The 288,358-nt window shown below is 39.5% G+C and overlaps 1 protein-coding gene, 1 long non-coding RNA gene, 1 other non-coding gene and 1 pseudogene across 3 annotated transcripts; 3 read left to right on the forward strand and 1 right to left on the reverse strand.

Moving 5' to 3' along the window:
- Nucleotides 1-14,592: 14,592 nt before the first annotated feature.
- On the reverse strand, nucleotides 14,593-29,645 carry LOC110193037 (uncharacterized). Its single transcript, XR_002320354.2, has 3 exons — nucleotides 29,363-29,645; nucleotides 28,987-29,037; nucleotides 14,593-16,072 (listed from the first exon to the last, which is right to left on the reverse strand). It is a non-coding gene; the product is annotated as an uncharacterized LOC110193037 (long non-coding RNA).
- CHM (CHM Rab escort protein) lies at nucleotides 29,606-209,228 on the forward strand. Its single transcript, XM_020964591.2, is given in 15 exon segments — nucleotides 29,606-29,685; nucleotides 56,156-56,222; nucleotides 73,669-73,741; nucleotides 75,594-75,715; nucleotides 91,259-91,619; nucleotides 103,715-103,820; nucleotides 104,428-104,559; nucleotides 107,348-107,573; nucleotides 151,039-151,116; nucleotides 162,609-162,713; nucleotides 163,095-163,158; nucleotides 166,065-166,161; nucleotides 187,171-187,272; nucleotides 194,061-194,221; nucleotides 208,718-209,228. Coding segments are annotated over 15 exon segments (1,980 nt in total). The 5' UTR covers nucleotides 29,606-29,636; the 3' UTR covers nucleotides 208,955-209,228.
- On the forward strand, nucleotides 50,549-50,657 carry LOC144455085 (U6 spliceosomal RNA). Its single transcript, XR_013483748.1, has one exon. It is a non-coding gene; the product is annotated as a U6 spliceosomal RNA (small nuclear RNA).
- Nucleotides 209,229-287,861: 78,633 nt separating the features above from the next.
- LOC110193039 (progestin and adipoQ receptor family member 4 pseudogene) overlaps nucleotides 287,862-288,358 on the forward strand; it is a 942-nt pseudogene continuing 445 nt past the window's right edge.

The following is a 288,358-nucleotide window of genomic DNA, read 5'->3' on the forward strand; positions in this document are numbered from 1 at the left end:
GAGGAAACACTAACCAAAGAAATAATAAGCACACAGGCAGTTTCCATATTAGAACACACATATGGTATTGTAGAGATTCAGACAGTGTGTCCGGAAAAATAAAAATGATAATATATGAAGTAAACAATTCAATAGTCCAGTTCTTGGCTATTTAGCAACCCCCCCCTAAAGTGAGCTCCCCCTTCCCTAGGGGAAGTACATACAGTGTTCCAGACTTGGGTATATCCCTAAGGGTGAGGCCTTCCTCCCTTCCCTGCTCTCCCTCCCTCATCCGGGCCCCACACGTAGAGAGGAAGCAAACTGGAGTTCATGAGAGAGTCGACTCCCTTCCCTGAACCTGTGAAGGCCAGATGATTCATATTGCCATGGAAGGACAAAGTTTGATCTTCCACAGTCATGGCTCTGTCCCTTGTTCTTTACCTTCAACTCTTGCTTTACAATGCAGAAACTTCTCTGCTTGGTCCAAGGGTTTATCATTGTCCAAGAGCTCCTTTTGTGTCCTGGAGGCTTGGTCCAGAAATGCCTTTACTCATTCAGTAACTCCCTTGTATCTCCCCTATTGCCATTCTACAGTGGCTATAGAATGTGCTCCCATAATGCTCAGTAATCTGTCCCTTCTATCCACACCATCCTCCACCCAGTGGCCATTCCACCACTGCCTCTGCCATGGCCACCTCTGGAGCCAGATGATTCACTGAAGGAGTTGGGGATCCATGCAAGACTCCTTTTAGGGAACCAGAGTCTGGGTATACAACACGCTTTTCTCTGGCCATCCCAGTTCTGGTTTTCTTCATGTCTTCCTCTCCAAATCTCTAGCTCTCTTTTTAAAAGACCAAGTCTAATTCTCATATCAAAAGATATGAATAGTTTTCACAATAAGAAATTCAAGCTATCAATAACCATCTGAACAAATACTGCAAATCACTAATAATTAAAGAAAGAGAAAATAATTTCGAGGTTTTCCTTCACATTTCCCAAATTCTCACTTCCATGTACTCTATGATCTGGCAACATCGGCCTTCTTGCTGTTCTTCACATATGACACTCCATTTCCCAAAACTGTGCTTTTCATGCCTAAACTGTTCTCCCTCCTCACCTCGACCTCTTGGCTTTTGGGCTTCCTTCAAGACTCAGCTCTAACATCTCTTTCTGCAGTAGGTCTTCCCTGGTCCTCCCTACCGTTAGCGCCTTCTCTCTGAGATTGCTTCCCATTCACTGTCTATATTTTGTATGTATGTTGTTGTTTGCCTGTTGTCTCCCCTATTAGAATGGGACCTCCTTGAGATCAAGAACCGTGTTTTTGCCTTTTTTTCGTAACCTCCCCACTTAGTGCAGTGCCTGGCACATAGTAACTGTCTAATAAATGTTTGTGGATTGGTTGATTTGAAAGATCATCATAGTCAATATTGTGAGAGCTATAGAAAATCAAGTATGCTAATACACTCTTGGTGGAACTACAGCTTACCTGACCATTTCTGAAATCAATTTGAAATTAAACAAGAAATTTTATTTAACTATTCATATCCTCTGGCCCAAAGATCCCATTACTGGGCACATAGTCCAAGAAGGATAATGATAGAAAGGTCCCCAATATCGCAAAATATTCAGTACAACACTTTGTATAGTAGCAAAAATTGTAAACAAAGTCAATGCCCACCAATTGGAGAATGGCCAAATCAACCGTGGCATTGATATTTAAAGGACTACTATTGGATTAAAAAAATGAAAACTATGAGGAATTCCAAGGATCATAGGAATATGCAGACAAGCTGATATCAAATGAAGTAAAAAGAGTCAAGAAAATAGTATACACAATGACTACAATAGTGTAAATAAAAACAACACTAGAAGGAAATGAAAATTTCAGTGACCAGTCTAGGTCCCAGAGAAGAGATGATGAAACACATTTGCTTCTGCTTGAGAGGTTGGGGGTGGGTGGGAAGGAGAAGGCTACAGAGTGGAATATTGCATACACTGGCAGACATGGACAATTTGTAGATCCATTTTGCTAAATCATTTTTCTTTGTTACAAAGCAGAGTTCCTTATACTTGGAGAATGAATGAGAAAGTGCCCATGGAATAAAAATCAAAAGGCATCAATGAACCTTTTTTTTTAAAGCAGAGTATATTTTGAACATTAAAATACTCTCAAAATGTGAGTTATTGTTATTTTTGTTATTACCATCAGCCAGTTGTCTTGTGGTACTTTATGTAAAACTTACTAGCAATCTTTGTGAAATTACTTGGTAGGAAACATAAAATCCCTTTCACAGTTGGCAGGGACTTCAGATTTGAATTTCAGCATTTCAGCCCTGAATGGGGGAGCAGCATTGGGTTTAGAGCCGGAATCAAGTCCCTCACAATCAATCAATATGCCAGGCATTCTAAGAGATACTGAAGTTACAAATATAAAAGCAAAAAGGTCCCTGTCCTCAGGTTTACATTGTAATAGGGGCATACAACACATATAGAGGAGGTACGCGAGGAAGGGAGTTTTGGTCTATGGTTATAGATAGGGATGATGAGTGGAACCACTGGGTGACCATTGGGCAGTAGACAGTTACAAACTACTTAGGAACAAAGGTAGTGTTGATGCCAGAGCAGAACAAGAAGTGGAAGAGGTAGTGCGAGAAGGAAGGAGTATACTCCTACCAAACGGTAAGATACCTATTCTGGGCAGGCCATGGGTTTTTGGTGGATGGCTAGATGAAATAAGAACCAGGGTCTGGAACCAGCTAGATATAGCGGCTTGAAATACTTTTTGACCTACCAGTCAGGAAAGCTCATTCCTAGGGTGGAGTACCAAAGTTGAGTGTCTTCATTTTCACAGAGTTGGGGTTCTGGAGCATCTCTGTTCCTGGTGGGGAGAAAAGGGTAAGCAGCAATTTCAAATAGCAAGATGCTCACACTGAGCATAGACTCTACCTACCCAGAAGACCCAGCTTCAAATTCCAACTATGCTACATAGTACCTTTGTGATCTTGAACACTTAAGTAGCTTAACCATTTTAGGCTTCAGTGGCCTCATCTGTAAAATAAGGCGGTTGGAAGAGATGACCTCTAAGGTCCCTCTAATTCTAAGCCTTATTACTGGATAATCCATTGTCTTTTCCTATCACTTTATGCAGCTAGGAGGAAGCTCAAATCAAAATGCTGTTTCTGTTGTTTGTCTTGCATTTGGAAGAGGACCAATGACATCACTGGGTGATTCTTGATGTGCTCATGAATTGGATTTAAGTGAGGCAGAATTGGGTGAAGTCATCCGCCTCACTCTCTCTTCTACAGTCATCAAAGTCCAGTGGCAAGACAAGAGTCAGGACAATGGGCAATGACCAGGGATGCAGTAGATGACCTTGGTGTCTTAGATGTCTGACCAAGCTCCAAGCGCTCCATAATGCCTGCTTTAGCCTTCTTTGTGGCCCTTGGAATAAATTCTTCTCATCCGCCCATTCCATAGGGGGAAGTCTTCATATGCTTGGGGTAGACAGCACCTTAACTCACCAACAGGTTTGAGGCCTGTTGGTTACCCTCAACCTGGTTTAGCCCGTCTGCCAAGACAGTTTTACTGGTGTGTGGCCCTCGCACACGCTACAGTTTCTTGAGCCACAGATGAGAGTTGGTGAAGGTGAACATCAAAGGTGGATGAGCAGCCCTGAGAAAGACTCAGCAAGCCCTCCCACCAGAGGTGCTTGTCTTCCCTAAACACTCCATATACACCCATGTTGTTTCTACTGATAAATTAAAGAATACCCATGTCATTAATCTGGCATTGCCCTTAACAATTACATTAATGTGTTCCATGATGTTCATTCATATATACATATATATGTATATAAGTATATGCATATGTACATGTAGGTATACACATATACGTCTATATGTAGATATAATATTTCAAACATATATACACATGCATGTTTCTATAATTCTTCCTCTTACCTATCTTCCTTATAAATAAACATACGAATAACCATAGACTGAAACTTCTAACACAATTTAGAAATGGCTACATGTGCTCGTGGTGGTTTCTACTTCATGCCTATATTTTTCCTTGCACCTCATCACCTGACAGAAAAGAGAAGGCCCCAAAGTGTTGTCAGCTCCTCAGACATCAAGCAACTTCAGGCACAGTCCCATGCACAAGACTTTCCTCCTAAAGATATACGCAACACAGGGAAACACAAACACGTAGAGAAAGCAACCCAGGTAGCCAGATTCCCCGGAGCTACGTTGTTAATGTCAAAAGATATCTTTGCTGGATTTCTTGCTTTCCTGCCTTCAGATACCAGCAGCATTATAATCATAGTATAAGAACCAGGAGATCTGGGTTTCCCTGCCTATACTGAGCTACTATAAAACAGTCCTGGAGGAAGAGTCACCTAAATATTTCTTGCTTCTTACTTTCATTTCCAGATTCTACTTTTACCTCTCTCACTCAGCAAACTTTCCTCTTTTGAAATCTATTTGATAAAAATTTTCCACCCAATCCAAATTACTGGAGCTGTAGTATGCTGACCCAGTGCCCAGACCCTGTCCGCCCCTGGGCCGTTCTCCTTCTTTTCTCCAGGAATTCAGCACCCAACCCCTGCCTTCATGCTATGGGACTTTAATGTCCACTTTGAAGCTCCCTCTTTCTCCTTAACCTAATCCCTCAGGCTACTTCAATCCCACAACCTCCTCCTTTACTCCATTTCAGCCATACATAGGGATGGTTACACATAGGGTCTCACTATTATCCATCCACAAGTGCTCCACTTCTCTAAAGAAAAACCTTAACAATTTCCTATCTGAACATGGCCTCATCATTCCATCTCTCCTATGACTCATGCTCCGAAACCTACTCTTTGTCTTCATCAAGCCCCCCACTCTTTCTGAGACCTTCACCCTTGCTCCAACTTGGCTTTCCTCCCTCTCAGCCCTACAGTTGGCCATTTCAACTTTACACTTTCCTCGGCTCTCAAATCTCTTGCCCCCCTTGTCCTATCACCAATCATCTCTTGCCAAATAGCCCCAAATTGCTCCCAACGTTGGCCTCCTCCACCTAAATGCAGTCAAATTTGCCATTTACTTTACTGAGAAAATTGAGACCATTAATATACTTCCCTTTTCTCTCATTCTCTTTATTTCAGAAGCCCCTGACATCATCTCCCGCTCTGTCCTACTTTCTCCCAGTCTCTGTCTGACAAAGAGGCGATCCTTCTCTTTGCTGAAGCCAACCCCTCTACGTGGAGACTTGATTCTATCCCTGGCAGTCCCCTCCTCAGATTGCAAGCTCCGTCATCCCTTCTCTTGAATCCTTAACTTCTCTGTTCTTTCTTTTTACTGCTTTCAAATGTATCTAAATCTCCCCCATGCTTAAAGAACAAACAAAATCCCCCTCTTTAAAAAATACTTTCTAATCTCACTGTCTCCACCCCTTCTGCTGTCACTCAGGTCTCAGCCGTTTGCAGTCTGGCTTCTCACCTCATCATTCCATCAAAACCACTCTCTGCAAAGTTACCAATAATCTCTTGCCTGCCAAATCTGATGGTGTTTTCTCAGTCCTAGTCCTGCTGCAGTTAACCCTGCTGGACGCTCTCTCCTCCTAGACATTCTCTCCTCTCTGAGTTTTTGTGACACTACTTTCTCCTGGCTCTTCCCTGTCCGGCTGCACCTCAGTCTCCTGGCTCATCATCCATATAGAATGTTGTTCAATCATTTCAGTTGTGTCTGACACTTAATGACCCGATTTGGGTTTGGTTTTTTTTTGGCAAAGATACTGGAGCAGTTTGCCATTTCCTTCTCTAGCTCATTTTACAGATGAGGAAACTGAGGCAGACAGGGTTAAGTGACTTGATCAGGGTCACACAGCTAGTAAGTGTCTGAGGCCAGATTTAAACTCATCAAAATGAGTCTTCCTGACTCCAAGCCCAGTACTCTATCCACGGTACCACCTAGGGCCCAACTATGGCAATATGTCTTTGCAAGTGACTCACATCCAGCCCATTCCCTCCCCTGTGCTTCAGTCCTGCAGCGCCAATTGCTTATTGGACATTTCAAACCAGATGTCTTGGAGACATTTCAAACTCAACATGTCCAAAAGAGAGCTCATTATTCCCCGCCCCGCCCCGCCCCAACTCCCCCTGCCCCCCCCATCCTTCTGTCAAACTTCCTACTTCTGTTAAAAGTATCCTTCCAGTCTCCTAGGTGTGTGACTTTGGCATTATTCTCTCCTCATCACTCTCCCTATTTAATCTGCTGCCTCATGGTGCCATCTTTGTTGACTCCAAACTCCTTCTCTTCACTCCTACAGTTACCACCTCAGTTCAGGCCATTATCACCTCTCATCTAGATGATCACAACAGCCTCCTAATTGGTCTCCCAGTGTCCTGTCTCTCCCCACTCCACAAATAGCTGCAAAAGTAATTTTCCTCACAAAGATGCGACCAGGTGACCCCCCTACTCAATCGACCCCGATGGCTTCCTATTGCCTCTAATAACATAGAAGGCCTCACTGAACGTCGTTTTCTTGCTTGCAGTCTGCAATACAACCAAACTGACCCTCTCTCTGCTCCTCACTGATGACATGGCACCTCCAACAGCTGCATCACATGCCTGAAATCCTCTCCATGAGCCCCAACTGTTAGTGTCCCTCCTCCCAAATGGCCTTGTACTAACTACTTTGCATATATTTCTATTTATTCAGTTCTTATTTGTGTTGTATACATTTACATATGTACATGTTGTCTCCTCCATTAGAATGTAAATTCTTTTTGAGTAACAATTGTTTCAGCCCTCTTACTTGGATCCCCAACTTAGCACATAGTAGGTGTTTAATAAATACATAGGAGGGGGATAGAGGGGGGAAGGGCAGGAGAGAGGTGAAGAAAGGGGAGTGGGAGTGACACAGAGAGAGACACAGACACACACACACACACACACACACACACACACACACAGAGAGAGAGAGAGAGAGAGAGAGAGAGAGAGAGAATGAGAATCTTTGGGGCTACTTACTCCCATAGCTCAACTTTCCTGCTTCTCTGATCCCAGTAACACTAACTTTTTTGCCTTCCCCAATAACATGTTAACATCCTCTCATGTTACTATAAAATGTAAGATCTGAAACAATTGTGCCATTTCAAATCTCCATTTTTTTTAACCCACCCGGAAATCAGTGTCACTATGTGGCATAGTGTAACATCAACAATAGGCTAAACAATTACATTTTAATCTACATTTGTAGATGTCTTATCAACATGCACCCAGGAATAGATTTAATTCTTGCGTAACAATTATTAAAAAGGGCCAGAAAAGACCTTTTTCTTGTTTCAGATCTGGAGGTAAGGGGGAAATCTACATTTAGCCTTCCTCACTTTTTCAGTTGCCAAGAAAAATGCTCCATTACTTTCTCGTTTACATAATATTCAAGGAAAGGGTGGAGATGTAGCTTCTTGAATGAACTACAATCTCCAGATGTCTTTTAAAAAGCCTCTGCTTTTTCCTCAACCCTGAGGACATTAGTCTGAAAGCCTGCAATTACCCAATAACAGCTGCTTCTAGTAGTAATGCAAATGAAATAAGGTAGTAAACTAATACTTAAATACCCTTTAAACGCACACATCCCATTCACTAATCCGGATTTATTGCTCAACTTTACTTGTCCTTCCTTGAGTTGTAGTCTCTTGCAATTTCTTGCCTATATATGGTTCTTGCCATCTCAGAAATAAATGTCATTAAAATTCTACTTTGTTGGAGATAGGAAAATGGCAGAGAATAGTAATAGATGCATACTTTCTAAGTGTTGGTGGGAAATAGAAGAAGAGCCATCAAATTCAACAAATATTTATTAAGCATCTACTATGTGCACGGTACTATGCCTAGAAGCTAATGACACAGAGATAAAAACAAAACCATCTCTCTTCAAGGAGCTCATACTGTATTTCACTGGGGAAGAGCCAAGTAAATATAATAAAAGGTAGGAATGAAGGGAGCAAAGGACAGCTCAGGCAAAGGATTCTGGGAGCATTCTAGGAGGGCCAGAACACTATAGCTGGAAGGATCAATGAAGGCTGAAGGAAACGGCTTTGGGGAAAGAGAAGGAATCTGAAAGGTAGAGATAAAGGGGGAAGGCATTTCTGGCACTGAGAACAGCTTGGATAAGTTCAAGGAATCAGAAAATGGTGTGTTCAATCTGTGCAACGAGGCTGGAATGGAAAGTGCACATAGGGAAGTAATGTGAAAGAATGCCCAAAGGTTGTGGAGGGCCCTAAATGTCAGGATAGGGAGTTGATTTTTTTTTCTAGAGGAAATTAGGGAGGCATGGAAAGCTTCTGAAAAGGAGATGGGCATGGTTAGACTTGGACCTTGGGAAATCTAGGGGTCAGTTGTATGGAGGATGGAGTAGAGAAGGAAGAGACTTAAGGAGGGAAAACCAACTAGGAGGCTAATGAGGAATTGTCAGCTGATTGGATGTGAGGGGGAGTAGAAAGAAAGGTCAAAGAACCTGGGTAAGTGGGAGAAAAAACAGGGAAGTGTAGAGCTGGGCTGGTTTTCATGGGGGAAGAAAATAAGTTCAATTTGGGACATGTTGAGAATGGGATGACTGGGTGGAGATATCCAGAAAGCAGTGGAAGACCTAAGACTGGAGCTCAGGTGTGAAGTTAATGATGGATATATAGCAATTTAGAGAAATTGGAGCCATCTGCAGATATGATCGTTGAATCCATGGGAACTGATGAGATCACCAAGAAAAAGTTTTCCAGGACAGAGCCTAGTGCTTAAATCCATCTTTAGGGGGTCAAAAAAGGATGATGGTTTAGCAAAAGAGACTGAGAAAAAAGAGGTGGATAGAAAGTCAGGAAAAGAAACAGGAGTGGGTAGCGTGACAGGAGCCAAGGGAAGAGATACTGTCCAGAAGATGAGGGATTTGACAGCACCAAACTGGATTAAGCCATTATGAGATCATTGGTAACTTTTTAGAGGACAGTTGCAATAGAAAGGGAGGTATGGAGAAGAAAGCCAGACTGCAGAAGGATGAGGTGGTGAGAAACTGGGGCAGGGGTAGCCTTAATGAGAAGAGGAGGAGGCCACCTTATCCTCCAATACAGAGGCAAAGTTGGAAAGGACAAATGAAGATGGAGTGAGGTGTTGAGGCATGGAGGGGGGCTCACAATGGATGGCCTTAATTTTTTCAGTAAAAAAAGAAGTGAGATCATTTTCCGGGAGTGAAGGATGTAGGGTGTCAGGAACCTGAGAACAGAAGAGAGGGTTTGGAACAGCTACTGTTGAGACCATAATAATCGAGACAAGTAAAATTCAATTAAACCAGCATTAATCAAACCCCTGCTATGTTCAAGCCATAGTCCCCGCCCTCAAAAAGTTGACCTTCCACTAGTAGGACACAACATGTGACTAGATAAGTAAATACAAGATTATTTGAGGTAAGACAGAGCACTAGCCGTGGGAGGTTGGGGGAATAGAGAAGGGGGAGTAGGAGACGACAGCTAAGCTAAACCTTGAAGGAAGCTAGGGGTTCTACCATGTAGAGGTGGAGGAGATCCACCCCAGGTATGAGGACCAGGCCGTGCCAAGCACAGAGGGGACAGAATGCTGAGATAGGGAAACAAGGAGGTCAATTTGGCTGGAAAATAGGGTGCACAAAGTGGTGCAGGGTGAAATAAATCTGAACATATCTTATTGATAATGCAAACAGACCCACAAGAATTGTTGGATTGAAATCTGAGATAAGGTCACGCACAAGCAGGACAGCTAGCTTTCTCCTCCTCCCACCACACACTACTCTCCAGGCCAGTTTTCTGGTAAATAATTGCATTTGGGCCTAGGTTCAGATCTACCACTGTTTCCTACAGATGGGATAGAATAATCTCATTTTACAAGCTGTGGCTGTCTGAGCTGACTATTAAGAAAGGTGTCACAAATCTAGGCTCCGAGCACATATTCATTCCCAAATCACAGGACAGCAGAATAACAGATTCAGAGCAGGAAAAAATCTTTTTAAAATCCTCATTTTATACATGAGGCCATAGGGCTAGTATGGGTAAGTGACTTGCCCAAGGTCACACAGGTAGTAGTTGGTCCAGCTGGAATTTGAACCCAGACCCTCTTCCTCTAAATCCAGGCCTCTTTCCACCATGCCATAGCAACTACGATTCATTTTCTACTGAAAATTGCAGGTTCTTCCCTTCCCCTCCTTTGCAGGAAGCTTGCAAATACTTTTGCTTACTATGGTACTGAAGAGGTTCCAAAAGGGACAAGTGTGGGCAGATGGTAACCGAGGATCCTTCTCTCCTCAGAAGATTACTTGAGAGTAGCAAGAGCCCCATCAAGGCTCAGTAGTGTAAATCTGTAGTGGCCCCACCCAGGATAGTTTCTTCATTTCCTCCAGCAGCACAGGAGTAGGAACAAAAGAAGGCCAGAGGTTGGGGTGAGCCAGGGCAAGAACCACAGAAAAACCAATCCAAGGAGAGAGGTATATTGCTGTATGGGCTAAGGAAAGCTGAATGAGAGACAGAAGAAAGAACTCAACACTATAATGAGCTCACAAAATGAAAAGATACTGAAGATAAAAGCTGCTAAGAACTACAGATTGGCCCATTGAAATAAGAGCCCAGAAAAAGCTTAATGTTTGTAACTTGGACAGTACATACCAGATTGATGGCTAAATCTTGAAGAGAAAATCATTAAGGTGGAGACTATTTGATGATTTCTTAAATTAGGAAGATGTCTCAAAATAGAAATTAAATGATGGTATCAGTACAGGAGTGGTACAGAAGGGGAGAAAGAGAGAGGAAATAGAAATTTTGACAATATCCCTGAACTGAAGTTATTGGTTTTGTTTTGCTTTGTCTTTTAAATTATGGGAAAGCAGCGACTTGGATCATTATATATCTGTTCCATCTCTCATCTTCCCACAATTTTAATTTATCTGATTGTGATGACACAATTTCCCCACATTACTCATGGTTCAGTGGCCATGAAGCTATTCCTTTATTCATAAGTCTAATGTAGCCAGACAGCCCGGGAGGAGAGCACACAAGTGATTATCTGTATGCAAAGAACAACGTCTCAAGTATTGGTAGGTTCTATTTTGTTATCTTCTACTAATACCTGTTAACATCTTGTTCTGGCATTCCCCATAGTTCAAAATTTTCATTCAATGCTGTTCAATCAGAAGGGTTTCTGTCTCTCACTCCTGTGTGTAGCCTAAACATTTCCGGCCTCTAGGACCAGCCATGTTAGTCCTACTTTACACAGATCATCTTCCTCAAGCCATCTCAACTTGTCATTTATGGCAAAGGTCCAACCAGGTTGTTAGCATGATTAATATCAGAGAAACAGATGGACATAAATATAGAGAGTCCAGCATCCATGTACGTGTACCAAATGTGCTGTGGAGGGCATGATTTCCAGCAGAGAACAACTAAGACGCTGCCTTCCCTAAGATCACATCACCCAAGGATAACCACATCTGCTTCTGATCCAGCCAGGCCTGGGTAGAACTTATTCTGGGTCAACTTGGAGCATATAAACATCCCAAAATGGAATTAATGCAAGGGTTGCCCTCTCCCTCTACCATGTCTTTATGCCACAGAGCAGCCTCTGCTTAGGAGCACTTTATAGATTATACATTTGCTTACATGTACACCAGCAATATGCTGGAACCAGCTCACACTGACTAGCCAGAGCTGATTATGAAATGTTTGGTGTGAGCATTTACACCTCAGAAATTGGCAAATGGGATTAATTTATTACTTTGTTGATTTTCTAGGCTTAAGGAAGCCAGGGGGAAAATGTTGATAACACAAATTCAACTTAAAAGTATGTCATGTGTATTTACCAGCATGTCACTGACATGCCCTATCTCAGAGAATGCTTATTAGAACCCTTTGAGGGAGGTAGCATAACAATCATTATTCCCACTTTACAGATGAGAAAACCAAGGCCCGCGAAGATGAAGTGACTTGCCCACTAGTAAATGGTAGAGACTTTTGATTCTGATTCCAGTCCTCTTTCCACTACAGTAGGATGCATTTCACAAAAAAGGATGTGAAATTTCCATCATCTGGACATGCTTTCTTAGTGTTCATTCTCATTCATTTTGTCAGGTGACATTTTACAATCTAGCAACGGAATCAATGAGTGATTCAATTATACAAAACAAAAGATGAAACGGGAGAACTTTCTGACAGTGAAGGAATGGGCAGCAAAGGGTACAGGGGTGGAGGGGATAGTAATAGCTGGATGAACAACTATGCTTTGAAACCTGAACATACACTTCTCCTTCTCACATTCTCATATATACATATGCGTGTGTTTATATTTTAAATACAGACTTGTAGTTTTATCAGTGGAGGGACCTCCCTCCACCTAATTGCTAATTTATACTTGTAAACAGTTGCCTAGGGCTCTGAGAGGTTACTTGACTTGCCCAAGGTCACAAAGCCAAGACAGGTCATAGGGGAGGACTTGAACCCAGGGCTTCCTGACTCAAAGGCTAACCCTCTATCCACTACAGCATGTTGTCTCCCATGAGTGTGCTTGCGTACACATGATCTGTAGATGATAGATAGATGGATAAATAAATAGGTAGATAGGTACATAAACAGATAGATTGAAAGATAGGTACATAGATGGATAGATGATGTGTGGATAGGTAGACAGACAGATGATAGGTAGATGGACAGATAGAGATGTTAGAGATGATCTGGATAGATAGATGATAGATAGGTGGATGGATAGGTAGATAGATGGTAGATGGATAGGTAGACAGATAATTAGAGACAGAGAGCTTTCCAGCCTCTTAGAGCCTGACTGTCCCCATCTACGAAATATGAAGATCACAGCTTTGAAGCTGGAAGGATCTCCAGAAGTCTCCTACTCTACCCCTTTCATTTTATAGACAAGGAAACAAGGCCCAGCTTGGTTAAATGACTTGCCCAAGGTCACAGAGGCCAAGCGCTTGAGGCTCTAACTCCTGCAGTGGGGCTATCTGCCCTAACCTAGCATTCCCAACAAATACTTGAATACACTTCCCTTCCCCTCCCCACCCCAACTTCTTCCTCTAGGAACAATAATCAAATCAGCACTGCTATTCAACTGCCTGATGACCACACTCACCATCTCTATGACTTCCCCTAGCCAATACACACTCCCCTGGCCACTACTTTTATATAGGGAAAGCCAGGTTTTGGGGAGCATGCCTTAACATAGAGGTGCCTTTGGGACCTTTGGAGTACATCTGTATTGCCTAACATAGAGGCACATGGATGAATGTAGCCTCCTTTGACTGGCCGTGTAACAGAACAGGCTAACGCTTTAAAGCTCACCCGACTGAGCCTGTCACTCAGTTCCACACTTGCTGTCTCCCAATCTTTCTTCACCTCATCCAGAGGGTTCAGATCCCTGTTCACTCACGGCACAGATTCCATAAACTGAACTCATGAGAGAGGAAGGACTTGTTTCCTCTTTTAGTCCAGCTCAGAGAAATGGGCCTGCAGGCACATGTTTCTGTTCTGTGTTGTTTGTCTTCCTCAACTTCAGGCAATGGCAGCACTCGCCATTGGACTGGCAAGTTCCAGCCATGATGACCTTGGAGCCAGGACTGCAGCCAGACCACCTGGCATGGAGGCCCTGAGAAACCAGGGCACCTGGGCCTCAAACCCAGGCCAAGGTTTGGACTTGGAACCAGGACTGTTCTCTAGCTAAGCCGTGAATCTATCCCTATCCAAAGATTAAGGTGGTGCAAAGGGAGGGGTGGGGAAAGGAATTATGCCTCCTATGTGTTGGGAGAGTATTTTTATATTTGTGATTATACCTTTTGAAGGAAATATTTCCGTGTAAAAGCTAATCTAACCGTTAGTAGCTAAATGGAACAGAGGTGCAAGAAGCCACTCCCTACAAATGAAGGAACAATACTAATGAAGGCTGGAGTCATTTGCAAAGAGTCTGGATACCCTTCAATTCCCTTAAAGGTACCAGATAATCCTGGGGGGTGGGATACAATCTAATATACCTGGCCACAAGCAATAGGTTTCAGGGTGGCTAATGATACATATGTATTGTATTCTCTTATTAGAATGTAAGTCCCTTAATGGAGGGGATGCCCATCAATTGGGGAATGATTGAACAAATTTCGGTATATGATTGTGATGGAATATTATTGTGCTATAAGAAATGATGAGCAGGATGCTTTCAGAAAAACCTGGAAAGACTTATATGAACTGAGGCAAAGTGAAGTAAGCAGAACCAGAAGAACACTGTACATAGCAACATCAATATTATAACAATGATCATCTATGAAAGACTCAGACCCTCCGATCAAGACGGTGATCCAAGACAATTACAAAGGATTCATTATAAAAAATGCTATCCACCTCCAGAGAGAAAAGAGATGATCTCTGACTGCAGATTGAAACACACTTTTCTTACTTCATTTTTCTTGGGTTTTTTTTTTGGGGGGGGGAGTGAATGTTTCATTTTTAAAATTAGTTTATTTATTTGTTTTTAGTTTTCAACATTCATTTCCATAAGATTTTGAGTTCTAAATTTTCTCTTCCTCCCTCTCCTTCCCCCTCCCCAAGATAGCATGCAATCTGATATAGGCTCTACATATATATTCATATTAAACATATTTGCACATTAGTCATGTTGTAAAGAAGGATTAGAACCAATGAGAAGAACCACGAGAAAGAAGAAATATAACAAAAAAAGAGCAAATAGTATGCTTTGGTCTGCATTCAGAGTCAATAGTTCTTTTTCTGGATGTGGATAGCGTTTTCCATCATGAGTCTTTTGGAGTTGTCTTAGATCCTTGCATTGCTGAGAAGAGTTAAGTCTATCATAGTTGATCATCATCGCACAATGTTGCTGTTACTGTGTACAATGTTCTCCTGGTTCTGCTCACTTCACTCAGCATCAGTCCATACAAGTCTTTCCAGGTTTTTCTGAAGTCTGCCTGCTCATCATTTCTTATGGAACAATAGTATTCCATTACATTCATTTACCACAACTTGTTCAGCCATTCCCCAATTGATGGGCCTCCCTTCAATTTCCAATTTTTGGCCACCACACAAAGAGCTGCTATAAATATTTTTGTACATGTGGGTCCTTTTCCCATTTTTTATGATCTGTTTGGGATACAGACCTAGGAGTGGTATTACTGGATCAAAGGGCATGCAGAGTTTTATAGCCCTTTGGGCATAGTTCCAAATTGCTCTCCAGAATGGTTGGATCAGTTCACGTTGTTGAATGTTCTCTTTTGAAATACAGCTAATATGGGGTTGGGGTGGGGGGGAGGAAGAATGTAAGTTCCTTGAGGACAGGCACTGTCTTGTTTTTTATTTTTATATCTCTCCAGTGTTTAATAAATGCTGTTTTATTCATTTATTTCATTTTATCCATTCATTCATATAAGAAGTAGTAGAGTTGGAAGTCAAGCCCAGATTCTCTGAATCCAAATCCAGTGCTCTTTCCATTTTATCATGAGAATGAATTTTATATCCTTTTTTTTTTGTATTTAGTATTTTATTTTTCACAATTATGTGTAAAAACAATTTTTAACATTCATTTAAAGTTTTTGAATTCCAAATTCTCTCCCTCCCTCTCTCCCCATCCCCCCCCCAATTGAGAAGGCAAGCAATTTGATATAGGTTATACATGTGTAGTCATGTAAAACATACTTCCATATTAGTCATATTATAAAAGAAAACAGATTTAAAAAAAAACAAAGAAAAATAAAGGAAGTTAAAAAAAAGGTATGCTTCGATTTGTACTCAGACACCATGAGTTCTTTCTCTGGGGATGGATAACATTTTTCTTCATAGGTCCTTCAGAGTTGTCTTGGATCATTGTATTGCTGAGAATAGCTAAGTCATTCACAGTTGATCATCTTACAATATTGCTGTTACTGTGTACAATGTTCTCCTGGTTCTACTAATTTCATTTTGCATAAAACTTTGTAATCCTCAAAGCATTATACAAATGTGAGTTATTATTATGACTTCTTAAAAACCAAAGGAACCAACCATGAGCAAGTTTCTCCTTTTGATGCCAAAAGGCCCTGAAGCAGAGATCTGAAACAGAAATAACACCATACTTATTCACCAGAAGACATAATAAAAAGAAAGATGTTTAGTAGCACTGACACACTGTGTAAGTAGCAAAGAAAGCTAAAATTCTGGTTTTGTGTCTGGTTTATTACGGCACTGACAATTTCACCCACAAAAGCATCCATCAGAGACATTTGTGCCACGTGGCAATGCATGGCTGCACAAGTCTGGGAGATGCACATATATTAGGAGGCCAAAGGCACCACCACCACCACCACCAAGACTGGCCAGCTGAAGAACATGTACCACTGAACAAAGTGAAACCAAGGAGACTTAAGTTGTTTCAATCATGTTTGATTCTTTGTGACCCCATTGGGCATTGTCTTGGCAAAGAGACTGGAGTGGTTTGCCATTTCCTTCTCCAGCTCATTTTACAGAGAGGAAACTGAGGCAGACAGGGTGAAGTGACTTGCCCAGGGTCACACAGTTAGTAAGTGTCTGAGGCTGGATCTGAACTCATGAAAATGAGTCTTCCTGGTGCCAAGCCCACTGCACAACCTAGTTGCCCTAAGGGCACTGAGGAGAGTGCTTGTTATTTTGTGTGCTGAGAGGAGTACAGTATTTCACTTCTGAGTAGACCTTGAAGGTAGGAAGGATCACCCTACTCACCTGGACTGCGCTTGTCCTAGTACTAGTCCATTGCTCAACCACTGTCAATTAGACTCTCACCAACTTAATATGTTCATCTTCAACAACATTATAATTATCCGGAATGATTTGAATGTGATATCACCTAAATGAGTGGAACTGACTGGGTAATTTGGAAGTAGAGAGATGAGAGGAACCTCAGTGAAGTCTCACAACCCCCTCATTTTATAGATGAGGAAAGGGAGGCCCCAAGAAGTGAAATGATACTCCCAAGGTTAGAAAACAAGTTAATGGCAGAGCTAGTATTCCAACCCATTTCTCTTAATATCCAGACCATTGCTTTGGCCATTATACCACTCATCTCTCTTCTTAAGGGCTATTTTAAGCCTATGATTTCCTGATTGATTTTTTTTTCCATCCAAATTATTTAATTTCTAGCATTTGAAGTAGATTTCTCCTGCTATGCACATTGGAATTCCTATAGATCATTCCCCAATCTCTCTTCTTTCTGGTTATATCTCTGAAGAAAGGGGCTCTTCCTGCCAAAGCCAATTCCTCTGCTTGTGCCTTTGACCCCATCTCTTCCTGTCTCCTCCAGAATTTTGCCCTATCCAGCAAATCTCTCCCTGTCTCTGTCTCTCTCTCTCATTTTGTTTGTCTCCATCTGTCTGTCTCTCTCAATTTACAATTACTGACTCCTCCTCCACAGCCTATAAACAGAATCTCAAAGTTGTAAGAGACCCTAGAAGCCTCCAATTCTAACCCACACCTGAATATGAACTCAACAAGTAATCATCCAACCTTTGCTTGAAAAAAAAATCTGATCAGTTACCAAGCCATGTTGACTCTACCACTACAACTTCTCTCACACTGTCACCATTCTAGTTTTCATCATTTCTCACTTGGGACTATAATCATTTAATTGTTCCCTCTTCCTCTCTCACTTCTCCAATTCATCTTCCACGTAGCTGCCAAAATCATCTTCCTTAGGCACAGATCCGACCATGTCATTCTTTTGCCCCAAAATATTAGTAGCTCCCTATTGTCCCTATGATGAAATATAAAATCTTCAGCTTGGCATTTATGGCACCCCCATTTGGCTCTCCAATAGTTTTCTGAAGTTACTTCACATTAGTCCCCTTCACACACAATATTTCGAGTCCTGGATTTGGAATCAGAGGCCCTAAGTTTAAATCCCCATTCTTGCACTTCTTACTTGTATTATCTGAGCAGGTGTCTGGGCCTCACTCTCTTTCTGTGGAAAATGGTGGAGTTGGACTGGAATGAGCTCTAAGGTCCATTCCAGCTCGAAATTGATGATCCTATGTTTCTACCCCAGGAAAATGTAAGCTCCTTCAGGGAAGGAGCTGGGTTATTTTTATCTTTGCATTCCCAGCAGTGTGCACTGCACCTTGCATACAGTAGGTGCTTAATAAATGTTTGTTGAATGAAATTGCATAGGTATATTATGCCCAAGGATTAGATAAAATCCCACAAAAATCCGAAGTTGCTCTATCTTTCCACTCTTATCAAAAGCGTAAGAAATTCTTCTACATAAAAGGTCTGAGAAGCAAAATATTGAGTTTGCTGATGGAATTAATTATTGTAGGACACAAACATCAAAACAACAAGTAACAGGAAGGATGAATTTTACAACTTTCTAACACTGTTCCTGGGTAGCAGCAGGCTCCTTTCCAATGAGGGCACGAAGATTTCTAAAAACTAACTAATCCTTTGTGATTTTTCAGTAATGCTAACTAGAGTCATTGTTACTTAAAACTTATTAAAGACCTACTTTGTTTTTCTAAGGAAGAGGAATATCATTAGATATGAATTCTTTTTCCTTTTTGTTGCAGAGTGTAAACTGTGGCGATAATAAAAGAGAAGAAAACAAATGTATTTATTGAATGATGGAATGCAAATAAGTATTTTACACTTAATCTTTTTCTATGTCGTTCTTGAATTTGGTTAGGTAATTCTAATTGACTGGATGTTAGTTCAATAAAATGTAGGGAAAGTTTGCAATCAGGCCACACTGAATGTACAGTTTAATTATGTTGGTATGTGCTTCTATTTGTTTCTAATGCAGAAGATCCATTGGTAAAATGAATGCCCATTTTGTGGTCTGTTATGCAGAAAATGTTTAATCCAGTGTTTGATTTGCTCTGTTAAATCTTCTTTATTGAATGTGTTTATTCATCCGTGCAGAATTAGGTATGCTGCTTTCTGTTTCTATGACATTACAATTAAATAGCTAAAGAGAGAGACAGAGAAAAAAAAACACATAGCAGGACATTCTGCAAAGGTTTGTGACATTCTCACAAAAATCATTTATGTTGTCTTTTCTATTTTTACTTTTTGAAAGTCTATGGAAAGGTGCTTAGAAATATTTCTGCCTTGAAGACATTGACATATACAATAGAAAGTATGAATAATCATTTTTTTACTTAAGACACATTTCTGGTCTAGTGGCTAAATGATGGCTGCCAAGAAATTGAGCATTTTAGAATTGAAAGTAACAGGATCTCAGAGAATCAGAATTTTACACAACAAAATGTGTTAGAGCTGGAACAATATTTATGCCCTTTTGCAAAGGGAAAACTCTATCTCAGCTTTAAGGCTGTCTGAGAAGTATGTCTGCATTCAAGATTACTTGCTTTATTTGATTCCTCTAAAAAAAAATCTAATTTCTTCCATTGTGGGTTGTGTTCTTTTCACAAGAATTCTTGTGCCATTGAATTTTACCTCTACTAAGAGTATAAGGTTTGAGACGGAATCTGGTTCAAATTAGGCTTTTATCTACCAGTTGTAGTTTTATATTTAAAATGTTATTTTCTTGGTGAATCTGGAATTTGCAATAAGGTATTAACGAGATGTTTTCTGAATTGCTCTTCCTTATACTTTATGGTACTGAATTAACTACCATGTTGCTTTCTCCGTTGTCCTGTCCATTTGGAGGGCATGCTACAGTTTCCAAAATACTTTTTCCCACATTATCTCATTTGAGCCCTACAGCAACCCTGTGAGGGTAGGGCAGGACCAGTGTTATCATCATTTAACAGATGAGGAAACAGAGGCTCGGAGAGAATGAGTGACTTGGCCAGGGTCATACAACTAATGAGTGGGTGCCCGAGCCAAATGTTCTGATTGTGGCCCTTGCTCTTTCCACTACAGCATGTGACCTTTTTTCAGATCATAGGAGCAAAGAAATTCAACAGGCAAAATGGCACTACTCTTCGGTTTCTATGCCACTAGAGAGAGGTGAAATTGCTTGCTGAATAGAGATGATAGTCTTGGGTTCAGGAAGACCTGGATTCAAGTCCCATCTCTGATACGTCTTGGTAAGTCACTTTAGTTCTCAGATTTACCCTATAACACTGTAAGTCACAGATGAATTACTGATCTGTATCACTGGAGGAAGATTCCACACTGGGAGTTCCCCCCACACCAATGAAATTATAAGTATAGACCAAAGTACTAGAATATCTACAACTTATGGGTTGGTGGGTTGAACATAGTACTAAATTGGCACCATGGTAACGAATTCAGTCCGTGTATTGGCCAAGTTAGCTCTGTGACTATGGGTTTGTGGACTGCACCACTACCCTTAGCCAGTAATCTCACAAATGTGAGCTCCTGGTCATAGAAGAGAGTGGGCAGGAGAGAGGAAGGGAAACATCAGAGCAAATCCATGATGATTACCACAGGAAAAACCCAGCATCTATGGTCCACTGGTGGTAGGTCAATAATGATATAAGAATTCTCTCTCTGACACTGCTGAAAATAAACATTCTTAAGAATGTGGATGGTTCTCCTCTATGAGATTAAAGATGCACCAGGAACCTCAAAGGCTAGAAATGCACTTCTGACCTCTTCAGTAATTCATTACAGATCATCCATGAGCTTATCTAAACTCTCGATCTTTGTTGGAATTGTTGTGGGAGGAAGTTGTACTACTTCCTCTTACTCCACTATCTTTGCTGATGTCTCATCAAATTGTATTTCGAAATGACTACAACGCTACCTATCACTTTTAGAACCACTGAAAGGAAAATCTGAGTAAAGATGCTTCTGACATACTATAATGTATTCTTACAAATTAGAACGAGCTGTTTACCAATTCAGTTCACTCCATCTATAAAATGGGCACATTCCCATGTGTCCTGTGGAGTGGTTGTGTATCCGAAAAATAAGAGTAGTGATGATTAGAGCCAGGAGGGGCAAGAATGGCTTCCTTCTGGAAAGAGGTAGTATCTGAGCCAGGTCTTGAAAAAAGAGGAGGAGATGCTCATAGGAAGGGGGAGAGGGCAGGCAGGATGAGACTGGGAAACAGTCAGGAAGAGTCCAATCAGGCCGGAACAGAGAGGTTGTGAAAATGTCCAGCATGTAATAAGGTCATAAAAGTAGGTTGGAGGCACATTGTAGAGGGCTTGAAATGGCCAGCCAATGAGTTAGAATGTGGTTTGATAAGCAAGAGGAGGTCAAAGAAGACTTTTGAGCAGGGGAGTGATACGATCAGACCTGCGAATTTAGAGTACTCTGGTAACCATGTGAAAGATGCATTGGAGCCAGGAGACACTGGAGGCAGGGAGCCTAGCTACAAGGTAGTTTAAAGATAGTTGAAGAACAGTTAAACTAGAAGAAAGATGATGATGATGACAACATGGACGGTGGTAGTGGCAGTAGAAAGGAGGGGGCATATTTGAAAGAGATTGCAGAGGTAGAAATCAGGTGAATTCAGGACTGGTTGAATGGTTGAACACGGAGTAGCCATTAATGATTCAATATCTGTTTGGAAGGAAGTCTTTAGTGGAGTGTCCCCAGGTATTGCTGCCTGGTCCTATGATGTTTTAACAAATAGTTTTATAAGTGGCTTGGATAAAGGTATAGATGGTGTGCTTATCAAATTGCAAATGTTACAAAGCTGGATGGAATAGCTAACACACTGGATGACAGAAACATAATCTCAAGTGATCTTGACAGGCTAGAACAGGGGTGGGGAACCTGTGGCCTCGAGACCCCACATGGCCCCCTAGGTCCTCAAGTGCAGCCCTTTGACTGAATCTAAACTTTATGGAACAAATCCCCTTAAAAAAAGTATTTGTTGTGTGAAGTTTGGATTCAGTCAAAGGGCCGCTCTTGAGGACCTAGAGGGCCACATGGGGCCTCGAGGCCACAGACTAGAATAAGATGAAATCCAATAAGGATAAATGGCAGCTAGGTGGCACAGTGGATAGAGCAACTAGGCTTGGCATCCTCTTTTTGAGTTCAAATCTGGCCTCAGACACTTCCTAGCTGTGTGACCCCTGGGCAAATAACTTAACCCCTGTTTGCCTCAGTTTCCTCATCTGTAAAATGAGCCAGAGAAGGAAATGCCAAACCACTCCAGGATCTTTGCCAAGAAAATCTCAAATGGCATCACGAAGAGTCAGATGTGACTGAAAATGGCCAAGCTGAACAAAAATATTCCACTTGGGTTCAAAAAATCAAGTGCACAAGTACAAGCAGTTTACCTGAAGAAATTTTAGGAGCTTCAATGGGAGTACAAGCTCAGTCTGAGCCAATGCTGTGATATGGTGACCCCAAAAGCAAATGAAATCTTGGGCTGCATTAAGATAGATAATAGCGTCTACGATTTGGGAGATTACAGTCTTACTGTGCAGAGTACATCATGCAAAATGCCAGGCTGGATGAATCAAAAGCCAGAATTAAGGTTACCAGGAGAAATATCAACGATCTCAGATGTGCAGATGAGACTATTCTGATGGCAGAAAGTGAAGAGGAATTAAGAAGCCTTTTGATGAGGGTGAAAGAGGAAAGTGTACAAGCTGGCTTGAAGCTTCACATCAAAAAACACTAGGATCTTAGCAACTAGTTCCATCACTTCCTGGCAAAAAGAGGGAGAAGAAATGGAGGCAGTGTCAGATTTTATATTCTTGGGCTCAAAGATCATTGCAGATGGAGACTACAGCCATGAAATTAAAAGATGCTTGCTCCTTGGAAGGAAAGCTATGGCAAATCTGGACAGCAGGCAGACTAAATAGCAGAGATATCACCTTGTCAACAAAAGTCTGTGTGGTCAAAGGTATGGTTTTTCCAGCAGCAATGTATGGCTGTGAGAGTTGGACTATAAGGAAAGCTGAGTGCTGCAGAACTGACACTTTTGAACTGTGGTTCTGGAGAAGACTTTTGGATTCAGGCTATTCACTGGAAGATCAAATACTGAAGCTGAAGCTTAAATATTTTGGCCACATTATAAGAAGGTGGGACTCATTGGAAAAGTCTCTGATGTCGGAAAAGATTGAAGGCAAAAGGAAAAAGGGATGGCAGAGGATGAGATGGATAGATGGTGTCATGGAAACAATGAACATGAGCTTGGACAGATTTCAAGAGATAGTGGAGGATAGAAGGGCCTAGTGTGCTGTGGTCCGTGGGGTCATGAAGAGTTAGACGTGACTGAACAACAACAAAAACAATCTTACTGTATTCTTCCATGGTCAGACTACATCTAGAGCATTGTGTTCCATTCTGGAACCATGTTTTAGGAAGAAAGAAGATATCCAGAGGAGCACAAACAGGATGTTGGAGACTGTTGAGATAACTGCATCATAAGGCTCAGTTGAAGGAACTGAAGATGTTCAGGCTGGAGAAGGGAAGACTTGGGGGAGACATGATGAATAAATAAATGAATCAAAAAGCATTTATTAATCACCTAGTCTGTGCCAAGCACTAAGTTAAGTGCTGAGGACACAAATAGAAAAAACAAGGCCATCTTTCCTCTCTAGGAGCTCATACTCTATTTAGGGGACTCAATACACAAAAAGAAGTTAAGTTACAAGGAAGATGGAAAGGCCTGCTCCCAAGGGTGCAGTGGTGGTGGGAAGGAGGGAGGAGGAAGCAGATGTCAAAGCCCATGAGTTCTCAGGTTAGTTAAGTCAGTAGATTAGATGACAGTGCCAGGCATGGACTGATCAATGAGGTGGGACAGATGGTAAGTCCAGGAGGCAGTAGATAGGGAGGCAGTGGCCAGGTATATGATAAGGCCTGGTAGTCCTCCATCTCTCTAGGAGGAAAAGAGTTGGTGACCCCTATATCATCCAATCCTTGTGAGCAACAAAGCAATCTAGATGAGTTTGGGGTATGCATAAGACAGGAAGGCAAGAAGCAAGGTAGCCCACCTTTAAGCAAAGATCAGATGACTTCTTATCGGGTATCTTTTATATTGAGGGGAAACTTATTCATCTACAGGTTGAATGAAATGACTCCAATGTCCTTACCAACTGCTAGTTGTCTATACCTGCCATATCTTGTGCTTGTAAAGCAGGTTTTTAGAACCCAAATTTAAGACTTTACATTTATCCTGATCAATTTTATCTTATTAGAGTCAACCCAATATTTCTGCTTATTAAGCTCTTTTTGCATCCTGATTCTGTCATCCAGTACGTTAGCTAGGCTTCCTGGTTTCATGTCATCTGCTGATCTGACAAACTCGCCATCTTTCCCTTTATGCAAGTCATTGAAAAAAAATGTTAAACATCACAAGGCCAAGCACTGACCTCTGGGACACTCTGCTATAGACCCCACAAGGAGTTGGGAGTGAGTAGTTCATGAGGAAGTAGAGGCAGCAAGCATAAACCACCTTTTATAAAAATTTGGCAGTGCAAGTAAAGAGACAGATGGAAGGATAGCTCAAGGGGTTAATAGGGAAGATTTATTTAGGAAAGGGGACATGTGAACATGTTTATAGGCAGAGGGGAAGCAGCCAATTTCCTCCCGTTCATAATTGTAGGAAATGTTATAACAGTTGTTTTCTGCAGGCTTCATATGCTTTCTTACTACATGTGAGACCTCTTCTTGGTGGGTTTTTTTTTTTTTTGGTTTAGGCCTGTGATTTCATCCACACTGGGAACTCCCAGTGTAGGAACTTCCTCCACTTGATGAAAGTCAGCTAATGGTCTGTAACTCATGGCACTGGAGAATTCCTTAAGGCATTAGAGGTGAAGAGATTTGCCCATGGCTTCATAGCTAGTATATAACAGAGGTAGGATCTGAACTCTGACCTCTTGACTTCAAGGCTGACTTTGTAGCCACTGTCCCCATATTGCTTTTTTGGGCCTAAATCTACAACCTACACAAAAGACCTTGAAGGTGAATGAACTTCCTGAGTTCAACTTAGACATTTGAAAAAGCGTGTTATTTTTGCATCTGTAGGAAATTATTTTGTATATAGCTAGTGACCCCATGATTTAACAATACTGGCAACTCACATTCAAAATCCCACAGTTTTGTGGCTGATCCAAAGCAAATATTTTAGTTCTTGAAAAATAGGTTGTTAGAATAGGAAAAGGGGCAGTCAAGAGCTCTGCTTTGCCTTATGTTCTCTTGACATCATTCTCCACCTTGTGTACTTTTATTCACTGTGAATCTGAGGAACACAAGCTTGGAAGGTGGCTTGAGGTTCTGCCCAGTATGTGGGCTTTGTTTTAACAATCAGAACAATGTTATCCCCAGAGACAGTGTGAATCATACAAATATCAAGTTTAGAGATAGGACAGCTAAGCTCTGTATCAATTTGAGAAGTCATGCTGTCCAGTCCCTCAATTCTGAATTGAGGCCAAAGGCATGCTGGGAAATTAGACAACATTCCAGGTCTTCCAGGTCTTTACAGCACAGCTTCATTTGTTGGAAGTGTTCTGAACTCTCAGAACATCAGATTACAGCTATATCCCAAAGTACAAAAATGCATTACAAAGCCAAGGAGAAATTATGTTGGATGATCTTTGTCACTGCGCCCTTCTAGCAGAACAGGTCATTATTTGCTTAAATTCAACAATCAACAAGTATTTATTATGCACCCATTACGTGCCAGGCACTGGGCTAGGCATAAGTACCAAGACTGAAACAATCTCTTCTCTCCAAAAGGGAGACAATAAGTACGTGTAGAAATATATATAGCACACACAAAAATGAACAAATAGAAATACATACAAAGGAGCTGAATACATGGTAGTTAGACCTTCCTAACTGATTCACTATCTTAGTCACCACAGAGGCATTTCCAATCCTTTTCTTCCCTCCTCAAGCTTCCCATAGCTCCCTTTCCCAAACTGTCTCAGCTGAGAACCTTGGTTCATTTTTCCCAGAAAATTTTTTTAAGAATTTATTTTTAGTTTTCAACATTCACTTCCATAAGATTTTGAGTTTTATATTTTCTCCCCCTTCCTCTCCTCTCCCTCTCTAAGATGGCATGCAATCTGATATAGGCTCTACATACATTCATATTAAACATGTTTTCACATTAGTCATGATGTAAAGAAGAATTTGAACTAATAGGAGGAACCACGAGAAAGAAGAAACAAAATACAACAACAACAAAAAAATTAGAGATATCAAATAATGTGCTTCGATCTACATTCAGACTCCATAGCTCCTTTTCTGGATGTGGACAGCATTTTCCATCATAAGACCAGTGGAGGTGTCTTAGATTCTTGTATTGCTGAGAAGGGCTAAGTCTATCAAAGTTAGTCATCGCACAACGTGGTTATTACTATGTACGATGTTCTCCTGGTTCTGCTCACTTCACTCAGCATCAGACCATACAAGTCCTTCCAGGTTTTTCTGAAGTCAGCCTGTTCATCATTTCTTATACCACAATATTCCATTACATTCATTTACCACAGCTTGTTCAGCCATTCTCCAATTGATGGGCATCCCCACAATTTCTAATTCTTTGCCACCACAAGAAGAGCTGCTATAAATATTTTTGTATATGTGGGTCCTTTCCTCAAAAAAAAAAAATTGAATCCATTTGTCAAGAGCTCCCTCTTCTCCCATCTTTTTTATCTCGTGTCACTCAGATCTCTTGTCCCATTTTCTTCCTTCACCCATCTCTAGAAGTGGCTTTTCATGCTAAGCAAAACCCCACTGCCTGCATCCTTGATCCCATTCCATCCAGTCTTCTTCAGGAAATTGCATCCTTTATCATCTTCATTCTCTCCTTATCTACTGGCTCATTCCGTGCTCCCTACAAAACATGACAATCTCTCTCCCATGCTTAAAAACAAAAACAAAACCCAACAATAACAACAACAACCACCTCACTATTATCCTACCATCCCTGCTAGCTATCTTCCTCTATCTCTTTTTTCCTTTCTCAGGTTAATTTCTTGACAATGCCATCTACAATGGGTACCTCCACCTCCTCTCTTCTCACTTGATACTAAACTCTGTGCAACCTAGTTTCTGATGTCATCATTCAATTCAAACTGCTCTCTCCAAAGTCACCAAAAGTTTCTTAATTTGCCAAGTCTAATGTTTTTTTCTTGATCTTCATTCTCCTTGACCTTTCTTTGGCCTTTGACACTATTGATCACCCTTTCCTTTTGGATATCTCTTCCTCTCTAGGTTTTTGAGACAGCAAGATGGCATAGTAATTAAAGTGTTGGACTTGGAGTCGGGAAGACCCCAGTCCACATCTGAGCTCAGACACGTACAAGATGTGTGACTCTGGGCAAAATCACTTAACCTTCCTCTGCCTCAGTGTCCTCAAATATAAAATGGGGATAGTAAAAGTATCTAACCCCTAGGGTTGTTGTGAGGATCAGAAGACATATTTGTAATGTGTTTAATCACTGTGAATAGCACGTAGTAGGCACTTAATAAATTCTTGTTCCCTTCCTTCCTTTTGAGATACTGCTCTCTTCTGGTTCTCCTGCTATCTGTATGATCACTGTTTCTCAGTCTCTTTTGCTGGATCTTTGTCTAGGTCATGTCCTTTCTAAGTATCTATCCTGGGACCTCTTCTCCTTCCATTTGAGGAGTTTTTAACTGTGTGTGTGTGTGTGTGTGTGTGTGTGTGTGTGTGTGTGTGTGTGTGATGGACTCCTTTGGCTGTCTGTGAGAACCTTTTCAGAATGATTTTTAAAAAAATCATAATTGAAGGAAATGCTGAGTTGCAGACAGAGTTAAGTGAAAATAAAGACATATAGTTATCACTTCCACATTGTGGGGGTTAGGGATGTGGTGCCCCCATGATCTGGAAAATTTGTGTAAAAATTTTTGGCCCTCTCTTCATACCAAAGAAGAAGTCTGAGTTTTTTTTTGTTTAGGTTGCACAAATAATTTCAAGGACTGGCAAAAAAAAGTGTCGTGGTTTTTTTTTCCATGTTCACTTTCGCTGGTTTTTCATGTCACTGAGCTATAGGATAAATGTTAAGTAACTTAGAGGCAGCCCTTGCAATGCCTCTGAATGCTCTATTAGCTGGCTAGCAGTATGGCTCTTCATCAGAGACAGTAGCTTTAGTAAGGCCATCTGACCTCAATCAAAGCAATCACCCAGTGGTACTTTGGCTCAGTGGTGCAGCTAGTGCTATTCATGGAGGCAAATCTCTGCTTCTCATTCATTTTGTAGCAATTCACAGAGCCTTTCTTTTTTTCCGCAAACAAGATGACTGTTACCAACCTATCTTACCAGATTGTTTTCTGGGACTGCCAGTACAAATGAAGGCATGCCAAATAATACATTCATGGGAAACTGGCTTGATTGATGGAGCAGGAGGAGGAAGCACACTTTGTTCTGGATTCAAGTAGAATGGGGAATAGGGTGTAGGAATGTTCATGTGGGAACTGGAGGGTTAAGGCCAAGATGAATGTACAGGAGTTCTGGGGAAGTGGAGAAGTTGTTCTCCAGTAATGTGACAGACTCCTTGTTATCGCCTCTGGGATTCTCTATTTTAGGGGTAATGTAGCATGAGCAGACAGAGGTCTAGACTCAGAAGTCAGGCAGACTTGGGATTTAATTCCTCTCCTAGTTCAGTGACTGTGGCAAATCTCTTAACCTTCCTTAGTCCATTTCCTCACTTTAGATTCATTTCTGCTTCAGACACTTAGCAGCTGTATACTTTCTGGGAAGTCACTTAACCTAACTGAGCTTCAGTTTCCCCATCTGCTGAATCTGGAGTCAGGAAGACTTGTTCGAAATCCACTTTAGATATTCATTAGCTGTGTAACCATGAGTAAATCACTTAATCTCTCAAATCCAGTTTCCTCATCTATAAAATGGATTTATAATGCTTCAGGGCTTGGCACACCCAATCATTTGCAAAGATCACATCAATTTACAATCCATTTTCTCCACTATGGATTCTGTACACCAGGGATGGCACCAACTCACCATATGTTTGTCAAACCCATATTTTTTGATTTTCAGATTCTTCTGCATCACAATACCAACCAGACCTAAGTCTGGAGAATTAAAATCTGAGGTACTTGGTAGTGGAAAAAGACATTACCCAGGGGCTGGCCTAGATTCTAGTCTCTGCTCTGTTACTCAGTTTCCTCATCTGTAAGAAAAAAAAAGGAGAGGTGTATGATCAAGGAGGTTGCTTGCAGGCTACCCTCTAACACTCTCTTATTACCTGCTAAATATATTGTAATCACTATTGGACCTTGCCTTTGCTCAGTATTCCTTCCAGGCATAGTGCAGAGCTACTATACAAATACAATCTTTTCCCACTACATCATATTATGATTTTGGTATATTTAAGCAACAGTCCTACATTAATATTATCTCCTGCGGTTTTCACAGCCACCCTGGGAGACAGGTGCTGTTATTATTACCATTTTACAGTTGGAGAAAGTAAAGCAAACAGAGGTTAAGTGATTTACCCAGGGTCACACGGCTAGCCAGAGTCTGAGGCTGAATCTGAACTTCGTTCTTCCTGTTTCGAGGTCCACCGCGCTCTCCAATGCACCACCTAGCTCCATGGCTTGCAGCGACGAAGAGCTGGGTTCAAATATTGTCTCCCCACACACCAGCTCGTCTTCGTTCCAACCAGGAACTACAGCCCCCAGAATGCATTGCGCTCCCGGCTCCGGCTGCGGACGAAGACTCGAGAGCCATTTCCGGCAGGTCCCGTCACGTGACTCTTCCCCTCTCAAGATGGCAGACAAAGTCCCTTCGGAGTTCGATGTGGTGGTGATAGGGACCGGTACGTAAGGCTTCAGGACTTGACCTCGGGCGGGCCGTGACTTCTGGACGGGCGGCGGGCCTTGGTGCCCGGGCAGGGTGTTCGGGGCTCCTCCGGGGCTGCCCGTGTCGGCGCCAGTCCTTGGCGCTCCGAGGCAGGGCTGGGTTAACTGCACTGTGAGCCCAGCTCGAGTCGGAAGTCCGAACCCGGGATGGTGTCATTCCGGACTCCGGTGGGGGGTGCTGGGGCGTCGGGGCTGGCCTGGGCTAGAGGGCTCTTTTGAGAGGATCTTCTAGGGCTCCTCTCGTAGGCTGCCTTCCAAATGACCTTGCCCACTGTTTCTGGCTCTCTCGCCACTCCTGAAATTCTCAGGTACTCGATTCCTCTAAGCAGGAGCTCAAGAGCTGCTTTGTGCTGCCGCAAATTGCCAACTGCGGGGGCTAGGGAGCCGTTCGGGCTTCGGTGCCTGTTGGAGGCGAAATGCCGGGGTCCGGAGTGAGGAGTAAACGGGGTGGTTGTAGACAATCCCGGCCTTTTTACTTGAGGGTCACTTTTCCTTCTGTCCCAGAATAGTAACTACAAGAAAACATTTTACTTTCCCGCCGGCCTGCCCACTGCCAAATTTTCTGAGAAGAAGTTTGAGTGATGGGCAGTCCTGAACTCTGATTTGTCTGCCTTAACTTGGTGTTATATTATTTCACGCATCACGTGGGATGCTCGTTGAGGAAGAGAATGCAGAACTTTTGTTGTGGCAGGGGACAACTGATGCTTTCTTTCCTTTAAAAATACAAGTGTGTTAATTTTGTCATAGGACCTATGAATGGTCTGCTGGATGGGACTACCCCATGCCCAAGATGCCTAGAAACTCCTGGGACGCTTCATTTTCCTTGATTCTGGCCATTTTGCAAATCTTTCACAGGTTAGTGGCCAACAACCAGCAGTAGTCACGATATTTTAAGAGTTGGAGTGAATGAAGGTTTCAAATCCCGCATTTCTTTAAGAAGAAAACTTTGTTACTGCAGTTATACATAACTGGAAAGGCATATCTCGCCAGTGAATAGATGTTAGATGCAAGCAAAGTATAATTGCTTTTCATTTTGGAGAGGATGAAGAAAAGGGATAAAAAAAAAAAAAAAGGAAACTCTTCTAAAATTCCCCTTTCATTCTGGCTAGTCCAGGGGTGGGGAACCTGTGGCCTCTGGGCCATCAGGTGCTGTCCTTTGACTGAATCCAAACTTCACAGCACAAATCCCCTTAATAAAAGGATTTGTTCTGTAAAACTGGGACTCAGTCAAAAGGTGGTACCCAAGGACTAGACTAGGCCTTAGTCTGTCCTGAAAAATGAAAACAAATCCAATTTAGTGCGCGGTATTATTTCTTTTTAAAATCTCAATACTCAAGATTTTAGTGGATTTTTTTTTAAGTTACTGAAATCATTATGAGATTTTTGTTCACTTGTTTCAGGTTAACACCTTCGACTCACTAATTCTTGTAATTAGCTAATGCTAATTCTTGGAATAAACATTTTGTGTAATGATGTAATTGAAAGTGTGGAACTTATCCTGTGTTGAATCTGTGGTAATTGAACTCTGGTGGTGAGAAAGTGCCATAATTGATATGAAACACTACTGCCAGAAGAGTCTGGTGTAATGAGAAAATGCTATTCCTGCATGTATGAGAAGAACTTATTTGACATACTTTTAAATTCCACATACAGCCATGCATTTTAAGGTTTCTCTTAATAATACAGATTTAGATTCTATTAGGGACACTGATTTCTTTTAGGCTGTAGGAATTTGCTATTTATTAGATGCTACAGAAGTAGCATTGGTCAAAAAGAGCTCAAATGAGCACTAGTAAAGTGGGGCTTACATGTTAATATTTAAAAGTAAAGTTAGGTTTGTAATTTAATTGGAATGATTTGACTTTATTTTGAATATAACACTTATGAAAGAACTTTCTGGAATTAATTTTCCATTACTGAGTGCATTAGTTGAGTGAATCATAGAAAAAGCAGCATTTTTATTTAACACATTAATCATGAACATAGCAGAAGCTTAGCAAAATGTACTGAGATGCAATATTTCTTTTAGGAAATTTAGTTTGTTAAAATGTCATCAAGAAACCATTTACCATTATCAAATAAAGTCATCTGTGAGTCTTCTTTTAAACCCTGTTGACCTTGGTTAATTTTTGTTGGGCCGTGTTAGAGGGAGAGAGTTTTCTTTGGAAATTATGTTTTTAAAACTGAAACAGTTCTGTGTGTATCCTTTTAAATTAAATCCATTCCCCTTTCTTCACAAAAATGTAGCTAGTGCATTGAGCCTTCAAGTGGAAGCTAATGAAATAATATTTAAGTAGAGATAAAATAGAGGGGACAGTGAGAACATAAAAGGAAGCAGCCACTTTGCTCATTAAGAAGAAAAGGGTTTTCCGACTTCAAGGTACTCATGGAGAGAAGAGGGCCTTGGAAATCTCTTCTGTGGTTTTTTTACCAATAATGGAGCTTCTGTTCCTAAGTGGCCACCTTTTTCTTTTACTTCCCCTTCATGTTAATGCACATTTTGTTTGGTGGGGTATTGGAAGGAATCCTGGGTTAGAGGTCAGACATACAGGTACCGTTTTGGCTGATCTAGCATTCTCAGCTATGTAGAACACAGTTCCGAACTCAAAAGATAAATAAGAAGGGCCTTGGAGCAGCCTGAAGAGATTCATTTACTCAATAAATAAGTGTCTCACTTTCCCTGAAACTCTACCTTAATGCTTCTTTATGGCATGGAAAGTCTCAAAGACGATGACAGTTCAACTCCAGGCTTTGACAGGGATCTACCAAGGTGGAAAGGCTTGGAGTACAAGACAGATGACAGACCATATATCTGTTATCCAAAGACCAGTTTAACTAATTTCTGAGAGGCTGCACATCATGTTGATAAAATTTTCAGTCATTTTGAAGGGCGATACAAAGACCATCTCCTAAGTCACAGAGGGACTGTGATCTTCGTTGTTCCAGGGATTACACGTAGCAACAAAACCGCTGGTATGGAGATCCAGAGAGATGGCAGAGGCTTTGCTGGCGAGCAGCTTCAAACGAATGCTGAAAATGACAGGTAGAAGTGCGATGCAAAGGTGAGAGAAGTGTAGAGATAGATAGGAGGAGAGCACATTCTGCTCCTCATGAGTTCAAGTTACACATTCTACACAAACTACTTCCCTGGATACTAGACAAAACAAAACTTTTGGATGTGATTGTTAAATCAGTCTGTGATCTTTGATAAATGATGGTAAATGAAGAGATACAAATGCTGTCCAAGTTTTTAAAAAAGAAGAGAAAAAAGAGGAGTCTGCAGCTGTGGACCTGTTGGCTTGACTTAGGTTTCTGACGAAATCCTAGAACACATTAAAGGAATTGTTAGTGAACATCTTAGGGAGTCAGAGTGGCTTCCTCAAGAACAGGGTATTCCCAATTAACCTCAAGGTAATTAGATCAGTAGATGAAGGGAAATACTGTAGATATTTTTCCAGATTTTAGCCACATCTTTCATGCTGTTTTGGACAGAATGGAATGATATGGGCTGGATGTTAATATAGCAAAGTGTACTGAGAACTGATTCAGTGGCCATGCGCAAGGTTTGCTAGTCAGTTACAAGGTGGTTTCCAGTAGAGTGCCCCAGGGGTTTGTCTTTGGCCCTCTGCTTTTCTGACAATCCCAAAGCCTCTGAGATCCACAAGATTCACTGGTGGCAGGCTGCCTCTGTTCTTGACATATTCTCTCCTTTTGCCTTTTCTAGAAAGCTTTCTAGGTTTGCTATGTTAATCACAAGTGTCTCTGAGCCTATGATATCCGAGCTGGGGAGTCCATCAGATTTGTAGTTAGAGGGCTTGAGTTTGAATCCTAGTTCTACCGCTCTTACTTTGGGCAATAATAAAACTCACATTTATATTTCTCTTTAAGTACTTGATATTCATTATCTCGTCACTTAACCTTTCCAGAACTCATTTTCATCATCTATGACATGGGGAGGTTGGACTATGTGACCTTTAAGGTCCCTTCACTTTCCCATTCTATAATTCTAAGATCCTGTGACCCCTCCTTGTAAAATCCAGAATTGCTTTGGTATGTGGAAGAGAGGAAGAACTCAGCCATCCCACACATCGACTAGGAAGAGAAGAAGAAAGCTTGGTGGCAACTTCACGAAAACATCATCAGTGACTGCATCCCTTTCACTCCCCACACACTTAATTCTTCCTGCTGTGGCCCCTGAAGACCATCACATTAGGTTCTGGCCACTGAGATCTAGATATATCCTTTGCCCTGGAGCCCCTACCACCCTACCCCACCCCCTTGCCCAGTGTTTCTCCAAGCCTCTGACCCAGGGTGTTTGGCTTAAGGCCTTGGGCCTTCATTTGTGTGTTAAAAAATGTGCCATAATAAAGGCCTGTTGCTTTACTGGCCTGTCTGACTCTTTTGTGAAAAACTGCAAGTCCTAAAACTTTTGGAAGGGATGGGGACTACTGTTTATAAGGGTTATCAATGATTTGAATAAAGGGATAGGTGGCATGCTTATCAGATAGGTAATGACAAAGCCAGAGAGGACTAGTTAACACGTTAGTTGGCAATTAGGATATGAAAATATCCTGACAGGCTCTTAGAACATTGGAATGAATCTAATGAGGTGAATCTGAAGAGGGTTAAATGTCTTCTATTTGGCTTTAAACATTTACCATCACAAGTTCAAGATGGAGGAGGTTCATCTGGTCATGCAGTTGATCTGAAAGACATTAGTGGTTTTTACTGGACTGAAAGCTCAATATAAGATGAAAGCTAATATGAGTCAGTGATACCCTGAAAGATACATTGTTCAAGAATAAGTTGGTGATAGCCCTACTGTATTCCTTTCTGGTCACATCATTTCTAGAGTATTGTTTTCAGGTCTGACTGCCTTTATTAGGAAGGAAATTGATCAATTTGAGCATTCTGGGGAGGGCAACCAGGGTGTTGAAGGACCTCGATATCATGCCATCTGAGGCTCAGCTGAATGAAGTGGGGATATTTAGCTTGGGGGAGAAGGGTTGCCACGTAGAAGGGGCATTTGATTTGGGCCTCTGGGCCACAGAGGGCAGAAGTAGAAGCACTAGAGGTATCCAAAAGTGAATTGGGTCGCCTCAGGAGGCAATGGATTCACTCTTGCTGGAGGACCTCAAACAAAAAACTGGAGGCCCATTTGGTGAATATGTTGTAAAGGACACAGGTTGAGAAAGATGGTCTCTGTTCCTTTCTACTTCTCTAATTGTATGAATTTCTCATAAAAGGCTTTGAAAGATTTGAGAGGGGAAAAATGACCTGGAGGGGTGAAAGGATGGGGAAAATAGGTGACAGGATGTCTGTCTGCTAAAGCTTCCTTCGCTTCATTGATTGAGGAATCTACCCAAGCTCATTCCTGTCTTAGTAACTTGCTGTTCTAATAGGCAGGATGATCTGATCTCCTAGTTTAGCACATGCTAAAAATAGCAAAATAGAAAGTATCTCATGGATTGACATAAACCAGGCTGACAGTATGGGAGAAGAGAAAAAGTCAAAGAAAAAAAGGCCCAACTCAACACCCAGAGGTTTCCAACCATTTTGTATGGGGACAAATAGCCTCCCTTCTCTCTCTTCTCTGGCACCCCCCTGCCTCACCCCCGCCCTACCGTCATTCCCTAGGCCACCACTGAAAGACAGCCTAGCCAAACAGTTGAGGTATGCAGACCAGGACCCAGGAGACCCAAGTTCTAGTCCTCTGCCTCTAACGAGCTGGATGCCTTGGACCAAATAATTGAGGGTTTCTGGAATACCTCATCTGGAAAATGGGGTATTTGCTCTTAGTGCCTTTAGCTCTCAGACTCTGTGCCTTGACTTCTGTAATCATGATCCTGAATCATCTTGGGAACGTCAAGAATTTTCCCCTCAATGAAAGCAAAGTGTGAAATACTTTTTTAGAAAAATTTTCTTGAAAAAGATGAAGTGAAATTAATAGTATTTACCTAGCACTTTAAGGTTTGCAAGCAAAGATATATTATCTACTTTAAACAATCCTTGGGGGGGAGGTAGATGCTCTTATCCCCATTTTACTGTTGAGAAAACCAAGGCAGACAGGTTAAGTGGCTTGCCCAGAGTCACACAGTTAGTCAGTGTATAAGGCTGGATTTGGACTGAGGTCTTCCTGACTCCAGGCCCATTCCTCTCTCCATTGTACCACCTCCACTGGAAATAAAGTGCCTGAGCTGCACCTAGAAGGCCAGTACTTTGGCTCTCAATCCATCCCTTTCATTGGAAAGGACTGCGTCATTGTGCTTAGATCATTAAGATTCTAAGAGTAATGGGTTTGGAATCAGGGGACTAATGTTTAAAAACATCAAGGTAACACAGTGTTACCTTAAGCAAGTCTTTTTACTTCCTGGGGCCCCAGTGTCCTCACATGTAAAAAATGAAGGAGTTGGAATAGATGAGGGCTCCTCCAAGCGTGAGATCCTATGTCTGACCATGTTTCCCTCTGCCTTAATGTCCAGACCTCCATCCCCCTGTTTTGTGGTCGAGGGACTATTGACCAAATGAGCATCTTTTTGGTTGGCTCACTTAATGTGTCTTTCCATTTTTTCTACACAGATGTCATGAGAATACTCTATTGAGCTGGTTTTATGTACCATGACCTCCCTACCCCGCTGCCCCCTTGCTCCCTTTTCCACCACTGCAGTGTGTTGAATAAAGCTATGTTTGAATCCTTTATCTGCTTCTTACTATCTATATGATCTTGGGAAAATCATGTCACTTTGCTGAGACCTCAGTTTCCTCCCCTGCAAAACGAGGGGATTGCATTAGATGACCCCTGAGGTTCCATTCTGTGGCCCTGCCCAATTGCCTGTTGTCAAGGGGTCACTGACCTGTTTGTAAATTGGTGGAGTTGCTCAAGTGACTGATTCATCTTCCTTTGGCCAAGAGGGAGAAGTGATCTTGCTTCCTTTCCTACCACACTGCCCTCCTATGATATTATTTGGGGGCTTATACATTTCCTTTGGAAGTCTTCCATTGTGTCATGTTGACCAGCTAGGGTTATTTATCGTTTGTTTTGCCTACAGGTTTGGAACATATTTACCATTTGTCTTATTTGGGACTTCATGTGAAACTTTCCCTTGTCAGTGTAAGGGATGGTGAAGGAGCTAAAGAAAGTCTTGAAATTTGCTGCTTCTGTGAAAAATGCTTTGCAATTCTTCAGCCATATATTGATGGGGATGTATGGCTTGAGCTTTCAGTACCTAGAAAGGCAAAGAGAGTTATCTAACTCTGGAGCAGACTCTCGGGGAGAAACTGACTCCATCCTGTAAATCATAAGTTTAAGCCAATCCCTGAGAGAGGGCTGCATCTGTTACTAGAGTTCCCTCTGTATCAGGCGTCTCAGCTCCCTAGCCTCATGTCATTTTCTCATTTTCTCCAGTGTTCTCATGATGTTTTGGATAACCCAGGCTTTAGCAATTAAAATCAAATACTGCTGCTCACTCTCACATTCTCATGTTTAACATAAACTCCCAATACACAGAAATAATTATAATTCCATATAATTGACCTGTTACTCATGCCAAATCATCTGTTTTCCAATTTCCATGCAAGGTTTTTTAAACTGAAACTCTGAAATGTTCCTGATGTGTTTATAAATGATTTGGAAAATGATATCAGTCTTTTAAAATGTTGCTGGTGCCTGTTCACATTTTACAGATCACAGAGCGGTTTGAGACATATAAGATTATATAATTGTCTGACAGAAAAGGTATGATGTTTAAATTTTGAAGGTGTTTTCAGTGTGTCCCAGAAAGGACAGTGTATGTCTAATGTTTTGATTTTCATTCTATCAAAATATACTTGCACCAGTGTCATCATATTGGAACTTTTTTCTTAATTAATTTATTTTGATTTATCAACAATCATTTCCATAAGCTTTTGAGTTTTAAATTTTTTTCCCCCTCCCTCCTCACCTCCCTCCCCAGGATGGCGTGCAATTTGATATAGGCTATACATATACATTCTATTAAACATATTTTCACATTAGTCGTGTTGTAAGGAAGATTTCGAACCAATAGAAGGAACCACAAGAAAGAGGAAACAAAAAACAGAAGAAAAAAAAATAACAAATAGTATGCTTCAATCTGCATTCAAACTCCATAGTTCTTTCTTTGGATGTGGATACCATTTTCCATCGTGAGGCCTTTGGAGATGTCTTAGATTCTTGTCTTGTTGAGAAGGGTTAAGTCTATCAATATTAGTCATTGCACAATGTGACTGTTACAGTGTACAATGTTCTCCTGGTTCTGTTCACTTCACTCAGCATCAGACCATACTAGTCTTTCCAGGTTTTTCTGAATATAGCACAGTAGTATTCCATTACATTCATATACCACAATTTGTTCAGCCATTCCCCAATTGATGGGCATCCCCTCAATTTCCAATTCTTTGCCACCACAGAAAGAGCTGCTAGAAATATTTTTGTACACGCGGGTCCTTTGGAACTTATTATTTTTTTTTAATCTGATCACAAGGATAGCATACAGAAGACTAGCCGACAATTTGGCCAGTAAAGTTGTTGTAGTTGGTTTTTTAAAAAGTGTTTTTTCCAATTACATGTAAAAACAATTTTTAACATTTACTTTTTAAAATGTTGAGTTCCAAATTCTCTCCCTCCTTCCTTCGCCTCCCCGCTCATTGAGAAGGCAAGCAATTTGACGCAGGTTTTATACACACACACACACACACACACACACACACACACATATACACATACATACATATATATGTATATACTGTCATGCAAAACATTTCCATATTGGTCATGTTGTGAAAGAAAACAGACAAAAGATCCAAAAAAAAAAAAAAGAAAGTAAAGAATAGTATGCTTTATTCTGCATTCAGACTCCCCCAGTTCTTTCTCTGGAGCTAGGTAGCATTTTTCATCATAAGTCCTATGGGATTGTCTTGGATCTTTGTCCTGTTGATAATAGCTAAGTCATTCACAGTTGATCATCACACAGTATTGCTGTTACTGTGTACAATGTTCTCCTGGTTCTGCTCGCTTGACTTTGCATCAGTTCATTCAGGTTTTTCTGAAAGCATGCTGCTTGTCATTTCTTGTACCACAATAATACTCCATCACAATCATGTACCACAAGTTGTTCAACCATTCCCCAATTGATGAGCATCCCCTCAATTTACAATTCTTTACCACCACAAAAAGAGCTGCTGGAAATGTTTTTATACATATAGGTCCTTTTCCTTTCCTTTCCTTTTTTTCTAATCTTTTCTAATCTTCTAATCTTCTAGTAGTGGTATTGCTGGGTCAAAAAATATGCACAGTTTGATAGCCCTTTGGGCATGGTTCCACATTGTTCTCCAGAATGGTTGGATCAGTTCACAACTCTACCAACAATGCATTAATGTTCCAATTTTCCCACATCCCCTCCAACATTTGTCATTTGCCTTTTCTGTCTTATTGCATATTAACCAATCTGATAGATGTGAGGTGGTACCTCAGAGTTGGTTTTTTTTTTTGCATTTCTCTAATAAAAAGTGATTTAGAACATTTTTCCATATGACTATAGATAGTTTTGATTTCTTCATCTGAAAATGGCCTGTTCATATCTTTTGACCATTTATCAATTGGAGAATGACTTATTCTTATAAATTTGACTCAGTTCTCTATATATTTGAGAAATGAGGCCTTTATGTGAGAAACTCGCTGTAAAACTTTTCCCTCAATTTTCTGTTTTTCTTTTAATCTTGATGTGTTGGTTTTGTTTGTACAAAACATTTTTAATTTAATGTAATCAAAATTATCCATTTTATATCCTGTAATGTTCTCCATCTCTTGTTTGGTCACGAGTTCTTCCCATATGCACAGATCTAACAGGTAAACTATTCCATGCTCCCCTAATTTGTTTATGGTATCACCCTCTATGTCTAAATTGCGTACCTATTTTTACCTTATATTGGTATATGGTGTGAGCTGTTGGTCTGTACCTAGTTTCTGCTAAACTGCTCTCCAGTTTACCCATGGTTTTTGTCAAATAGTGAGTTCTTGTCCAAAAATCTGGGATATTTGTGTTTATTAAACATTAGATTACTGTGACCATTGTGTACCCGATCTATTCTACTAATCTACCACTCTATTTCTTAGCTAGTACCAGATTGTTCTGATGATTACTGCTTTGTAATTGTTTGAGATCTGGTCAGGCTAGGTGACCTTCCTTCACATTTTTTTTTTCATGAATTCCCTTGATATACTTGACCTTTTGTTCTTCCAGATAAATTTTATTATTATATTTTCTAGCTCTATGAATATTTTTGAGCAGTTTGATTGGTATGGTACTGAATCAGTAAGTTAATTTAGGTAAAATCGTCATTTTTATCATACTGGCTTGGTTTACTCATGAGCAATTAATATTTTTCCAGTTGTTCAGTTCTGACTTTATTTTTGTGAAAAGTGTTTTGTAATTGTGTTCATATAATTCCTGAGTTTGTTTTGGCAGATAGACTCCTAAGTATTTTATATTGTCTACAGTTATTTTAAATGGAATTTCTCCTTCTATCTCTTACTGTTGGACTTTGTTGGTAATTTATAGAAATGCTGATGATTTATGCGGGTTTATTTCATATCCTGCAACTTTGCTAAAGTTGTTAATTATTTCAACTAGTTTTTTAGTTGATTCTCTAAGTATACCATTCTATTATCTGCAATGAGTGATAGTTTTGTTTCCCCATTGCCCGTTCTAACTCCTTCAATTTATTTTTCTTCTCTTATTGCTATAGCTAGTATTTCTGCTGCAATATTGAATAATAGTGGTGATAATGGGCATCCTTGCTTCATCCCTGATCTTATTGGGAAGGCATCTAGCTCATCATCATTGCTTGCTGATGGTTTTATATAAATACTACTTATCATTTTACACAAAGCTCCATTTATTCCTATGCTTTCTAGTGTTTTCAATAGGAATGAGTGTTGTATTTTGTCAAAAGCTATTTCTGCATCTATCGAGATAATCATCTGATTTTTGTTGTTTTTGTTATCGATATGGTCAATTAGGCTGATAGTTTTCCTGATATTGAACCAGCCCTGCATTCCTGGTATAAATCCCACCTGGTTATAGTGTATGATCTTTGTCATATATTGCTGTAGTCTCCTTGCCAGTATTTTTAAAAAATCTTTGCATCGATATTCATCAAGGAAATTAGTCTATAGTTTTCTTCTCTGTTTTTTTGCTTGTATCAACACTATCTGCGTTGTAAAAGGAATTTGGTAGGACTCCTTCTTTGCCTGTTTTTCTGGATGGTTTAAATAGTATTGGAATTAATTGTTTTTTAAATGTTTGGTAGAATTCAGTTGTGAATCCATCTGGTCCTGTGGATTTTTTCTTAGGGAGCTCATTGATGGCTTGTTCAATTTCTTTTTCTAACGATTATTTATTCTATTTTCTTTTCTGTTAATCTGGGAAGTTTATATTTTTATAAATATTCATTCATTTCACTTAGATTTTCAGATTGGCATATAGTTGAGCAAAATAGCTCCTAATAATTGCTTTAATTTCCTCTTCATTGGCGATGCTTTCACCTTTTTCATTTTTGATACTGGTAATTTGGTTTTCTTCTTTCTTTTTTAAAATCAAATTAAACAATGGTCTATCTATTTTACTGCTTTTTTTTTAATAAAACAAAGCTCCTAATTTTATTTGTTTAATGGTTTTCTTACTTTCAATTTTATTAAGCTCTCCTTTGATTTTCAGGATTTCCCATTTGGTGTTTAGTTGGAAATTTATAATTTGTTCTTTTTCTAGGTTTTTGTTTTTTTTAGTTGCATGCCCAATTAATTGATCTGCTCTTTCTCTATTTTATTGATGTAAGCATTTAAAGATAATAAATTTTCCCCAGGTATTGCTTTGACTGCATCCCATAAATTTTGATATGTTGTCTCATCATTGTCGTTGTCTTTCATGAGATTATTGATTGTTGCAATGATTTTTTTCTTTGACCTACTCATTCTTTAGGATTAGATTGTTTAGTTTTCAGTTAATTTTTAATGTATGGGCCTTTATTTGTAATTTTTATTGCATTGTGATCTGAAAAGGATGTATTTAATATTTCTGCCTTTCTGCATTTGAATGTGAGGTTTTTATGCCCCAATACATGGTCAGTTTTTGTGTAGGTGCCATGTACTGCTGAGAAAAAGGTGCATTCTTTTCTATTTCCATTTTATTTTCTTCAGAGGTCTATCATATCTAACTTTTCTAAAATTCCATTCATCTCTCTAACTTCTTTCTTGCGTTTTTTTTTTCACATTCATCTAGTTCTGAGAAGGGAAAATCGAGGTCTCCCACTGATGTAGTTTTACTGTCTATTTCCTCCTTTAACTCATTTAACTTTTCCTTTAAAAATTTGGATGCTATACCATTTGGTGAATATATTTTCAGTATTGATATTACTTCATTGTTTATGGTACCTTTTAGCAAGATGTAGTTTCCTTCCTTATCTCTTTTAATTAGGTCTATTTTTGTTTTTGCTTTGTGTGTTATGGTTGCTACTCCTGCTTTTTTTTTTTTAACTTCAGCAGAAGCATAATAGGTTCTGCTTCAGCCCCTTACCTTTGTGTTTGTGTCTATCTTCTTCAAGTGTTTTTTGTAAACAACGTATTGTTGGATTTTGGTTTTTAATCCACTGTGCTATCCACTTCCATTTCTTCATCTTATTCACATTCACAGTTATGATTACTGCGTATTTTCTGCCATCCTACTTTTTCTCCTGTTTATCCTTCTCTCTCTCCTTTCACCCTGTCCTTCCTCAAAAATATTTTACTTCTGACCAGTACCTCTACCAATCAGCACTCCCTTCTAGCATTCCCCTGCCTTCCCTTATCCCCCTCCCCTCCACTTACCTGTAGAATGAGCTAGATTTCCATACCCAGCTGAGTGTGTATGTTATTCCCTCTTTGAGCAAATTCCAATAAGAGTAAGGTTCCAGCCCTGCCCGCCCACCCCCGCTCCATCCCTGCTCCATCCCCATCTTCCTCTCTACTGTAGTAAAAGCTGTTTTGTGCCTCTTTTATGTGAGATAATTTCCCCTGGTCTTCCTCTCCCCTCCCCCTTCTCCCAATGTATCCCTCTTTCTCTCTCCTTAATTTTTTAAAAAAATATTATCCCATCATTAGTCTGCTCACACCTGTGCCCTCTGGTGGCCTCCTTAAAGGTGCAGGAGGCCCCACAGTTAGAGGAGTTGAGAGATAGTATGATGTCCTGGAGCCCTATGCTTGGAGACTTGGGTTTGAGGGGGGAATGATCTCTGTGTGACCATGGGCAAGAGACTTAATTTCCTTATCTGTTCAATGAGTATAATAATACTTGGCTTGTCTACTTAACAGCGTGGTTGTGAGGAAAATGCTTGGGAAACCTTAAAGTATTACACATGTGTGGGTGGTAGTGATTATTGGACAGAGAAATTAGGAGTGGAAAGGAAACTTTTCAAACGAAATTTTGTTTGGTGTGTCCTCATTCTTTGACTGCAAGATTAATAACTGTCCATTCAGGTATAGTGTATAGAAAGTACATTGTTGGAAAGATAAATAGACTGTTTGGTTGTGGCCCTGTGGTAGAAATACTTATAATAGGCCCTTTACCAGAAGGTAAGTTGTGACAAAATAACAGAGACCTCCCCTGAGCCTTGGTGTACTTTTTTTTTACTGATTTGTCCATTTGTGGCTAATGACAATTTTCTAGGGCAGTGGTTCTCCAAGTCCAGTCTGGGGACCTTTGAGACTCTTTCAAGTAATCAGTGAAACCATAATAACCATAAGATGTTGATTTTTCATATGGTAAATATCAAGAGATGTAACCCACATGCATAAAAACCCTTTGGGAGGGTTCTCGGTAATTTAAAAAGTGTAAAGGGGTTCTGAAACCAAAGAAGTTTAGAGAACTGCTGGTCAAGGGCGGGGGTGGGGCACCTGCGGCCTCAAGGCCACATGTGGCCCTCTAGGTCCTGAAGTACAGCCCTTTGACTGAATCCAAACTTCATGGAATTTGTTCTGTGAAACTTGGACTCAGTCAAGAGGCCACACCCAAGGATCTAGGAGGCCACAGGTTCCCCATGCCTGAGCTGAGTCCTATCCTGCATCAGTTTCTTCATCTGTAGAATGAGGATAGTAGTAGCACCTGCCTCACGAAGTGTTTTGCAAACCTTAAAGCACTATATAAATATTGTCTGTTTTGATTATTCCCTTACCTGATTGCTAACCCGGTACATAGGAAGTGCTTGTTGACTTGACTTGAGTGGTCTTATTTCTCCTTGGTATTTCCCTTCTGCCTAGCATAGTGTTCTGCATTCAGTAGGCTCTTAATAAATGATAGTGGTGGTGGTTCAAGATCAGAAGTGAATTTTAAACTCAGTGTCATGATCCCATTATATGCCTTGCTTTCCTTTCTTTTTTGATTTGGAATCCCAGAATTTCAGAGGTGGAAAGGCTCTCAGTGGCCCTCTAGTTTAAGTCATACCGTGAAAAGAATCTTGAGTGCCGCATGGCCTACAAGTGGTCATCTAGCTTTTCCTTAAGGACTTCCAAGGGGGAACTCAGCCACCCTCCCAACCCCCAGCCCATTTCTTCTTTGAGTAGCCCTTATTGTTAGGAAGTTTTTCCTGGTGTCAAGCCCAGTGGAGCTTTTTTCCCCACTGCTGGACTGAGTCACGGTATGTGGGTTCATTTCTTGAGTCTCACTGATTATCCTTGCAAACTTGAGCAAGCAACCACCTCCTCAAACCTCAGTGTCCTCATCTCTCAAATGTCGGTGTTACCAGTCAGGTCTCTCTCCCTGCTTTGGCCGATCCACCCACAGCTCCTAGCTTTGCCTTCTGAGGCCAAATGGCATGAGTCTCCACTGTCTACATGAGAGTGTGAGTACTTGAAAGCCAGTACTTCCATATCTTCTTCAGGCTAAACCTCCGCAGCTCCTTCAGTCAGTATTCATATGGAATGAACTTGAGGTCCCTTCCATCCTGTTTGTCCTCCTCTGGATGGGGTCCAGTTTGTCCATGCCTTCCCTTACCTGGAATTGAATGCTCTACTGTAGCTGGGGTGTCAACCATGGCCAAGGATACAGAAAGACTGCTTTCTCCGTGTTCCAGGAAGCTCTGCCTCTCAATGTGGCCCTGGGTTGAGTAAGCTTAAGAGACTTAACTGTTGTCATAAGGTAATAGGGAACGTGGCTTACCCGAGTAAGCTGCATTCAATTCTGACTAGTCTCAACAGATAGGCTGATAGGCTGATTTCAAAGACTATAATAATATATAGATTTTTCTTTTAAAAGGAATTGGGAAATAAGAGCAATGATGCTGTGCTTTTGTTTAATTATTTCTAGTGTGATTTATTCTTTTTAAAAATTAAAAAGCACACTCGAAATAATTAAAGGCACGGCATTGTTGCTTAAAAAAAAATTAAAGAACGAATAAATGGCTCTCTTGAGCCCTTTGTCTTGATTTCTTGGGACAAGGCTCATCCTTCTGGAAATTCTGCTCCAGCAGTCATTTATTAGGAATCCCATTATATGTGCCCGCAGTGTTAATTTTATCCATAAAGTTGTCTCTGAGGTACTTGAAGGTAATATCTAACTTTTTAATATGCGAAGTGCAAAATCTTGTTAGCCTGGGCAGGTTTTTGCCCAAATAGGAGATTATAATTTTCCACTGGCCTTTCATGTTACCTTATTGTTTACTTTGCTTTGTTTTAAAATCACACACAGAGGCACTGGAGGAACAGTTTGGACCAGACTGAAATTTGGATTTTCTTTATTTGGCTTAGCCAAAAAGGGAAAGAGGCTCATAGGGGGCTTTCTCCTTTAAGCTTGGAATGAGACTAAATTTGGATTACTTAGTTTGAAATATTGATTTATGCATAACGTATACTCATAAATTTCAGTAGAATGTATTTGAAACTCAATTTGTATGTTCTTAATGTATGATTTCCATATCAGCTAGAGTTTTACTGATATTAGTTTAGTTCCTGTGGTGCATTTTGTATCTTTGAGAATCACTTAGTTCTTTATTTTGTGTGGTTTTATTACATTTTGGAGATCGGTGCTCCATCTCATTCAGGAACTTTTTTTTTTAACTTCATGACTTCCCGGGTAATACAGCAAGGGTGGTGTTTCTTGTGTGGCTCATAAGTAAGGCAGAGCCTTACCACAGAAACTGGCTTTCCCAATCACAGGTTAAATATTGTTAGTGTTTTAGGTGGGAGGAGGCCTGAGCTGGGATACCATTTGCTGTGAAAAGATCATTTCAGTCATTCATACTGATAGAACATAAACGTTATTTTTAAGAAAATTAAGCAGAATTAACTGTAGCCTGACTGCCAGTTTCATTTCCTGGAATGGTAAAGGTCTTTAGCAAATATTGGCATTACTGAATTAAACTTTCATTAGAAGAGTTTGAGTTAGTGTAGTTTTTTATAACCTAGAGGTCAGATATAGATTACTAAAAATGTATTTTCCAAGGAATTATTTTATTTGATAGCTTCTCTTTCCCTTTAGCCCTGTGAAATTCAGTACTGTATTTGACTTTTGGTTTTTTAAGTTTGTTAAATCACTTGTCCAAGAAGAAGGTTCACGTTAGTAGCCTGGGATTCACTCCCCTAGTTTTAAGACCCGATTTCTAATTTTATAGTCTTTGAGGTCTGCATTGTACCTCATATGTGTATATATATATGTGTGTGTGTGTGTGGGTGTATATATGTGTTGTGTGTGTGTGTGTGTGTGTGTGTATATATATATATATATATATATAGTATATCTATATAATATATAGTAATTCTCTTCTAACCTTACATTTTAATAATTTTGGGACAACAACTGTAGAGTAAGGTGTGAGCCTACTTAAATTTGGCTGAACATTTTACTTTATGTAATTATGGATTATTCATTCATTCATTCTTTTTTTATTTTAGTACAAATTTCTATATGAATGAGACCTAGAGGAAGTAGGTGACTTGCCCAGGGTCATGTAGCTAGTTAATGGCAGAGCTGAGAGTGGAACCAAATCTCTTGACTTGATCTAGTACTCTTTCTACTTGAAGTTTTTTTTTTTAATTAGGACATTAAACATCAACAAACATGAACATTTCTATATACAAAGAACAGAAAGAGGATTGTATATGAAGCCATGAATTTATCTTCTAAATACCTTGTTTTTTTTAGAGTATAGATTGAATTTAACATGATAGCACCAACACTGCCCGTCTTGTCTTTGTTTCTTGAACTTCTTTCTACTGTCAGTTCTGTGTAGTTTTTAACATTCTATTGATGTGCTTTTTTTCCCCTCTTTTTTGTGTCAGCTTCACTCTCCAATGGTCTTTCCACTATTCCATGAAACCCTTTAAAATAATAATAATAATAACTTGCTCTTATATAGTGCTTTACAAATATCTCATTTGATCCCCACAACAACCTTGGGAGGTGGGTGTTATTATTATCCCCAAATTACAGTTGAAGAAATTGAGGCATTCAGAGGTTAGTGACTTGCCAGGAGTCCCACAGTAGGTAAATATCTGAGGCTGAATTTGAACTCAGGTCTTCTGATTCCAAGCCCGGTGCTATATCTATTGCGCCACCTACTTGCCTTAAATCATTAAACTGTGGGCTTCAATATCATACTCATAAGGTACTAGACTCTATTTCCCAAACCAGCCATTGAAACATAGGATCAGAAAAAAGGATTTTTTTCTAAATTTACACAATTGTTTGACTTTTATTAGCATGTACAACAGGCAGTTTTGAGACTTTTCTGACAGAAACGTGGATGCCAGTTATTTCTACAACTTTGCCCACCTGTCTGACAAATACCCCTCCCACTCCCATATTCCCTGCCTAGCTAGAGGGGCACATATCAGAAGTAAGCCTGTGTACTTTTTAATGTGTAATTGCCGTGCTTCTTCAGTCAGTGGTTCTCATAGTGTATGGCTGTAAATCTTTTGTGACGTCTATTTTTCTTATAATGTTTACTGGTTTGGTTCATTCAGTTACTAGTTCTTGGAATCTTGGATTTCTGGGACATTTTACTGGTTGTTGAGGGTAACAGGAGAGGATATTTGAAGTCCCAAGACAAGGTTGCTGGAATCATTGGACAGGAAAGCCCGGAGGGATCACACATGTGAGCTGAACAGCCTTGGAGAGCTACAGGGCACTTGGGAGATGATGCAGTCTGACTCCCTCATTTTTACCCGTGAGCACGCCAAGGCCCAGAATGGGGCAAGTGACTTATTATAGGGTCCCTAATCTAGGCCCCCCGACTTGTGGTCCAGCACTGGAAATGTCATCAGATAGAATTCTTCATGTCTATAGAACTGGTATTAGAAAAGCTCCGGGAGTGTTTTTTAAAAATGAAAGTTTAGTGAGTCACTAAGTGAATGGAACATGTTTTTAATGTACCAGGAATCAGAGAGGACCCTAAAGTGCTTCCAAATAGTATAATGGCCCTTAAAAAAGTAAGCCACGATATTGAAATGGTTACACCCTCCAAAATCGACCGCATTCGGGATCAGAGTGATTGAAACTGTAGATTCATATGTTTAAACCATATTTACGCATAAGATTTAGTAGTTTCCTGAACCACTATTGTTCCGTGTCCTATTTTTTCACTTTTAAAATATTGCCAAGCAGCAAATCCAGGCAACAGAATGTTAATATGTAATTGATGATAGGAAGCAATGAAAAAACAGGCATTTGGGCTGCAATCCAGCATTTGAAATGATGGGGGTCATTCATTCCAGGGCTTGCAATAGGAGGAGTTCACTCGGCAGCTCTCTTTTGGCATCTCCTCCACTCAGCGGGCAGTCTCGTATCTCGTAGCCTTAATGCTGTTTGCAGTTGTTTATGATAGTGCACAAGGTCTGTATTTGAGACTAAGCTAGAAAAGAAAAGATGTGGCTCTCTAAAAGCTTGTTGTATTTGCGAGTTTTTTCCTTGTCAGTAATTTTAATTTTTTTTCCTAAAAAGAAGTTATCCTTTATAAAAGCAGTCACAGTAAATTTTCTAGTTCTATGCAATTTTCTTTCCATTCTGGTCTTCACTGGTTATAAATAACACATGAAATGACTTTCAAGGTAGAAAGCAGGAATCCATTTTGAAATGTTCTATAAAATAAAGAGTGATTTATGGTTTCATATGATTTTGGCTGAAAGCACTCGGGCTTTGCCAGGTCATCAAAGTCCTGTCAGGGGAATCTATTATTTATTGTTCGATATGCTGGGAGTGGTGTAAGTACTTTATTTTATGTTTATCTTATGTAAGTATAGTGTTAGGAAAAATCAATTTCAAATACTAATACAGTTTTAAAAAATATATCATGGAAAACTAACCCAAATATTATAGATGTGAGTTTTGAAGTTGAACATTAAGGATTTAGATTGAAAGGGCATCTTGAAAAATGAATAAACTAATAGTTTTATTCCTATAGAATATTTGAAAGATGCCTAAAACTGTTAAATTCATAAATTTTCTGTCTTTTTTTTTTTGCCTGTTAACCTTAATTTCCCACTAAAGCGTCTCCATTTTGCATACACAGATATGTATTTAGAACATTGGTGGGGAAACCTAGCCTGGGCAAGTTGGCTATATGATCATATAACATCCCATGAGCTTCTGAAATATTTTTCTAGGTTTTCTCGTGCCAAGTTTGTAACAAAACGTCAACTGAAAAGGGTGCAGTGTTGCTACAGCCTCATTTACCCTCATCACAAGCTATCATTGAGAACTAATATTTACTTATGGTTAAAGAAGTGATCCATCCACAGCGAGTTTTTTTCCCCCAAAGCCATAGGTAAAGAACAAGTAAGCTCTGCAATTTGCATCTTCAGTCGTCCTGTGATTGCCTTTAATAGCGTCACTTGTTTGAACTTTGGTAGCATACGTATAGAAAAAGATTTCCGGGTGATTTTTGATAGAAAATTCTTGAGATTTGAGAGGTAACAGTTGAAGCAAAACCAAGACAAGTGAGCTTTGGTTTTTTCTGGTTCAGGTGATTGTCTCTTTCCGCCTATTTTGTAGATTCTTTAAGAAGGTGCATTTTTGAGAAAGTTTCCACTTAGTGTCTGTAATTTTATTTGGATGAATCTCTGTGCCAGAAATTACATTCTTTGAGGCAGAGGATCTTCTTGAATTATTTAAAAATAAACCAGTTTCTTTATTTGTAAGCTGGAGATGAGATTTGTAGATTGTCTTAAGGGGGAGCGCCTGTAGATTTAAGTCATTCTCAATGAGGCCCATACAAAAGCATGTATATCTTAGTCGTAGGCAGCCCTTGATGCCAGACTACCAAGTATTTAACTAGATGAGATGAACCTTTAAGAAATACAATTTCTAAGTAGTAAATAGCTTTTTAGATGTAAAACCGGTCCTGCTGTGTCAGCAGGAAAGTTGGAGTATTTTTTTTTTTTGGTAAATGTGCCAGGTGTTACAAAAACATTCTTACTTCAAAATGAATCGAGTATTGTTTCGATGGTGTTTAAAATGGATCTTTGAAATGTCTGATTTCAAATGAGATGTCCAAATTTATTCCTTGGGCTATATGATACTAACTTGGAAGTTGAAGGATCATGTTTTTTCTGCAGCCAATTTTATAATATGACTAAAGCCTGAAACTGCGGGCCAAAAATATGATTTTCCGAAAGAAAACAAAAGGATTGTTGATCATGTGACTTGACTAGGTGTATTATTAATCTTTTAAAAAAATTTGACTACCACTTAACATGAGGATAATAGATACCTGCTATCTTAACCCTGGAGTAGTGTATCAGTTTTACAAACTGGTATCTAGATGAAAATGTCAAGGGAAAATACAAATGAAGGTGATTTATGGTTTATTGGAATGCTACATAGAAGACTTGCATGGCCCCCTGAGCAAGAAGGATGACAAGCAAATTAGTGAAGGTGTCTATATTTTTCAAGCTCAACATGTCCAAAATGGCTCCCTTACCCTGCCGCCTCGCCCATCCTTTCTTCCAAGCTTGCCTGTTTTTGTTGTGACCACCAACATCCTCCTAGTTACTCAGCTTTGCCACGTGTTGTCTTGTAGATTCTACTTCCTCAGGGTCCCTGTCTCTCCCCTGGGTCACCATGCTAGTTCCCACCTTCATCACCTTTTGCCTGGACTGTTGATGTCCCTGCCTCTAGTCTGTCCCCTCTTCAGTCCCTCTGCCATGCAACTGCCAGTGTGGTATTCCTCAAGCACAGATTGTCATTCCCTTGCTTAAAATCACTTCACTGGCTTTCCAGTCAAATGCTCTTTGCTAGTTCCTGAACTAGGCCTTTTCTCTCCCACCTTGTTGCCTTTACCTGGGCTGTTCCCTATGCCTGGAATGTGTTTCTTTTACACTTCTCCGCCTCTTGCAATGCTTTGTTTCCTTGAAGCTTCAGGTGCCACCTTCTCAGTAATACCTTTCCTGGTCCTGTTCTCAGTTAGTACTCTATTAAACTACTTGAATTATTTCATATTTACTTACCTTTTAAATGTTTGTATCTTCTAGTAGGAAGAAGGGTAAAGGGAACAAACGTTTATTAATTGCCTATTCTGTGCCAGGCATGGTGCTAAGTATTATCTCTTTTGATCCTTACAGCACCCTGTAAGGAAGGTGATACGATGATCTTCATTTTACAGTTGAAGAAACTGAGGCAGGCAGGGTCTTCTGGCTAGTAAAGTGTTCAAGGCTGGATTTGAACTCTGGTCTTGGTAACTCCAGGCCCAGCCTATTAGCCACTGCACCACTGGCTGCCTCTAGTGGAATGTAAACTCCTAAAGGGCCAGCTTACGTAGTACCTAGCACAGAAGTGCTTAATAAATGGCGAATTTTATATAAATTTCATTGAAAGCCGATATATTCAGTATGATAACAAGCATTTATTAATCAAAATGTTGCAATACTTTTCTCACTGCTTTACTTAGTCTACAAAGACTTGGCTTCAGGAAGGGCCAGAGAAAGAAGCAGGCCTAGAAATAACAGTTTGCTTGCTTCTCTACCAAAAGTGACACTTCTTTGTGCCAAGTAGAAAAGAATGCCACTGTATTGGTTAGAATGTGGGCTGTGCTTTTTTTCTTGAATCTGGTTTCTTTCAAATTTGAGTGGTGCCTATAATTTTATTTTTTGCTATATACTTCTGTACTTTAAAAAAAATTTCAGAGACTATTAAAAATAATTTGGTTTGATAGAACAAGACACCACTTTAAAGGCTCTCCAACAACATGTAACCTTGCATACGTCAAAATTATACAAGAGGCTTTGTAGATACAACAGTAGAGAGAACCTTGTTTGGCAACCCTTTGTAATGAATCTAACAAGGCATAAAATTGGGGCATGACGGCTTGACGAAGGTGTTGGCTGTTGGTACACAGGAAATTGGTGCAAGTCAGTGAGAGATTTCCTATAGATGGCTGGTCCTCCACATTCTCTCATTTGGGAATGACATTCTGTAGCATGTACCAGGCCTCAGAATGTGCAGAGCCTCCGAAATTAGATCCATTATCACTCTCAGGAGATAAGTATAACTGTTAACACTGGCCTAACCAAGTGGATGAAGAAGGCTTCTTATTCAGACTATGATGTGCTGTTAGATGGACATTCTATAGAGCTCATCCATCGTTATTTCTATCTTGAACAGATATCAATCAGCAAATATTTATTAAGCACCTGGGGATACAAGTACAGAGAATGAAACAAGTCTCATAAGGAGCTGAGGACCTCATGGAGACAAGTACATAAAAAAGAAACAGCATAAAGTTAATGAATACAAATATATGCAAAGCAATTAACTACAGTGTAGTTTGGGAAGTTAGGCACTGGAGGGTAGTGGCATCAGGAAAGACTTCTTGCAGAAGATGGTGCTTGAGCTGCGTCTTAAGGGAAGAGAGAGCCTGTGAGGCAGAGGAAAGGAGGGAGTCATTCCAGTCAAGGGAGTCAGCTAGTTGCAAAGGTGTAGAGATAGTAGATGGAGGGTCATGTGTGAGGAACAGAGAGAAGAGCAGTTAGGCTGGATTGCAGAGCGTGGGGAAGGGACGTGATGAGCACTGAGGCTGGAAAATTAGGTTGGGGCCAGGCTGTGAATGAGAGGCACCATGGCATAGGCAATCTGGCCACAGAGTCTGGAAGACCCAGCCCTGTCCCAGACTGGGCTCTAACTTTGTATGTTTGACACCAAGTTCCTACCTAGTGCTCTGGGCACTCTTGAAGACTCTGAGTTGCTCAGCAGTTGCTGATCTGCATTTGTTAGTAGAACAAATGTCCTCATGGGGAGTTCTCTCCACCAATGTCCACTTAGCCTCCCTGAGACCTGCTTTCCTTAACTCCATAGTGGGGATTGTGGTAGCTTTAGAAACTGCCTTAAAGGGTTGTTTTGAAGCTCAAGTGAGATAATCTCTGCAAAGCTCTTTGAAAAATTTAAATCTCAATTTAAATGTTAGTTACAAGGGATGGGAAAAATAGGTGTATCTAGGTATATGTGTACATGCCTGCACACGTGTGTGTCTAGGCAGCATGGAGGTCCCTATGGTTTCCCCCAGGCTAGACCAGGAGAGCACAAGCTCTGGCAGGTCCTGCCACCCTGGAAAAGCTTTGAGTATGGGCTCAGTGAGATGGAGTGGGCTTTGAGTATAGGCCCCAATTATAGTTTTCTGATTATTGCCATATTACTGCTTGTGTTTGCATTCACAACTTAATGACAGGCTATAGCTGTCATTTGTCAGAGGGCCAACCTGGCTCAATTTAGACAGGCTCATCGTCAGGTTGACCACGTTTTTTCAGCTGCAGCAAGTCTGGAAAATTATCTACAAAGTTGTAGAGAGAGGGTGCTCTGTATTGGCAGAAGGGGTCCCACACTGATGAAAGCACAGGTCCTTGAAGTATTGAAGAAGGTCTGATAAGTTCTCTTAATATGCAAAGCTGTCTTATGATACTTTTTTTTTTTTGGTGAGGCAATTGGGGTTAAGTGACTTGTCCAGGGTCACATAGCTAGTTAAGTATCAAATGTCTGAGGCCAGATTTGAACTCAGGTCCTCCTGACTCCAAGGTTGGAGCTCTATCCTCTGAGCCACCTAGCTGCCCCCTTATGATACTTTCTAATGTGGCCTTTCTGAAGAGCATCTAGTTCCTCATACCCATGACTGGAGATACTACACAGGTAATGTCCTGAATAACTTTGCCCAGTTGTTTGAGATACAAAACAGATCATTGACTGTCTTCTGAACTGTTTCCTGCTTGACCCTGGGAAGTGGTAGCTCCCCCAAGTTCCCTTTGCTGATCTTTGCCATATTGTGTTTGCATTCACAACTTCCCTGTGGTGCTAACTGCCCCTGGTAATGTTGGTCAGCTGGCCACTGACAGTGTTGGGTGGTTAAGTAGAGGTTGGAAAGCCAGTACACACTTGAATAATTGTGCATTCTCCTTGAATTTTCTTGGCTTTTTTTCCTCAATTCCTAACTTTAGCTACATTAAGTTATCACAGTGGTTGAATTCAATAATATAAAGTTATTCTTGTAGGTGTAACATAGTTGCAGATATTCTGGAATTCGGGGTGCTGTAACTTAAATTTAACAGATTGAGCTGAATGTTTATAATATCTTAAATCTTTCCTTCTGTTTTCCCTTACTGCCCTCTCCTTCCAAGTTTTGGCTTAGTTTTTCCTGAATTATATCCAAAATTAAGGTTGACTTACATTTAGAATTTTATGATGGCTTATTTCCAAGTGCTGCTTTTTAATGGTTTATATTCTGTGTATTTAAGGCCCTTGGTATACCCCCAAAGAATTTACCAAAACTATACTTCCTCAGTGAGGGAAGCTGGAGCTGATGGCTAATGTGGTTTTTCAATGGAATGCCAATATGTCAATTACCTCAGTGTGCATATAAAAAGAATTAGTTACTTAGTATATAGTATGATATGTGATGCTCCGTTAAATGGCTCCTATGGAGCACAGTCCTGTGCCAAAAAGATGAGCCTGTATTATTTTCTTGAGATAAAGAGCTGAGCATCCTGGCATTGGATTACACTAAAATAAAGCCGGTAGCATGAGCAAGTGGTCCTGTGCTTTCAACCTGTTGGTTGGAATGAAAAGATTAGCTGTCTCCAGCCAAGTGGCAGATGCCGTGACAATAGTGGACCTTTAGATAGCATTTTAGATTTTCAAAATGCTTTGTATATGTTATCTCACTTAATGGAGAAGTTCCACAGAAACCCTGAGACCCTTCTGCATAGTTCCGAGATAGGTGACCTACTGGAATCTTCAGGTGGTAAGATTGCAGACTCTAGGGCCATGATAGGTTTTTGTTAGTCCAACTGTCCCACAAAGTGCACCGATGACACTTCACACATTACAGCCTAAACCCATCAAGCTCCTGGCCCCAAGGTGACCTCAGACGTTCTTCTCCTTAAATCACCCCTTCCCTTTATAACGTTGTCCCTTTGATACTAATTGCCTCCTGGAATATTGCTTCACCTAATGTGGGAATCAGTACTGCTAGGTGAGGTACACCAGTAGTGTGATGTTTTCTTTAGACAACAATCTCTTTTTCTAATATCACTTCAATGAGGATCGAATTGATTTCTCAATTAATCCCATCAGGAGCACCATCTTTTCCCTACTTCCAGGCTTCATATCTCTTTGATAGCATTTTCTGTTCTCTCTCTTTGTTTCAGTCTTGGAAGAAGAGGTGGTCATTGTTCTTACCACGGCCATCGCCCTCTTTCTGTGCCCTCATTCCATCCTCTATTGTCTCCTCTGGTAGTTTGCCCCTATTTCCTTTTAGTTATCATTCTATATCCCCTGGATTCTTTCCAGCTTGCCTCCTTTCTGGTCTATGTCTATACCTCTCTAGCTCTCCCCTCCACACCTTTGCACAGGCTCTGTCCCTGTGTCTAGAATACTTTTCCTCCTGAATTCTACCTCCTGATGGCCTTAGTTCCTTTCAAGGCTTAGCTCAGGTACTGCCCTACCTGTGTATCTCATATTTATTTCGCACATAATCCTGGTTTTGCTTCTCTGTGACCATGTGTGCTCCTATTTGAATGCAAGTTCCCTGAGAGCAGACTCTTGTCACTGTTGAATTTATATTCCTCCAGTGCCTGACGCATAGACTCTTAGTAAATGTTTGCAACAGTTGGGCTTTGGACCAAGCCATTGATAAAGAAGAGGTGAATTGATGGCATTTGTTAAGTTGAGTTGACTCACAGCTAAAAGTGAATCAATGGTCATTCATTTTTTTTCCTTAATACTTGACCCACATAATGAACTTTTTTCAAGATCATAAGTTACTCCTAAAGTCTAATAATATAATACTATATTGTGATAAAAAGGTAAAACTTTTTTTTTTGTTAAACTGGCTGCTGTACACAGTGCTGATATAAACATTCTGTGGCCTTTACCTTCTGAATGATATTGGTGTGTATTTTTGTAGGTTTGCCGGAGTCCATTGTTGCAGCTGCTTGCTCAAGGAGTGGCCAGAGCGTTCTCCATGTTGATTCGTAAGTCTATCAGCTGCTGCAGCCCTTTATACTTGTCAAGTGCTTATGTGCCTGAAAAATAAGAATTGATACTTCTTCAGTTTTATAGTGGAAGGATTGTAATGGATGGTGTCCATTAAAACTGTGATATATTTACATACACACACACATATGTATAAGGCCATCTACGTATATAAGATATATATATATATATATATATATGTATATGTATATGTCAACATCTGTGTATAGATGTTGCTATAGATATATACATCTATATCTCAAAATATTGCAACTTTCTGTCAAATAATAACTAGCATTTATGCAGCATTTTGAAGCTTACTAAGCACTTTACATAATGTTTTCTCATTTGAGGCTCAGTCTCGTGAAATAGATAATACTGTTCCCATCTTATAGATGAGGACATTAAGGCTTAGTGAGATTCTGACTTGTCTTTGGTCACATGGTTAATAAGTGATAGAAACAGGATTTGAACCTAAGTCTTTGCTGACTTTCAGATCCCCAAATCCAGATATTTCGTTTGATGATCTCATCAGCTCCCATGGATTTAATTACCATCTCTATCCTGATGATTCGAAAATCTGCCTTTCCTTCCCCAACCTCTCTGTTGACCTGTAATCCCAAATCTCCAACTGCCTATTAGAGATCTCAAATTGGATATCCAGTAGACATCTTAAACTAAGCATGTCCAAAACAGAACTCCTTATCTTTTGCCCTAAACTCTGCCCCCCCTCCCCCCACCTTCCCTATTACTATAGAGGGCAGCACCATCCTCCTGGATTCCTCACTGTTTCTCACTCCCCCCCCCCAATATCCAAGCTGTTGCCAAGGCCTCCTCGATTTCACTTTTGCAGTATCTCTCCATAGTCCCTTTCTCTCCTCTATTACTAGCGCTACTCTGGTACAGGCCTTCAGCACCTCACACCTGGATTATTGCAATAGGCTGCTGATGGGTTGGCCTGCCTCAAGTTTCTCTCTGCTCCAATTCATCCTCCATTCAGCTGCTAAAGTGGTTTTCCTTAAGCACAGGTACAGTCATGTCACCACCTCACTCAGTAAACTCCACTGGCTCCCAACTGCCTCTAGGATCCAATACCAGATACTCTTTTTGGCATTCAAAGCCCTTTATGACCTAGGCGCCTACTACACTTCCAGTCTCCTTATACCTTACTCCCCAACATGTACTCTTCTACCCACAGTGACACCAGCCTCTTGCCTGTTCCACAAATAAGACACTCCATCTCTTGGCTCTGGGTATTTTCTCTAGCTGCTCCTGCTACCTGGAACATTCTCTCTCCTCAATTCTGCCTGCTGACTTCCCTGGCTTCCTTTATATTCCAACTAAAATCTCATCTTCTACAGGAACCCCTCTTAATTCTAATGCCTTCCCTCTGTTAATTATTTCCTATTTATGCTGTATATAGCTTGCATTGGTTATAATTGTTTGCATGTTTTCTGCCCCATTAGATTGTAAACTTCTTGAGGTCAGGGACTGTCTTTTGCTTCTTTTTGTATCCTTAGTGCTTAGCACGGTGCCTGGTACGTAGTAGATGCTTGATACATGTTTATTGATCGATTAATACTTAACAATTTTATTTATGCACAGGAATTGATTTTTTTAGCAAGTAAATTATTCCTCAAGGGAATTGATTCCCCCACCCCCCACCCCCAGCCAAACTGTGTATATCTCCTATATATGTATGCCCTTAGTGCTTTCTTGTGGACATCTCTGTGGGATTGGTACTACAGATATTATTATTATCCCCATTTTACAGATGAGGAAACTGAGGCTCATGGTTTAAGAGTTTCACCTCTGGTCACATGCGCTTCTGAGAGGTTTCCTGATGCTAAATCTAGCATTCTTTCCACTCAGTTTCCCAAGATAGCTGATTTCCGCCAATTGCTGCTCTCTAGGCATTCACATATTGGACTTCATGCACTGTGGCTTCACAGTTCATCCTTGGTGCTTAGTGTTCTGAGGATGTACCTTTCTAACATGCTAGACGGTCCTCCGAAGGCAGTTTCTGGCCTGGCCCAGGCTCAAAGTCTTTCCGCCTTGGTGGAATATCTGTCTGTCCTTGTTCTCCTACGTTAGAGCATTTGAAGAGTACAGGCTCACCCTTTCCTTCTCCTATTAGGGTAGGGCTCCCATGGGGAAAGGGAGAACAAAAAGAAACAGGCTGGGTACAGCCAGGCCACCCCTTGTACTTTTTGCAATGTACAGAAGCAAGTGATCTATTGTGTTTTGTCATTTTTTCAGTCATATCCAACTCTTCGTGACCCCATTTGGGGTTTTCTTGGCAGAGATCCTGGAGTGGTTTGCCATTTCCTTCTCCAGCTCATTTTACAGATGAGGAAACTGAGGCAAACAGGGTGAATGAGTTGCCCAGGGTCCCACAGCTAGTAAATGTCTGAGGCTGGATTTGAACTCAGGAAGATGAGTCTGCTTGACTCTAAGTCCAGTTCGCTATCCACTGCATCACCTTGCTGATCTATTACTGGCTTACGTTTTACCTTTTCCAAATTTATTTTTAACATATTTAACATGTATTAACCCTTTAAATTAATAATTGGGATTTTCTGGTTAACTGAAAGCCAAGAAATACTTGAGGTGAGGAAGCTTCTGTGTTGGACTAGAGGACTTATGTCAGGAACAGTTGTATATGTAATTGATTAGGTTGACCCCATAATTAATTATTTTTAGAATTCTAGCCCTTTATCAGCCAACAATAGCCTCCATTGGTCAGGGTCCGCATGCTTTTGCAAGAAGCCTCATAAAAATACAAAGTGAAAGTTGTTCTCATCACTTGAGTTCAACAGACTAAACTTGGAGGAGGAAAAACCTTTCTCCAAAGTGCATACAAAACCCAGAAACCTTTAGAAGTCTAGGAGAAATATGGCAGGTCTTTGAAACTAAACTGAAGCATCCTTTTTCTTTTTGTGTGAAGACTTCAGATCTGCTGCCCTCTCTGGGGGCATGGGTCTTTAGAGCATAGACCTTCCCAGATATCTCGCCAGGATTTCTGGGTTCACTTGGGTTATTGCTGTAGTATACGATGCAGCTATTTTAATTGTTAGGCTTTCCCCAGTCCTCAAATGTCTCCTTTCTGAACAGAGCTCCAAGCAGTAGGGTATATCTTTAGGTTATTTTTTGGTTAGTCCAGTATATATGTTTATGGATCGTCCCCCCCCTTCATCTCTAATTGGTGGCCAAATATTAATTCTGTCTCTACAGCATTTCTTGTGTCTTTTGTCTGTTGTCTTCTTTCTGCTCAAAGGACCACCACCATAGTTCAGGAATTCTCTTTCACCTGTTGTAATAGTCTCCCAATTGGTTTCCATAGGTTATTTTTCTCCTGTCCAGTCCATCCTCTGCCATGCCTACCAAAATCTACTTCCTCCTATGCAGGGGCCTGACTTGATTCAAGGATCTTCAGTGATTTTCCATTGTCTGCTGGTTAAATCATGCACTCCTTAGCCTGATGTTTAAGGTGCTCTCTAATGTTTCTCTAGCAATCTTTCCAGTCTTATTTCTTACAATTTATGGACCTGCCAAATTAGGATTTTCCTGAACTGAAATCTCCATATGCCCCTGGCCCCTATGCCTTCACGTGGGGTATTGTCTCTTCTGCTTGTGATGCGCTCCTTGTACATCTCTGCCTCTCAGAATCTTTGTCTTCCTTCAAGTTTTCTTTCCAGTGCCACGACCCTTATGATTCCTTTTGATTCTTCCTCCCTGATGTCCCTTGTAACATACTGCTTTGCATACAGTTAGGAGTCCCCAGTAGAATATCAGTTCCTTTTGTCTTTTAGTCTTAGTATCCTCAGTGGCTCGCACGTTGCCTTGCATTTAGTAGGCACAGTAAATGTTGCTTGAATTGAATTGCTCCTAGGTTCTGCCTTCTGGGATCAAGCAGAAGAAATCTAATTCCTCTTTTCTCCAGTAGACCTTCTAATAAGACTGCTGTCAGCCACTACCCATGCTCTCTCCAACCCCAGATATTCTCTTCAGCTTATAAACAGCCCTAGTTTCTTCAGTTTATCTTCATATGACACAATCTCAAGGGTCTTTACCATCTTGTTTGCCCTCCTCTGTACCTTCTTTGATCGATTTATGTCATTCCTAAAATGTGGCATTTAGAACCGAATGAAATATTTCAGATTTGGTCTGACCAGAATGTAGTATACGAGGACCGTTATCTCTGAATTTTTGGACTCTTCCCGTCTTGGGGCAGCTTAAGATTCTGTAGACTTTTTTGGGCTATCATCACACTGTTGATAGCATCCCAGAATCTGGGATGGTTGGAAGGGACTTAAGTGGTCATCTACTTGGATTTCTACAATGTGGACACTGAGCCTTAGCTTGAAGACATCTAGCGAGAGGGAATGCGCTACATCTCAAGGCAGCGCATTCCACTTTTGTGTAGCTCTCATTGGTTGGAAGTTGGTCCACACATCAAGTCTAAAGTGGTCTCTTTGGAGTTAGGCAGAGGAGTCTAACTCTTAGGAGTTAGACTTGTTAGTCCATTGTTCCAAGTAAAAGCCTGTCAGTTACTTGACCAAAGCTGTCATATCCTAAGTCTTCTTTCTGTTCTGCAGTATAAACATTCCTTATTCAGTCCTCACAGGGCATGATCTGAAGATTTTTCACCATCCTGATTACCCCCTCCCTCGATCAGTTGCATCCTACTGGAACCCGGGGCTCCAAGATGAACGAGCCGGACAATGGCTGACTCAGAACGAAACCACATTCCCCCACTTCTAGAAGGGAGAGGCAGGGGCTTTCCTATTGGCCACAGAATGTGGGATGTCCCGACTGCCTGGATGTGGAGAGCGATCATTTGCCTCTGTCTCCCCAGAGAGACTTTGGACCAAGGTGGAAGTCTGTCTTAACTCCATCTGGTTGACATTTCTGCTTAATTGGAAACAGGGATCACTCCTAGCTCAGAAGTGTCAGTGGTAAGTTTATCCCCATGGAAAGAGAGGAGGAGTGGAAGGGCCTTAGCTATTGCTCCTGCAGGGTTCATTCTTAAAGCTGAATCTGATCACATTTGCAGGAAGCTGGAAAAAAGGGCATATACATATAGAACTGGGAGGATGTTAGTTGTCCCGCTTCTTAACTGCTCTTTTTCTGTCAGGGTCACCACCATTGTTTCAGTCACCTGGGTTCTCAACCTTGGAATCAACATCTGCTCCTCACTCTTTCTCACCTCACTTTTCCAATCAGGTACTTGCCAAGTATTGTTGATTCTACATCCATAAATCTTCTTGTATCCCTCCTCTTTTCTCCCTTCACATAGCCATTGCCCTGGCTCAGGCCTTCATCACGTCTTTCCTGGACCTTTTATTCGCCTCATGGTTAGTTTTCTTGTCTCACCTAGCCTTTCCTAATCCATCTTCTACACTACTTCCCAAGAGATTTTCCTAAAGAACAGATCTGATCATGTCACTCTTCTGCTCAGTAAATTGCAGTGGCTCCCTATTGCCTTTCTGATCAGATACAAACTCCTTTGTCATTTAAAGGCCTTCACAACCTGAAACCAGCTTATCTTTCAGACCTTATTCTATATTATTTTCCTTGCATATACCCTATGGTCTAGCAGCCAAACTGGCCTAATTGCTCTTCCTAAAATTTAACACTCCATCTTCGGTCTCTGAGCCTTTGTCTAAGCTGTTCCCTGTGCCTGGAATTCACTTTTTCTTTGCTTTTGCTTCTTCAGATCTCTAGTTTCTGTCAAATTATGTTTTAAGTGCCTTCTCCTACCCAAGGCCTTTTCAGATCCCCAGATACTTGTCTTCCCTCCCCCATCATCTTATATTTATAATGTTTATTTTTACTGTTTACTTTTCTCTGTACATATTGTCTCCCCATATAAAATGTAATCTTCTTCAGGATGCGGCCTGTATTTCCTCTTTTTGCCTTGGTAGCCCTAATGCTTAGCATAGAGCAGGCCTTTAATGATGGCTTGCTCATTGAGTGGTTCTGTAGCAGGAGAGGGAAGCCTCCTCATGTTTCTCAGGATTCCTTAGATTCCTTTTTTCATTGTTTCTTATGGCTTGTTAATATTTTATTGCATTTATATAACCCAGCTACTGTTGTTCGTTAGGGGAGCCTTCTCTAGTTGGTGCTTTGTTGAATACTGGTTACTCTGCTTGCTTGCTTGTCTGGCTCTTCCACAGATAGCCTTTTGAACCATTGCCATAGATTTAGGATTTCTTGTAATATAGCATTACACATGGCAAGTTCCCTGTTATCTTTTAGATGAACTATCATCTAGCCTTTTTTTCCCCAGCTTGCATATATGAATTTTTAAAATTTTTGATCTTAAGTGTAAGACTTAACCATTAGCCCCATTCGATTTCATTTCCCTGACATTGGCCTAGCACTCTAGCTTTTCCAGATCTTTTTGGGTCATGACTGTCAGCTTTTGTTACCTGCAGATTTATTAAAAATTATTTTTATTCTGAGCTTGAACAGCATCCAAGAGAATGAACATTTGCATACACATAGTAAAACAGAAAAAGAGGATTGTTGTGGGGCTCTTTTATGTACAACTCACTTTTCTTTTTCCATATATAATATTATCAGCCTGAACTTTCAAAGCTGTTAACTTTGTGCTTCTCCGGCTTTCCTTATGTTCTTTTTTCTCTCCATTTTTCTTTCTTTCTTTTTTTTTTGGAGGGGGGGAGCTAGGCAGTGGGGTTAAGTGACTTGCCCAGGATCACACAGTTAGTAATGTTATGTGTCGAGGCCACATTTGAACTCAAGTCCTCCTGCATCGAGAGCTGGTGCTCTATCCACTGCGCCACCTAGCTGCCCCTTTTCTCTCCATTTTTTAAAGATGCTTCAGTGAACCCCTTTTTGGGGGAGAAGGACTACTCTGTCTCCTCTTGTCCTCTACTACCACCATCACCCCCACTGGGAAAGAAAATAACACCCCAAAACTCTTGCATCCCAAAAATTTGATAAGTCTGCATCTCTTCTTTATTTAAGTCATTGGTAAAGATTTAAGTTAAATAGTAGAGAGCTAAGACAGATCCCTGGGGCATACCACTGGAGACCTTTCAAGGCAATATTGAGCGATAAATGAGTATTCTTTGTGTCCAGTCATTTACCCACTTCCAAATGCACATACATAATTTATCATTTGGTCAACACCTTCCATTTTAACATAGCCTGCCTACTACTCTGGTAACCTTGCAAAACAATAACAACAACCAGCCCTAACTCTGGCTTGGCCATTCATACAGTCTGATCAAAAGAAAGACTGGCTCATCACATGGCCACTGCCATTGCTAAAACAACAGCTCCTGGCTTGGTGCTTATTAATGGCCTAGGGCCATATTGATGTGGGAAGATAGACATATTTACCTGTGGGAGTACACTGTGTACAAGTAGCTGCTTAGTAGATGTTCAGTGTTGCAGAAGGTCTGGAGAAGGATGTGAAGGTTGTACTTCCAAATGCTACATTGGATTTTGTTTTAGGTTACCTAAATGGATTTACTTTTAAATTTTCGGATGCATTTAGATTTTGCGAATCTTGGATCATGAAAGCTGCTTCCATGGAACTCCTTTTTGATTACGAAATAGCCCGTTCATGCATTATCACATAACCAGCAGCAGGGTGGAAAAGATACCTAACCTTGGAAATTGTGTACTCATACTTGTTTTGTGCGATTATCTAAGAGTTTCCAGCATTTGTAATGGAAGCAATGAAATAAAGGACTAGTAAGGGATTAAACAGTTTTCAGATTTGGGAAAAAATAGGTTTGTAAATAGTTTTTGTATTTTGTTATAAAAACACTCAGTGGGACAAAAATAAAGGAGGACCTGAATAACTGGAGGAATACTAAGTGTTAGTGGATGGGTCAGATTAATATAGGAAAAAATGACTCTCCAAAAGTTCTCCCCAAATAATTTATGTATTTAGTTCAATCCAGTTGAAACATCAAAGGGCTTCTTATATATTGTTATTATTATAACATTATAATATTATGTATTATATATTATTGTTATTATAACAAAATTTATATGAAAAAATAAGTGGGCAAGAATATTAATGATCACATTCAGCAGAGTTTATGAAAGGAGTCTTGTTTTCATAGACTTTAAAACATTATAAATTGGTTATCAAAATTATCTGGTACTAGATGTATCCAAAAGCACAGTATATCAGTGAAATGAAATGGGTACACAAGACATCCACCATACAATAGATTAGTTGTATGACAAATCTTTATCCAATAAAAACTGAGGAAAGGATTCATTATTTAACAAATGTGTTTGGGGAGATTGATGGTCACTTTTCTTGGAAGGGGATTTAGATCTGTGACTTACAGTCTATGCCCTAATGAATTCCAACCAGATGAGAAACTTAGACTTTTAGAAACAAACTCTGGGAAAAATAGAACAAAATAGAGTGAAGCATTTCTCAGTTGTGGAGGGGAAATTAATTTTTTTCTGTTCAACAAATGGAAGGAATTATTGAGGATGAGATAGACATGCCCGACTACATTTTTAAAAATTCATGTACAACGACAACAACAATAACAACAACAACAAAAAACAGTATAAAAGGAAAAAAAAAAACAAATTGGGAAAATATGGGAATCTGACAGGTGAAAGACCTGAAGTCTAAAATATATAAGGCACTTTAAAAAAATAGTGATAACTTTCAGTGCACAATGGATAATTAGTAAAAGGATAAGACCTGAACATTTTCAAATGAGGAAACAAATGATGTATAATTGCTTGAAAAAAATACTCAACTTTGTTAATAATCAGCGATGCCAATTAAATCAACTTTGAGGTATCATCTCTTGTTCATCAAATTGCCTTAAATTATTAACAGCAGTAAAACAAAAGCAAAATAAAATAAAAAATAATGCTAGTAGAGTTGGGAAAGAACAAGTATACTTACTCATTTCTGGTAGAATTGCAAACCTATAATTTTGAAGAATAATCTGGTAACATGCAGTGAAAGTTACCAAAACAGTCATACCATTGACCTAGTAATTCTGTTGTTGGTAATATGCCCTGAATGTGTTGCCCAAAACAACAATAAAAAGTGTTTTTAAGGTATTCTTGTAGTAGCATTATATGTAATTGTCAAAATATCTTCCAAAAAACTGGAAGCTAGCTAACCATTTAACAACAGGGGAATGGTTAGATAAATTGTGGTACCCTCATTTAATGGAATGGAATACTATTGAAATTATGAACAGCAAGCATACGAAATTGGGAAAGACCTTAATGAAATAATGGCAGTGAAATGCCAAGTGAAAAAAATAAAACATAAGAATGAAACGTACGGTAACTCTATGACCACATCAGAGGAAAAATGCATGAGACTAAATAGAAAAGAATTCTGATGAGAGCATATTTGGTATACTTGATACATGGAGACAAATTAATTCGAATATAATAGCTTCTAAGCAAATACAGATTGCTTTTTATTGATGTTTAGTGTTAAATTTCTTAGGAAAATGAAAACAAAATCCTCTGTGGAGGATTGTTCTTGTGGAAGAGTTACCTCTATCACTGAGTTGGCTGCACCATTGATGGGCCAAGTTGTCACTAGATTAATAATGTAATACTCCTTTAAGGTAAGCTTGTAATGTTGCTTAGTTATTTAGTTTATATGGAATATATTTTATGGAATTATTCCATTATGTGGAATAGTTTACTTATTCTAACACCATGATTTTTTTTTCTAGTCAGCTTGACTTGGTGAGCTTGCAAAATTCTAGAATCACAGTAAGGTGAATGTTAACATTAAGAATTAATAAATTTAAAATCACTTTTGTCATATTTATTTAGCTATTCCGTTGGAAAATGGCATTGGTTACCTTTATTCTAGAACTTATATGATTTCATAAGTCATACAATTTATCTAATTTGTCCTAAAAAGGGATGATATAATTTAACTTATTTAGATTAACCTGTCTTTCATTAAAACTTTGAAGCTTAAAAATTATTAGAAATTATTGTAGGCACCCATTAACTGAAAGCTTTTTACATGTACATATATATATATATATATATATATATATATATATATATATGTATATATTTACATACATACACACATATATATATAGCATTCATTACCTTAAAAAGATCAACTTATTACTTTTAATTTTCATCTGTTGTTTGCATCTATCATAATATACCACATAAGTAATGGTGGCTGATGGTTCTGAAGTGGCCCATTAGAAAATACTAAGTGAAAGCCCTGTTGATTTATAAACACTGTCCAAGCGTTACCATCAACAGCAGCTAATCTTATTCAAAATAGTCACTTCCTTGCTGGGTTGCCATAAATTCCTGTAGACAGATCTTAAACTAAAGTTAGCTTCTGCCAAATTATAATTGAAGGAGCTCTATTTCTGTGTGCCAGCTATCTGTCTCAATAACTGTAAAATCTGTGGTTCTTTTCAAAGAGCTACATTTACTGTAGATATTAATGAGCTGTTGACATGTGAAATTTCAAGGATAGATGCTAAATGATTTAGAAAAGTAATTTGCAATTCAAAATGGAGAGATTGGCATGAAGTTTCAACTTGAAGTTACTAAAAAGAAGATACAGGAAGACCAAAAGTTTATATTCTTGTGAACTTAGTGTTATTATTCTTACAGTAATTGTTCATGCTATCAATCTTTATGTTTTTTCCTCACAATTTTGTTACAGGGTTGTTGGTTTTTTTTTGTTTCCCGTTAATTTTCAAATTGTGCAACTTTGAGCCCAAGAAGAAATTAACTAGTTTTTAGTATGAGTCAGACTATTGCATTGGTTTTAAGAGGAGTCACTTAAATTCATTTTTCTTTGTCTCCTGAATAAAAAGGATACTCAATATTTGGCTCTTTAAAGTTCATTATATTACATATATTGAATATATGTACAATTTGTGCACAAATGAATCTTTGATTGCAGTAGCAGTGAAGTGGGGTGAGTCAGCTGCCTGGGCCTTCTTTGTAAATTGCATCACCAAATGCTTATTTTGCAAAATTTTTCTGGAAGATCCTGTATCCTTTACACAGAGTAGAACAATTTGAACATGGTATTAAAAGAGATTTTAATTTTTTTCCCTAAAATTTCCCAGCCAGGACCAGCACCCAAATGCTTGTAATTTCTTTCTATTCTAGCTTTAGATTAAGTAAAGATATGAGGGGAAAAAAAAGAAGGGAATGAATTGCTTGACTAGATATGAGCTCTTGTTTTGCCATCCCATCATCATCAGGTGCTTGAGTTTGTGATAGAATATTTGGTCCTTGGAGTGCAGGGGTGTTTTTTTTGTTTGTTTGTTTGTTTTTGTTTTTTTTGGTGGAGGCCTACAAAGCTGGTAAAGAAAAAAGGCTAGCTATATGAAAGGAGAATGCAGGGAAATATTTGAGAATTCAATTGAGCAGACCTTTTTCTGTGCTGCTTTGTTCAATGTAGCCATGCTAGGCTCTGGGGACAATCTGGTACCTGCCCTGAAGGAGCTGACAGACCAGTCCATCAACAAGTGCTTACTCAGGCCTACTGTGTGCCAGGCACAGGGAATACAACAGTCCCTTTACACAAGAAAGGAGGCTATCTCATGTGGCAGAAAGAGAACAGGTTCTATGGCTTGGCCTTAGGACAAATAGGAGATGAAAATCCAACTGAGAATCTGCTGCTGCTTGAGTAATATCCATTTGTCTACTTGGTTTGGCTGCCTAAAAATAGTGTCAGATTCAATGGGTGAAGAACAAGTTAGTCTCATGGAATGGTTCCTGAAAGTCAGGAAGCCTTTGTGCAGCCTGGGCAGCTGGTATCCCAGGCTGCTGCCATGTCTTTCTCAGAAGCTGCTGTCTCCCAGGGAGCCTTGGGGAAAGCTGGCCACTGGGTGAGGAGGGAGTCCTTCCGAACTTTAGAGGCCTTATGTTTTCCACTTTAGTTTGCATTGAGGAGTGGTGGTGGAAGAAAATTCCCTTTCCTAACCTCTCCCTGACCCATTTCCCCTTGGGTCAGATAAAGTAGGTTATTAGTAAGTGAGAATTGGAGGAGAAAGCCTGAGGCCAAGCTGGTTTGTTAACAAGGAACATCCTGAGCCATGAGTGACTGTGCACACTTCACACCAGCTCTGGGCGGAATTGGGACTCTTGTTAATGTGCAGAGTACGTTGGGCTCACTGCTAACTGATAAATGGATACTAGGAGTAATGCCAAACAATTATTGTCCTATTGCTCCAATATACCAGAAGATAATTGCATATTCACTTTAAAACACAAGACAGGCAATAAAACCTGTGTTATGTCAGGTTCTAGAAATGAAGAGTCACTCCAACATTAGAAGTTATAAAGTTATTACTCCCATGGCCATTATTTACATGAATTAGGGTAGAAAAGAGAGTCTAGACTTCATGTTATCTAAGGTTTGTAAATTGTCTCACCAGGTCCTCAAACAGAGTACGTGAGGAGTTAGGATTTGTGTTCACTGAGAATGTCAGTCCCCAAACTTTTCTGATAATGCACCCCATTAGTAAAAATATTTTGAGCAGGCACCCCTAATGTGCATGTTTACTTGGTTTTAAATTATCCATGTGTTCTACTGCACTAATAGTTATGTATATTAAATACATAATTAAAAGTATATATAAAAAGGCAATAATATTTGATCTTAGAGTCAATAGGATGCCACTGGAGTTTATTGAGAAGGAGAGTGAATTAGTTAGATCTCTTCTTTAGGAAAAGATGGGTTGGAGATGGAGAGATTGGAGGCTGGAAGGCCAATTAGGAGGCTACTCTAATAGTCCAGGCTAGAGGCAATAAAGGCTTGAATGAGGGAGCTGTGAGCTGAGAGAAGGGGATAGGCACAAGAGACGTCAGATGCAAACAATAAGGTTTTATCAACGATTGGTTGTTTGAGGTGAGGAAGAGTGAGGAGTTGAAGATTACACAAGCTTTAGTTCACTGGCCACTGCCCAAAGCACAGAGCCTGCCTTCCAAGGGGCATCTGCTCCCCTGAAGGTGATCTGTGGGGCAGAGGGCTTATATCTGGAAGGGAGGGAGAAGAGGAGGAAAGAGGCAGAGAATTTGCCCAATGGCACCTGTTGCTAAGGGTGTCTGAGTAGTCGTTAAGTTATAATTGCCCTGAGGGGCCAATAGCTGGCTCAGAAGGGAGAAGTTAGGAGTCTGCATGGTGGAGGGCAGTAGCTGAGTTGATTTTTGGGGGGGGACATGGGGTAAGTATGGTTGAGTTGGAGACAAGTCCCTCGACTGGCCGTTGCAGGAAGGGTGAGATGCATCCCATCTTCCTACCCTGTGCCTGGTCTATCACATGCCCCTTGGGGTCAGGCCAGGGCCTCCACTTTGAAGACCACTGGGCCAGAACTCAACATTTCTAGTGTCTGAGTTGTTGCTAGGGTATGAATTAGTTCGTGAAGGCCATAAGTGTCACCATATTAATCATAAGTCTAGCTAGGGGCCTGTTTCCCAGTGAAGTCAGCTCTCTCTCTCAAGAGCTGGAGGAAGACAGAATCCTGTAGCACAGGCACAATGTAAAATTGGAAAAAGCTGTTTCTGCCCATTACTTTTGGAAGCCATTTCATCTGGAAGGGCCTCAATTTGATCTTAGTAAAGTGGGATAATCCTTGTCTACTGCCTACTTCCCAGGATCCCTGTGAGAATCAAATCAAATGGAAGTGCTTAATTATCATATATTTACATTTCAGATACTTTGTTTACTTATCTGTATATTTGCTATTCCCCCCCATCATAATGTAAGCTCCTTGGGCATGTTTGCTTTTTGTCTTTATGTCTTCCAGGCCTTGAGCTGTGGCATCGCACACAGTAGGCACAAGTAAATGTTTGTCCATTGAGGAACTGCTTAAAATGTATAAGGTGGTATTAATAGTAACGTTTCTGTGGGGAAGGCTCTGGGGGTGGATAATGGCCACTTTTTACTCAGCAAGCTGAGCTTGACTCCCTGCCGTACTCTGCCTGAAAACACTTTTAACCCCTAGTCGGAGTCAGTAAAGCATTTCTCATGTGAATACCTTCAGGAATGCCAGTAGTTTTCTTTCATTAGGATTCTTGTACTTATGAACAGGAATGACTTCCTTTTGCACTAGGTAATTTATTTTGGGAGTATGCTAGAAATCTATAAGGATAAGACTTTCACAGAAGGTTCGGTATCAGATTGTAATTATGGGACACAGTGAAAAAGAAGACAGTTAGGAGTTAATGAATGTAGATCTCATTTAATAGAAATGGTACCCAGACAATTTCTTTCCCTCTGTTTACCTGTCTGTAATTTATTTTCCTGTTCCTAGACATTATCATTTGGGCTACTATTTTTATTTTTTTAATTAATTTTTTTATGGGCTACTATTTTTAAATGGGAAAAATATGTAAAGGTTAAGGAAGAGTTTGAAAGTTTACCTTGATATTGATTTCATTTTTCTGTGGCTTTACTGGGGTTAATGGAATCAGCTTTGTAATTCATATCCTTACTGTCTTAGGAAAAAAAATGGGTGGTACCCTGATGGTACCATTGTGAGATGAGAAAAATGAAATCCTTTTTTCTTCAGTTATAAAGTGTAGATTCTACTCAAGAGGGAAGCCAGAGACTTATTTCAATCGCATGAGTGCAAAATTTTTTCTGCTGTAGAAAATGAAAGTGCCCTATGGTGTGTTGTTGATAATTTCAGGGGGAGATAACTTTGACCAGCCCTGAATATTTCGTGGCCTGACTGCGAGGGGTGGGTAGATTCTGTCCTTTGTGCTGCAGAGAGCCACAACACTGGAAATGGAGTGTCTCTCCAGCTATTTCCTGGTAATGATAACAAGCTCCATCCCTCATCGTGAGCAGCTCCTTTCTTGAGTTGAAGTGAGGAGGCAGTTGTGACACAAAATTGGCAGAAGTTTCCCATACCCTTTTTCCTTTTTTCATGAAGTCAGGAAATTCTCACTTTGTCCTTAAAATAAATTGCGTGTGTACGTTTAAAATCAGTAACCTAACCTTTTTTGCAAAGTTTTGCCGTAGTCCTAAAGCCAGAGGAAATCACATTTTAGAAACAGAATTCGAATATCTAATTTGCAAGCTACTCCCATCAAGTTAGGCCAAATTTAAAAGCATTTTGGTTTTTTCTTTTTACATGTGATCTAGGCTGGCTTTAATGTTAAATATCCCATTGGCAGCTTTGGTATTAGCAGATATTGAAACGTCCTGAAAAATGTCTTAAATCTCATTTCTAATCATGGAAACACTGCAGCTCATTTTGTTGCAATCTTTTTGGTCTTCCATAGCTAGTTTACTGGTATTATGTTGCCCTCTTTTGTCAGAGAGATTAGACTAATGAAAGCCCCGATTCACCTTTTCCATACATAATTGAATGAGATCACCAGATGGTGATGTTAAGAGCACATCAACAGGAAAAGTTGAAAATGAGACATGGATGGAAAAATATTAGAACCAATTAGCTCTGTCAAAAGCCCTATGACTGAATCTAGAGGGTGGGCAGGAGAATAGATTTTGACCAAATACTGATTTGGTCATTTCTTTCAGAGAGAGTGATATCTGGCTTGGTCTTACACGGAGAGCTGGCCTTCAAGCCAGAAAGACCTAGGTTCAAGCCTGCCTTTGACCATACTCCGGATGTGTGACCCTGAGCAAGTCACTTAACTTCAGAGTGGTCCCCGGGGCCAGTAGCATCAAACTCAAATAGAAACAGATCCCCAGGGCTTGCAGATTGATTTAGAAAATCACACATTAACGTTATCTGTGTTTTATTATATTTTTATTTATCTTGCTCAACATTTCCCAATTACATTTTAATCTGGTTCTTGCAGCACCTTGCGCCACATTGGTCTTGGGGTTGACACCTCTGCACCCTGAATTGTAGAGAAAGTGTTGATCTGCCTCAGTAGAGGGCTTGGCCTCACCTGGGAGTTCCCTATCCCAGTGAAATTAGAGATTCAGTCCCTGTTCTTATCCATTTCTTTCTTCTTTTGAAGGGGTAGAGTTGCAACTGGAATCATCTAGTGATTCCCATTGTCTTTTCAAACTGCTGTGAATTGAAGACGGTTTATCTTGGACATTTCACATGCGAGTCAAGATTTTAGAATCTTTGCTAGGTATGCTGGGGCCACTTCCACTTGTATGTTGTCCCAGCAAAAAGGTCTTTCACTTTAATCATGAATCTTTGCAATGTTAGCCAAAAGTATTTGCTTATGCCCTGATGTGGAGGCTTGAAAAAGAAAGCGAAAGACTTTAGTTTGGTGGCTTTGTTTTATGCTAAAGCTTTTAAAATTGAAATCATCAGCCTGTTTGCCAAGCTTGCCTTGGTGGTCCGTGTTCCTTAGAGGAGGGAGGGGAGCCCCAGCATCCCTCTTCTCTCGCCCTCCACCCTTTCCCTGAGCTGATCTCTAACCTAAGGGATCAAAGATTCCAAGTTCCTCAAATTCCAGCCTTTTAGTTGAGGCTGTGGATGTGAGCAATTGCTGTGATAGCTGGAATTCTCAAGAAAAATGCCAGGAAGTGCGCTTGTGGGTTCTGGGCAACGTGTTGTACATTAAGCAGAAGGAACCTTAGGGCGAAACTCAAAGAACTGAGAGATTTTAATGAATTGTCCACAAGCCCACCAAAGGATGCTTTGGGAGAGTGGGAAAAAGAATAATAGATGAAGTCAAGCCGTGCTGGGGGTCAGGGCAAACCAGGGCTTTTCCATCCACTTTCTCCTGACCCTGTGCTCTGGCCCAATCATAGCATCAGCTTGGCTCTGTAGAGTCCAGCATACTGGAAGGGGGTGTCATGTAGAGATAGGCCTGACAAGAGACTGTGTGGGGGTGGGAGATGGCAGGGAGAGGAGGGGGAGGGAAGGGGAAGGTGCGGTGCTGGGAGTAAGAGCTGAAAAATTGAAAAATTATTTCTTTGGATCTGTGGCTGTTCACTTTATGACATGGATGGTACCAGGGCCCTGGCCTCCAACTTAGAGAGGCTCACCGGTGGAAGAAATTGGGGCTGTAGTGCAAAGAGAATTTTAGTTAGAAGACCTAGGTTTGAATGTTCCCTCTGTTACTTAAAGGCTGTGTGACCTTAGGCAAGTCCCTTGGCGTCTCTGGTCCTCAGTTTCCTCATCTGTAAAAAAGAAGGGGGTGCACTAGATCCTCTTTAACATCTCCTCCAGCCTTAATCCTGTGATTCATTATGCACATGCTGTCTGACCCCATTTGTATTTTGGGTCTGTCCTACACAACCCATGTAACCTTGAGTTTCACAGGTTTGCCAGTTTTTTTAACAAGCCATTAAATGGGGCTCTCAGGAAGTGAAAGGCTTCAAAAGGAGTTTCCAAAGCCTAGTGGACTTGGTGGCGCCTCCTGCACTCACAGCTGTTTTATTTATTGAGATGAGTAAATTGCTTTGAGCATTTCCTGATGTTTTCTTCCTTTTCATTCTTGTCCATCTTATTTCTGCTGCAGAAGAAGCTATTATGGAGGAAACTGGGCCAGTTTCAGCTTTTCAGGATTATTGTCCTGGATAAAGGAGTATCAGGTAAAGTTCTGCTGTGATTTTTGTTTTGTTTTGGCCATTTTAACATGGGATGCATGCCAGATCATGAATCGTACCTGTTACCGTGGGGTTTGTCTTGTTTTTCATTGTACCAAACATGATGTATATTCAGTTTACTTCTATTCCAGAATTACTCTAGTTGTTTTGAATTTCCAGCTCTCACCTTCTTTACAAAATTGATATGCCTGCTGTAAAGTGAATTCTTATAAAAACAAGACCCTTCTTCCCACTTGCTTCCAGTGTCAAGTTGAAATGACTTGAGGAAAAGAATCCCCCCAGCCCCCCCTAGTATGAATTGAAAGCTTTGCTGAGGAAGGAAGAGAATGTGATAAGCAGATTCCTGACATCTTGAGTTCCCATTGTAGGAAGGCTTTTGTAGCACTTTTAGAACTTGGAAGTTCTGGTTTGCTTCTGGAATTGGGGCTTTGTTGACATAGGTGCCCTCCTTCCCCAGACCATCAGTATTTTTCTTGTGTCTGAGGAATCCATGACTCCACACTCAGAGTTCTTCTAATGTAGCCTGTGACCTTTTGTGTGAGAGTTTATAGTATCTAATAGGTGGCATACTTCGTTCTCTAAGAGTGGCTGCCATCCAACATAGGATTGACTCTAGTCCAGGAAGTTCTGAAGTTCAAGGCTACACATTCTATAATATGAATTTATCAATTCTCTAAGTTAGCATTTTGCAAAAGAAATTTGTTTGAGGCAGCAAGGTGGTGAAGTGAATAGAGCATCGACCCTGGAGTCAGGAGGACTTGAGTTCAAATCCAGCCGCAGACACATAACAGTCACTGCTGTGTGACTCTGGGCAAGTCACTTAACCCCCGTTGCCTCTCCCCCCCCCCAAAAAAGAAAAAAATAAATCTGTTTGCATCAGAAACTATTGATTTATAGGTTTCAGTTTTTTAGTTGTGTTTTAATTTAGAGAATCTTATCCATTATTCCAAAATGCTAATTCTCACAGATTCAGCAGTGTTGAACCATTCAGTCAGTGCTTTTGCATGTCTCAGTTGTTCATGAAGTGTTATATTTAAACACTAAATCCTTAAGAATATATGATGCTTTTTGAGCTTTTGCTGGGAAAAGTCATGTAAATCAAGTATATTACTTGTTTCTGTATTGCTTAACCTTTAGATTATAAAACAATCTGAAATTAGATATTACAGTACTTGATATACTCAGATACTGTCTCTTGTATTTGTGCTTTTCAAAGTAATTTCTTTTGTTGTGGCGTTTAATCTGTGACATGACCAGTATTCAGAAGTCCAAATAGAGAAATAACTTCTAGTTTCTTAAACTGTATTAAAATTTAGTACTGTTGTGTTCATTTTCTCTTCTATTTTTCGTCCTAGACTATTTTTATACACACACACAGTGTGTGTTTATATATACATACGTACATACACTATATATCTCCTCCAATTAAATTGGCTACCCCTGTCCCACATAAACATTTCCAAGCCAATGTTTGTTGAATTTGAATGTATTATTTGTTTACCTATTCACTATAATTAAGAGCAGCTGTATACTGATAGTTGTCAGTGATGGCCCTATGTCAGTCAAGATAAGTTGGATCGCTTCTCTCAGCAGATTATGACTTTAATAATGTCTTTGCTTTGAATATGTCAGAACTGAATTCTGTCTGAGTTCAACTTTAGTGAATGTGTTTGTGTGTGTATGTGTATATGTGTGTGTCTTGTGATAAACTTCTGAGAAATGATGGGACTGGGTGCTTACTTCCAGAAATCGAGAAACGTTGATTCTGTGGGTACAGGTTTGGTTTGTTCCATTTGAATGAAAATGAAGCAGAGTCCTTCATCTGTATGTTGTTTAGGAAGAGAGTGATGGGGACGAATGGGCAGCGTGGCAAGAGCTGCTACTGGAAGCAGAAGAAGGCGTTGCTCTTCGTAAGAAAGACCAGACCATCCAACATGTGGAAGTCATTCGTTATGCCAGGTATGAACAGTAACTGAAAGCCAAGCATTTCTTAATCTTTTATTATAAAAGCAAGGCCTCAATTGTTATTATTTGAGCTATAATCATTTTCTCCCTATTTCTGTTGTATAAAAGAACCAAGAATTATACATTTCTCTGCAAAGGTATATTTTAACGTTATAGAATGATGGAATCTCCGAGTTGGAAGGGTCCTCAGAGGTCATCTTCTCCAACCTGCCTTGACCCAAGCCCGAATGCCTTCCACTACATCCCCAGAAAATGTTCACTCAGTTGTCCCCTGAGGACCGCCAGTGATAGGTGGCCTTTTCCACTTTGGGAGATTTTCCTTTCTTGGCCATTCTTAGTCCTTGCTACCTCCTGCTCTCACTGAACCACTCTTCAATTCCTAGACAATTATCACCCCTCTCTTCTTTGTGCCCTTGCCAGGCAGGTGGGAAGAGCTTCAGGTGTAGGCCTAGCAATGGACTGAATGTCAGCCCTGTGAGGACCAGCCAGTTTTCAAGTGAGCTGACTGGTTTTTGGCCCTAACAATTGGAGGAGCTCTTAGAGAGAGTCAGCAGGGTAGAGTAGGTAGAGGCGGGTGGGACTCGGGAGGCTTTGGCTTCAGGTCTTTCCTCAGTGACTTGTCAGCTGTGTGAGCCTGGACAAGTCACTTAGTCCCTTTGAGCCTCAGTTTTCTCATCTGTAAAATGGGGCCAAGGAAGGCAGCCCTCCCATAGAGTGGATAATGTAAAGTGTTTTTAGAGCATTTGAAGTGCTATATAAATGTAAGCTGCTCATAGTGTTCTGACTCCTCTTCTTCCTCCTCTTCCTCTTCTTCTTTCTCTTTCTTCTCTCACCTTCCCTCCTCCATTTTAAGGTGCACATCCAGGTAGACTGCTAACTGCAAATCCTTAAGGTAGTGATGCAAACTGCTTTAATATTTAATTGCTCACAAACAACTGTTTGAATGAGTAACTAAGTTTTTCACATGACATGTAGCTGATGATTTAAGAATGTACGTATGCATCATATACTTTAAATGTATCCATTCACATTATCAGAGTCCTCCAGTGCCCACGTCATCCAACTGCCAAGTGTTTTTGTGGGGGCTTAAAAAACAGCTCATCACACTAGGGATGTGTTAGGCTATTAATAGTGGTAGTTCTGAGAACAGCTGCTTACATTTTTGTGTACCTGTGAAAAATCTGTGGGGACCAGGAATTCCTTCACTCATTAGTGTTGTGTAACTGAAAAGTTATTTTCAGCATTTTCTGTCTTAAGGACATGTATTTTCTCGTGTATTTTCTCCCAAAGCATATCCTTCTAAGTGTCTAATATAGGTTTGAATTTAGAGTGAACTTACATACCTTTCAGCACAAGAAGGTACAAACAGCCTAAGAGCATTGAAGGCCTGTGTTTCTGCCTCTGAAGCATTATGGTTTAGTAACTAAGAAGTAATATCCAATCACACCATGTGTGGGGAGAGGAGAAAGCGTGGCAGGGAGAAAGAGAGAGAGGGGAAAGTAGAGGGAATGTGTTAGAATGAATGTGTTAGACAGCTTTTCTGTGTAATGCTGTTAAAGGGTGGTTGTTGCTATGTGATGATTTTAGCCTAGTGGATGCTGAAAGACTGCTTAGCTGGCATGTGGAAGAACGATTGGCCTTATTCTGCTCAGCCCCCAGTGGTATGTCTAGGAGCAATGGGTATTATTGGAAGGAAGGCAGAAAAATGATTGTTTTTTAAAAAAATATGTCAATTACTGTCTTTTATTTTTTTTAAAGTCATTTCCTGCCTTCTGTTCCGTTCTGTCCAGATTCAGGTTTTCAGTAAGGACAAACTTGGTATAAATGAGAGCTACCCCAAAGTGGCCTGGGCAGCCTTAGGAGATAGGGAGTTCTCCCTCACCAGGGATCTTCAAGCTTAGGTCAGGTTACCCTTTGTTGGATATGTATTCTCATTGACTTCTCATCTACCTCTGAAATATCCTGATTGCAAATGTGGCTTTGGAGTCACATACCACAGTTGTGAAGAGCTGAACTAACCCATCCAGACTGTGGCATAACAAAATAACATAAAGCCTAGAAAATCATCTTATTTTTAACCCCCTGGCTTCTTGATATTTCTTTTGGAACTTCCTAAAGTGGACAAGTAATTGTAGCAGAGACAGAAGAGGACTCTGGAGAATTGTGTCTATCTCAGTACTAAATGATGTCAATTAAAAAAACTCTATGAAGGCAGTATAAGAACTACGGAAGCTCAGCAACTGAGGATCATGACAAACCTCTGGAGCATAAAAACCAGTGTGATTTTAAGTGATTTTCAGGGTAGTCTGTCTGAGCAGGCAGGGAAGGTGGTGTGTAGTATTTTAAGAGAGATATTTATAAAAGGTGAAGAAAGTCATTTTTAGCCTTTTGAAGTTCACATAATTAATGCATGGAGTCAGGAAGACCTGAGTTCAAATTCAACCTCAGATACTTGCTAGCTGTGTGAGCCTGGCAAGTCAGGTCAGCTGTAAAAGAAGGTAATAATAGCCCAGGGTTGTTCTGAGGATCAGATGAGATTAATATTTGTAAAGTGCTTAGCACAGTGCCTGGCACATAGTAGGTGCTATATAAATGCTGCTATTGTTATTATTATAGCATCATAGGATCAGTAAGCATTTATTAAATGCCTACTACATACCAGGCACTACGGATGCAAAGAAAAGAGATGAGATAGTCCCTGCTTGTATTGTTTCCATTTGAACAAGACAGACAATAAAGACATTAAAGGTATCCTCTAAGCCTCAGTTATTTGGAAGTCTCATTCATGTGGAACAATACGTCTACTTCCCCCAGTATCAATCAATCAGTAATTAAATGTACATTATATGCTAGGCTCTGGAGATATGGAAACCAAACAGTTGCTGTCCTTAAGTATACATTCTGTATGAAGAGATGCATACGTACAAGAAAAGAACATTGTATTTGGTGATTAAGAGGTCACTGGCAACTTTGCAGAGAACAGTTTCAGTTGAGTGGTGAAACTGGAAGTCAGATTACAAAGGATAAGTGAAAGGATAAATCAAAGTTTACCTTTGGTTGCATAAAAACTGGCTCTCTGACCCTGGGCAAATCACTTAACCTCTGCCTCAGTTTCTTCAACTGTAAAACGGGTATAATAATAGCACTTGCCCTCACTGGGGGGTTGTGAGGATCAAATGAGATAATATTTGTAAATCCCTTAGCACGATGCCTGGAACATAGTAGGAGCTTAATTAATGCTTGCTCTCTTCTCCTTACCCTCCTTCTTAAAAGCATTGGTAGAAATAAAATGAATATATTTGCTGTGTGAATCCTTCATAGGAACAAACCTACCTAGTGACTACAAGGTTGCCTGGGTGATGGTGGGTGCTTGAAGAAGCATTTTGGGTCTTTCAAGCCAATAGAATTTGGTTTTGAGGAGGGGAGGAGAGTGCCTGTGGGGTGCACATGGTTAGCTCTGCATTTGCTGCCATTCAGTCCACTGTTCTTTATTTTTCCTGCGGTTGATTGTAAGCCCTACACCCCTTCCTGTATGAAATCGCCGTGGAGCCACAGGATTGTCTCCTGTCTCCTCATCTCTGCCTCCTGGCTTCCCTGATTTCCTTCAAGGCTCTGCTAAAATCATACGTCCTGTGACAAGCTTTTCCCAGGCCTCCTTAGTCTTAATGCCTTCCCTCAACTGCATTGATGTCCCATCTATTCTGGAACATGGCTCGTTCGTGCACAGTTGTTGGCTTGTTGTCTCTTCTGTTAGACTGTGAGCTCCTTGAGGGCAGGGACTGGTTTTCCCTTTCTTTGTATCTTCCGGGGCTTAGCCTACCTAGTGCCTGGCACATAGTAGGCACTTAAGAAATTCTTGTTAACTTGACTTGTTAATGATATGACATCAGTTAGAGGCAGCACTTCACACTTTTGCTTCAGTTTTCTAATCTGTAAAACAGGGATAATAATAGCAGCTACCTCCCAGGATTGCCATGAGGATCAAATGAAATAATATTTGTGAAGCACTTAGCACAGCGCCTGGCACATAGTAGGTGCTTAAGAAATGCTTGTTAATTTGACCTGTTAATGACACAACATCAGTTAGAGGCTTTTAGATATTGAAGTGCATAGAGTGCTGGGCCTGGAGTCAGGAAGCCCTGAGTTCAAATCCAACCTCAGATACTTGCTAGCTGTGTGAGCCTGGCAAGTCATGTCACCTGTAAAAGGAGGTAATAATAGCCCCTACCCCCCAGGGTTGATGTGAGGATCAGATGAGATTAATATTTTCAAATCTAAGGTAGTAACATCTGCCTCCCATTTGTCTTATTTCTTGTATAGAGCATTAGACATATTCTTTCACATAGGATTCTACGATCATAGATTTAGAAATGGAAGGCACTTAAGAGGTCACATGGTCCAGCCCCCTCATTTTACAGATGAGGAAACTGAGGCCCAAAGAAGAAGTAATTTGCCCTAAGTCACTCAGGCAGGATTTGAATGCAGGTCTTTGGACACCCAAGTTTATCACATTTCCCCCTGTATCACATTGTACCCATATGAGGTTCAAGTGGGATGGAAAAGTGGCTCTTGTATCTACAAATGAATTTACTTTCTAGAGTGTAGAAACCAAAAGCAATGGCTATTCTGTGAGGTGCTGCCTCTAATTGATGTCATATCATTAACAGTTTTGGAGGAATAGAGCTGCATTTCACAGCTAACCTTTCCTGTTATTGCTTAGTACCAAGTGGTGGAGGGGAAACTTTATCACAAAGAATAAACGTTTCAGTGATACAAAATTGATGACAGCATTATTCATATTGATATTTTCTGGACCAACCAAGTTTTGGAAGTCTTTTAAAATAACCATTCTACATTTATTTGCAAGGATAAACAGCTGGGAAGCAGTATAACATATACTGTGCAAATCTGAAATGAATGGCCTTAGAACAAAGTGCATCCATCAAAGGACAAGAATACAATTTCTGCAACAAGCTGTATTGGGGGAAAAGGCAAATGGCTGAAAAAGAAATAGTGAACACCTGTGCTGAATAAATTAACCAGCTGGTTGGCAGTTTTTCATTTGACCTATCTAAAGGGGTGATGGTTCCAAGGCATCAATAAGACACATTCACTTTGAGATATTCCTCTGTTACTGCCATTAATTGATGAATAGTGCTAGACAATATGCAGAATTTATATAAAAATTTACTCACAGATGTATACTTTTTGTGAATTAGTGGAAAAACTCATTTGCACAAAGGTTTAATTGGAAATTTTTCTTTAGGCAGCATTATTGCATTATTCAGGACCAGTGCTTATGTAAAATAATGTCAAAGATACTGTTACGCCGTATTTTAAAGTGATGACCCTTGGAATTCAATTGTCTACTCAGATAAGCCTCGTTATTAGCTTCCAGTTTTGAAATAAATATACTTTGACGGTGAAGATTTGCATGAAAATAATACATGTATTGATTTTTCTCAATTACTGTTTAGAGTAGTTCATAGACTTTACAGCAATAAGGGGGCCTTTAGAAATCATCTATGCTAACCATCTTCTATTTTACTGATGAGAAATTTCATTTAAGTAGTATATCTTTCTTTGACTCAAATAAATTACAGCTATTAATCTTATTTTGAAGGGTGCTTTTTAAATAAAAATGGATATAACCATAGTTGAGCCACTTTTAAAACTTTAGAGAAGTCAGAGCAAATCTTTATCAATCGAGTTTCTTTGAAGAATCAAAATAACATTTCATTTTGAGGGTTTGGTGGTTTTGTTTTTGGTTTTTGGTTTTTTTTAGTCTTCATAGTCTGTTTTTAGGGCTTAACCTTTTGGAGTAATAGTGGGTAATGAAAAGTTGGAGAAGGTTTAATATTCTGGTAGTTATGCATATAACAATTTTAAAGAAAACCCCAGATGATGATATTCATAATGGTCCAAGTGAAGTGTGATTATGCAGGCCTGTTCCCAGGGAATTATTGCCTTCCCCTTGCTTATCTGTCTGTACTTATTTGGACCTTGCATGTATTTTGACTTGCATTTTCCTCTCTGTCCAGAGCTAGTTAATGTATTTCCTTGAATTATAGCATCATATACTTACCGTTGGAAGGACACGGAGACATCTTTTAGTCCAATTCTCTACCTGATACATTAATCTTCTCTATAGCATCCCCCAAAATATTCAGCCCCTTTTCAAACACCTCCAGTCATTACTAACTCACTAGTTCATGGGGCTACTCATGCTGTTTTCTGACACCTCTAAATTTTAAGAAAGATCTTCTTTTATATCAAAGATTCTTAGCCTTTTTTATTTCTTTTTAAATGGGCCCCTAGAAGTCTGATGAAATCCTACGGACCCCTTTCTCAGAATTACATTTTTAAATTATTAAAGGAAATGCTAATTTTCAATTGGAGGTTAGTGACAATAAGGATTATCTTTTTCTCCTGCAGTTCACAGACTCCCTGAGATCTGTTCCCATGTTTGCTTTGCATTGAGTTCACTGCCCACATAAGTATACGATGATTAAATTTGAAGGATGTTGTTCTTCACGCAGTTTCCCTTTTGCCTCATCCTCTTTTTGCAAATGCTTAGGATTATGGCAGTATGCTGTGACCACCAAGTGTCCCCTGAAATGATGTTTCTTACTCCATGATAGAAGCAGCTCTTGCAGTGTTCTTGAATGGAGCCTATCAGTCTGCTCCCCTATGGCGCCACTCCCCATCCATGTAATTTTCAGGACCTCCCTAGCCTCCACTTCTCTGTGTTGTCTCCATATTAAAATAGCTTTTCTGTTAGAATGTCAGCTCCTTGAGGGCAGAGACTGTCTTTGGTTTTGTATTTTGTCTCTAGCACTTAGCACAATGCTTGCCACAGAGTAAGTGCTTAATAAATGCTTTTTCATTCATTTGTTCTTGTTGCCTTGGACCCAGGACAGAGCCAGAAGACTCAACTCCTTTATTTGCCTTTTGAAAGAAAGAGCTCATTGAGCCTGCCTGCTTTTTACTGCAATTTCCTTTTGTTTTCTGGTTTCATTTATAACAGCAAAATAAATATTGATGTGATTCAGTTCTTCCAGTAGTCTGTTTACTTTTTTTGTTACTTGATAAAATTCATACTTTTAATGTACTGTTAAGTAAATATTTATAAAATAAATTTATATAATGTTGAATGTAAGTATTATATATTATGTAAGAGTATAATTATAGAAAATAAATGTATAAAATGTTGAAAAAATGCGTGATTCTCTGTATCCCCTGACTCTGCTTCCCCACCCCCAATTCTCCCACTCTGCCATCATCATTGTAAGAGCAGAATTGCTGAGAGGCCCTATAATTAATCACTAAGTGGCCACTCTATTGATGATGGATCTCTCTGTGCTTTGACTGGTCCTCAGAAAGCAGGAATATAGATTGGAAAATTTTCAAGTGTAGAAAGGTTGTCCTTTGTTGGTATAGCCTTCAAGAATCCAATGTCACTGTTGCAACATAATGAAACATTATAAAAGACTTCGATGGGTTGGAGGAGAGGGGTGTTTTGGGGTACAAAATGTAGTACTTATTTTTTCATATGAACAGAAACTGAGGCCAGGAAGGGTTCTCAGTCACTAAAAAAGCATTTATTAAGCACATATAATGGGCCGGGCATTATGTGATTCTGTCAAGTCAGCAAGCCTGCTTCAGCTGCCTTCATGGCCATTGGAAAAATGCAAATCAAAACAACCCTTAAGTTTTACTTCACACCCTGAAAGTTGGCAAAGATGATGAAAGATGGAAATGGTCAGTGTTGGAGGGGGTGTAGAAAGATAGGCACACTAATGCTTTGTTGGTGGAGCTATGAGCCAATGCAGCCATTTTGGAAAATGGTGTGGAATTATGCAAATGAAGTGGCTAAAACTTCCATGCCCTTGGACTCAAAGATTCCATTGGTAGGCATATACTCCAGTGCAGTCAATCAAAAATGAATACTTCAAATGACAAAGAAAAATCATAGTCTCCAAGAAGAGATATCCTTTTCAGAGATAGAGGGGTGGGGTCCAGGGATGTAGAACATTGCATTTAATGTAAGATTTGTTTTTATCTTTATATTGATCTGTTTTGCTTGGGTGGGATAGAATTGGTTTTCTCTTAATCTTTTTTTTTTATTTATTATAACAAATTCTTCATTATAGGGAATGGCTTTCAGAGGTGTGGAGACAGAGGGATAGAGGGGAAATTTTAAGCAATATAAAGACAAAAGGTATCACTAAAAAGTTTTTTGAAAGAGGTAGTTGGTAACTTTAGGGAGCAGTTTCAGCTGAATGAGATTTTCAAAATAAGGGTCTGAGAGGTGGGTGTAGGAGAGGAAGTAAAGGCAGCAAGTGCACAGGGCTTTGTCTGGGAGTTTGAAAGGAGAGAGAGAGAGATGTAGGATGGTAGAGTGAGGGTGACTTTGGTTCAAGAGAGGGTTTTTAAAAGTATAACGGAGCCCTGCATATGTTTAGTGCAGCAGAGAATGAGCCTATTAGGGATAGAGACTGTGTTTGGAGATTAGAGAGAGAGAGAATCATAATGTGATCATGAGATGGAAAAAGCACTTATATGTGCAAAGTGCTGTGCTGAGCCCAGGTACATACATAGAAAAGCTAGACAGCCCTAGCCAATGAAGAGTGCACGCTCTCATAGTGGGAGACAACATAGGAGATTGCAGCTATAAGTCAGATGGAAAAACCTCCCATTCCTCAGGGTGCAGCAGCGGAGCAGACGGTAATGCATCTTTTTTAATGTTTCCTCTATTGAGAAAATCATGTTTCTGCTGCTGAGCCATTTTATAGTGCCAAGGACTTGGTTGGGGTGAACTGTCTTTTCTGACTTCTGTCTTCACTAGCTGTGACTGCTTGGGACAACGCAGGGCGAGGGCCATGCTCCAGAACCTGCAGAGGCAAATGACAGATCAGATGTCCACAAGAGGTGCTCCCTTGGATGATACCTGTGGGGGCCATGCTTGTGGTCTTGGGTGGCAGGAGCAGTGTTCCTATTCCCTTGACTCTTGGGTTTACCTCTCCAGTGGTGTCAGCTGGTCAGTGGTTGGTATTGGTGGTGGCTGGTAGGGCAGGCCTCTTCTCCACAAAAATTGCTTCCCTAGTTGATGGTTAGGGAGCCAGGCCAGAAATAAGATCAGTGGTCTGGAAGACTTGGAAAGCCTGAGGTTTTAGGCTGCTGGATTCTGGGCTGTCAGCACTGGGTTACCAGGAGAGGCAGAGTTCAAGATGGTTGCTGTGATTTTAGCTGCTTGGCCTGTTCCATTTCCTGAATCTCCCTCGGGACCCCCTGTCTTCAGGGATAGTAGGCCCTTTCTTAACAGGGTTTGTTCCCCTGGATGATGGCCACCGTTATGCTAGAGAACATGAGAAAAGATCAATAAGGGTGTGAGGGCACAAGTTTGTAAGAGGGTAATTTTGCTTTTAAGAAATATCATTATTTCATCACACTGGAGTTAGGGAAAAAAAGAACAAGAGATCCAAAGCCTTTGTGAGATATAGGTAAGGAGAGAAGAGGGAGCTTACAGCAAATGGCCTTGATTTTCTTGGAAACAAAGTCTTCTGCTGAGAAGTTTCAGGAGAGATTTGGGAATATCTCCTGTAGGAAATTTGATAGAGAATTAAGGAGGAATAAAATGAATGACTTACTGACCTGAGAGCCCAGCTGAGATTAGATAATATAATTTTATAGTGGGCCCGGTCAACATGATTGTGACTTCTCTTAGCACTGTAGCAGAGGAGGCAAATAGTAGAATAGATAGCCTTCTTGTGGATTGAATTTGGGTTAGTGTGATTAAGGAAAGGACAAGGAAGTAAGGGATTTGAGAGTAGAGTGCAATGTTGAACTGGTTAAGTTTATTGGATCAAGATTGGAAAGGGAAGAAAAGAAAGTTAGAGCAGGGGTGATGGCCAGGGGGAGGGACTGAGGCTGGAGGGGCAGAGATGATGATGAGAATGAAGAACAAGTTTATGAGGAATGAGGCTTAGGGAGAGTTGGAATAATAGATCATGGTTGGATGAAGGGATTTCAGAATTCTTGATCATGGAGTAGAACACTTGTGGATGATGGTGACCAAGGGGTCACTCAGGTGACTTGTCCAAGGTAACACAGTAACCATCAGAATCAAGATTTCAACCCAATCCCTCTGAGTTCACATACAGCTCTTTTTACACATGACCACATTGTTTACATAAGTTTGTCGACTCTTCCAGGGACAGTCCTTTCAGTAGTGGAAGACGGCTATCCCCTCCCCTTCTCCCTAGTCTTTAGGTAAAACAATCTTGGTTCTCTCACTCATTCCTCATCTTGTTATGGTAAATGAGAAGCAGACAGTAGCACCTACTCTATAGCTGCTTAAGCAGAAGCAGGTATAAGCTATAGAGGAGGTGCTACTGCCTTTCTCACCCTGCTCAGGGTGAAAAGTCCAGTTCTTTAGGACTAAGGAATGATAATGGTCCAAATTCCTCAGACTCAGCTGCTTCTTGATCCTAAGGGAGTTCTCTTCAAGAATTCTTAAAGGTGGGAATAAAAAACTGTGAACACTCCAACTCAAAAAGACAGATTTTATGTTAGGGTATCCTGGACTTTTTTTTTTTTAAGTCTAGACTTTCTTTTAAAAGAAAGTCTAGACTTTAGTTTCATTGGTGTAGGTACTCCTGGTGTGAAAATTCTCTCCAGGGAGGCAGAATAGCGATTCCTTTGTAACTTATAGCCTTAGGGTGTTGCTTGGGTCTTTTAGAGGTAAAATGACTTCCCCTGGGTCACCTCTAGTGAGTATCAGAAACAGGCCTTGAATCCGGGTTTTTCTTAATCCAAAAGCAACCCCCTCTCCATTATGCTATTCTGCCTTTCTGTTTATGGGGAAGAATTAACTCTTGACACCTGGGCTGTAGTGGAAGCATTATCCTAACCCCATAAAAAAAGTTAGGCTAATTTTTCCTTAGAAGTTGTTAAAATTTTCCTAGAGATTTCAGAGGACTAATGGCTCAGGTTGTTGATTGACATCACTTCTGGTCACCTGAGTACAAAGCAACCAGGAGTAGCTGTAGTCTTTCTCTGAGACTTGTCTGGCAGGTGGTGATATGTAACACAGAGGCAAGGAGGTTTCATGTAGCTGAGTCAAAGTTGTATTCTCCTTGTATATCCTTGCCTTGCTATTTATTGCTAAGTAAATCTCCTTTCATTAATCATTTAATGATCTATAAGTATATCATTTCATTCCAGTATTCACCCTAAACTATCAGTGGGACTGGCCAGAGTCAGGCGCAGCCCAAATGAAAGAAACATTTTCGTCAACGAAAAAGAGAAAGCAAAGATTAATTGAGCATACAGCAACAACAGAAATTTAGAAAAGCAACATATTAAAATAATGCCAACTAGTATATAAAGAAAGATAAAATTGGAAAGAAAAAAACTCAATTGATAAATTTGGGAGCTTTTTAAAGAAAACTAAAATACAGACAAATGGTTAGCTAATTTGATAAAAAGAACAAAACTATTTTACTACAATCAAAAATGAAAAGGGAGAACCGATATTTAGAAAATATACAAATACCCAGATCAACAGAATAAGATAGTTTTAACTTATCTAATCTCAGAAAAAGAAATTAAGCAAGTCATAAGAGAACTCCCAAATTTAAAAAACAAAACTCTAGGACCAGATGGATTTAAAAGTGAATCCTATCAAACATTTAAATAACAATTCCAATATTACATAAATTATTTTCAAAAACAGACAAAGAAGGGATCCTACCAAACTCCTTTTATGAGACAAATAAAAGGCTTCATACCTTAAGCAGGGAGAGATAAAACAGAGAAAGAAAACTAGAGTCCTATCTAATGAATATTGATGCAAAAATATTAAATAAACTATTTAGCAAAGAGGCTGTAGCAACATATTGAAACAATTATGTGTTATCAGGTTGGATTTATACCAAGAATGTAAGCTCGGTTCAGTCATTGTAAACACTTATAATAAAACAATAAAAATCTCATTCAATCAACAGATAGTGGAACACTCAGGCTCTAAGGGACTGAAGTGTTTTGTTTAGGCAACTATGTATTTAATGGTATTTAGTACTTTGCTGGAGGAGTACCAGTCTGTATATTTGCTTTAGGTGCAGAAAGGGCCAGTTGAGAATTTCTTACGTTTTTCCCCTGCCTTCACTTGCCTGCTAAGCCCAAATCCTGAAAATTCAGTACTTCCGTAGGATCATAGATTTGATCTGGAAAGGAGCAGAAAGGCCTATAGATGAGACCGCCTGTTGTCTCCAGGAGGAGATAGGGAAGTACTTAGATTAGTTTTGATGTCCTATTTTCATATTATCATCGTCATTATCTCATAAAAACAGTGTAAATACTTTACTGAAAGCAATTGATTATCTTCCTTTTGCTGTGCTTGATCTTTAGGCAGAGAACTTGCCTGAAAATTCCAAATTCACATTATTCATTGAATGCATTTTGGTTATTCCTGTTTTTATAGTAGAGAACTGAGTAAAGAACTTGGACATTTTTGCTAGAAAAGAAACATATAATGAGCTATGTCATTGTTCTTTATTTTTGTGGCAGCCTCACTGCTGCCATGCTGCCTTTTTGGAGTTGCAAAGACTCAGAACTTGTTTGAGATTTCTGGCTGCTCATCATCATGAAATCATTTAGTTCTTGAACTAATGGTCTACATCGGATCACTAGCTACAGACGAACAGTGTCAGTGGCACATTTTGTTACCAGAATGTTGCTTATTGTCTGTTTATAATAAACTCTTAGTTGTTCTAAAAATGCTGTGTTATCATTTGTTCATTTTCCAAAGTACCACACCCTAACATTTTATTCCTCGTGGTAAGCCCTGTCAAGTAGATGAGACAGGTGATGTTCGCCTCATTTTATGAATGAGGAAATTGGGGCTGATGAGGTCTCTGTGGCTTATCTAGGACTTTGGCTTAGTACCTTAGTGCTTTTTTCTCTAAAGCTTGTTGGGGGTAGCATTGCATGTATTGGGTATTCTTTGTTGTGACATTTCATTAAAATTACCAGATAATTCTAGCAAAGACTTGGATATTTTGTTTCTTGGTATTTGTGTGAGTTCTTTTCTTCTTTAATTACTCCCTTTCTTTGCTGCAGCACTGAGTAAATTTTAGTATGGCACTTTATCTTCATTGCTACTATAATTTTTAAGAACCTGAATGCCTAATTGGAATTAGTTGAATTTTTTCTGTGATCTAATTTTTCTTGCTTTCTCTAAAGTAATGAGTTTTTTATTGTAATTTGCATACAAAAGTATTCCAAATGTGTTTAATTGCCATCTGTCTACATACCCCTACAGTTGGTCCCTTGGGGGATATAAAACATGAAAATAGTCCCTGCCCTAGAGATTAATGGTTTAGTTGAAGAGATCAATTCAGTGCATATTTATTAAATTGGTACTATGTGTATGCTAGAAAGATGTGATTCTTTCCCTCATGGTACTTACATTCCAGTTTGGGGGATTCCTCACATAATGAGGAGTGAGTATGTGTGGCCTAAGGATTTCTGACTAGGAGGGTTATACTGAAAATATTCACAGAGGAAGTGGAGCCAAGTTGGGCAAGTATCTGATATTAGCTGTATCCTGCAACTCTTCCAAACAGTTCTAGAAAATGCAGCAGACTGAGTTCTGATCAGAAATCCAAGAAAGACAAAATTACAGTGAGTAATGTTTTGAGCCCAGATCGGCATAGGCAGAAGACATAGAGGTCTGAGGACACTAGGGATGAGGTCTATCCAGGAAACTCCATATGGAACATTCTCGCTCAAGGCAAGAAAAGATTCCAGATCCACCCTTGGACTTGTGCCAGTTGACTACCCAGTTGTGGGTCATACATCTAGGGCTGATTAAGGAGGGAACTTGTACCTAGAGGTGACATTCCAGGGGAAAGGGTGGTCATGGGCCTTAAACATTGTATCAAGTAAGGGGCAAGTTCAGAGATAAGCAATAGCTGTGTGACTCTGACCGTAGGAGCGGAATGGGGTCTCAGTTCTAGCTTGAAGTCTACTCTGAAGCCTGCAGAAGATTACTGTTCTGTTATTCTGTACTAGCATAGACTGGAAGAAGGAGATATAGGCTCAAACTGCAGTAGTTCCCTGAGGACACATATTTTACTCATCTTTATCTCTCTCTTTTATCATCATTTTCACTGGCTGTCCCCCATTCCTGGAGCTCCCTTCTTCATCTCTGGCTCCCAGCTTCCCTGGCTTCCTTCAGATCGCAGCTAGAACCCCACCTTCTGCAAGAAGCCTTGCCCAGACGTCCTTCCCTCTGAGACTGTCCCCAGTTTATCCTGAATGTAATTTGTTTGTATATAGTTATACATAGTTGTTTGCTTGTCTTCCCCCGTTAGACTGGGAGCTCCTTGAGAGCAGGGACTGTTTTTTTCCTTTTCTGTGTAGCACTTAGCACGGTGCCTGGTACATAGTAGGAACTTAATAAATGTTGGTTGACTGACTGACTACTAGCACCTAACACAGTAGGTGTTTCATAGGTATTGCTTGACCTCTTTATTGGGGTATTGCAGCAAAATTATGCTGGATGCTGAGCAATTGGATGATTTGATAAACCAGTGTTTTCCTGCCAGTTTTATGTAGGATTAGGTGTAGCTGGAAAATAGCTGCCCATCGTCTACTGTATTGGGGTCTTGGTTCAGTAGGCCAGCCAGATTTGATGAAGGATGGAAGTAAGGATGATCATTGCAGAAATGGGCTTAACGGTATAGAACAATATGCCAGGAATAGAATGGCGAAATAAGATAGGAGAGAAATCCCTTTGACCATCCATTGTGGTAAAGAAATTCAAAAGGATTGATATTTTTGGCCTTCCTCAGAAAAGACAGGGAATTAGATGAAAAGACAGTCCTGGTCCTTACCTCTTAGAAGTGCTTGTGGGTGTGTATGTATGTATACACATACACACATATATGAGTTTATAAAATATATATTATATATATCCATATATCTATACATATGGATGTAGTCATATATGTGAGTATATATATATATGTACAGATATGTATATGCATATAGATATATTTGTATATACATATAGATTATGTATATATACATGTATTGTGTGTATTTGTGTGTGTATGGCAGTGGCCCCCAATTAGAAGTCTAGTGTTTTACAGATAGCAACTTATTTGATTTTCCACTAAAAAATTGTTATAATGCAGTGGGAAAAACATTGGGTTTGGAGTCAGAAGAGCTAAGTTCAAGTCCCACCTGTGCTACTCCCTTGTTTTGTGACCTTAAGTGAGTTATTTCCTCTCGCTGGACCTCATTTTCCTCTTCTATAAAATGAGGAGTTTGGGTTAGAAGGCTTTGTGTTCTCTTGCAATATGATCCCATGATCCTATGGGATGTGTTTAGTACCCTTTAGTGCCATATAAGGCAAAGGAAGTTGCTCCTGATGAAATGATAATAGATAAAGCATGTTTGTAAAAGTTTCCAGATTAAAGTTTATTCTGACCTTAGGCTCATTGCTGAATATTGCTATTTCTCATTTAGTCAGGATTCAGATGAACATGTTGAAGAAGTCGGTGCTGTGCAGAAAAATCCTGCCCCTGTGACGTCTGCTAGCTCAAATGACCCTCCGGACTCGACGGGCACAGCTTGCTCTGATACATCTGAATTAACAGCGCCACTCAATGAGCCAGAGACTTCACAGGAAGTACCTGATGTAGATGTGACACTGGGGAACGAAAGCCATGGTGGTGATACGGATTGTACCGAGTCACCTTTGGAACAGGAAAAAGCTGAAAATGTCCCTGTAGGAGAAGCTGTTGTTGATGTGCCCAAGAAGAATAGGATTACTTACTCCCAAATTGTTAAAGAAGGCAGGAGATTTAATATTGATTTGACCTCAAAGGTAGGCACCAATTTTACCCATCTTATCATAGGCTAGTACTTACTTACTTTTAATTGATTAAATATAATTTGAGGGCCCGTAAGTCTAATTTGCATTGGACAAGGGAGGTAAAATATTTCTTTTGTAAAGAGATGATAGCATTGCAAACTAGTAAATATCAGAGCCAGGAGTCAGTCAATCAATCAACAAATATTTATTATTCACCATTGTGTGCTAGGCACCATGCCAGGCATTCAGGGTATATGTTCTGCTTGCAAGGAGCTTATATTCTAATAAGGGAGACAAGGATATATGAAAATATATACAACACAAATATAAGGTGAATACATGCAAATATAGAGAGAGCCATGAAATACAGAATAGTTTAGGAGGGAGGCCACTGACAGTTGGAGGGACTGGGAAAAGCTTCATGTGGAATATGATGTTTGAACCGCATCTTAAAGAAGAGGGGGGCTGTCCGAGGGAGGGCATTCCAGCTATGGGAGATAACCAGTGTAAGGGGATATGGGGTTTTGCGTGTGAGGATCAGAGAAGGCCAGTTAGACTGGACACAGAGTGTGGGAGGGAGAGTAATGTGCTGTTAGGCTGCAAAGATAGATTAGGGCCAGGCTGTTTAAGGTTTTAAAAGTTAAGCAGAGAAGTTTTGATTTGATCCTAGCATCAAGAGGAAGCCACTTGAGTTGGTGTAGAATGGATTGGAGTTGTGAAGCACTTAAGGCAGGGAGACCAATTAGGAGGCTGTTTTAATAATCTAGGTGAGAAGTGACAAGGCCTGAACTAAAATGATAACTTTGTGACTGAAGTGAAGGGGTTGGGTGAACAAGGTGTTGTGGAAGTAGAAACATCAAGACGTGGCAACTAGAGAGTGGAATAAGGATGGCAGAGTGAGAGGAAGCTTTAGAGTCCAGCTTTTCTCCCCCATCTCCTTGACAAAGATGTAGAGAATGCACCAGATTGAATTCTGATTGGGAAATCCCAGAAGTCATGGTGAGTCATTCTTTTAGGCCAGGTCAGCTTTAGAGATGTCTGTGGACTCTGGAGAAGGGGTTTGGCCAGGCATGCATGGCTGCAGTGGCAGCAGCAGGGAGCATTCTAGTACCCAGGGACTCAAAGAAGGGTGAGACATGGCAGCAGAAAGAGATCTCAAGGAGTCCCTGAGCAAGTACTCAGTACAGGAACATGTGCCATCCAGCAGCTCTGTCACATACCATCCAGTGTGAAGAATGGTCATGAGCATTGGCCCTACCTGTGACTGAGAATGAAACAAAATCCAGAAAGTACATGGTAGCTGTATGGGTGGCTCTGATCCAAAAGCAGAGAGCAGTGTCCCAGACTAAAGGGGAATCAGCAGTTCAGTCTCTCTGAACCTGCAGAGCCCCTCTGCAGGCCAGTAATGACTGAGTCTAGCAGCAGGCTGCTAAAAATCCCAAACAGAGATAAGCTGATAGACCCAAAGCTGGGTCAGGAAGTTGCGGAACTGAGACTAGGAGAGCAGTAAACAGACTTCCCCCCTGGATCACATCACTTTGAAAACACTGTAAACTTGTAGGCCCCCAGAAGGTCATAAGGGGACAGAAGCTCAGGCCAGACACTCTTCTCATAAGTGTGCAGAGCCCAGCACTAACATAAAGTCCAAAAACAAAAAGTAGGCTAGAAGAATTAGCCAACAAAAACCAAACTTGATCATAAAGAGCTAATATGGTGACAGGGATGCTCAAGACACAAGCACAGAAGAAGAGAATGACTTGAAAAAAATCTATAAACAAAGCCACAGAAACAAAAGCAGCTTGGACACAAGTCCAACAAGAACTCCTGGAAGAGTTAAAGAAGGAGCTAAAAATGATTTAAAAAACCAAGTGAAACTGGGGAAAAACAAAATATTAAATAAATGAAATTTTAAAAAATGAATGTTAAAACCAAATGAGAGCAGTAGAGGAGGGAATGGGAAGAGGCAAAAGATAAAATGGAAGGATATAAAAAGAGAATTAAAAGTTTGGGAAAAGAGGTACAAAGCTTTATTGAAGATAATAACTTCTTGAAAATTAGAATTGGTCAAATGGAAGCTAATGACACCACGAGACATCAAGAAATAATAAAAACAAAGTCAAAAGACTGAAAAAATAGAAGACAGTATGAAATATCTCATAGTAAGGCCAATTGAACTGGACAGTAGATCAAGGATTAGGAATCAATGGACTACCTGAAATCCATGAATAAAAAAAGATCCTATATATCATCTTTTAAGAAATTACAAAAGAAAACTGTCTGTCAAGATATCTTAAAACCAGAGGAGAAGGTAGAAATTGAAAGAGTCCATGGGTCACTTCCCAAAGCAAATTGAAAATGAAAATTCTCAGGAATATTTTAACCAAAATTGAGAGCTCCCAGGTCAAGGAAAAGGTACTGCAGGCAGCCAGAAAGAAAGCATTTAAGTGTGGAGGAGCCACAGAATCACTCAAGATGTAGCAGCCATAAGTGCAAAGGCATGGAGAGCTTGCAATATAATATTCAGAAGGCGAAGGATCTAGGATCACAACCAAGAATAACCTACCCCACAAAATTGAGTATAAATCTCCAGGAGAAAAAATGGACCTTTAATGAAATAGAAGATTATTTTTAAGCATTCCTGATGAAAAGACCAGAGCTGAGTAGAAAATTTGACATTCAAACATAGGAGTCAAGCGAAGCATAAAAAAGTAAATGTGAGTGAAAAATCATAGGGGACTAAGCAGGGTTAAACTGTTTACATTTTTATATGGGGAGATAATAACACATAGTTAGATCTTTATCATCACCAGGCTCTTAGAGGAAGTGTAATTAGAAAAAGACCTGGATGTGATTCTGTTATATTTGGATGATCTCAAAAGAAGAATGGATGAGTGGGGAAGAGGGAGGAAGGGAGAGGAAAAATGGGGAATTGTGTCACATAAATAGGACATGCAAGGAAGAGTTTATACAGCAAGGTGGGACTACTGGCAAGTGAGAAGCATGTGATATTTGAACCTCAGCCTAATCTGAACTAGTTAAAGGAGGGACAAATACACATACATGTAGTTGGGTACAGAAATACATCTTACCCAGCAGGCAAATTGGAAGAAAAGAGGTAAAGGGAAAAAAGGGTAAAGGTGGGAAGGGTAGATTAAGGGAGACGTTATTCAGAAGTAAAATAGACTCTTAAAGAGAAGGTGGGGGGAAAAGAAGGAAAAGTATAGAAGAATAAGATGGTGGGAAATATCAGATTTCAAACTATATTATAAAACTAATCATTGAAACAATCTGGTACTGGGTGAAAAATAGAGAGGTTGATCAGTGGAACAAATTAGGTACTCAATATACCAAAACTAACACAGTAGCCTAGTATTTGATAAACTCAAAGATCCTGGTTATTGGGCCAAGAATTCACTAGTTGACAAACACTGCTGGGAAAATTAGAAAGTAGTCTTGCAGAAACTACAACATCTTACACTGTATACCAAGATAAGCTCTAAATCAATGCATCATTTAGACATAAAGGGTGATATGTTAAGCAAATTAGTAGAGCAGAGAAGAAATTACCTGTCAGATCTCTGGATAGCAGAAAAGTTCATGACCAAACAAGAGACAGAGAAATTTAAGGAGGTAAAATGGATAATTTTGATTGCATGAAATTAAACAGGTGTTGCACAAACACAATCAAGTACACCTAAAATTATCAGAAAAAGCAGGAAACTGAGGACAAAACCTTTGCAGCAAGTGTCTCTGATAAAAGGTCTCATTTCTCAAATACCTAATAAGGAACTGAGTCAAATTTACAAGAATAAGAGACATTCTCCAACTGATAAATTATCAAAGGATATGACTAGACAGTTTTTAGAGGAAGAAATCCAAGCTATCAATAGCCATATAAAAAAAATACTTTAAAATCACTAATGATTAGAGAAATGCAAATTAAAACAATGTGAGGTACCATACCCATCAATCAGATTGGCTAAGATAATAAAAAAGGATTATGGGAGAACAGGCAGACTGATGTTGGTAGAACTATGAACTGGTCCTACTATTCTGGAGAACAATTTGTAACTATACAAAAAGAGGTATAAAACTGTGCATGTCCTTTGACTCAGCAATACTGCTACTAGGTCTGCACTCCAGACAGATCAAGGAAAGAGGAAAAGGGTTCATATGTACAAAAAACATTTATAGCAGCTCTTTTTGTGGTAGCAAAGAATTAGAAACTGAGGGGATACCCATCAAATGGGGAATGGCTGCACAAATTATGGTATACGAATGTGATGGAATACTATTGTGCTATAAGAAATGATAAAGAGGGTGGTTTCAGAGAAGTGTGAGAAGATGTATATGAATTGATGCCAAGTGAAATGAGCAGAACCAGGAGTACAATTTATACAGTAACAGCAATATTGTAAAGATAATCAGCTGTGAAATACTTAACAACTCTGATCAACAAAATGACCATCTACAATTCGAAAAGACTTGTGATGAAACATACTGTCCACCTCCAGATGGAGAGCTGATGGACTCAGAGTAGATTGAAGCATATTTTATTTTCTTTCTCTCTTCCTCCCTCCCTCCCTCCCTTCCTTCCTTCCTCCTTCACTCCTTTCCTTCCTTCCTTCCTTTCTTCTCTCTCTCTCTGTCCTCCCTTCCCGGTGTAGCTAATGTGGGAATTTGTTGTTTTGCATGATTGTGCATATTTGTAATGAGTTTTGTTTTTCTTGCCTTCTCAGTGAGTGAGTACAGGAAGCAGAGGAGGAAGAAAGAATTCAGAGCCAAAAAAAAAGTGAATTAAAAAAAATTACAAAATACAGATTTGGCAACTAATTATATACGTGGGGTGAGGAAGATTGAGGAGTTGAGACTAATGCTAAGATTCTGAATTGGAATACTGGAAAGATAATAGCATGTATATAGTGCTTTCAGTTTTATAGAGCTCTTAACATATGTTATTCCATTTGATCCTCACAAAAATCATGTGAGGTGGGTAAAAGAAGGATAATAACATCTACTTCCTAAGGTTATTGTGAGAATCAAATGAAATAATATGTGTAAAGCACTTGGGACGGTGTCTGGCACACAGGTGCTTTACAATGTTAGCTATTAGCTGTTATTGTTAGGTGCTATTGTTTCCTTAATTTAAAGATTGGGAAACTAAGGCAGGGGTTAAGTGACTTATCTAGGGTCACACAGCTAGTAAATGTCTGCTGCAGACTTCAGACTCATGTCTTCCTGACTCCACATCCAGCGTTCTGTATATTATGCCACCTAGCTGTCCACAGGATGGCGATACCTTTGACACAAAAAAGTTTGGAAGAGGTGAAGATATGGGAGAAAGAAGATTAATTCAGTTTCTTTTTTTACACATTTTATTCACGTTCAATTTTAAAATGTCTCTGGGAAATCTAGTTTGAAATGTCTAATAGACAGGATTAAATGTCTAATAATACAGGATTAAATCTCATGGGAACTAATGAGATTACAAAAAGAAGGAAAGAATATATAGGGAGAAGAGAACAGGGCCCAGTAGAGAACCTTCAAGAGTACCCACAGTTAATAATATGGATGATGAGCTAGCAAAAAAGACTGAGAAGGAGCGTTCATACATGTAGTAGGTGAACTAGGAGACAGTAATGTCCTTAAAACCTAGAATTTCCAGGAAGAAATGGTCAGCAGTGTCATATATAACACATAGGCTAAGGATTATTCAATCCAGGTCTTCTGTGAAATCCAGAGATCTTTCTCCCTCTACAAGCTCTCACTTAGAGTTAATCTATTAATGAGGTCTTTTTGGTAAAGTATTTGTATGTGTTATCTATTCGTATATTTGTTTTTGGTAGAGTATTTACATATAGTATCTGTTTGTATATTTGTAAAACAAATAGTCTGAGTAAACTCAGACATATTTTTCAGTCTTATATTGGTATTTTGGGCAAGATGATTAATTCTGAGGAATGTGGTGGGACAAGGAAAATGTCTAGTATTAGGACAGGAGAGTTGTTGATTTTCTTGTTGGTGGTTGTGATGTGGTTTTCATCCTTGGACCTAATTATAAGGCACTGTATGCTGGGATCTCTAAGGGTTGCAATGCTCGAGTAGGTGGGTTGTGGGCAAGGCAATTAGTGGAAAGGTCTAGAGAGCTATTTGCTTCAATGGTGAGGTCCTTTGAGGTTTCAGGCCAAGTAAAGATAGAGTTCAGGGCCCAAGGGAGAATGGTAAAAGGTAGGTGGGGGAATGGAGCCTACACAGAGGAGAAAACATTTGAGGGAAGGGTTTTGTGTTTTCTTTTTTTGCTCTCTCCCTCTCTTCCCTCCCTCCTTCCTTTCCCTATTCATTTATTTCTCTATTCGTTTATTTTTAACATTCATTTAAAAATTTTTGAGTTCCAAATTCTTTTCCTCCCTCCCTCCCCTCCCTTACCCATTGAGAAGGTAAGCAATGTGATATCAACTATACATGTGAAGTCATGCAAAGCATATTTCTATATTATCCATGTTGCAAAAAAAAAAACACACACATACACACACACACACAATAAAAAACAAGAAATATAAAGAAAGTGAAAAAGTATGCTTCAGTCAGTTCTCTCTCTGGAGGTGGAGAACGTTTTTCTTCATGGGTTCTTTGGAATTGTCTTGGATCATTGTATTAACCAGAGTTGCTAAGGATTTCATGTTTGAGCATTGTTTCAATATTGCTGTTACTCTGTACACTGTTCTTTTGGTTTGCTCACTTCATTCTGCATCTGTTCTTATTAGTCTTTGCAGGTTTTTCTGAAACCATCTTGCTCGTGATTTCTTATAGCACAGTAGTATTTCATCACAATCATATACCACAACTTGTTCAGCCTCTCCTTAATTGATGAGCATTCTTTCAATTTTCAGTTCTTTACCACCATGAAAAGAGCTGCTATAAATATTTTTGTACATATTGGTCTTTTTCCCTTTTCTTTGATCTCTTTAGAATATGGACCTCAGAGTGCCAAAGGGTATGCTGAGTTTTATAGCCCTTTGGGCATAGTTCCAAATTGTTCTTCAAAATGGTTGGATCTGTTCACAACTCCACCAATAGTGCATTTGTGTCCTAATTTTTCCACATCCCCTCCACCATGTCATTTTCCTCTTCTGTCATGTTAGCCAGTCTAATAGGTAGTGAGGTGGTACCTCAGAATTATTAGAGCATTTTTAAATGTGACTATTGATAGCTTTGATTTCTTCTTCTGAAAACTTCCCGTTCATATCCTTTGACCATATGTCAGTTGGGGAATGGCTCTTATTTTTATAGATTTGGCTCAGTTCCCTTTATATTTGAGAAATGAGGTTTTTATCAGAGAAACTTGCTTTATTTTTCCCCTAGTTTCCTGCTTTCCTTCTAATTTTGGCTACATTGTTTTTGTTTGTGCAAACCCTTTTTATTTTCATAATATCAAAATTATTCATTTTACTTCCCATGATCTTCTCTATGTCTTGTTTGGTCATAAAGTCTTCCCTTATCCATAAATTTGACAGGTAAAATTTTCCATGCTCTCTAATTTGCCTATGATAGCACCCTTCATGTCTAAATCATGTACCTATTTTGACCTTATCTTGGTATATGGTGTGAGAAATTGGTCTATGTCTATTTTCTGCCAAACTGCTCTCTAGTTTTCTCAGCTATTTTTGTCAGATGGTGACAAATTTTTTCAAATTCTTGCACCAGAAGCTCGAATCTTTAAGGGTTTATTATGTACCTAATTTATTCCACTGATCCACCCCTCTATTTCTTAGCCAGTACCAGATTATTTTCATGTTCATTGCTTTGTAGTATAGCTTGAAATCTGATACTGCTAAGCTATCTTCCTTCATATTGATTTTATTGATTCCCTTGATATTCTTGACCTTTTGATCTTCCAGGGTGAATTTTGTTATTATTTTTCTATCTATGTTATCTGTAAAATTATCTATATTATCTATAAAATTTTTTCTATCTATACTATCTATAAAATAATTACATTTCCTGTCTCTCTGCCTTTGTATTTGATTTCCTTCTTGCCTGAGGTACTTTCCTTCCTCACTTCTACCTCTTGAAATCTCTGGTTTCCTTCAAGACTCGGATCAGGCACCACCTTATGCTGGAGGCCTTTGCTCCATTGTTAATGCCTGCCCACTCTCTACAGTTACTTTGTATCAACTTTTTAATGTATTTAATGGTTTTATACACACACATACATGTTTTCTTCTCCATTAGAATGTAAGCCCTTAGAAGGCAAGGAGAGTTTCACTTTTGTCTTTGTATGTCCTGCACTTAGCACAGTTCTTGACACATAGTAAGCTCTTAATATATGGATGTTAATTTATATCATGAATACATTTGAAAAAGATGCCAAATTTTATTAATAGATGATTGCATTCAAATAGCAGAATGTGTAAATATGGGCATAATAATATGTGACTTTCTAAGTACTATGGCTTTAAAATTCTCAAAAAATTCCCTTTTATACATCCCTAGTTGTTGGCAAATACAGTGTGTACTATCTATTTGGCTTTATGTAAACAAAGTGTAATTCTCTATCGCTTCTGTAAATTGTAGCAATATTTGGATTTATTTTATAATTTTTATGTCTCATCAAAATGATAAATTAATAGTAGTCTAATGAGAAGGGTTAGAAGCAAGATTAAATATGAAACTGCTCCTGGGTTCTGGTCCATGCTTTTCTACTGAACTAGTTAGAGATTTCATTTCTTTGGACCTCTTTAGCTCCCTTCCAGATCTTAACAGTCTGTCATTCTAGCTGTACTTTTCAGCATATCACATTCTGGAAAGAAAATTGAAAATTGTTTATGGGGCAGATTTTTAGCCTTATTTTCTTGTGGATTTTTTTTTCAAGGAGAAAGAAAAATATTTGGAAATATCTTTTAGGTATCATTGAATTTTGAGTATTCAGTAGAAGAATGTTATAATAGAAAACTATAAATGGTCAGATAAGGGACCTGGATTTTAAAAAATTGAATTGCACATTAAATAAAATATTATTGCCAAAATGCTTACCTTGGATATTGTGCTAAAAAATAAGATGAGGAGGGGGGCATGACTATGTTAATATTTTAGAAGAATTTATACTTTAAATTCTGGAACCAGCTTTATCAAGTCAAGGAATTTTTCAGGTTCTAAAGTCAATTTTTTATTATTTTAATAAAAAGATTCCTGTTATTAAGTTGTCATATGTTGTGAACATGTTACTGTAACGCTTGCAAGGACAATAAAAATGAGAGGTAGGTTTAAGTTGAATATGTCAGAACTGGGTTTTTTTTGTGCATGTGTAGTAAATTTATCTTTTCTATAGTTTTTTTTTTATTTTAAGAAATGCATGGGTTTGCAGTTAAAATCTGTTAAATTTTATTAGCGTATATAGTAAATGTAGCTACATCTTGCCACAAGATGCCTAGTCAGTGAAATTGTGTGGTATGGAATAATACCTCAAAAGACTCAAGTCTTTTGTTTTTATAGGCAAGTGAGATAATAGAAGTAGTAAGAGAGGTTTTTTTCTTAATAATTTTGTCATTTAGTATCTTGGTGATATATTGTATTATTGTTAGAAACATATTTCTTCTTTATAAAAGAACAAATCTAAAGGCATATTATCTCTTTTCGGAAGGACATAATGAGACAACATGCCCTGTTTAGTCTGTGTAATCAGTTTAGTTGTTTCCAGAAAAGCTATGTCGATTGTGTTTGTTCTCTGCAATGCCGAATTGATATAATAGTTTATAAAAATTCACTTAACTGATATTGATTTACAGAAAGTCCTAAGTGACCTTTCTGATGCTCAGTATAATGGTCAGGATTGATTTTTGAGCTTCCTTTTTTTTTTCTTACTAGTAAAGCTAATCTTATTTCTGTCTTTGTTTTTCTGTTCCTATAACGTTTATCTTAACCTTTATGGAATTATAGGCATTTAGAGGTATCCCAGTGTACTGAACACACAGATCCTATTGTACTTTTTAAAATTTTATCAAAAATAGAATACTTGTTTCTCTGGTATTCTTTATGAAAGATATTCTTGAGAGACTAAGTTAGATCTCTACATGTATGTCAGCAATGACCGTCATCAATTCTTGAGCTATATTTGCCTTCTATAAGTAACTTTACCATTGCTGCTCAGCTGTGATTACAAAGGGATGTTATATTTGAATGGCTTAATATTTAAATTAAAGTCTTACTGATATATCTCATTTTTCCATCATCATAATTTATGAATATAAATGCCTCTCCCTCCCATTTCTCCCAATCTCTGTTTCTTACAACAAAGAAAACTAGGTAAGCTGACACAGCAGTTATATCTGTGAACATATGCAACAGTGTCTCACCATAGCTCTCCCAACTCTCCAACACAAATGTAAGGGCATGCTTTCTCATCTTCACATCTTCATCTTCACTTCCTTGTATTTTCTCCTAGGTCCTTGACATTCAGCTTCCTTTTATTGTTCTTTTTGTTTACATTATTGTAATCATGGTGTATATTGTTTTCCTGATTCTCCTTTCTTTTCTCTGTGTCAGTTCACATAAGTCTTCCTATATTTCTCTAAATTCCTCATGTATGTCCTTTCTTAATATTATGATTCTGTTAAATTTACGTGCCAAAATTTATTTAGCCATTGTCTAGGTGATGGGCATATACTTTGTTCCAAGATCTTTGCTACTATAAAAAAATGCCACCATGAATATTTTGGTGTATATTTGACCTTTCTTTTTGTCTTTTACCTCATTGTTGTATCTGTCTAGCAGTGGGATCATTTGAGCAAAGAGTGTGAAAAATTGAGTGGCTTTATTTAGATGATTCCCCATGTTTTCCCCAGAATGGTTGTATTGATTCATTGCTTCATCAGTAGTATATTAGTGTACTGTCTTTCCAAAGCCCCTCTGATATTGACTATTTACATCTTTTGCCATCTTTGCCAATTGGCTGAGTGTGCAGTGGAACCTCAGGGTTGTTTTGATTGGCATTTATCTCATTAGTGATTTGGAGCAATCTTTCATATGGTTGTAGATAGTTTTTAAAAGAAGAGTGAACACCTTTTCATGCCCTTACACTGCTTATGTCTCTTGGTCTTATATATTTTTGTTGATTAACTATTTAACTTGGATAGTAGATTTTTATCAGAGATGTAGAATGCAAGGATTTTTTCCCAATTGGAATTTTAAAAATCCTGGCTTAATTGAGTATATTTTATAAAATTTTTAAAAAGTGATTAATTTTTACATCACATTCTTTTTTGAATTCATTTTAAATAATGGAATATTACATATGTAATATTTTTCATTTTGTGTTTCGCTTATTTTGATGGCAGTCTTTTGCTTATGTATTTTCTCTTTTTTCCTAGTCCTCTAGGCCTCATAATTTAGTTTTTAATATCACTCTGACCATTTGGCTATTGTAGAACTTAATGTAGTGAGACAGCTGGCATAGTAAATATAAAGTGCTGGATATGGAGTCAGGAAGATGTGTATTCAAATCCTCAAGTAGCCATGTTTCACTGGACACATCTCTTAAGCTCTCTGAGTCTCTGTCTCCTCCTTGTAAAATGAGAATAGTAGTAATAACCTGTGATACCAAACACAGGATTGTTGATGTGATCAAATGAGCTAATGTGTGTAAAGTGCCTTGCAAACCTTAATTGGCAATATAAATGTAACCTATTGTTATTACTTATGTCTATTATAATGGCAGCAGGGTGGCACTGTGGAGAGAGCGCCAGGCCCGGAGTCAGGAGTACCTGAGTTCAAATCCGGCCTCAGACACTTACTAGCTGTGTGACGCTGGGCAACTCACTTCATCCTGTTTGCCTCAGTTCCTCATCTGTAAAATGGACTGGAGAAGGAAATGGCAAACTGCTCCAGTATCTTTGCCAGGAAAACTCCAAATGGGCTCACAGTCCAACACGACTACAACAGTTCTACAACAACAACAACAAATGTCTGTTATTACGGCTTCATTCTGTGAAGAGCCTAAAATGCATATTTGATCATTTTCAAAACCAGATGTCCATTTCATCATTCCAAATACATTTAATCATTTTGACTTTTTCAACTCTTAAGTTTTTTTTTTTCCTCTGTTTGTACAGCTGCTTTATTCTCGAGGATTGCTAATTGACCTTCTAATCAAATCAAGCGTTAGTCGATATGCAGAGTTCAAAAATGTTACCAGGATTCTTGGATATCGAGAAGGAATGTATTACAGGTACTGTACTGATGGCAGGCGATGACTGTGAACAAATCCAAATTGCTCTTTATGGAGTATGTTTGAGGTGAAAGCAAGCCACACTCTGTCTTACAGACCTCCTAATTCCCGTTCATGGTGGTGAATTTTCAGTCTTACATTTCATGGCCTAGGAAATGCCCAGGAGATGATAAAAGTCTAAGAACTTGTTCTGCATCTGTTACTCATTTTTGATGAGTTGTTTAGCAGCTTCACATAGGAGTTGGGAAAGTGTTAAGTTTCTCAGGCAGCATTAGATGACATAAGCTGCCATTCCCCTCCTGTTTAGGAGGGGAATGCCTTGTCCTTTTAATGGCACAGAGAGCAACCTGGCAGAATTAAGCAAGGGAGCTCACATTTAATTAGCTCTGTAGTCAACAGAAACGCCATTAGAATTGATGGGTAGAAACAAAAAACAACCTGACCAGAATAGAAATTATTTACCCAGTTGTTTCAAGGAAAAAAAAAACCATTAGTTTGAACACTTTGACCACTGGGAAGGTAATTTTGATATTAAAATAATTAACAGCCAATCAATGTAACAGGGTAACAGAGCTATTTCTCCACTGACGGATCATCCTGTTTTGCAGGTTCCTTGCTCTAGAGCAGATGTTTTTAATAGCAAGCAACTCACTATGGTTGAAAAGAGGATGCTGATGAAATTTCTGACATTTTGTTTGGACTACGAACAGCAGCCTGAGGACTACAAAGGTAGTGTTATTTCATCAAACAGCATATACTATTTATATGGAGAGAATGGGGGTTTGTCTTTTCCTAATTCCTGTGATTCATTCTATTGAAGACTCTCATCTTTCAGTGTTTTTAATGCACTCAGTTTTAATTTTACCCCTACCAGTTAAGTACCTCTCAGGTAAAGTCCCTTGCCCTATGATTTTTCCCTTTCTGTGCGTTTGTAAATGATGGCTTTATTCTGTTCTGTTATTACCATTGGAATAGGGAAATATCATGGCCTTACATAGTCAGGAAGACCTACATCCAAGTCCTTTTTTTGTCATGTATTAGCTTTGTAACCCTAGGCAAGTCACTTCAGGGCTAGAACTCTAAGTTACAAAGGAATGACTTATCTGGATTAGTAGAGACAGTCTTCATGCAAGATATTCCTCCCACTGATTTAATCACAAAGTCTCTACCCCAAAATTAAAAATATATTCATACGCATATAGGGCGTCCCAACAGTCTTAGTGCCATTTAAAGCTTCAATAGCTGAAAGATTTTTTGGATCACAGAGTACGTGGAAGGGACAGCTATGTGACTTAGTGGAAAGAACTCGAACTGGAGTCGGGATTCACATATGGCTCAGAGACTTACTGGCCTTGTGACCCTGGGCAAGTCACTTAACTTTGTATTCGCCTCAGTGTCTTCATTTAGAATAAAGGAGGTAATAGCACCTACCTCCCATGGTCATTGAGATGAAATGAGATATTTGCAAAGCACCTTGTGAACTTTAAAGTGCTACAGAAAAGCTAGCTATCATTATTATTATCCTAAAAAGAATGGAAAGACAGGAAGGAGACAGGTAATGACAGGCTTTAAAAGCTAGAGGATTTTATGTTTGATCTCGGAGTAATGAGGAGCCACTGGAGTTTATTGAATAGTGGGGAAAGAGAACACAATCATTCCTGTGCTAACGTGATCATGTTGGTGGCTGAGTAGAGGATAGACTGGAGTGAAGAGAGACTTGAGGCAGGCAGATTCACCAGCAGACTGTTGCAGTAGGCCCAGGGTGAGGTTATGAGGGCCTGCCCCAGGGTGGTGGCCGTATCGTAGGAGGGAAGAAAAAGGATAAATGACTTGTCTGGGTTCATGACCTGCCAAGGGACCAAGTTGGCAGTCACATCCTGGGCCTTCTGATTCTGTCTTGTTTCCTTATCTGGTGATCTGTCAAATGAGGGTTGCACTATCTACTTCATTGTTGTTATAAGGATCAAATGAGGTAATATATCAAATGCTTTGTAATCATGAAGTGCTCTATAAATGTTAGCCATTATTATCAATAAAATATTGGTTTCCAAACAATAGCCTTGGCAAGTTCTTCCCATCGTAGAATAAATAAACTTGAAACTTATAAATCTGTAATGAAAACTGGCAGAACATTCATTTAGGCTGGACTTTTTGAATAGACTATTTTGTGTAAGCACTCCAGGGCTTTTCCTATAGCATAATGTTTGAAATCATTCTGTGGTACAAGATAATCGAACGTGGAGATGAGCCTTTATGACCATCGAGTTTAAAACCTTCATCTGCGAGAAGGGAGAAGGGAGGGACTGAGATGACAATTCACTGTCAGACATGGGGCAGGATCCAGGAGTATGATTTTGCCTTTCTGCTCAGGGGACCATCAGATTGCTAGCTCTATCTTTGTCGGTAAAGTTAGCGTTCTGACCGCTTCTCAAAATTGGAAGAATCACCCCCGTTCCATTACCCTTCTGTTGCCTGAACAACTTCACTCATCCCCTTATGCATTTTCTTAATCTCTCCTTTTCCAATGAGAAAGCCTTCCATTAGATCTGGGAGTTCTTTAACTATATTTTCAATAAACATTGCAATCAATACAATGTTTATATTTTGTTAAGGGATGGGATTTCCTGCCTTGAAAAATCTATTTACTGTGTACCATATGTTCTTGGTTTAAAGATGAAAAGTTCTTTAGGAAGTTACTAATGTTTGTGTGACTATCAAACAACAAGATTCATTCCACATACTTTATTAGCTTTACCACAAAATAGGGTTTTCCTTTTTTTTTAAAGTCTCGGTGACTGTTGACTCATTTTCACTCAGATTTTTTTTTTCCTATGAAAGTTTTATATTTTTAAATGTAACTATTGGTGACACTTCACAGTTTTCATGAAAATGAGACAGACTTTTTAAGAAGGAAGAAAGGATTTGTGGAAAGATGTTAAATTCGATTTGCTTTGCCAATCATAGAAACTTAGTGCCAGTCATATTCAGACCAATCTTTGCTATTTACCTGGACTCAAAACAACAAGACAACTAATTACTTAGGCCATGAAAAAGGCTATTTTTAAAAGACAATGACAGCTGATTTCCCAGACTCTCTTAATTAGTAAGAGGTGTTTTAGGTTTACTTTTTTCACGTGTGCATTGCTGATTCACCAGAAGAATAGGAAGGTCTACATACCTTTTGCCCGTGGTGACTAAAGGAGCCTTGACCATGGACTTGAGTTTTTGGGTAGCTTCCTTCTCAAGGACAAGGAATTAGGAACTTAACTGTGCATATACAGCCAGGGTCTGGTTAGTATGAGTAATGAATCTTTTGAAGTGATTGCATTATTGGAATTTGTATTGTGTATTTCCTCTAAGCTGGAGCCAATGACCATATTTTACAGAATTATGACTTCAAATAGTACGAATTTAAACACATGTGCCTTCTTCACAGGGTTCGTTGTTTGCACTAAACAAGGCATAGCTGACAAACTGTTTTCTTGACCCTTATTTAATCGTATTTTTATTTGAACAGCTTATGAGGAATGTCCCTTTTCCGAATACTTGAAAACTCAAAAACTGACGCCCAGCCTGCAGCACTTTGTCCTTCATTCCATTGCAATGACATCAGAGGGATGCACTGGCACATTGGACGGCCTCAGAGAAACGCAGAACTTTCTTCGGTGTCTCGGGCGGTACGGCAACACTCCCTTCTTGTTTCCCTTGTATGGCCAAGGAGAACTGCCCCAGTGTTTCTGCAGGTAAGTCTGACTTGGTGCGTTTTGTTTATGCCAAAGGGAGGACTTGTGAGGTGGGATTGCTGTCAGATTTGGATGTGGGACGTGGAAGGAGCCACTCACAATGTGCCTTTTTGGCTTCCACTGAAAGAAAAATGGTAGCCTAAGAACTTGGAATTCTTAAAATGATGCTAGGAAAGAATTGTATTATTTTCACCTAGGATAGACTGAAGCCCGTGCAAAATTCTTACCTCATATTTGACCTAAAGGTGAGCAGAGGATTTTGTTGTTAAATAAGTCGATTTCTGCATATGACAGAATGACTTGTTTACCCACAAGGCTCTCAGTTCACATAGCATTTATTAAGCACTCATCATGGGCGAGTCGCTGTGCTAATTGTGAACACATAAAGATCAAATGGAAAGTAGGCTCTGTGCTCATGGCACCTATAGTCTATTACGTGAAGATTTGCTCTCATGCTGTTGCTTTTGGAGGAAATCATACCTCTACGTTTTCTGATAGGAAACCAGGGATCCAATGGAGGCCTGCAGTGATGTTAGGGTGATCTACTCCCCAGCCACCACTTTTATGCCCTCTACATGGAATTAAGTCACACTAGAGGTAGTTAGGTAATGCAGTGGATTTAAAAAAAAAAATTTCTGCTAGACCTGGATTCAGGAAGACCTGAGTTCAAATTTGTCCTCAAAAACTTAACAACTGTGTGACCTTAGGCAAGTCACTTTTAGCCTCAATTTCCTCATCTGAAAAATGGGGATAATAATCACACCTACCTCACAGGGTTGTTGTGAGGACCAAAGAGGTAATATTTGTAAAAATCACTTAGTACTGTTCCTGGCATACAGTAGATGCTAAATAAGTGCTTATTCTCTTCCCTTCCCTTTCCTTCCTAGTGTGGTACTTGGTTTTGTTCCTAGTGCTGACCATTTTCCTTTGGCTACTGTTCAGTTTGTATCTTGGCATAGTAACTCTATCACGACCTGTTCTGTGATTTCTAACCACCATTCTACGTTCTGTTTTAATGTAAGCCTCTTTAAGCGTTACTCATAAGCAGTTACACTGTGTGTTCTCATCGAGGCTACTGTTATAAATGGCACGCCTGCAAAGACATTTGTAAGTCACATCCTTCTATTCTAAATGACGTCTGCGTAAGTAGAATGGCATTTTAGAACTACTTAAGATGCAGCAGTGAATGAAAGCACTTGGGGGTTTTTATTAGTTTAAGTCAGTAGATTTTTAATAAAGAAAATTAAACTGCCTTCTGTCTCTAAGTTCATAGGTGTGAATGGCAGATTCTGTTTTCAGAAATGGGAACATTGTAAGAGATATTGCTGACCCCTAAACAGTCTTCCAGTTGTCCCAGTTACTGAGTTTTCCCTAGTTTACTTTAGGAATTCATTTTTTGATGGTCTATTTCTTTGAAATCTATATGTGTTTAACTTGCAAGGTGAGCAGAATTTCACATTGGGTTGTACCTAGAAATCCGATTTAAATCCCTTTTAACTTATTGATCTCTGTCATCTCACCCTCTGGAGCTACTTTACATCTAGAAAAGTTAGAACTATGTTTTTGTGTGTTGTGATATGAGGGATGTTTGCGGGATCACATAGACTCTTAACTTTTTCTCTCCGTAAGTCAAAGTGCCCAGTGATCATCACTCCCTTTTTGTGATACAGGAATAATTGACTGCCTTGACTTCGGAGAAGAAGGCAGTGCTTCGGAGACGTCAGGTATAAGATCTAGTTTTGGTGTCTGCTCTAATCCCGCAAAGTTGTGAACAGATGCTTGGATGAGTGTTTATTTGTGCCATGTCAGAATAGTGGATGCAAAGCATTGTTAGAAAATATTTACTAGGTGTACACATATAAATGGCGTTCTGCTGGGTGTTATACAAGGAAACAGGCACAGATGTAGCCTGCCTGTCAGGAGTTGAAACATCAGCACAATGGATATATGTAAATACGTTACCACACATTTATAGTACCTAAAGAAACTACTTAACAAGAACTTAAGTCAAAACACATAAAGTTGTTCATTCATTCATTCATGTCTAAACTCTTCATGACTCTGTAGATCATACTGTCCATAGGGTTTTCTTTTCTTGTCAAGGGTACTGGAATGGCTTGCCATTTCCTTCTGTAGTGCATCAAGGCAAAAGGAGGTTCAGTGATTTGCCCAGGGTCACACAGCTAGTAAGTATCTAAGGTTGGATTTGAATTCAGGTCTTCTTGATTCCAAGCCCAGCACTCTATTCGCTGAGCCATCTAGTTGCTTCAAGAAAACCAAAACCAACTCCCCCCCGCCACATACACACAAAGGGTGGATGGGTGGGTGTCATAAAGATCAGAGTTTGCAGGAGCAGCATTATTAGAATCTAAAAGGCAAGCTATACATTCCTTTAATAATGATAGTAAGAATGTGGACCAACCTGAGCCATATCTAGAAAGGCTGAAGGATTTTGTGGCAGTCATAAGTTTTGAATTAGGATCTGGACCACATTAGGAAGTGGAAAGCTAAAGAAAGTCCATAGTAAACATTGTTAAGCATCTGCTGTGTGCCAAGCATTGTGCTAAGTGCTAAGGATACAGAGAAAGGCAAAAGACAGCCTTACCCTCCAGGAGCTCACAATCTAATGGGGAAGGCAATAAGCAACTATGTATACAAATAGATTATAAGATATATATACAGATATAGATATATATATATATAGATATAGATATAGATAGATAGATATATACACATATACATATATATAATATAAAATAAATATATATATATACAATATATATAAATATAAATGTGTTTATACATACACACACATACACACACACACACAAAATAATCAGCAAAGAGAAGGCACTAGAATTAACAGAGATTGGAAAGGCTTCCTGTGGTGGGATTTTAGTTGGGACTTGAAAGAGGCAGGGAAGCCAAAAGGTAGAGTTGAGGAGGGAGGGCATTCCAGCCATGGCAGATGCCAGTGAAAGTGGATTCTTAACCTAACCTGCTTGGATAAGTATGAAGAAATTGAAAAATTATTATGTATGTCATGAACTGTTATTTATAAAATACTTAAAATAATTTCTGCTATATCAAGACTATATTTTCCATGTACAAAGAAAACTATTTAAGAGATTTAGCAGAAATTAAGTTGAATGTTATTTAAATCTGTCTTGAAAAATAGTAACAGAAGACAGCCCCACATAGCACTAAAACAGTCCTATAATCTTGATAAGTAATGACCATTCTTACGCAAAAGGGATTTTCAGATTTCAAGAAATCACTTTTGGTATTCTCGCATTCACCGTGTCCCAAACAGAATTCATTATCTTTCCCACCCACCTCCATACCCAACTCTGCCCAGTCCTCTGTATTCCTGATGAGATCACCACCATCCTCCCATCACCCAGGTTCCTGACTTTGGAGTTCCCTTTGACTTTTCCCGCACTACCCTATCTCCAGTCAGTTGCCAGATCTTGATGATTATTCCTCCTCAGTGTGTTTCACATCTATTTCCCCTCTCCTCATCACCCTCTTTTAGGCTGTCATCACATTTTGCCTCAGCTGTTGCAGTGACCTCTTGGTCTCCCTCTTCCAGCCTCTCTCCTTTCTAATTCATTTTTCACACAGCTGCCAAAGTAGAGATGCCTAAGCCACATGGATGATTATGTCACAGTCATTCCCTTAGCCTCTAGGCTAAGATACAAACACCATAACTTGACTTTGAAAGCCTGTCGTTTTCTTGTTCCCTGCTACTTTTCCAAACTTATTTTACGTTAGTTTCATATACTGCCTTTTGGCCAAACTGGCCTATTGCCTGTTTCTGTAATTCAGCAGGCCTTTGAGCAGATCAGTGGTCCCGCATGCGGGCAGTGGGCTTCTTCCTCACCTCCGCCTCCTCTGATTTCTGCAGTCTTGTAGGGCTCAACTCAGGTTTCACCCTATCTTCTCCTTATTCATGCTCAGAGCACAGAGCCTTGAGGGATACCCACTGTTACTGGGCATGACATGGATGAAGATGCAGCAGAGGAGATGGAGAAGGATCAGTCAGATAGGTAGAAAGAGCCAAGAGGAAACAGTCATGTAAACCACAAGAAGAGACAGTGGTCACAAATGTCATATACTGCAGAGAGGTCAAGAAGGATGAAACTGAGAAAAGTATTGGACATGTTATACCCATGACCTATGAGTATTTCCCCAAGGCTTTGTCCTGGATCTTCTTTTCTTTTTCTTTCTGTTCTTTCACTTGAATCTCATTACCTCTCATGGATTCAGTTATCATCTCTATATAGATTCCTCTTAGATATATGTATCTCTCCCAACTTTTAGTTCCTTCTGTTAGATTTTGTACCTCCCTTTCCATTTGGCCCATTTTATTTTTTAAGGAATTCTTCTCTTCAGTGAGTTTTTGTGTCTCCTTTTCTGTTTGGCCAATTCTGCTTTTTAAGGAGTTGTTTTCTTCAGTTAATTTTTGTCCTTCCTTTTCCAAGCTATTGACTTTCTCTTTCATATCTCTCTTTTCTTTTCCCAATTTTTCTTCTGCCTCTCTTATTTGACTTACAAAGTTCTTCTTGAACTCTTCTAAGAAGGCTTTTTGGGCTTCAGACCAGTTCATGTTCCCTTTTGAGGTTCCAGATGTGGGTTTGTTGACAATGTTGTCCTCTTCAGAATTTCTGCCTTGATCTTCCTTGTTCCCATAATAAGAATCTGTAGTACGTTTATTTTTGCTCATGGTGTTTGCTTATTTCCTGGCCTTTAAAAAGATTGAGCTCTCCTGCTGGGGGCAGGGGGCAGCCACCCAAGCTTCTTGTGTTGGAAGCCTGGGGCCTAGTCACCGACTTTGTGTGCTGGGGCCTCAACTGCTGGCAGTTGGAGGCTGTAGCGTGCTGGCAGCCTACCTGGTATTGGGCTAGAATCAGCCACAGTGGAGCTCTAGGGGTAGGAGTGGGTAGTCTGGCCCCTGGAGGTTGCCTGCTCATCTGGGCCTCTCCTTCCTTTCACATTCTTCACTTCCTTTCACATGGATGTTTCTCTGCCTGGGGCTTTCCCTCTTGGAGCACTTCCCAGAGGTTTGCTGAGGCACTGGGAGACTTGGCTGCCGTGGAACGCCAAGGCTTGTGGTGGTTTTCCAAGCTGGTTTCCGCTGGTTCCCCCGCCTGTACTGATGCACTCGGGGGTCCTGGTGTTGATGTTTGCCTGTTCCAACACCTGAGGTTCAGGATCTCCCCCTGGTATGCTGAGGTGGGGCTTTCTGCTAGCTTGCTGGGATGTCTCCCATTCTGTACTGCTCCCTTTCCCCTGGGGCAAGAGGGGCCTTTCCCATTAATCCCTCAAGCTACCTGGGCTACCGGACTGCTGCACTCCTTTCTTCTGGTTCACCTGTTCCAGAGTTTTTCCTGGGGTGATATTTTGTGGGCTTTCAGAGGTTAATAAGGGACAGTAAGAGCCACTTACTTCTTACCCCACCATCTTGGCTCCCAGAAGCAGAAGTGCTGACTTTTAGTTTCTATTGGATATTTTGAACTGGGTGTCCTATAGGCTTCTCAGACTTAGTATGTGGGAAACTGAATTCATTTATTCCCTGCCCCCCCCACCACTCCAAGCCCTCCTTTTCCAAACTTCACCATCATTGTCAAGGGCACTAGCATCTTTTAAAAGATAGAACTTTTTCACTATTTTACTTTTTTCAGCTAGTAACCATTTATTTTTTTGTTCCTCCCAGTTGAAAAACAAAAAGATATAAAACCAAAAACAAAAGCCTTTTAACCAATATTCAGTCAAGTAAAATAAATTCCCACATTGGACACGTCCAAAAATGTATGTCTCATTCTGCACTTTGAGGCCATCATTTCTCTGGTAGGAGATGGGTAGCATGCTTTATCATCTATCTGCTAGAATTGTGATTGGCCACTGCACCAATTAGAATTTTTGAGTCTTTCAAAGTTGTTTGTCTTTACAGTGTTATTATTATTGTATAAATGGTTCTCACGTCATTCTTCATCATTTCATACATGTCTTCCCAGGCTTCTCTGAAACCATCCCTTTTGTCATTTCTTATGGCACAGAATATTTCTTCGCATTCATATACATTGGAATATATGCTCCTTGATTTTGTTCAACTACTCATCTACCCAGTAGATGTAAACTCCTTTAACTTACAGTTCTTTGCCACTACAAAAAAGGTTGCTGTACATATTTTTATGCATGTCCTTTTCCTCTTTTTTTGATCTTTTGGGAGTTGTGGGCCTAGTAGTAGTGCCATTGGGTCAAAAGGTATGCACAGTTTAGTGACTTAGGGCATAGTTCCAAATAGTTTTCTAGAATGGCCATATAGATTTGTAGCTCCATTACCTGCATTAATGGGCACACACATCCTTCCAACCTCCAGGTTCGTGAACTCTGTGTCTTTTTTTTTTTTTTCTGTGTCTTCTTTGACTATTTCTCTGATTTACCCCACATATTGAGTCAGTTGTCATATCTTGTCTTTTTTATGTACACAACATTTCTTGCCAGTGTCTGCTTTCTGCTCTTACATCTGCCACTCTCATATAGGGCTTCATCACCTTTCAGTCTGGACTATTGCAGTAGCCTCAGATTTGATCTCCATATCTAAAGCTTCTCCTTAGTTTACTACATATATGTGTATGTATGCATATGTGTTTGTATGCTGGTGTTTACTAGCCTTCTACCTGTGTGCTGTAGTGTGGGCAATAGATATTTTTCGTCAATTTAATTTTCCTTGGATTCATTGCTGGAACTATATTTTAAATAATCACAGGTGTTATTGAGAAGGACCTTTGATGTTCTGGGGCTTGTTTTTTAATCAGCATAATATCATCCCCAAACAGGAACATCTCATCATCTGTAGGAAATCCCTCTTCTTTTTGGATATCCTCCACGATGATGGTAAGCAACTTTGGTGAGCCTCTGTCCCTCCAGTTTATGTAATGTTATGAAATGGGGTCACATTTATTAAGGAAAATTGAATGATTGTAACATATACAAGAGAGTCTTTTCTGCAGGAGAACCTTTCTTGCTACATTTTGCTCTGCTGAAATAAATGCTTTTATAATTATCAGTAGTAAAGAAATTGAGCAGTATTTGTATTCTCTGTACCTTTCACTGTTGTAACAGTAAAGATGTGGCATGCTATAGAAAATCTTTTGTGAAAGCCTCCCTGTTTACTTCTCATGTTTTTTTTTTTCTGCCAATATATAGATATATATGTGGATTCTTCTCAAAGATTTTATAAAGATGAGAAAATAAGCATATGGGTCACTAGTTACCAATGTCTTTGGCTACTTGACAGAGACTTGGTGTAGAGTACTGCAGTAGAAATACTAACAAAAAAATCTGAGAGTCCTGGCCATTGAGCATATTTTCAGAAAGCTAATTTCTGTTAGTGTTTGGGGGGGGGGTGTTGCTTTAGGTAATATTTTCTTTTCTTTTTGCATCTTCCCCTCCCTAATATATCACATAAAAATATTTTTCTTAATTCTTTCAAAATTGTCACCCCCAGCATGGATGTCCTCCCAGCTCGTGTGTCGTTTGTGCTTAGTTATATAGCACTCTGAGGACCGAGGCGCTTGTCTATAAATGTGATGGTTCCTCTGTCACTGACAATAAAAGTAGATCATTATATTATAGCAAGGTTGACAGATCTGTTCCATTTTCTGTCTATTTCTTGCCTTACTGGCTTTATCTATACATGTTCTTGGAGTGATCCGTGTGTTAATTGGGTCTCACGCAGAGCTTATGATAGAATCGTTTTTGCCTTTACTGCTTTTTGCTATCTTATGAAATAACATTGTTTGGAATCTTCTGCCTTCCTATTCTCTAGTGCTTTTTAAAAGTAGCATAAAACGCACTATTATGTGTAGAATTGGCTATAGTGGAACAACTTGGTTAGACATAGCTTAGGTGATTCCAGTATCATAGACGTTATCTAGAGCATCTCAGATTGGGGCAAGTTAAACATAGGCCACCTTCTCTCCATTGGGCCAGATCTTTGTGTTGATCTTGGTCACATTGAGGTCATATAGTTTCTTTACGGTCTGCTTGATCTAATGTTTTTGGGCCTTGTTTCAATGCCATCTTGGGAAAAAGGCTGCCATGTTGTTGTACATGTTAATTTGTAAATGATTTCTCATTGTATCAGCCTACTTTTCTTTAAGGTTTGACTTAATTATCTTCAGATTTTTGGCCAGTTTGTATGGCTGATGTAGAGACTGAGATGGATAAAACACCTGGGTAAGTATTAGAAAAGAACCTCAGAAATCCTGGACTTTGAGCCATTTTTTCAGAGAATAAATTTCAATTGATATTTGCTTTGGGGCAGGGAGGGGAGATAGTTTTGATTGATTCAGCTTTAAAGAAAGTAGCAAGGGAAGAAATATATTTTGGAGGTTTTTAAATTCAAAGTGAGATGGAAAAAGATAATTTGCTCAGCTTAGTGGATTTACAATAATCTCAAAGGAAGAGAATCTGGAGATACTTGATGGGACATTTTAGGAAGGGACACTAATCAGCTGTTAGATATGCTACTCTAAGTCATTTATATGATTTGGAGTTAAGGAAGGGACTGGTCAATAGTTCAGGCAGAACATATTTAAATAAAGAATATTTGAAATATGAACAAAATGCAAAGACAGCAGTAGAAAGGAAGTAACGTAAATTCATTTGATTGCCTTGGCTTTTTTTTTTTTTAAGGGAGAGCTAGAGCAAACAAGATAGCATGTTGATTAAAACTACTACTAAGCTGAGGCATGGGATTTAAATTGAATTCTTGGGTTTAAAAAAACTTTAAAATCTATTTGATACCTACGTAATATTTAGTAATATAGATGTATGAGTATATATCTGTGTGTATATAATTTTTTTTTCACAGAGAGAGTTGTGTTGAACCAGTCTTAGAAGTTGACATTTATCTATTAGATACCTTCAGTAGGACAGTTTTTACCCCCCAGTGAACTACTGATGAGCTATGCTGCCCTGGCAGCATTAGTTGGAAATGCTTGCTTCTTCTTCTTTTTTTTTTTAAGTAGCAATAAGTTTATTTTTTTCCTAATAATCCAACTTTATTTTATTTTTTTTAATCTCTCTCTCTCTCTCTCTCTCTCTCTCTCTCTCTCTCTCTCTCTCTCTCTCTCTCTCTCTCTCTCTCTTTTTTGGTGGGGGAACAAGGCAATCAGGGTTAAGTGACTTGCCCAGGGTCACACAGCTAGTAAGTGCCAAGTATCTGAGGCCAGATTTGAACCCAGAACCTCCTGACTCCAGAGCTGGTGCTCTATCCACTGTACCACCTAACTGCCCCATCCAATTTTATTTTCAGTTCTGAATTCTTTCCCTCCCCGCTCTGCCTCCCTCATCCATTGAGAAGAGAAGAAAAACAAAAACCCTTATAAATATGTATTGTCATGCAAAAAAATTCCTGTATTAGCTATGTCCAGAAATAGAAAAAGAAAGGGAAGAATATATACACCTGGTCTGAGTTCCCTTCTCATGATCTCCTTGTTCCTGATACGTTCCATGGGGCACTTTGTTAGCCCCAGAACCGGGCCTCAGGCCTCTGGCTTTTTTACTTTACCACAGGACTTCCTCTTGTGCTTTGGAGTCTGTTCCTAGACCAGACCTACCTTGAATTGCCAGGCCCTACCTCATGACTGTCTCCTCTATTCTGTACCTTCATCTGCTCCTGTATGCTGAGGAGAAACTCCTGAACCTCTCTTCCTCAATAGAATTCTCTCCAGGCCACCAATATTCATTCTTCAGTGGTTAGCATATTTGTACCCTTATTCTCCCCATCCCAGTGGTTCTGAACTCCTGGTTGTCATTGTACCAACCCCTTTCCCTGTCCTGTACTGCCCACTCCCTTATTGTAATCTCTGTCAATCCTTCTTTTCCCCCAATTGCTCACTCCATATCTCTCTGTCCCCTCCACTGTGCTCCCTAGTTAACAAACTTGTTTTCATCTTTGACGTTTTCCTTTCTTATTTTTTCCATCTTTTAACACTGACTGAGACCTGGCTCCCTCCTGATGACACAGCATCCCTGGCCACCCTTTCCAGTACCGGTTCTACTTCCCACTGCTATTTCTAGCCTCTCCCACTACCACTGTCACTCAACAAGCTCTCTTCCTTTTCAGTTCATGGTATTCAAATTTATCATTCAATCAAGATTTTGATAGCCATTATCTGCTGACCCCTAGGGCAATCTCCTTCCTTCCTCAATGATTTAACATTTGGCTCACAGTTTCTCATCTCTCAGACTGCTACCCTCATTCTCAGTGACTTAAAAATAAATATTGATGGTCCCTAAAATACCCTAATCTCATAATTCCTCAACGTGATCATTTCCTGTGACTTATTCCTCCACCCCACCTCAACTATGTGCAGAAATTATCGTACTCAGATGTTCTATTTCTGTGTTCACGAACTCAGAAATTCCTTTAGCTCATTCCAGTTTTGTTTGTTAGTTTGTTTGTTTGCTTTTTATAATTACTAGCCCTGTGCTTTGTCCTCCACACCTCACTTCTTTTCCTGGCTATTACCCCTGTACTGACTGCACTCTTCTTCCTTTCTATCTTGAACCTTTGGTAAACTAGTTCCACTTTATACTCCTCTCTACAGGTAAGTTCCTTGCCCCTTTAGCCTATTACCAGTCATGTGTTGCCAAACCCGAATCATGGATAATTCTCACCATTCACAGTCTTCACTTTTATTCACATGCTACTCAGTGAACTGGAGAAAAATCATGAAACCATGCTCACCAGGGCTATTATAAATCTATGTTCCTTAGTATCAATGGACCCTCATTGTAGCAAGAAATTCTTTTTATACTTCCCTGATCAATTTACTATCTCACTTACCACAACTGCTTTTCTAAACCATTTCTTGTCTCCTCGGACCACCTCTAGCACCACCTCCTTTCATTCTCTCAGCTGAGAATTTTACCTCATATATCTCTAAAAAAAAAAGAGAGACTTCATCAAAAGAGCCATGTTTTTCTCTTCTTCCTCACCTCACATCACTCAGTTGCTTTCCCCTAGTATCTCCTTCATTCCTGTCTCATATGACCCTTCTCCTTACTAAGACAAACTGCTCTGTATGTGCCCTTGATTCTATTACATCAGGTTTTTTCTAGCAGATTGCTCCTTCTGTCATCTCCACTATGTCACTATTCTTAAATTTCTTTCTGTTTATTGACTACATACTCATTGCTGGGTAGAATCTTGGGTGTAGAATCAGTAAGACCTGAGTCAAAATATCTTTTCCTGCTGGCTTCCCTCAAGTTTCTGTTCACATTTCACTTTCTGCAAGAGGCCTTGCCCTGTCTGTCCTACCTCCCCGTCCTACCTCCCCACATAAGCACCTTTCTTCTGAGATTACTTTTACATTACCATTGACATTGTTTATCTTATTTATAAATTGTTGTTTACGTGTTGTCTTCCCCATTTGGAGTCTGAGCCCCTTGAGGGCAGGGACTGTCTCTGCCTTTTTTTGTATCCCCTGGGCTTAGCACAGGGCGTAACTCTTAGTGAGCATTTCGTTAATGTTTATTTACTTGCTGACTTTACTTGCATCTTTTAGTAATATCTGAGGTTGAGCACTTCAAGTGATTAACACAAAATTGTGTTTCCTCTTTTGTAAAGTGCCTGTTAATATCCTTTGATTATTTAGCCATTGTAGCCTTATCTTCCCTACATCTTCCCTTCCAACCATGCCCAGTGTATTTCCATTCCTGTGTGTTTGCTTTTTCTGTTCCTTTTTCTTGAAATGTTCATCCTCTTTGCTTATCAAAATATTGCCCATCCTCGTGACCTAACTCATGCCATCTCCTTCGTGGAGCTTTCACTCATCCCCCATTAGATATTATCTGTCTATCATATGAGCTTTCACAGAACTTTATACCACTTTCATGATGCTGATCATATTCTGCCTTATGTTATTGGTATTTTATTGTATGTACTCACTTCTCTCCTGGCTTTGCTCCTGACTTTCTGGACTTTTCCACCTCCTCACCAGCAGACTTCTCCCCCTGTGGCCCCCTCCTCTGATTGGTGAGTTCCTGTCCGGGACCACCGTTCTAGGAAGTGCCTAGGCCATCCATGCTCACTCTCTCTCGCCTCCTCTCCTGACTTGCTGGACTTCTCACTCTGGAGATGCCTCTGCCCCTGTGGCTCCCTCTTCTGATTGGTGAGTTCCTGTCCGGGACCACCGTTCTAGGAAGTGCCTGCACAGTTCATGTTTCTTTGTCTCCTGGCTCCACTTCTGACTCAGGACTTTTCTACTTTCCCTGTCTCCTCCTTCCCCCTCAGCAGTTCAGCCTCTTTTCGTGTACTGTCTTCTCCTGTTAGAATGTAAGCCCTTTGAACACAGGGGCTGGGGTTTTTGCCTGTATTGGTATTTGCAATGCATAGCTCAGTGCATGGCACTTCATAGGCACTTAAATACTTTATCTGTCATGATGCCCTTGGAGGCAACATTGTGTCTTAATTTCTTTATATCACTAGTGATGCCTGGTATACTTTGGGTCTGTGATCTTTCTGGTGTGTCTACTTCTTCCTCCAATGTATATTGCAGCCCTTTTATGCCTTCTTTTCCTATGCAGTTCTTGTCTTTGTCTTTCTGCAAATCCTCAAGAACTTATTTAACATACTGGAGTCCTTCCTTTGGTTCTTTTAATATTTCATGGTTGCCGATGTTGCATTTAAGCTCCCTCTTCATTATCCCTCATTATGATCATCCCATCACCTTTAGAGTCACACATATTTATGTGATGGTGAGCTTTAGTTTCCCTATATTGGCAATGAGGGCATTGGCGTGGATGATTAAGGCCACATTCATCTCTGCATTGTATAATCCTCTGTCTTTTATTCCGCTTCTTATGCAAGTCATCATTGATAATATAGTATCTAACATGCCTTGCCCTTTGAGTCATGTACAGTTTTGATTTTTCAGAGATCATGGGGTTTGATTCTCAACTATATAGTGTCACTGGGAGAATATTGGTGCTAAAAACATGATTTGTTTTTTTGCAATAGAGAAGCATTATTCATGCTGTGCAATTTCCCAAATGTAGTCCAGCTAGATTTTATCTGTTTGAGTTTTTGGCCCATTGTGTCCATCTTGGAGTACCTGGCCAAGATAGCTATAAAACTCAGATTAACATATTATGACATGTATTGCCACCAGGGAGTTCATTACATATCATCTCTTTTATTTGGTGGAACAAATCAATGGACTTTCTGTCCAGCTTCATGTCATAATATGTGCAATCTGATTGCTGTATCCCCTTAATTTTTCCTATCTGGCTTACTGGACAGATGTCTTTTGAATGAGCATGGAGCTTTTTGAGGAGGCCATTTGCCAGGGACAGAGATCTGTTTTATGCCTCACTGGATGTCAGTGTTCAGTAGATTATTGAGCAAAATAACTTGTGTTTGTCGTGGCTCTCATATAGTTTCAAAATACACAATGGAGACATCTTGTTGGAGGAGAAACTTCAAGCTCCAGTTGGCTCTCTTGGATTCTGTGGTAATCAGTAATAGACACAACAGGATTTTCTGTTCCTTTCCACTGTCAGTTGTGCAGCTGTGAAGATGTGATTGCCTGTAGAATGGGATCATAGGATTTTGAGTCGTCAGGCAGGAACTTGGAGATTATCAAGTCCAATCATCTCCTTTTACAAATGAAAAAGCTGAAACGAGAGATTAAGTGACTTGGCTGAGATCAGTCATACAGGTAACAAGTAGCAGAACTGAGAATCAAATTCATGTCTTCTAGCTTCCAATCTGGTAGTCTTTCCATTATGCTATACTACCTCTATTACAGTGGTTAACAAGAGACTACTTATTTCCCTTTTCATCAGTGAATGGGAGGACCATTTTGTTTTCTAGAGATGAGATAGTAGACACATAGACGGGTAGTTGCTGATATCCTCTTGGTAGCCTTTGGGGCAGGGGGAATAGTACAATGGTATTGTGTGAGATCTTATTTTTAAATCATTCTTTTGATATCTTCCCTTCTTGGAGAGATCTTGGAAATCAACCCCTAAATGCTTTTAATTCATTCACCTCCAGTGTGTTTGTGTACACATACACACACACACACACACACACACACATATACTTATATATATACATGTACTTATACACACACACACACACACACACACACACACACACACACACACACACTGATGAGAATAAATCTTCATAGGAGGCCGATCAATTTCATGTCTGTTTGATTTATCACCTGTGAATGCTCTTTGTAGCATAGATGTCTCATACTAAGTTCTCTATCCCCTTTAACTTTAACGGCTTTTTGCCATTTTGTGAGTGATAACTCTGTAATCATCTGACATCCTCCTCTGTAATGAGTTTGTGCTCTAAACTTATGTTACCTTTGGCTGCTCTGCATCTCAGAGTCCCTTGCCTACAGAAAACTTGTAACAAATCTTTTAAAGAATGACTCAAAATATGGCTGTTGATTGAGCATCTGAAACAACAAAATATAAAAGCAGATGTTTCCTCATTGGAGAGTTGGACATGTTACTGAATCATTACAACTGGACTAGCACACCTTTCCCCAAGGAGCACAAATTTTATTTAATTTGTATCTTTGGAGTTTAGGAAGAATATTTATTTGGCAAGTGCAAAAATCATTGAGGTTGCAAAAGGTGTTGTTCAGAATCAGTATTGGACAAAGAAAATCACTCACGTATTTGAGTTCAGCACTGGATCAAGGGTCCAGCCATATGCTTGATTCCATTTTCCTTTCCTAGACACTGTAACTGTCCTTGGCAAAACAACTACTTAGGAAATGGAAAAGGCAGCATAGAGCAGATTAGCCTAAAGTTGGAAGCTTCCACGCCAGGAACAGTGTTAAAGAATTTCTCCATGTTTGAAGGAGACCACTTGAAACTAAGTTAGGACTAAAATGTAGAGTTCTGAAAAGACAGAGATGGTCCTTATTTTCTGACCTTTCTGTTCCTGTTTCTAAAGGATGCTGCCCCTCTAGTTAATAGGTTATATTGGCATCAGGACAATCCATAAAGTATAGAAGGTAAGAATGGTTGTTATGTTTGTATGATCATTTGTTTGTTTTTCCCTTGAGGAGAAAGTCTTACTTGGGATAAACAGCAGAATGGTGAGATAATCCATCATCTTGAAACCTGTTCTCTAGTGATGGATGGATAGATTGGTAAAGTAACTCAATAATCTTCATTTTTTTTCAGGTTATTCACAGATCAGTGAGCATTGTCGTTAATAAAGCTATGGAATACTTTGTGTCCTAGCCTGCATTATTCCTCAGGTTTTGACAGGAAAAGACTTTTAATTTGAAAATAACCTTTTATTGAAACCTACATCATATATAAATTCAAGACGGGTGTGTGTGTGTGTGTGTGATATATAGTGTTCTCAAATTTTGCAAACATTTATTAAGCCTTACTCTGTACTAGGTCCTAAGGGTACCAAGACAGAAAAAGACACAATCCCCTCACACAAGGTGCTTATCTTTTGTTCCAGGGGATAGGTACATTGGTAGGAAAGTTACAAGATAGGATATGGTGAGGGAAAGGAGAGATTCAGACAAAGTGTTCTCAGGGGAGGGATTACCCAGGTAGCACATGAGCGGAGGAGAATTCTGAAAGGCAGAGAAGAGAGGGGAGTGTGTTCCAGGCATGGGGAACTGGTTGTACAAATATGTGGAGGCAGGAGATGCCACGGCCAGTTTGGCTGCAATAGACAGTGCATGACTATAATAGCTGACGTTTATAAGGCACTTTAAAATTTGCAAAACATTTTGCATAATTATCATTTGATGCTTCCGACCACTGTCCCTGTGCAATTGATGTTATTGTTATTCCCATTTGATAGAAGAGGAAATTGACATTCATGAGCATAATAAGATCTTTGACTCATGGATTTATTTTTTCTTTTTTTCCACACCTTTTTTCTTTTGTTAATTAATTAATTTTTAGTTTTCAACATTCACTTCCACAAGATTTTGAGTTCCAAGTTTTCTCCCCATCTGTACTCTTCCCCACCCCAAGAAGGCGTGCATTCTGAATATCCCTTTCCCCAATCTGCCCTCTGTTCTGTCACCCCCTGCCCCTGCCTTCTCTTATTCCCTTCCCCTTCTATTTTCCTGTAGGGCGGGATAGATTTCTATACACTTTTGCCTATATATGTTATTTCCCAGTTGCATGTAAAAACAATTTTTAACACTCATTTTTAAAACTTTGAGTTCCAAATTCTCTCCCTTCCTTCCTCCCTCTCTACTCACCCTCATTGAGAAGGCAAGCGATTTGATATAGGTTATACATGTGTAGTCATGCAAAACACTTCCATAATAGTCATGTTGTGAAAGACTAACTATATTTCCCTGCATCCTATCCCTCCTCCTGTTTATTCTGTTTTCTCTCTTTTGACCTGGTTCATCCTTGAAAGTGTTGCTTCTGATTACCCCCTCCCCCAATCTGCCCTCCTTTCTATCATCCCCCTCTCTTATCTCCTTTCCCCCTTATCGTTTTTTTCATATTGTTCCCCTTTATAGTCAGAGAGCTAAGAGAACCAGCAGTGTTATAGAAACTTAGGCAGGCCAGTGTCCGGCAGGAAGTTATGAGGACTGGGAAGAAGCCAATACTTGGCCTTTGTTAGAACAATTTCAGTAGAACAGTAGGATATGAAGCCAGATTACAAAGGGAAGTAGAGACTGCTCTTTGTGGGAGTTGAGCAATAAAAGGGAGGAGAGATGTAAGAGAGAACAAAGCTTGAGGCATTTGGTAGGCTCTGGGGAAAGTGTTTGGTTTTGTTTTTTAGAGTAGAAGAGCTCAGGTTAGGGAGAGAGAAGGAGCAGCATTGGAGAGCATGGAAATGGGTGTGTAATGGCTCTGGGAGAAAGACAGGTTTCAGTTATTGTCAAAAGCAAGGCCTGTAAGGGGAGGGGATTGAGGGAGCATAAAGGAAAACGTGCTGTGTGACCAAGGGAAAGTCACTTAACCTTCATTTGCAACATGTATAAAATGAGCAGGTTGGATTTGATGATTGCTTAAAGCCCATTTAAGCTCTAAATCTGTGCTCTTATTCTATGGAATGGAAAAGCAATCTTTAAGCTCTTATTATAGGCCATTGTGCCAAGTGCTGGAATTACAAATAGAAAAACAAAAGTCCCTGCTGTCCAAGCTCTCTCATAATAATTGAGGGGAACAACACATACAACTGTTCAGTCACAATGTAGCTAAGAAAACTTTAGAGCATGACATCCAACCAGATGATATTGCCAGGTGTTCTGGAAGATATGGCGGTAGGGCTTGATCTTACCTGCCATCTGTCACTCCCTGCTCATTGAAAAGGATGTGAGCTGTCATATCACCCTAGGGACCTAGAAGGCCCCAGGCCCAGGACTGTTGGGAAGATGGGAGATCTGATAGGCTTTGTTCGATAGGGGTTGGGCTGGAGTTCTTGGAAGAAGGGAGCTGCTCCACCTTCATTGTCTTATGATGGGCCCTTTGGGAGTTTGTTAATGGTAGAGCATAGATTCTAAAAGGAGGAGTGCAAGGAGGTCAGCAGAGCAAGATAAGGACTAAGCAATGGGTAGGGTTGAAGTGGGAGGGAATGAGGTGACACAGTCACTTCATTTAAGTCACAAGGATTAGGGGAATAGGAGGTAGATAGTTTGCTAGCCAAAGGGCATTGGAGAGGCAGCTAGGTGGTGCAGTGGATAGAGCACCGGCCCTGGAGTCAGGAGGACCTGAGTTCAAATCTGGCCTCAGACACATAACACTTACTAGCTGTGTGACCCTGGGCAAGTCACTTAACCCCATTGCCTAGCCCTCTCCCCCAAAATAAATGAAAGAAAAATGAACAAAAGGCATTGGATGTAATAGGGAAAAATTTCTAGAATAAATTGCACCCAGTGTTGTAATTAGAATCTAACACTTAAAAATGCACAGAAGAAAACAAAAGGGAAGTTCAAAAGGAAGCACAGACAAGCAGGACAGTGTTGAAAGTACTGTGTAGAATTTATTATATACTTAAAAAAACCAGATGGTATGAAATGAAGATTCATAGTTTCGTATAGGATCCTCCTTTTGTGTTCTGTGTGTGGACATGCTCCTTTTTTAGGAGAATGTTTAAGTTCAGAATTTAAAAGGGAAAAAATATTATTTTAGTTTTGATTTGATTCAGCTGCAGAATTGTATATCTGAACTTGACTAACTGCCCCTGGGTCCAGAGAGTCTGGGGTATTAGTTCTACCCCCAGTTCAGATTCTAGCCATGGAGTTCACCTCTGAAGAGCCTGGCCTCTAATGAGAAGGGTACTAGATTCCTTCTCCCACTCTTTTTTTTCTTTCATATTTATTTATTTATTTTTAGCTTTCAACATTCATTTTTTTATGATTTTGAGTTCCAAATTTTTTCCCCTCCCTCCCTTCCTCCTCCCCAAGATGACAAGCAATGTGATATAGGCTATACGTGTACAATCACATTAAACATATTTCCACATTAGTCGTGTTGTGAAAGAATCAGAACAAAAGGAAAAACCATGGAAAAAAAAAAAGAGAAAATAGTGTGCTTTGATCTACGTTCAGACTCCATAGTTCTTTCTCTGGATGTGGATAGTATTTTCTATAAGGAGTCTTTTGGAATTGTCTTAGATCATTATATTGCTGAGAAGAGGTAAGTCTATCAAAGCTGCTCGTTGCACAGTGTTGCTGTTACTGTGTACAATGTTCTCCTGGTCCTGCTCACTTTGCTCTGCATCAGTTCATGTAAGTCTTCCCAGGTTTTTCTGAATTCATCCTGCTCGTCATTTCTTATAGCACAGTGATATTCCATCAGAATAATGTACCACAGCTTGCTCAGCCATTACCCGATAGCTAGACATCCTCTCAATTTCCATTTCTTTGCTACCACAAAAAGAGCTGCTAGAAATATTTTTGTACATGTCCTCCCACTCTTAATTTCATTAACTTTTCCCTTCCCATGTCCCTCAGGTTTATGTACCTGGGAATAAATTTACTTGTAGCTTGGGTTATAGCTTGTGTCTAGGGTTCTCCCAAAAAAGAGAGAGTAAATATGCTGTGATTGGCTCAGGACAGGGAATTTATTTGTACACACAAAGAGAATGTTAAACACTGGATACTAACAAGTATGCATTTGACAACAACAACTACTACCCAAAACCCCTCAGAACAGCATTTGATAACTTAAAACTTCTGTTAAAATCACTTGTGAGGCTAATACTTAAACTTTAACAGAACATAAAGCAGTTTGTAGGACTGCTCATAAGGCATTTTGCATTACATGTCAGCTCTGCACTTTCTGAACCACTCTTATTACATGTCTGCTGGTAAATGAGCAGGCCAGGGCAAACCTTCATATTGGTTGCCCACCTCTCTCCAAGAGGTCTGGAGTAGTGGCTGAGGACTCCTCCCTTGCCACCTTTCAGCTTCAGCCACTGAGACTCCAGACCTGCAGACGTCTCAAACTCACACGGTTGCCTCTATGTTTGGATGCTTCCACCTCTGGTTTGATGCTCACTCTGCTCAGATCAGGGAAGAACAAAAGCAGAAGTGGAAAATCCAGCCACATGCATACGTGCCAGCTTGTCTGTTTGAGTCCTCCTGTACCAGCTGTGGGCACAGTTGTCATAATATTGAGGTAGAGCAAAGTCAGTCCCTCTGTACCCCTTGCTGAAAGTCTCAGAGTTACATGATACTTCCTTGAGTGTCAACTGAACTGGAAGCTTTCTTCTTTTTTTTTTTTTCTCTTTTTTTGCTAGGCAGTGGAGTTAAGTGACTTGCCCAGGGTCACACAGCTAGTGAGTGTTATGTGTCTGAGGCTGGATTTGAACTCAGGTCCTCCTGAATCCAGGGCCAGTGCTCTATCCACTGTGCCATCTGGCTGCCCCCTACTGGAAGCTTTCTTTACTTCGAACTCTGATGCTGTCACGAGAGGGAGGAAGAACCAGTTATGCCATTAGGCCAAAGTTCTTTCTGCCCTGGGTCATCACACTGCCAGGAACAGACCCCCTAACTCTCACATGGTCAAGCTGAACTAGCAAGAACATCTCTGAACACGTTCCATAGTATAGCCTTAGTCTCATAGAGATAGTGATAGTGATACTTCGAAAGTGATTTTGAATATTTAAGGAGAACAGCAGCTTATGCCCTTCCTCTCAATGTTCTTGGAGCTTGTGGATGCCTTAAGAAAATCTGCATGGCTGTCAACAAGTTAGCTAGGGGCACAATAAGAATTTAAGGGACAAATGGAAACAGGTATGGCTTTGTCCTCTGCCTCAGTGAGAGTCAGCAGGAGGTGCTGACTGTGCACCTTGCCTGCACCTTGAGGAATTCTTGCTGGCTCACCCTAACTCAGCTATGACTAATGGCTGGGGACTTCCCCTTGAGAGGGATGAGGAAAATAAAAGTCTCATATCTTACAGCCACCTGAGCAGCCCAGGTGGAGTTGTGAGGATGACTGACAGAGCTTGTTGAGTGGTGGCACTTCGAGGAAGCAGTAGTGGCATCCACAATCAAGCTTCAGTGAATAACAGCAATTATGACAAATCTGTGACCCTGATTAGCTATCATCCCTTTCCCCTTCATATAGTAATGCTGATGCATTTTAACTTCAGTTTGGAATTCATGATGATTTCAAATAAAGTTTACTTTATACTTTTGTAGAATAAATAAGATTTTATGGGGCCTATCAGACCAACTTCTGAAGCCGTTCATTTGCATGCCAAAGAATTCTTACTTGGCAATTAACCCTTTTAGCCGTTTATTAGTGATCATAAGATTCTATGATTTAGAGCTGGAAGGATCTTTAAAGATCTCCTGTTCTGACTCCCTCATGTTAAAGGTGAAGACACCAAGACACAGACAAGTTCAGCCATATAAAGGTAATAACTTACAGCTCCCAAATTCAAATTGCTTCCACCCAATTTGTGAACAGTAAATGAGATTTTACTGTATCTATCATGTGCTCTTTACAGTCTGTCACATTCACACTCCTCTTTCTTATACATGGTTCCAAAATTTTTATTTGCTGTGAGCTCTATTATATCTCCTGTTAATTGTAGTAGAATCAGAAAATCATTTCTTTAAGAAGCCAAACTATTTCTTCTGGAAGTCTGATCTTCAACCTATAATCCTTGGGCATTTTTCTGGCGAGAGGAATTGGGATACTTGATTGTGATTTCTTTGATTAGCATTGAAATAATGCTTTCTTTTCAAGAATATTTTTCTCATGCTGGTGTGGGTAGGAAGATAAGATAGGTTTCCTACATGCTAGTACTGGGTTGTGCAGTTTTTGGTAGTTGGTGTGATGAGCTTCTAGTAGTTACCATCACTGTCCCCTGGCAGCAGTTCTCAGCTTCTTGGTTTTATTTAAGGACCAGTTGTTCAGTGCTCGTGGCCAAATGGACTGTGGGTAGGGTGCAAGAACACGCAAAACACCGGGCCTGCTGCTGCCATTCCAGGCTTAGAATATATCACTCACTGAGCTCCCGACAAAAAGCACAATAATTTGTTTTCTTTGGTGAGCTCCTGTTTCATGGTGGTGTTTTGGATAATTATTTCATAGCTAAATCAGAAGAAAATCTGAATAGCTTGGACTAGATGACCTCTGAGACCTCTTTCCAGTGCAGAGATTCTAAGGTCTCTGAACTTCTAAAGGAGGAAATGTGGCATCTTTCAGCTGATTGATGCTCCAGTGTTCCGAATGGTCTCACAGTAGCCTAAAAGTAACTAAGGCCTCCGACTCCTGTAGCTCCAGTACAGGTCTGAAGCCCGTGGGCCATCTAATTTGCCTCGTCCCATGTTAATGACATGCAAGCACAAGGAGGGAGGGGTATTTTTAGGCATCTACAGAATGATATGATCATATCATTGGTCATAGTAAATTAGATAGTAATTGTGTGGTCTTGTCAAACTTAGCCACAGTCATGGTCTTACCCACAGTAGCAAGTAGAATTTGCCCGACCATGTTAGAAAGCATTCAAATAAACTATTCCTACTTAGAGAATGTCTAGTTTAGGGAATAAATACCCAATATCACCTTATTTCCCAACCTGACCTAAATTTGCACACACTCGCCTTGCTCTTCCATGAACAACATCCTGAATAAATTAACGACTCTGAGTTTTAGTTTTGCCGTGTCACTTTATTGGCCTTTGCTCTGTGGCTGTGCACTAGTCAAGGCATGTAACTTCTCAGCTTCTGTCACTCCACTCCACTGGTTAAGTGGGAGTAATGCTATCCTTGCAACTTGTTGTAAGGATTGAATGACATCATATATGTGACAATATTGTATAAATTGTAAAGAGCAATATAAATGTGAACCTGACATTAGTTCAGTCAACTAGTATTTAATTTAATAGATTTTGTTATTTATTAATTTTGTTTATTTATATATTATACATTACAATTATATAAAAATATATTTGTATATTATTATACATATTAAATACATGAATAAATATATAATTACATATCAGTTATTTAATAGATGTATAATTAATTAATACAACTAATTGACTTAATAAATTAAGCATTTGGTATGCATAAGGCAGTGGGCTAGGTTTGGGAGATAGAAAGGCAAAAACCAAAACAGTTCCTGTCTTTCAAGCAGCTTACCTTCTACTGGAGGAAAGGAGATAAGTAAGTAAATCAGAAGTAATATGAAGAGGGAGAGAACATGATAAACCATGGAGTATCAGGGAAGCCTTCCTCCCTAGAGGAGGTTGTACTTGAGCTAGAAAAGATGAGGATTCTGGGAGATAAGTTATGTGAACACACAGAGGTAGAGGATGGAATATTTAGTTCAGAAAACAGCTAGTCCAATTTATCTAGAATAGAGAGTGCATAAGAGCGAGTGATGTGAAATAAGTATGGGGACGTAAGTTAGGGTGACTGTGCAGGCCTTAAATGGCAGGCTGAGGAGTTTGTATGTTATCTTAAAGGCAGTAGGGAGCCAGTGAAGGCTTCTGAGCAAGAGAGTGACATGGTTATGGCTGCCTTTTGAAAGATTATGTTGGAAGCTATGATTACTCTACAAATGTAACTTGGCATTATCAATTAACCCATCACAAAGTATTGAGTGCCTGCTATGTGCCAAGATAACAAATACACATGTAAATACAAAATACATTAATAAATACATATATATCAGATGGTTTAAACAAGGTTGTTTAGGAGAAAGGACACTAACAGTTGGGGATCAGGAAAGGTTTCATTTATCTTGAGCTACACCTTAAAGGAAGAGAGAGACTCTGTGGAGTGGAGATAAGGAAGAAGTATAATGTAGGCACTGGGGATGAATGGGCAGGTAAAGACCCAGAGACAGGAATGGAAGATTTGGAAAAAGTGAATGAAATAGTAGGTAAAGTCTGTCTTTGAGTTGGGATCCTTAATTTATCTTGTTAAACTAAGCTTAAAAGCCACACGATTTTAATTATTTTAATCTGTTGTGGTTTGGAAGCATATGGTTCATACAAGTGAGAATGGCACAAAAGTTCATTCTCTCAGATCTCAGATCAAGCCAAGCCAACAAAAAAGAAAATATTTGAGGCTACAGATCAATCTATTTATAAGTAGCAAATATAAGACAGTTTTCTTAAATGAGCGATGCAAAGAAATAGAAGAAAATAATAGAGTGGGAAAGATAAGATCTCTTCAAGAAAAGTAGAGATATCAAGGGAAAGTTTCATGCAAAAATGGGCTTGATGAAAGACAAAAATGGTAGGGATTTAACAGAAGCAGATGAGATTAAGAAGAGGTGGCAAGAATACGAAAGAACTATACAAAAAAGATCTTAACATCATTGATAATCAGGATGGTGTGATTACTAATCTAGAGCCAGACATCCTGGAGAATAAAGTCAAGTGGACCTTAGGAAGCATCGCTAACAATACGCTGGGGTGGTGATGGACAGACATTTTTATGAAAAATAACTATGTTCCAGAACAAAATTTAGAGAGGAGTGGCATTGTTTTTACATTTTTACAAATCTCTTTAATACCTGGGATAATAGAAAACAGCTGGATTCTCATATTTATTTATGTATTCATTCTATTATAATGTTATTTTGGTTAAAGTATATGAAGAAAATCCCACCTCAGGTAATTGGAAAAGGGAGGAGCATTTTAATTGCCTTTTCAGATAATAGTGGATATTTCTCTTTGAATTCTTTGGTTCTACAACCAGAATTCATCAAGTGACAGTTTCTTAAAGGTTAGTTGCAATGTGGAATCTCAACCTATGTGAATTATCTTTTTGTACTCTGTTACATTTAAATCCATTGGTCTATCTTGTACTAGGAATGGGTCTTTTTATTCATGCATGAAATCCATTGGTCTGTTTTGTACTTTGAATGGATCTTTTACCCATGCATAATTTTGTAACTTCGTGCATTGATCATTTGGAAAATAGAAGTTCACTGAGTTATATAAATCTTCAAAATGTTGACACTTTCATTATACAGCATCAAAAATCACATTCGTTAATATCACCACTGATCTCATCAGAAAAGTCTTCAAGTATTGAGAGATTGTCAAGCTCATGGTGGCGGTTACATGTTTTCCAAAATTTGAATTTTCTCTCAAACGCTTGAATTTTCTTATCGGCAACAAATAGTTTCAGTTGTTTTCCTTGAACTGACAGGCGTACTTTGTTCGTTTTTGAGAAAATGCCTGCCAGATGCCCACGTCTAAAGAAGCATAGTTTATTTGTTAGTCATTTTTTCAAGTAAAAATTGTGTTCCATGCAAAAACCTGCTAGTTCATCTCGCAAGTCAATTGTACGAGCGCTTTTCCTCACGACAACCACCACACTTTCATATGCAGAAGTGTTTTGTGGGTACCTCTCATTTTGTTACACAGAATATTAAAAAGATATATACTCATGTACCAAAATGGAATTAAACTAATAATTTTTATTGTTTCAAGGACATTCTTAAGTGAAAATGGATTATTTTTTTAAACTGTGTACGTGGCAGTGAAGAATGCAGTGATTCCTAACACGTTTTGGTGCCGCTGCCTTGATTTGTGCTAAGGTGTCAGCAGTTGTACTCACCATTTCTTTTCTGTCATGCAAATATCAGCAAAGTTATTTCAAGATAAACCATGAAGTTCACAAAAGTTCTACACTTTGAATATTTCAATACCACCTGTTTTTGTTGCCAAGCATTTACGTCAGAGATCATCTGCGATGTTTAGTTGATGCTGGTACCAAGTGAATACAAGTAAAACAACAAGTCTAACCACATCTGGAGATCTTTCTGTTTGTAAGGCAAAAGTATAAGTTTGCAGATGAGATATTAATTCAGTCTTATTGTTTGCAGCGAAATTTTAAATTCAGAGGTCATGTAGCGTCTGGAAAAACCCCACCGTATACTCGTGAGACAATGACAGTGACAACGGCAAGTAACGTCTTAGTATTCTTATGAAAAGAGTTTTGACCCCATAGACCACCAAGACCAAAGGGTCTTGGGGACCCAAAGGGCTCTGTAAACCTCACTTTGTGAACCACTGCTCTTGGCATCTCTCTAAGACTTTTAGTTATAGAGTATGCACAAATGTATATATTAAAAAAAAGGTAATCCGGAAGACGGAGGAATTAGCAGCACAGTGTGATGGGAAAAGCCTTATGTAAGTGGTGGCTTTTGAACTGAGGTTTGAAGGGAACTAGAGCTTCTCAAAGGCAGAGGAAGGAGTGGTGCCTTCCAGGAATGGGGGAGAGTAAGATGGGAGATGGAATTTCGTGTTGAGGGACAGCAGAAACATGAGTTTGCTTAAATAGAAGCCTACATGGAAAGGGCATATAAGAGTGTATAAGAAATATGGAAAAGCAGGTTGGAGCCAGGTTGTGAAGGGCTTTCAGTGCCAGAGAGAAGAATTTGTATTTGATCTTCCTGACAGGGAACACTGGAGTTTGGGTTGGGGTGTAGCCTGGTTAGATCTAAACTTTGGCAGCTCTGTAGTGGAGAGGTTGGAAAGGGGAGAAATGTGAAGCAACAAGCTCAGTAAGGAAGCTATTGCAGCAGTCCAGGTGAGAAGTAATCCAAACCAGATTCTAAGTCATGGCTATGTGATGGATGTGGGGGATGTTATGAGGGGAGAATCAGTAAGATTTAATAGCTAACGGCTGGCATTTATGTAGCACTTTAAGGTTTGCAAAGTAACTTACAAATGTTATCTAATTTGATCCTCCCAACAACCTTGGGAGGCGGGTGCAGCTATGATTTCCATTTAACATCTCAGGAAACTGAGGCTGAGAGGTTAAGTGACTTGCCCAGGGTCACTCAGGTAGGAATGCCCGAGGCTGGATTTGAGCTCAGGTCTTCTTGACTCCAGACCTGGTACTCTATCCACTGCACCAACTAGCTGCCCCAGACTTGGCAAGTGGTAGAATATTGGAGATGAGAGAGAGAGGAGTTGGGATTGACTTTGAAGTTGTAAACCTGGGTGACTGGCTGAATGGTGATAACTTCCAACAGAAGTAAGGAATGGCAAGCTGTGGCAACTGATTGGGTTTGTGGAGTGAGGGAAAGTGAGGAGTCCAGGATAATGTTGACGTTAGTTACGGCCCAGGAGACTAGGAAGGTGGTGGCACCTTCCTCAGAAAGAGGAAAGTTTGGAAAAGGGGAGAGTTTTTTGGTGGAAAGAAAATAATACTGTTCTTGGATGTGTTGCATTTAAGATGTCTCCAGGATGTCCAGTTTGAAATAGCTGGTAGATAATTGGTGATCCAGGACTGAAGCTCAGGGGAGACATTACAACACGAAGACATCGGCATTGAGGTGCTGGTTAAACCCATGGGAGCTGAAGAGGTTATGGGGAAGAGTGAAAGGGGGAAAGGGCGGAACCTGCAGGAGCATCCGCAGTTAGGGGCCATGATGTGGATGATGAGCAGTCAGACAGGTGGAAGGGGAACCAGAAAAGAGTAGGGTCCTGAAAACCTGGAGAGGAGAGAGTATAAAGGCAAAGAGAGTGATTAACAGTGTCAAATGCAGCAGACAGGTAACGAAGGATTAGGACTAAGAAGAGACCATCAGATCTGGCAGTTGGGATCATTGGTAATGTTAGAGTGAGGAGCTAAAAAGATCTTGAAAGACTAGAGCAGGGACAGGCAAGTAAGGCTGCTGGGCCAACTCCACAGCCTGTTTTTGTAAAGCATATGAGCTAAGAATGGTTTTTACGTTTTAAAATACAATAAAATATTTTAAAATGTAAAAATGATACTTAGCTCTGAAACCATTCAAAAACAGACAGCACCTGGCCCTGGACCATAGTTTGCTGACCCCTGGACTAGAGCATTGGGCTGAATGTAATAAATTGAAATTCGGTAAGGATAAATATAAAAGCTTACACTTCAATCCAAGAGAAATCAACTTCATAAGTAGATGATGGGGAGATATGATTAGACAGACATTTGTCTGGGAAAAGATCTGTAGATTTTGGTGGACTGCAGGCTCAGTAGGAGTTAGCAGTGTGATGTGGCAGACATTGAGATCCCTTCCACTTTTCACATTCTGTAATTCCGTAAACTGTATTTTTAAAGACGTAATGTTCCATTTCTGTCTGCTTGGCACGAAATAACGAAACGATTTCACAAGTGTGTTTTGTGGAAGTTGGCCTACTCACACTACTTCACTTGTACCCAGTGAATATTGCTGCTCACCATTTGGAAACACACTGTATTGCTTGTGGTATCACTGAGATCTCAATGAAATTCTTCAGGAGCCATTTGTGCATGTGTCCAAGATAGTTCAAAGCAGAATATTTAGATATGGCTGACACTTAATGGATTCTCTGACAGAGGTTGGAAACTCAAGCAGTTCTAAAACCATGAACAGTTAGAAAAATGCCAGTGATAAACAGTATTGATTGCTGGTTTTAAAATAAGTTTGTATTGATGTCTCCTCTTTCTTATATCATCAGTTATCCTCAGTCTCTCTCTCCCCATCATATAACAAATTGTAATTTTTAAAATGGGAAAAAAAGTCAACATAACCAATCAGTACATTGAACAAGTCCAAAAACACGTACAATGTGTTATATCTGTGGTTCTCCCACCTTCATGAAGGGGTGGGGTGTCCTCTCATACCTCATTTGAGTTCTGCTTGATCTTTATAGTTCTATTACATTCACTTTTGACTTTTTGGCATGTGATTGTTCTTCCCATTTACATTGTTGTAGTCATAATGTATATTGTTTTCTTGGCTCTGTTTACTTCACTCTGCATCAGTTCACGTAGATTTTTCCATGCTTCTCTGTAGTCACCACACCCATTATTCTTATAGGCAGTAATGTTTCATTGCATTCATGTACTAGTCCGTTTAGCCATTCCCCACTGACTATTCCTCCCACTATTTAAGTGGTTCTTTATTTCTAACCCTAATCCCAAGCACTTGGTAATTGAATCTAACAAGTCTTGTGTGCTTTGGTAAATTGATCCCCAGATATTTTATAGTTATCTGGAATGAGGTTTCTCTTTCTATTTTTGCTTCTTGGGTTTTGGTATTATTATTATATAGAAATGCTTTTAATTTTTGAGGGATTTTAATGTAGCCTGAAACTGTGATGAAGCTGTTATCCCAATGCGTACATTTGCTGATTCCTTAGGATTTTCCAGATGTACCATCATACCATCAGCAGATGGGGATAGTTTTATTTCCTCTTTACCAATCTTTATGCCTTTTATTTTTTTTTCTTATTTTGCTGCTACTAGTATTTCAAGAAAAGTGAACATCCTTGCTTCACTCCTGTATTTATTGGAAAAGGTTCTAGTGTATCTGGTTTTAGATAGATACCTTTTATGATATTAAAAAAGAAGATTCCTCTATGGCTATAGTTTGAAAGATTTTTAGCATAAGACTGCTGTACTTTGTCAAGGGTTTTTTCTGCATCTATTGAGATAATCTCATATAGTTTTCGATGTTTTGGCTTTTAACATGATTAATTATGTTGATTATTTTCCTAATATTGAACCATCCTTGCATACCTGGTATAAATCGCACTTGGTTGTAATGAATGATTTCTTGGATAAAATGCCGTAGTCTGTTTAACAAGATTTTGTTGAAAATTTTTGAGTCAATGTTCATTAATGATATTGACCCATAATTTTCCTTCTGTTCTTTTTCTTTTCTTGTTTTAGGTATTAAAACTATATTTATCTTATACAGGGATTCTGGTAGGGTACTTTCTCAATTTTTGAAAATAATTTGTGAAGTATAGGTACTAATTATTCTTTAAAAGTTTAATAAGAATTTTACTATGAATCCATTAGGACCAGGAATTTTTTTCTTTAGTGGTTCTTTATAGCCAGATCTATTTCCACTTCTGAGATTAGGTTATTTAAGATCTCATTCTAGTCTTCTGATAGTTTGAATATTTTATATTTTTGAAGGTATTCCTCTTTCTTTTGTGTTCTCAGTTTTGTTAGCAAATAATTGTGCATAATATGGTCTGATTATTCTTTTTATTTCTTCTGGTTTTGTTTTGCTTTCACTTTGCTCATTTGCTATTTTATTTCTTTGATTTTCTGCCCTCTTTTTAATCAAATTAGCTAAAGTTTTATCAATTTTATTAGTCCTTTCAAAGAACCAGATTTTAATTTTATTCATTGTTTTCATGGGTTTTTTGTTTCCAATTTATCAATTTCTTTTCTAATTTCTGATATCTATTCTTTTGTGCTTATTTTAGATTTGTTGTCTTTAATTTTTTAAATGCATATTTAGTTCATTAATCCTCTCGGTTTCTATTTTGTTAATGTATGTTTGTGGGATATGATTTTTCCCCTGAGGATTGCTTTAGCTGCGTTCCAGAAATTTTAGTATGTTCTTTGATCATCATCATTTTCTTTCACATAATCATTCATTGTTTCTATGATTTGTTCTTTGATCCATTCATTATTTAGGATTTCATTGTTTAGTCTCTGTTTGAGACTGTGTCTTTTGTTTGTGATCCCTGAACAAATAGGGATATATGAACTATTTTTGCTTTTGTATATTTGTTTACAATATTTCTGTGTCTGAATGCATGGTCAATTTTTGTAAAATTTCCATGCAATGCTAAAAAATAAATATATTCCCATTTAGAAGATGGTATGGCTTTTAACTCTAGTTATTCCAACAACTTGTTCAGTTCCATATTTTCCTTTTTGTTTATTTTTCTTTTTTTGTTAGACTCATCCAAAACTGACAGAGGGATATTGAAGTCTCCTAGCATTATTATGTTACCATTTATGTCTTGTTGTAGTTCAATTGATGTTTCCTTTATGAATTTGTATCCTAAGGCATTTGGAGCATGTACATTTATTTTTCATAGCGGTTATGCGTCTTTGATTCCTTTCAGCATACTGTATTTATTTATCCCTTTTTATTTTTAGAATGTTTGTTTTTGCTTTGTCATATAGTATGATTGTAATGTATCATAAATTTTTTCTATTCCCTTAGTTTTATTTTGCATATATCTTTGTTTTTTGAATGTGTTTCTTGTAATCAACAGATTGTAGAGTTTTGTTTTCTTAACCATGGAGACAGCTGATGTTGCTGTCTGTGGTGCATAATCTCTGTTTTGAAGAGGTTTGAGAAGTCATGGGGATCAGAGAAGATGTCTGGTCCTCCATCTTGTTGATCAAGTCTCACAGTTTATTTCTGAGAGATATAGATGGAGTTGGGTTGTGAGTCTGAAGCTGAGCCTAGTGGCCCATCCTTGTAAGGCTGGCAGATCTTTTGAATTTAGGAGTTCGGAGCTATTGAGTGTCCACATTAAGTTTGCCATCACTATTATGAACTCCCGGGAGTGAGGGGCACAGGAGGGACCAGGTTGTCTAAGGAGGGGTGAACTGATCCAGATTAGAAACAGAGCAGGTCAAAGCTCCCATGCAGATCAGTAGTTGGAGCTGCTTTGACCTTTATGTAGACCTTATACTTCCAGTCCGGTCAGGATGTGGAGATGCAGTTTTTTTAAAAAAATGTGAGTATGTGATCCATTCTCACTTTCCCAATCTTCAGTTTCGTGTGTCCCAATACACATAAATTGCAACCAAATGTTCATTTACACTATTTTGGCCTCAAACAACTTTATATAGCCAAACTTTACATGCCCTTTAAATACCGAGTTTGAGAATGCCCTTTCATTTTTCTATTATTCTTGCCAGTTTGAAGTAGTTGTTTTATGTCTTGACAGTATGTTTTCTTTTTAGGTAGAACATTGTAATCTAGGAAATGCTGAGGCCTTGAGACCTTTGAGAACCAAGGAAATAAAACATGAAAGAAATCCAGGCCACAGCGTGTTCTGTGTACAAAAATAAGCTTGAATGAGGATAATGTATTAATGTGGTACCTTGCCATTTTTCTCTGATCTCTCTCCAGAACTCTGAGGGCCTGGTGCCCAGTATTCGTCTTTAGGGATAGAGAAACTATTGCCACCTTTAGAAAAACCAAAGTTATGACAAAGACTCCTATTCATTTTTCATACACATAATCCTACATACATAATTTTAGAAATGAAAATATCATATTGCATTTTACACATGAGTTGGAAGCGGGTGGAGTTTTTTTTTTAGTCTTCTAGTTGTGTGGTATGAATTTCGTTTCTTAGTCACTGGTACTGTTTAGTTCTCTGTGATTTTGGAACTGATCAAAAGGCACATATTTACGAAGTGGTTTGTTGTCAAATAGCCAGGTTGAGGAAGAGAAGCTTTCTGTGTGATTTTATGTTAGCATTGGCTATTTTACATCAGTGCAGTATATTTCTCTTGTAGCAACAGATGCATCAACCCTGAAGCCTGTTTTCTTTCTTGTTACATTAGTGTTTAATTAAAGAGAACAACTACTTGGAGGCAGTTACTTTCTGTGAAATGTAATGAAGATTTATTTTGGACGTGACCTTCACTGTATTAGCTGAAACAATAATCAGCAGAATTAATAGAATAATCAAATTATATACAGACTCATAAATCATCATGAATAGTGCTGTCAAAAGTTCAGCTATTAACTGGTCCTATTGTTTTGCAGCTGTATAAAAAGTTATAATGGCTGATTCCTGACTCGATAGGAACTGAAATTACATTTAAAGGCTATGTGGGATGGGGGCTACCAGGCCACAAATTTTCACAACTGTTAATTTAGCTGTAATGTGATTTGATGTCACCAGGGCAAAGTTGAACTTGAGTCCAGAGTTAGTGCTATCTGTCAGCAAAACCTGAATCACTGTTGCAGGCAGCAGCCAGTTAATTAGAGTAATATTGGTTTAAGCGTCTTTCTTTTGTGGTTGATGGCATCAAAGAGTTACGTTGTATTCCAGATATACCAAGGCATTTGGCTCTGCTGTGGGAGTTAGGTTGGTATGGTGAATTTTGCCTGAGCATATCACAGTTGAGATGGTAGATAGTTTACAGTGTAAAACTTCTTTGAAATAGAACCAGAAATATTTCTAATACTTACCATAGCCTTAAGAACTGTTTGGCGGCTTTCTTTAGGAACTACATAATCCTGGCTTTGTTGTTTTAAATGAAAAATACACTGTGACACACTGAGAAATATTTGCTCTTGTATTTTGCTTTTTTTGGTCGGAGGTAAGAGAATAGTAGAAGTCTTGGCCACTCTGTTACAGAGTTGAAAAAACTTGAAAACCCACTCTGCTAATAACTTGAGCACTCTGCCCCTCATAATCGCTCCCGTTTCCATAATGCTTTCTGACATACTGTCTCACTCTATCATCACAATATCCCAGCGACTAGGTGTGTCTCATCTCCCAAAGAAAGAAACTGGATCTGAGCGAGTGAAGAGGCATACCTGAAGTCCCTCAGCTAGTACCATCTGAGGCAGGATTTTACCCAGGTCTTCTGATTCCCAAGTCCAGCCACTTTATTTTAAAATGAAAAAGTACCTCTAGAAAACAAAGACAAGTCCTTAAAAAGTTAGCATTTTTAAGTTACTATGTAATAAAACAGATTTCTTTCTTTCACATCTTAGGAATTAATTTTCTCATTTACTTAAGCTTATTCCCAAGTGAAAAAAAAATGTTTCTTCCCTCTCCACTAGCAGATCCCCAGTATTTGCTTCATGTGAAGAGGCCAACCTTGCTTTCCTCCAGAAATCCTCTCCTCATTTCCACAACCTTTCAAACCTTCTGACAGGTTTGGAAAACATCTTTGAGTGAGTGAAACATTGACCAGGGGAAGCACTGAACACTTGAGTGTTCTAAGTAAGTGGGATGTAAATTGGGGATTATGCCTCTTCACTTAGCCAGGATGCATTTCTCAGAGATAGGTATATATCTCAAGTAAGAGACAGAAAGACCTATAAATTTACAAATAATTCCTGATTATTGCTCTTGCTGCTTACAGTTCCTTCAAAATGGAAACCCACAAATAATTCTCAGACCTAGCCATTTGTAGCTTCTTTTTTCCTCCCTACCTGTTAAAATGAATTTATACTTTAGAATTTTACCAACCTCACACTCTGCCTTTCTAAAGCATTTTTTCTTTTGTAATAATCTGTGTCTCTTATTTTGTGTGCTGATAGCACTGTTGTGTGAGTTCAATAACGTAAGCCACAAAAGGTCATATCAAGGGAAATATGAGTGTGATAGCACCTCTCTAACCCAGCAGATTCTGGGTGGGGAGACCACAGCTTGGCTTTTGGCCACTTAAGTAGAAGGTAACAGCTCTTAAACTTATTGTAGATATTCTCATAAACATTCCATCATCAACCCAAACTAATTATGAGCCGCCATTGTGGCCCAGCAAATGTCACTACCGACGATGACTTAGCAGGTGCCTTTGGTTTTTTACTTCAGCGATTTAGGCTTAGACTTGCTGTGAAAGTCTCCCACCTCATAGGGCCACTACCCACAGCTGGTGGTCGTACAGCTGTTGTTCCCATCTCCTCTGCTAGAACCATGGAGGCATCTTTGTTTCCCCTTTTTATTTAAAATCACATTTTGTTTATCGCCAGATTCTGTTCTTTATTTAAAATGTCGCTCATATTAGGCCTTTTAGTTCCCTTTGAACTACTTTAGTTCAGGTTCCTGATCACATTGCCTGTGACCTGAATTGCAACAATCTCTTTGGTTGGCCTCCGAGATCCTAATCCCCCCAACTCCAAACTGCCCTGCCTCTGGTACCCAGGAACCTCTAGGACCTACTGCATCAAATATAGCAGATTTCAGAATCCGACTTAGAAGGGACTCTCTGGAGACATCAGGTCCAACCTGCACTGTTGTCGTTCAGTGGTTTCCCAGTTGTGTCCGACTCTTTGTGACCCCATTTGGGGTTTTCTTGGCAAAAGTACTGGAGAGGTTAACCATTTTCTTCTCCAGCTCATTTTACAGATGAGGAAATGGAGGCGAACAGGATTAAGTGACTTGTCCAGGGTCCCGCAGCTCATAAGTGTCTGAGGCTGGATTTGAACTCAGACTTCCTAACTCCAGGCCCAGCACTTCATCCCCCGTGCCACATAGCTGTCCCTATGGTCTAACCCATAACTTAACAAAAATCCCCTCTACAACATACACAATAAATAATCAATTTGGCCTTTGCTTGAAGACTTCAGTGAATGTGTGTGTGTTGGGGTTGGGGTGGGTGAACAAGATTTCTACCATGCCCTGAGGCTGCCCATTCCACCTTTGGAGAGCTCTAATGGTTAGGTGGTTGTTCTTTACATAAAGTCAAAATTTGCTTCTTTGTGTTTTCTACCCATTGCTCCTATTTGTGTCCTCTAGGACCAACGAGGACGAATCGAATCCTCCTCTGTGTGCCAGCACTTCAGGTATGTGGGGAAAGATATCATCCTTTGCCCCTGTCCGCACAAACCTTCCTCTTCTCTAGGCTGAACATCCCCTATGGCTTCCCCAGTACTCACATGACCGGCTTTTTAGCCTCTTCACTGTCTGAGTAACCCTTCTCTAGATATTGTCTAGCTTCTCAAGGTCTTTCCTAAAACGACGATATTCCAGATATATGGTCTGAGTAGGACAAACTACAATGAGACTGTCACTTACTTAGTCCTGGACATTTTGCCTTTCAGTGAAGCTTCTGTATGATACTCTTGACTCATATCGAACTTGCAATTCAAAAGAAATACGGGAAAATTTATGCCAGAGATGAACAGATTGGCAGAATCAAGAAAGGTTTCATGTAGAAGGGCATGCTGAGCAGAGTTCTGAGGGGTCTGAAGTGTTTGAAGAGGTAGAGGTGAAGTGAGAGAGCGCTCTGATCAGAGCAGGGGCCATGTATGCCTTTAAAACACTGATGGTGACATGAGGCACAGAGCTAGACATGACCTGGGTGTTTGTTCCACTTCACTCTCTGTCTGCTACAAGGGAGGGGAAAGTGGGGTGTTAGAGGGTATTAGTAGTGATGTAAAAACAAAAAAGGAAGAAAAGAGTTTCAATAAAAAGTGAAAAATGTGCAGAGGAAAGCAAAAAAATTCACAAAGGAGTGCAAATAAACAGTGATTTGTTACTGCCTTGTTCAATTTAGTATATGGTTTTAAAAACTGAGGCAGGTAGGTGTCACAGTGAATAGAGTGCTAGATCTGGAGGCAGGAAGACCTGCGTTCAAATTTGGCTGCAGTTACTTATTAGCTGTGAGATCCTGGGCGAGTCACTGAACCTCTGTCTGCCTCAGTTTCCTTATCTGTAAAATGAGGATAATAAGAGCACCTTCTAGGGCTGCTGCGAAGGTCAAATTAGTTAATATTTGTAAAACGCTCTGCAATCTTAAATCTCTCTATATAAATGTCAACTTTTCTTCTCCTCCCCCCTCATATTGTACATAACAGATGTTCACAATTGCATATGTAATCCTCATTTTTGTTTTTTGTGTATTTAAATGTTTATGTTTGTGCAGTTCATACTTAAAAAGGAAAAAAAAACAAAACAGAAGAGTGTGGGGACCAAGAGGTAGGCATAGATATTACTGTGTTTTTCTAAAAGTTTCTTCTTTTAACCAGATTTTATACAGAAGGCATCTTAAAGAAATGAATGTTTCAGACTATGAATTTGGGAGTAGTATTTTGCCTCTCTTGAATAGAGAGCTATCCTGAACATAGAAAATAGAATTATTATAATTGAACTCTTATCTAGAAAGATAAGTTTAAACAATGGGGTCCCACCAGGAATGAATTCTAGATGTTAATTAATATTTTTATAAATGGAACAGAATCAATTCTGTATATTTTTATGGAGGCCTACTGTGTGCAAGAGGGACTGCACAGTGAAATTTCCAAGTTGGTATTGGATGCTAAGGGCTTCCTAGTAGTAAGAAGACAAGCTAAGTTAAATTGTATAAACGTTTCTCACAGCCGTGTGAATGGGCAGCAACATGAGAAGTGAATTTTGGCGTGAATATGTGTAACGCTTCTTGAGAAGATTTCAAACGTGAACTATAAGCTTGTAAGGTGATGGGTTCGAGCATTGTTTTGACCTGCTGTGGTCTTCAGTATAAGCATTTGTACCTCATGCATACCTGTAGGAATGTCCAGATTGGGATGTAGTGGAGAAGTTGACACTGATAGTTTTGAAGTCATGCATGTCCCACATCTGAGTGACAGTGGCTGGGTGCCATTGTTCTAGTCACTTAACCTCAGTGCCTAAAGCCCCTCTGGAAGATATAAGTCCTTCAGACAGTTGCTGATTTGCATTAGTTAGAGTTTCTCCACTAGGAGTTCCTAACACCAATGATAGCCTGGGTCTGGACCCCCAGATTTTGTTTTTGTTCAAAACTTTAAAGATTGTTATTTACGCTGTGATGTGTTCACTTCCTTTTGGACTTTAATGCAATTCACTAATGTTTTTCCTTTAGTACTTTGATTGTAACTTTTTTTAGTCCACATTTAAATCAAGAGTTAAAGTTTTGAGGCAGGTGCTGAAGGTATTATTACCATTTTGAAGAAGAGCATGCTTCTTATTAGAGGGGTTAAATGCCTTGCCCAGGTAGCTAGTGAGGGTCCGAGGCAGAATTTCAAGCCAGGGCCCTCCAAGTCTAATGTTCTTTTTTACCTATGTACCATACTTCTTGACTAACATTTCTTCAGTCAAAATTATCAGTGATTATTTAAATGGCTAAATCTGAAGGCCTTTTCTCAGTACTCAATTTTCTTCATCTCTCAACAGCTTTTGACACTGTTGAATTACCTCTTCTTGGATACTCTTTCTTCCATTGTTTTTTGTTACTCAGCTTTCTCTTGGTTTTTCACCTACTTTTCTGACTGCTCCTTCTCGGTCTCTTTTTCTGTATCATCATCCATATCCTACCTCTTAACCATAGGTATCTCCCAAGGTCCTGTATTGCACCTTATTTTCTTCTCACTTGCAGACCTTATCAACATTCAGCCTGGGTAGGAGTGTGGTGTAGGACTCCTCCTCCCCTCCCTCCCTACTCTACTTCATTTAATGACCTTCACTTGTGACACCTGAAGTTCAAGAAATACTCAATCCCTTCATCTCTTTTTGTAGGGTGTTTCTTTCTGAGATCCTCCCCCACCCTTCATTCCCATTGCTCTTCTCTCTTTGTTCACTCAGTGCCACATTGAGAAGGCATGGCTTTCAGGTCACCTCGTCTTGAACTGCAAAGCCTAGAATTTCAGTCAGAGGTCTGGTGTTGTGCCCCCTGAGCCAAAACTCAGGTGGGTGCATACTCTGTGTGTGGTGTATCTTCTAGGCATGTGCCATCCCCCACTGTATTGGAATATAACTACTGAGATTGTGCTATATTTGCATTCAGTGCAGTCCTTGGGGATCCAGAATTCTAGCCTCAACATCCTCATTTCGGAGAGGTACAACTTTACCAACACTGTCTTTAAACATCACTTCAGAAGTAAAGAGCTAAACAGCTAGAACCTGTGGCCAGCAGCTCTTTGTACCTCCTGCTCCACTAATCCCAACAAATCAGAGTAGATATTTCCTAAAATGAAATCAACCCTTCTCTTAATAAGTCTTCTCCATCCAGTTCAATCCTGCCATTCTTCAGTCCCTTTCCTTATATAAGCTCCCCTTTCCATTAAACCCATGGAAACTCCCACATAATCATTAACAAACTTCTTGTAATTCTCCATTTTTTATACTATTTCCATTTTCGTGTGTTTATGGAAACCTGGCTCTTGCTGTATGCCTGTGCATCACTGTCCACCGTCTTCAGTGCTGGGTGGTCCTTCTCTTCTGTCCCTTGTCTCATTGGGCTGGGACGTGCAGGTGACATACTCCTTGCTGTCCATTATCACTTCCAGACCTTTCTTCTAGCACTGTCACTCAGCAATCTCTGCTTCTTTCTGGTTCATATCATCTTTCTGTATTATGTAGTCTGATTCCTTGTTGCCATGATCTACCAGTCTCCAAATAATTTATATCCTTTCTTAAGTGGTTTAGCACTTGACTTACAGCCTTGCTCTCCAACCCAACCCTTGCTGTCATACTTGGAAACTTCAGTATACATATTGATGTCCCCTCAAATTCCATGGCATTCCAGTTCATCCATCTCCTCAGTTCCTGTGACCTATAGTTTTATTCTACATTAGTCACCCATAGGAATTATAATACCATAGACCTCACCATCACTTATAAATGTGCCACCTTCTTGATTTTGAACTAAGACGTTTCTCTCTCTGATCCCAATCTTTTATCCTTCTACCCAATTCCTGCTTTGGTGTAGTTTTCCTCCCTTCTAATTCTTGACCCTCTCATTGCCCAGTTGTACTGTATATTCTCCTCCATCCTTGATTCCCTTGTCCCCACCACCATTCCCTTCCTGCCAATAATCAACTCCAAATCACCCCGCCATTTGACCTCTTCAGTTGTACACTCAACCTACTGAATGCGTTTTGGCATTTAAAACTTTCACAATTTGGCCCCTTCCTACTTTTTCATTCTTCTTACACGTCATTACCCTCCTCCATGCATTGTACCTTGTATAGCTATGCTAGCTTACTTGCTGTCCCTTGTATAAGACATTCCTTCTCTTATCTCTAAGCCTTCTGTCACCCCACCTATGTGGTAGTGCTTTCTCTCCTGGAATGACTTTGTATTCTTACAGTATATTTTGTATTTACATATCTGTATGCATATCATTCCTTCTAGTAGAATGTAAGCTCCTGGAGGGCAGGGAGTATTTAATTTGGGTTTTTATATCCACAGCATCCACCTTGTAATTGGATCATAGTAAGAACTAAATGAATGCTTTTTAAATTGAATATTCACCAGCTGGATCCAAGCGTTTGTATTGCTGACTCTTTAAGACATTTCTATTATAAGCATATCCTTTGAGATCACCTTTTTTTTTTAAAATAAGAAAGTTTATGTACAAAGAATTTGACTTCCTCAGGTGATTGTGGTTTGTCACTTGAGTGTTCATATTATGCTAGGGGCTTTTTTGCATAGTACATACATGGTTACTTCTGTCTCAGAGCAGACATTCTAAAGTGGTATGAGACTTTCCATGCATCATATGTTCACATACAACATTTTTCATTTTTTGGAAGTTATGTAAGTACAAAGGGCCTATTTTATTTTCTCTGCAGTAATTCATGCCACTCTATAAGAAGGAAAGCAGCTATCCTACTCTATTCATACCGTCCTTCATGATTCAGGGGACATATACACAATGATCATTATTTCTGTGTGGACATATCTGAAAAGATCGATGTGTAACCAACAGTTCTTTCCAACCCATGTTCCACACGTATAAATGATTGATGTTGGATTTGGTCTTAGAACCATCTTGGTGCACTCTCGCATTCTCTCTCTCTCTGTGTCTCTCTGTCTCTCTCTCTGCCTCTCTCTCTCTGTTTCTATCTCTCTCACACACATACACACATACCCCTACTTTCTTAATCTTTAGATGTTTTTGCCATCATTTGGCAGCAAAAACTAGTCAATCAGTAAGCATTTATAAGGTGCCTACTACATGCCTGGCACTGGTAATTTCTAGGGATACAAAGGTAAGAATGATACAGTCCTGCCCTCAAGGAGTTTGGATTCTAGTATGTATAAATAAGTTTATGCGAAGTAAATGTATGTGGTAGAGCGCTAGTGGCTGAGGGCATCACAAGGGCCTTACATGACTATGGTATAGAATTTTGAAGGAGACCAAGGGAGTCTAAGAGACTGAGAAGGAGTTCATTCCAGGCATGGGGGCAGCAAGTGCAGAGGAGCAGTGACAGGAGCCTCAAGGAATACATGAGGAATAGCAAGGTCACTTTTTCTGGCCTGTACAGTGTGGAACGGGGGATAATGTATGAGAAGCCTGGAAAGGTATGTTGGGACCAGGTTATGAAAGGCTTTAAAAACCAAACAAAGGAGCTTATATTTAATACGAAGGGCAATAGGAATCCCCCCAGTAGGAGAGTGACTTGGTCAGTTTCACTTTAAGAAATCAGTGTGGAAAATTATGGTGAATGGATTGGAGAGGGGAAAGACTTAAGTCAGAGAGAGCTATTAGCAGGTAATTTCAATAGTCTAGGTGAGATGTTCAACAGGCGTGAACCACAGTGATGGCCATGTGATTAGAGAGAAGGGGATGGATTCAAGAGATGTTGTGGAGGTAGAAACATCAAGATTTGGAAATTTGTTGGAGACTGAGGTTGAGACAGGTTGAGGGAACATGAAAAATCAAGTATAATGCAAAGAGCACAGATCTAGTTTACTAAAATAATAAATAGTGCTGTCAAGGGAAATTAGGAAGTTTGGACAAAGGGTGTCTTTTTGGGAAAAGATACTGAGTTCAGGTTCGGACATGTTGAGTTTGAGGTGCCCATGGGACATTCAGTTGGAAATGTCCAGTAAGTGGTTGGTATTATGGGTCTGGGTTCGGGAGAGAGATTTGGGCTGACTATATAGATCAGGGTGTAATCTGTTAGAGATGGTAATTGAACCAATGGAAGCTGATTAGGTCACCTAGTGAGTATAGACTGAGAAGAGGGCTCAGGTCAGAGCCTTGGGTGACACCCACAGTTGGGATATGTGAAATGGATGTTTAGCCAGCAAAAGTGACTTAGAAGAAGTAGTCGGACAGGTAGGAGGAAAACCTGCTGAAATGCTACCCACTGTCACTGAAATGATTGTATTTTGAAAATGTTCCCATGTTTGTTTGCTTTTGGACAAAAAAGGGACTTTGCACATGGGCAACTGTAGAAGCTGTTGGCATAGATAGCTCCTGGAAGGCTTAGAAGTGGCCACCCTTTGCATTCTCTGTCCTGTTACTTGATGTTTTCAGTCACTGAGATCCAGGGTGCCTGTATCAATGGGCCAGTGCGAGGAGCACAATGGAACCATCACCGCTATGAACCACGTAGATCTTTTCTGATGGCCAGGTGGCCATTAGAACACAACTTTCCAGGTGACAACATCTTGGTGTGGTCCTGAGCACAGCATCTGTAGATGCTTTACATTTTCCAGGTCAGGGTGACATCTGGTTGGTTTATTGGATGATGGCGATGTTTTTCATTCGAACTTAGTCCTTCCTGTATGCTGTTTCTTTGGTAACAAGAGTGACAGTCCAAGGCTCAATCTTCTCCACATCCCTGGGGCATGTCCTGTACGTGGAAGGAGCCCACTATCAGCGAAAGGATTGTATTCTGAAAACCAGGACTTCTTGTTTTGGTAGGCATTTTGCTAAAATAAACAGCTCTGTATGCCTTTATGTCAGTTTGAAATTAAAAGCACGTCCCCTTCCCCCTAAGGCTCCTTCAAAAGCATTAATTTTTAATGCACAAAAATTTATGAAAGTTTGTTTTGGTAACTTTTTTATGCTAAGTTAAGCAGCATTGTTTATAAATATTGTAATGCAGAGACAATTTTATGGAAGAAGCTCTTATGGAGAAATTACATTTAGTATTAGAACTAAGCAGATTTCTTCAGCTCTTGACATGCCACAATATTCTATTCATACTTGAATATTGTATAGCAGTTTACTAGGACTGAACTGGACTCCTATGGTTTTCTTGGAATTCAGAAATCTTCATTTTATCATTAATATCTCACAAAAGTTTTTGCCAGTGGGAGGTACTTTGAGGTTGTACTGCCTCTGATGTTGTGTACAGCCATGGCCTGATTGGACCAAAATGCAAAATCCACTGGCTTCAGTGATTGCAGCTCAATTCTCCAGACAAGCTGGTTAGCAGGGATTTTGTAATCCCCCTCCTCCCACTCAAGTGGAATAAAAGAATACAGTAGAAAGAGAAGTTAGGAAAGCTGAGTTCATTTACCTCATTTTAGCCTGTTTCCTCATCTATAAGTTTAGGATTTTAATATTTGTACTACTTAAGCCCCAGAGTTGTTTTGCGAATCTAATGAGATCATTTTTGCAAATGTCTTGAAAACTTTTAAGTGCTCTATGAGGTTTCCAGGTATCAATAATGATGATGATAATGATAACAAAAAAGGAATGGCTAAATAGAGAGGTTTTAGTACAAATTTCCTATGCCTCTTTGGATTTATATAATTCAGCTTTTTAATTAAAATTGAATTCCTGCTTTTAATATTTTCTCATGTGCATGTGGGCTCTGTTGGCATCAACAGGTTCACCAATGTTGGTGGAGGGTGAAGGGGGCCGCTGTTGCATCAGCCTACTCTATGTCTTATCTTCTCTCCTTCTCAGCGGCCTAGAGAAAGGGATATCTCCTAGGTGATGTCTTGAGCAAAAATTCTTGTCTCTTGTGGGTGAACAGGCAAGTGGGATTTTGCATGTTTGTTCTAATTTACCCATTGTGACATTCCAAAATGTGCAGTTGCAAACCTTGTGGTAACATTAAGCCTTTATCGTACAGATTCTAAACCACAGGATGAAAAAATCCGTAACCATCAGAGCATATTGGTATCCACTAGACAGATTGAACTTATGATGATTAAAGACAAGTCTGGAAATCTGTTGTGTCAATTGTCATATATTATCCCTCCCATTCTTTCTTTCCCACAACTTAGTTATCATAGTTACTCCTGTGTCCTCAACTCCATTGGAGTGGAAATCTAGTGGATTTCCATGCTCCTCTACTTGGCTAACCTCCCGACATCTCTGTGGCTCACTTCTATTGGCTTTCCACTCTGTCAGGTGTTGGGGTGCCTGCCTATATAGAGCTCTGGTGGTTGTAAACATACGTTAAACTCAACAGTCAGTAGTTGACGGTCAAGGCTGGCTCCTTTGTAGAAAAGCCTGGCTTGTGGTCAGAAAGTCTTTGGGTATTATCACGATTCCAGGCCTAAGTAGTCTAAGGTCAACTGTGTAGCATCTACACCAGGGCAAAATAGCGTTCTTCTCTTCCAAAGGATGTCAACTGGTCTTGCTTTGGGAGATTTATGCTACTTTGATAAAGAGAAAAACAGTTAACTCATTTTTCCAAGGAACAGATTAGAGAGTATAAAATAATATAAAAAGAAATACCAGGTAAGCTCGTTTGCCTTGCAAAGTACCAACCAGTCTAATGTATTTTTGTTTGTTTTTTTCCCCAATTCCATTTGCAGGATGTGTGCGGTATTTGGAGGAACCTATTGTCTGAGCCATGCAGTACAGTGCCTTGTAGTGGACAAAGAATCTGGAAAGTAAGGATAATATAAGTAACCTTCCTCTATTTACACACTGAACACAGGTGAAAAATGCTCAAGTCGATTAAAAAAATGATTCTTCAAAGATCCTCCTTGGTATTAATAACATATCAACCTTGATTAAAAGTAATTTGTGTATAGGTCCTCCAGAACAAGGAAAGTGGGTTCAGAATATAGAAACTAAATTAATTTCCCTGCAATATTACTACAGCTCCTGATCACCCAAGCTTGGAAGACAAATCATTTCAGCTGCCGGGGGGCTGGTGATGAGTGATGTTAGTTTTCCTTGTGGCCTTACCTACTCTAATTGATTTTCATCAGATGACAACAAAGCCCTCTGTTATTGCATTTTTAAAAATGGAGCTCACCTAAAGACTCATCAGATTAATCTCTGCTGATAATGCATGTCACTCCAAGAGAAAAGACTTTAATGAGTTTTTAGGTAGATTGTTGTCATAAACTATGCTGCCCTCTTATCTGAGGATAAATTCTTTTACAACAGTATCAGACCTGCAGGCAAGTTTAGAGTTGAAATGAGAGAAATATGCCTACTGTTTTTTAAACTCTGAACATAATTTGCACTTCTGTATATTATCAGTATTTCTGTTATGCATACTTTTACAACTAAGTTATAAATCATTGAAGATAAGATTATGACATTATCTGAGACTAAATGAAGTATTAATCTAGGTTTGTTTTTTCCAACAGAGTTTGGTCGATACCTTCTTTTTATTGCCATAACCCTTTCTATATATGCCCTACTTTCCTTTGTGACCCATAACAGGTAACCAAAACTGACCGAAAAGAAATGGCCATCTAGCTGGATCGATGCAGTATTTTGTTCCTATATTCCTATATAACATTTCTGTTAGAGGAGAGAAGCAGGTTTCATGGTGTGTTCTTTTTGAGCAAAATTGGTCATTTTGATTATTCCAAGTTTGGATGGCCTAGAGTAGTTTAGTTTGCCTTATCACAGTCATTGCATCGTTCTCTTGGCTTCTGCTTGCTTTGCTTCACCCATTCCTGTGAACCCTACCTGTGCCGCTCTGAGGTTTTCATACTCGTTAGTTCCCAGGGCTACTTGGTGGTTTTAAACTAAAGATCTAAGTTCCAAGATATATGTGTACATATGTGTAGGTGTGTACATGTGTGTGTGTGTATGTGTATGTGTGTATGTATGTATATGTATATATACACACATGTATATATATATAAACACATATATATGTGTGTATAAATAGAATATATAATGCAATATGATATACATAATATATATGAAAGGAACTGATTCAAATATATGACTAAGAGCCAGCAAATAAATGGTAAAACGATATGAAGAGGCAGTTTTCAAGGGAAAAAATCCAAGCTATCAATAATGAATCATATGAAAAAAAAATGCTCCAAATCACTAATAAGTAGAAAAATGCAAATTCTGCCTCATAATTATCAGACTGGTCAAGATGACAAAATATTAAATGACAAATGTTGAAGGGACTGTGGGAAGCCAAGTATGCTAGTAATTATAATGTTGGTGGAGCTGTGAATTGGCCCTGCCATTCCAGAAAGCAATTTAGAACTAGGCCCAGAAGGTTACCAAACTATACATACCCTTTGACCTGGTTATACTACCACTGGGCTTAGACCTCAAAGAAAGCAGAAAAGGTTCTGTACATACAAAATTATTTATAGCAGTTCTTTTCATGGTAGACACAAATTGGATGTGGGAAACTGGGGAGATCTTTGTGAACTGATGCAGAGCCATGTTAGTAGAACTAGAACAATTTATATAATGACAACATTATAGAGAAAAACAACTTTGAAAGCCATTAGAACTCTACTCAATGCCACGTTGGACACTGAGTCCAGAAGACTGAAGATAAAACAGACTGCTCGCCTCTTGCCAGGGAGGTGATGAACTAAAAATGCTGAGAGGAACATATGCTTTCCAACATGACTGATGTAGGGATTTGTTTTGCCAGACTGTGTCATTGTGTGTTGAGGGACTTCGTTTTCTGGGTTTGTTTGTTTTAAAGTTTGCTCAGTTGGGATGGTGGTAGTGGGAAGGACTGATTAATTTTTAAAATACTCATTAAAAGATTTTCATTACTATCTCAGTGGCTGTTAGGAGTGACTTCACAGTTAACATTGCTATTGCCCTGTTAAGCAGCAAGTGACATATATCTCAGATGATTGTTTTAGGGGGATTGTAAAGAAAAGTTATCAGATTATACAGTACTTGACTATCTTGTTGAAATGAAGGTTCTGTGTTATAACTTTTTAAGCTATTTTGTACATTTTCCAGTAATTTTGTATACTTTAATAACTTTAAAACATTTTTATTAATTTCCAGTAAACTAGTTTATAGTCCAGGGACCAGTATTTTGGAGACTTAGGAAGGAAAAAACATGACCCTATTCTGAAAACTCTTACACTTGGGTTTTCTTTATAAAAAAATATTTTATGATGTAAGTTAAAATTGACATATTGGTTTAAAGATTTATAAGGTACATTTTGTACCCTAAAATGTACAAAAGAAAGGTGCTTCCTCAATTTAAAATAATAACACACATTGAAATATCTATGCCTAAGGGCCATACTTATTCCTAACATGACTCATAAGCAGCTCCAAGGAGGCGTAGGAAGAAATAGTTGTCTCTGTGACATTTTTTCTTGGTACATACAATTGCCATTGTGGAGAGACCAGAGATCAATCACTTACTTGGGCATTTGTTTGCCTGTACCCTTTTCTGGGCTCAGTTCCAAACTTGCACGTAACTCTCAGGCACATGAACAATTTGTGCGACCAATTTTATTGTTTAATTTAATAAGTTTTATTTTATCTCTTAATTTAATAAGTTTTATTGATGTCTTTTCTTTGTACGTAAGTTATTCCTGAATATTCCCCATCCCTGGTTAACCCTCTCATTATAGCAAAGAAAAGCAGTCATCCAAAAAGAATCAATAACTTGACTGCATCTGACAATGTATGGAACATTTTGCCCTCATAGTCCCCCACCCTTCTGCCAAGAGGAGAGGTAGTATGTTTGTATGACTGGCTACTTCAGCCATCCACTTTGGCTTCTTTTGGTGTTCTTTTTATTATTTTATTGTAGCCACTGTATATTGTTAGCCTGATTCTGTTTATTTCACTATGCATCAGTTCATGGAAATCTTCCCAGGTTTCCCCAGATTCCTCATGTTCATTATTCCTTATTGCACAAAGGTATTTCATTACATTCACGTCCAGCCCTTTGTTCAGCCACCCCCCAAATAATGACCACCCATTTTGTTTCCCATTGTTTGCTTACCACAGAGAGTGCTGCTGTGACTATTTTGCTGTATGTGGAATTTTTCTTTCTCTCTTTGAACTCCTTGGGCCATATGTCCAGCAGTGTAGGATCTGCTGGGTCAAAATATATGAAAAATTTAACCATTTTTCTTCCATAATTCCAAATAGTTTTCTAGAACAGTTGGATCACTTCACAGCTCCATCAATACTGTGTCTGCCTGTTTTTCCACAGTGTCCCCCTGCCCCCACACTGATTTTTTTATTTTGGACATCTTGGCCAATTTACTGTGTGTAAGATAAAACCTAATTTGCATTTCTCCTATTAGTGATTTTGAGCTTGTTTTCATATGGCTGTTAGTAACTTATGCTTCTTTAAAAACTGTTCATGCTCTTTGACCTCTTAAGGAATAGTTTCTGGCCATTTGTCTTTATGTTGCCTGAATCAAGATTTTTCTTAATGAAATTTGGTGCAAAGATTTTTCTCTTGATCACTAGTTTATTTCCTTATATGTATATTGATTTTGTTCATGTGCTCCATATTTTTAGAAGCCTGGTTATCCTACTGCAGTCCTGTACTTGCCTTCAAGTCAGCCTTCATTTTGGCCTTTGCTCAGTTACACTGTCAGAGGAACTTCTCTCCGCCAATTATGGATACAACAGACAGCTGAGAGTGAGAATGTTTCTAAAGAAGGCCTATAGAACCTCTAGAACCTAAAGCTGTGGATTTAGAATCCAATCCTGTATCCCAGGGTAGACTAGAGACTATAGGCCTTGGTTATTCATTACATGGCATTACAAAAATGAACCTGGCAGGTCTTCTAAGAGCCTCAGGTATTAACTCTAATGATAAATGAAATTGTTGCTATTCATTATGGGGTACTTGCATATTTATTAATTTATTTATATTTTACATATTAAAAACAACGGTGGTTGCCCATTACTTCTAAAATGAAATAAAACATCTCCCCTGTCATTTAAAATCCTTCACAATCTGGGCCCAGCCTTCCTTTCTGCCGCATAACATATTATTCCCCTACACGTACTCTGTAGTCCAGCCAAACTAGCCGACTTGTTGCTCCTCACAACATTCCATTACCCACTTTCATGGCTTTACAAAGGCTGCTGCCCCCCATCCTGGGGATGCATTCCTTCCTCACCTTCACCTCCTAGAATCCCTAACTTCCTCCAAATCTCACCTGGATGAGCACCTCCTGCAAGACCTCTCCAGGTGGTTCCCCGTTTGAACTTAGCTTCAAATTGCCTCATACATATTTTGTGTTTACCTCTCTGAGTATTTACCTCTGCCTCCTGCCCCTGTCTAGGATGTCAGCTCCTTACTGATACGTAAGGGCAGGGACTGTTGAATTTTTGGTTGTCTATAGTCTGAGTGCCTACCACAGTTCTTGGTATATAGCAGGTATTTAATATCATAAATGCTTCTTGATAGTTCACATTGTGTGGCAGAGTGCCTAAATGCAAAAATAGTATAAGCCAACTAAGTGCTTAGAAAGTTCTTTATTCCCCCCTCCCCAATGTTGAGCAATCTAACCAGCTTAAAGTCTTGAGCACATCTCCCAGGTAACCAACTTTGCAGGTACTTTAAACTGAAATTTGCAAGTGTTTATCAGTTTGTTTAAGCATCTGAAGCAAAAGAATACTTTTTAATTCTATTCCATTGACTGCCTCTTTCTCCCTGCCCTCCTTAGCAGGAAATCTGCTATTCTGATATTGCTAACAGGGCAGATTCAACTTTTCTGACATGTTGAACAAGAGACTTAGGCTGCTTCTCACCTTGACTAGAGACAGGCTGCTTGAAGCTAGAATTAGCAGAGCATTCTTTGTTATATGATGATCACACATGAAAATGGGGTACACAGTTGGGGAGAAGAAAGACAAAATATTCTTGAGACACTTGGTTAGGTGAGATGGCTCCAGCCAGCCACATACCCCTTTCCACTTGTCTCTTGTTGTGTGTCTTTCCCTGTTCCCATTTCGTTTTTCCTGTGTGGCTCTTTTCTGCCACCATCTCATGGCTGTATCTTCTTGTCATGCTCTCACGCTGAACTCCCGCTCACTCAGAGCAGCAGCCTTGCATCCCCTTGTCGAATAGCTTTTTTTTTTTCTCTACTGCTCTGCTGACCATGGCAGACTCCTGTCAATGAGATTTGTCAGTTTACTGGTACAGTACTTGCTACTTAGACATGGCAGTAATGACCTTGGACCAAGTAACTTGTGTGACCAATAGTTTGAATCTAATTACCTTCGCTAGTGTTCCATGTGCACTTCAGCTGTCCCACTTGCTAGATTTCCTGCTCTGTCCATTTCTGTGACACATCTGCTTCTGATGTTTAGTATTAACTATATCTCTCCCAGTGGACCAAGGATCAGGAGAATCGCAGTCAGCTCCCTTGTCATCTTGGGAAGGTTGCTTTTGCCCTCAGTGACTTTGTTTCTCCCTATGTAAAATGTCAGGAATAATTATGGGATAGATGTCAACCCTTTACGTATGAGTGAGATTGGAATCAGTTCCTCACTTTTCTCAGGGACATTTCCAGTCTAGGCCAGTAGGGAACTTTCTGGCCCGTTTCAGATAATATTGGAAGAAGCCATTTAGGTGGCCTGAAATTCATTCCAGCCCAACAAATATTTAAGCACCTTGGGTAGGAAAGATAAGTTTTTCTAGGCACTGGGAATACAAATGAAATGGAAAACCTACCCTGCCCTCTTTAAAATAGCTCTAAGGGCCTAGGGCAGAGAGGAGACACAGTTTAGAAATTATCTCTTTGCTCGTGATTTTTTTAAATGATTGTCTAATTAAGATACTTACTGAAATAATTACTATCTACTGCTGGTCATTTCATGCCCATCCTCTACACTGTCATTTCTTTTCTGACCTATTTCTAGTTGTTTGCTTACATAGATTTACACACAAGGTTAGGGTTAGAATGCTTTGGAGCAGAAGTAGCACCTGGCCAGACCTCCAGAATCACCAGATGTTAGAGCTAGAATGGACCTTGCTGGCTGTCTGGTTCAGACCCCCTCGTCTTGAATAGCAGGCGACTGAGTTCCAGAGAGGACAAGTGACTTGCTCATGACCGTACAGTGTTAATGGGAAAGCTGAGATTACATCTAAAGTTTAGTGGTCTAGTTTTTTGTTTCTTATTTCTCCTCTTTACTCAGAGTAGTTTCATATGACTTTTCCTCTGCACTCTTATCTGTTCCCTACAGTCTCATTCCAAGTTACATCTCTCAGTTTTTCTCTTTCTCTGTCTTTGTCTCTCTCTCCCTCCCTCCCTCCCTCCCCCTTCTTTCTGCTAGTGGATTTGTTTACTCACGCTTTCTAGGTTCTGCTCTAGCTTGTTTGCTGCCCGTTTTCCTTTCTTCTGTTATTTTTCTAATTTTTAACTTCTTGAAGAGCTTCATTTGCTCTTTGCAGGCCCATTTAATAAAAAGAGGCTTCTGTGTGTAAAGCACAGTGCTAGATACTGGGAGGACAGAACAGGCTAAAATAATGTGTGCGTCCTTCCTTCATGGAGGGAGGAGAGCAGGTCAGGACATTAGGCACCAATGGGTATCACACTACTTGACCATCAGTATATAGTTCAGACTAGAATGGAGGAAGAGTGTAAAAGATTGAGGATTGGATATGCAAGGTCAGAAATAGGAAAGCTGTTTCTAACTTAGAGAGAACCTCATTCAGTGAGGATGAATGCTTCCAGTTCCTTGTTTTGCTTAATAGCATTTTATTTGAATTTCTGCTACTCTTTCCATATAAAAATCATTTTCCAAGGTCTGTTCAGTTTTTTTCCTGTTTCTGCATGCTTGCTTTTTGGGACCAAATTCTAGTTGAAGCATTTTCATCCTGATGGGAAGGCAGTTTTTTTCCTAACCATAATTTTGAACACATTTTTAGCTTCTTAAATAATTGTATCAGGAAACTATGTTATCACAAAGATTAATTTATTTGGAGGAAATACATAGAAACGTATCTGTGCAAGCATCATTGTGAGGCATCAGCTTGATCACTGAGCACCGATAACTACGTGTTTTTAAAATTCCCTTCTGTGTGCTGTTTTTGGAGCCTAGTCAAGGACCTCACTCAAATCCTATATGTTAAATACATTAATGACTTCATCCCCTTCTGAATTTTATAAATTGTTACTCCCTCAATATTCTGGTTTCATTTTCCTGGATTTTTATTACTTGAATATTAATTTTAATTGTTAATAGGATTCCTCTGAGACCATGCTTTTTGAGGACCAGGATTCTTTGTTTGTTTGTTTGTTTGTTTGTTTGTTTTTAATATTCTCACTGCCTATCCCAGTCCCTGACACATAGTAGGTGCTTAATTAATGTTTGTTAATGGATTCCTAATTCAATATTTTCTTTATTCTTATTAGGCCAAATATGTTGAAGTTGGTCAAGTATCTGGTGAAACATCAGTTCATGTCACAGGTTTAAAACATGTCTAGGTCCTTGAACCTTTGTGTTTAATTGTGCGACTTGGAGCTAAGACTGCCCAGATTGAAACTGAGCACCTTCTTGATCATCACCTTCAGCATTTCTTAAACTGTGGGTTGTGAGCCCATGGGGTCATGAAAAATTTAGCAACAGCAAAAGGTTTCTGAATGCACAACAGCCAAAAATTAATTAGAAATCAAATGCGTAATGAATCCGAGGTGTTTCTGGCAGCACTTGCTGGTGTTGCCTCTCACCACTTCACTGCAGCCTTGGTTCTGAACACACAGCATGTGCACTTTGCACAGCGCACGCCCTTAGGCCACGCAACGCCAACCAACAGATGCCAAAATGTGAAAAGGGGTCCAGACCTAAATGAATAATGTCATTCAGAGCCTCATCCGGAAGTTCCACTGTGAATAGTCACACCCTATGAGGTAGTTTTCTAGTGGCATAGGCTTATATTTGACTTTCTAGTCACTTCATTGTGAATGACCCTCAGTAGTTTTGATGCTATAACTTCTGGAATCAATGCCTTTTGGTCACCAGAGGCCTAGCTACTGCCAAAGAAGCTCTGCTGTCACTTTGGGAGTCCACAAAAAAAGATTGATTTCCAAGGTTTAAGAGCAAGGCACTGGTAGGGGGGAGAACTAAATGGAAGAGGGGGAACACTTTGCAAAGTCTTACGCTGACGCCCCAACTTGAAACTCACACCACTTGTTTCTGCCTGTTTTATATGCTACTTTTTTCTGTAGCCATCTGAGCTAAAGGAAAGGGAAAGACATTGGTCAAAGAAGGCAATTCAGAAAGAGAAAAAAAGAAACAATTCAGAAACAATTCAGAAGAAAACAAAAGCCACAAGCCTTTCATCCAACACCATATCAAAAAGTAAAAGAACATACAAAATGTGTGAAGTGGTGGCTGAATAAAGTCAACAGCCCCTGGTGATAGAGCCTTCCAGCATCTGGCAGATCTTCTCATTTGTTAGCTCAGGATTTGTACAGATGTTGTGAACTTGATAGTTGTTGTATCAACAGTGTCTTCTTTCTTTTTCATGGAACAAAAACCAAAAGCCTTTGGTTTCCTAAATTGTATAAGAATCCTTTCTAGCGGAAGATTTGTTGGTTATATTCCATAGGAGGTATTTGTAGGATTTCCCCTCCTGCCCCTCTCCCCCTAAAAAAACCCAAAAAAATCCAAAGCCCTGTGCCTGTTTGATTGAGTAAGTATTTTTACAAGACAAGGGCTTCAGTTCAGTGAAACATGAACAGAAAAGAGAAGAAAGAGCAAAACATTTTAAAAGTTTACTAAAACAGGTAATGTAGTGTAGCTTAAATATGAAAAGATAGTTAATGGGTCAAAAATTATTTTATTGCTTGCCATCATGGCCCTGACTTAACCATAGTGGGCTGTGTACAGCACCCCATTATGCTATTTCTTTAGGCAAATACAAATTGAATTCCTTTCTCTATCAGTCTTCTCTGTTAGTGGTCTTGCTTTTAACGCCCTTACGCCCAGTAGATATTGCTTATTTGGCTTATTTTCGAAAGATTTAAGATAGTTTAATTTATACTAGTATATTTCAAATATGGTTACATTAAAAATAATTGCTCACATTTTATGTGGAGCAAAGTAAAAGTGCATTTCCAATCAAATAATTCTGGCCCCAAACTGTGGAGCTGTGACAAATGTAAATTTATATTTCCATAATAAAAAGCTATAGCAAACACACAGTCATTTACATATGGTTCCTGAAATATTGCATACTGGCTTTGTCAGTGCTGGTAAGTCCATTTCAAGGATGTCACCCTTAGTCCATTAGTTTGGATAATGAGCCCTATAAAGTACATTTATAACTTGTGGCATTGCAACGGGATGGATTCTAATTTTCATCCTTTTATCTAGACACATTGAAAGAAGGTCAATGGAGGGTTCTATATGATTCATTGTCCCAACACATTGCAGATGACAGAGACCTGATAATGTCAGTGCAGAAGTGTTTTCCTTATTTGGAAAGAGCACTTGAAAGAAATCTTCTTATGTTCATCCTTTGAAGTAAAGTGGAGACAGATATTAAAAGAAGCGCTCTTCTTTTTTCCCTCGATGCAAACATGATCAAGTATATGACCAGATAGCTCTTCTTGAACAAAAGCGAAAGTAGCACTTAACAGAAGAATAAACAGCCCTTAGTGGCTTTTATTGCCTTTGCTTGTTATAACTTGACATTTAATCAACTTTTTCCCCCAAAGCCTATTTGCTAAACAATAGAAAAGATTATAATTATGTTATCAAGTGCCCCAATTTTGCTGCTTATTTGAGTATTCAAAATTGTTTGAGTAGGGTTTGGCTCTTATTTTATAAGAAGACTTTATACAAAGCAAAATGGGACAGCATTGTACAATTGAGTGTGGGTCCCATATTGGAAAATAGAAATTACCTGTAATTTTCTGTTTAATTGTCAACAGATAATTTCTTTTTATTGATGCTTGAACAAATGTTAAAGAGAAATTTGCAAAGCCCATGTGAATCATTTCCTCTAGAAAAATGACATGCATGTTTGTGTGCATGTGTGTGTTTATACGCATGCAGAATACAGGTTGTACCTATAATTTTTTCATGTGAGGAGCTGCCACCATAGGAAGTTATTCTACCTGTCACATTGACTTAGATAAAAAGTTAAGTGATCTGCATGATTCATACCTCCAGCAAATAGCAGAGGCAGATTTTGAATTTAGCTATTAGCAACTCCCTGATTCTTATTCAATCCAATCAACATTTATTAGGTGCCAGGCATTGTACTGAGTGTTAAGGATACAATCAATAAAAAGAAAGAAAGTCCCTGTCCTCAAGGAATTTACAGTCTGATGCAAGGTCAGAGGGAGAGACAACACATAAAAGGAGGCAGGAAGGCATTGGGGGGAAACGCCGGGGATTACCCTGTGTAGGGACATCTTGTTCTGTGGAGTTGAAACCAGGCAGAGCAGCAGGTGCAGAGTAGAGTGAGCCGAAAGGACCAGGAGATATTTAGATAAATAAAATATTTCATTACGGTTTAGGGACATTTATTCAGGTGCTATGGTCTAGAGAATCAAGAATAAAAAAATTCCAGGAGCAGTGGAAATATTAAACTCAGTACATATAATTGGGTCATGCTGATATAATATAAATGATAATACCAATTAAATTAATTTATGGTTTTAGTCTTACGCCACTTATACTACCAAAGGAGTATTTTACAGGTGATATGAAAACAAAATAGAACAATACAGTGGCCACTGGCGGGCTCTACAATGAGGAGAGCGCTGGACTTGGGGTCTGAAAGACCTGAATTCAGATGAGGCCTCTGACACTTCATGTCACTGTGACCCCGCGCAAGTCACTTCACTTCTGCCTCATTTTCCTCACCTGTGAAACGAGGATCACAATAGCACCTCCCTCACAGGGCTGTGAGGATCAGGAGAGATAATATTTGTAAAAAAGTGCTTAAGCACATTGTCTGACACATAGTAGGTGCTAGATAAATGCTTATTCCCTTACCCCAGTACAGTTTATTATAAATAAAATAGCTTGTCTGCACCTGAATGAAATGATTTTAGTGATTTTTTTAACCTTTTAAAAACAGATTCGTGTCACTTGGGGCAGGAGATGAGTAATCTTGCAAATTGATTTGTAACATAGAATCAATATCTAAATAGATTTGTTGTAAATTCCATATCTTTGTTCTCCTTTTCTTTATATATAGATGTAAGGCAATCATAGATCACTTTGGTCAGAGGATAAGTGCTAAGTATTTTATCGTCGAAGACAGTTACCTTACCGAGAAAACATGTTCAGATGTGGCCTACAGGTAAGGGCTTCCTTATTCCACAAGCTCAGGTGGGTGAAAGCTCAGTTCTGTGTTTATAGGCACCTTTTAATGTCGTCTAGGGTAGCCTGTTGTTGGCATCGAATGTGTGAACACATGCAGAACAATGTACGCCAGGTGCCAAGCTCTGGCTGTTCTTAATTTAATTCCTTCCTCGAATTAGTGTCATTTCATACATTGTTTATGAGCTAACGCATAACCTAAGCAGAGCCGACCTTCTGTAGGGGTTCTTCAACTTGAGCCTTTGCTTTGCAAACTGCATGCCCTGAGTCACAAGAGAGGTCTTTGTTGCTCTATTTTGAGTCTATAAATGTATCAACTATTGATTGTCAATCTTCAACTTCTTGGTTTGTCAAATTACAGGCAGATGTCGAGGGCAGTGCTGATTACAGATCGATCTGTACTGAAGGCAGAGTCTGATCAGCAGGTAACTTCAGTTGTGCACTCTTTTCTGACTTGTTGCTAATTTACTGCAGTTGTATAGGACGCTGTTAGTGAAACAGTTTATTAAGCCTTGTGTACTTGCCCAATCTTTTTTCTGATGTTTGCATTTTAACTCAAGGCAGTAATTGATATGAGGGTTTTGGATGCTTGAGAGAATGGAAGATAGATATATAGAATGATGTCTTCCTTATAGAATAATGGCATTCCAAGAGAGTTGTATTTCAAAGTGAATTTTATCTTTCTTCCACATTTCATCATCTTTAACTCTCACCTGTATGTTTTCTAATGTGATCCTTGCAACTCCATGAGGTAAGTCCTGCATGTATTATCCACACAATAGATGAGGAAACGGTGGTTCAGAAGAAGGTAAGGTGACTTGCCCTTGGTCCAGAAGAGTTCTACTCTAGTTCTCTCCTGACTCTCAATCCAAGCCTTTTTAAAAAATAATAATAATTGTAAAAATAATTTTAAAATTTATATTAAAAAAATAAAAGTTGAGCATTTGTTTTCTCTCATTCCTGCCTCCTGAAAAATAAAAATAAAAACTTAACTCTTGGAACAAACTACATAGTCAAGCAAAACAATTTTTCCACCATACCATGTTGTCATGAGGGCTACATTGACTTGGGGGAAAATATCCCAACAAATTGAATTGAAAACTGAGATTTCCAGCCTCATGGCATTACTAATGACATCACGCCCGTTCTGAGAGTTTTTCCACCCTTTCCTCCTTTTGAGATCTCTCCCCAACTTTTTCTCTTTACACCATCCCATTTTCATAGGTGTTTTTCCCATACCAGTTGATTGCCTGACTACGCTGATATTCCAGGAATTTGTTTCCCTCCTACTCTTATTGGTATTTATGGTGACTTATAGATCTGTGCTGTAGTATCCTAGTTTTTCAAAAGGCACTGCTGTCAAACATGATTTGCTTCTGACAACTCATTAAGTTTGGAGTAACCTGTTATAAAAAATGAATTAATTCTTCCTCCTTATCAATTCTGTTTAGTTCATGGTAGATCAGTCTTTATGAAATTAAGGGATATTTGTGCGGAAATGCTACTACAAGGCTGATTGCCTAAGATGACTAGGTTGGCACATCTGTTAAGATATCTTTCAGAGGAGAATGGTGTTTTAATAATTCATCATTCTATAATTATTTTGCAGTATATAAGTATTACAGTATTTTAAGTGTTATACTATCCAAATCAATTACAGACCAGTTGCCATTCTGCAATGGTGTGCTCACCAGGAGGTGCTTATCCCAGGTTAATGCCAGATCCAGACCCCACCCAGTCCCCTTAAAAAGCCAAATGTATATCTTTGTTTTCATGTTGAAGCCACCTTTTTTATTGTGAATGATAATGAAGGAAATGAGAAGGAATGTGAGAAATATAGCTTTTGAGCCCACCATTATGCAAGCAGTCAACCTAATACAGTCAAATTCCCAAAATAAATAATTTCCATATTTATTCTTGTAGTGATGCTTGAAATATAAACACAACATTATGGATTCAGGCTACAGATGAGGGCTTTGCTGTATCCCAATAGGGATATAGGCTGCTGAAAATAACTATTATTTTTAGGGATTGATAACCATATTCTTAGGATGCTCTAGTCTACAGGGAAACCATGATGTGATGGCCATTTCATGCTTATTGGCAAATTAAAGGAAGAGAAGATCTTAGTAGTACCTAGCATAGTGTGATGTCTAACAGGGAATACTCTTTAATTATTTGAACTCTGAATTTCTAATCTCCAGGGCCTTATCTGAGTCTACTTCACTAACGTATTCCTTCGGTTAATTTTTCAAGACATTTGTCTTAAAATGTTTGAGCATATATTTAGTCATTTAAAGTTACTACCATCTAACATGTAAATAGATTTAAGGTTGGCAGCTTTTCTGTGTTTGTATTCAAAATGATTTTTTTTTTAAAGACATGACTTTAAAAGCAAGTCTGTGTACATTCTGGAATCGATGACATACTAATAGCACCTTTTTATCCTAAATAGAAAGTATTATTTAAAGACCTTACATATGATCATATGTGTCTAAAATGCTTTTCCTTGCTCATAGTCGTACAAGTAGATAGGTTATCACGATATTTGAAATAGTCTTTTAACAAACATTGAGCAACTACTCGTGCAGAACACAGTGCTCATCACTGGGGAGATAAAATTGAAATTTACAATACAAGCAAATATAATTCACAATATTACTTAACAAATGCATTTGTAGTGCAAAGTAGTATTATGTGAGATCCACTGGGGAAGGTTGTTACCAACCGGCAGGATGAGGAACAGATTTATGGAGGAGGCGGCATTTGAGTTGAACGTTAATAGATAGCGAAGAAATTCAGTAGGTAAAATATGGGGAGGGAATTTCAGGCACAGGGGAGCCACATGAGCAAGCCACAGAGATAAGAGAATGTTAGGGCACAGAAAGTAGCCCAGTTTGGCTGAAGTGTAGAACGCATGAGCAAAGGCATGCTGGTAGTATATTGTGGAGAGCTCTGAATGCTTTGAAATTTACTCAGTTCATTGCAGACAACATGGTGTCATGGAGAAAGACCTTCTTTTGGAGCCAGGAAGACCTGGGTTCAGACTCTACCTTTGGTAGATACTGGCTGTGTGACCCTAGGCAAGTCATTTAATGCCTTAGTGCTGGAGGTTCCTCCTCTATAAATTCCTGGACCAATAAAATCCCTAATTGCATAGAAAGGAGCATTCTTGCACTTATCTCTGTGTTCTAAATTTGGTTTCCAAATTAAAATCTTCTCTGTCAGAGAATTAAATGGTAATGAGTGTTGAAGATCCTCTGTTGGGCAGATACTGGCAGGAATGCAATCGAAATCTAATCGCTTCTCTTCCTCTGTGTCTTCTTTGGAGATTTCCATTTTGACAGTGCCACCAGTGGAGCCAGGATCAGCTGCTGTCCGGGTCATTGAGTTGTGCTCTTCCACCATGACATGCATGAAAGGAACATGTAAGCACAGTAGAAGGTTTATCTTCTGTATTTCTTTGGAGAATAAAGGGGATGGTGAGGGGGAGAGGGCCTGATTTCCAAGTAGATCACATGGCTAATATCAGTCTCTTGTAGGGATTGACTCATGTTTTCCTGCATTGTATTTCCATTGGTCCCTAGAGAAGATGAGCCATGTCATTGTTTGTTTTTAAATATTGTGGTCTGGCCATACATATATATTCACGTATAGCAGTATCTGTACTCTCAAGTCCTAGTTGAGTTCTACAGTGAAAGAATAACATGATTTCCTATAATCTCCTTAGTTTCGTTTTCGCAAAATTAAGTTGCTTAATTGCTGATTTTCTTTTTTTCCTTAGAATCTCAGCTTCTCGCAGTTCCTGATTTCCTTTTATTGGTGCTCCCCCCTTACTGTTGATGAGAATTAAATTAAGAACACCTTTTTTCCCTGTTTCTCTACTTTTGTTTCTCAGAGTTGCCCCTATGGCCCACTCTAAGCATTTATCAGCTCTTCTGTGGCTTTTCCATTGCTTTACTAGCAGACAGTTGCATCATCAAAATAATCTCATATTTATTAAGCACTTACCCTATGCTCTACTCTGGATGTACCAAGCATTTGTGGAGGATGCAAAAGAGAAGTGCGATACGGTGGAAAAAGCTGGATTTGGAATCAGAGCACCTGAGCTAAGATTCTGATTGTGTCATTTCCTACCTGTGTGAACTTGGGCAAATCATTCGACCTCCCTGGTCCTCAGTTTCCCTCTCTAAAGTGAAGGGGCTAGACTAAACCTTTAAGTTCTCTTCCAGCTTTGTCTGTGGACCTATGCGGGAAAATGTGTCTCCTGTTTTTGAGGTGTTTACTATCTTGTTGAGAATAAAGGGCTTCACCACATTAACAAGCTAAAGACTAATACACGACAGTGTCCAGAGTTCAGACCTTTTTATTCCCATGTTAACTTACTTCGTGTGGTAGAAACTGTAAATTCAAGGCATTATGTTTAGTTGTCAGGATAGAGAAAGGTATGATCTACTCTTGACTTAGGCCTTTGCCATTCCCTTCTTCTGCGTTTGTGTTTTCAGCTTCTTTGGCACCATAGCAGCTCTTTATGGTGGGATTCTGCTTTTGGTTGCTTATTCTCCCAGCCTACTTTTTGATTTTGGACTTTATGTCGGTACTGGGCTCTTTGTACTTCTTGGGGGGAGGGGGGAGCTTTCTAACCCAAACTTCTGTCCTTTTATATCTTTCTGCTGCTTCACAGCTCAGTCTGACAACTGGCAAGTTTCCATTGCTCCCACATTGGTGTGATCTGAGGGCAGAGGTCTGTTCCCTGCCCTCCTGGTCTGATCTCAGCAGGTTCCTGATCCAAGTTTGGGTGTTTTGGCTTCGTGTAGCTGAGAGTTTCGGTGGAATGATACCAGACTCAGTCATTGTTACCCTGCTTGAAGGTTCTGAAGGTTCACAGCTACTAAACTGCTGCCTCTCCTTTGGTCTGGGCCTCTTGCCCTGTTTATATAAGCTTAGACACTGTGCTAAAGGCTAGAACTGAGTCACTGCTGTTCTGGAACTTGTTTCTTGCTCAGGCCATGCCTGGGATGGCCCCATGCTCCCTCACAACTCCTCCTCTCTGCTCAGATGGTATCTGTTCTTGTGCCTAGCACGAGGTCAGGGATCTCTTGGGATTTTCTCCTGCTCTGGTGGTTCCTGTCCTGGTGTTCTATGTCAGCCCTCTTTCTAGCCCTGGGGGCTAGAATGCTTCCTTATCTGCACTGCTGGCCAGTTCTCTTTCCCCAGTGTCTGCAGACCTGTTTGTCTGTCTCCCTAAGCTTCCACAGGATGGAAAAATGACTCACTGTGACTTTTTTCTTGCTTTCCAGATCAAAATTCAGTCTAGTGCATTTTGTGTTTTCTTGTGGAAGAGGTGTGCTTGAGGAGCTAGGCAAAAAGGCTTCCTCTTACTTTGCCATCTTGACTCCATTTCTCCTAGTTGCTTTTCTTTTGTGGCGATGACGTAGAACCATTGCTTTAGCCATAAAGTTACAAGATTTATTCCCATTATAGTAGCTTTTATATAGAAAACTGTAGCTTGAAAATCCTTTGACAATATTTCTGCATTAAATCTTTTGAAAACAAGGGGGGCACTAGGTGGCTCAGTGGGTAGAGCACTGGCCCTGAAGTCAGGAGGTCCTGAGTTCAAATCCAGCCTCAGACCAAACACTTGACACTTACTAGCTGTGTGACCCTGAGCAAGTCACTTTACCCCAATTGCCTATTTGAAAAAAAATAAATCTTTTGAAAATAAAAATTCACTTCAGCAAGCATTAGGTATCTACTCTGTGTAAATCACCTATACCAGGTACATGCCAAGATAATAATGGCATGATCCCTGTCCTCCAGGAGCTAAAGTTGGAATGATGGAAAAAAAAATTTAGTCACTAAACATTTATTAAGTGCTTGCTATGTCCCTGGCACTGTGCCAACCTCTGGGGATAAAAAGAAAGGCAGAAGAAACACTGCTCCTGTCCTCGAGCTCACTTTCTAATGGGAAAGACAACCTGCAAATAACAAGATACCTCCAATAGAAGCTAGTCTCTGGAGGAAGCTGTTGCAATAGTGGGAGGAGATCGAATGAAGAGACTGAGAAAGGAGAAATGTAGATGAAGTGCTCTAGGAAAATTAAGGAAGATGAAGAGGAGATGCTCAGCTAGGGAGAACTGGGAGTACATTCCAGGCACAGATCCCAGCCTACGCAGAGGCACAGGGGCGAAAGATGCAATGTTGGTTTCAGGGGACAGCCAGCAGTCTACTTTGCCCAGAATGTAGTACTGTGAAGAGGAATAATGTAAAATAAGACAGGTTAGGTTGCTAGGTTTGGGAGGGTCTTAAATACCAGGCTAAGGAATTTGTATCTTATCTTAGAGGCAATAAGGAGCCACTGAAGATTGATGAGCAGGGGTGTAATGTAGTCAGACCTGTGCATAATCTTGCAGCTGCATGAAGCACTGATTGGCTAGAGGAGACACTAGAAGTAAAGAAACTGGTGAGAAGGTTATTGTAGTAATAGTAGTACAGGTAAGAGGTGATGAGCTTAAGGTAATGACCATAGTGAACTGCTTCTCAGCTCCCCTTTTTATGTTTTTATTTTTTCAAGGACAAAAAGTTAGTGAATTTTCCCATTTTCCAGTTGACGTTTTCTGGCTGTCCTCTTGCTAGATTTAGAAATGGAAGGCCTGTGCTATAGGAACTTTCTGTCTAGCTACACTTGTGACAGCTGCCAGCTGATAACCTGTGGTGCTCTATGTTGGGTTCCACAAGCTTATGGGAAGTTTTACCCTGAGGAAAAAACATATAATGTAGATCAAGCTTTAAAGAAACTTACCTGTGATTACTTTTGTCACTAACTCACTTTGATTAGTGAGTTCTTAACTAAAGCTTTTCTTTCCTCCCAGATGCTCTCCAGACTCCTGGCAAGCTCGGCCTTTGCTCCTGCTGCTTGACTTTATTGCAAGTCAGAAATGGCATGGCCTCGTCACACTACTGCTTTTCCCTTAGTAATTAGCTAGTCTCTCTCCTGAAATAGAACTCTCTTGCTAATCTTAGGGAAGGCCCCCAAACCACCTTTTGTCTCCATTTAGGTTCTTCTCTCTTGATCTTTCTTCTTTGGCATCAGAAACAGAAAAAGTTGGCAGAAAGATCACACTATGTCATCCTTGTGGTCTGCAGTCCTGCTGCTAGGCCACTCTGTGTTCCTTTGAAGCTTTCAGTTTGTATAGAAGCTATTTTACAGAGAATGCTAAAGATTACACTTTAATTAGTCATTCCAAAATGTTTTTTAAAGAGACTTTTCCTTTTTTCTTGAACTTTTTAAAAATCAATTCATTTCATGCAATTCAGCAAGCATGTAGTAAGTACCCACTGTGGCGCTAATGGCACTGTGGATACAATTGGCAAAACTTGGATGTATGATTAGGGTTTGGTGCATTGATGACCTGCTGAGCAGATTTGCAGATTACAAACTGATGGAAGGCAGAGCTAACACTGGGTGATAGAGTCAGGAATCAAAGAGAGCTTATCATGCTGTAACCTTGGACAGGATCAAAGAAGGTGAAATTCAATATTAATAAATGTATAGTCTTATACTTGGGTTACAAAATTCGACCTCACAAAGACCAGATGAGAGAATGTGTGGGTAGTTTGAAAAAGGAATTTTAGAGTGGCCAAGAAAATTCCTGTCTCTGGCTGTGTAAAAAGAGGCCTGACGTCCAGGACTAGGAAGGCGATAGGCCTCTGTAACGTATTCTGCCCTAGTTAGCCCATATCTGGATTATCAGATTCAGTTCTGGGTGACGTATTTGAGGAAGGACATTACTAGCCGGGATAGTGAAGGGCCAGAAAAGGACCAGCTGGAGGAATTGGGAATGTTGAGCCTGAAGAAAAGAAGGTTTAGGGCAGACATGATAGTTATCTTCAGATATTTGAAGAATCATCACATAGACTTATTCTGCTTGACCCCAGAGGGCAGAACTAGGCACATTATTTGAATATAACAGAACAGTTTTAAATGACTAAGGCTGTGCATCTGTCATCTTGGTACCATTCTATTTCTTTGTCAAGGGGCCCACTGGAGAGAGTGCTAAACCTGAAGTCAGGTAGACCTAAGTTCTCATCCTGCTTCAGGTACTTACTAGCTGGGCAAGTCACTTAACCTCTGTCTGCCTCAGTTTCCCCAATTGTAAAATGAGGATAATAATAGCGCTTACCTCATAGGGTGGTAAGGATCAAATGAGATATGATGTAATGTGCTGTTGCAAACCTTAAAGTACTACATAAATGCTTGCTATCATTATTATTACTCCTCCTCCTCCTTCTCTTACCATTGCCAGTAGCTTAAAAGCATAGCTTTGAACTAAAATTAACACCACATACTTAGGTAAATAGCTAAGTTGATGTGAATTAGTTTCAACTTATATTCTTTACAAATAACATCTGTGTCTTGACTAGTGATAACTGCTCATTTTAAAAAGAGTTTCTAAAAATCAAATATGAAAAGATATGGTAATAGACAAGAACAAATTCCATAAATCTTTGATTTGTTTTCATCATCAACTTCAACTAGGTTTTGTAGTGACTGTTTTTCCCTTTAAACAATTACTTAACAAAAGTATACAAATACACCTGGTCTTTGATCACCTTGTATAAGTGACAGGCATGTAATCGGCATTGCCAGCTGAGTGGAACCAAGCTCCTTCACTTGTCCTAAAAATGGAGCCTATAATGATGGAATCATGAACTAAGCCCATCCTTCTTCCTGCTGGACGAATTACTTGAAGACAAATGTTGGCAACCACTGTAACTAATGCAGTTATACCTGAGTAAATCAAACATAATCAAAATATATACTGATGAGCCTTTGTGACTCATAGCCAGCCCCTCAGTGGTAATAAAAAGGGATTTTAAAAAAGTGATGTGAACTTAGATGATTTATCACTCACTTTTTTTAACCCAAAAAGGATTCCTTTCTATAAGACGTACTCATGAATACATTAGCTTATTTCTAAGATTTATAAATATAAAATATTCTTAATTTCAAGAGCCCTGAATAAAACCTAGTGAGCTTTCTAGTTAATGTTCAAGTCCTCTCCAGCGACTGAATTTCTAGGATTTCATTATTCACATTACCTGATATAGTCAATTCTCCATTAACGATGGGGAGATGGAATTGTTGCATATGTCCTTGTTTTGCTTTATTGTGCTTTTAGAATGATTTTAGATTTTCTAAGTATGTCCTAAGTGTGGCAGTACAGTGAAGTGACCCAGCACTACCCGGGATAGGATTTGCCATTTGGTACAAATGATCCACATAAAAAAAATTGAAGGTTTTTTTGTTTTTGGAGAGTTTCTTTGCTGGTCACATGCTTTCGTTCAGTTGCTTTCGGTCTTGTCTGAATCTTCATGACTCTGTTTGGGGTTTTCTTGATGAAGATACTGGAATGGTTTACCATTTACTTCTCCAACTCATTCTGCAGATGAGGAAACTGAGGGTCAGGTGACTTGCCCAGGGTCCCACAACTAGTATGTGTTTGAGGCTGGCTTTGAACTTGGAAAGATGAGTCTTCCCGACTCCTCTCCATTGCAGCGCCCCCTAGCTACCCTGGTCACATACATGGCCTCGGTTTCTCCTTTGTTCAGTGCCATCCCTTATGTCGACTGCTGTGTGCTTAGGACTCTCACTAGAGAATGGAAGGGCATCATCCACCAAAAAAGCTGGCCGGCAGTCTGGCAGCTTTGACATTTAACATTGGACTCTCTCCCAGTTCTGCTTGGCCACTACAAATATCACCTCTTCTGTGTTGCGTGGCATCTTTGTGGTAGCAGTGCTCTTCAGAGGATAATTTTAACAAATGAAATGGATTTTGTAATATTTGATATTAACAATCAGGTAGTATAACTTTAACTATACTTTGTTTAAACCTCACTCATTTTTCATTACCCATCATTAGAACTTTTTTTTTAATTCAAACTACTCTTTATTTGATTTATTTTTTTCACTTCATTTGTTTATTTTTTTAAAGCACAGAGACTTTTTTATTCTTATTTTTTCAGTTCCAAGTTCTCTCCTCCAGCTGTTGAGAAGGCAAATAGATAAAGCTCATTACCAATGTGTGTAGTCATGCAGAACATTTCCATATTAGCTACGTTTAAAAAAAAAAAGTAAAAAGCAAAGAAAAGAAAGAAAAAGAAAAAATATTTTTCAGTTTGTTCTCTGAAGTCTTTCAGCTCTCTGTCTAGAGGTGGATAGCTTGTTTCATCATGAGCACCCTTTGGAACTGTGGTAGATAATTATGTTAATCAAAGTTACCAAGTCTTTCAAATTTGATTACCTTTACAAGATTGTTGTTACTTTGTAGCTTGTTCTCCTGATTCTGTTCATTTCATTTTGCATCAATTTATACAGGTCTTCTCAAGTTTCTCTGAAACCACCTCCTTGATCATTTCTCATAGCACAATAGTATTCTATCACTCTCATATACCACAGTTTTGTACTGCTGTTCCCTAGTTGATAGGCATCCCCTCAGTTTTCATTCTTTTCCACCACAAAGAGAGGTGCTATAAATATTTTTGTACATATGGGTCTTTTCCCTCTTTCTTTGATCTCTTTTGGGTATGGACCTAGTAGTGATATCACTAGTTCAAAGTGTATACAGAGTTTAATAGCTTTGAGGCCATAGTTTCAAATTGCTTTCCAGAATGGCTGAACCAATTTACAACTTCATCAGAAATTCTGCCTTGTATTCTTAAGGTGCAGCTAGTATTACTCAGAGTCAGTTTTCAGCTTAGAACTAGAAAGGATTGTAGAAGTGGCCTAGATCAGTATTTCCCAGGCCAAATTCTACTCTCAGTCAGTCAAATAGCTGAATTTTCTATTTCTTCTCACTCTGCCTCAGAAGATAGGGACACGTATCTGGGGAGAGAAGAAAATAAGACAAGAAAGCAGGCAAGAGTCAGGGGGTTTTTTTGTTTGTTTTTTGTTTTTTAAGTTCCTAGGTTTTTAAGAAGTAAGGCCCTTTGGTAGTTTAAAAAGAAAAACTGCAGAGTAACAAAAATTTCCCAAAGACAAATATGTAGTTGATATCAACAAATTTTCTTTGCCTTTTCATTGGGTTTCTCAGCATAATAAATTACATTAATTCAGACTTGACTAATTCAGAATTTGTGCTGCTATAATTTGGGCAGAGATTTGGTTGAAGTTTCACTTTGTGAAGTAAATAGGGGTGAAATGGGGAGGCAAGATTTGGATCCAGGATTGAGAGTTGGAAGGAAATGTCAGAGATCCTATAGTCCAACTCCCACATTTGACAGATGAGGAAACTGGTCCACAGAAGTAAAGAGTGGCAGAGCCAGGCCTGAAATGAAAGATCTCTCATTCCCTTGTACCATGCTGACGTGCTCAGTGAATCAGTATAGTAATTGGTTTTCAAATATGGACACGTTCCAATTTTCAGGAACTCCTTAGCTGTTTCCACCACTGACATACTTGTTGGGGAGGAGGACAGGAACAGAATCCCTCACCTTCCTCTTTGGATCAATTCCCTATGTATCTTCGATATTGACCTTTTTTTTTTTTTTTGGTGAGTCAGTCAGGGTTAAGTGACTTGCCCAGGGTCACACAGCTAGTAAGTATCAAGTGTCTGAGGCCAGATTTGAACTCAGGTCTTTCTGACTCCAAGGCCAGAGATCTATCCACTGCGTCACCTAGATATTGAGCTTTTATCAGAGATAGTTGATGCCAAGATTTTCCGTATTTGACAGCTTTTTCTTCTAGTTGCATTGATTTTCCTCATGTAAAAACATTTTTTAATTTTGTGAACATACTGCAATTTTTGTCTCCTGTGATTACTGCCCCTTGTTTGGTTGTGAGTTCTCCCCTTAACCATAGGTCTGAAAATTAGCTCCTTCTGTTTTTCTTTTTTTTTCTCTCCAAATTGTGTGACTTTTATATATTTGATTCACATATCCACTTGAAGCTTATTGTGTAGTTTACATAGAGGATGATCTTTTCTGCCAAATGGCTTTCCAGTTTTTCCAGGAATTCTTATCGTATAGATGGGCTTCTACCAGTAGTTTTTTTCTTATGTTTTCAAAAGCTAGGCCTCTTTACCCACCATCTTCCTTCACTTGTGTCCCCAATGAAGTGATAACCCTTCTTGTCAAGAGTAATTTCTTTACAAACCCAGTCCCTTCCCGTCTTCTCCGTCAGATTGTGCCCACTGCCATCCCCATTCTCTTCCTTTATTTTGGCTCCTCCCCTTGTGCCTACAGCTAGGTGGTACAGAGTGCTGCACCTGGAATCAGAAAGACTTGAGTTCCATAATGGCAAGTCACTTCACCTCTGTCTGCCTATGTTTCCTCAATTGTAAAATGGGGATAATAATAGCCTTTACTTCTCAGGGTTGTTGTGAAGATCAAATGAGATGAAATTTGTAAAGTGCTTAGCACAGGGCCTGGCACATAGTAGGTGACATGTAAGTACTTCTCCTCTTCCACTTTAGAGTTGCTTTCATTGGCTTTTCTCTAATTAGTCATCGAGACCATTTTCTCATATGACTATTGACACCTTCGATTTCTTCCTTTGAAATTTCCTGTTCACTTCCTGCCAAGATGGCCACCTGAATGGACAGCAGATATCCGAGTTCATACATACCCAGCACAGGAAAACTGGGAGGTTCACACAAAGCCAAATAATAACCTAGATGCTTAATGAGGATCTATAGTAAGTGACTTTTTCTACCTCAGAACTACACAAAAATGAGCCAGAATTCCATGGACAATAAGAAAGAAGACCTTTCAAGCGAAACAAGCTTTGCTGCTCACCAAAAACAAGGCATACATAGTTTGCAAGGCTCTGGAAGCAGTGAGAATGGCAGGGGGCTGCGCGGAGAAAGAAGCCCAGGGGAACAGTAGTAAGCAAATAAAGAACCTCCCAGCAACATACTACAGAATTCAGATCAGAATAGCCCATGTCCAGGGGTTCTGAGAAGCCAGTGAGAACCCTGAAGATAGTGGAAATCTAACTTCAGGAGTGGATAATGATACAAAATCCCAGGGAACCCCCAGGTAAGAAAAAGCGGGGCCACACACCCCATTGAAAAATGCAACAGGAGGTAGAGCCTGACCCTGGTAAAGTCCCAGTTCTGGAACGAAAGCTGGAAATAGGAGTAAATCAAAGAAAATGGCAGCCATCATAAAAAAAAAAGATTACATATTTAGAAATCTTGAAAAAGGAGAGAATAACTTGATTATATCTGCAAGTAGACATTCAAAAGAAAAAAATAGGTAATCTACAAGGATTCATGTAGAATACTTTGAGGAAATGAGTTGAGAGATTTTAAAAATGAAATAAAAATTCTTGAATGGGAAAGAGAAGGGAAATTGGCAAACCTTACCCAAAAAACTGAGCCCCTGAAAATTAGAAACAGAAGTCACATACTTCAGGAGGCTTCAAGAAATATTGCAAGAAAATCAAAAGATGAGGGGCAGCTAGATGGTGCAGTGGATAGAGCACCAGCCCTGAAGTCAGGAGGACCTGAGTTCAAATCCAGCCTCAGACCAAACACTTGACACGTACTAGCTGTGTGACCCTGGGCAAGTCACTTAACCCCAAATGCCTCAAAAGTAAAAACAAAAAAACAAAAGAAAATCAAAAGATTGGAAAAAAAAAAGTAGAAGAAAATTTAAGATGTCTGATGTCAAAAACAACTGACCTGGAGGAGAGATCAAGAAAAGATAATTTAAGACTCATCAGTCTCCCTGAAAACCATGATTAAAAAAATACCGAACACCATATTTTAACAAATTATAAATGAAAACTGCCCAGATCTAATACAACTAGAGGTCAAACTAAAGATAGAGTCTACTGATCACCTCCTAAAAAGAATTCCAAAAGGAAAATTCTGAAAAATGTCATATCCAAATGCTTCCTATCTGAAGAATGTCCCCTGGTACTTGAATTGCTTCTTTCTAGATGTTTGCAGTATTGTTTCTTTGATGTGGGAGCTCTGCATCAAAGGAAAAATACTACAAACATCTACAAAGAAGTAGTTCAAGTACCAGGGAACCACAATCAGAATCTGAGAAGACCTGGTACCTTCTGCTATAAAAGAGAGCAGATCTTGTGTTCTGGTATTCCAGAGGATGGTATCTTAAACCAAGAATAGCTTAGCCAGCAAAACTGACTGTAATCAGAGCAGTTAACAATAGTGATTGATGTCAAAAGAGGGCTCTTATAACATTTTTAAAAATGCACAGAAGAGAACCGAAAAAAGTTCCAAAGGCAAATAGGATAGTTCTGAAAATAGCATGTAGAATATGTGTGTGTATATGTATGTATATATGTGTGTAAGTATATATATATATATATACTTTTCATATATATAATATACATATATATATATGCTCACATGCATACATACATATCAATATGAAATGGACATGGATAGTTTCATGTTAGTGTCTTTGTGTTCTATTGTGTGTGTAGAAATGCTCTTTTTTTGAGTGTGTTTAAGAATTTTTAAAAATTACCTGTCCATATCTATTGACCATTTAACAATTGGGAAATAGATCTTTTTCTAATAAACTTGAATGACTTCCCGATTTATCTTGGAAAGAGACTTTTATCGAAGAAACTTTGTGCAAAGATTTTGACCCAGGTAACTTTCCCTTCTCATTTTAACTCCATTGATTTGTCTGTTTTGCCTTCTGAAATCCTCTCTATTCCTTATTTGGTTATGGACTCTTCCCCTATTCGTAGATCCAAAATGCAATTTCTTCCATTACCCTCTAATTTGTTTATGATGTGATCTTTTATGTCTAAGTCATGTGCCTATATATGCCATGTATCTTGGTATATGGCAGGTGGCAAAATCTGATTTCTGCTAGGCTGCTTTCTAGTTTTTGTCCAGTAGTGAGTTCTTTCCTGGAGTTAATCCACCGCCAGGCTACTGTATTCATTTGCTTCAGTAGCTTGTTTCACTGATTGACTTCTCTATTTTACAAGCAATACTTAGGAGATTTAGTACCGCTGGACCCCCTTCCCACTTGTATTCGGTTTTTCTCTTGAGGTTCTTGACCTTTTGTTCCTCCAGTTAAGTTTTGTTTTTATTTTTTTCTAGCTCTCTGAAGTAATTCTTTGGTGGTTTGCTATGGCACTGAATAAGTAAAAGTAAATTAATTTAAGTAGTATGATCATTTTTATTATGTTGGCTTAGCTTATTGACAAGCAATTAATATTTCTCTGATTATTTATGTCTTTATTTCTTTTCACAAAAGTGTTTTGTAATTGCATTCATATAGTTTTCACGTGTATCTTTATATGTAGACTCTCAAATATTTTACCCATCTCTATTTTTAAATGGAATTTTTCTTTCTTCTGTGTTTTATTGGTAATATACTGAAATGCTGATGGTTTTTGTGAATTTATTTTATTTTCTGCAACTTTGCTGAATTTATTAATTATTTCAGTTAATTTTTTTTAGTTAACTTAGGGCAGGAGTTCTTAACCTTTTTTGTGTGTGTGCGATGGACCCCTTTGGCAGTCTGGTGAAGCTTATGGATCCATTCTTAGAATAACGTTTTAAATGTATAAAATGCAGTCTTTATGATTACAAAGAAACCCAATTATACTGAAATACACTTATCAAAATCCTAAAAAGAACATGTTTATGGGCCTCAGGTTAAGAACACCTCAGTTTGGATTAGAGTTAGAGTTCTGAATATAGACCAATATGTTTGCAAAAAAGTGATTTGGCTATTTTCCCTTGATTCCTTTTTTTATCTTATTGTTATAGCTAGCATTTCTAGCACTATGAATATCCTTGCTTTACCTCGTTTTTATTGGAAAGGCCTATAGTTATTCCCTTTACTTAAGATTCTGGCTCTTGGTTTTAAATAGATGCTATTTACCATGTTATGTAAAAAGTCCATGTGTTTCTCAGATTTCTAGTGTTTTTATGTCTTAACAGAAATGGATGTTGTATTTTGTCAAAAGCTTTTTCTGCATCTCTGGATGTAATCATATGATTGCCGAGATTCTCATTGTTAATTCATGTCTGTTATGTATATAGTTTTCCTGATATTGAAGTGCTACTGCATTCCTGGTACAAATTCATCCTCAGCACAATATGTAATTTTTTAAATATGTTGTTTTAGCCTCTTTGTTGGTATTTAAAATTTTTGCATTTATATTCATCAGGGATTTTGGTCTATAGTTTTCTTTCTCCATATTGAATTTCCTTGATTTAAATATCAAGACAATATTTGTATCTTAGAAGGAATTTGGCAGGAGCCCTTTTCTTTTCATTTTTGCAGTTTATGCAATATTGGAATAAATTATTGTTTGAATATTTGATAGAGTTCACTTGTAAAACCATCTGGTCCCAGATTTTTTTTTCCTTTAGGCTTTCATTTATGGCTTGTTCAGTTTCTTTTCTGGAGATTGAGTCATTTAAATTCTGTTTATTTTTTTATTTCAACATTTTATATTATTTGAATTAATTTATTCTTAATTAATTAATTAATTTTTTTGAATTAATTTATATTATATGAGTCCATTTCATTTCAGTTGTTGTTTACTGTTGACATATAGTTGGGCAAAATAAATCCTTTTATTCTTCAATTCTTATAAATTCTCATTTTTTATTTTTTGTGTTGATAATGTGATTTTCTTCTTGTTTAAAAAAATCAGATTAACTAATGCTTTATTAAAATTTTTTTTCAAAAACCAGCTCTTAATTCAATGGGGATTTTTAGTTTCCATTTTATTAATCTTCTCTTTGTTTTTCAGAATTTCTCTTATCCATTTGGAGTTTTTAACTTGTAGCTTTTTTTTTTTTAAAGCATTTTCAGTTGCATGCCCAATTCATTGATCTGTTTTTTTCTCTCTTGCTGATAAAAGAGTTTAGAGCAGGGTCTCTTAACCTGGGGTCTGTGGTATATTTTTAAAAATATTTTGATAACTATCTTTCAACACAATTGATATTCTTAGTAATTCTATATGTTTTATACTGTGAATTTAACAAAAATTATTTCGAGAAGATGTCCATAGGCTTTGTCAAGTTCTCATAGCACTCTGTGACAGAAAAAAAAAAAGGTAAGAACTACAGTTTAGGGACAGAAATATTCACCCAAAGATTACTTTGGTTGTATCCCACAAATTTTAGCATGCTGTTACATTATTGTTATTTTTTTAAAAATTAAATTATCTATTATCTCTAGGATCTGTTCTTTGAGCTACCAGTGTATTTAGGATTATTTAGTCTTCAATTTTAATCCTTTCTTCAAATACACTTTACTGAATATAATTTTTTATTTTTTGCACTATGGTCAGTAAAGCATATGTTTACTATTACTGCCTTTCCATTTGATGTTGAGTTTGTGCCCAGATATATGGTTAAATTCATAAAGGTGCATTACACAGTTGAGAAATATCTACTTTCTTTTCCCATTCAGTGATCACCAGAGGTTTGTCACTTTTCAGAAATTCTTTTCAGGTCTTTCACTTTCTTTTTCTTTCTGTCTGTCTCTCTCCCCCTCCTTCCTTCTTTCTCTCTTTTTCTTTCTTTCTCCTTTCTTTCTTCTGTCGTTCTTTCTGTTAGATTTGACTAGATCTCAAAGGTACATTTGAGGTTCCTCAGTATTACAGTTTGACTCTCAATTTCTCCCTACAACTTGTTAAACTTTTCTTTTAAGTATTTAGATGCTATGCCATTTGGTGCATAGATGGTATGTATTGATATTAATTCATTGTTTGTGGTTCCTTTAAGCATAATGCAGCTTCCTTTCTCTTTTTACCAAGTCCATTTTTGATTTTTCCTTGTTTTCTGAAAGAATGATTGCTACTTCTGCTGTTTAAAATTTGGCTGAAGCCTACTAGATTTTGCTTCAACCGCTTTTTATAACTCTTCTTAAATCTTTGTTTCAAGCGTGTTTTTGGATAAATGACTTCTTGTCTGATTCTGTTTCTCCATTCTGCTCTCCTCCTTCATGGGTGAGTTCATTTTATTCGCGTAAACAGTTATGATCATTAATTGTGTATTTCCCAGCATCCTGTTCTCTTATGCTTTTTCTCTTCTTTGTCCTCTGCTGCCCCTCTTTACAAATAAAGAGGAGGATCCTAAGTCAGAGGAAATGTGCACTCAGCACTACTGATATATGCCCCTTGCCCCCCTTCTCTTCACATATTCTTATTCTTTCTTTCGTTTTAAACCCTCCTCATGATCCACCCTCTGAGGCTGGAGTGTCTTTTGCCTATGCTTCATCTTTCCCTGAGTCTGCCCTCTCCCTTCTTCACCCTTCTCCCCCACTGCCACTTCCCTCTTGTTTTCCTGTTGAGTTGAATGTATTCCTCCATTAAACTCTTTTGGTGTGTATCTGTGTTCTATTCTTTTTGACTAGTGCAGATTAAAGTGAGTTTCAAGCTACCCTCACTCCTTCTTTGTAGTTTTCTCTTTGCACACTCCAATTATGTGACATAATAAATGCCCTTCTTTCCTCCCCCTATTTTATTCCTTTTTCTCTTCCTTTTCTTCTTCTCTTAAGACTGTCAAAACTTAACAAAACCCACTCCCAGGCCCTTTGTCTTATCTAACTCCTTCTGTGACCTTTGATGACATTAGAGTTCTGAGGGGACAATTGCTTTTTTCTTTGCCATTAGAATGTAAATACTACATCTTTGTGTAATCCTTTCCAATTGTTCACACTATTTACTTTTTAAAAATATTTTTCTTGATCCCTAGGTTTTTCAAGCTCCGCACAACCTGACTTATTTCCACCTTTCCATTCTGCTTACACTTTATTCCCGTGCACACTGGCCCCCTTGCTGTCCCCTTCACACAGTGCTCCGTGCTTTTGCACAGCTGTCCTTCATGCCGGGCTGCCATCTTTCTCTCTTCTCCTCTGCCTCTGAGTCTCTCTGCCTTCCTTGAAGTCTCAACTCAAACCCTACCTTCTGCAGGAGCCTTTCCCTCTCTCCCTAGCTGCAAATGCCTTCCCTTCCGAGATAATTAATCTCTTACTTACACTGTAGATTTACACTGTACCTAGTTATTTCCTTGTTGTTTCTACTTTTAGACTGTGAGCTCCTTGAGGGCAGGGACTGTTTTTGCCTATCTGTACATCCCCAGTGCTTAGATCTCAGTGCGTGGCCTATAGTAAGTGCTTGTGGACTGACTTTCTCATTGTTCTTTTATTTCTGAGTCTTATCTGCTCTATTTCACTGGCTTAGTCTTTATTTAAAAAAAAGAATAGGTTGGATGATTACTGCTTTATAATGTGGTTTGAGATCTGGCAAATCTAGTCATGCTACATTGCTATTTTTTCCATTATTTCCTTCCCTTGAGATTTTAGGCCTTTTCTTTCTTAATATGACATTGATTTTCTTGGTTGCCATATTACACTGTCAGTTTGAGCTTGCTGTCTTCTCAAATTCCTGGTTGTTTTTTAGAGAAATAGCTTGTCTAGACATGCCTCATCTGTACTTATGACGTTGTTTTTTTTTAAATACAAGTCTTAAAATGTTTATCTGTCCCTCTTAAATTTAATATTATCCAATTTCGTATTATGATATCAAAGGTTCTCTTTCGTCCAGGTCTTAGAGGGGCTGGGATCTTGGTTGGTAGAAGTACTTAACAACTCTCAAAATCAGCGTGTTTTGAATTGAAAGACAAAATGAGATCCTTGAATTATCTTGTTGTCTGACCTAAGAAAATACTCTGCACGATTAGGGAATTGTGGCAATTGGCTTTTCAGGCTTTTTGGATTTTGTTGACCTTTGCCTGATTTTTTAAATGAATTCCTTTATTCTTAATACTGTTATAAAGCAGAGAATTGATTTTCTAAAGTAAATACTCAAGCTTATGTTCTTAAGTTGACTTTTTGTATCGCTTTCTAAATTCTTTAGGGAATCTACAAGCTGACTTGAACATTCTATTGTTCTCTTCAGAGAAGCCAGCAGTGCCCACTGTGTGCTTGAATGTTACAATGTACCTGCTTCAGATGCCATTCTTGGTCTCTTAGCACTAGCAAGGCTGTAGCTCTTGCATATATCCGGACTTGTGCTGTGCAGTCTGTAGTTCATAAAGAAATTGCTAGGCATATCCATTTTTTGGTAAACGTGTTCCATTTTACTGAGCGACGTTGCCTGGAGTTAGAAAGCAAAATCCATTTGTCTAGCACGTAAACAGGTATTTGCACTGTTTTTGAGAAAGGCTGGTCTGTTTGTATCTATCTTGTTCCAGTAGCAGGTAGTACTAGAAGCTTGAAAAAGAGATTCCCTGACTTTTCTAGAATTCAAAGGATTTGCAGAAGTTTCTGTTTCTATTTCCATTTGTCTTGAAGTCATCATCGAAAGATTTGTATTTAAGGAAGTTTTTGATGCCTCTCACAGTAGTTTGAAATCATCCATTTATTTGTTAACCCTGTTCATTTTAAGCAGAAACGCTCTTACTTTGAACAGGGAGATAACTTAATGACATGGGCCAACAGTGTTCCCAATCTGTTGTTAGAGAGTTAATGCGCTGCTTTTGCCCTCGGTTTCGTGTTGAATAGCTTCTACCTTGAAGATTTTTGATGTTTTCATCACTGTCACTTCAGAGTCGTTCATTCACTTGTCTGAATGTTGTTGGCTCCCTGGTTCTTATGTGGCTTCAAGTATCACTTGTGCGCTCTGTGAATTAAGGCTTTTCCCTTTTCCCTTTCGGTGTTTCTCTGTTGCCTGTACATATCTACCATGGGTAGATACACTAGCACTATTGGAGACAAGAGACCACTAACAGGAAACTCACTTTGTAATTTTTGAATCCATTAAACCTTTGAACAAAAGTTACCAGATGAGGTAGAAGGAGCAGTGTGTACAAAAGAGCTTGGGTTTGTTAATGGACCCTCAAGCCTTTTATACTCTCATGTGAGGCCAGGGAGAAAGGTTTCCATAGTTACTGATTCTAGCGGATTCACATGGTAGTAATTGTCATTATTGATACTAATGAAATGTCATCATTAGGGAAGAGTGTACTTTTCCCTGGCCTAGTGGTTGTTGTTGAGCCTTTATTGAGCAAAGTAAATGTTGGGTACAATGGAGAAGAACAAAAAGCCTGAGCAAAAAAGAAGGGGATGTTTGAGCGAGTGGGAAGGCATAGCCTCTGAAGCATGGTTTTTTTCAGCCTCAGATAAGTCCTACTGGATTTGAAATGACTTTACAGGAAGAAATTATTTTTGAAGAGGTATAGAGACAATCATGCTATTGTAAAGTAGCATATTAGAACCCAAAGGGAGCCTGGGTTTAAATAAGTAGGTTATTTACTTTGCAGATTTTCTGTGGCGGCCAAGAAATCTCTTCCTGGTGATATCTGTGTGTCTGAATATGACTGTGACTGTATTATCACAGCAAATAGAAATTATTTCAAGGATTTTGTGTTAGTGTATATTTTTCAGCCCCTGGAGATGCAGCTTGAGTAATTGAGTGTTGATGCGGACGTGTTCAGTGAGATACAGGAGATCATTGCCAGGCATTATGGAAATCTTTGGCTAAGCCATGGTTTTATCCATGGCCAATGAGCACCTGCTGTGGTATGGGCAGAGGCACAAAGCTGGCCTGGGCAGCCAGCCTCTTAGCAGGCAGGGAATCTAAGCAACCATTAGAGAAATATTGGGAATGAAAGAAGAATGCAGCTCTGGGCCAGCTGTCATTCAAGGAGAACTAGAGAAAAAGATGAGAAGGAGGCAAGGAGGCAACTTGGGTAACAAGAAAAGGAAATTGCCACAGGCTCAAAAGGAGGAAAAAACGAGTCCATATATCCAACTTCAAATGGAGGATGAAATTGCTGTGTATTTCTGTAGATAGGACATGTGGAACTATGTAAATCATGTGTATGTTTATATAATATATATGGAGGAGAGGAAGGGGAGAGAGACAGAGAGATAAGGAGAGGAGAGAGAAAAAGCGTGGAGAGACAGAGTGAAATAAAGGAGAGAGAGATATGAAAGAGTGAGGGGAGAAATGAGAGGAGAGAGAAAAGGAGAGGGGGAGAGATAGAAATAGAAGAGAGAGAAAGAGATATGGAGGAGAGAGAAAGAGAGAGGAGGGGGACAGAGAGAGAGACAGAGAAAAATAAAGGAGAGAAAGTAAAATAGAGGAGAGAAAGAGATATGGAGGGGAGAGACAGAGACGAAGAGAGAGAGTTCCTATTTAGCAGAGCTAATATTATAACCTGTAGGAGATCTTTCAAAAATATGTATTCTTCAAGTTATTAAAATACTCATGTGAATTCATGTTAATCCTCTGAATTTCCCGTGAATGGTTAGACTTTTAATAATGTAGTCAGGTTTAATTGAATAGGAAGGAATGGGAAAATTGAGACTGCGGGCAGAAGACTTGGTGTTTCCTCCTATTACACATCATTCCCCTCATTGTACTCTATAGTCCTATCCTAGTGGCCTACTTGCCATTTCTCACATGTGCCATTTCATTTCCCATCTCTCTGCCTGTGCATTGGCTGTCCTTGATGCCTGAAATGCATTCCTTCATCACTTCTATGTCTTAGAAGTCCCAGTTTCCTTCGGAGGTCTGCTAAAGTGTTATACTGTACATGAGGCACTTCCTGATCTCCAACCTTTCATCCTCTGCAAAAGAAAAAAAAAATCCCTTATATTTGCTTTGTGGTGATTTTGTGTGTGCTTATTTATATATGTGGGCATGTTATTTCTCCCTAATGGAAACAAAGTTCTTCAGAGGCAGAGACGTTTTGGGTTTTGCCTTTACATCCCCAGTGCCTAGGACTGTGCCTGGCACATAGAATCTTACTAAATGCTTGTTGATTGATCTTAAAATGTCCCCTAGGTATTTTTTTGGTTGGACCGCACCTGCCATCTCCACCACGAAAAAAATTACTCCATGAAGAAATGTAGACTTTTTTTTTAAGATGGACGGGACATGTTACCAAGTGGTTGAATACTTATGCAAAATAGATAAACTAGTGTAGTGAAATTATAATATGCCAACAATTATTTCATTCTTTAGACTTGTAAGACCCTCTTTGATCTTGACCTTTGTTCCTTTTCTCTCCCTGAAAAAAGTTGTCAAGCCTGTTTTTATTTCAGTGAAATAAAATTAAATTGAATGTGAGAATTATTGAGGTGACCTTTGAGATAACTAATAATTTTCCTAGCGTGTTCTAAAACTTGGTCTAGGAATCACTGCAGTATTTTCCTAAGCATGACACATTGTGCTTCAGTAACATGGGTCTTCTCAGAGACTTTGGATTTGGGACTTTTGCAACAAATGAGCACAAAGATAAAGAGCTAGGAAAGCTGAGTGTAATAAGCATAAATATTGAGTATCTCTGCCATTAAAAAATACTTTCCAGCTAAATTATTTGTGAAATGAATTCTTATAACCCTACATCCTTTCTCACATTGATTTCCATTACAAAATTGGAAAGGCATTTGGGCAGTGGAAGGAATTCTCCTCAGTAGATTGAGATAACTTTGGACAAGAAAGGGGATTTGGCAGCCGAGGGTGCCGGAAAAATGGGCCATCCTCGATGTAATGCTGTTGGAATTGGTATTGACGTGCTTCTAGACTCTAGGATCTCCCTTCTGCTACCATCTCACTGTCACCTCACACCCTTACCTATATCTACGGATCTCCTCGCTCTGATATTTTCGACACTGTTTCTTTTTTGTCTTTGCATCTCCAGCATGCCTCTGCTATAATGGACACTTAATGAACTTGTTGAATTGAATGTTGGACCCTTCCTCTTTCTTGTGCATTATTGTACTTTGCCAAGAAGTGTCTTCTTTAAATATGTGATGTTCTTTAGCCTGAAAAACCCAAGCTTTCAAGTCAAGGCTTCAGATTTCATAAAAACCAATTAGAGTAAAACCTCATTCATTTGAAATCATTGAAGAGGAGAGTTTTTACTAGTGAATAGTCTGGATTGTGGACTATTTTTAATTCGTATGTGTTTGTTATCAAGTGCATCATGTTATTCAAACTAAGCCAACAAAATATATTATTAAGTAGAAGTCATTGTGTATACCGTTGAATAAATCCATAATGTGTTATTTGCATATTGATAGTTCATGTGTACTTGGGTTTTTCTAGAGTACTTGAAAAATTTGTTCTAAATATTTAAAATCTTAGTCTCTTCTATATTTAGTAAAACAAAATCACTTTCATAAATAGTATATAATATAATAAATCTGGCAAATCCTAAATTAATGGAGTCTGAAATAGTAATGCTTTATTGTAATGTTGAATTCAGAAATCTGCTTTGAAAAAATAAACTTGTTCACTGAATATGAGGGATCCCGTTACAAAACCCTAGCTTGGAATATTTAAGTGCTTATATCCCTATGTCAGAGAAAACCGGGTTGCTGCACTTTTGAGGTATACAAGCAGTAAATCAAAATATACTAACCTCATTTTTTTTCTCTCCATTCCCTTTCCTCCTGCGTTTGAACAGATCTCGTCCATTTGACTTGTCCATCCTCAAAAAAAACAGCAAGAGAAGATTTAGAGTCAGTTGTGCAGAAATTGTTCACACCGTATGCTGAGGCAGAGTTAGGTAAGAATATTCTGGCCCTTCTTGATAGAAAGAGAGTTTAACTTGGTATCTGATTTTTCCTTTTTGTTGTCTCCCGAAATGCAGTGTGCCAGATTTTGCAAGCACTGTATTAGAATGGTTGAGATGGGGCTCTTATCAATTGAGTGAAGGTAAAAAATATATATATTATTGGTGTAACAGATGAAATGTGAGCAATCCTTCCTAATCATCCAGGGCCTTCACAATGTACATCACTTGGACATTTTTTTTTCTTTTTAATGTAACAATCCTATTGAAACCTCATACGGGGAGGGGGCGGGGGGGAATCATCTTTGCCTTATCAAGGTTTGGCCACGAGAGGGCAACTCAAGCAAATTGAGTCTGTTTATGTTTTATGTTCAGAGACAGAAATGGCCCTTTGAATCCGTATTTCCTTCAAATGCGTGGTGATTTCCTGTCCAGGGGTATGCATGTGAATCCTATTTCCTCAGGTTGATTTCCAGTTCTTTATTTCCTTTGGTCGGTAGTGTCTGTCCACGTGGCCTGTGTCCTGCTTCCTGCTCTCTCCTATTATAATCTCTTTTTTACCCTCTTATCACATGTGTTGTTTTTTGGGTCTTCATGCAGAGGAGCAGAGATGGGCTTATAAATTTACATAAGAGAATACAGATTGCTTCATTCTCAGATGCTAACGCTAATGTGCCTAACTCACTTCATTTTGTACTGCTTGAGTAAAGTTCTCTAATCCAAAAGTGTATTTTGCTGTGAGTTGATATTTAACTTGGTTTTTACTAAATATCAAGGTTTTCTCCATTTTAGGCTTCATAAATGTTTGTGATTGCTATTACAACTGTTGATTATGAAGTTACCATAAATTTTACTAAAATATTATTCTAATTCAAATACAGAGTCATGTTTTCAGCCTTTGGCTTTAATCAGATCCATAATTTGCTTACATAAACTCCAAACTTTGTCCATGATGCCTGAAGCTTTGCTCATTCATTTTCCTGCATGCCGTTCCAGTGAGGCTTGCTACTATAGCCAGTACCTGCAGCTAACGAGCACACTGCCCCTGAAGCTACCATTTAGGGATCCTTTTATAAAAAAAATACATTTTGTAGTTATTTGTAAAAAGCAGCTTGGGGAACAAATGCACGTTCATTACTTAACATCTACCCATTAAAAAAAACCATTCATCTTAATGTTTAAAGTGATCCCATTTTGAAATGATATATTGTTTAGAACCTGACTGAAATTCTTTAGTAAGAACTCTGAGATCAGAAGGGTCCTCAGGTGCACCGAGGCACTAAAAACCTAGTTTTCACTGACACATGGGCCTTTTTATCATCAGGATGAGGTAGTGGTCGTATTTTAATTAAAATGTCAGAACAAATACTGTTAGAGTTCTTGAAAATGAATCACCAGATAAAGTGAGCACTGGGCCATGGCAGGTCAAAGAGGCAAAGTCAGCTGGAGAAGAGGACTCGATTCATTTTCCTGCCTAAATGAGGAAGAAGGAACTTTCTAAGGAAGAAGAACTTTTAATCCATTAAAACACACTGTTTTGTGCAGAGAAAACCATGCTTTCACAGATTGATGAATTTAATCTGTATTTTAAATATTATTTGCTAGAAATTTTTTTTCTGAAACTCTGGAATTATTTCAAAATAGATGCTAAAGGAACAGATTTTTTTTTTTCCTAACCCATGTTTATTTTTTGTTTCAAGCTGTAGGATTTTAGAAGTGCATGTGTTAGGTCAGCACTGTCACATTGCCAGACGATATATTTTTTGTAGAAACCAATAACCTTCTCCTAAGTATAAAAATAACTTGACCACTTGCCATAAAAATACCTATAAGGTCTCCCTTACTATCCAACCTGATTGATTTGGTGTAAGATGTCATCTGTATGCAGATAGCTCCCATTTTTATATATCCTGCCCCAACCTCTCTCCTGGAGGCTACTCACACATCTTGGACTACTTCCTGGATATCTCCTCTTAGATGTCCTGTAGTCATTTCAAATTCAGAGTGTCCAAAATGGGACTCATTCTCTCCCCAGATTCCACACGCCTTACCCCACCCCCAATACAGCCATCTTCAAAAGTTCCCTATTTCTGTTCAGGGTTTCACCATTCTCTCTGTTACTCAGGTCCATAGCTTCAGAATCATCACTGTCTCTTTCCTCCTCCTTTCTGCTCCAGCCAGTTGCCAAATCTTGTTAATTCTACCTCCACAGTATCTCTGACATACATTCATGAGGTCATACTATCTCTCATACATCCACCAGCAGTTAGGTAGCACAGTAGATAGAGTGATAGACCTGATTTCAAATCCAGCCTCAGACATTTACTAGCTGTGTGACCTCCAGTAAGTCACTTCATCTCTGTTTTCCTCAGTTTTCTCAACTGAGCAGGCACTATATAAATGCTTATTCCCTTCCCTGTCTACTCTCCTCTTAATATTTCAGTTATTGAAAATGGAACTTCAGTTTTATGAAGTATTGATTTCAATCTATGCTAGACCTGTCAGCTCTTATGCTAGATTGAAGTTATCAAAAAGTGATCAATTGCTCACTATCGGTAAATTTGGGCAGCAAAATTCCCAGCAGTCCAAACCACAAAACTAGGTTCCTATAAGACATCAAGGAATTCAGCTTAGCTTTACCATCTAAACCAAGGAAGGATTATATAGTCTAAGCTTAAGGGACCAGTTGTTGCCCATGAGAAAATGAGAAGATGGTATTAACTCTTCTAGGCTCCCTTGTTAGAGCATCAGCGTAGATTTTAAAAGTGAAGAACCTCTTTGGTTCTAGTTAGGAGGGCCAGTGGTCTATTCTACCCAGGAAATCAAGGTCCGCAACAAAATCCGAAGCCATTTTTTTCTTTAGTATTATGTCTTAGTGCATGACAGGTTTACTTTTACTGTGACAACATCATCTGCTCCCTCTCTGCATCTGACATTTGGTATCAATTTCATTTGTTTCACCAGCTTCCTAGCAAAAAACATCATTGCTTGAGGGGCAGCTAGATGGTGCAGTGGGTACAGTATCAGCCCTGGAGTCAGGAGGACATGAGTTCTAATCCGGCCTCAGAGACTTGACACTAGCTGTGTGACCCTGGGCAAGTCACTTAACCCCATTGCCTAGCCACAACAAAAAACTAAATACGTCATTGCTTGGTAAGAGATATTTTACATCATTGTATTTCACGTTGGTGAAAAGGATTTTAGCTCTGAAAAGAAGAAATGGTAGAGACCCTTGGGAAAACTCTAGTTTTGACCAGATAATGGTTAACTGGAACACAGACTAATTCCATAGTTTTGCAGGGCTTGTTGTTTGTGTTTTTTTTAATTTTTATACACCAGGAAGCTAACTTCCTGGTCTTCCCGGTTTTTTGGAAGTAGCCTTTGTAGTCCTATTTTCTGTGTTGGCAGCAAGTAAATATTAAGTTGGTTTGAGTAGAGAGACAGACTATGCCATTTTAATTGAAATTATTGTTAAAAATTGCCACTCTCATCTCTCCAGAATTGTTGGGGAATGGGCTGTTAGAATAATTGAATTTTGTGATTAATTGAAAGTTAGCAGATGATGACTTGTGTGTGTCTATAGATACTGTGAGTAGAATTGAAATCTGAAATATGGGCATACCTTGGAGATATTGTGGCTTCAGTTCCGCACCACCACAATAAAATGAATATTGCAATAAAACAAGTCACACAATTTTTTTGGTTTCCCAGTGCATTTAAAGGTATATTTATACTATCCTGTAGTCAATTAAGTGTGCAATAATATTATATCTAAAAAAGCAATGTACATACCTTGATTAAAAAATATTTTATTGCTAAAAAAAAATGCTAACCATCATCTGTGCCTTCAGCAAATCATAGTCTTTTTGCTGGTAAAGGGTCTTATCTCTATGTTGATGGCTGCTGACTGATCAGGGTGGTGGTTACGGAAAGTTGGGATGGCTGTGGCAATTTCTTTATTTTTAATTTTTTTTGAGGCAATTAGGGTTAAGTAACTTGCCCAGGGTCACACAGCTAGTAAGTGTCTGAGGCTGGATTTGAACTCACATCCTTCTGACTCCAGGGTCAGTGCTGTATTTACTGCACACCTAGCTGTCCCCGTAGCAGTTTCCTAAAATAATGTTGTCACATTCATTTTTGAGTTTTTGGTGTGTCATTCTTTCCATGTACATTGTTGTAGTCGTTGTGTATACTGTCTTCTTGGCTTTGCTCACTTTAATCTTTATCAGTTCATAGGGATCTTTGTACAGTTCTCTGTAATCATCATTTTCATCATTTCTTATAGCACAATAATACTCCATTACATTCATGTAACCACAACTTGTTGAGCCATTTCCCAGTTTGTTTCCATTTCTTTGTCATCGCAAAAAGTCCTGCTAGAAATATGTTGGCATATATGGGGGACTTTTTTCTCAATTTCTTCCTTGGAGTGTAAACTCAGTAATAGAATCTGCTTAAAAAGTATGGACATTTTAGTCGTTTTATTGGCATAATTTCAAATTACTTCCTAAAATAGTTGGACCAATTCACAGCTCTCCCAACAATGTATTTAGTTTTCCTATTATTCCACAACTTCTCAAAATTAACTATTGCCATTTTTTTGTCATTTTTACCAACTGGCACGGTATGATATAGAACCTCAGCATTCTTTGGATTTGCATTTTTCTTTTTATTAGTGATTTGGAGCATTCTTTCGTGTGGTTGTGAATACTTTTAAGAACTTTTTATTCGTATCCTTTGACTGCGTATCTGTTGGAGAAATGGCTTTTATTAATGTATGTGTGTGTATAAATTATTTATATATCTTAGATGCAATACTCTTATCAGAGAAATTTGATACAAAGACTTTTTCATATTCGCCCACTTCCCTTCTTTTCTTAGGTGCATTAATTTTGTCTGTGCAGAAGCTCTTCACTTTCACGTAGTCCAAGTTATCTATTTTATGTTTTGTAATTGCTTCTATTCCTCGTTTGGTTAGGAATACATCTCTTAGACATAGCCGTGAGAGGTATAGATCTGATTCTCTTCTAATTTTTTTATAGTATGATCTTTAATATTAAAGTTGTGTATCCATTTAGAATGTCTTGTAGAATATGGTGTTTAGTACAGTGCCTGGTACATAGTAGGCACTTATTAAATGTTTACTGATTGATTGATGTAAGGTGTTGTTCTAAGTCTAATTTCTGCCAAATTGCTTTCCAGTTTTCCCAGCATTTTTCATCAAATGAGGATTTTTTTCCTAGTTAATTTATGTTTTCTAGTTTATCAAACACTAGATTATTGAGTGCCATGGTTTCTGATTCTCCCTTGTCTGGCATATTCCATTGATCTACTTCTTGATTTTTTAACCAATACCAGATGGTTTTGATGACTGCTGCCTTATAATATAATTTGAGTTCTGAAAGTATTATTTTCCCTTCTTGCCTAGATCTTTTCAACATTTCTTTTGATATTTTGTATCTTTTGTTTTTCCAAATGAATCGTGTTATTATTTTATCAAATTCTACCAAGTATCCCCTTTGTAATTCAGTTGGTATAGCATAAATTAACTTTGGTTAGCATAAAAAAACCATAAAGCATAAACTAACTTTGGTAATATTATCATTTTTATGTAAGTTCTTTATTTCTTTAAGGAGCACTTTGTAATTGAATTGTTTGGCTTTTAAAACTTTGTTGTTTGGCCCTTTTCTGCTGTCCCAATCTCCTTACTCCAAGCAGTCTACAGTCTAGTGACTCTGGCCTCTTTGCTCTTCCTCAAACAAGATACTTATCTCCTAACTCTGTCTTTTTACTGGCTGTCCTCTATACTTGGAATTCTCTGCCTCCTCCTCTCAGTCTCCTGGCTTCCTCCAAGTCTCAGCTAAAATCTCACCTTTTGCACGTCTTTCCCAATGCCTGCCCTCTGAGGTTTTCTCCAGTTTATCATGTGTGTGTCTCTTGTTTGTACAAAGTTGTTTGCATGTTGTCTCTCTTATTAGACTGTGAGTCCCTTGAGAGTCGATGCTGTTGTTGTACTTTCCTTGTGTCCCTGTAACACTTAGCTCAGTGGCTTGTTGGCTGACTGATAGACTATTAGACCATCTATAAATAATTGCTCCTATCTTAAGTTGTAGGTGCTTAGAAAAAAATAGGCTATATATATACACACATGTATGTATAAATATATATGATATGTGTGTGTATAAAATGCCCTCTAGCCATAAATATTTTCACAGTTACATTAAGCTGATAATTTAACAATTGGCTCCCTGCTACATAGTGGAAAGAACCTGTTCTTCAAATCAGGAGACCTAGGTTAGAATACTTTCTCTTCCACTTAGTGCCTGTGTGACCTTGGGTAAGTCACTTAACCTATATGGGTCTCAGTTTTCTCACCTGTAAAATGGGGGAGGAGAGGGAATAAGCATTTATTAAGCACCTCCTGTATACTGGGCACTATGCTAAGCACTTTACAAATATTATCTCATTTGCTCTTCACAACAAACCTGTGAGGTGGGTGCTATTATTACCCTCATTTTGCAGATGAGGAAACTGAGGCAGACAGGCGTTAAGTGACTTGCTCAGAGTCACACAACTACTAAGTGTCTGAGGCCAGATTTGAACTCAGGTCTTCCTCACTTCAGGCCCACCACTCTTATCCCCTGTACCACCTCACTGCTATATGTAAAATGAAGGCGTTGAAACTGGATGGCCTCTGATCCCGTAGTCCTCTGGAAAATCACACGTGTTGACGTTTTGTTTCTTTAGCATGTGAATACGTAGATGTTTTGTCTTGCCTTTAGAAAATGAAGAAGTAGAAAAGCCAAACCTTCTGTGGGCCCTCTATTTCAACATGAGAGATTCTTCAGGCATCAATAGAGACTCCTATAATGACTTACCTTCAAACGTGTATGTCTGCTCTGGACCAGACTGTTTTCTGGGAAATAAGAATGCTGTCCAGCAGGTAAGGCGATTGGTCTGTCTGTCTGTCTGTCTCAGAGCTTTCTGGTTTCATTTTAATGAGATGTTAGTATTGGAGCACAGCGTTTTTGCCCTATGTCTTAAGACTCTGTTTTTCTGAGAAGAGCAAAGCCAAGTTTTTGAAGTACCTTGAATGCCAGAGTCAGGCCTTGAGCTTCCTTGAGGGTGGTGAAGGAATACCTGAGGGAAGCTTTGTGAGGGAAATAAGGTAGACAAATGCCCTAGATGATGCCTGCTTCTCCTTCAACCCACCAGGCTACTAGTGAGTAGTTTTGAATTACTCAGATATTGTTGATGGGTTGTCTGACGTAACTCAAGAAATCGTGACCAACCAAGCATATAAAATACAATTTTAAAATGTTCTTAATGCATTTTAGTCCAGGAAAAAAAATGTAATCTGTAAAACATGTTTTTCCCCCCACAATAAACAAGATTTCATGAATGTTTTGACTTAGGCTAGTATCCCAGAAGCCATTGCCCCAGGCACCACAGTACTAGAACTAGGATGGTAGTGTTGTTGGGAAACCTCTTTTTGCAATGCTATAAAAAGTTTTAGGAAGAATTACCACAGATTCTAAAAGATTCCCATTAACGCTACTTCACATTTAATTGGGAGACAGAGAAAGAGAAACCACAACATGTTATTTGTGTTGGGCATATTTCTTTTTTTTTTTCTCTCTTTCTTTCTTTTTTCTTTTTCTTTCTTTCTTTCTTTCTTTCTTTCTTTCTTTCTTTCTTTCTTTCTTTCTTTCTTCCTTTCTTCTTTCTTCCTTCCTTCCTTCCTTCCTTCCTTCCTTCTTCTTCCTTCCTTCCTTCCTTCCTTCCTTCCTTCCTTCCTTCCTTCCTTCCTTCCTTCCTTCCTTCCTTCCTTCCTTCCTTTCTTTCTTTCTTTCTTTCTTTCTTTCTTTCTTTCTTTCTTTTTAACAAATGAATACTAGTAAGGTAGTTCTGTTCCAAGGTTGTGGATTGAGGGGTCACCCTTACAAGTGGTCTAAACATTATAGGGGAGTCTCATTTGGACATTTTTGATGTGATATTGACTTTACTGCTATCTCTTTCTACCCTGATGCCTACCAAGGTTTCTGGTGACTTTAGTACTTACAGTTGGCCTTTCAAACACTCTGGTCTCTGAATTACTCCATCTCCACAATTTGGCATGAACTTCCCAGTCACCTCTTACTTTATACACCTCACAATCACCTGAAACTGTTTTGCCTCCAACATCCTAAACACCTTAATTCCCCTCTTTGATCACAATATCCTGTTCTTCCCTTCCTCGTACACCTCATTCTTCTGAATTTCACTTACTTAAACCATTTGGTTCCGTGATCCATGCCCTATTCTGCTAGGACCTAGTCCATCCCACCTGTTCTAACTTCACTGCCTTTCCTTCGCAGTTTTGCTGCTATATCCTGCCATTTCAGCAAGACACTTGCTTTCTTCCACCCTTGACTTCTTTACTGTCCTGTCGTTTCCCTTTCACACTTTACTAATCCTCATACCTCAGTCATCTCCCACATCTGTTTTCTTCATTCTTATTACCCATATGCCAAGAGCAAGACCATGCTGCCTAGGTCAGTATGATCTGAAATGAGCCTTCACTGCTGCATAGTCATTCTTTAACTCATTTCTTACTCTCTGTCACATGCTCATAGCAGCTATTCTAAACATTTTTCTCTCCTCTCCAGCCATCAACTTTTAACCATAAAGCTCCCATTTCTCTCAGGAGATGACTTTTTCTTCCTAATTTCATTGAGATTAAGTTTATTCATTGTAAGCTCTATCATTTTCCTTCTTTTATATCTCAAAACATTTCTGTCTTCAACTGTTCATTCCTCCTTTGCTCTAATCTCAGAAGAGAAGGTTGCATTCTTTGCTAAGGCTTATCCCTCCACTTATGCCTTAGACCCCATCTCCTCTCATCTTCTCTTGGACCTTTTCCATTCATCCTTCTCTCTCTCTGGTATTCAGTGTCTCTCTCATGGTTCCTTTGCTTCTGCCTTAAAACTCTTCACTTGACACCACTATTCCCTTCAACTCTCTCTTATATATTTCTTCCACCTCTCTGTCAAGCTTTTAGAAAGAGTGGTTTTTACATGGGCTGCTTCCTTACCACCCACTCGCTCCTCAAGTCAGCCTCTTGCCATCTGGCTTTCATTCCCACCTCTGTACTAAAGCGGCTCCCTCTGAAGTTAGTAATATCTTTTTTCTTTATTTTATTGATATCTTCTGTTTTTGCTATCACCTGCATTGCCTGATGTGTCATCCTTCCCCCTCTCAAAGGGCCATCCCCAGTAATAAATAATTAAAAATAGGAGAAAATGTAGTTCAACGAAACTAACCAACATATGACCCAAGTTCAACATTATGTGCAGTATTGTACATGCCCATAGTCTCTGCTAAAGAAGGAAAATGAATACATCCTCATGTCTCTTCTTTGAGACCAACCATTCGCTTTTGATTATTTTGTTCTTTCCGTTCACATTGTTGAAGCCATTGTATGTATTTTTCCCTGGTTCTGTTTACTTTACTTTGTATTACCTCATATTTCCCTAAATTCCTAATATTCATTATTTCTTACAGCACAGTAATGTTCCATTACGTGTGTATTACAATTTGTTTGGCCATCCTACTCTATTCTCAATTCTTGGCTACTACAAAAAATGTTGCTATGAATATTTCAATGTATATACGATCTTTCTGCCTTTCAGTGAGACCTCTAGATAATTTGTTGTGAAAATATTAGTCACCTTCTTAGTATAAGCCAAATGGTTTTCCTGAATACTTAGACTACTTTACAGTCTTACCAATTCATGTCTGTCTTCCCCTAACCATCCAACATTGACTATTTCCATCTTCTATCATCTTTGCCAGTTTGTTGGGAATGAGCTCACACTTCCATTATTTTGGTTTCCATTTCTCTTATTAGTGATTTAGAACAAGATTTCCCATCGTTTTTCAGAGTTTGCGATTCATCTTTCAAGAGCTTTTTGTTTATATCCTTTCTCCACTTATCCATTATCACCCATGACTTCTTAATTGTCAAATCCAGTGGCCATTGCGTTGACTTCATTGCCCCTGACCTTTCTGTAGCAATGAACTCTGGTGCCCACCCACTTCTGGACACCCTGTCCTTCCTCCACTTCAGGAATCTTTCCTTCTCTCTCCTTAGAGTTCTTCTTTGTGACTGATCACTGTCATTCTATATCTATTTCTTGTCCTTTCTTTTTTTAAAGTTCCTTACACCAGTTTTTTCCTGATATTCTCCTCATTACCATAGTTGACATAGTAGCTGTATTTGACAGTGTATGTAACATTCTGCAACTGCACTTCCTTCATCTCTACCAAAAGGAGGGAAGTGTTTTTCATGGTCTCCTCTCCATTACTGAGATTGGTCATCACGTTTTCTCTGAGATTAGCTATCTCATAATGCTGTTTTCATTTACACTATTATAGTCATTGAGCATATTATTCTCTTAGTTGTTTCTTCCATCCGTTCATAAGTTTGAATTCCTCATATTTGTAATTTCTTAATGGTTTGATAATATTTCATTGCATTCATATACCACAGTTTCTTCATCCAATCTGTAATTGATGGGTACACGCTTTGTTTACTGATGAGATTTTTAAAATTTATTACCAGGAATAGTGCTGCTAGAAATATTTGGGTATATATAGAAACTGTCTTTTTGTCTTTGACCTCAGGTTGTGCAATTCATCTTCTTTTAGAATTCATCTTTTTTGTCCTGGTCTCTAAGTGTGGATGTCCCCCCAAGGGTCTCTTCTCAGTCTTCTTCTCTATGTACAGTCTAGCCATTGGTGGCATAATCTACTCCCATGGTTTTAAATCAGTGGTGTCAAACTCAAATAGAAACAAGAGCCACTATCCCATATATAAGGATCCCTATGGGCCACATACTGACTTAGAAAACCACATATTAATTTTTTATATGTTTTATTGTATTTTTATTTATTTTATTACATATTTCCCAATTACATTTTAGTGTGGTTCAGGCCACACTCAAGAGTATTGTGGGCCACATGCAGCCCCTGGGCTGCTTGACACCTCTAGTTTAAATTATTACCTCTATGCAAATGACTCTCAGATCTATATATCCAATCCCTCCCTCTCTCCCTAAGTTCCTGTACCATTTTCAAATGCCTCTGTGATAAGGATTCTTTTTGAAACATTATATTTTGTTTTTCCCTACTTATATGTAAAAACAATTTTAACTTTCTTTTTTAAAAAGTTTGAGGTCAAAATTCTCTCCCTTCCTCCCTCTGCCACCTCTCCCTGAGACAGTAAGCAGTCTGATAGAGGTTATACATGTGCAGTCATGTAAAGCACATTTCCAAATTAGTCATTTTGTAGAAGAAAACTTGAACCAAAAAAAGAAAGAAAGTGAAAAATAGTATGTTTTGCTCTACGTTCAGACTCCATTAGTTCTTTCTCTGGAGGTGGATAGGATTTTTCATCATGAGTCCTTTGGTATTGTCTTGGACCATTGTATGGCTGAGAATAGCTAAGTCGTTCACACTTGATCATCTTACACTATTGCTGTTGCTGTGTACAATGTTCTCTTGGTTCTGCTCACTTCACTTTACGTTGGTTCATGTAAACATGACCGGAGTTCTTAGCCTTGTTTGTGTCCTGGACCTCTTTGGCAATCTTATGAAGGCTGTGATCCCATTCTCAGCCATATTTTTAAATGCACAAAATAAAATATATAGGATTATGAAGGAGACCAATTATATTGAAATACAGTTCTCCACGTATTTTTTTTTAAAAACACGTTCACAAATCCCAGGTTAAGAACCCCTGCTTTGGAACATCTCTGCTTATAGCTGCCTTGCAGATGGTCTCCATGCCTTTAGTTTTTCCCTGCTTCTATTCATCTGTCACCCAGTAGCCAAAACAGTCTTCCTAATACATGGCTCTAATCATTCCTCATGTTCAAACCCTATCAAGGTAACATTATCTATAAGACAAAAGACAAACTCTTGAACTTGTCATTGAAGACTCTCTACAGTCTCACTCCATTTGACCCTTTCAACCTTACTCCATATGATTCACTTTCATTCCCTCTGTGTTTCTGCCACATTGACTACCATTTGCTTACTGGTGTTATCCTGGTTTTTCTCCTCTGTTGATATAATTTCACAGACCATTGTGCATGCCTATAGCATGTCCTCCTTTTGAATCTCCGCCCATCCACATGCATACAAGCCCATATCAGGCACTGCCTTCTCCACGAAGCCTTCATTGATCCTCCCCTTCCTTCTCAGATTTTCTTATAGCACTTTGTATGGATCATTCTTATACATCACTCTTGTAAATGTCTTTTCCCCCAAACTAGATTTAAACTCCTTGAGTACAGGTAATGGAATGTTTTTTTTTTCCCCATATTTGTTTTCCCAGTGGTAAACACAGTTCATAATAGGTGTTTGATAAATATTTGATGAGTTAAGTTAGTAGCAGTTGGCCTTTATACCATAGGCCCAGGCTTTCTCTCCCGTTTTTTTTTTCTTCTCATCCATCCCCTGGTCTTTCCATGCTCCCAGAAGACTGAATCTAGCTCATGGAAACCACATGTAAGCTGAAAACATTGTGCATTTCCGTGTTACTGCATACTCAAAGGCTTTTGGTTTTGATGTTCAAAAATATTTCCAGCTAGTCAGTGTGCCAGTTACTAGTGGTTTCATTTCTTTTACTACTGATGCCACTTGAAACCAAACTGCAGAGTAGTTAGAATTGGGGCTTAGGGTAGTGTTAGTGTGACCTATACTGTGGTTCTAGGAGATTATAATTAAAGGATAATAGTGGATTTTTACAGTGAGGAAATTGGCTTTCCAAGAGGATAAATTGTAAGAACAAAATATTATCACAGTAGAAAATACTGCAATTATTGGTACTAATTATTATATGCTATTAAAATGTAATTGATTTTTAAGCTGTTACTTAGTTTTTAGCTTCATATCACTTGGTAGGGGGAAGAACTTAACATTTTAAACAACATTTATAAAAACCGATTAACAAATGGGTACTTGCAGATAAAATGAGATCTAATTCCAGTGTATTATCATAGGTAAATCTTAAATACTTTCTTGGTTTCTTCTGACAAAATGAAGTACATTTACAAAAGCTCTGGTGACTGGTAACTGAACTTGGCCTGTGTAGGATGTGTCAAAGCCCAAGCATGTTTTCTAGATGCTTTCCAGGCCCTTATATTCCTTGGTGGGGGTATTTTCTCTGCTCCTGAGGCAGGTCACAGGCCCTGAGGATCCAGCCTTTATTTAGTCCCTGTTGCTGAAACCCTTGCTGCCCTGGTGGCCAGCCCTCAGAGGAGGATCTTCTCTCAACCCAGCAAGGTCGGTTTGCAGGCTTGGTCTCTACTTTGAGCCTCCCAAGCCTACAAAGACCTGCCAGAGCCTGAGCATGCATGGTTCATTCATTCAACAGATGTTTATAAATGTTTGGCATGACCTTTGAGAACCTAGATCCACTTCCCCAGCAGAATGAAGCATCAGAGGGGAATGTGAGTAGAGGTTTTGCAATTAATATGCTTAATTTTACCAGTGTAGAAAAATAGGACCTCACCTAATACTTGGCTGAAAGCTCACTTTTCATCAGCTTCTTACCATCATCCTCTATTTGCTCCTCCTGTACTCTAGTTTCTGATGAAGAGATGTTCCTTCTCTTTACTAAAGCCAACTCCAGACGGGTACCCCTGATTCCATCCTTTCCTGTCTTCTCCAGCAGATCACCTCCAGAATTATCCACTCTCTAATTTTCAGTTTCTCCCTCTTTACTTGATACTTACCAGTGTGCACAAAGAGAAAAAGGCTATCTATACTTGCTCCTTTTACTTCCTCTTTTTTCACTCTCTCCTAAACTCTATGCTGTTTGGATTCTGAACTCATCACTCAATTGAAGTTGTTCTCTCTAAAGTTACAAATGAGCTCTTAATTGCCATATCTCGTGTTGTTTTCATAGTCCTTGTTTTTCTTTACTTCATTGCAGCACTGAATAGCATTGATCACTCTCTCTTTCTGGATAGCCTCTCTTCTGGGCTTTAGTGATGCTGCTCTTTCTTAGTTTTCCTCCAGTCTCTTTGACCATTCCTAAGTGTTTTTTTTTTAATTATTAGTATTTTATTTTTTTTCCAATTACATGTAAAGATAGCTTTCAGCATTAAGTTTTATAAAATTTTTGAGTTCCAAATTTTTCTCTCTCCCCCCTCCCCAAGAAAGCAAGCAGTCTGATAAAGGTTAAACGTATACAGTCATGTTAAGCATATTTCCACTTTAGTCATGTTGTAAAAGAACAATCAGAACAAAAGGGAAAAACCACAAGAAAGAAAAAACACACAAAAAAGTGAAAATAGTATGCTTTGATCTATATTAAGACTCCATAGTTCTTTTTCTGGTTGTGGATAGCATTTTCCATCACGAGTCTTTTGAAATTGTCTTGGATCCTTGCATTGCTAAGAAGAGATGAGTCTACGAAAGTTAGTCATCGCACAATGTGGCTGTTATTGTGTACACTGTTCTCCTGGTTCTGCTCACTTCACTCAGCATCAGTTCATGCAAGTCTTTCCAGGTTTTTCTGAAACCCGCCTGCTCTATTTCTTATGGAACAATAGTATTCCATGACATTCGTATACCACAACTTGTTCAACCATTCCCCGACGGGTGGGCATCCCTCAGTTTCCAATTCTTTGCCACCACAGAAAGAGCTGCTATAAATATTTTTGTACATGTCATTCCTCAGTTTTCGTTACTAGATTATCATCCATATTGTGCCCCCTAGATCTTGGGTATACCCCAAGTCTTTGACTTAGCCATCTCCTCTTCTCTCTCTGCACATCATCTTGGTGATCTCATCAGTTCTATGATGATGCCTCCCAGATTTCTATTCCCAAACCTAGTCTCTCTCTTGAGTTTTACTCTTGCATTGCTAACTGCCGACTGGACAGGTCAGATTGATGCCCCATAGATACCTCAAACCCACCATAGCCAAAAACAGAATGTATATTTCTCCACCAAATCTACTCCTCTCCCAAACTTCCCTTTTGGTGTTAAGAGTAGCACCATTCTTTTCATTACCCAGATTTACAAGTTTGGTGTAATTTTCAGTTCTTCATTTTCCATGTATCTTCTCTATTCGATTGCTAAATCTTGCTGTATCTACCTCCCCATTCCCTTTTCTCTACTCACACAGCTACCACCCTTGTTCAGGCCTTCCTTGCTTCTTACCTGGATTATTGCAATAGCTTTCAAACTGGTCTCCTTTCATGTCTCTTCCCACTGTATCATATCCTCTACTCAGATGCCAGAGTGATTTTCCTAAATTGTAGCTCTAACTATGTCATCCCCCTACCCAAACTCCAGTGATTCCCTATTAACTGTATAATTAAATATAAACTCCTTTATTTGACATTTAAAGCCTTTAATATTCTGGCCTCAGCCTATCTTTTCAGCCATACTAAATAGTATTTCCCTTCATATGCATAATATAGCCAACCACGTAGATCTTACTGGTCTTCATATGCTGCATTCGGCATCTTTGCCTTTGCACTGGCTGTCCTCCATCCCTGGAATGCACTCCCTCCTTACTCCATCTTTCAGAATCTTTCATTTTCTTCAAGGCTTACCTGAAGACCCCCCTTTACGTGAAAGCTTTCTTGGTCTCCATAGCTGCATGTGCCTTTCCCCCAAATCATCTTGTGTCTCTTTTGAACATAACTACATATGTGGACATTGTCTCCCCCAAACTAGACTATAAGTTCCTCGAGAGCAGAGACGCTTTCACTTTTGTCTTTGGATCCCAGATGCCCATCACAGTGCACTCATTGATTGATATTGACTCCACAAGACATACTCCTTCCTTCCTCAGTGACTTCAGTGCCTAACTCATAGTCTTCGTCTCCTCTTCTGCCCTCATATAGAGAGGACTTGAACATAAGTATTGATGTTCTCTCAAAGAGCCTAATTTCCAAATTCTTTAATCTGTTTAATTTCCATGACTTATTCCTCCACCCCACCTCAGCTACACACAGGGATGGTCCTGGCCTTCATCTAGTTATCTCCTCAAAGTATTCTATTTCCTTGTTTAAGAGCTCTAAAATACCTTTATCTTATCATAATCTTCTGTAATTCCATCTGTTCTCAACTCTGTCCTTTAATTTCATCATGTCCTTCATTCCATCCATCCAGCCAGTCTTTTCCCAAGTTATCCCCCTACACGGGCCATATGCACCACCATTCCCTCTATGGATTCCTTGATGAACCAACTCAACTTTGCACAATACTCTTAAATCTCTTGCCTTATGCCATTCATCACATACCAGAGTCCAACCCTGGATTACTCCCACAATCCACCTCTTTCTCTCCTATTCACATGCTTCTATTGAAGAGAGCTAAAGGAAATCATGATTGGGTCCACTACAAATTTATGTTCTCATCTTGTCAAGATGGTTGCCCAAACAGGAGGTAGACCTCTCATCTCCCACATACCTACTCCAGCAAAACCCAGAAATTCACACCAGATTGAATAATGATAACAAAATCTAGTGGAAAAAAATCTAGTAATGAATTCTTTCCAGTATGAACTGTGAAGTTCACTCCAGATTGGAATAATGATCAACAGGTCTAGTGAAAAACAATGTTATTTCCTCCACCCAAGAAGTATATAATCAGCCAGAAGCCCATGAACAACAGGAAAGATGATACCAGCAAAGCCAGAGTCAGCTTGACCAGAGAGAAGATATATGTAACCTGTAAGACTTTGTGTCTGGAAGCAGCAGAAGCATAGGACTCCCTTCAAAAAGCTCTGGAGTGGTCATGATGCCCAAGGGTGGCAACTATGGAAACCCTAGAAAGTGGCAATAAAAGTTGCATGTGTCAACCAGCAGGGTACCACAGCTCTTAGACTGTAGCACTAAGATCCAGGGTAGCCCAGGCTCCGGGACACTGAGGTCCTTAACATTGTGTTAATATGAGAGAGAGGGCCCTGAACATCCAGCTCACTCAACTTCACAAACCCAAAAGGTCAGCTCAGAAACCTAGGGGAACCCAGAGTGAGACTAAGCAGGACCAGCTATCCCACTAAAGAGCACAGCATGGGTAGAGCCTAGCTAGCCCTGGCATAAAATTCCAGTGCAGGAACAAAAAGCTAGAAAGATGAAGAAATCAAAGAAAACACCAACCAGTATAAAAAGTTATTGTTTAATCTAGAGCTCCCCGAAAAGGAGAGAATACCTCCCCAGCAATTTCAAGCAGAAGCTCAAAGGAAAAAAATAGATTTTCCACAAGGACTATATGATATCTAAAAGAAATGAAAAATGACATAAAAAATAAGTGCTCTGGTGGAAAGAATTGGAAGGTGAATAAATACTTAGAAGAGACAGTGGTAAACCTTACCCAAGAAATGGAATCCCTGAAAACTAGAATAGACCAGACAGAAATCAGTGACTCCATGAGACAGCAAGAAATATTTTTTAAGAAAATGAAAAAAAGAAAATGTATATTGATATCAAAAACAACTGAACTGAGGAACAGTTCAAGGAGAGATAATTTAGTTATTTTTCTTTTCTTTTATCTTTTTATTTTAGACTTAAATATATAATAAGAAAAGAGAAACATAAATATTAAAACTTAAATACAAAATAAGAAAAGAAAAATGTCATGCACAGAGGAACATAAGAGGATTCAAAATATATAGCAATAAATTTCCATTTCAGAAAAGCCTATGTAATAAATACTATGTGTTGTGTTCGGAGCTGTCCATCTTTTCTTTGCTTCCTTGTAAGTTTTTTTTTGTTCTCTGCCATACACTTTTTACTATGTTCTTTTTTCCCCTTACCTGAAAAGTTGAGTAGGATCCTATACAGAAAAAAAGTTGTGTATGTGTAGAGGGGAACTTTAATGGAACAGAGAACTTTTAAGCATTTCTGATGAAAAGATCATAGGTGAAAACAAAATCTGGAATATAAACACAGGAATATAGAGAAACCTAGAAAGGTCAATTTATTGTAGCAATTGGAAGGAGCTATATGTTGTGTTAGCATTCCAGTAGGGAGAAAAGAAACAAGTATCTCTTCAGAACCTTTATGTCTTTAAAGAGTATAGAGAGGGTTAAAAAAAAAACCCGAGATTCTAATGGTGGATTTTTTTTTTCAGTTCTGGGAGTTTAAAGAGGGGAAACAGAAATGAGTGTAAAAGGAATATACTAGTGTATAAAGGAGGAAGAAGGAGGTGGAACTCCATTTGGAGTGTGTGAGAAGAATAAATAGTATACAAACATGGACATGAAAGTGTCGGGGGAAAGAGCATCAGATGAACCTTACTCTTATCTGAAAGTACAGAGTTGAACATACAGTTTGGAATAGAAATACATCAGACTAAACAGGGAAATAAACAGAGATGGGATAGGGGAGAGAAAGAGTTAAGAGAGGACAATACCAGGGAGGGAATAGTCATAAACAAAATAATCTTCCTCATCCTGAAGGAAGTATTGGTGGGGTGGGAGTGGAGGAGAAAAGCAAAGAACAAGAGTCTAAAGGGGTGCCTTGGATTGCTTCTTAAACAGTTGATTCATAGCTAAAGAAATTGTGATATGTGAAAGACCTGATGAAAGATGATTTCAAAAAAATCTTGGGTAGCATGAACTGATTCAGAGTGAAGTTGGCAGAACCAAGAGAACAATGTATACAAGCAAAGGAAGTGTACAAGTTGTGAAGGAGAACAGCTTTGAAAGACATGAACTATGAGCAGAGGACCCGTGATAAAGTATGTTACCCACTCTCTGACAGAAGGTTGATGGACAGGTGCAGAGACATACATGTATGAATGTGGCCACTGGGAAGATTGATTTTGCTTGACTGCTTACTGTTTACCAGGGATTTGGGGGTTTGTCTCTTAGTTTTCAGTGAGGGGAAAAGGGAGGCAGTAAGAGGGTTAAGCAGTTATCGTTGTTGTTGTTGTTGCCTTGTTTCAGTCTTATCTGACTCTTCATGGCCCGTTTGGGGTTTTCTTGGCAGAGATACTGGAGTGGTGTGCCATTTCCTTCTCCAGCCCATTTCACAGAGGAGGAATCTGAGGCAGACAGGGTGAAGTAAGTGACTTGCCCAGAGTCACACTGCTAGTAAGTGCCTGAGGCCAGATTTGAACTCAGGAAGATTAATCTTCCTGACTTCAGGCCTGATGCTCTATCTACTGTACTACCTAGCTACCTCTGGGTTAAGTGATACTGGTACCCCAAAAGACATACATTAAAACATTCTGTTTAATGCACAGAAGGAAGCACAGACAAACAAAACACTTTTGAAATTAACATGTAAAATGTATTATGTCCTTTAAGAAAAAAAGCACCAGTATTCTGAATTGGAATTTCATGATTTTACATAGAATCTTCTTTTTCTGTTCTGCTTGTATATATGGAAAAACTTTTTTTTATGTTTAAGCCTTTAAAAATATACACATACATACATACATACATACGTGTGTGTGTGTGTGTGTGTGTGTGTGTGTGTGTGTGTGTATTAAGTGGGCTTTCACTGCAACCATTCTGTTAATTTTTTTTTTTTTGGTGAAACAGTCAGGGTTAAGTAACTTGCCCAGGGTCAAGTGTCTGAGTCCGGATTTGAACTCAGGTCCTCCTAACTCCAAGGCCAGAGCTCTATCCACTGCACCATCTAGTTGTCCCTAACATTCTCCCACTCTTTTTTTTTCTTTTTTTCTTTTTTTCTTTTTTTTTTTGCTTTTTGTGGTAAGGCAATCGTGGTTAAGTGACTTGCCCAGGGTCACACAGCTAGTTAAGTGTCAAGTGTCTGAGGCCAGATTTGAATTCAGGTCCTCCTGACTCCAAGGCTGGAGCTATCCACTTCGCCATCTAGCTGCCCCTAACATTCTCCCACTCTTCACAACTATTATCACAACTAACATTCTTATATTTTCCCAAACCTCTCCAATTGTTAATGTCTTTCAGATTACCTGCAGTTCCTCTACTTTGTATATAGATACCCTGTTAGACTGCGAAGTTCTTCAGAAGCAGGACCATTTTTGCTTTTTATTGTTGCCTCAGTGTTTTAGCACAGTACCTGGCACATAGTAATTGCGTAATAAATGCGTGTTTCCTTTCTTTCTTCCTTTCATTTGTAATCTTATTATGAAAAAAAACTGTAGTTATTTTAAAATCCAAGTACAAAAGCAGTCCCTTGTCAAGAAAGGTGATCTTAAAATTCATGTCCTTGAAATAATCAACACACAAGCTACTTCCTAAAATAATTAATGATAATGAATACCCAAAAAACATGGTATTGACTTTGAGGCCATGATTTCAGTTGAATAAGGTTAACTCAAAAGCCAGTAGACCTGCGAGTATACTGTCTCTTGTAAATTGTAAAATTTCTATGAGTAGCAGACTTAGTTATGTTAAATTATGTAAGGCCTAGTTTCACAAATATTTCATTTTTTAAAATCTAGAATCAAGTGTATTTCCAAAAAAATGTCTCCCTCTCAAATATGCATAAGAGGTAAGGGGTTCATCATTCTTCATCTCGCCTCCATCATCTGCCCAAAAAATCCCTTTTCTCTTTATGCACCTGCTAGAAAACCTGAGGCAGCTAGGTGGTGCAGTGGTTAGATTACCAGGCCTGGAGTCAGGAAGACTTGAGTTCAAATGTGACCTCAGACACTTAGCAGCTGTGTGACCCTGGGCAAGTCACTTCACCCTGTTTGCCTTAGTTTCCTCATCTGTAAAATGAGCTGGAGAAGGATATAGCAAACCACCCCAGTATCTCTGCCAAGAAAACTCCAAATGGGGTCACAAAGAGTTGGACATGACTGAAATGACTGGATAACAGAAGAACCTGAGCTCAGTAGCTGACTTTGTATGTTGTGTGGGAGGCAAGGAGGAATCGCTACAATATGGAAAAGCATTATAATATTTAAAACAAATAGATGCAGTGAGACTGTGTCCTGAAGTGGGCTTCTCTTTAGCCAAATGAAACCCATTAACTTGCCGCACTTAATTGCTCCATTCTGTTGCCTCACCGTGTCCAGCTCTCCTCCAGTCTTGGCACTTTGGGTGCCCACAAAACCCTGGGAAAATAGAATGATAGCAGGTGGCTCATTAGAATTATATGTGAAACTGACTGACCTCTCTAGGTATCATAGTGCTAAGGAAAATAGGCTATGGTGAAATTTCATAGATAATCACAAACTGCATTTTTGTTGGCATGTACAGTGACCTTGAAGGGTTGGGGGGTGGAGAAGATGAGGGACTTGTAGGGAATCGGGAAGCACAGACTTCATTTACTTTAGAAGAATTGTGTTCTAATGATAGCCTGTGATTCCGTGAGTTGGTTTCTTTTGCTGAATGTATACTGTTATTTAAGTAAAAAAAAAACACACGTTCATAAGCACTTTGAGTTCAGTTTAGTTCCAGATATCATTTTGCCATTTCTTCTCTTGGCAGGCTGAAACGCTTTTCCGGCACATCTTGCCAAATGAAGAGTTCTGCCCCCCTCCACCAAATCCTGAAGATATTGTTTTCGATGGAGATGGTATGCAACCAGAGGTTCCTGCCCCCAAGCCAGAAGCTGCTGAAGACGTCACAAGCCAAGGAGATGCAGAAGAGCACTCAGAAGAATAGATGACTGCCAGACAGGGAGCCCTGCTTCAAAAATCATCTTCAGCATCCAAATTGTCTTAATACGAGCAGTTAGAAAATGACTGAAAAGCAATAGCCGCTCATCATCTTCTTCTTCTCCTTCTTTTTCTTCTTCTTCTTTTTCTTCTTCTTCTTCTTCTTCTTCTTCTTCTTCTTCTTCTTCTTCTTCTTCTTCTTCTCCTTCTTCTTCTCCTTCTCCTTCTCCTTCTTCTTCTTCTCCTTCTTCTCCTTCTTCTCCTTCTTCTCCTTCTCCTTCTTCTCCTTCTTCTCCTTCTCCTTCTCCTTCTTCTTCTTCTTCTTCTTCTTCTTCTCCTTCTTTTTCTTCTTCTTCTTCTTCTCTTCTCCTTCTTCTCCTTCTTCTCCTTCTTCTTCTTCTTCTTCTTCTTCTTCTCTTCTTCTTCTTCTTCTTCCTTCTTCTCCTTCTTCTTCTTCTTCTCCTTCTCCTTCTCCTTCTTCTCCTTCTTCTTCTTCTTCTTCTTCTTCTTCTTCTTCTTCTTCTTCTTCTTCTTCTTCTTCTTCTCTTCTTCTCCTCCTTCTTTTCCTTCTCCTTCTTCTTCTTCTTCTTTTTTGCAAAATCATTTTAAAAGCAACCAGAAGGGTTTCCCCTCCCCACCCCAAAGAAAGGCATTGTTGCACAAAGTCAAAAACCACACTTTTCAAACAATTTATTCTTTCTGTTTTAAAATGTTAGAACTTTTGAATTAATGGATTGAATTTTCCAGTGCTTTGTCTCCCAGGAGTCACTGTCTGGGTTAAGGGACCTGATGAATTCTTAGCTGGTGTGTATTGTACAGACAATTTTTCCTCCACTTCTTCAGACTCAGAGGAATCGTTCTCCAAAGGCTTGGCTCTTTGGAATACTGACCACTTCCCTGTTTCCAGTGAAACATGAGTGGACCCGTCACATACACATACATGAGTAAGTCTAGTTTAGAAGAACTAAGATTACATAAGCAAGCCATCTTTGTTCATATTTTGCAACCTGTGGAAGCTCCAAGATATGCTTATTTGCGGTTTTCCAGAAACTTACAAAAGGCTGGAGTTCTGCAGCTCTCTTCTTAATACTAGCTAACAGTATATGTTTAAGCAGAATGGTTATCTTTTGTTTGCAGTCTTTCCCTTCAGTAGGAAACCTCAGTAATAACTAGGATCAGAAGCAGTGACAGCTTTGAAACTAAGATTTAGGTGTGCCCTTAGTACTCAACAAAACAATGGAGGTAAGTGGTAGGAATAACCATGACGTGATTGACAGCCTGGAGACAAAGATAAAGATAAAGTCCTTGCTATGCCTGTTTCTGACTTTAACCTCACTGTGCCTCAGTTTCTCCATCTGTAAAATGGTAATAATATCTTTACTTGTGTACTTGATGAAAATGCTATGATGATAAGATGCATTTGTCTAGAGTATAAAGCTTGCTTTTTTCAGGGGAAAAACTGTTCTAAAATTCTTAAGCCCTCTCAGATGAGCAGTTAAACACTCCAAACAGTAAAGCAGCCCCAGGCTTCCTGAGAAAACAATAAAATCATACTTAACTGTTCTTATTCCCACGTACCAAAATTTGGAAATGAAAATGCATTGTCTAAATGTGTTCAACACATTAGTTTCTCTTAATAGTCAGGGGTATTATATAGCTCCTTTAAGATATTACTACATGGGGCAGCTAGGTGGCATAGTGGATAGAGCACTGGTCCTGGAGTCAGGAGGATCTGAGTTCAAATCAGGCCTCAAACACTTAACACTTACTAGCTGTGTGACCTTGGGCAAGTCACTTAACCGCATTGCCTAGCACCCCCCCCCAAAAAAAAAGATGTTACTACATGGAGGTACGGCTTTGAGCTCTTACCAAGGAAGACACTCTGTAAATCTAAATCATATTACTTTTCTCACAGGCAGATCCCAAACTAGTGAACAGAACTCTACAATTGTCAGTCCTAAGGTGTGTGTAATGGAAAGAACTCTACATCTAAAGCCCAAAGCCAGTTATGATGACATGCTTGCGTGTATAAAAGAGATTGCCAGGCCCAGACAGATGACCCACTTTGGGGGCAATAGTCAGTATCTCTAGATTCCAGTACCAAAAAAAAAGAATTTGAAGTTTGTTATGATGAGATTTGAGCTGGTTACTCTTTTTCTCTTCAAAAAAAGCCATGGCTGCATAGGAAAGTCCATGTTTCAGTGTACCTTAGCTGTAACTTGTCCTCAAATTTCCCCAGGTTCTAGGAACCCGAAAGGAAGGAAACTGGTGCTTTGATCAGTTCCCTTCCTGGGAAAAGGGAGGAGCAGAATATTGTGAATCTGCATAGGTAATTTTGAAGCCAGGAAGTGTAGAAGTCTTAACCCTTTCCTCCCCATCACGCCCCTCTCACCCCTGCTCCCCTTGCACTTTCAAGGCTGTTTACTATACCAGTGAATAGTCTTCCCTATCTGAATGCAAAATCTTCCCTATTCTGCTGTTCTGATTTTAACATATCACGCATTTCAGGTGTGGTAGAATCCCCTCATGACATGGCGTGTTCTGTGGTTTTACTTCTATCATGAGTCAGATTGTAGCCCCTGAAAATCAACTACTGCATGCAATGAAAACCTAATATATCTCTCTATATATAACCCTGTTAGTCTTACAGCTCCAGGTGTTAGTTTTGTCCCTGGACACTAGCAATATAAAAGGGTTCTACTGTGTGTGAATATTGGGTCTGAATACAATTGCAGTAGGCTGCACTAATTACCATCTTTTGTTTTATTTTATTCATCCTACATTAGCTTCTTATCTATAGTACATAAATTTATGCAAACCATAAGCAAATCAGGGTAACCCCAGATAACAGGGGAAAAAATCAGAGTACTGTACTTTTGTTTTGCTCAGTAGAACAGTGTAGGGTGTACTATCGGAAGGCTTAACCCATGTCACACCCTATTTTAGCCTTTAACCTATATGGACATAGCCTTCCCAGTTACTCTAGGTGCTTGGTGAGGATTATGTATGCAAGGGGGCTCCCTGAGTCTGCTATGGATAATCTCCCACCTGTTGTTGAAGTATGAAAAAATTTTGAATCTGGGCCATGTTGATATCAAATCATGTTAGAGACCTTGATTTACCTCATTGCATAACCGCCTTGTTGCATCAGAATGTAATAGAAGTTATTCTTTTGGGGCTACGTATGTTAAGTACTGCTAATAAATATTGGTTTTAAGGAGAATTCTATGTTTAAAAAGTTTGTTACAGAATCTACATCTTCACCTGTAGTTTACTATATGCAGTCTGTATCAGTTTTTATAAAAAGGAAATTTATACATGATTAAAAACTTGAATGGTTAATTAAAAATTTTGAAACACCATTTTTCAAAGACTCGATTTACTTCACATGCTTAGGTAACACGTTCAGCAAAAAGTGATAATATTATTCAGTTCTACAATTAATGTGTGAACCAGCCTTGTTGCTACTTGTTTGTATATTCTTCCTGTCCCAAGAAGTGTATTTATACAAGTTATTTTTTATCATTATTACTAATAAATAGCTAATTCAAGTTTAGAATTTCTTTTCACTCTCATATTCTTCTTGTAACATCCATAACTTTTGAGATTGATACCATTTATTTTTTTCAATTTTTTAACATTTTTATTTAAAATTTTGAGTTCCAAATTCCTTCCCTCCTTCACTCCCTCCCAACCCCCCTCCCTGAAACACTAAGCAATCAGATATAGGTTATACATGTGCAATTTTGTAAAACATTTCCATATTAGGCATTTTGTACAAGAAGACTCGAATAAAAGGAAAAAAAAGAAAGAAAGTGAAAAGTAGCATGCTTCAGTCTATGTCCAATCAATATCAGTTCTTTCTCTGGAGGCAGATAGTCTGCTTCACCATTAGTCCTTTGGGATTGTCTTGGATCCCTGTATTGCTGAGAATAGCTGAGTCATTCACAGTTCTTCATTGAACAGTATTGCTGTTACTGTGTACAACATTCTCTTTGTTCTGTTCACTTCACTATGCATCAGTTCATGTAAGTCTTTCAGGTTTTTCTGAAATCACCCTGCTCGTCATTTCTTATAGCACAATAGTATTCCATTACAATCACATAGCACAGCTTGTTTAGCCATTCTCCAATTGGTGGGCATCCCTTCGATTTCTAAATTCTTAGGCACCACAAAAAGAGCTGCTATAAATATTTTTGTACAAAAAGGTCCTTTTCCCTTTTTTTGGATGTCTTTGGGATATAGTTCCAAATTGCTCTCCAGAATAGTTGGACCAGTTCGCAATTCTAACAGTCCATTAGTGTCCCAATTTTCCCACTATCCTTCCAACATCCAACATTTTCCTTTTTTTTGTCATAGTAGTCAATCTGATAGGTTTGATATGGTACCTCAGAATTGTTTTAATTTGCATTTCTCTGATCAATAGTGATTTAGAACATTTTTTTTCATATGACTGTGGATAGCTTTGATTTCTTTGTCTGAAAACTACCTGTTCAGGGGGCAGCTAGGTGCCTCGGTAGATAGAGTACCAGCCCTAGATTCAGGAGGACCTGAGTTCAAATCTGGCCTCAGACACATAATGCTTACTAGCTGTGTGACCCTAGGTAAGTCACTTAACCCCATTGCCTAGCCCCCCCCCAAAAAAAAACCAACAAAAAACTACCTGTTCATATCCTTTGACCATTTATCAATTAGGGAATGACTTGTATTTTTAGAAATTTGACTCCGTTTTCTATTTATTTGAGAAATGAGGCCTTTATCAGAGATACTTGTTGGGAAATGTTTTCCCCCCCAGTTTTCTGCTTTCCTTATAAGTTTGGTTGCCATAGTTTTGTTTGGATTGACACTATTTATAAAGACCCATAGTAGGGCTTCTTAACTTTTTGGGAGGTCCTGGACTCCTTTTGGTAGTCTGATGAAACATATGGTCCAGTTCTTATAATGGTGTTTTTAAATGAATAAAATAAAATAGGATTACAAAGTAAGCATATTATATTGAAATATAGTTATCAAAATATATATATTTTAAAAGTTTATAGACCCTGAGTTAACCACTGGTGTAGAGAGATGTTCGGAAAAAAAAAAGCTAAAAACCAGTTTCACTTGCTGAATAGTAGATATCTTTGGGAAGTGGAATTATCCAATTAGTATTGTTGTTCTCTGTTTTTATTTTCATCTGTTGTTCCTGTGTTTATATCAGGAAGTTATCAATTAGGGAACTCATTTGCACATTGGAGCAAACAGTAGCAAGTTTTCATCGGAAATAAGAAAAAATAATCAGCTCTTGTTGCCTTTCAGTATTGGGGACCTCATTTCTTTTTATGTTCGCCTTTTTGTATTACTATGTAATCTGCACCTGAAAATGAAATATGGGCTCAAAAAGACTCTTATGTTTTCCCCTTCCTTTTTATCTCCTTAAAGGAACTCCTTGTTTAACTTAATATCTGGTTACATTTCCAGGCAGCCATCTGCTTTATGGCACATTTTGGGGGAACACAGCCAATCTGAGTAGATCTCATCACTTCGGAAGCAGAGCTGATGTTGGGATCCCGGCAAAGCATGTGTGTTCATTCTGTTGACATTTGCTTCATGGAAGCTGTGGAACCCTCGAGTCCCGAGCTGTAGCTTTACTGTCCATGGATGCCTCAAAACTCTGCTTGGCAGCTTATTCTCTTGGTGGAGGTGAATCAGAAATGTGTTAGGCTGTGGTTGTCGAGCACCAAGGGACTTGGCAGCAGTAGACAAAAGTAACTCTTGGCATTCTTCTTTTGTACCTAAATCATTCACTGAACTGGGATTTGTTCTCAAATTCAACAGCTCAAGCAAAGGGCAAAATGAAGTTTTCCATGGATTCCAAGTAGTTTTTAAAGCTTGTTAGACAGGACCCATTCAGAAGACAGAAGGACTCTGTAAAAATCAGCCATTTATCTCTAAGATTATTAATAAATCAAGTTTAAGAAAGATAAGGTTAATTGAATTTTTAAACAAGTAGCTGTATTATCCTTCAAGAACCTTGGAGCTCATATGATATTCACATTTTTTTAAACAAGTACTTCGATATGTTTGAATTCCTCTTTTTAATGAGGGCTTTTCTTTTAACACTGCTTAATTTGTTTAACCCTGAACATCCCAAATCGCGCTTTGAAGGCCATTTCCCTGTTCACTTAATGTATAGGTTTGGCTGTGGGACCACAGTCCAATGCCCTTTCCATATAAGTTGCTACGTCTGCTCTTTCTCATGATGATGATGCTTAGGGCCATTTGACAGGTAATCACTAGAACTTGGATCCATGCAGACCATGGGGTCTCTTCTCCTATCATTACCAGGGGATTTATGTTGGTAACTTGTATTAATGCTAATAGGACTTACATGTGTAAGTCCTCCTTGTATCAATGGGACAGTTGACCCCTAAAAGAAATATTCCTTTATTGTAGGCAGGGTCCATGAACCCACAAGGAGTCCATCAATAGATTTTAAGGGGGTGGGAGCAACTTGGATGGGAAAAAAAGTTTCATCTTTATTTTCACTAACCTCTAACTGAAATTTGGCATTCCCTTCAATTGCTTAAAAACATGATTCTTAGAGAGGGTCCATAGGCCAGATGACCAAACGGGTGCCTGGCACAAAAATAGTTAAGGAACATTGCTGTAAGTTTGACTCCCTTGCTGATCAAGGAAAACCCTTTATGGGTGTCCCACACGTGGGAAAAGCCAGAAAATTGGCATTTTGATTTTTTTTTTATTACATATACAATATATAATACCCTAGGTAACATTATTCCTTTCTTATTTTCCATAAAAGGTTTGATTTTTGTTTAGGTAAGTATTTTTGTTCTTTTTCTTTAGAGATACAAAGTAGGATTTTTTCCCCTTCCACACCTAGCCTTTGCCTCAGTGTTATAAAGATGACCCTGAGTTCTCAAAGGCAGTGCCAATGAAGCATTGAACCTAGTAATCCCCAGCTAGAAAATCTAGCATTCTGCCTGGTGTAGCAGACTTTGAGTTAGAGTAGCCAAGCTCAGAGAGGCCTATGACCAGGGCTGCAGGATGATTTTTTTCAGCCAAGGCAACTCACCAAGACCGTCTCCTAAGACACAGAGGGGTTGCCATCTGCATTAGTGAACGGATTTATTAGTGAAGAGAATTATGGTTTTAAAATATTAAAATATGGTGTATATATATGGTTTTCAAAGGTTACAGAGCGATATGGTTTTGGCTATTACTGATAAGGTATGTTTGGTTATCAACTTAACTGATAAGCTGAGAATTACCTATTCTTATTTATTCTCTTTTTATTATTTTTAGTATTTTATTAAGGAGTGGCACCTTCTACTCAATGATGAATATTCTCATACCTGTTCACACCCTACACATCCTAGTGATTCTTAACCTGTCTGGGTCATCATCCATACCCCATTCCCAATTCCCTACCACTCTATTCCTTATTCCCATCCTCCTCACACCTTCTACCCCAAAGTCCAACCAAATATTACCCATCCTTCCACTGTGCCCTCTGTTCCATAGGCAGCAAACTTTTCTTCATCGTCAGTCTTTTCCTCTGCCACTCCTTCCATCTTCTAGTTATCATTGGAACCTGGTTCCTCCCTGATGACACAGCCTCCCTGACTACCTTTCCAGGACTGGTTGCACCTTTACTCATTCCTCTTGGCTCACTGGTGGAATTTTCTTTGTTCCACTTGTAGGTTTGCCCCCTTACCTCTGTATCGCTCAGTAAACTTTCCTCCCAATCAAAATCCTGATAGTTGTTATCTGAAGACCTCCAGGTTACTCTCCTTCCTTCCTCCATGAGTTTGATACCTGGATCACATTTTTTCCTCTCCTTCCCAAATCCTTCTCTCATACTTGCATACATACATACATACATACATATTTGACTCTCCCTCAAACCCCCTCACCACTCGACCAAGTCACTTCCCATGACGTACTCCTCCACCCCACCTCAACTGAACACAAAGATGATCATACCCTTGATCTTACCATCTCCCACAGATGCACTACTTCCATGTTCAAGAACTCTAAATTTCTCTTGTGTGACCATGATCTGTTGGCTTTCCACCTCTCCCTTTGCCTTCACTTATCAAACCCTACTCTTCATTCACACTGTGACCTTCAGTCCCTTGATCCATCAATTCTCTCCCAGATCGTCTCCCTAGTACTAACTACTCTCTCTTTTCTCTTCTCTTTCTATATTATTTAACTTAGTGATCTCATCTGCTTCCATGGATTTAATGATTGTCTCTATGCAGATGATTCTCAAATCTACCTATCCTGCTCTAACCTTTCTGATGACCTCCAGTCTTGCCTGTTCAACTTCCTTTTAGATATCTTGAATTGGATATTCAATAGTAAATAAGCATTTATTAAGCACCTACTATGTGCCATGTACTGTGCTGGCACTAGTGATACAAAAAGACAAACGACAGTCCCTGGTCTTGAGTTGCTCACAATCTAATCTTGTGCCCAGTAGACATCTTAAACTTAATGTATCCAAAACCGAATTCATTATCTTTCCCCTTAAACTCTCCCCTCTCCTGCCTTCCCTGTTACCGTAGAGGGCAACACACCATCCTCCCAGTCCCTCAGGCTCTGTTCCTAGGTGATTTCACCTATTCCTAGGCATTCAGTGGTCCCCTCTAAACTGATGACTCCTAAATCTATGTACCAAATCCTAATCTTTCTGTTGAACTTCAATCCCTCTCAGGCCCAAAACTGAAGCAAGACCTAATAACATAAATTCCAGTTGAAATCCTAACATTTGAAATGTTATATCCTTTTTTAAAAAAAATAGAGGAGCATGGAAGAAATTACTTTTCTGACCTATAGATAGGGAAAGAGTTCATAAGTGAACAAGGGATAGAGAGGACTACAGAATATAAAATAGACAATTTTGATCACATAAAATTTTAAAGTTTTTGCACAAGCAAAACCAATGAAGCTAAAGTTAGAAGAGAAAGAGTTAACTGGGAAAAAATTTTGCAGCAAGTTTCTTGGATAAATGCCTCATTTCAAAGATAAAGAACTGATTCAAATTTATAAGAATAAGATCAGTTCCCCAATTTATAAATAGTTAAGAGACATAAACAGTTTTCAAAGGAAGTAGTCCTAACTTTCTCCAACTATATGAAAAATTGTTCCAAATTTAGTAATTAGAGAAGTACACATTAAAACTCTGAGGTTCTACTTCTTACCCATTAGATTGACAAAGAGGACAAAAAAGGAAAATGACAGATGGTGAAGGAGTTGTGGGAAAACAGCTGTGAATTGGTCTAGCCATTCTGGAAAGAAATTTGGAAGAATACCCCCAAAGTCACCAAGCTGTACATATCCTTTCAGTGATACACTACTTTGACTCTGAATCCTTACTCCCAAGAGATAAAAAAAAAAAAGAGGAAAAGGAGCCAAAGTATTTACAGCACTTCTTTTGACAAAGAACTAGAAACTAAGGATATCTGTCAGTTGGGGAATGGCTCAATGAATGAATGATATATGACTAATAAAATACTGTTTTGCCATGAGAAATGATGAAAGGAATGGTTTCAGAAAAACCTGGGTGCAGACTGAACAGAATCAAGAGAACAACATACACAATAACAACATTGTAAAGACAGCCATCTTGGAAAGACCTATGAGTGCTCCTCAGTGCACTATGATGACCTATGATGAAGCATGCTGCCCACCTCTTCACAGACAGGCAATGGAGATTTTTTTCGAGGCATCAATTAGTTCTACTATTTTTTTCTCTTTTTCCTCTTTATTTAAAAAAAATTATTGTTATAAGGGATGACTTCCTAGGAGGTGGGAAGGGGGGAAAAGGAGCAATACAAGAGGAAACTTAAGTAGCATAAAAGCAAAAGTTATCAATAAAATCTATTTTTAAATTTTTTGTTGGGTTAGGTTTTTTCTTCTTTCCATATCATATAATATATTTATCTAGGTTTGTTTCATTCACTCTACTGAGTCAGTATAAGCTCCTTGAGGGCTGGGACTATTTTATTGCTGTCATTGTATCTCCAGTGCCTTGTCAAATCAAGTCAACAAACATTTATTAAGAGCCTACTATGTTCCAGGAACTGTGAGTCCCTGCCTTCAAGAGCTTACATTTTAATAGGGGAGAAAACATACAAAAGGAAGCTGAAAAAGGTAGTAGGGTAAGTATTTTATCTATATCCACCTTTCTGGCTGTGTGTGTGTGTATTATATATATTACACACACACACTGTTGGATAGCATCTATCTGGATATACATATGCATGTGTGTAAGTATAAATATATATGTGTGTGACTATATATGAATTACATACATATTTCTCTAGGAAGATAGATTTCATCATTTATCTAGACCAGGGTAGGAAACCTGCGGCCTCAAGGCCACATGTGGCCTTCTAGATCCTTGGGTACAGCCTTTTGACTGAGCCCGTTTTACAGAACAAATCCTTTTATTAAGGGAAATTGTTCTGCCAAGTTTGGATTCAAAGGGCTGCACTTGAGGACTTAGAGGGCCACATGTGGCCTGAAGGCCGCAGGTTCCATACCCCTGATCTAGACAGTGTCCCAAAAGTCTTAGTGCAGTTTTATGCTCCAGTGATCCCTTCATCTTGATGTATATAAATATTCAGTTTACTACTAATTAACTTGCTAGGAAAAGTAGCTATATTATTACTAGGAAAAAAGGAGTTGAGATATACTTGTAATGATGGAGCTCTTTGAGTGGATATCTTGAAAACTGACCTTTCTAAAACTTCAAAGTTGTATCTGTTCCAATATGAACCTCTTCTGTGTATACTTTATCTGGTCCAGCTCTTTTAAATGCCATTTCTACTTCCTCATATAGCACATCAGGGATTGTAATGTTAGAGTTTAAATATGTGGACTCTCCTATCATTGATGGGAAAAAAATTTGTCATAGAAATCTTCACAAAATCTTTTCATGTTTCATCTGTTTGTTGTTTTACTTCTAGTTTCATCCTATAATACTCTTAAAGTTTCTGTAAACTCACCTTTCCCTTCATGGATTTTTTTTTTTCTGTTTCATGAAATTGTATTGTTTCTACTCTTCCCCCACCTAGCTTTTTGCAGATGAGTTTAGATTCTAAACTGGCTTTGCTATCATATCTTTTTTTTTTTTTGCATAGCAAGAAGATTGTGTTTGGCTCAGTCATATTTCAGGATCTTGTGGCCTCCTGATTGTTATTACTTTACTTATGATTATGGGATCATAGATCTACAACTGGAAGGAATCTTAGAGATCATTTAGCCCTACTCCTCAGTTTTACAGATGAAGCAATTGATAATCAGAATGATTTAGTAACTTGTCAAATAGGTAGTAACTAGTAAAGCCGGATTTTGGACGCAAGTCCTCTGACTCCAAATTCAGTGCTATTTCCACTGCACATCAATTAAATTTCTGGAGGACATAGTGATCATCTGTGTTGATATCAGTTCCTTTATCCATTTCCCATTTTTCAGTGTTAACAACTTGCTTACATAGATTAGCTTGGAGCTGTTATAATTCCACATCACATCTTGTTTATTCTTCTAATTTAAAGCAATGGAATAAGGCTTACAAGACTTAAAAATACCTTCTTTTTACTTTATATGGTTGAATTTTTAAAAAATAATACCTGTATTTGATATGAGAATTATTAACGTAATTTCAGAAGTATTTTTCAGATAATTTTATAAAGCGTGAAACTGAAGATAAAAGGTCTGTGCCTAGAGATTTCTGACTCTGTTAGAAATGGGCAAAGTACCAGAAAATGGTTTTGTTTCACTGAGCTGATGTGATTGCCAACAAACAACAAAGAGGGTTTGTGTGAGACTTAAAATTGCTCTCTATAAATCTTCGTTAAGACAGGAAAAACTGTGCCTGCAGGAAATGCCTTCATGCTTAGAAAACTGGATTTGCAAACTGAAAGGGCAGATGGACAGATCTTTGAATATCATTTGTCTTTGGGATCCTTTGGAAAGAATATTTTTGACTGCCTGATTCAAGAAGGTTAATCGAGTTATAGCTTTGCCCTATTTTAAGGAAACCCTCAATGAGGAAAATCCAAATTGACAAAATTGACAAATTAGAGGATGTGACCATTCACACCCCAAAGGTCTTTAGGAAAGAATTTGAGATTCCTTTAAGTAGAAGCTGTTCCCTTAGTGTATTCAAATGTTCTACAAATCATTAACTAGTAGGCAAAGAGAGCTAGGAGCCACTGTGATAGAAGATCAATGGAAGATAGATCAGGTTTGAAATAATGTAATTCAGATGGAAAATCAAATGGGATCTACCAAAATCTACTTTACACAAGAGGCCCACTTGCATTTAACTGTCTTGAGGAGTACCTCTATTTCCAGTTATTGGATTGGATTAGTAAAACAGTGGGAAATTGATTTCCAAAATGCTATATTATACTTGATTCCTGTTTTTCATTAATGCTTTCTGGCTATGGTTTTCTTGATCAAGATAATATATTGTGGAATTCTTTAGTTTATTTTTCCTAGTATAAGTTAGACCATTATCCTACTAACTAATGCTGAAAATTCAAAAATTGTCTGGAGTCACAGAATATTTGAACATAGATTTTTATACAATATAGCCTGGGAAAGCTGCCTAAATTATAGCCCCCCCCCCCCAAACAGCAAAGATTTTCTCTAGAAGCTATAAGCCTTATTACTGGTCAGTGTATATATAGCTAGAGATATGAGGGTTCCATGCAGAGCCAGGACAGAAATATAACTGGTATGACTCCTAGTAGACACACTCCTGGAGAACGTGCAATTTGTTGGCTTTGAACACTGTTGATGTCGGTGAAGGATGTTTCCAGTATATTATTTTTGTTTAACCACTTCTTGTTCAGTCCATTTGAATTTCTTCCCTCACTGATTTGTACAGTTCTCTTCAGTTGTGGGGTTTAGGTGGTAAATTATTTCAGATCTTGTCCTTTGAAGTTAATCCTTCTGTGTTCAAACAATATGGTAATGTCCACAGGGTATGCAATTTTGGAGTCTAGTCCTATTTAAGATGTTTACATGTGTTCATCCATCTTTGACATTTTCCCTTTGTTTTTTAAAAGTCTGATGTATTGGTGTTTCTTTGAATGTGACTTCTTTATGCTTTCTCGATGCCTGGAGAATGTCTTTGGGATTTTGCTGGTCTTCATTTTGTGCTTTGGTAAGCTCTTAAGGATTTCTCATCATTAATTCTCTGCTCCAAAAGTATTGTCTGAACTAGTTGATGCTGGAAAATTTTTCTCTATTTAGGTCCTCAAATTTTATGGGATTCCAATGAATCTAATATATGTGACTTTTCTTTTGTTTTTCAAATTTGTTATTTTGTCCTCTGTACCCTTTGAAAAAGCATTTGTAGAGTTAGGAAGAGCTGAGTCCTACCTCTAGTCTTTTCTGTCACATAGTTTCTTTTTTCTCTTAAAAAAAAAGATTTTTAAAAATTGATATCTTTTGGCTTTAAATTTTTTAGATTTCCCTACTGCCCCCCTTCCCTTCCCTGTGAGCCATCCTTTTATAACTAATAATTTTTTAAAGGAAAACAGGAAGAAGAAAAAAAGTTCAGTAAAACCAATCAATATTCCACTCTTGTATATGCCCCACCTCTACAAAGGAACAAGGGAAGGAGTATTTTCATTTTGCTTCTTTGGGGCCAAGCTTACTCTTTATAATTTTGCAACATTCATTTTAAATTTGCTTTGTGGTAGTTGCTCTTTCCATTTACAGTGTTGTAGTTATTGTGTATATAGTTTTCCTTGCTCTGCTTATTTCACTTTGCATCAGTTCATGAAATTCTTCCCATGCTTCTTTGGATTCATCATGCTGCCCAGGATGAGGTAGCTAGTTAGCACAGTGCATAGATTGCTGGGCCTGAAGTCAGGAAGTCCTGAGTTCAAATCTAGCCTTAGACATGTACTAGCTATGTGATCCTGGGTAAGTCACTTAACCTCAGTTTGCCTCAGTTTCCTCAAATGTAAAATGAAGGTAATAATAGTACCTACCTCTCAGTGGTTGTAAGGATCAAATGAAATATTTGTTAAAAACAAAACAAAAAAGTTAGCACAGTGCCTAGCTCATAGTAGAACCTATATATAAAGCTTTTCCCTTTCCTCATACTCCCTGGTCATTTCTTATAGTTTAGTCATATTAGTTATATTCACAGTTACAGTTCTATTATATTCATATACCATAATTTGTTTAGCCATTCTCCAATTGGTGAGCATCATTTACCTTGCTTCCAGTTCTTTGCTATGACAAAAAGTGCTGCCATAAAGATTTTGGTGTATATAGAGGCTCTCTTTTTGTTATTGATTTCCTTGGGGTAGGTACCTAGCAGTAGATTCTCTGGGTCAAAGGATATGGACGTTTTAGCTGTTTTATTTGCAGAATTCCAAATTGCATTCTAGAGTGGCTGTAGTAATTCACAACTCCACCACCAATGCATTAGTATGCCTATCTTTCCACAGCCCTCCAACATTAACTATTCCCAGTTTTTGTCATATTTGCCAATTTGCTGGGTTTGAGGTATACTCTCAGGGTTGTTTTGATTTGCATTTCTCCCAATCACTAATGTGATTTGGAACATTTTTTAAGTATGATTGTTAATAGTTTGAAATTCTTCCTTTGAGAACCTTTTGTTCATAGCCTTTGACTACCTCTTATTGGGGACTGTTTCTGGTATTATTTGTTTCTGTTAGTTGTCAATACATTTTGAATACCGAACCATCATCAGATTTTTGATACCAAGGTTTTTTCCCAGTTACCTGCTTCCCTTCCCAAAACTTAGATGAAATAATTTTGTTTGTGCAGAAGCTTTTCAGTTTTATGAAATCAAAGTTATTTGTTTTATCTTTTGTAAATTGCCTTTATCTTTATTTGGCTAAAAATTTACCCTCTACACATTTCTGTGAAAAGTATATGATTTGCTTCTCTTCTAAATTTTTTATGGTATGAACTTTAATATTAAGGTCACATACCCATTTTGAATTCATTTTGGAATATGGTATAAACCTGCAGGGGTGAGGAACCTGTGGCCTCAAAGTCACATGTGGCCCTCTAGGTCCTCAAGTGCAGCCCCTTAATCCCCTAGATCTCTTGTTTCTCTTAATGATTTTTTGTTATTATTTTATTGAATTAGGTACAGCATCCCTTTGATAGCCTGATATAGCATTACAAGTGTAAATTAACTTTGGTTGCATTGTCAATTTTATTATGTTGGCAGGACCCAGCCATGAGCTTAGTGTACTCCTCTGGCTATTTAAGTTGTTCTTTATTTCTTTAAGGAGCACTTTGCAATTGAATCTACACAACTCTTTTGTGTACTTTGGTAGATAAAACCCAGATATTTTATGCATCTTGTAGTTGTTGTTAATGGGATTTTCCCCTTTCTGTCATTTTCTCTTGGGAGCCATTGGTATTGTTTAGAAATGCTGTGCATGTTTAGGGTTTATTTTGTGCCATGCAATGTTGCTGCAGCTATTAATTGCCTGAATTAGTTTCTGTTCTGAGTCTGTAGGGTATTCTAAGTAAACTATCACGTCCTCAGAAAATCAGGAGTTTTTTCTCCTCTCTGCCTATCTCTCTGCCTTTAACTTCTTTCTCTTGTCTCATTGCTCGTTAGTATTTCTAGAACTGTATCAAAAAAGAACAGGGATCAGAGATATGTTGCCTTTACTCCTGGTCCATATCTTTATTGAATTGCTGGTTTTCTGTTAGGAGTTGGGATGAGAGGAGGGAAGTTGCACAAGTGGCCTAGGGGAAAGCTGGAGCTGCTGGAGGGATGGGGGAGGGGTCGATTGCTCACATGCCCCACTGCTAGCTGCCAGGTGTGAGTCATTGGCACTGAGCAGCCCTTCTACAGGCAGAGGCGAGGAGACTGAGATGTGAGGCTATGGAGTCCAAGCCTTTCTCACTGTACAGTGGAGGAGACTGAGGTCCGAGGAGGAGAAGGGACTTGCCTGTAGTTAGCAGCGATCCCCCACGGTGGCCTGGAAGCCCAGGCCCTCTGCTTCCACCTCTGCCACTCTCTTCCCTGGAGCCTGTTTGCTCTTACTCCTTTTTAGGTATGTAACATTCTCCCTTGGCTCCTTTTGTGTTTCTGTGGCTCATTCTTGGTGGGGTGAGAGGTGATTTTGGTGGCTGTGCAAGAAGGTGGGGCTTTCTTGCCCCCGTCCCACTTTCCTGTACCCTGATGGGGTATAAAGGCAGGACAAGGTACTAGCAGCTACTCCCCATCCTAAGACCCAAGGTATAGAACTAAAAGTCCCTGCATGTGACCTGATCCCAACACTGTCTGCCTTTCCAGCCTTAGCAGAAATTATTCCAGCCAAGTTGGCCTGCCTCTCATCGTGCCCTGTACGCACCATGCTTTGGCTCATGCCAGCCCCCATGTCTAGAATGGACTCCCTCCCCACTCCAGTATCCCCTTGTTAAAATCTTTTTCTTCCTTCCCAGATCAACATGAGCATCATTTCCTCTTCCATGAAGTGTTCCCTGATTCCATACCCATGTAGACACACCCATTAGTAAATTCACAGGTGCATTGCATTGTTGTTTGTAGGAGTGTGGTGTGGTTGATTAAGTGCCAAGCTTGGAATGAAAATACCTAGGTTCCTGTCCCACCTCAGAAGCTTCCTAGCCATATGACTGTGGGCAAGTGGCATAACACCTTTGAGCCGCAGTCTCCTCATCTGTAAAAAATGGGCATAGTAATGCAGGGTTATTGTAATGAAAACTCTTTGTGAGCTTTGAAGGACTATGTAAGTGTAACTTATTATTTTGTGTATCTTAACTCCCCTATCCCCATATTATAATGCAATATAATTATAACCCTTGAGGGTTAGAACTGGGCCTTTTTTCATCTTTGTATCTCCAACACCTATCACAGTGTATTGCACATAGGTGTTTTATGGACTAAATTCATGCCTTAGCCAATTTACTATGTTATGAAATACTAACATTGAAAGAAAAGCATTCAAGGAATAATATACATCCAGGGGTTCAAGTTAGGGTTAGAAAAGCAACATTTTTATAATGTATTCATCTGCAGGTGAACCAGAGGAAACATGATCTAAGTATTTTGGTAGGCTACCAGTGACATAGTCAACAGTTAGATGTGACTTCCAAAAAACCTCATGAGACCTTAGCCTGTATCATGAGATGATGCAACCAGAATGCAGGAGGCAATAATTCCAGTGCACTTTGCCCAGGTCGGACCACATTTGGCACTTAGCATTCAATTCCAGGTGCCACATTTTAGGAGGTCCACGGCAATTGTCCAGAGGAGAGCAACTGGAATGGGGAGAGGCCCTGAAACTGACATCTGAGGGTTGGCTGAAAGAACTGGGAATGCTAAGTTTGGAGAAGATTGGGAAGGGGAGGGGCTTGCATGCATCTAATTTTAAGCCTGGCTCCTGGATGCTTTGGCATCCTGGGGATTCTTATTCAGGTACAGGTTGGAGTAGGTGGTCTCTAAGCTTCCCTGCTCCCGACTCTGAGATTTGCTGCTTCTTGGAAACTTGGGCCTCTGTCCTCTTGCTTATACTCCTTTTGTCATATTTCTATAATAGGCAATTCCTCTCCACATCTGGTGTATTTCCTCTTAGATGCTCTAAGGTGGAAAGCAACATCTATAATACTGTCCTTCAATGAAGTGTCTAAGTAACATGCCTCCAAGGTTTACCACTTCTTTTCAGCCTACTTGAACCCTCAGTCCTCAAACCTGATTCTCGTCTGCCTTTGTAGGCAGATCTCATTAAGGTAACTGCTCCCAGAAGCACCTGAAATCTGGCCCTAAGGCCTAGGAAGGGGAGAGTGAATCTGAAATTCTAGCTTCGGGAATTACGCTTTTGGGGGGAGCAGAATTTGTTATGCATTCCACCAGTATCTTTATTTACAGGTTCTGTCCTACTAGAGGCTGGTGCCTACCAATCAGAGAAGTGCTGTAAATCTCCTGGGCAACTGAGACTTAGGAGCTTGACAGGGCCAAATCCAGTATGTACATACACACACACACACACACACACACACACACACACACACACACACACACACACACACACACACACACTCTCTCTCTCTCTCCCCTCCCCTTTCTTCCTCTCTCTCTCTCTCTCTCTCTCTCTCTCTCTCTCTCTCTCTCTCTCTCTCTCTCTCTCTCTCTCTCTCCATCCTCACACATATACATTGGTTGCCTGCATGGGAGGTCTAATCAAAGGAAACTGTAATAGAAAATACTCACTCCTGGATTTGGGTCTGTGAGAAGAAAACTGGCTTGAAAGTATATAAAAACCTGGTTGTATTTGTTGAAAGAAGACTTCTGAGATGAGCAACACCATAAGCTTACATATGTGGTGTATGTGTATACATATATACACATTTATGTTTATATATGTGTGTGTATTGAATGTGTTGTTTGTTGTTTAGTAGCTTTTCAGTCACATCTGACCCTTCGTGACCCCATTTGGGCCAAGATACTAGAGTGGTTTGCCATTTCCTTTTCCAGCTCATTTTACATAAATGAAACTGAGGCAAACAGGGTTAAAGGACTTGCCCAGGGTCACACACCTAGTAAGTGTCTGAGGCTGTATTTGAACTCGGGTCTTCCTGACTCCTGGCACTCTATCCACTGCACCACCTAGCTGCCCATGTATGTGTACCTATGCTGTGAATGCTTCCATTGAAGACCTCAAATTCTGTTGGTGTGGGGAGAGGGGGAAGAAGGTGATGGGATTTATTTGAGAGAGATTTCCAGTTCTAAAGAAAAGTTAACATTTTTTCTTATTACTCTCAACTGTGCCAAAATGTGTCTTCCCACATAATTCTAAATAACAATCCTAATAACAGGTTATATTATAGAACACAAGTTTTGCTACTGTTCCTTTAGTATCGTTTTACTTAAAAACTAATATCTCATGCCCAAATATCTCTTTTCCAGCACCAGATGCCTGTAATGCAGGCATTTGAAATAAATCGAGGTCCAGATACAGCCAAGATGTCCAAGAGCCTTCAAGAACCATAAATCAAGGTGATCCCTGGTATGTCTTTTTGCAGTTAGAATAACTTAAAGAATTCTTTTAGAGATTAGAGAAATGGTGTCAATATGTCATGTGGTTTTAGCCCTTGCTTCTTCTGCCAGGCAGTATCCCTGAGGAATTTGTTTGTTCATTGAAGATCCAAGTAGGTAGGCAAAGCTAGAAATAAATTCCTTCATGCTCAAGATATCCACTAGGTTTTATCTACCTCGAAGTTGAGAGTAGCCTGGTGTTTGTTATCCGTGTTTGTTTGTTTTCTGGAAACTAGTTGTTAGCAAAAGAATCCTTCTGGGTAATGTCCATTAGGAGCCTAGGGATAAATCATTTCACCTCAGGTATAATTCAAGGATCAGTGTTTTCTTCAGCATGGATATTTGTACCCTGGCACAGCTCACAACCACTAGCTCTGCCTTGGTATATGGTCTTCATGTGTTAGAGCTGAAACAATTCATCATGCAGTAGGCAACTTTTTCTGGGTGAACCTCTGTGTGAACTTTCTTTACCTGTTTTGGTAAAATCATCCTCTTTTAGTTTTGAATGTTCACAAAGATGGGTAAATACCATCCTTTCCGGACGTGATTCCTACTGACTTTGCCTCACTGGCAGCAAAGAGAAAACCTATCAACATGTTTAGCAGATTTTGGCTTAAGTATATTGAGATTGACATGTTTTTGAGAAATAAGGCCACTCAATCAGCAAACGAATATTTGTTGAGCAGCTACTGTGTACAAGACATTGTGTTACTTGGGGAAATGACAATCTCCTTACTTAGCTTTTGAATCCCTTCACAACCTGATCCCAACCTATCTTTCCAGCCTAATTGTACATCATTCCCTCTACTGCACTGATACAGCCAAACTGTCCTTCTCTGAATTCCTTACACGTCATCCCCTTCCCACCTCTGTGCCTTTGCCCTGGCTATTGTTGATACCCAGAATGTACTTACTACCTCTTCACCTATTATTAATAGAGTCTTTCTTCCCTAAGCCCACCTTCTGTATGAAGCTGTTCCTGATCCCTTGAACTGTTAGTGTTCTATCAACTCCCTAACATTTAACTACTTTGCATTTATTTTCTTTACATTTATTCTGTATATATGTTTATATATACACATATGTATATACACATGTGTGTATATATACGTACTTATCTCCTCTAGAAGGACATAAGCATCTTAAAGTCATCAACATTTGCATTTTGTCTCCAGAGCCCCAGTGCCTTGCACAGAGGCACTTTTGAGAAATGTGAATCAATAGGGGCAGCTAGGTGGCACAGTGAGTAGAGCACTGGCCTTGGAGTCAGGAGGACCTGAGTTCAAATCCGACCTCAGACCAAACACTTGACACTTATTAGCTGTGTGACTCTGGGGAAGTCACTTAACCCCAATTGCCTCACTAAACAAAAAACAAACAAGCAAAAAAAAATGTGAATCAAATTGAAATCTAAAATAAAAAGATTCCAAAACCCTCCTCCAAATCATACCTGAGCCATCATTAATCCTTGGCATCGAGTTGAAAGAGCCTCCTCTAGTCCACTCCCCTCATTTTATAGATGAGGAAACAGAGCCAGGGAAGTGAAGGGACTTGCTCAGAGTTGTACAGGCAGTATATAAGTCTGGTGTACAGGACATAAAACTCGGAAAGATAATAGCAGCTACCTTCCAAGATTATTGTGAGGACCAAATGACACAGTATTTATAAAGCACTTTGCAAACCATAAAGCAAGCTAGCTAGAGGTAGATAAGCTTGACTTGGATTTGAGGCCAAACTCTAGAATGTGTTGTTAAAGGGATGGTTGGTGAACATCTAGAAATGGAAACAGTTGTCAGAGCCTACCTGGCTTCATCGAGAACAGATCATGCTATACGTTTTTTACTTTCTTGATATTTCTTGCCTTATATTTTTTGTAACATCAAAATATATGGAAATATATTTTGCACGATTTCACATGTATGGGTGATATTGCGTTTCTTGCCTTCTCAATGGGTGAGGGAGAGGGAGAATTCCAAACTCAAATTTAAAGAAAAAAATTAAAAAATGAACTTATTTTTTGAAAAAAGAAGAGGTCATGCTAGATTAACCTAATTTTCCCTTTTTTGACAGCTATTAGACTTGTAAATGAGGAGAATACCATAGGTATAATTGAACTGGAAGGAACCCTAGAGCCCAATCCAATCCCATCATTTTGCAGAGGTTGAAACTTAAAGCCCAAGAGAAGAAGGGACTTGCTAAAGCACATATCTATTAACACTTTAGAACTAAGAAGTAAATCCCCTCACCAATGGGGCTCAGTCACAAGAACTAGTGGCTAGATACATAATTTGATCCAGTGGCTAAAAGGAGTCACGAGAACAGTTATATGATTACATAACCAAGACTGAATTCTATTGGGGCCATCCGATGGGTGTGACATCTCTTCCTGATGCTTAAGAAAGGGCATGTAGAGAGATGGGAGCCGTTGGCCACCACCTGGACTAGGACTTCCAGAAGGCAGAGGGTGGGCTTATGATGTACCTTCCACTCTCAGGAGTCACATGTCCATGCTATGACTGGAGTCTTGGGCTTGGAGGAGAAATTAAGTCGTGTAGCAATGAAACTCCTTCCTGTGGAGAAACTAAGCAATTTCGCTAATTGATTTCCCTGTATTTGCTCACCTGCTCTCTGTAGGAGAATGGCCTCTTTCTACTGCTTGTATTGACCAAAAACAGTTTTTTCTTTCGTTTCTGTCAGACTTGGAATAAATTGGCTCTTGTGATATATGTGCAATGTGGAGGTATCCACTGTGACACCCCCCTCCCCACCCCCCACCACCAAAGAACACTGTGGTGGAGAAGAAGTAGTAGGCTACTACGTGGAGGAGGGGAGTGCTAATGTGACTGTGGGGATGATCCAAAGCTATGTTGGGAAGGGGAGATCTGATAGAGTGGGGATTGTGGCTCCTTTCTGCTAGAGAACACTGTACAGGATGCTCACTGCTATCCAGGTTGTATTAACAGTATTGTTGCATTAGCATGTTCTCTCAGGAGAAGAATCCCACTGTCCTCCTGAAGTCACCCATACCACTTTGGGTCATGCTGGAAAACACTTCAGAGAACAGCTCAGAAGAAGGTGCCTACGGTAATCTGATACTCCTATTTTAATCCACATGATGGAATTTTGGGCACATAGTAGGTACTTCATAAATGTTTATTCCCTTCCTACTCGGGCTGTCCAGCTGCTATCCCTGGGCCTCACTACAGAAGGACACCTCACGTACATCTGTCTTTTTCTTGACATACATTTCCTAAATTCTACTTGCCTTGGAGTGGCTTTAAAGATCAGAATTACCTGGTAAGGCTACAGAAATTCATTGCACTCTGTCCCCATCATGCCAGCTCCCAAATGTGACTGCTTGCTTACTCAGCTTCTAGCAGCTGACGTTTGATATATGAAATACTTATTTGATGTTATTCTCAATACTGGACCATATTTGTTCTCTCTGTATATAATGTTATACATGTTATATTATTACATATTACCATATGTACTCTAAGAGCTAATTAAATTATAGTGTGAAAGAAACAAAACAGACTTTTTTCTTCTTTTGGTCAGTACCACTCTCCAAGAGAGAGCAAGTGAGCAAATAAAATCGAGTATGGAGAATAATATTAAAGAAGTATTCCATATGTGTCTATGAAATACTTATTTTGATTTTATATATAATATTATTAATGGTATATATTATCAACATGATGGAAATGAAGGGCCAAATTAACCCAGGCTCCCTCTTTTGAGCAGTACTCTGAAGTAATCTCCATTATGACCCAAAGTGGTATGGGGCTACTCTAGGGAGAATTTCAGGAGGTGGGTGGGATTTTTCTCATGAGAGATCTCTAAGTAGAGGTTGGGCAGAGAGCCAGAATGGTGAGTTTTAAAGCTTAGCAATGCTACTTCTTTTTTAATTACAACCACTCTCTAATGTTGTGCTTCAGTACCAAAAATGAACCCTTGAGCTCACTGATATGGGCTCTCCTGATGCAGTTCACACCTCCCCTCTCAATCTGTATCTTTTCATGCTATACCGTTCTTGTCCAGGAGCTCCCATGAGTCTGTAGAGTATTTTCTCAGTATACTAAAAGCCTTCCTCTGTATTATTCAATTTTCTTTCTTTAAAAAAATTGACTTTCAGCTCAAACATGTTCAAACAGGAACAGTGCCTTATATAGAAAAGAACAGAAAAGAGGAGTGTATATGAAAATGTGAGCTTCTGGTACCTGCAGTTTTTAAAAATGTATGTGAAATTTAACATGGCAATAAGAAAGCTGCTTTGCTTATTTGTATTCCCTTACAAAATTCATTTTCTTTTCTTGTTCATCTTTTAATGTTTTGTTGATTTTTCTCTCTGTCATTCTCTGTCATTCTCATTCCCTCTCTCTCTCTCTTTCTCCCTCTGTCATTCTCTCTCTTTCCTTCTCTCTTCCTCTCTCCTTCTCTCTCCCTCCCTCCCTCCCATCACTATCACCACCCACCCCCTGCCCTTGGGCTGCAACACTCTCTTCTTATATAAATACAGTCCAGCAAAACAAACACATTGCTTGTATCAGAAAATATGTGTTCTATTCTGCACCTGCAGGCCACCACCTCTCTGCCAAGAGGTAGGAAACATGCATTCTCCTCAGTCTTCTGAAGCTGTGATTGATCCTTGGAGTGATCAGAGTTCTGAAGTCTTTCAAAGTTGCCTTCTTTTTTTGCATTGATTGTGATCGTTGTGATGTTTTTTCCCAGTTCTGCATCACGTCAAACAAGTCTTGTCTTTTAACTGTTTCTGGGTACCTGCCAGTACAGCACCAGAGACAGCTGGTGGCACAGTGGATAGAGCACTGGGCCTGGAGTTAGAAATACCCAAGTTCAAATCTGGCATCAGACACTTAGAAGCTGTATGACTCTCAGTGAGACATTTAAGCTTTCTGAGCCTCAGTTTCCTCGTCTTTAAAATGAGGATCATAATAGCTGCCTCCTAGGCTTGTTGGAATGATATTTGGAAAGCACTCAGAACAGTGCCTGACACATAGTAGGTGCTTAATAAATACTTGTTCCTTTCCTACTGGTCCTCACTGCTTGATTAGTACCTCTCTTTTTCTGGACATACATTTCCTAAATTACACTTGCCTCAGAGTGGCATAAAAGATCCAAATCGGCAAGGCTGCAGAAATTCACCGCACACTGGCCATATCATGCCAGCTCCCACATGTGACTGCCTACTCTGCTTCCTGCGCTTGACATACATTTAAATCTGATAGGGATCAAGGGAAGCAAGGCAAAGCTCTTAACCTTTATAATCAGAAAAAGAATGCTTTCAAACACCAACTGGAGCTTTCGCTGTTTAGCTGGTAGCACTGGGCAAAGGTACCTGGGGGAGTGTGGCTAAATTGCTATGCCCTTCTGTGCTTAAAAGCCTGCATGAATGAGACTGATGGTTTGGGAAAAACTTCCTTGGGAGAGAAGGAGGTGAATGTATTGAATGGAGAAGGTCATTGGGAGAAAAAAATCCAGTTGACTCCCACAACATATCATGAATAAGCGAAGCGAAATGGAATGGAAAACATTGTCCAAAATAAACAAGGGGCCATGTTAAGCACCTGTGAATTAGGTCTTGGGATTTATTAAAGTATTCTGGACATATGAAGTAGCTGTGATTCAGATGCAGAAGAGGCACTAAAAGGATCTGAATGTAGTTAGCTATTTCTTCTGCTGCATGATCGGTTTCTCAAAGGTGGGGCCAAATACTGTGCTTCAACCACAGAGTCTGGAATGCTTTCAGTAGTATTTGTCTTTGCCACAATAAGAAGATTAGAATCTTCCCTCTTCTAATTTGGTCCTTGCATCCTAAAGGTAGCTAGTAACAGGGCCAACATTTGAACCCAAGGCCTTGGACTCCAAATCCAGTTGTCTTTCCACAATATTACCCTTCTACTCTTAAAAACAGATGTATGTCGTTTAAAATTTTTCATTAGCTTCTAAACATTCCATCTTCTTTGTTTTGTCCTAGACTCAATAGCATTATTGTGAGCTTTTCTGCTTTGCCATATTTGTGTACAGGAGTGGAGAATGATTCACTTGGATGCTTTGAGTTATGGAAAGTAGATACGACATGGCTGCCCGCCAGACCTGCTTTTCTTAAAGAGACAGCTCCTCATTCCTCTCAGCAAGCTTAATTGGGAGCATTAACACCTCTTTGCGTGTAGAATAAATGAAGGCTTTGGAGATCAGTTGCTTAAGGAAAATCATAGTAGGATTATGCTGTAACCCTGAAGTGACAGACACATTACTTCTGACTTCACCTAATACATCTGGCAGTGTAGTACACACAGACTGACATTATGAGTTGAATCAAATTGAACTGGACCTACTGATGTGGCCCCTTCCAGGGCCTAAGAACCAAGGCCACCCAATGCAAAGGAAGTTCAAGGGTCATACTCAGGATAATCATAGTTGTTTTCTTATTGCTAAGACTTTTAAGCTTTTAGCCCCTACCTTGTTGCAGCAACACATCCTTGAAGTTGTGTGAGCTCAGTGTAACTGCTTGCTTTCATCACAGAGTCTGGTTGACAACAGTCAAGTCTAGGCCTAATCAACCATCTTTTAAACCTGTAGAGTACAAGCTCCCTGGAAGCAAAGGGCCCCTTTTCTTTCCTCTTTGTATCTCCAAAATCCAGTACATTTTGTTGTGCATTGCAGATATCTAAATGCATGTTGATGGGAACTGAATTGTCTACTGGCAGTCTGTCACTTCAGGATACTTAAGGCCAAAGCCCACTTCAGGTACTACCTTCTACACAAGGCTTTCTCTGATCCCCACCCTCTCTTTCTTGAAAATATCTCGTTTCTTCATATTTACTGTTCACATGCTATTGTGGTCTTCTTGCAAGGTATCCCTGATATAGCTGTATACCCTAGAATTGAGCTGTCTAAAGTCACTCTGATTTCTCCTGAGGAGCAGGTACCTGAATACTGCCCCCAACAGTGACAAAGGGTGAAATCTACGTCTGCTATAAGTAGTGGCCGCACTACACCAGTGTTGTTTATTGGAGAAAATCATCAGTGAGTGTTAATGGTATGCTGTAAATATGTGCTGGGGGAAAATCCTGAGGACAGGTGCAAACAATTTCTGTGTGGAAAATCAAATATAGCTATAATGATATGTGAAGGAACAACAGATGTTTCATAGACCAAGTACCATTCCCTTCACTAATGTGTTCCTTATTAAAAAGAAAAGTCACTTTCACTGACCAATAGAAACATTGCTTTGTTTGGGGTTTAATACAAACACAAATAATTAAAGTGTAACATAAAATGACATTTTATTGAAATGTGTTTTGCTTGGACAGGTGGTTTGCTAGCAGATTGTATATGTCTTCATTGTTTAATTAGGACTTAATGTTAATGTCATTACATTGCTGCCTGGTGATGCTGTGGCTTCTGCTATTTATGAGCAAGTAATGAAGGAAGTGATCTGCCTCTACAATTCATAATTCTAAAGTGAATTTTATCAAATGTCTTCATTTTCATAGGTGTTTGAAATGAGTTGTCATTCTTGGGGAAATGGATACCATTGGGCCTCATGATGTTTACATATGATTTAGAGATTATGAACTGTCTTTGAAAGAAAGCATAGTGTTTTGGGCAGAGTCAGGAAGGGTTCAAATGCTGTCTCTAATGCATTTGCTAGGTAGCTCTCTAAGACGATGATGCAGACTTGCAGATATATATATATATATATCAGCATATATAGGTGTTCCTCACACTCATGAAATAATAGCTCAGAATCAAAAATAACCTAACTATCTTAACATTCAATTCCACTTAACCTTAACCCAAGAAATATTTCTTCAGAACATACTGTGTGGAAGGCACTATAGTAAGTCCAGTGGGAGATAGATGAATAAAGCATCATCCAGTCTCTTGATTACCTTGCATGTATTTAGAAAACACTTTACAAATAAAAAAAAAAACCCTTTTCTCACAACAGACCTCTAGAGTAGTTAGTGTAAGTGTAGCACTTGTAAGCTCTAAGGACCCTTGTTTGAACTCCCCCTGTCACTGATGAGTCAGGTCCCCCAGACCAAGGCTGTATCTGCCCCCCTCAGACTTCTGGGGGGGCGTCTTTTTCTAATGCTATCAATCTGATCCTCCAGTGTTACCCACTAGTCATCTCAATTAGCTTTTTTACTGAGAAGATACAGCAAGAAAAGAAATACAAACATTCCTCCTCAAAATTGGGGGGGGGGGCACATCCTTTCTTATACTATCTCAGTCCGGGGGGAGAGTGGACTCACACTTAAAGCAATTTCTATATAGCATACCCAACCCCACTCAAGTTCATTTCTGAATTCAGCATAGCATGAATGAGTTGCTATAGCTAGCTTCTCAACTGCCTTCAGTCTATAGTGGGTCAACTGCTCCAAACTTCAGTCATATTAGCTGGTCTCAAAATCTAGCCTGGCTTCTGATTCCTAGACCAGTGGCCTGCCATTCTCACCTTTTGATACTCTCAAGGCCATAGCCATCTCCAATACCTAATAATGGTAATAACCTAATAGCAGGAAAAAGTACCTGTAAAGAGGTCTATATTCACGTACCACATGTGGGCAATAAATGGCGAGGGCCTGAGGCCTCTACCCTTCCTCAGGATACAGTATGTCTCTCACTCCAACACAGCAAGGCCTTTTGAATATACCCCATTTTCAGCTCAGCAGCCAATTACAAGTCTGTCGCCTCACCCACCGTGTGGTTAGATAACAGGAACCAGTTACAGAGTGTCTGGGCATGTTCCAAATCTGGGAGCAGTGCCCTTCCATTGCACGTCATCAGGCCATTCTGGAAGACTCTCCAGCGTCTTCCATGTGCTCTGAGGAAGGGGTAACCATCGGCCAGGCTCCTATTACATAAGTATTATTAAGTATGGGAGTTAAGGAATTTGAATATTGTTCCAATTTTTAAAAAAGGAAAGAATGGAGTTTGCATACCATAGGCCAGTGAACTAGTACAATTCGATGGATCTGGCCTAGATTGAATAGCAACATCCCACAGTAATTATTAAAGGCTTGATGTCACTTTGGAAGGTCTTCAGTAGAGTGCTTCAGGGAACTGTGCTTGGCCCTATGGGGTTTTTTAAAAATCATTTTCATCAATGACTTTAATAAAAGCAACAAATGTTGCAGAGTTGGAAGGGATGCCCAACATTTTAGGTGACAGTAAGGATTTGAAAAGCTCTTGACAGGCTAAAACATTGAGCTGAATAAGATGAAATGTAGTAGGAACTGCTGAGATTAAAAAAAAAAACTTCACAAATACAAAATGAAAGGGGCGTGGTGAAACTATAGTTTATTTGAAAAAAATCTGAGGGTTTTTGGTAGACTGAAAATTTGGTATGAATTAAGAGTGATATATGACAGGCTGTTATAGGAGAGGCAGAAGGTCCAGGACTAGGAAAGTGGCCAGACAACTTAGGGACTTTTGTTTCAATTTGAGACACGACATTTTGGGAAAAGAATTAGTGCAAAGTCAGAGCTATTGAACGTTTTAATAGATGGAGCATTATTATCTGCAAATTTGTAGAATAAATGAACAAAGCCAAGTAAAGGACCCATTCTAAGAAACAAGAATAATTTCCATTTTAAGTTATCCATATGCTGGCTCTTTTCAAGTTTTTTGTTGTTGTTGTTGTTTATAAGTCGATATTTGGAAACAGTTCCTTTAAGAAAATGTATCTTTCCCCTTCAGTCTTGAGTAGCCCCCACCTACTTCCCACAACAATGTTATGTCAGCACCATCCTTAAATGATGATGCCATGTTGACTTCTAGCTTAATTTCAAGTTGACTCTTAAATGAAAACATTCTGCCTGCATGACATTTAATTTCAATAACTCCATTGTATACTTTTACAGTTTTGGTCCTTTTCTTTTTCATTATTCCCACCTAACATCAATAAAATTACTGATGCTGTCTTTAGGAAGTGTTAGTATAGAATTCTGTTTGAAAATATCAGGGAATAGTTGGGGATGATGAAGCTCAGAGGTGCTTTAAAGAGCTCTTCACAGGTTTAACACACACAGCACCATAGAGTGAGCTTCCCCAGGGTACTGGTGCCCATGAAAATGATTAACGTGGCATGCAGAAAAGTGACCCTGTGCAGAAAGTGAGAATAATTCTCATTCAGATTTTAATATTTCAAAAGATTTGTCATTCATCAATGCGGGCAACCCTCCATACCTCAGCGAACATGACGGCATGAAGTACCTTGGCCAAAATAGGTTCTCACCTGGTGACCAGCCACCTGGTGATGAGAACAGGTACTGTTCATTTAACAATATAGTTACAAAGAATTTGACATGTACTTGTCTTTTGATTCTTATGACAATTTAATTTTGGGGGTAATACCAACACTAACCCTATTTTTCAAGCCCATTACCCAAGTTCTTACAATGGGTTAGCAAAATGTCTGGGAGGGCAGAAAATAGACAATTTACTTGTGTTCATCCTTTCTCTTCTGTACTGAAGACATCTGATGCTTGGGACCTGGGAAGGAGCTTTTGCAATCATCATTCTAGTCTAAACCTTTCATAGATGAGGAAAGTATGAGTTGCTCAGTCATATGGTGGCATAGTAAGAGCTAGAGGCCAAGGGTCTCACTGCAGGCCAATAGCTAGAGCCAGATCAATACTTCTCTGGTCTCTCATCTTTTTGGGGACATAAGCCAACTTTTCTTGTTTTTCTGATAATAATAATAATAATAGAGATTATATAGAGGTTAGAAAAACAACATCACAATGTGTCAGGCTCTACAAATATTCTCTCATTTAAGAGCTGATGAACTCTGAGTGCAGATTGAAGCATATTTTGCAGATGAGGAAACTGAGGCAAAGAGAGGTTAAGTGACTTGCCCAAGGTCACATGGCTAGTAAAGATCTGAGGCCAGGTTTGAAATCCATTTCTTTGACTGTTTTTTTTTTTAAATTGAGAAGTGGAGGGAATGAGCACCATGAAAATATTGTTTCATTTAATATTCACAACATCACTTTGATCTAGACCCTGGAAAGTACTATTTTTAATCCCCATTTTGCAGTTGAAGAAACTGAGGCAAACAGAGGTTAAGTGACTTGTTCAGGGTCACACAGCTTGCAAGTCTTCCTGAGTCCAGACCTACTGCTCTATTCACTGTGCTACTTAGCTACCCCTGTTAAGAAGATGCTAACAGCCATTAACATCAGTTGTCTGTTGGAATAAATGAAGGCAATTGTGTCTAGAAATCAGAATCCAGTCTCAGCCAAGATTTAACACTTCCTATTTCCCTGTCTTGAATTTGCAAGCTGTCATAGTGCCATCATTTCTCTGCAGTTCAGATATTGTTGAAGAAGGTTTTAAGCAGTCCTTTTGACAGGCCAAATTTTCCACTGTATCTCTCCTTACTTGTCTTCTTGTAAAATCAATGGAGCTCTTGTGATTTGAAGTCTTTCTAGACTGTAAGTCCCGTAAGGCAGGGTCTGTGTCTTAGCTAAGCTTTCTCTCTTTCCCAACTCCTACCACAGTGATCTTCATATAGTAGGCAATGTTTTTGAAGTCGTACTTGAATTTTTAATCCTGAAACATAAAAGAATCCATTTTTGTTAATTTAGGTGTTCTGTATCATAACTGAAAGGAGGCTTTCCTTCTCCCCTTCCCCCTCTTCCTCATTCCACTAGGCACTAGAGATCCAAGCATACCAGGCCTCCTCTGCTCCAGTCCATTCCCCTTGCCCAGATCCCACTGGAATCTCCCCTTCCTTCCAACTTTCCCACAAGTGCCTCCTTCCCCATTCTCTTTTCTGGCTGAAATCTTACCTCCCCACCCCAATTCCCACCCACCAGTGGTACGGAGCCTGCAGCCACCAATCTGTTCTGATTTTCAAATCTACTCCTCTATGGTCCCTAGGTTTAGGACAGAAATGATTGCTCACATGAATTTAGTGAGCAAACTGCAATCCTTCCAGTAAGATAGAAGACCACTAGGCTTTACTATCTGTTGTACCACTGCTCCCTAAAGACTCCCGGGCCTCTCTCTTCACCCTGTAGTTGAGCCTTCCTACGTGTATTTGTCTCCCTCCCACTAATTAGGATGTGAGTTCTTTGAGAGCAGGGACTGCCTTGATTTTCTATTTTTATCTCCAGTGTTAAGTATACAGTAAATGCTTAATAAGAGCTCATTCATTCAGAGCTCCCTGAGTACAACTCTGTATGGATTTGATTATGGGCAATTTCCAGAGGATATCTGATGATTCAAATTTAGCTATCATGAAACCTCCTAATCAGGCTATAAACGTTTATTAAACACCTGTTATGTACCAGGTACTATGCCAAGCTCTGGGGATACAAAGCCAAGATCGTGGCCCCTGGCCTCAAAGAGCTGCCATCTTGCTTGGGAGAGGTAACATATATACAATTGTGTGCATACAAGCAATATGCAGGGTGAATGGGAGGTATTCTCATAAGGAAGCCTCTACTGAGATGGGAGGGAGAGAAGGAGGTGCTGGGAAAGGCCTCTTAACAGAAGGCAGGATTTGAGCTGAATCTTCAGTGAAGAAGTATGACCAGATGATATGATGGTATCCTTAGAGAATCCTAGAGAATCAACTAAAAAACAACTTGAAATAATTAACAACTTTAGCAAAGTCACAGAACATGAAATAAACCCACATAAATCATCAGCATTTCTATATTACCAACAAAGCCCAGCCACAAAAGATAGAAAGAGAAATTCTATTTAAAATAGCTGTAGACAATAGAAAGTATTTGGGAGTCTACTTGCCAAGACAAACCCAGGGACTATATGGACACAATTACAAAACACTTTTCAGACAAATAAAGTGAGATTTAAACAACTGGAGAAATACCAATTGCTCATGAGTAGGCCAAGCTAATATAATAAAAACTATAATTCTCCCTAAATTAATTTACTTATTCAGTGCCATACCAAACACCAAAAAATGATTTGATAGAGCTAGAAAAAACAATAACAAAATTCATCTGGAAGAACAAATGGCCCAGAATATTAAGGAAATTAATGAAAAGAAATGCAAGGGAAGGTGGCCTAGCTATACCAGATCTTCAATTGTATTACAAAGCAGCAATCATCAAAACTACTTGGTGCTGGCTAAGAAATAGAGTGGTGGATCAGCAGAATAGGTTAGGTACACAAGACACAGTAGTCAATGACTATGGTAATCTGTTTGATAAACCCAAAGACTCCAGCTTCTGGGATGAGAACTCACTCTTTGACAAAAACTTCTGGGAAAACTGGGAAATAGTATGGCAGAAACTAGGCATACTATTTACAGAAAAAAACCCCTCAAAACCAAACAACCAAGTATGACCATTCCAACTGCTCAGAAACCATTAGTGGCTCCCCACTACCTTTTTCTTTATTTGTTTCTTCTTCCCCTCATGTACTCTCTGCTCTGGACAAATTGGGCCACTGAACCATTTGCCTTCCTCTGAACACTACCTCAATAAACTCTAGTGGCTCCCTATTACCACCAGGATCAAACATAAAATCTTATTTAGCCTTTAAAGCCCTTTGTAACTTAGTCCCCTTCTACTTTTCCAGTCTTTTCCCAACCTACTCCCCTCTATGTTTTCTACAATCCAGTGATACTGGCCTCCTTATTCTTCCTACTCCAGGTATTTTCATTGGCTCTCTCCCGTGCCCAGAGGTCTCTCCTTCCTCATCTTCCTCTGCCTCCTGGCTTCCCAAAATTTCTGCAAATCTGCACTAGAGACCAACATTCTGCAAAAAGCTTTTCCTGGTCCATTTTTAATATCGATATCTATAGAAATATCTTGTTTGTATCTTGGGTGTTGTTTTGCCTTTCTTTGTATCCCCAAAGCTCAGCACAGTGCCTGGCACATGGGAGGTGCTTATTAGAGGTTTGTTGACTTGATTTGCAGGCCTTCTAGGAACTTTGGATGCTCCCAAGATCGATGCTAGAGGAAAGGAAACACAAAAAGAGAGGCAAGGCAGCCAGGGCTAAGATCTGCGAGTCCATTCTCTGTGTGGGGAACAAAGACTCAGAGGGACAGCCCATGGCTTATCTTTGTGTGACACCCAGTGTCAAGCACAGTGCTCTGCACGCAGTAAGTGATCAATTTGAATGTCATGTTGTTTAATGGATACAAACAAAAATGTTCTATGTCACAGGTTATTTGTCTTTCCATTGGGTTTAAAACCGCTTCTATGGAAGGATGGAATACTTCTCCTTTATCTGAATAGCCATCCAAACATGCCTCACTTTTTCTTTTGTTTACCCCAGTATTCATTTCCAGGAACAACACGTCCTGGAAACTGAGATCCAGAACAGCTTGTCTGAGGGTCACGATAATGCACTTTTAAAACAGCCCATTACTCTAAGTAGTGATCATGGTCCATTGGATCATGGCATGGACTCTTGTTAGTTTACCTGCTTCATGTATAATAAATGCCTTTCCTAATGCTCCCAGGTGGGAGTGACCCTCCCCCCCCCCGGCCAAAAAAATCACCTTGTATTTACCTGTGTGCATGTTTTCCCCCAGCAGTTCCCTTGAGGGTAGGGGCTGTTCCACTTTTGTTGTTATACCCTTAGTGCACAGCACAATGCATTGCACATAATAAATAACATTGTACATAATGTATATAATATGTATGTTGTACATAATGCTAAGTGCCTGTTGAATGGAATGGAATAGACAAAACAGGCTATGTATAAATCCTCCTAGTTATGGGAATGTTGGCCCTATTTTAAAGAACTGAATTGGATCCCTCAGTTCTATCAAGTCAAAATCCTCCACAGCTTTGTCATCCTACAGCCTGCCTTGTCCTCTCTGGAAACAGGTGTGTATCTCTAGCCAAAGATTTCCATTTTTAGGATAGTCATTGCCTGAAGCCCCTTCAACACATATGTCATGAGCATGACTTTGTAATTTCCAACTGAACTCCAACCTCCAATAGCCAAGAGTGTCCTGGATCTATTAGGCTAACAGATCTCCCCAAATCCATGAGTAATTCAGCCAGTCCATAAGCTCACGGCACCCGTACAGTTAGACATTCAAGATTGCAGGCTGATTTCTCACTTCTCTCTTCCATGATTCCTCACATCAGATTGTGATCCCACAGGGCGAACCCTTTGAACTTCATTCCTCTTTCTTGGCACCTTTCTCAGTAAGGGTATTATTTTTCCTCACTGACCACTGCTCTGTCTCATTGAAAGTGGAAGTTGGGTATTTTTCTTTTAGTGGCCAGAGTCTTCTCCTAGTGTAGGACATTTCTCATGCTTCCCATGGCCATGGGAAGAGTCTGAAGGAGAGAGATGAGCTCTGTCTCTGCCAGTGCTTTGGACCCAGGTGGCAGACAGAAATCATATTAGAGAAGCCTTAACAGTATCAGAGTAGGTCACTGTCCAAATGTTTATCTTCTTTCCAAGACAACAAGCCGACATTAAAAGGAAGCAGCTATGGTGTAAGGGAGGGAAACCTGGATTTTGAGTCCAATTACCCTGGTTCTGCCACTCATTAGCTGTGTGACTTTGGGTGAATCACTCTCTCTTTCTGGGTTTCAGTTTGTTTCATCTCAAAAATGAGGGGATGAAGTCTGTAGTAATTTCTAGCACTAAATACTTTGATCATTATTTTCAGTCCCATTCCTTACTAACCAACAGGTATTCCCATGGCCTAATTCTGTTACCTATGTTTGCCTCCCATCTCCCTGCTTTTGCTCCATGCCTAGAATCTGCTTCTTGGAATCCCTAGCTCCATTGATGGCTCAGCTCAAGTATAGCCTCCTATAATGGAAAGCCTTTCCTGTCCTCCCAAGCATTTATTAGCACTTATCATTAGCAACTCCCTGAAATGATTTTCTATTTACCTTATCTGTAGTTTGCATTTATGTACACAGTTCCCTTCAATAAAATGCAAGTTCCTTGAGGACAAGGACTGTTTAAGTATCTAGGGCACTTGGTACAGTTTGCCTGGCACACGATAGGTACTTAATGAATGTTCATTGAGTGGAGTTGAATTTGGCAGCTCTTCACACAGTGTGGCTTAGTGAGAATCGAGTGGGTCAGTTTATGTCTCCTGTAGGAACTTTGCACGTATATTCATAGGAGCCTATTTAACAACCTCACAACTTCCTCTAAAACGAGGGGGAAATAGAGGGGAAAACAGACCCTTGACTTTCTCATTGTCTTCCCCTTATGAGGTGCAGTCAGATGCACCTTCTATCCTTGTTTAGTCTACTTCTTGCAGGAAAGAATGGGCCCTTACGTAGGGTGCCATGCCCATCTGTTGACTGGATTCTCCTCCTCAGTCTTTTACTTCATCCTCTGCAAAGAACTTAGAAAACATCTAGTATAACCCCCTTATTTTATGGAGAAGGAAATGGAGCCCCAAGGAAGGAAGGTGACTCATGCTAGGTCACACTGCTCCCAGGGGTCGCAGTGGGGATTCCAACCCAGATCTTCTTCTGAGTCCAAATCCATCCTTTTTTCCTCACCGAGTCTGTTAATCTGAGAGAGTTGTCTGGAGGTCCGGGAGCCAAATTAAACTGCTTGACCCTCCGATTCATTTGGAAAGAGTTTAAAACTAGAGAGTGAGTTTTCCTCCTAGTGAATAGGCAGGTGAAGTGAATTAGTATGCTCTACCTGTGCTAGGCATATTAATGGAACAATTCATGTAGAAAGATAGCTTGAAAACATGTGGCTTTCACGTGAAAGGAATATCATTTTTTAAGCATAAGCAGGAAGGATTTTTCAACGATGAGTCTTTTTCTTGAAGTAATGTTGCATACAAACTGAAGATTGCCTCTTCTATTGGATTGTATAATGAAAAATCCATCAGTTTAATGGTTGACAAACTTTGACATTCAAATAAAAATGTTGCTGGTATTTTCATAAAGACCTGTAGGCAAAACGAGATTCTGTGACTTTAATTTATGCAACAGTAAATGTCTGCCAAAACAGTGTACAAATGACTGTGTAATGAGACAATAATAACCAAAGGAATCAAGGGAAAAAATACCAAGGCCCAAACTTCTCCATTTGGGCAGACTGTAGAAATACACTGACAAAATAGTATAAGGGAAGGAAAAAATGCTCTTACGGTCTCTCATTCCAGGAGCTGATTTGGTTTGAAGTCATAAAAAGGCATTTTCTGAAAACTCACTATGTCACCTCAAACTTCTCCCTCCCCCTTTTCCTTTTCCCTCCTGAGCAAAGGAAGGCTGGGACTTCATCTCTTGTTTCATTTGCTCTGTTTTGAGATGAGTTCATAAGAGATCTTTGTAAATTGAGCCTTCTGCCAGCAAAGCAAAACATTCCAAAGCTACAGTTTGTTTAAAAAAGGAGTGTGGGTGGGAAGGGGGACAGCTAGATTAGCTTCAGCTGGGCCTGGCCTTAGATGCAGGCAGGGATAAAAAAAAAAACCAAAGGTGGTCCCAGGGCCAACCTTTTGCAGGGGCAGGATGAGTGTAGTTGCCCATGTGAAACTTACAAGCTATGTGATCTTTAATAACTTAACCTCTCAGCCTTTGCTTCTTCCATCTGCAAAATGAGGAGAACACATTTTGAGTACATTTCTTATAGGGCTCTTTGTGAGGCTTGAATGGAATAATATTACATATATGTATATATAAAGCATTTTGCAAACCTCATAGCACCCTTTTAATGTTACCTACTAATATTATGTGAGTTTCGTTTGGAAAATATTGGCCTGACTCATCCCATAGTACATCTTCTACCTACGTGCCAAAGATTCTGAAATTCCCACCATTACACAGTCCTTGGAGCCAAACTTCAATACTTTGATGAATAAATTAACTCTACCTTACTCTCCATTTTCCTTTTTAATAGTCATTTGACCAGAGTTGGGGAGAATCTAAGTGCTTACATTTGAAAACTGGCTCAACAAATTTATACAATCAAATTCGGGCAGTTTTGGAAAGTTTAGATAAGCTGATGGACACTTGAAGAAGTTATTCTAGTATCATCTTCCACCTACAAGTAGGATAATACCAAGTTCAACAACAACAACAGCAAATCAGCCTTTAGTCTTTCAGTCTCAATTTCTTAGAACCGGAGATTCCCAGTTTTCCTCTGGCAGCCCATTTCTGTGTGATCACCCTTCTTTATATGGGACCTAACTCTCTCCTTCTGGCATTGTTGTAACTCTTCCCATCTGTAAGTACCCTGACAGCAGGAGCTGCCATTTTGATGCTTGTATCTCCAGCTTGCAGCACAGGGCCTGGTACATAGTGGGTACCAAATGAAGGCTTTTTTGAATTCAACTGATCTGTGATTGAATCCGTGACCACTCCTACTGCCAGGGCAAGTCACCACCTATGAGCACCTGCTCAGTCAGTTTTTGTCCTTGTCTTTCCATAAGCTCTCCACATAGGAGCTACTGATGCACTGATGGCTTCCTTTGGGATTGTAGACATTGTGTCCAAAGTGCAATGTTCAGGCCTTCCATCTGTTATCTCTTCTTCTTGATACATGGCTGGCCTGCTTCCTTTTTGCTCCATGGCCTTGATGTTGTTTCTTATACCATATCTTGGACACAAAGCATTCTTGGGCTAAACATTGATTCTTAGGATCTCAGAACTGGAAGGGATCTCACAGGCCACCTAGCCAACTGATACCTAAGCTAGAACCTCTTCCATCACATACCCAATAAATGCTTATCCAGTTTTTGCTTAAAGGAGGTCTGTCTTCAGCCACTATTTATTCCACTTCTGGATAGATTTCAATGTTAGGATGCTTGCCTTTTATCAAGCCTCACTCTCTCTACAACTTACTCCCACCCCTTGCCCCAAGTTCTACCCTATGAGGCCAAGGAGAATAAGTCTGATCTCTTTGATGTGACAGTCATTCAAATATGTGGACAGCATCTCTCTCCTATGTCTTTTCTTCAGGCCAAATATCCCTATTTTCTTAAATGATCTTCAAATGTCATGAGCTCAAAGGTGCCATTTTTATTTTTTGTTTTTTTTTTTTTGAGTTGGGGGAAGAAGCAGTTCACAAACTTGACATGTAATGAGCAGACTGTCCCTCATGTGTCCATGATTTCAGGAAAGCTCCAATCACACTTGATTTCACTCTCTCCTTTCCAGCCCCCTCTTCTGCGACTTCATCAACTTTCTTGTAACCCTACCTCTTCCTTCAGGTTCTGAAACTGTAAACCATGATTAAATCAACCCTGCCATGTTCCTGCCCGAAGGCTTCACTTGCCATCCCTGTAACTTTCAGGACCAAAGTGCTCCTCCCTGGCCATTACTTCCCTTTGTGTGTAGGATCTCCCTTGGGGTCAAGGTCTGTCTTGACTTTTGTATGTCTATCCACAATACTTAGCATGTTATAAGCCTTTGATAATTTGCTTTTTCATTCACTCATTCATATTATTTGCTGGCCACTAAAACCCTCACATCTTTTTCTTACAAGTAATGGATATGAGAATTTTGTGTAAGCCATAAAATACAACTAAGGTTCTGTAGCACTGACTGCAAGTGTCCCTCTTCCTAGCAAAGGCTGTTGTGCTAGGAGCAGCCAAGCCTCTCGTCTGTCCTGGAGGTCCTTCAAGAAACAACCCGGCTTTAATTTAAATCATCCAGTTCAACTCCCCCAGGGGAGAAATGAGGAACAATTGGAAAGAGAGTAGCTGTATGCCTTGTAGCTAGAAGAGTCAATAGGAAGCGCTAGAAGAAATGAGAAACATACTCTGGGCTGCGGGAGTAGGAGGGCAGGAAGGGATAGGGCTCCAGGAGGTAAAATCTGGTCATTTACCATAAACTTATAAGGAGGATGGAGACAAAACCCCACTTGGAGGGATCATACCCAGTTCCCCTTCCTCTTTTCCTCTCTCCTGTAAGCCTCAGTAGATGTGAGACTTGGGGTTATGGGGACTTTGTCCAAAGAAGACTTAAGAGTAATGGACATGTGTTCAGTTTGGACCTGTAAAAAAAAAAAAAAAGCCTTGGAGACTTGTCCCAAATGGGCCAGTTTAGTGAGAAAAAGAGAAAGAGTGCCATCTCCTGGAGGAAAGTCAAATTGTGAGGGACAGCGATTTGGGCTGAGGCCCAGCAAGCAGATTTAGGTGAGGGGAAGGTACCGAGTGCACATCAGTGGAACAAAGCCAAGGCTGTAGAGCACAGCACTAATGGCAGCTGCCAGGAGTGGTGTCTGGGTTTCCTCCAGCATCTGTCAAAGAGGTGGCTGTTCATTTTGCCAAGGCTAACCCTTCTGCTTGGACACTTTATGCCATATCCTCTCATCTTCTCCAGCAGATTCCATCTACAATCATCCCCGCCTCTTTCTCAAATTTCAATCTCTTTCAACTATTTCCTTCCCTAATGCTCTCATCCACACCTGTCTCCCCCATCTTTGAAAACCCCCTGAAGCTATTTTCCTATCTCTCACCAAACTCACTGCTTCCATTTCCTCTCCTCTCCTTTCACTCAGTCCACAAGCCTTTGCAATATGGTTTTTAACATCATCATTCAATTGAAATGACTAGCTTCAGATGTTATCAGTGACCTCTTAATTGCCAACTTTGATAGTCTTTTCTCAGTTTTCATCTGCTGCCTCTATGCTTCTTGACCACCCTCTCCTCTTGGATGCTCTTTCCCCTTTGGGTCTCAGTGGTTCTATTCTCTGCTGTTCACAATCCACACCTGTGGCCACTCCTCAGGCCTCTTTCCAGGCTCATTATTTATATAACAGCTCTTCAATGTGGGTGTACCTCAGGCTTCTGTCCTGGTTCCTTTCTTCCATTTCTTTACACTCTTTCTTGGTTACTTCATCAGCTCCCCTGAGACTATCATGGCTACACAGATGACTCTCAGTTCTTTCTCTCTAGCCTCCGTTTCTCCCCCAAACTCCAGTCTGACATCACCAATTGCCTGTTGGACACTTCCAACTATCTAAAATGGAACTCATTTTTATCCCTTTAAACTTTCCCCTCTTCCACATGTCCCTCCCTATTCCTGCCCAAGGCACCACCATCCTTCCAGTCAGTGAAATTCTTAACCTCAGCATTATCCTATACTCCTCATTCTCCTTCACCTTATCTGTCCCATTGGTTGTTTCACAGGCCGTTTCTACCTTACAACATATCTCATATCCAACCACTTTAGTTTGGGCCCTCATCACCTCTCACCTAGATTATTGTAACAACTTCCTAATTGGACTTCCTGCCTTAAGTTTGGAATTACCCCAGTCCATCCTACATGCTGCTGCCAAACAGATCTTCCTTAAGAGAAGATCTGACCATGTGATTCCCCTCCTAAACCAATTCAAGTGGCTTATTTAGGCTTCTAAAGCCTCATACAGCCTGGCCCTAACTCATCTTTCCAGGTTCATTGTATGACACTTTCCTTCCTGTACTCTGAGATCCATCCGAACTGGCTTTCCTTCTATTGCACACACAATGACATTCTACCTCCTAGAATCCCTCTCTTTCTTTAAGGTAAAGCTCAGGCCCCATATTCTGCAGGAAACCCTCCTGATCTCCCTCCCTCCCACCCCCATTAGTATCTTCCCTCCCTACTTTGTATTTAAATACTCTGCACATATTTTTACTTATTCACTTTGTGGTATATAACTTTAGCATGTATTTGTTGTCTCTCCAATTAGAACACAAGCCCCTTGCATGTAGTGATGATTTCATTCTTTGTACTTGTATCTTCAGCAAATAGTAACAAATCTAACACCTAGTAGACCGATAATACATACTTCTTATTTGATTGACTGACTGACTGAATGGTTACATTTTGAGATTTCAAGACTGAAAGAGACTTTGAGGGTCATCTAATCCAGTTCCATTTTTTTTTTTCAAATAAGAGATTTCTTTCAAATAATAGACGTGGACCCGGAAGGAACATAGAATTGAACTTCCCAAGTCAACTGGTTGGGGGCAAGTTAGAAAAGTGATAAGCCCTCCAACTGGGCCCTCAGTGTCAGAGGGCCTTGACCCAAGAGTTACCTCATTAGAACACCTTAGTAACAGTTATTTGTCAGATGGTGTTCTCCTTTATAGGAGAGCCCCTGAGCACTTGTAAAGGTGAAGGAAGAGACACTGAATGGAGGAAAGGAGCACAGAGAAAAGAGCCACTTGAGTAATTCCTAATTTAGGGCTTACCCTGGCTTCAGAATTTCAGTCTGCCCACAGCGTAAGATAAGTAGCCTAGGAAAAAGTTGAGATTTTATCCCCCAAAGCAAGAGGAAGTCAAAGGATTTCCTTGTGATTGTTTAGCGGAATAGTGAATTCTTTTAGGCCAGTCAGAAGCTAAAAGAGCAAAAACTTCAGATGAAACATGATGGTATGGTAAGAGAATTTCAGTACTGCCACCACTTTGCCTGAGACACCAAGTCACAGAATTACCTGAAGCCTTTTTCTTTGTAGCTGAGACCCTTGCAATTTTAGCTCTGTTTAATGACAGAAGAAGTTCAAGCTTAGCTTTATTACTTCAATTTACTTTAGCTGAGACATCTAGCTTGAGACCTGGTGCTATCTGGTTAGTTCCTGTTCTGTCTGTCTGCAAATTCCAATGAAAATCCCCTATTTACTGATCCAATTATTACATTACCTAATATAGATCTTCCCCTTCTGCCACTGGTTCTTTGATGTGTAAATCTTTACCTTTCCTTTTGCCCTCTATAAAATTTCATCTGTATCCTTCCTTGCTGGTATGACTAAAGAGTATATATAGGGTTTTTTAAAATGTCACTCATTGCCCATTGGTTTTTGTGTACCATGGGATTGTGCTCTGAGAATGTAGTAAGCCAGTTATTAAATGGTTTCTGCATGTTGATAAGTATGACTGAAAGCCGTGCTTATCAATGAATCACTGAACATTTTTATATCGATATTAATTCCAGATTACTAAGGTTGGAACTCTCTTCCTCTCAGTTAAGAAATGGTCATCACTAAAAGCTCAAAGTAACTCTTACTATCAATTATAGTGTTAAACAGCTTTGTTTAATATTGATTGATGGGTTTTGTTTGTTTGTTTGTTTTTGGTGGGGGGCTTATTCTTTTAAGTTTCATTGATTCTCTTTGGTTTTACATCCTACTTTTTTCCTCATGTACCCCTCCACAATGAACTCTCCTGTAACGTAGAAAAACAATTAAGCAACACCAAGCAGCACAGTAACTACATCTGTTACCATATTCACCGTTCTGTGCCTATAGTCTCTACAGAGAAGAGTGAGGTGTGTGTCATCATTTTATTAACATTTTTTTCAAATGAGAAGGTCCCATGTGTCAAGGGAGGGATTGTTTATTGAGAAGTGATTGACACGTAAAGACAAGAAAATGAAAATCCTAGAGTAATAGCCTAAAAAATATGATATAATATTGCCATTCAACATTACACTATTATGGAATAGTATGAATTCACCGGTATTCACTGAATTCAAAAGCAGCAAATTATCTGGATCTATTTTTTTTTTAAGTCAGAGCAGTTAAATGATTTAATGGGCCTATTTTTCTTGCGGCATAATTTTTAATATGTTAGAGCAGAAGTGTCAAATGGGCTGGTTTCAAATGTAACTGTGAAGTATTTAACAAAATAAAAATGCAGTAGAACATAGATAATGTGAATATGTGATTTCTGAAGTCAGTATGCCCAGGGATCCGTAGGTACTGTTGAGTGGCCTCCCTTTCTATTTGAGTGTGACATCCCTGCTTGACAGAACTCTTTCTTGGTCCTCTGGTGAGTCTTTCAGGTATAGTTCCTCTTCCCAAGATACCAGCCACTAAGTGGAACTTTGGTTGTTCAAGCCACTACTGGTCCTATCAACCTGTAAGGGACCTTAGAAGTCATCTAGTCTAACTTCTTTATTCTATAAGTGAAGAAACCAAGGCCCAGAAAGGTGACATGCCCTGCCTGTGGTCACGCATGGCAGACCTTTCAGAGAAGCCCATATCATATGAACGTTTGTTCCCTTTTCTTAAGGGAGGCAACTGGTGTGATAGACTTAGTAGACCTGCTCATTCAAGGGTACAAATTTTATTTCTCATTTAAAAATGTAGCAGCTAAGGCTCACAAAGGTGAGGTGATTGGTCCACAGCCACATGGCTACTAAGTGTTGAGGTAGGGACCTAGACTTAGGCTTTCTATACCACAGTGCTTGCCTGCCCATGTAGTCCTTTAAAGCAGAGGTATCAAACACTAGACCCACAACAGGCCCCAGGAGGCCTTAACCAGGTGAGAATATAATTGGGAAATATTGAACAAAATAAAGAAAAATAAAATAGAACATAGATAATGTTAATATGTGGTTTTCTAAGTCAGTATGCCCCAGGGATCCTTCTGTATGGGTTAGTGGCCCTGTTTCTATTTTGAGTTTGATACCACTACCTTAAAGCAATACAAATAATGGTGGAAAAGGGTAACAAAGGCAGACTGTGTAGTAGAAGGAGCACTGGACTTGGAATCAGAAGCCTCAGGTTCAAGTTCTAACTGTCATTTCCTTGCTGTTTGACCCTGAGTTGGTAACCTTACTTCTCTGAGCCAATTCCTTATCTGCAAAATGGGAATAATAGTATTTGTTAGCTCCTTTGTGGAATTGCTAGGAGGAAAGTACCTTATAACCTCCAAAGTACTATCTACAATTGAGCTATTAAACTACAGCAACAGTCACAGGAACAATGAGAGAGCTTTTATGGGGGCAAAGCCAAGATGGCAGAGTAAAGGCAGGGACTCACCTGAACTCTCCCATGTTCTCCTTCTAAACAACATTAAAATAATACTTCAAAATGAATTCTGGACCAGTAGAACCAACCAAAGGACAGGATGAAATTATTTTCTACCCCAGGACAACGTAGCAAGTTGGCAGGAAAAGTCTGTTTCATTGGGATAAGAGTGGAATGCAGTGCAGCACTGACTGCATCCCAGCCAACCAGCAGTAGGCCTTTGCAGTAGCTTCCAGAGATCTCAGCCCACAGATAGTAAGTGGGTCAGACAACCAATCAGAAGATTACAAGGCACCCTTTGCTGGCCTGTTTCATTGCCCATACGTGGTTCTGGGTTATACTTCCAGGGTGAGGAGGAGCACTAGCATATTAGAGCATGTGGACACAGGAGTATAGGAGGCCTGGCCGAAGTTCTAAAGTGGAGAAAAGTGCTTGCGGTCACTCACAGATCAGAGCATAGGCCAGAAGAGCAGTGACCACACGTCTCCTTAGATCATACCACCTTGGAAGTACTGAAAATTTACAGATCCCTAGAATTAGCTCTTAAAACAGCAGCACAAAAAACCTGAAGCTTGGGACAGTGTTTGCTCCACCTTGGGAGCAGAGCCTAACTTTAAGATAAAAGTTAAAAGTCAAGAAATAGGCTGGAAAAATGAGCAAACAGGGGCAGCTAGGTAGCGTAGTGGATAGAGCACCGGCCCTGAAGTCAGGAGGAACTGAGTTCAAATCCGGTCTCAGTCCAATTGACACTTACTAGCTGTGTGACCCTGGGCAAGTCACTTAACCCCAATTGCCTAAAAAAGAAACCAAAAAAAAAATGAGCAAACAAAAAGAATCTGACCATAGAAAGTTACTATGGTGACAGGGAAGATCCTCAAAAGAGGACATGTGAAGCCTCAAAGAAAAATGTGAATTGGTATCAGACCCAAAAAGAATTCCTTGGAAGACCACAAAAAGGATTTAAAAATTCAAATAAGGAAGTGGAAAAATTGAGGGGAAAAGTGAGAGTGATATAGAAAGAGTCAACAGCTTGGTAAAGGAGGCACAAAAAAATACTGAAGAAAATGATACCTTAAAAAACTAGAATAGGCCAAATGGCAAAAAGGGCACAATAATCCACTGAAGAGAAGAACTCCTTAAAAAGCAGAATTGGGTGACTGGAGGAAGCTGATGATTTCACGAGACATCAAAAAAAAAAAGACAAAAATCAAAAGAATGAAAAAAATAGAAGAAATGTGAAATAGATCATTGGAAAAACAACTGACTTTGAAAATAGATCAAGGAAAGATGATTAAGAATAATTGGACTATCTGAAAGCCATAATCAAAAAAAAAAAGAGAGATATCATATTTCAAGAAATTATCAAAGAAAACTGCCCTGATATCCTGGAACCAGAGGGTAAAATAGAAATGGAAAGAATCCACTGATCACCTCTTGAAAGAGATCCCAAAATGAAAAATCCCAGGGATATTATAGCTAAATTTAAGAGCTCCTAGGTCAAGGAGAAAATATTGCAAACAGCCAGAAAGAAACAATTCAACTATTGTGATGCTACAGCCAGGATCACATAAGAATTAGCCACTTCTGAATTAAAGAATCAGAAGGCTTGGAATATGATATTCCAGAGGGCAAAGGAGCTAGGATTAAAACCAAGAATCACCTACCCAACAAAACTGAGTGTAATCCTTCAGGGGGAAAAAGGGACAAAATAAAGCACTTTCAAGCATTCCTGATGAAAAGACCAGAGCTGAGTAGAAAATTTGACTTTCAAATACAAGACTCAAGAGAAACATAAAAAGGTAACCAGGAAGGAGAAATCATAAGGGATTCAATAAGGTTAAACTGTTTACGTTCCCGCATGGGAAGATGATACTTGTAACTCCTAACTTTATCATTATTAGGACAATTTGAAGGATTATGCAGAGACAAGAGGGCATGGGTTTGAGTTGACTATGATGGGATGATATCTAAAAAAATACAATTTAAGGGATGAGAAAGAGGGAGGCACTAGAAGGGGGAAGGGAGAGGTAGAATGGAGTAAATTGTGTCACATAAAAGAGGCGTAAAAGGGAGAGCTTTTACAGTGGAGGGGGGTGGCAGTGGGCAGGCACTCTCATAGGAACTGATCAAAGAAGGAATAACATACACACTTGGTTGAATGTAGAAATATATTTTACCTTACAGGGAAGTAGGAAGGTAAGGGAATAAGAGAAGGGAGGGTCTGATAGAAGAGAGTGTGGACTAGGGGAGGTAGTGGTCAGAAGCAAATTTGAGGAGGGACAGGGTAAAAGGAGAGATAGAGGAGGACAAATGGGAAAAATAGGATGGAGTGAAATACATAGTAATCATAACTGTAAAAAAAAATTTACAGCAAGTTTCTCTGATAAAGGCCTCATTTCTCAGATATATACAGAACTGAGTCAAATTTATAAAAATACAAGTCATTTCCCAAATGAGAAATGGTCAAAGGCAGGGCTGGGGAACCTGCAGCCTCAAGGCCACATGTGGCCCTCTAGGCCCTCAAGTGCAGCCCTTTGACCAAATCCAAACTTCGCAGACCAAATCCCCTTAACAAAAGGATTTGTTCCAGAAAACTTGGACTCAGTTAAAAGGCTACATGTGGCCTTGAGGCTGCAGGATCCCCACCCCTGGTCAAAAGATATGAACAGGCAGTTTTCAGATGAAGAAACCAAACTGATCTATAGTCATATGAAAAAATGCTCTAAATCACTATTGATTAGAGAAATGCAAATTAAGGCAACTCTGAGGTACCACCACACATCTATCAGATTGGCAAATATGACAGAAAAGGAAAATGACAAATGTTGGAGGGGATATGAGAAAATTGGGATGCTAATGCATTGTTGGTGGAGTTGTGAACTGATCCAACCATTCTGGAGAACAATTTGAAACTATGCCCAAAGGCCTATAAAATTGTGCATGCCTTTCGACCCAGCAATAGCACTCCTAGGTCTGTATCCCAAAGAGATAAGGGGCAGAAAAACCTATTTCTACAAAAATATTTATAGCACTTCTTTTTGTAATGGAAAAGAATTGGAAACTGAGAGGATGCCCATCGACTGGGGAATGGCTGAACAAGTGCTATATGATTATAATGGAATATTACTGTGCTGTAAGAAATGGTGAACAGGCGAATTTCAGAAAAACCTGGAAAGACTTATGTGAACTGATGCAGAGTGAAGTGAGCAGAACAAGAGGACATTGTACACAGCAACAGCCATACTGTATGATGATCAACTGTGAATGACTTGGCTCTTCTCCGCAACATGATGGTCCAAGACAATTCCAAAGGATTCATGATGAAAAATGCTATCCACTTCTAGAAAAAGAACTGATGGAGCCTGGATGCAGATCAAAGCATGCTATTTTTCATTTTCTGTATTTTTTTCGTGAGTTTTTTTCCCTTTGGGTCTGTGTCTTCTTTAACAACATGACTAATATGGTAATGTGTTTTGCATGATTGAATGTGTATAACCTATATCAAATTGCTTATTGTGTCTGGGGAGGGGAGGGGAGATGAGAGGGGGAGAGAGAAAATATGGAACTCAAATTAAAAAAAATAAATATTAATTGTTTTCACATGTAACTGGGGAGAAATAAAATTTTTAATAAAAAATTTTAAAGAGAAAATACCCACCACATTCATGAGCTATTGAAAAAAATACAGTTCTAGTGATGGAAATAAGTTTTCACAAAATGTGTGGTGCTCCCTAGCAATGTGTTCAGCACTTCAAGGATTTGTATTGTGCTTCAGGTACCATTTAGTGTATAGGCTCAGGACAGAATGGTGCCCTGTGTATGCCTCTGGTCCATTTTCTGTTCTATAGATGGCAACAGGGTGCTTGCTCAGAGATCTGTGGGCTGCTCTGTCTGAAGTTAGGGAAGGAACAGCTGTTGCCTACTGCCCTGGAAAGGCAACATATGAATATTTAACTTTTGTTGCCCTTTGGAGAGGCAATATGGATAGATTGGTGCAAGCCTGTCTTCACTGTTAGGAAAACAATTCACACATTCCCTAGTAAAGATGGGTCTGGGATGTCATCTTATTCCACCAAGGGTAGCAAATTGTTTGCCTCATTGATGGAGGTAGTCCAGCCGTGGATGGCATGGCATAATAGAAAGATGCATGGGTTGGAGCAGGAGGCTTGGGTTTGAAACTTGACTCAACTATTTCCTCACTGTGTGACCTTGCATAAATCTGTACCCCCCACTCTGGGGCTCAGTTTGTTTATTGGTAAAATTAAAGGAATTGGACTTGGGTAATCTCTAAGTTTCATGTCTATGACCTTATAAATAGGAATAAGAAGTTGGATTAAATGACCTTTCAGAGGTTCGACTAGTTGGCAAAGCTTTTCTTTTGTCATTTGAATTCAAACATCAGTAGCTTTATGCGGAGTATGTTACATAGCAACATGGATGGAAAACATCCTCCACAGTGTATGTATATGAACTGGCAGAGGGACTGGCTGACATTTGCTAAAGCCGGTTTTCTCAGGAGGATTTGACATTTAATTCTGCTGAATGTCATCCTAAATGACTTGATAAGATGTGTCAGTAAGCATTATGAAAACGCCTGTTCAGGAGCCTATGATGCCAATTTATTTGCAGAAATATACTTCTCCACATTGATTCTAAGTAATGACGGCCTATTTAGGGTGAAAACTTCCTTTTACTCTTTGCAGGGACTCATTGTTATGACTATCATAGTACCCTATGCCTGACTTGATTCCCAAACAGAAAACAGGAGGAGATTAGAAGGAAGCCCGTGATTCATATACTTCATGTAAAACAAAAGCCAATCTTACAGTCTTTTCATACAATTCAATCCACTGATACATACTGTAGGAGGCGTTAGTAATCAAGGCACTACTCTAACTCCATTTGGAGTGTTTTTTTTAAATTGTGAACTAACAAATACCAAAAACCACAAATATTTGCACATTCAAAAAAGAAAAAGAAGATTGTATATGAAACTGTAATTGTATAGTTTTAAAAGTATATATTAGATTAAGCATGCTAGTACCAAACCTGCCCTGCTTATCTGTTCCTTTCTGAACTTTCTTCTAATCTCTTGTGTATTTTTAGTTTCCTTGACTTTCTTTTTATTTGTAGTCTTCTGTTTTCAAGTTTCTCTATTTCTCCTCTAACTTTCAAAATTTCTTCTTTTTTATTTGTTTCAGGTTTGCTATTTATTTTTTAGTCTTTTAAATTTTCAACGAAGTTTCTTTTTTGTTTATAAACTTAAACACTGACCAACATGAACATTTCCATATACAAAGGCAAGAAGAAGGATTGTATGTGAAATTGTCATTCTCTCTTACATACAGCTTGCTTATTTAAAGGAAATATCCAGTTGAACGCAACAGCTTTGTCCTGTTTTCCTATGTGCCCTTATGAACTTTCTTCTGCTCTGTTCTGTATATTTTAAAGTATTTCACTGGCATTATTTTCTTTCTTTTTAAAAAAGTTGTTTGCCCCACTATCACAACCCATCTACTTTTCCCTACAATGCTCTTTCCTGCAAAAAAAGAAAAAAAAGAAAAGAAAAGAAAAAAAAAAGAGTAAAAGCTCTTGTAACAAATAAGTATAGACTAACAAAACAAATTCCCACAGTGGTTGTGTCTGAAGATATAAGTATCATTTTGCAGCTGCAGTTCAACACCTCTTTGTCAAGATATAGGAAGCATGTTTCATTTTAGTCTTCCGGAATCGTAATTTGTCATAAACTTGATCATATTTCTTGAGTCTTTCACAGGCTTTAGGCTGTAGTAGGCATTGTATAAATTACTGTCCTGGTTTTGCTCATTTTAGTCTGAATAAGTTCATGAGTCTCTTCAGAGTTCTTTGAATCCATCCCTTTTATGATTTCTTTGTTGTTCTTGACCTCATTTGGGGTGTTTTTGGCAAATATACTAGAGTGGTTTGCCATTTCTTTCTCCAGCTCATTTCACAGAGGAGAAATCTGAGTCACACAGAGTAAAATGACTTGCCCAGAGTCACACAGCTAGTAAGTGTCTGAGGCCAGATTTGAACTCAGGTCCTCCTGACTCCAGGGCCAGTGCTCTATCCACTGCACTACCTAGATGCCCTTTATGATTTCTTATGTATGCATATAAGCTCTGGGATATGCTTATCTCACCTCCCCCTCATGTCCTAACAAAATGAACCCCAAATAGTAGCTATGTCTCCCCTCAGGATTCAAAGGGTACTAATGAGGGATTGGGGTATCTTCCCAATGCTATTTACTCAAGCCCCCATTTCATTGTGTCCCCCCAATATCGATTGCTAGTGCCAGTTGACATGTCCTTAACATCAATACCATTAATTAGTGCCTCACTGTCAATTTAACCCGTTAATATCAATTAACTTTTACGGAAGGATATCTACTGAGAAGATATAGCAGTAACAGAAGGATTAATTAATTACAGAGAATCCTCTCCCCCCCCAAAAAAAAAACAACAAACCTGGGGCATAGACTTTTATACACATTCTTAGTTCCATCTCAGCAGTCAAGCAAAGATCTTTTTTCACCATGAAGTAAGCAAAAAGGAAACTAAATACCTGTGCGTGCTCCATAGTGGAGAGCCAGGCCCTAGTATTACAGGCCATCACAGACTTCTAGAAGGAAGCTTACCAAATATCCATGTTGTTCTGTGTGTATGCTTACAGGATTGGGCCCTTGTTAGCCAGTTCTCCATCACACTTGTTATACCTCAAAACCACCATTCTTCCCAATTTCCCTATCTGTATTGAGGTCATCACTATCCTTCTAGTCACCAAGATTCACTACCTTGGTGTCACCCGTTGCTTTTCACTCACCCCATATACCCAATCAGTTGCTAAATCTTACCTTTTCTACTAACACATTTCTCGCATCTGTCCCCTATCTTACCTTATACCCAGACTATTGTAATAGTCTTCTAAAAGGACTCTTTACCTCATCTCTACCTACCCCAATCTATCCTCCACACATCTGCTGAAGTGATTTGCCTCAAGTCAATCCTCAGTTTGATAAACTCCTATATCTTCCTACTGCTTCCAGGATAAAACTTATTTATTTTTGTTTGCTTGTTTGTTTTAATTCAATTTTTATTTTATTTTCAGTTCCAAATTCTCTCTACCACTACCACCCCATTTAAAAGTTAAGAAAAACAAAACTCTAGGATAAAATTTAAACTCCTCTATTTGGCTTTAAAAGACATTCACAATGTGGCCTCAACCTATCTTTTCAAACTCATCATATTGTTATATCCCTTCCCTCTCTACAATCCAGCCAAACTAGCTTTCTTTCCGTTGCTCTCACACAAGATTCCATCTCTTATATCTATGTCTCTGGATGGTCAATCTTCTAAGCCTGGATTGGCATTCTTTCCTCACTTCCTTAAAGCACTACCTTCTGTACCGAGGGGAATGGATCCTCAAGGGGTCTATGGATAGATTTCAAAGGGTCCATGAACTTGGATGCTCATTTCAAAAATTCATCCTCATTTTCAAAAAGAATTGCAAGGTAACTGAAAATAAAAAGAAAATCTTTTTTTGCAAGAGAAAGCAGCTATGGGGACCAGGAAAGACTTCGTGTAGAATGTAGCATTTGAACTGAGCTTTGAATGAAACTAAGAATTCTAAGAGTTAGGATTGAGGAGGGAGTGTATTTCATGCATGGAAGAATCAACTCCCAGCAGCCCTAAGGTTTTCTTCCTGCCACTCCTAAGGAGGCCTAGAGAATTGTATCTACCTGCATCTCCTTACCTTCTCTTGGTTACACCTGTCTGTCCTTTCTCTTCTATTACAGAGAGTCTCAGGTTCCTAACACAGAGGACTTGCAAGTGGTAGTATAGTCTCAAGTCATTTACTTCGGAGTCATAATGCATTATACATCAGGAAATGAAGCAAGTCCCTTCCATGGTATTGGCCGAGTCAGCTAGTTGGAAAACCAGAGAGCTCATGTGATTCCCTCAAGAAAGCTGAGGTACAATCAGTGAAGCTGACATGAACAAGAACAGGAGTTATAAGATTAACATGTCAGAGCTCCCTGGATTCTTGGGCCAAAGAAGCTCGGACCTGTCTGTTCATTTCTACTTGCCTTGGGCAGCCCATGTGGATTTAAAAGTCCTTTGTCAGTTTCCAACAAGACTTCGTTAGCCTTCTTTGGCAGAAGCATCTATTCTGCGGAAACCCAGAGTGGACAAAAAGAAATATAAATATTCCTAGACCTTTGCATGTGGTGAACCCTTTGTTGACTTAACTAGAAAGACTGCATTAGGGACCTTGGCCCCAGGGACCCTCAGTTGGTAAAATGATGTCTATTTGCCATTCATTCCTATACTATAGGCTGGAGCCAGAGTTTCTGTTCATTTTATTAGAGTCCATCATGGTGGTTTGTGATTATTGGCATTTTCAAATGATAGTTTCTATTGACTTAGGTCTACAGAAATTAGTAATGTATCAACAGAGCATTCCTTTTATTCTGGCAACTGAAGATTTGGGCTGCTAGTGTAGTAGAAACAGCACCAGATTTGGGTTTGAATTGATTTCTGTTGATAACTCCCTCATGGAAACTTTCTCCTCCATTAAATGAGGAGGTATGTCTAGATCAGTGTTTTTCATACCCTTTTTTGCTGACATCATAACGGACTGTGTTGCAATTGAAGTTCCGTTCAACTTAAGGGTCACACACTGATGTACTTATAGGTATAAGTTCCATAAAATGTCAAACATACCTAGTAAGAACTCAGAGCACACCCTTTGAGAGCTACTGGCATGAAGGATCTCTTCCATCTCTTCCTGTTCTAACAGTTTCTGCTCTTAAATTCCTTAGTTTTGGTCTCTATGTTGGCTTTCTTATTACCCCAAAATGACCATGTGGGTCTTGAGTATTAATACCATTGGGAATGGAGAATATGGAGCTTGGTATGATACCCTGATCATCCCTTAACAAGGAATCGCATCTGATTTAGACGTGCCAATTTTCTATCTACCTAGATCAGGTATTATTAGCTACCTATTGACCACAGGCCAAAACCAGCTCAATTCTCATTTGGCCTGTTAACATCATTCTTAGCCTGAGGGCTGTAAAGAACAGACAGTGGGCTCGAATTGGCCCACAGGCTATAGTTTGCCGACCCCTGGTCTGCAGTATATAGATGATTGAACACAATCTCACTACTAGAAAAAAGAACTTTCAACACAGGTAGTATTATCAGCTTTGGATGGAATAGTATAGAGCCAATTCATGGCAAAATAGTTGGGTTTTGGTAACCTCCCATTTCCCTCTGTGCTCCTTTGCCACTTCTTATCCTCCCCTCTTCTCACATTTAGTATCTTCAAGCTCTCCAAGATCTTCCATGTCAGCATTCTATGTAGACTTGCTTTCTTTGGAAATACCCCTTTTTTCCATTTCTCATTAAACTTCCATTCCTCACATAGTGGCTTCTACCAAGTCAGTGCTCCTTTGCCAGTCCAGTATGGTAGACAGATTTGGAGTCAGAGTACTTGAATTCAAATCCCAGCTCTGTTACCTACTATCTGCATGACCTTGGACAAGTCACCTGCTCTCTCTTGGTGTCAATTCCCTTACCTGTAAAATGAGGGAGTTGGACAAAGTGATTTCTAATGGCCTATGAAATATTTTTTCTTCAGCTCCTTCAGTGTGGCTAACTTCACAATTTGGTTAAACCAAGTTCTTATGTTAGTGGGATCAGGGTGGCATTATGGGGGCATTGGACAATAGCACAATTGTTCAGGGGCCCATGCCCGGGGGCTGATTGCTTCTACAGACATATGTTATATGCCAGTCTCATTCCTTGCATGGAGGCAGTCGTGGTTTATTCTAGGCCAGTCTTAGCAAGCTGGAAAGACTTTGAATGGGACCTAGCAGGTGGTCATCCGAGGGCTAGGTGATGAATGCGTTGGAGGTATTGAGATATGCATGGAACCTAAGGGATGTGCAAGGTGCCTCATGCAGAAAGGGATCCCCTTTTCAGACAACTTTGTGGTAGAATATAGCACAGAAATAACAATAATAATAATTATTATAACTAGCATTATTATAAATAGCATTTATATAGCACTGTACTAACCCTTTTACAAATATTATCTCATTTCTCTCAAAGAGCTTATATTCTAATAATAAAAGTAATTTCAGGAATAATACAAGCACTTCAAGAACAATACAAACCTTTTTCTAGAAGTAGAGAGAACCCAAGGCGATCAGGAGTCTTGAAACAGGAAGTAGGCCCTGAGATGGGCTTTGAAAGAAGCTAGGGATTCTGAGCAGCTAGGTGGTTTCAGGAAGACTCATCTTCCTGAGTTCAAACTCAGCCTCTGACACTTAGTATGGCCCTGGGCAAGTCAGTTAACTCTGTTTGCCTCAGTTTCTTCATCTATAAAATGAACTGGAGGAGGAAATGGCAAAGTACTCTAGTATCTTTGCCAAAAAAATCCCAAATGGGGTCAAGAAGAGTTAGATATGACAAAACAACTGAACAACAGGGATTCTGAGAGAAGGAGGTGATGTAGTATATTCCAGATGTGGGGGACAGCCAAAGCAAAGGTGTGGAGATGGGGTATGGGCTGCTACTTACAGGAATGAGTAGGCCACTTTAACTGGATCATGGATCATGGATCATGTAAGTGGGAAGGGGGGAAAGGAAAGGGAATAAGAATTTAGATAGCATACCTACTGTGTGTGAAGTGCTTCTACAGATATCTCATCTGATCCTTACAACTACCCTGTGATGTAAGTACAGTAATTACCTCCATTTTACAAGTGAGGAAACTAGACACAGAGTGAAGTGACTTGCCCAGGGTTACACAGTAAGTGTCTAAGGCCAGATTTGATGTCAGATCTTCTTGACTCCAGGCCCAGCGCTCTATCCACCATACTACCAGCTGATTGAAATATGGCTGCTTTATAGTCTGCTGGAAAACAAGTATGAAAACAAGTACAATTTCCTGGCCTTGTAAACAGTAGAAGTAAAAAAGTTGATGCAAGGTAATGAGATGTTTTGGGGGCAAGGCATACTTTAAATTATACCAAGTGGGCACATGCCCATTTCCAGGTCTACTGGGACTTCCCAGCTAGATGATCCCAAAGGTCCTTTCTGGCTCTCAATTTTTGTAACACTTCTCATAGAGAAATGACAAACATAATCTTCAAGTCAAGGAGTCAGACAATTACAATCCGAGCTACATTTATCTTGCCAATTCAAACATTTCAATGAAACTTGCCTTCAAAACCTTTAAAAGGTTCATGTGATCAGCATAAGAGAGGCAGTGTGTGTATTGGAGACCTGGGTTCAAATCCCACTTTTGACACATATTGGCTACATGACTTGGGAACTTAATTTCTCTAAGCAACTGTGAAGACTAAAAATGGTGGAAAAGGCACAGACTTACATTGGTAGAGGGAATTTTTTCATGGAGGAGTTCTTCATATCAATGAAACCATGAGTCCCATCTCTGTCCCTATGATTGGTATATTCATTTATGTTTCAATGAAAATTAACTACCATTCTGTTAAAATGATACATTGATATCTGGTGATCAGACAATGTGGAATTGGTATTTGGTGGGGAAGGGGTTAAGCCTTGGATATGAAGCTAACAGAAAATAGAGTCTCTCTTGAAGAAGGGTAGGGGAAGAGGCTAGAGATGCCTATTCTGTTTCCCTTCAAATGGATGACTCCCTCCCTCCATTGACACCCCCATGCTCCATGTGGAGGACAATCCTTGCTACACAAATACTATCTCATTTGATCCTCATAATAACTCTGGCAGGTAGGTGCTATCATTACCCCCATTTTACAGATAAGGAATCTGAGGCGGACGGAAGTTAAGTGACTTACCCAAGGTCACAGAATCAGAACATGTCCGAGGTCATATTTCACTCGGGTCCACTCACTCTGTGTCACACCACTGCCCTTTTGGTAGTCTCCAATTTTGATTCTTCAGAAAGCATAAGACAGTGTGGTACAGGATAGTACGGTGGAGTCACCAGACCCTGCATGATTGGGAGCCCTCGTTTGGAAGCCATCCGCCTCTTCTTCCCACCAGAACTTGGTCTCTGCCCCTATGCCCCTAAAGCTCTAATTGGTGAGCTTTATTCTGGTCCTGCCTGAAACTAGGCTAATATGCCACTTCCCAGCCTTGTTCAAACCATGCCCCCAGTGTACACATATCAATCTTCTCCCCTTTTAAATCTAGTTTTCCTTTCTGTGTTGTCATCTATGATTAGAAGGTAAGGCCCTGAGAGGCAGCTAGGTGGCTGCCCTGGCCCTGGAGTCAGGAGGACCTGAGTTCAAATCCGGCCTCAAACACATAACACTTACCAGCTGTGTGACCCTGAGTGAGTCACTTAACCCAACTGCCTAGCCAAAAAGAAAAGAAAAAGGTAAAGCCCTTGAGGGCAGGCACTGTGTTGTTTGCTCATATAGGAGCGTACTGATGTTGAAAAAAGATGGACTTGTGTGTTGGTGAGCAGCTTAAGATCTTAGAAAACATTGCGTCCTTCTCCACTTGCTTTTTCAATTCTGGGTCCTGCTTACTGTCTGTCAAAAGTGACTCCTAGCCTTTGGCATCTTGAAGTTTTTCACTCTGAACTGCATTTTCCGAAGGATTTCTTCTCAGTGAAGTCACCAAATGCTGAGATGGAAGGTGACTTGTTATACGGTAGCAGTTCTTTACCTTTTTTGTGAATTAGACCTCTTTACCGTCTCATCAAACCTTAGAATCATGTCTTTGAATGCGTAAAATGAAATATGCATGATTACAAATGAAACCAATTATACTGAAATAGCTATCAAAATATTTTAGCAACAAATTCACACATTAATCACACATCATCATTGTAGCTAGCATTTATATATGCTTTAAAGTTTACACTTTACACGTTATCTCATTCAATCCTCACAAGAATTCTGTGGGAAAGGTGCTATCAGATCTCCCCTTTACAAAGGAAAAAACAGAGGCTTAGAAGTTAAGTGATTTCGTCCAGAAAAAGAGCTATGGAGTCTAAATGTGGATGGAAACATATTATTTGCTCTCTCTCTCTCTCTTTTTTTTTTTGTTTCTTCTTTCTCATGGTTTTTCCCTTTGGTTCTAATTCTTCTTTACAACATGACTAATGTGAAAATAGGTTTAATATGAATATATATGTAGAGTCTATATCAGATTGCATGCTGTCTTGGAGAGAGGGGAGGAGAGGAAGAGGGAGAAAATTTGGAACTCAAAATCTTACAGAAGTGAACGATGAAAACTAAAAATAAATTAATTACCAAGGTGGGGAAATGTTGATTGGAAAGGTTGAGGACAACAACAACAACGAAAGAAGGTAAATGATTTGCTTAGGATCACAGAGCTAGTAAGTATCTGAGGCTAAATTTGAACTCAGCTCTTCCCAACAGGTTAAAAACCATGTTTCAGAGGATAGGACCTCCTCAGTTCTTCACAGAACTTCTCTGCTTCTTCCTCCTCTGCAACAGATGTTGGCGCATAAGCAGCCATTATCCTCATCATGGTTCATTTGCAAGCATTCATCAAGAATGAGGGTGTCTAACTGTTGCGTGAAATGATCTCCTTAATTCCCCACCCCTTTGTCTTCTGTATTTGTGTCCATAAGGTTGAGTTCTTGTAATGGAGTTCCACTCCATTGAGCCAGAGATCTCATATTTGGACTAGTACCAGGAGTTCTATTGGTGTTTGTAAACACCCTAAACTGTGACTCTTATTTAACATGTTTGCATTCCTCTTGGCCTCCTGTCACTGTCACTGCCAAGGCAAAAGGGGGCTGCCTTGGAACTGAAGACCATTTTGTACTGTTATCTGTTTCATGGCCTTCCATGACAAAAGAATTTATCCTCTAGTGACCAACTTAATGGTGATGAGTGATGAGGCTCTCTACACTCAGGCTGGTCAGCTGGACAGCAAATATAGGCCGTGACCAAGACTGTACGTTCAACCTTTCTGGTTTGGCAGAATCGGCCACTGTTTGTGCTCCCTTCGCATAGGATCTGAGATTTCAGGGTCATCACCATTTGGTGACAAGGCATCTGAGTACACATTTGTGGAGGTGTAATTGTTACTGATCAGAAACGTTCACTTGTAAAGAATTATCCTCATTTTTTGGTCTTAGAAAATCCAACTTTGATTCTTCAGATTAACAAGTAAAGAAATGTATAAATACCACTTTCACCAAAGAGGTTAACATTTACATAAGCTGACATGGTATATTTTTATAGTATACTCCAATTTCACCCAATGCATTCAGACAAGGTCTGTTTTAATAAACTCAGAAATTACTGAGCTGTAAAATGAGTTGGTTGCATAAATGTTACGCAAGAAATTATTGAACTGTTAGAAATGAGGTTATCATACTGCCTGCAAAATTCCACAGACTGGTTGTTCTTTGTGTGATTAGTTTATTTGGCTATACTGCGACTCTCAGAGATCCTCTTGCTTTTATGCAGTGCTCCAAAGAAAACAAAAGGAGAAAATTTTGAATAGAATACTCTAATGAGTTGAAGATGTGAATATCAGTTGAGACTTTTTCTCATGGAAACAAAAAGTCACAGATCTAAGAAAAGTCGCTTGTAGCCCTTTGATAAATAAGAAGCAAGCAGAGTAGAACAGATATTTGCATGCCCATTTGTAAACACCCTCCACTACACTCTTATTCCAGTGCCTCATGGTGGTGTGGAAGCAACCTTGGATTCCCAAAAACTTTGTTGAAAGAGAGTACGCTCTGTCAGATCTTTCAGAGCTAGAAGGACTTTGAATATAGACTCTGTGGGAATGTAGTCTAAGCACTGCTCTACCTCATTTGGAAAAGACCATACTGAGGTTGGCTGCAAAAGCGAGAAATGTTTCAGCCACAGCGACTGATGAAGACCAGATGGTAGGCATAGAAGGACAGTGAGCCATCAGTACAGTTGATAAGTCACAGAACATCAGGGTATGCAGGCAATTATTGAGATGCTTATGGACATGGAAGATGGTGAGGATTTTATAATTTCAGTGACTTGAGTGTCAGGCCCTGTTCTCAGACAGAATGAGTTCAATTTTAGGGACTTCTTTTTAATAAGAAACTCTGTGGATGACCACCCAGAGTTCTTCCTGGATGAATGAGAAGCTGGTTCATATCTCGTTAATGGCCACCTGTAAGCACTGAGGCTAACAAAGAAATTAAACATAGAAGAGTATTATTAAAGGCAGTAAAGAACAAAGAGAGACTCGGTATCTGAGACACTGACAAAACAGTTGGGGAAAAGAGAACCTCCCTGCTGAGCTCCATTTACCTTCCCAGAGGTTCTACTTACAATCCTGCCAACTTACATGTTAATATGTGAAGTCTCTGCATTCATGAATGGAATTGTGTATGCTTTGACCTTTGCAATCTCCTCTTGGGTCTGTCTGTTCTCTTACCGCCTTAGCATATGGTAGGTCTGCCGGAATCTGATGGTCTCAGTACATTCTTCTTACTTAGTTGCATGTTTCTCAGCATGTTATAGGACACACACATCTTTACACCACCTAGCTTCAGGTAACCCACTCCATGTATGTGTTTTCATTCGTCTTACATTGCCTGTTCTAAGCTACACTGGTCCTCTGTGACCCTTCAACCTAGAAGTTTCAGTCTCAATTTTCCATTGCCCTTGGATTCCCATCATTCAGTTGGAGGGTTTGAGGTAGGCACATGTGTCTACCACTAGAATGTAATCACCCCAAAGACTGCAGTGGAGCCCCAAAGTCCTAGTTATAGGTTTAGGGAACATTTAGACAGGGCTGGCCAGAGAGTATGTGCGTTCTGGTGAGCAGTCAGGTACCATGTTCAGTATTAAGGTCTGAGGACACTAGTCATCGTCTCTTCTCCCACTTCAAACCGATGACCATTTTAATTGACAAGTTTGAAGTGATTTGACATAATAATAACTAATGTTTACATAGTGCTTTCCGACTTACAAAGTATTTTCTTCCCAGTGACCGTGTGGGGTAAGTAGTACATTGATAGGTAGGCTTCTTGTAGGAGGTGGAATTATCATCTTTATTTTAAAGAGAAGGAAATGAAGGCTCAGAAATGCCAAGTGACTTTGTCCAACACCCTGTAATTAGAAAATGGAAGAACAGTAACTCATAACCAGCTCTTATTCCAGGTTCGGTGCTCTCTCCATTATACTCCGGGGACTCTCAATAAAGGTACTTTTACCTCCCACTGAACCTAAATTTTCCTCAGTGCCAAACATCCTTCCCAGATATGACATGGCTACTGCCACAAGTCTCTGCCCACTCTACTCAACTGTCAGTGATTTTCCTAAAGTGTAGCTGTGACTGTGTTGTCTCTCTACTCAAAAAGCTCAGTGGCACTCCCTATTACCTCTAAATTCAAATACAAAATCCTCTGTCTGGCATTCAGAGCATTTTATCACCTGCCCCTCCCCCTTTCCAGTCTTTTTATACCTATCCCACGTGCCCTTTGATCCAGTGAAACTGTTTGCTGTTCCTCAAACAGAACACTGTCTCCCTACTCTTGGCATTTTCTCTGGCTATCTTGACTGTCTGGAATGCTCGCTGTCCTCATTTCTGCCTCTTGACTTCCCTGGATTCTTCCAAGTCCTCGCTAAAATTCTACCTTCCACAGGAAGCCTTCCTTGATCTCTCTTAATTCTCATGCCCTCCCTCTTTTCATTATTTCCTAACATAGCTTGTTTGTACATAGTTAACTGCATGTTGTCTCCTCCATTAAATTTTAAGATCTTCAAGAGCAGGGACTGTCTTTTAGTTTTCATATTCCCAGAGTTGGCGCAGTGCCTGGTACATGGTAGGTGTTTAATAAATGTTTAATTACTGACTGTCAAGAATTGAGCACTTTATGAAGCAAGAAGCAATTTTAAAAGCATGTAATAATATATATTTTTTTCTTTTATGTATTTTATTTTTCCATTACAACCTTGGCTATGTGCTGGGCAAGGGAAGAGTTCAGAAGCAAGTAGTAGTTGTGTGGCTCTGACTCCAAGAATGGAGCAGAAGGGGCCTCGATTCCAGCCTATCAACAGGTGAGAAGCCTGCAGTGGAATAACCAAGGCAAGGAATTTCAAACCAAAGGGGAACCTGCAGTTCTGTCTCCAAAAACCAGCAGTGCATTCAGCAGCAGTTCACTGGAACTCTGACGAGGGACAAATCCACACAGTGTGTTGCTCAGATCCAAACCCAGGTTAGGAATCTATAGAGCTCAAACCAGGAGGGCAGTGATCAGACTTTACCCTGGATCACACTGCTTTGGGAGCACTGAAAGCTTACAGATCCCTAGTCTGAACTGTCCTTGAGATCCTGGAATAACACATTTAGCACCTCAAGAAAGCAGCAGCAGAACTAAAGAACACCCAAGCTCAACCCAGATATTCCCTCCAGAAATGTGCAGAGCCTGGCCCTAACATAAAGTCCAAAGTTAGGCAGTAGGCTGAAAGAATGAGCAAACAATAAAGGAATCACACCATTAAGAGCTATTGTGGTGGCTGGGACACTCAAGACACAAACCCAGAATAAGAGAATGACTCCATACCGTCTACAAGCAAAGCCTCAAATTAAAATATATCTTGGTCACAAGTTCCACTACAATTCCTAGAACAGATGACGTAAGAGGTTCTTTTTAAAGAGTTTAAAGTGTTTTTTATAAGTGAAGTAAGATCACTAGAGGAAAAATTGGAAAACAAATGAGAACTATGGGAGAAAGAAATGGAAAAGGAATTAACAGCTTGGCTCAAGAGATACACAACAACAAACTGTCTGAAAGTTATAATGGACCAAATGGAAGATAATGACTACATGGAACAAGAAATATTTTTACAAGTCAAAAGACTAAGGTATCTTAAAGAAAAAAAAAATGATCTCAAAAGTAGATCAAGGAGAGACAATTTAAGAATCACTGGATCTGAAATCCATGACCAAAGAGACTAGGCAACAAATTTCTAAAAATCTTAAAAAGAAAACTGCCTAGATTTCTTAGGCCCAAAGGACAATGTGGAAGTAGAAAGAATCCACTGGCTGCTTCTTGAAAGGAATCCCAAAATGAAAGCCACCAGGAACACTGTAACCTAAATGCAGAACTTCTAGGTCAAAGAAAAAAATGACGCAAGCAACCAAAGGAAAAAAATCAGGTACCAGGGAGTCCAAAGTCAGAACCATGCACTCTTTAACAGTTATCTCTATAAAGGAGCAGAGAGCTTGGAATACAATATTCCAGAAGGCAAAAGATGAATTTACAACCAAGGCTAAACAGTGACACTGATTATAATCCTATAGGTAGAAAATGGATCTTTAATGGAATAGAGGACTTCTAAGCAAAGACCAGAGCTACGTAGAAACTTTGAAGTGTAAACACGAGTCAAGAGAAACACAAAAAGGTAAACAAGAAAGAACAATTATCAAGGACTAAACAGGGAAAAGTGCTTTCATTCTAACGGGAGGGATGATACATGTGTTCTCCTCTGAACTCCATAATCATTAGGGCTCATGAAGTCTAATTAGACAAAATACCTGGGAGTGGTTCTGTTATGTCTTGATGGTCTTCAAAGAAGAATGGAAAGGGAGATGGAGGTGAGGAAAGTTTATGTCACATAACTGAGATATGCAAGTAGAAAGTTGATACTTAACTAGGAGGAAAGTGTGGGAGGGAACAGCTAATACTTAAACCTCATTCCCACTGGGTTGAAGGATTACACATACACACAGTTGGGTACAGAAATACATTTTCACTCAGCAGGGAAAGAAGAGAAGTGGAGAAAAAGGAACAAGATGGAGGATAGATTTATGGGAAGGATTAATCTTAAGCAAAATAAACTCTAAGGTTATATAAAAATACTTTAAGCAACTTTCTTTGTAGTGGCAAAGAATCGGAAGCTGAGGAGGTGCCCAACAATGGGGGAATGGTTGAACAGGTATGTGGTATGTGAATGTGATGGAATATTCTTGTGCTATAAGAAAAGACGAAGGGGATAGTTTCAGAGAAACAAGACAAGGCATGTATGAATCAATGCAGAGTGAACTGAGTAGAACCAAGAAAACAATTTATACAATAAGAATAATATTGTAAAGAGAAACAACTTTGAAAGACTTAAGAACTCCAATCATCACACTGACCAGCCATGATTCTGGAGGCCTCCTGATTAAACATGCCACCTACCTCCTGATAGCGAGGCTAAGGACTCAGGATGCATTTCTTTTTATATATGGTGGTTGTGGGAATTTTTACTGCTTGACTATGCATGTTTGTAAAAGAAGTTTTGTTTGTTTTTCTCAGTGGATTTTGGAGGGAGAGAAGGTAGATTTTCACTGATTGAAAAAAATAGAATTTAATTTAAAAATTTAATTTAATTTAAAAAAGAAGCATGATCTAAGACTAGGGAGGTGATAGTCCTGCTGTAGGTCAGACCACTACTGTCATATTGTGTGCAGTTCTGGGCACCACATTTGGGAAGGCCCTTGATAAGCTAGAAAGTAGCCAAAGAAAGGCACCTACTCTTGAAAAAGGCCTGAAGGTGATGCCATACAAGGATTAGTTGAAGGAAATGAATGTGTTTAACCTGTATAAAAGAGGGCTCAGGGGAAATGTGATAGGTGTGTTCGAGTATCTGTAGAGCTTCCGGGAGAAGAGGGGTTAAAGTCAGGCAAGCTCTAGAAGCAATGGGTAGAATTCTCAGAGGGGCAGAGTTAGGTCTGAGGTGAGGAAAAACTTTCCAATAATTAGATTACCCACAGGTGCACTGGGCTGCCTTGGGGGCTAATGGGTTTCCCTTCTGTTGGACAAGTAAACACACCAATTACACCATTTCTTAGGTAGGAGACACAGGAGGGCTTCTAGCACCTCTCTCACTAGCAGGTTCGCTTTTGATCCAGTCAGACAGGAAGACAGGAATGGAGTCATCATAAGGGGTTAAATAAGCTTACTTTATTCTAGTCTAGTCTTCTCAAAGGGAGTTTGCTGATAATGGAAGCACCAACTGCTACAGCATTCCCTAACAACCCTTCTTGCAGGGGCTGGCATGAAGGGGGGGGCAACTACCTCTCTTCTCGATGGGGCAATCGAGACTGGCACAACTTGTGTACTCCCCTAAATGCCCTCAAGCCTCAATGGGGGCTGGTGAAGGCAGACATACAGATTCCCCGTCCCAAGCCTTGATGGGGGCCGATCAAGGCACACACAGCATTCCAGCCTGCACATTTCCCCCCAAGGGGGTCCCCAGTCACTGACCAGTGCCCACTTGCTTTATAGGGCAACAGACAAAAAAAGGCATATTGCCAGCAATAACCTCACAATTTTACATCACCTCACCCCTATATCTACTGCACAAGCGTGGTAGGAACTGTTTTGAACCATGATCGTGAGAACTCATATCTAACACCCCTGGGAAGTAGAGATTGTTATGGCTATGGATCCCGGGAAGAAAACTCTAAGAAAGAATAACAAAAAATCCACTTTGCACACACTACAGTTTGGAGCCGCTGTGTCTGTGTACCATCATATTTCAGAGTGTCCACTATTTTGAATTGCAAGTATTCAGTTTGTTGGAGCAGGTGCTACTGAGGTAAGAGTACTTGACTAGAACAACGGAAGGGGTGGATGTCTGCACACTGCAGTTCCCATTTGCTTAGCCTCTCCTTGCTGTGTGACTAGGGGGGAGCAAGTCACTGTTCTTTAGTAAATGGAGGTGAGACTTGCAAAGATTAATGGAGCCTACAGGGGATGGTAAGATAATTCTCCTCCAAAACTCAACGTAGAGGAAAATATTAGGGGAAAGAGGAAGACAATTATAAAAAAAAATAATGAAACAAAGGGAGTTGAGGCTTATGTTAACCATCTTTTACATCTTTTAGAGGGGTAGGGTTATTGTTGTTATAGTTTTTGATTTCTTCCTGAAACCATCTTTCCCTCATTTAAACACAGACCACGGATTCTACTGTAAATGGGCCAATCTTGTAGCATCCTTCCCTTTCCTCCCAAGGGCAGGTTGCTTTCTCAGCAACACAAGTGAAACTGCTTTCCCCTGGCCCAGAATTTGTGTCAGCAGCAAAATTGAAAGTATTTTTTGTCACCTGCCCCTGCTGTCAGCAGAAAAAAATAGAAAGTAGAAGAACATAATTTCAGCACTAACACAAGTATCAGAATGATTTACCTGTCTGTTCTGCTTTACTTTCATCTAAGCTTTCAGGGTTTCATTCATCAATATTGTATTTACACACGCATATCTCATTTTTACACGATTTCTCTCCTCACTGCCAGATGGCTGTGTTGTCTGCGACAGTGTTCATCAAGGAGGGTGAGAGAGTGGCGGGGCTGCCAATTGGCATCTGGGTGGGGCTCAACCAACCACCTATTCTAATGGGAAGCTCCTATGAATAATGAAAAAGACATGAGCAGACGGGTTCCTTTTTGAAGAAATAGTGTGCCATCTCCAAGAAAATGAACAACTTTCCCCCGAAAGAAATGGCCATCACAGTAGAGGATCATGAAAATGAGAAACAGAAAAACTGAGGAGGTCATAGCCCAGTTGCTAATGATGTTTTTTTTTTCCCCAGCCAGCTCATTTTCTAGTGTTCTGTGTGGCCCCTTTTAAATGACCCAGACAAAGTTGCTATTGCTTCCAGTGAGAGGCAATTTCACAGTCTAATAGATCTCACCATTGGTACATTTTCCCTAATATCCAATCTAAACATGGCTTTCTTTAGGAGACATAATAGGTTCAAGTGGGGGAGTCAATTTTTATTGGCATAATGCAATCAAACAACAATATAAAGCAATGAATTTGATTTTTTTTAAAGAAAAAGCTACATGAGAAAATGACTCTCCAAATAAGTATACTGCTGCTCTCGGTCTCACTTTTCTCATTGATGTTCTTTTCTTCACCCCTGTCATTTCCCAGTGATTTGCACCTTCTCCATCACCCTTCTATATCTTCCCTTGTAACAAAGAAATACAGGCAATTAAAACAAATGTACATTTCTGACAGTTCACCACCTCTCTATCAAGGTGCAGGACATACACTTTACTGGTTCTTACTGGAACCTCACTGGTTCTCCGGTTTGTTGAGCCTCTCTTTCTTTGATGTCCAGCATATCACCAACTTGAAGTTCCCAGATTCCTGGCCAAGTCCAAGAGGACACGTTTGAAGAAAGGTCATGAAAGCTGGAGAGGCAATGGGGTGTAGTAAAATCAGAGTCTGGGGGTTGGGGTTGAATTCTGGTTTTGCTCCATACTATCTCTATGACCTTGGACAAGTCACTATCCCTTTGTGAGCCTCAGTTTCCTCCCCTCTAAAATGTGGGGTGATACATGATTTTAAAGCTCCCTGACATCTCTAGAGCTCTGATCCTATGAAGATTCTAGGAAGATAGTATCAGACAGGTGATGATGACAACCAGTACTACCATGATGGTAGTGGGAAGGTGGGGGAGGGAACAGATTACAGAAATCAGAGATAGGATCAATCAGACCTGGTATGTTACCAGGGTTTGATTGGTAATGAGAGGTATTGGCAAGGGAAGAATCAATGACAGTTGCAAGGTCTCGAATAGGGAAAAGTGGGTGGAAAGCATCATGGAAGGCAGAAGATAACGACCAGAAAGAGGAGCTCTACTGGGGGAAATGTGTTTGAGATGTCTTTGGGATATTTAGGTAGAGATGCCTTACAGGCAGTTGTAGAGCTCAGGTGAAAGAACAGACCTGGAGGTCGTAGTTGAACCCTTGAGAGTGATCGATATTTGCCAAGTGAGAGATTGAAAAGAGAAGAAGGCAAAGGAGAGAACCTTGGGAAATGTCCATTTTAAGGGGCTGGAAAGAGAACAAGGGGTCAGTGCTTCAATAATGGTAATAAAACATGTACGTAATGCATGGTTTGGCAGTCTTTTTCTTTTTCTTAAAAACACTCAAAATGGGATTTATTGATTCAATAACAAGTTGGAGGGTTGTTGTCCTTTGTTCTCGAAGAGGACCATAATGACATCACTATGCTAGAGTCTGGTTTTAGTGTATCCAACTGTGACTGATCAGACCAATACGAGCGCGGAATGTTCTACCACAGATTGAGTACAAACAGTGCATAAGAACCTTTGGGCCGGATTCTCTTAATTTGCGCATCTTGAGTTTCTTTTGAGCTACTTCAATTCTGCTTTGCTCATAGAGCACAGCACTTTTTCTGATGAGGGGCACGCCACACTGAGCGGTCTTGTGCCAGTGTCTCCCATGTCACACAATCAATTCCAAAGTTCTCGTATCACTTCTTCTGACCACTGTGTGAATGCTTGCCTTGTGTGAGCTCTCCACAAAATGGTCTTTTTGGCAAGCTTATGTTTTGCTTTCGAACAACGTGGTCAGCTCATTAGAGTTGCGCTCTCTGCAACAGAGTTTGAATGCTTGGCAGTTTAGTTCAGGAAAGGACCTCAATGTGTGGTATCTTATCCTAGGGACTCCTCAGAGGAGGAGCTATGAATGGGTGAACATTTATTAAGCTCTTAATATGTGCAAAGCACTGGGGATCCGAATAGAAAAGCCACATTGCACCCTGCTCTCAAGGAGGTCCTAGTAACTGACGTTCCAGTTGAGATAGACTCCACATACAGGAGATTTCAGCAGCGAACCAGATGGATTAGCGCAAAAGCAGACGACAATGTATCTTCTTTCTTGCCATTCCCATTGATAGAACCATACCAGTTTCTGATGCTGAACCCTCTCCAGTCTAACTTCTGTTTTCATCATTCAACTGAAACTCCTCTCTCCAAAGTTACAGTTGCTTTTTTAGTTGCCAAATCAAAAGCCTTCTCACAATCCTCAGGCTCTCTTACATCTGTCACTCACCCTCTCCTCCGATTATTCTCTTGTCTCTGGGTTTTTGAGACACAGCTCTCTCCTGTTTCTCCTTCCTGTCTTACTCCTCCTCTGCCTCCTTCATCGGTCCTTTGGGTCTTGTCCATTAACTGAGTGCTCACCAGGCTCTTTCCTGAGCTTTCTTTTCTTTTCCCCATATACTATCTTGCCTGGTGATCTTACTGATAACTGTGGCTTTAATTATCACCTTTGCACAGATCCTGGGCTAGTCACTTGACCCTGTTTGCATCAGTTTCCTCATCTGTAAAATGAGCTGGAGAAGAAAATGGCAAACCACTCCTTTTTATGCAAATAAAAATGTTATTCTCAGTTTTATTTATCCAGCTGTAACCTCTCTCCCAACTTCATCCTTGCTTCATCACCTGTAGAAATTTCAAACACAACATGCCTAAAATAGTACTTGTTAGCTTTCCTTCCCCTTCAGAACTTTCCTGTTATTGGGTTATTTTTTTTTTTTGAGGCAACTAGGGTTAAGTGACTGCCCAAGGTCACACAGATAGTAAGTATATGAGGCTGAATTTGAACTCAGGTCCTCCTGACACCAGGGCTGGTACTCTATCTACTGCAGTGCCACCTCACTGCCCCTCCCTATTATTGTTGAGGGTAAGACCATCCTCCCTGTCACCCCTGCTTGCAAACGTGGCATCATCCTTGACTCCTCACTTGTATTCACCTCACATCTGTGAGGTCTGTTGCCATGTCTTTTAAGGTTTTTTTTCTTCTTAGCATTTCTCTCTTGTTCCCTTCTGGCCTCTGATGCTGCCACCATCCTGGTGCAGGCCTTTGTTACCCTACTCCTAGACTATTAGAATAGCCTTTGGGTTGGTCTTCTGACCTCAAGTCTCTCCTCACTCAAATTTGCCCTCCATCCAGCTGCCAAAGGGATTTTCCTAAGGGGCATGACTGACCACATCCCTTGCCCTGCTCAATAAACATCAGCGGGTCCCTGTTACCTCCAAGATCAAATATCAGTCCCTAGGATAGTACTTTGCATATTTGTTATTGAATCAATAAATCCCATTCTGACTGTTTTTAATAAAAAGACTGATAAACCCTGGCTTATAAAAGCATTATGTACATGTGTTATTACCATGTATTGACACATTTTTTGGTTGCTCCTCCTACAAGATGCTCAGTTTCCTGACTCTGCCTTTTTCCTGATTCCCCCACGTGTGAAATGCCCTCCCTCCTGCCCACTACCTTCTAGCTCCCTTCAAGATTCAGCTGAAACCTCACGTTCCTCTGGAGGACTTTCCCATTCCCCCAGCCTCTACTCCTGCCATGCCTTCCCTCTAAGATGACTTCCTGTTTACACTGTAGATATCTTCCCTGCGTGGTGTTCCGTCTGCTGTCTTCTCCATTAGAACAGAAGCCCGACAGGACCACGGTAACCACAGCTTAGCACAGTGCCTGACTTGGTAAGTGCTTAATAAATGTTTGTTGATTAACTGGCTGATATGACAGTATCATGAACTTTGGAGACAAGAGCTTTTTTGCTGGGCCTCTCATAGCCTTGGCTGCTAAAGCAGGTAAGGACTTCAGCACCTGCAGAGGAAGTGGCCAGGTTATCTCCTGGTTTTTTTTTTTTTAATTTCTGGGGCTGTTGGACTTCATCTTCGCCATATCCACCATGGTCTAAAGGGAAGTGGTAGTTGAGGTGGTGCTGGTAGTTGGACTCACCTGCCACATGCTGCCTCTTTTCCCTCCTCCAGGATACCTTGCTACTTTGGCTGGGTTGGTTTGCTATGTAGACAGTTAGGTGGAGCAGTGGGTAGAGCACTGAGCCTGGAATCAGCCAGACCTGAGTTCATATCCATCCTCAGACACTAGTTGCGTGACCTTGGGCAAGTTACTTAACCTCTGTCTCAGTTTCCTCAACTGTAAAATGAGGATATTAGTAACACCTACCTCCCAGGGTTTTTGTGAGGATCAAGTGAGATAATCCTTACAAAAGCCGTTAGTACACAGTGCTGGGCACATAGTAGACGTTATATAAATGCTGGCGATCATTATTATTGTGGTGGTAGTGCGGTGAAAAGAATACTGAATTTTGACTTAGAAGATCTGTGTTCAAGCCCCAGCCTTGCCACGTACTAGCTGAGTGACCTTTGGTGCATCATCTTCCCTTCCTTCACCTTAAAAATGTGGATAATAACCTATGTGGTTCAGTTGAAAAAGTGTAGGATTTAGAATCAGATGTGAGTTCCATCAGTCTGTCAAACGAGCATTTATTAAGCACCAACTCTATGACAGGCACTGTGCTCTCAGCACTGAGGATGTAAAAAAAGGCAAAAGACAATCCCTGCCCTCAAGGAGCTCACATTCTCACGGGGGAGACAAACAATGCTGTACAAATGAGTTCTAGACAGGAGAAACTGGGGATTATCTCAGACGGAAGGCACTAAGAGTATGGTGGATTGGGAAAGGTTTTCTGTAGGAAGTGCGGCTTTACCTGAGACTTGAAGGCAGCCAGAAGGTGGCGATGAGGAGTGAGAGGGGTCCGGACATAAGAGTCATGCAGTGAAAATTGGATGGAGCGCCTCGTATGAGAAGCAACAGCGAAGTCACTGGATCACAAAGCGCACAGTGAGGAGAAAGGTGCAGGGACACTGGAAAAACAGAGAAAGGGCCCTCAGGAAGGACTTTAAAAGACAAAGAGAGGATCTGATATTGAATCAGATCTCTGAGCTGCCGTTTACTGCCTGTACAACTCTGAGCAAGTCCCTCTCCTTCCCTGGCTCTGTTTCCTTATCTATAAAATGAGGGCAGTGGACTAGAGGAGGTTCTTTCAACTTGACGCCAAGGATTCTCTGGTCCTCACAGGGTTGTTCTGGGTTCTTTTGTGTCCAGCACTATAATAATGGCAGCCCTTCTGAAGACCGTCTCTAATTCCAAAGGACCCATGAGGAAAAATTCTATCTGCCTCCAGAGAGAGAACTGATGAGCTCCGAGTACAGACTGAAGTACAATTTTCTCACTTTCTTTCTTTTTCTTGCTTTTTTTGCACTATGGCTAATATAGAAATGTGCTTTACATGTGATAATCGATATCATATCCATTACTTTCTCAATGGGTGTGGGAGGGGCAGGAAAGACGAAGAGAAACTTTTAAAAAACGAATGTTGAAAATTTTTACATGTAATTGGGAAATATTTAACAAAATGAATAAAAATGTATTTAAAAAAAAAGACTCTGTTGCTGACCCCCAGGAGAGGATACAAGGTGGCACGTCTTTTTTTTTGGAGGGATCCCTGGAATAGAGGGCATTTGAGATGGGCCTCAAAGGATAGGTAACAGTCCACCAGGTAAAGGCTGGAGTGGTGGCATTAATAGGTGAAGAGTGCTGGACGTGGGCTAGAATGGCAATTGAGGATTAGTTTGACTAATTAGTTGGCTAATCCATTTGACCGCTGCACACTTTGGAGAGGTATGTAAGGTAAGATTTGAAAGACTGGATGAAGCTTGATTACAGAGACAGCTAAGTTGGCGCTGCAGTGCACGGAGTACCGGGCCTGGAGTCTGGAAGACCCAAGTTCAACTTGGCCTCAGACATTTACTAGCTGTGAGACCCTGGGTAAGTCATGCCACTTGGACCCAAATTTGGTGAATTTCAGCAGCAATTATGTGTGCAAAAAACTACTTCTAGGCGGACTCACGTTATTGCACTTTGAATTTGAATATGCTTGTTGAAAAAGACCTTTGGATATGGAATCATTAAGCCCTGGGTTCAAATCTCCACTTGGATTCTTACCAGCTGCATAACCACCTGTGTCTTTGGGCATCAGTTTCTTCATCTGTAAAATGATAGGGTTGGACTAGATCAGAAATGTCAAGGGCCAACACTGCAGCCTGCATATCCTTAATACTGCTGGAATGGGATTAAAATGTGTTTGAGAAATATTTTAAAAATAAATTGAAATACAATAAAGCAGATACTGTTAATTTGTGGTTTTCTACGTTGCTGTGTGGCTGAGTTTCTCACCACTGGAGTAAGTGACCTCTGAGGTCCTCTTCATAGCCTCTAAGTCACTTCACCTTCTCTGAGCCTCAGTTTTCCTATCTGTAAAATAAGGAGGTTGGTCTCATCGATCTCAAAGGTCTTTTGCATGATACGGTGACCACGCAAGTATGCCTGTGGGAGACACATACACACTGATGCTCGAAAGATGTTAATGCAAGAATTGAGCTATTCGTTGTCATCCACAAATTGCTTGGAAAGAATTAAAAAGCTCAAAAGGAAAAGTCTAGATGAAAGGAGATGAGAGAACTTGAAAAAAAATTGCTTCTCTCAAATGGAGCGCTCAGTAACCTGGGCATTCAGGGGTGCATTATGGGGTGCTAGCTGTGAATATTGTTATCTCTGAAGAGAAAGACTTGTTCCAAGACAAATAAAGATACTGTGTGAAGCAGTTTAGTCCCAGGGGACCCTTTTCCCTGGAGCAATTTAGTAGGAGGTGAGGACAGCAGGCTATCACTCACACCAAGGCAGAACAACTGGGATTTGGTTGATGGAGTATCCACACCAGAGCATTTCTGGCTGCAAGAATGGTCTGTGCTAACAATAACTAGCTTTTTGAAGCTATGAACAGCTCAGAAAATGAATATGAGTTCCTGCGGCATAGAAATGAGGAAGTTCCATTTCTGTGGGATCATTTTTCTCTGTCTTGGGAGAGAATAGCCATGATATAGAGAAGGCAATGAAAAAAGCAGGCTCGGAAGGGACCTAAAACTGTAACCTGCTTGTCTGGCATGAGTGAGGAGCACACGGTGCTCCCAAAGAAAGTTTCGTGTTTCATCATTTAAGGATGACCTTGATGAGAAGAGCAAACAGGGTAATAGAAGAAGCACTGCATTATAAGTCAGGAGACTTGGGTTTGAGTTCTGGTTTAGATGCTAACTAGCTGCATGATCTTTGATAAGTCACCTAGCCTTTCTAAGCCTCAGTTCCCTTTCTGCAAAACAGAAAGAATATTTGCCCTGCCAATATTTAAGGTTTGTTGAGAGGAGCAAACGTGACCACATCACAAGATAATGAACTCTCCAGCTGGAAGTAATCTTAGAGTTGAGGGGGAGGAGGAAGAGGAGGAGGAGGAGGAGGAGGGAAGGGAATAAGCATGTAAAGCACCTACCACGTGCCAAGCACTGCGTTCAGTGCTGTACCTGTGATCTCTCCCATTAGGCTGGGAGCTCCTTGATGGCAGAGACCATATTTTCCATTTTCTTTGTATTCCCAATGCTTAGCACAGTGCCTGACACATAATAGGTGCTTAGTAAATTCTTAATGACTGACATGCATTGATTTAATAATATGATTTTGGGTAATGTTGTTTTTCAAATGATAATTTATATCATTTGTTTTTACTAATGTTGAACCATCCTTGCATTCCCAGCACAACTCCAACTTGATAATATTGAATGCTTCTTTGGACATGTCGTATTTTAGCATAAAAGGAGTTTGGTAGAGTGTTTTCTTCCTCCATTTCTGAGGATAATTTGTAATAGTATAGGTACTTATTTCCTTAAAATTTTTATGAAATTCTCTTCTAAATCCGACTGGACCAGAAGTATTCCCCCCTCCTTTGTTAGTTCCTTTATAGCTAGTTTGGCCGCCCTTCCCGAAATTGGTTATCTAGGAGCTTTATATGGTGTTCTGTTCATTTGAGTATTTTATACTTTTGTAGATAATCCTGTATTTCTCTTAATTTTTCAGTTTTGCTGCCATATAATTTCTACTGTGCCATGATTTTACTTTATTCCTTAGAAAATTTTGTTAATTAGCCTTTCCTCCCTTTTAAAATCAAGTTCATGACAGGTTTATCATTTTGTTAGTCTTTCCAAGGAACTAGCTCTTAGTTTTGTTGATCACTTCCATAGTCTTTGTTTTTTAAATTTATCTATTTTTCCTTTAATTTGCAAGATCTCATCTGTGCTTATTTTTCTTCATTGGTTTTCTGATTATTTCAAACTGTACATTCAGTTCATTAATGTTTTCTTCTTCCTTAAAAAATATGTAATTTCTGCTCTGAGGACTGCCTTTGCTTCATCCCAGAACTTCTGGGTTTTTTTTTTCTCATCATTATCTTTGTCTTTCACATAGTTATTAATTTTTTCCTATGTTTTGTTCTTTGACCCACTCATTATTCAGGATTTAGGTCAGATTTGTTTGCTTGTCTCCCTCTATTGATTTTTATTGTACTATTGTTTGTAAAGGATATTTTAGTATTTCTGGGGTTTTTTAATATTTATTTACAGTTTCTGTAGTACACTGTCTATTTCTGTAAAGGAGCCATGTTGTCCTGAGAGACTATACTCTTTAATGTTGCAATTCGAAGATGTCATTATGTATTTCAGCTCTAAATTCTCCGGCAGGTTATTCAATTCTCTGTGTTCAGTTTTGTTTACCTTTCTAGAAGATTTGCCTGAGAAAGGAATATTAAAGTCATCTACTATTATTGTGTTACTTTATCTTTTCGGCAATTTAGTTAACTTTTCCTTTGTGAGTTTAGATGCCACGCCATTTGGCACATATACGTTTAGAATTGATGTTGTTTCATTATTTATCTTCATAGATTTATATATCTGTCCGTCATCTCCCTCCTGAGCTCCAGTCTCACAACAGTAACCACCTATTGAAGACTGGATGTTCCAGAAGCATCGCAAAGTCAGCATGTCCCAATCTGAACTCTTTATCTTTCTCCTCAAACCCTTCCCTCTTTCCAACTTTTCTATCACTATGGAGGGCACTACCATCCTCACAGTCCCTCACTCGAATAACCTTTGTGTCATCCTCAACTCCTCAGATACATTCACTTCACACATCCAAACTGTTACCAAATCTTGTCATTTCTTCCTTTGTATCTCTTGTGTAATCTCCCTTATCTTTACTCATACTGCTCCCACCCTGGTTCAGGCTCTCACCAATTCCTACTTGGACTTCACATGTGTGTGTGCATGTGCACCTGAGAGAGACCCAGAGGGAGGAAGAACAAGAATATGAGAGAGAGGGGAGAGAGAGAGAGAGGGAGAGAGAGAGAGAAGGAGAGAGAGAGAGAGAGAGGGAGAGAGAGAGAGAGAGAGAGAGGGAAGGGAGAGAGGGAGAGGGAGAGGGAGAGAGAGAGAGAGAGAGAGAGAGAGAGAGAGAGAGAGAGAGAGAGAGAGAGAGAGAGAGAGAGAGAGAGGAAGGGAGGGAGAGGGAGAGAGAGAGAGGGAGAGCACGAGAGCGCAAGCGCAAACTCATTTTCCACCCCAATAAATACCCTAAGTCACTTCTGGTTCCATAGCCTATTAAAGAACTCTTTGCCATCACCCATTTCAAACATTATGGGCAGGAGTAGATTCCCTCATGTTTACACCTAGTCATGTGGAAGGGAACAGTGGAGGAGGAGGGAGGGTGGTGGATGAATATCTTCGAACTGGCCCACATAAGCCATTCTACCTCAATTCTCCTTGTACAACCTCTCTCAGAATATATCTGAATTTCCCAAGGGTTCGTTTCTCTGGCTTTTTCTGGTTTTTTTTTTTTTGCGTGTGTGTGTGTGTGTGTGTGTGTGTGTGTGTGTGTGTGTGTGTGTGTCTTTTTTGGTGCTCTTTTTCTGCAGCACCCCCCCCCTTCTGCCTTTTCATGTGTCTCTTTTGTGTATCCTTTTCAGTCTCTCTCATTTTCTGTGCCCTCACTTTCATTATTCCATTCTGGTTTTCCCCCTTAAGGATCATAATGTGTAAAGTATGCTTTTGTTATTTGTTGTAGTTTATTGAAAGGCTGTATGCTCTAGATTTGAGCTAGATAAGAAGAAATGTTTTATTTTTCTCTAGCCTGCTCACCTCTTTCTCCTCACAAAAAAAACCAAACACCTAAGAACTATGTTTTAAAAACTTAGGGGATCCTTAATTGATTTTTCTCCCATGCGTCAGTGCCTCACTCATAGTCTAAGGTTATAAAAAACTTGTTAGGTGATTATGTTGGGTTTAGGGGGCTAGTCACTACTTGGGGCTTATCCCTGATACCCTGAAAACACAGTAATATTTGTTAAATGATCAAATCACAGCCCCAAACAGCAAGCTCATTGACTGCTTGATTTCTGGTTAAGTATTACTTATAATAAATCACAATAAAGGAGATATATTTTGCAACTACAGATAAGGAAAAGTTCATGACTAAACAAGGGATAGAGAGGAGTAGAAAAGATAAAATGGACAATTTTGGGCCAACTGAATTGATGAATCGCCCCACTCCTCTTAAAGTATCTAAGAAGATACTCTGGCCCTGATACTTTTATCAGGCTAGAATATCTCTACTGAATCAATCAATTTGTCATGGGCATTAATGTAGTATATCCTGTTACACCCCATGGATCTTCCATAAAATAGCCAATTTGGATTGTAGCATTTTTTGGGAGATCCAGGAGACAGCAGTTCCAACCAAGCCCTTGAAAGGGGATTGCTTGTTGGGGCAAGGGGGTGGGGAGAGAAGGGGTGGCTCTGTCTCTTCCTTACTTCCCCCTTGATCAGACAAGGACTTTGTGAACTTCAAAAGGTCAGAGGATTTGGACCTCTAATCATTGCCCTAGCAATGCCCACAGAAGAGAAGCAAATGAAAGCAGTATCTGTATTGAAATATGAGGACAAATTAGGTACACTGAGGAAAGGCAGCTTTAGGAGTCTACAAGGAACCCAACAGAAAACTACACCATATATATCAAGAACTTCATAAGGGCCTCACAAAGGCAGGAAAAGACTTCCAGGAGCTATGAGTTACGCTTGTGCCTTGTGGGCTTGAGCCCACCTTCCCCTAGACTCTGTGTATATGCCCCATGCTTGGAAGGATGCTTTGTTATGACTGCTCCTATTATGCCTTCCTGGTAAAATACCTATTTCTAAAAAGTAATTATATCTGACTGGCTAATTGCTATCTACTGATAAAGAACAGGAAGGGAGAAGCACACTGATGAGAGCTCATGAGCTATAGTACTAGGAAAAAAAAACCATCCCACAGTCCCTCAAGGGAGAACCCTAGAATTTTGAGGGGAGGCATAGTATCCACCCTCTGAGGACCTAGCTTGCCATTGGGAGACTCCAGATAGCTGCCCTAGAGCTTCTGCTGTAATTACATAAAATTAAAAAGCTTCTGCACATAATAAAGTCAATGAGGTTTTAGAAGGGAACCAATTAAGTGGAAAATTTTTTCAGTAATTTCATCTGATAAGTCTTATAAAGTAGTCAAGGAAGTGATTCAAATGTATAAAAAGAGCCATTCCACAATAGAATGACAAATGGTCACAATATTTGAACAGGCAATTTTCAAAGAGAAATGCTTCAAATAATAAGAGAACTAGAAATCAAAATAACTTTTGAGGCTGTACCTCATACTCATCATATTAGTAAAGATGACCAAAAAAGAAAATGACAGTTGTTGGTAGGGTTGCAGGAGGACAGGAATACTAATTGACTGTTGGTGGAGCTTTCATTGGGTACAGTCACTCTGGAAAGCAATTTGGAAAAAATGTCTCCGAAGTCAAGGGCAAAAAAGTGAAGCAGGAGATGATTTCAGGGAACTCTCCTGGGAAGACTTCAGTATGAACTGATGCATAGTTAAGTAAACAGAACTGGGAGAACCATTTATACAGTAACAGTATTGTAAAGAAAAAGAAATTGGAAGGAAGAACAGCGACAAATGCAGTGGCCAATCCCAGCTCTGGAAGAAAGCTACCCACTGTATGATAGCTGTGGGGTCTGGAATCAGGTCTCAAATTGCCAAATGGGCATATGTTTTTGGACATGGCCAGTGCCTAGATTTGTTTTGCTTTACTATGTTTATTTAGTATAAGCTATTGGTTTGGTATTTTGTTGGTTTTTTTTTTTAATGGAAAGCATCTTTGGGAGGTAGAGTGAGAGGAGCACTAGTGATGGGCTCTCTCCTCCCAAAAAAAAGAGGTATCAAAGTATAACTTTGTGGGGGTTTGGTGTAATATAAATGGAAATTCCCTAACAATTAGAGATACCCCAAAATGAAGGCGGCTGTCTTGGAAAAGTAGTGACTTCTCAATCACTGGAGGTTTTCAAGTGCTCAAGTTGCACACTGTTCAGATAAGAATCACGCAATCTATAGGGGAGGGGACTCCAGAGGCCATCTGATATACAGGGTACTTCAACAAAAATTCCACTTTCAGACAACTCTAATTGTTAGGAAATCTTTTCAACATCAAACCTAAATATGTCCCTCTGAAACTTCTATCCATTGATTCTCTTCTACCAAAAATGGTACACAGTAGCCTTCCAGATACAAGAACACAGCTATCAGATCGTCTCTCCCTGCCCTGGGCCCCACCCCAGGTCTTCTCTTCTTAGAATGAAATATTCCTGCTTCCCTTAATTGATCCCCCCATCCTTTGAGACTATATTTTTCTTATCTTTTAAGTTAAATGTTATTTTACTTTCATGAAGATGTGCCTAATCTCCCCCCCTCCGCACACACACATTTTAGAAAAAAGGAAAAAAAAACCCTCTGTTACAAACACGTACGGTCAAGCAAAACAAATTCCCCCACTGGCCACGCACTCTCAAAATATATCACTAGCGGCCCGTATCCTGTCACCACAAACAGACTGAACTGCAGGTGGGAGGAAAAGTTGGCCCAGCGCAGCTGGGAAAGCCGGGCCTCGGAGGCATGGCCACCTCACCACGAATAGAATCTACATTCTAGATTCTTCCTCCTCTAACGGCTAGAACGCCTTCTGCGCCCGCGCACTACTTGGTAACTCTTCACTTCTCTATCAGGGGGTGGGTGGCATATTGTATCAGAAGGCCTCTGGAATCGTGGTAATTGCACCGATCAGAGATACTGTTTCAAAGTTTCTCGTACAGTATTGCTGTTGTATAAATCGTTCTCCTGGTTCTCACATCACTCTGCATCACTTCCTACAAGTCTTCTTAGATTTCCCTGAAACTAGGCCTATAATAATTTCTTACAGCACAAATTCAAGTCTTTGCTTAAATGTGGCATCCAGAATTAGAGACTGAGCAGCTGTGGAAAGAGCCTGAGGATTGGCAACAGGAAAAAAGAGGTTCCAGACTCATCCCCATTCTGGCTTCAACCGGCTGTGCTACAGAAGGAGATGACATGGGGCAGGTTAGTGGCGAGCAGTAGGTTGGTGGAGAACCTCCCTCCCTGGCTCCACCTACCAAGCGGTGCGCCTGCACAGAAGGTGGAAGGGCATTGGAGGAGGGAGAATTTAGAACGTAGATTGTGTGTGTCATGAGGTGGCAGCTTTGAGACCTTACCACTTCCAGACACACCACCCAGCCATGGCCCGGAAGCCCGGCCGGCGCCTGCTGGACTGGGCCAATTCTCCCTGTCACCTTCAGTTCAACCCGTTTGTGCTGACAGATACCGGCCCACCAGCAGCGCCCTGGGCTGTGTGCGCAGCCTCTTCTACCTGCACAACGAGCTGGGCAACATCTACATCCATGGCATGGCCCTGATGACCTTCCTGGTGCTGCTGCCACTGACCATCCCCGGGGCCAGCTGGGCTGGGGCAGCTGGCTGGGTGGCACCCACTGTTTGGCATGCCTGGCACCCCCCACCGGTTCTGTCCTCTACCACCTCTTTATGTGCCACCACGGAGGCAGCCGCGTCTACACCCGCCTCCTGGCCCTCGACATGTGTGGAGTCTGGCTGGCCAACAGCCTTGGAGCCTTACCCATGATTCACTGCACCCTGGCCTGCTGGCCTCGCCTGTGCCTGATTGCCCTGATAGTTCATGCCTTCCTGTCCACCATAGCCGGCTGGCGGGCTCTCACCG

The sequence above is a fragment of the Phascolarctos cinereus genome, unplaced genomic scaffold (assembly GCF_003287225.1).
Source record: "Phascolarctos cinereus isolate Bilbo 61053 unplaced genomic scaffold, phaCin_HiC Scaffold_8;HRSCAF=390, whole genome shotgun sequence".
Classification (NCBI taxonomy): Eukaryota; Metazoa; Chordata; class Mammalia; order Diprotodontia; family Phascolarctidae; genus Phascolarctos; species Phascolarctos cinereus.